Source organism: Pseudorca crassidens, chromosome 16 (genome assembly GCF_039906515.1).
Source record: "Pseudorca crassidens isolate mPseCra1 chromosome 16, mPseCra1.hap1, whole genome shotgun sequence".
Taxonomy (NCBI): Eukaryota; Metazoa; Chordata; class Mammalia; order Artiodactyla; family Delphinidae; genus Pseudorca; species Pseudorca crassidens.
In genome coordinates, this window is record NC_090311.1 from 70,262,236 (window position 1) to 70,550,593 (window position 288,358).

At 41.7% G+C, this 288,358-nt stretch overlaps 1 protein-coding gene across 4 annotated transcripts; it reads right to left on the bottom strand.

The window, feature by feature from the left end:
- Positions 1–15,127: 15,127 nt before the first annotated feature.
- On the bottom strand, positions 15,128–203,679 carry ARID5B (AT-rich interaction domain 5B). Of its 4 annotated transcripts, XM_067710847.1 has the most exons (10): positions 203,534–203,679; positions 202,855–203,109; positions 172,887–173,112; positions 111,373–111,603; positions 60,332–60,444; positions 54,030–54,234; positions 52,019–52,071; positions 42,146–42,243; positions 24,588–24,786; positions 15,128–21,194 (listed from the first exon to the last, which is right to left on the bottom strand). In XM_067710847.1, the coding sequence occupies exons 1-10, from the start codon at positions 203,552–203,554 to the stop codon at positions 19,041–19,043; spliced, it is 3,555 nt and encodes a 1,184-aa protein (XP_067566948.1). In that variant the 5' UTR covers positions 203,555–203,679; the 3' UTR covers positions 15,128–19,040. The 4 variants fall into 4 exon arrangements, with proteins under 4 accessions (XP_067566948.1, XP_067566949.1, XP_067566950.1 ...); XM_067710848.1 differs by lacking the exons at positions 202,855–203,109; positions 203,534–203,679 and adding an exon at positions 201,912–202,112; XM_067710849.1 differs by lacking the exons at positions 202,855–203,109; positions 203,534–203,679 and adding an exon at positions 201,211–201,598.
- Positions 203,680–288,358: the final 84,679 nt, after the last annotated feature.

A 288,358-nucleotide genomic window follows, 5' to 3' on the forward strand; every position in this document is an offset into this window, starting at 1 on the left:
TAGGTTGTTTATTTGAGATTTTTCTTGTTTTTTTGAGGAAGGCCTGTATCACTATGAACTTCCCTCTAGGAACTGCTTTTGCTGTATCCCATATATATGGGTTTTTTGTTTTTGTTTTTTTTAAATATTTATTTATTGATTTATTTGGCTGCACTGGGTCTTAGTTGAGGAATGCAGGAACTTCGTTGTGACATGCGGGATCTTCAGCTGCAGCATGTGGGATCTAGTTTCCTGACCAGGGATTGAACCTGGGCTCCCTGCATTGGGAGCATGGAGTCTTAACCACTGGACCACCAGGGAAGTCCTCCCATATATTTTGTATTTGTGTTTTCATTTTCATTTATCTCAAAGTATTTTTTAATTTCCCCATTGACCCATTGGTTTTTTAGTAGTATGTTATTTAGTCTCCATGTAATCATTTTTTCCCTCATTTCTTTTCCTGTGGTTGATTTCTGGTTTCATACCATTGTGGTCAGAGAAGATGCTTGAAATAATTTCTATACTCTTAAATTTTTTGAGGTTAATTTTGTGCCCTAGTATGTGCACAGTCAATCATAGAGAATGTTCCATGTGCACTTGAAAAGAATGTGTATTCTGTTTTTTTTTTTTTTTTGGCTGTAATGTCCTGAAAATATGAATTAAGTCTAACTGTTTTGTTGTATCATTTAGGATCTCTTTTGCCTTATTTTCTGCCTAGAAGATCTGCCCATTGATGTGAATGTGGTGTTAAAGTCTCCTACTATTATTGTATTCCCATCAATTTCTCCCTTTATGTCTGTTAGTATTTGTTTTATGTATCTAGGTGCTCCTGTATTAGGTGCATATATGTTGATGAATGCAAAATCCTCTTCTTGTATTGATCCTTTTATCATTGTATAGTGTTCTTTTTTATCTTTTTTATAGCCTTTTCTTTAAAATCTATTTTGTCTGTTATGAGTATTGCAGTTCCCACTTTCTTGTCATTTCCATCAGCATGAAATATCTTTTCCCATCCCCTCACTTTGAATCTGTGTATGAACTTTGCCCTAAGATGGGTCTCTTGTAGGCAGCATATTGTAGGTTCTTCTTTTTTTATCCAGTCTGCCACTCTGTGTCTTTTGATTGGAGCATTCAGTCCATTGACATTGAAGGTAACATTGATACATGTGTATTTATTGCCATTTTAAACCTTGTTTTCCAGTTGATTCTTTGTTTCTTCCTTTTTCTTTTTGTTTTTCTTTTTGGTTTGATGATTTCCTTTTATTTTATGCTTGTGTTCTCTTCTTTATGGTTTTTGTGAATCTATTGTAAATATGTTTTTGAATTGTGGTTGCCCTGTTTTTCAAGTATGTTAACCTCCTCCTATATCTGCCTGCTTTAGACTGGTAGTCATATAGGCTCAAACACGTTCTTAAAAGAAAAAAAAGGAAGAAGGAGAATCTGCATTTTATTACTCTCCTTCCTCACGTTTTACGATTTTGATGTACTTTTTTTTACATCTTCATGTTTATCCTTTTGCTGTTCCTTGTGTTTATCATCACTTTCACAGATAGGGTTTGTTTGTTTGTTTTTAATCTGTATATGGGCTAATTTAAGTGATTTACTTTCCAATTTGTGATTTCCTCCTTCCTATATCTTTTTGCTTCTTTTCTATTTAGAGAAGACTTTCAGTATTTCTTTTAGGATAGGTTTAGGGTTGTTGTATTCTTTTAGTTTTTGCTTGTCTGAGAAATTCTTTAATTCTCCTATTCTAAATGATAATCTTGCTGGGTAGAGTAGTCTAGGTTGCATATTTTTCCTTTTCAAGCCCTAGAATATATTTTGCCATTCCTTTCTGGCCTGCAGTATTTCTGTAGGGAAATCAGCTGATAGCCTTATGGTGGGTCCCTTGTAATGAAGTCTTTGTTTTTCTCTTGCTGCCTTTAGAATCCTCTCTTTATCTTTAACTTTTGCCATTTTTATTATATTGGGTTGGTCAAAAAGTTCATTCTTTTTCTCTGTAAGATGGTTCTAGTAGCACTTAGTTGTCCTTAACTTCAGTCAAAACAATTTTGTTAGATTGTATGTGACAGCTGTCATATCAGTGTGCATTTAAAAAAAGACATCAAAATTGGTGAATTTTTGTGTAGCCATTTTAATATTGATGATGGAAGAAAAAAAGCAACATTTTTAGCATATTTTGCTTTATTATTTCAAGAAAGGTAGAAATGCAACTGAAATACAAAAAATTGATTGCACATTTGTGCAGTGTATGGAGAAGGTGCTGCGACTGATCAAACTTATCAAAAGTGGTTTGTGAAGTTTCATGCTGGAGATTTCTCACTGGACGATGTTCCAGGGTCAGGTAGTCCAGTTGAAGTTGATAGCGATCAAACCAAGACATTAATTGACAACAATCCACGTTATACCACATGGGAGATAGCCGACATAATCAAAATATCCAAGTCAAGTGCTGAAAATCATTTGCACCAGCTTGGTTATGTTCCTCAATTTAATGTTTGGGTTCTACATAAGTTAAGCCAAAAAAACCTTGTTGGCCGTATTTCCGCATGTGATTCTCTACTTAAACGTAATGAAAACATTCCATTTTTTAAAAAAATTGTGACAGGTGATGAAAACTGGGTACTGTACAACAATGTGGAACAGAAGAGATGATGGGGCAAACGGAATGAACCACCACCAACCACACCAAAGGCCAGTTATCATCTAAAGAAGGTGATGTTGTGTATATGGTGGGATTGGAAGGGAGTCCTCTATTATGAGCTCCTTCCAGAAAACCAAACAATTAATTCCAAGAAGTACTGCTCCCAGTTAGACCAACTGAAAGCAGCACTCAACTAAAAGTGTCCAGAATTAGTCAACAGAAAATGCATAATCTTCCATCAGGATAACGCAAGACTGCATGTTTCTTTGATGACGAGGCAAAAACTGTTACAGCTTGGTTGGGAAGTTCTGATTCATCTGCCATATTCATCAGACATTGCACCTTTGGATTTCCATTTATTTTGGTCCTTACAAAATTCTCTTAATAGAAAAATTTTAATTCCCTGGAAGACTGTTAAAAGCACTTGGAACAGTTCTTTACTCAAAAAGATAAAAAGTTTTGAGAAGATGGAGTTATGAAGTTGCCTGAAAAGTGGCAGAAGGTAGTGGAACAAAAGGGTGAATACATTGTTCAATAAAGTTCTTGGTGAAAATGAAAAATGTGTCTTTTATTTTTACTTAAAAATTGAAGGCAGTTTTTGGCCAACCCAATAATATGTCTTGATGTAGGTCTGTTTGGGTTCATCTTGTTTGGGACTCTCTGTGCTTCCTGTATCTGGATATCTGTTTCCTTCTTTAGCTTTGGGAAGTTTTCAACCATAATTTATTCAAAAACATTTTCAATCCCCTTTTCTCTTTCTTCTACAATCTATGCATAATTCCTATTATGCATAGATTGGCACACTTTATATTATATTATAATATTATTATATTCTCTTATGTTGCTTTCATTTTTTTTTTCATTTGGCTTTCTGTCTCCTGTTTTAATTGGGTAATTTCCATTATTCTGTCTTCCAGATCACTTATTCTTTCTTCTGCATTATTCATTCTGCTATACATTGCCTTGAGCTCAGCTTTTGTCTCAGCAAATGAATTTTCTAATTTTTCTTGGCTCCTCCTTATAGTTTCTAGCTCCTTTTCACAGTATTCTGCATTTCTGTCAATAGCCTTTCTTAATTCCTTCAGCAGTGTTATTACCTCCTTTTTGAACTTGGTATCCATTAGACTGAAGAGGACTGTTTCACTGTTTGTTCCTTCAGGGGAATTCTCTTGGTCTTTTAACTGGGAATGATTCCTCTGCTTCATTTTGCTTGTATTTCTCTTACTCTGAGTTTAGGAGAAACAATTATCTACTGTAGTCTTGAAGTGCTATTTATATGCAGGAGTGTCCCTGCATAGCTTGTGTGAGTTTAATATTGTTTTGGCGTGAGAGCTGGTTTTGGTTTGGATACTTGCTGTCTCTTTCCTCAGCGTGTGCTGGCTGTCATCCCCTTGATAGGGGGTGTGCAGGTGCCTGGTTGCAGCACCCTTGGTGGCTGGCCGCACAGTTCCCAGGAAGGTGGGGGCAGTGACTAGTGCTCGCTCACAGGATGCTTGGCAGTGGTAGCCGTCCATGCCCACCTCTGGAGCCCAAGATGGCAGCGGTGGCTTGTGCTCATCCCCGGAGCTCGTGTAGGTGGTGCCCTGCCACCTAAGAGCATGTGCAGAGAAAGAAACTCCTATAGTGGGACTGCCCCTTGCCTTGTGTGCCCCCCAACAATGGAGGCTTGCCTCTCTGGCAGGCCCTGGCTTCTTTCTGTACTCCCTTGGTCATGGCCCACCACACCCTAGCCCCTGAAGACTGTCTCCATGCAGCCAACCACAGTCTTCTCCCCAGGGTCTGTCCTCAAGCCTGAGCCTCAGCACCCAGCCCCCACCTGCCCCAGCGGACAATCATCTCAGGCTGGGGAGTGCTGGGCAGCACCGACCTTCTGTGCAGGTCTCTCTCAGCTTTGCCCTCTGCAAACCAGTTGCTGCAGCCTCCTCCAAGGCTCCAGAGCTCCCCCTTTGTCCCAGCTGATCTCCCCACCAGTGAGGGGATTTCCCAGTGTGCAGAAACCTGTCCTCTTTCACAGCTCCCTCCCAGCGGTACAGGTCACATTCTGATTCCTTTCTCTCTTTTTTTCTTTTGTCCTTCCCAGTTATGTGGAGATTTTCGTGACCTTTTGGAAGTCTGAGGTCTTCTGCCAGTGTTCAGTAGATGTTCTGTGAGAATCATTCCACATATAGATGTATTTTTGATGTACTTGTGGGAGACGGTGAGCTTCATGTCCTATTCCTCTGCCATCTTGATCTGATCCTCTGTAGACTTTATGATCATGGCCATTCTGACCAGTGTGAGGTGATACCTCATTGTACTTTTGATTTGCACTTCTCTAATAATTAGTGATATTGAGCATCTTTTCATGTGGTTTTTAGCCATCTGTATGTCTTTGGAGAAATGTTTGTTTAGATCTTCTTCCCATTTTTTGATTGGGTTGTTTGTTTTATAGAGAGTTGCATAAATTTTTTTTCATAAATTGTTTTTATACTTTGGAGATTAATTGCTTATCAGTCGCTTCATTTGCAAATATTTTCTCCCATTCTGTGGGTTGTCTTTTCATTTTGTTTATGGTTTCCTTTGCTGTGCAAAAGCTTTTAAGTTTAATTAGGTCCCATTTGTTTGTTTTTGTTTTTATTTTCATTACTCTAGGAGGTGGATGAAAAAAACATGTTGCTGTGATTTATGTCAATGAGTGTTCTGCCTGTGTTTTCCTCTAACAGTTTCATAGTGTCTGGCCTTCCATTTAGGTCTTTAATCCATTTTGAGTTTATTTTTGTGTATGGTGTTAGGAAGTGTTCTAATTTCATTCTTTTACATGTAGCTGTCCAGTTTTCCCAGCACAACTTATTGAAGAGACCGTCTTTTCTCCATTATATATTCTTGCCTCCTTAATCAAAGATAAGGTGACCATATGTGCGTGGGTTTATCTCTGGGCTTTCTATCCTGTTCCATTGATCTATATTTGTTTTTGCGCTATACCATACTGTTTTGATTACAGTAGCTTTGTAGTATAGTCTAAAGTCAGGGAGTCTGATTCCTCCATCTCCGTTTTTCTTTCTCAGGATAGCTTTGGCTATTCAGGATCTTTTGCGTTTCCATACAAGTTGTGAAATTTTTTGTTCTAGATTTATGAAAAATGCCATTGGTAATTTGATAGGGGTTGCATTAAATCTCTAGATTGCCTTGGGTAGTATAGTCATTTTGACAATATTGATTCTTCCAATCCAAGAACATGGTATATCTTTCCATCTGTCTGTGTCATCTTTGGTTTCCTTCATCAAGCATCACATACTTTTCAGAGTACAGGCCTTTTGCCTTCTTAGGTAGGTTTATTCCTAGGTATTTTATTCTTTTTGATGCAATGGTAAATGGGATTGTTTCCTTAATTTCTCTTTCTGATCTTTTATTGTTAGTGTATAGAAATGCAACAGATTTCTGTGTATTAACTTTGTATCCTGCAACTTTATTGAATTCATCGATGAGCTCTAGTAGTTTTCTGGTAGCATCTTGAGGATTCTCTATGTAGAGTGTCATCTGCACACAGTGACAGTTTTAATTCTTCTTTTCCAATTTGGATTGCTTTTATTTCTTTTTCTTCTCTTATTGCCCTGGCCAGGACTCCCAAAACTATGTTGAATAAAAATGGGGAGAGTGTACATCCTTGTCTTGTTCCTGATCTTAGTGGGAATGCTTTCTGCTTTTCACCATTGAGAATGATGTTAGCTGTGGGGCTGTCATATATGGTCTTTACTGTGTTGAGGTAGGTTCCCTCTGTGCCACTATCTGGAGAGTTTTTATCATAAATGGGTGTTTAATTTTGTCAAAAGCTCTTTCTCTATCTGTTGAGATGATCATATTGTTTTTATTATTGAATTTGTTGATGTGGTGTATCACACTGATTGATTTGCAGATATTGAAGAATCCTTGCATCTCTGGGATTAATCCCACTTGATCATGGTGTATGATTCTTTTAATGTATTGTTGGATTTGGTTTGCTAGTATTTTGTTGAGGATTTTTGCATCTATGTTCATTGGTGTTATTGGCCTGCAGTTTTCTTTTTTTGTGATATCAGGGTGATGGTGACCTCATAGAATGGGCTTGGGAGTGTTCCTTCCTTGGAACTTTTTTGGAAGAGTTTCAGAAGGATAGGTGTTAGCTCTTCTTTAAACGGTCAATAGAACTTGCCTGTGAAGCCATCTGGTCCTGGGCTTTTGTTTGTTGGAAGTTTTTTAATCACAGTGTCAATTTCTGTACTTGTGATTGGTCTGTTCATATTTCCTATTTCTTCCTGGTTCAGTGTTGGAAGGTTGTATGTTTCTAAGAATTTATTCATTTCTTCTAGCTTGTTCATTTTATTGGCGTATAATTGCTTGTAGTAGTCTCTTATTATCCTTTGTATTTCTGTGGTGTCCATTGTAACTTCTCCTTTTTCATTTCTAATATTATTGATTTGAGTCCTCTCCCTTTTTCTCTTGATGAATCTGGGTAAACTTTTATCAGTTTTGTTTATCTTCTCAGAGAACCAGCTTTTAGTTTCTTTGATCTTTGGTATTGTTTTCTTCATCTCTATTTCATCTACTTCTGCTCTGATATTTATGATTTCTTTCCTTCCACTAACTTTGGGTTTTATTTGTGCCTCTTTCTCTAATTGCTTTAGGTGTAAGATTAGGTTGTTTATTTGAGATTTTTCTTATTTCCTGAGGTAAGATTGTATTGCTATTAAATTCCCTCTTAGAACAGCTTTTACTGTGTCCCATAGCTTTTTTTTTTTCGATTTTTTTTTATGTGGACCATTTTTAAAGTCTTTATTGAATTAGTTACAATATTGTTTCTGTTTTATGTTTTGGTTTTTTGGCTGTGAGGCAAGTGGGATCTTAGCTCCCCGACCAGTGGTCAAACCCACACCCCCTGCACTGGAAGGCAAAGTGTTAACCACTGGACTGCCAGGGAAGTCCCCCATAGCTTTTGGACCATTGTGTTTTCATTGTCATTTGTCTCTAGGTATTTTAAAATTTCTTCCTTGATTCTTCAGTGATCCATTGGTTGTTGGGTAACATATTATTTGGCCTCCAGGTGTATGTGTTTTTTTTTTTTCTGTAATTGATTTCTAATCTCATAGCATTGTGGTTGGAAAAGATGCTTGATATGATTTCAGTTTTCTTAAATTTACCAAGACTTTATCTGTGACCTGAGATGTGATCGATCCTGGAGAATATTCCATGTGCACTTGAGAAGAAAGTGTATTCTACTGCTTTCAAATGGAATGTTCTATTAATATCAATTAAATCCATCTGGTCTAATGTGTCATTTAAGGCCTGTGTTTCCTTTATTGATTTTTTGTCTGGATGATCTGTCCATTGATGAAAGTGGGACGTTAAATTCCCCCACTTTTATTGTGTTACTGTCGATTTCTTTTTTTTATGGCTGTTAGCATTTGCCTTATATATTGAAGTGCTCCTATGTTGGATGCATATATTCTTACAATTGTTATATCTTCTTTTTGGATTGATCCTTCGATCATTATGTAGTGTCCTTCTTTGTCTTTTAAACAGACTTTATTTTAAAGTCTATTTTATCTAATATAAGTATTGCTACTCCAGCTTTTTTTTTTTTTCTATTAACATGGAATAACTTTTTCCATCCCCTCACTTTCAGTCTGTATGTGTCCACAGATCTGAAGTGGGCTTCTTGTGGACAGCATATATATGGGTCTTGTTTTTGTATCCATTCAGCCAGTGTATATCTTTTGGTTGGAGCATGTAATCCATTTACATTTAAGGTAATTATTGATATGAATGTTCTTATTGCCATTTTGTTAATTGCTTTGGGTTTGTATTTGAAGGTATTTTTTCTTCCCTTCCTTTTTTGTTTTCTTCTCTTGCCATTTGATGTCTGTCTTCAGTGATGTGTTTGGATTGCTTTTTCTTTTCTGTGTGTGTATCTATTGTAGATTTTTCGTTTGTGATTCCCATGAGGTTTTGCTTTGTTCTGTTTTGTTTTGTTATAAATTTATTTATTTTATTTTTGGTTGCATTGGGTCCTCATTGCTGTGCGTGGGCTTTTCTTTTAGTTGCAGCGAGCAGGGGCTACTCTTCGTTGCGTTGCATGGGCTTCTCACTGCAGTGGCCTCTCTTGTTGTGGAGCACGGGCTCTAGGCGCATGGGCTTCAGTAGTTGCGACACATGGGCTCAGTAGTTGTGGCTCGCGGGGTCTAGAGCGCAGGCTCAGTAGTTGTGGCACACGGGCTTAGTTGCTCTGCGCCATGTGGGATCTTCCTAGACCAGGGCTCGAACCCATGTCCCCTGCGTTGGCAGGCAGATTCTTAACCACTGTGCCATCAGGGAAGCCCTCCCATGAGGTTTTGATATAGCAGTCTATATATGTACAAGATTGTTTTAAGTTGCTGATCTCTTAATTTCAGTTTCATTGCACTATCCTGCATTTGTACTGTCCTCTTCTCACGATTGCTGGTTTTGATATCATATTTGTGTGTGGATGATTTTCTACCTTTACTGTATGTTTGCCTTTACCAGTGAGCTTCCCCATTCGTAATTTTCTTGATTCTAGTTGTAGCCTTTTCTTTTTTACCTAGGGAAGTTCCTGTAGGACTTGTTGTAATGCTGTTTTGGTGATGCTGAATTCTCTTAGTTTTTGCTTGTCTGTAAAACTTTTGATTTCTCCATCAAATCTGAATGAGAGCCTTGCTGGGTAGAGTATTCTTGAATATAGGTTTTTGCCTTTCATTACTTTAAATATATTGTGCCACTCCCTTCTGGCCTGTAGTTTCTGCTGAAAAATCAGCTGATAACCTTAAGGGGATTCCTTTTTATGTTATTTGTTGTTTTCCCTTGTTGCTTTTAATATGTTTTCTTTGTATTTAATTTTTGCCAGTTTGATTAACATGTGTCTCGGTATGTTCCTCCTTGGATTTATCTTGTATGGGACTCGCTGTACATCTTGGACTTGAGTGATTGTTTCCTTTCTCATGTTAGGGAAGTTTTCAGCTATAATATCTTCAAATATTCTCTCAGGCCCTTTCTTTCTCTCTTCTCCTTCTGAGAACCCTATAATTTGAATGTTGGTGCATTTAACGTCATCCCAGAGGTCTCTGAGACTGTCCTCGTTTCTTTTTATTCTTTTTTTCTTTATTTTGTTCCACAGCAGTGATTTCTACCATTCTTTCAGCTCACTTATCCATTCTTCTGCCTCAGTTATTCTGCTATTGATTCCTTCTAGTGTATTTTTTCATTCCAGTTATGGTATTTTTCATCTCTGTTCTTTAAGTCTTCTAGCTCTTTGTTAAACATCTCTTTTATCTTCTTAGTCTGTACCTCCATTCTTTTTCTGCGATCTTGGGTCATCTTTACTATCATTACTCTAAATTATTTTTCAGGTAGATTGCCTATATCCACTTCATTTAGTTTTTCTCATGGGTTTTTGTCTTATTCATTCACCTGGAACATATTTCTCTGCCGTCTAATTTTGCCTGACTTTTTGTGTTTGTGGTCTCCTTTCTGCTGGCTGGAGGATCGTAACTCCTCTTGCTTCTGGTATCTGCCCTCTGCTGGGTCAGGTTGGTCCTAAGGCTTGTGTAGACTTCCTGGTAAGTGACATTGGTGCCTGCCCACTGGTGGATGGAGCTGGTCTTGTCCCTCTGGTGGGCAGGGCCATGTCAAGGGTTGTGTTTTTAGGTGGCTGTGAGCTTAACATAGCTTTAGGCACCCTGTTTGTTGATGTGTGGAGCTGTGTTCCTATCCTGCTGTTTTCTTGGCCTGAGGTGTTCCAGCACTGGAGTCTGTATGCTGTTTGGTAGGGCCAAGTCTTGATGCCAAAATGGTAACCTCTGGGAGAGCTCATGCCAATCAGTGTACTCTGGGGCCTCTTCCACCAGTGTCCTTTGCCCACCCCCGCATCCCCCCACCCAGTGAGCCACGGCCAACCCCCGACTCCCTAGGAGGCTCTCCGAGATTTGTAGGTACGCCTATCCCAGGCTCCTATGGAGTTACTGCTTTGTGCTGGGTCTCAGTGTACATGAAACCTTGTGTGTGCCGTCCAAGAGTAGAGTCTCTGTTGCCTCCAGTCGTGCGGAGGTCCTGCATTCAAGCCCTGCTAGCCTTCAAAGCCAGATGCTTTGGGGATTCCTTCTCCGGATGCCAGACCCTCAGGCTGGGGATCCTGACATGGGGCTCAGGACTCTCACTCTTGTGGGAAAACCTCTGCAATATGATTATTTTCCAGTCTGTGGGTCACCCACCCAACGGGTATGGGATTTGATTATGTCACGAAAGCACCCCTCCTGCTGTCTTTTTGTGGCTTCTTTGTCGTTGATAAAATATCCTTTTTCATAGTTTCCAGTCTTTTTCATCAGTGGTTGTTCAGCAGTTGTGGTTTTGGTGCTTTTGCGAGAGCTGGTAAGCTTAAGTCCTTCCACTCCCTTTTTTGCAGTCAAGGGACTGCTTTTAATTTGGACGCTTGCTGCGCCTTTCCTCAGTGTGTACTGGCTATTATTCCCTTGATATGGGTTATGCAGGTACAGTGGCCCTTGTGTGCTCCCGGGTCAGCAGGGGTAGTGCTTGGCACCTGGTGGTGGGTCTTGTATGGGTGACTGCTCTCAGCGCACTCCCTGGACAGCAGGGGCAGGGCCTGGCGCTTGCTCACAGGTTTCGTGTGGGTTTCTCTTTCCACGCCCTCCCGGGACAGTTGGGGCAGGGCCTGGTGCCTGCTCTCGGGTCTCATAGCAGCAGCCCGTGCCTGCCTCTGGAGCCCACTATGGTGGTGGTGACTTGTACCGCCCCTGGATCTCCTGTAGGTGGTGTCCTGTTGCCTGGGAGCACACACACAGGAAACGAAGATCTTCTGGTGGTTGTGCCACTCTCCTGGTGCAAGCCCCTGAACAGTGGCACCTTGCCTCTCTGGTGAGCACAGGCTTCTTCCGGGTACACCCTCAGTTGCCACAGTCCAGCCTCTTCAGGCTGTGTCTGTGCACCCAACCCCCGTCTTCTCCCTGGGTCTGACCTCTGAAGCCTGAGCTTCAGCACCCAGCCCCCACCTGCACCGACCGACTAGTGTCTCAGGCTGGGGAGCACAGGGCGGCGGTGCTGTTTTGACTTCTGCAAACCAGTTGCTGCGTTCTCCTCTGAGGCTCTGAAGCAACCCCTCCGTCCAGGCTGATCTCCCTGCCGGAGAGGGGACTTCCCAGCATGAGGGAACCTTTCCTCTTTCACAGCTCCCTCGCTGGGGCACAGGTCCTGTCCCGATTCCTTCTTTCTCTTTTCCCTTTTGTTCTGCCCGGTTACGGTGGAGGTTTTCTTGTCCTTTCGGAAGTCTGAAGTCCTTCTCCTACCTGCCAGCGTTTAGTAGGTGTTCTGTGTGAATCGTTCCAGTTGTAGATGTTGTTGTTTTTTTTTTTTTGCGGTACGCGGGCCTTTTACTGTTGTGGCCTCTCCCGTTGCGGAGCACAGGCTCCGGACGTGCAGGCTCAGCGGCCATGGCTCACGGGCCCAGCCACTCCGCAGCATGTGGGATTCTCCCGGACCGGGGCACGAACCCGTGTCTCCTGCATCGGCAGGCGGACTTTCAACCACTGCGCCACCAGGGAAGCCCTGTAGATGTATTTTTAATGTTTCTGTGGGAGAAGGCGACCTCCACGTCCTACTCCTCCGCCATCTTGATCCCCTCTGTAATCACAGTTTCATTACTTCTGATTGGTCTGTTTATATTTTCTCTTTCTTCCTGGTTCAATCCTGGAAAGTTGTACCTTTCTAAGAATATGTCCATTTCTTCTAGGTTGTCCATTTTATTGGCATAGGGTCTCCCAATGGTTTGTTCATTAGTAAGTATTTAGATGTTTATGATGTGTAAATCCTGAGTGAAAAATAGTGTTAAATCTGTAGTTACCCCCTAATGGATTAATGAAGTTTTGCCCAGAAGAGATACAGTGTTGCCTGCTTTAGTGTCTATGTTAAAATTCATTTGCAGATTTTGTCCCATCTGTAACTGTGTCTGTACGTATGTGCTCACTGGCCAATTTCACATCCTAGGGCTGTGCTGTTGAGTATAGTACCCATTAGCCACATGTGGCTATTTAAATTTAAGTGAATAAAAATTAAATAGAATTACAGAATCAGTTCCTCCATCATACTAGGCGTGTTTCAAGAGCTAAGTAGCCACTTTGACTAGTAGCTACGGTATTGGAAAACTCTGAATTGTAAGACATTTCCACCGTTCTAGGAAGTACCATTGGACGGGTCTGTTCTAGAGAGAGTTTCAACAATATTAAAGCAGTAGTAGTTCTTGTATGGATGCCTCAGGGAGCAGATCACCTTGTCCTTACTAGGTTGGCTGAACGCCTGTGGTTAGAGCTAGCATGATTAAAACAGTTTGTTCTTTTAAGCAGGTTGAACAAATGCTTTGCAATGTTGTTTATCCCAGGAGGTATCCTGGAGATTCCAAAATTCAGGAATTCTCTATCAGTGGACCCAAATTAGTGTCATTTACTCTACTGTCAAGGTCAACCCTGAAGGCTATGCTTTTTCTTTTACATTATTCCTGGCCAGAGGTCACCCCACCCCCTACCCCACGCCCACCTCCTCCACTTACCTACTTGTTGATGTAAATGATCACCCATTTCCTGGTCACTATCAGCCCTCAAACATTTGTCAACTTTGGCCACTTTCCTAGAATAAATCATTGGGCAGTTTTATTGCTTTTGCACCATGAGTGACATCTTTAGCAAAAGCACCCTCCTTCCCAAAAGTATTAGCCAGCCAGGCCTGGTAAAAATAGATAACTTATCGTGATGCTTCCTGTTGTGTATGATTCAAGTATCAGATCTATAAATGCTGAATGTGTCGTAGATGGAAGAACATTCTTTTGATGTACTCATAACAATTCACGTGATATGGTGAAATACACATGAATCAGCATGAGGGCAAGGAGACCACGGGGCTAGGTGTTCTTTCTGTGTTTGGTGTGTTTGGATTAACAAAGGGATGAGAGTGGGGGGGGGGAGAGGGTGAGAGCTCTAACATGTTGCTGTAACTCCTGCTGGCCTGAGAGGGGTGGGCAGGTCCTTCAGGGAGTCAACCATGATAAGAAAAAGGGTCTTAGGTCTTTTATCAAAACATACTGATATTTGTGGCTTTCTTCCCCCAGAGTTGTGGTGACATGCTGGTTAGCAGTTTACTCTCACCTGTCTATTCAAAGTCCACCCTGACCAGATAAACTAAGACACTCAGCAGAGTCTGTCCACCCTCTCCCCTGCCCCAGTCTCTGGGACCCATTAAGAAGGGAGCACACAGGGTGCTACTTTGTGAATGCCTCACTTCAACTAATATTAAGCTGAGCAAAACCAGGAGGAAGCTTGGAGGCAGTGGACCAAGGGGATGAAAGACCAGAAATCTTTGTCCATGATCACCAGACATCAGAATGTGCTGTTTTCCTAGCTTTTCAATCCTGAATATACATCAGTTGTTCCATTTAACCCATCACTAAGTCTGTTCATCCTTCTTTCCAAGTACTTCTGAAATGTATCCACTCCTCCATTCCACCACCGCAACTGAAATGACCACCATCTTTGCATTAGATTGCTCTCAATATGCCTTCACACAGCAGCCAGAGGGTGATACTGAAAAAGACAAATCTGAACATATCACCTCCCCACTTAAACCTCTTCTTGCTTAGGATAAAGACCAAATGCTCAACCTGGTCTCTTAGGACCTATCTGGCTGACCCCTGCTATACTCTGAACCTCAACTCAACCTCATTCCCTGGACCTTATTAATTATGCTTCTGTCACATAGGCTTATTCGATTCCTGTAATAAGTTAAACTTGTTCCTGCCTCCCGGCCTTTGCATATGTGTTAGCTTGTGCTTGGATAACTCTTCTCCCAATTCCTTCTCACCTGGTCAACTCACACTCATCCTTCACGTTATAGGTTTAGTCACCACCTCCTCTTCATGTATCACTTTTTCTCCCCTGGAACTAGGTCAGGTTGAACTTTTGTTATTTATGTGGGTGACTATTTGATTAACTCTCTTTCCCATAAGATTTATAAACTCCAGAGACAGTATTTTTTATCTTTTACTCACCATTGTAATCCCAGCTCCTAACACTATGCCTGGCAGTTGAGACATGAAAAAATCTTTGTGGACCAAATAAGCAAATAGGTAAATGGTGACTTCTGTTACCTGCCAGGAGAGGAGCATGGTATACAAAGGAAGTTGTAGACTTAAGAGCCCTGGGTTCAAATCCTAACTCTGCCAACTTGTTAGCCAGGTGATCTTGGGCAAGTTGATTTACCTAAGCTTCAGTCTTCTCATCAGTAAAATGGGCATAACCACATTTACATGGGGCTGTGAAGAGTAATGCCCAATGGGCACCCAGTAGGTTCTCAACAAACATACACATCATCATCATCATTGTTATCGTTAGTATCCTATTTGGGGACAATGGGGTAGAAAGTACTCTGGTGAGGTCACAGGGCTCCTCAGGAGGAAGTGACAGATGACACCCAAAAGGAAACAGATAGTAACATTTTTTATTAAATATTACAGTGGATCAAAAAGTACAAAATATCTCTTGCCTGCTATGTGATTGGGAAACTATTGGCACGTAATACAGTATCAAAAGCAGTAATAAGTACAATTTGGAAAACATACAAAATTGAGTGTTTATAGTTGGCTCAGCATTCTTCTGGTAGTGTTTAAACTAATGCAAAGGTTACTCAATAACCTCTCCATTGGGAAACTGTATAGTATCACTGGGCCATGTTGCTATATACAAATAATCACCTTACAGAAGAGCATAGAGGTTACAGAGCTGGAGTCACCAAAAGTATACAATATTTACAACACAGGAAGGTTTAAAAAAGTATAAACAGCCAAGAGATTATGCTGCTATTCTTCAGACATATTTCAACCATGAGGAGACAAGCAGAATATCAAATACATCAACAGCCAACACTGGAATTTAAGTGCTCAAGATACTCATTGCAATGGTGTGGGTCTCACCAGGGCAGACTTGTTCCCATTTTTCTTTAAAATTGGGACAAGAGTAAAACTAGACCAGATGGGACTTGGCTGACCACGACCAAATGTGACTTGTGGGACAACAAGTGAAGAGAAATAAATGGTTCTCTTTGAAGGCACACTACATAAAATATTTTTGTGGGATCACCTCGAAATTTCCATCAGACACACCAACACAGTGAAATACAGTACTTGAGAATTCATGCACCAGGTCAGAAAGTTGTAAAGTCAATGCTGAGTTTTAACAAACCCTTCTGTATATGCCCTGATAAACAAGTGAACTTAAGAGCTTCTAGCTAGTAAATAAATAAGTCAGTCCTGTGGCAAAGATTACAAGTTCCAATCACTTACTAGAATACTTAATTCTGAAACTTGGTTGGGCTGGGTTTTGTGGGTTTTTTTTTTTTCCTTTAATGTTGAGTTGCCAAAAGTTAAGCCAGAAGTTTTTCAGAAATATTATTTAGAATCTCCAAATCTCCAGTAAATCACGGACTTAGTGCATTTTGAATTGCAACATTTCTTGGAAGCCACACTTCGTAAATAGATTCATGACTCCACTGCCAATTAGATTCCACAGTTTCCTTTACAGAACTACCAATAACAATGGTTTGATTGCACAAAGAAAGGCTTGTGCAATTCCATTCAATAATAAGGCCCCTTGAACTCAAACAATGCAAACAAAGCCCTATTTAAGACTTTTTAAAATGTAGTTCTCAGCCAATGAAGAATTCCATGGTCTTTTTGAAGGATTTCCAAGATCTCTGTTCGGAGTTTTAAAACAACACACTGCTTCTGTTGGGAATGTATACCCCCATTTCTCTTTATTTGTCCTGCTGTTTTGCCAAGGGTATGAGCTTCCTCAGACAGAAACAGTGAATCTCCTCCTCGGAAGAGATGAGAAAAACAAAAGCTGGACTATGTTAACATTGTTTGAAAATGGTGTGATCGAATTCCAACATGATGAAACCAGACTGAAATCATTGCAGTGGGGAAAACAAACGCCCCATATTCAAAATGGATAGGTGAGCTCCACCAGGGACAGATGCCCCCATTTTCTTTGAGAAACGAGCTCAGAGAAACCATGTAGGATCTAGCCCATGTCAGCTGCAGAAACACCGGCGTTTCCTCCTTCTTCCATGTCCTCTGATTCTGTGACTTATTCAGTCTAGTGCAGCTTCCTTCTGTGTGTCCTGGCCAGCATTCTGCCAGCTGGAATTGAGATTTGTTTCCGCCCTCTATCTTGTGCAATAGCAGGATAATCTGCATTCACACATTTATAATCTAAATTCTACTAGTCTATCTATGGTTCTATTAAATATATATATATATATATATATTATTCCACAGGAAGGTAAATAATTAATTGAAGCAAATGGAACTCTTAACACTAGATCTCTACATTCTCTTGTTTCCACCTTTGGATATTAAGTATGCTACACTGAATATTTGGCTTCGTATCATAGAGACATTTCAGTACAAATGCATGGCATGCATGGCTTGGTTTAAGAGCCACGGTTTCATTGTTTACCAGTTTTGATCATTTTGCAGTCAGGCTACCTATTTAGAAGTTGAAAATGGTTATCCATTTTCATAGAATTAAATATCTCACAGGTAAAAGACTTGGTTAACTATGGTCCTAATGTCTACCGGTAGTGGTGGGGGCAGGGGAGGGTTGACTGGGGAGTTCATCAAAGCAGTCTTATCAGCAGGGATGGGACCTGGAAGGAAAATCCACTCTCTGTGTCGATCGACTTTTAACACACTTAGAAAATGCATCCACCTTGATGTTACATCTCGGCAGCAAATGAATGAAGTGGCAAGAATGACAGTATACATTCTCTGCATCTTTCGACTGCTTCAACAGCTTGACCATTTCTTCCCAACAGTAAAAGAAATTGTTAAGTGGGCCGTATTGCCAGGTGGTTAAAAACATGACATAAATCACCCTATGGGTGTGCATACACACAGAAGTCATGCCCCATAAACCCAAAGAGGATGGCTTTCTTTTGAACTGGGTAATCAGTTTGCCGGCCACCTCCAAAGATGTGGCCTGTGAGGTTCTTCCTGGGAATAGCGAGAAACCAACTCGATGAAGGCAATGTGACTACCTGTTACTCGAAAGACCACGGCCCTGGGCAGGTATCTGGTGCCTGGGCCTCCCGCTGTGCACTTTCTCCTGGATAGTCAAGCTCTATATCTTCTTCCCAACCCCCCTTCCCAGACTGTTTAAAGGGATCAGTGCCAACACGAATGTAAATCATTTTGGCTTCTATTCTAATTTCTGAAATTCCTAAAATATGTGTGCAGCCCACAGATATGTCCTCTAGACTCTGCTGTTATTCAGCAGCTCGCTGACAGTGAGGTTTTTGTTTTTATGATTCCTCTGGTATGTAGGACAGTTTCACAGCCTAGATAAGGTAAGTACAATGCTCGATATTTTCACATAACCCAACACTTCAAAGCAAAGCATTTGGCCGGGTAAGCAGTGTATAAGCTCTTTCAACTATGCCATTTATGAGGAAAAAAATCCTTAAGTTGCAGATTTGCAAAGGAACGTTCTTTGCACCATTGTGTGCTCAACTGTTTCTTTGATCATTTGTTCCACTAGAATCAGTTGCTTCAATTTGTAAACAATAACATTACCACCCAAAGCTGCTCAAAATGATAAGATGTGGAAAAATTACAAACACACATCAACAACTAAGGACAGTCAGCCTTTAAAACAAAACAAAACAAAATAAAACAGAAACAAGACCTGCAAACAAAAGCGATACTGTTTAATTAAAAAAAAAAAAAAGGGACAAGAAGGAACTGGGAGAAAATAGGACTACCTGTATATAAATTAGGTGAGCAAACAGTGATACGGGTAGTTTTAAGAAGCAAATATATACAGTCAGTTTAACAGTGTTTACTTCTCTGGATTGTTTAATAGTGTCAAAATGAAAGATCTATTGAAGTTTCACTATACATTGCATTGATTGAACCTTGGAGAGTTTTATGAAGAGAGGGGCATCCCTTGGCATATTTGCCAGTCTTCCTTGCCCCTTCCTCTGAAATATCTGCCCTTTTTTGCCCAGATTGTTTCCTGACCATCAGAACTCAGACGGGGTCCTCTAAGTTCTTCCTGGATACACATGAATCCCCTTCACAAGATCCCCGTGCAAAGTGGACCATCTGAGGTGCGAGGGCATCTGTGTTGGCAGGGGCTCAAGACTGACCAGCCAGGGCTAGAGTCATCCCGGAAATATCAGGTATGTTCACCTCCCCTCTGGGCCCCTTTTGGCCGGGACTGATCTCACCCCGGATTAGAAGAATACTGACTTCTAATTCTACAAGCCGTCACCCCGAGGCTAAGGAGTGAAGCTCTGTTATCCACGCCATTTGGGATGCTGGGCAGAGCCAGGCTTACAGTTTCGTACTGGGGTGTACGGACGACAGCTGAGAAGATGGGAAGGCGGCTTGAGGATTTAGAGCAGCTAAAGGGTAAATGCTGTTGTGCAAAAGGTCCCCGTACGAACTTCCTACAGGTGTGGCTGCAGCCAAGTGTCTGTATAGCTGCTGAGAATTTGTTGGCGACGTAAAAATTCCTCTTTGCATCACAAGTGAGTGGAAAGCCAGGGGCTGCATGAGCGGGGAAAGCACAGTCTGGTTTTTCAAGTACTGCAGAGAATGAGAATACCCAGCCGGGAGCCTGGAGTTGAGGCCCGAGTTACACAGGCTTCCAGAATACAAACCTGGGAAGATGGGGGAGGAGAGGGGCAGCTTGTGGCTTTCGGAGGCGCCCCCGGCGTGCCCACCGTGCGTGGCCTTGCTGCCTTCGCTCTCCTGCTCTGAGGCCTTCTCCTTCCCAGAGACCTCCTTGGAGGGGTCCAGAGGAGACACGGCCCGGGCCTTTTTCCCGGCGATCACAAGGTCCAAATCCTCCAGGCTGCGCTTTATGGGACGCGCCGCACCAATGTTCTGGGGGCTCATTTTCCGGTGCAGGATGGGGTGGACCATGCCTTCCATCTTCCTGAAATTCTCCAGTCTCACGGGGTGAGGCTTTCCCGATCTGGAAAGCGATTCAGGGTATTTTTTAGGGGCCGACATGGTCATGGGCGATACCCGACAGGCCTTGGGGTGACAGTCTCGACTCTGGCTGTTTATGACCTGGAACTGGGAGGCGCCCTTGCTCTCCTGAGGCCCGGGCGCCGCGTGGGCCAGGCCCAGGGCCTTGCCTGTGGGTTTGTGGGGGTTCTTGGGAAGGCTCAGGTCGGTTGGCTGCTCGTCTGTGAGGGCTTCCGCCGCAGCCGACTTTTTGTCTTGCAGATGTAGAGACGCCAGGTAATTCACGTGGAGCTTCTCTTGGTGCTTGTGGGAGGGAAAAGCACTGTTTTCCGACTCCCCGTACATGTCCCTGCAAGGGTACTTGCATGTCTGTTCGTTATGCAGGTGGCGCTCAGTGTGCCTGTAGAGGCTGTGGAGATGAGGCGACGAGTAGAAATCGGCCAGGCAGCTGGGCATGTGGGAGTGGGGAGGAGCCCTCCTCTCCAGTAGCTTCTCCTTGCCGTCCTGAGCATCTTGCTTGAGGGCATAGGAGTCGGCAAGGGGGCTAAGGTGGTGCTTGGAGAAGCCGCAGCGGTGGGGCTCCGATCGACCCAGCTTGTCGTGCTTCCAAATGTCATTGATGCCCTTTCTCTCCTCTGAGGGCTTGCTTCTGAAACTCTGGACGTGCTGAATCACCGATGGCCGGCTGACTGCCACGTGGTCAGTGCTTTGGCCGTGGTGGGCCTGGGACAAACCCGAACAGCGGTCGTCCCTCACAATCAGTTTCTTTCTGCTGATCAAAGGGGGTGGGGAGCCATAGGGGTAGCTGCTGGAGAGGCCGGCCCCGCTCACTTGGGACAAAAGTTTTTTCTTGGCCAGCGGGGACATGATGCCTGGGTTGCCCCTTGAGTAGAGCAGGGGCGTGTAATTAAGTCCATGGTTCTCATTCATGGGCCCAGTCAAGTCTTTGTCTTTGAACATGTCAAATGACTGGACCACAAGGACCTTCGGGGTCTGCTTGAGTGCACTGTGGATGTCGTCACTGCCCAGCTGGTCCACCTTCACGGTGCAGTTGGCGATGTAATCCGCCATTGCGGGGAGTTTGTCATCCTCCATTTCACTCTGGTTTGCCAGTGGTGGCTGCGTGGTGGGGAAGCCGGGGAAGGACGCTTCTTGGAGTTCATTTTCAGGGCTCTCTGTAAAACAGCAGGACTTGGGTTCTTGTTTTGAGTCCAGGAGAGCCCGGGGAGAGGTGCGCGACTGTTTGCCAGCCCCGGGGATCGGGGCTGGATCCCTTTCGGGGGCCAGAGGGGCACTCGCGAGCGGAGGGGCAGGCCCCTCCTCTCCTGCCTCCTCGTTGCTGGTACCTTGATCTGTGTCGTCGTCCTTTTCTGGGTCTGCTCGGGACACCGGGGGCCTTGCTGCAAAATCCTGGTACCCTTCCACTTTTTTCTTTGTGTCTGCTACTGGGAGAGGCTCAGCGATGCTTTTCTGGTGTAAAGTCTCTTGTTCCTTCTCTTGCTCTGACGAAACCTGATAAAATATTGCAAAAGATAGTCAGAAGGAAGCCAAATGCGTTGACACTTTATGCTATGAAATAACATATTACACACAGCCGTTTTTTGAAAACAGCCTTTTCAGTCAGCTCATGGAGTCTCTGTGAAGCTTTATTACTCCCAATCATGGCTCTAAACAAAGAAATATAAATTACAGAAACATTAGGGGAAACATGCATATTCACTCCAGTCCCTTATGAGATACCTATCAAAATAGCAAAGTAGTATGTACTGCCGGTATACAGTCATATCACTCCTTGATTCTAATATATAGTTTAATTCTGAGGTTGTTTTCTTGTCAAATCAGTCAATTATCCAAATGGGTTTTAAATTACATGTTGCAGTTTATGACACTTCGGAGAAAGATTTTTTTAGAATCTCTCTTTCAAAAATCCAACCCCGTCTCAACAACAAACTTACTAAAACCCCTTATTTTTTCTTCGAGAGCAAATCCCGTCCTAACGTGTTCAGTATGATGCGTTACATTAGCGATGCTTAAGTGTTAATAATTTCTACCCAGTGCCATATGACATGCAGATAAAGCTAAAATATTGAAAAATTATGCAGATGCTGTGTCAGCCTGTCTACCTGAGGGGCAGAAGGACTCCAGGTCCTTCTAGGCTGCAGCAAACTACATTTCCATTAAAGCTGAAAATGAAATTGTCAAAATTCAAGCAGTGAGTGCCACAACACATACAGCTTTTCTGTTCACTGAAATAAGCTGTAGTCGATGAGATGGATGGTCTTTATGTGTCCCCACTGACAGAAGTTGTGGGCACAGTTCGACTCATTCATTGCATGACGTAGCTGTGCAGACTTTGGCCTTAGAAGGTCATCTTAACTTTCCATCTGTGACCCAGGGGGACTGGCAAGTTCTTTCAAAACTTCTGTCATTCTGCCCTGATGTGTCTTGGTGGAGAACAGTCACAAAACGGTGATATTGAGATGGTCTTCCCCCACCTCCCCGCAAACGCATCCTTGAATATTTATCTTCTTTGTTAAGGAAAGAAGTGTCTACCACCTTAGCATCTTTGGGCAAGACTGAGGATGCTGGTGTAGGGATGCGTAGGAACAAAAGTTTTAAGGAACCACACCCATTTCATAGATATTTCTCCTTAAACCCACTTCAAGATAGCCCTCTGTTTTAGGAATACTTATCATCATTCTTTGTTTTTGTACTAATAGCTGCCTTTTCCAGTACAAATATCATTACTTGTTCTACACTAACAGTCATCATCGGTCTCGTGAGCTTATACATTACATGAAAATATAGAAAAATGACTACGGCTAGGGAAAAAGGCATATTGCATTTAAGTGTTAGTTTCTGATGGCGCTGTGGGGGAGTCTCAGCCCCACTGATGTCTCTATGACCTAGGCCTTCAGGTACATGGAGTTCTAGGTTTTTGGTTGTAAACAGGTTTAGGAGGTCGTTGAAAGCTAGGCAGGAAAAAAAAAAGTAAAGGAGCCTTTTCGTAGGATGGCATTTTATGATTTGCCTTAGTATATTAAATGGTACCTTCCCACCACACAGCTTATAATCTGATTACTTGAAGACAGTGGGTTTGACTAGAAGGGCTTTTTAAGCCCTCCTATCTCCAAATTAAAAACAATGACAATAATAACAACAACAATAAAATTCAACCCCCAAACACACAGTGAGGAGAAATATACTTGCTATGTATAGAAATAGCAATACAAAATATACTATACATAGCAAGTATACACAGCAATATACTTGCTGTGTATACTTGCTATGTATAGTGTATTTCTATATATATATAGAGAAATATACTTGTTATATACATATAACATGGGTCTGTGTAGGAGGCGGGGAGCGATTCTGATCTTTGGGTCAACCTTGGAGAGAGGGTGTTGGATTCCAGGTAGTTTAGATAACATGATCATAATGACCTCGGTCCCTTAGATACTTGCAGTCCCTGAAGGGAACCTGTGGGGGCCTATAGGAAACAGGGAGCCTTAAGGCTTTCAGGATTTCTGTGGACTGCAGGGCACCGGGCTCTACTCCTGACAGACGGCGGTCCGCCTCCCAAGCTGACGGGCTCAGGGCAATGGCCTGAGGATTCCTCCCCCAACTCACAAAGCAGCCCTTTCAATTCTCACGCCCAGAGTGCAGCCATTCAAAGGCCAGCTGGCCTCTTGGTCCTCAGTTTGTCCCCTGGTGCTTTGGCAATGCTGTACATATGGTATCTAATAGAACTCACTGCTCCCAGGCCCTATGATAAATCACCAGACCAACAGGATAAAGGGAGAATGGAATGTAAGCCTTAACTTGGAATTTCCTTGCTTTTGGCCATTTATGTTGCAAGCTTGCAGATGTTTAGAAATATCTGCACCATCCCCCCCTTTTAATTATTAGAGCTTAAAATAATTAGGAAACAAAAATTAAAGCAAATTTCTCTTCTTGGTACTAATATTATCTTCTTACACAGGAGTCAGTTGGGTAAGTTAATTTCTAGTTAGGAGGCTGGTGTGTGTGTTTTAAGCTGGTGTTTAATTAGAGAGTCTCTCATGTGTTCATTATAAACCTGATTTTTAGGGGGTGTTTAATATCAGCACCAAAGTTCCCTCTGGGGTTGAATCTTAGAACGTGCTGTCTTCAAATGTGGCTGCTAAGTTGTTTTTGGTTTGGTTTGGGTTTTTTTTTAATGGGCGGCAGAGATTTTTTATTATTCATCTTGAAACAGAGCCCAGCTCATCCCCCATGACTGTCTGGACGATGACAGTAACGGCTTCTACCAGAGAGCTGTTGGGGGCTGTGGGTAGCTGGGGCCTGTTTTAAAAGGTTCAGAAACTACCTGTTAACAAGACAGATAATCATGGCTTCAGAGGAACCATTTCAAAATTCCCCTATAAATAATACGTACTTAAGATGTTTCTAAATTGGGCTTAACCCAAGTCTGGTACACAGAGGTCAATTAATGGAGGCAAACAAGTCTCTGAAGTTTTTAGGACAGTCCTGCAGAGACACAGCAGATCCCACAATGCGTGCTTTAAAGTCACACCAACTCCTCAGACAGGCTGGCTGTGAAATGGCAGAGAAGCCACATCTTTCGCATGGGAGTCCCTTGGCTTTCAGAGCTGAAGCTCTGGCTCCTTCTATCTCAAAGTCGGGTCTGCTCTCAGTTTTCTACAGTGCTTGCTTCCTTCTAGATCCTACTCTTGGCCTATCCCATCAATCCATGTGCTGCCCCGAAAGGCCCACTCCTCAGGGAATGGTGACGTTTAGGTGATTAGATTGCTTAGCCTGGTGGTGTCTCTGGCAGGGATGCAGCTACGGATGCAGGGCTCCAGAAGACCCCGAGGCAGGACCGACCTCACAGAGGTGTTTCTGTGGAGGAGCCCGACTCACCTCTGATGCATCCTGGGGCTTCGGGGCATTCTCTTTTTCTTTCTTGCTCTTAGAGATTTCGTGTTTGATGCGTTTGCCTCCTGATACTTTTGTTTTATTCTCGTTTTCCTGTGAATTGTTCTCCTGTTTTCGAGGTTTGATTGGAGGCAGGGGCTTATCTTCCTCTCCTTTAATAAACCTTTCATACGGCAGGATTAATCTACAAGGGTATCAGAAGAGAGGATCGGTCAGGGCAGGCAGTTCCAGTAGTGTCGATGCTATGGGGGTTTACTTTCTTGTCTCCCCGGTCAAAACCAGCACCTGGTAGCTTACATCCTGCTTTCTTTGCAAGACCTCTTTCTTGTTGTGCGAAGCTGTACACCGAGGATACCAATGGACACATCCAAAGTCACATCATTATCACTGCCCCTGGGACCTGGCTAAATGCTGATAACCACATCACAATAATAGCAACTATAATGCTAGCTGCCATTCATTTATCATTCTGCCAGCAGCTGTTTATTGAGCACTAACTATGTGTCAGGCAGTGTTCTAGGCACCAAGATACAGCAGCGAGCAAGATATTCAAGGCCCCTGAGGCTTACGTTCCAGTAAAGTACTAGTATGTGCCAGGTGATGCCCTAGGTACATTATATAGGTTATTTCACGTAATGTCCACAACATCCCTGTGGAGTATTTACTATTATTGTTGTTGTTATTATTATTCCCTTTTCAACAGATGAGGCAACTGAGGCCCAAAAAGGCTAAATAATTTGCCTGAGTCACCCCATTTGTTAGATGTGGAATTTGAACCTAGTTCTGCCTGTCTCCCAAGTTTGCATTCATTCATGTCAAAATACAGACCAGACACTTAAGATAAAGAGGTTACGGGAGGGGAGCGCAGCACAGCGGGAGACGGCTGTCTTACCCAGAGCTCTTAGGGGGGCAGGTGCCTCCCACAGGAGAAGCTCTGTTTTGGGGTGCCAAGTTAAAGAGGGCCCCAGAGAGAAGGCAGGCAGACAGAACGTTCAAGCCACAAAAATCAGAGGGCTGAAAAATTCAAGCATTTTAATTATATAACTTTTTAGACAAAGTACATAAAATTGCTCTAAAAAGAGAAACATCAAACAGCTCTTGTTTTAATCTGTTTTCCCTTTGCGATGTAGCGCTTGATCTGAAAGGGAAAAATAGCTGATGTAATTAAACGGGATGGATTGCATTACAATCTCAGTTTCAACTTCAGTGATTAAAGTTTTTATAATGCATTTGGTATGATTAATGACTCACTGTGGGATTAATACAAGACTCGGCCTTAAAAATATGAACTTTAATACAGCAAACATAATTTGTTTTAAATAAGACAAGTTGACTCAATGAAGAAAATGTACTTGGCTTATAAACAACATAAATCTGTTCAAATATTGGGAACCGTAATTATTTTTAAACTAAGACTCCCAGGCAAAAACTTCTTTGGCTTGGATATTCGTTAGCTATCCTAAAACTGGTTTCTAACTATGCAGTCTGGATCACAGCTACTTAAACGTACACAACTGTTCGGGTTTCTGAGTACAGACGTGGGGACATTTGCGATCGTGATATTTCACTCTTTAATAAAATACCAAGTAAATTATGGGAAAGTCAAATCTCAGTGTATAGCAATTAGAAACAAAAGTCATCACTGAGCATGCTCAGGCAAGGTATGTGCAAGAAGGCGTGAATAATAGTTTCGAGCCCTGCGTCTGGCAGCGGGCCAGCCATGAAGATCAACACAGCCCATGGGGAATAGTTATCTTCAGATCCCATTACAAACTGAGTTTAAACACGTTACAGCTGCTAAAACTGGAAACTGTTCTCTCTGTGTAGACTTACTAAAATAATATATGGCTGCCAAATACCTGCTTCCCACTGTAATATTACAGTTAATGTTTATGTAATAAAAAGCATAACTAAGCAGAAGAGAGAAAAAAAGCAATCTTGTTCATACTTGAATGTATTCCGTCTCATCTGTAAAGTCCCCAACATTCCCCCCAGTTGCTTTTATCTGCATGGTTCTGCCAAGGACTTTATCCCCTTCAGCAGTGGCAGGTTGGGGATTTTTGTCCGGGAGCAAAATGCATTGAATATTTTAAATTAGGAAAAATATGTTAAATTGACTTTAATGAAAACATATTTTTATTGTTAGGACAGATAGGTTTGTTTTACTTTTGTTTGGTTGCCATGGGAACCCAAGGAGCACTGAAGTCTGGGGATTCCAATGGTTATTGTTTGTTGGTACCACCCTCCCCCCAAACTCCACTCTCTAATTGAGATGGTGGCACCATGAGGGAGGGACTCCCTTCACTAAGGATGACAGCATCACCTCTGAGTGTGGGGAAGCGGGTGAGAGGAAGCAGAGAACTGGCTGGGAGAGACACCCAAGGTGAGGACCCCTCACCTCAGGTCCGGGGAGTCCTGGGCCAACCCAGCTTTCTAGATGGGTGCTAAGGAGACTTTAATTTCCTCGCACAATTTTGCAAGTTCAAGAAGCAGGGCAACACTTCTATTTCATTTCTTTTTTCTTTTTTCCTTTTCCTTCATTTTTTTTTTTTTTTTCCTTCCCTTCACTCAGCCTAGCAGCTGGCTGGCTGACAGCAGTAAAAAATACATTTCACTTTGCTGGTCAAAGGCCTAAAGCCAGAAGCAGGAAATCTGGAATTAAATGTTTCTTGTATCTGGAAAGAGGCATGACTAAGGTAAAACTGAATCCAAACACAAACCCTGCTTGTTCAAGGCTTCCAGAGGGAGAGTGTGTGTGAGTGTGTGTGAGTGTGTGTGTGTGTGTGTGTGTGTGTAAAGGTCAAGTGAGTGTTTTTTTTCCCTTCTAAATCACTGAAAGATAATTATAGTGGCTCAGGGAATAAAGGCTCCCGAAATAAAACAAGAAAGGCAGCAGCTAAAAGGAAACAAGTAGAAATATGACCAGCTAAGCCCTAAAGAGCAGAGCTCTTCTCACCCGGCACACAAACAATCGCTGTTCATATAGTGATTTCCGTTTGGTACGATTTTCACTGAATGTTTTTTCAGTTATCCTGTCATGGTACAACACAATTACCCCACAGGATATGATCTTATCATCTGATTATTAGAAGTTTTTACACAGTACAGAGGACGAAAGCTATTATAGGTTTCTGAACATTTAAACGTTTAACGTACATGCGATACCATTGAAAACAGGTTAGCCAACATAAGGTCAACATTGCCCAATGCAGCAAGCGTTGTATAAAGAATTTAGTATAATGCAACATGACTGCACCTTACAACAAAGATTTAATCAGCCTCTAAACTGTGCAGATAAAAGCAAAAATGCACCCCAGCCCCTAAGAACTCATTACACAGGAGAAATATTTTCAATGGGCTGCAACTCTAAGAATGTGGTTTGGGTTTCTGGTGGATGGAAGTAATAGGGAAGAGAAGCAATATATTCATTAGAAAATCCAGAGAAATTCCCCTTCCCACCCCCCCAATCTAATGTAGTCCGAGGATTGAAAGCTAGGCAGATAAATGGGCCTTTACTATTATCGAGATTTCAGATTAGCAAAATGCTTATTTACGATGCCATTAATGGATCTGAAATAGGTACGCCATCGTGTATTAAAAAAATAACATCTTTCCATAGGCATAAGAATTGTAGCAGCATGAGATTTTATTTTTCCCTAGGAATAATACAAGAATAACATTTTCCACCCCAAAGCAGAAACAGTAGGGGAGCCTTTTTCTATCACAGAGATTCTTACTAAATTCAGTCACTGTGAAAAGCAAGATTTTTTTCTCCTTCTTTTTTTTTTTCCTTAAATAAAGACAACTTAAAACCAACCCAAGTTAAAATGAACAAATCAGTGGCATTATAACCTTGATTTATCAGCGTCTGAGCCACTAAATTATCATCATACAAGAAACTGCTGGTTTGAAAAGATTTCTGCTTTGTTAAATCTCAAGTTAAATAATGGTGCTCAGTATACTAGGTTTTTAGATCTGCCTCATCTGATATTATGAAAAATTCAATACATTTCTCTTCAGCAGAAGTCAAGGGTCAGCAAATCTATTACTGTAATGTAAGTAATCTGGCAAGCTGCCAACTCTCTCTCCCTTTTATTATTTTTTTAAACACGAAGGCAGATAATTTTATATTTACAAATTCTGAAATCCTCCAGGGCCCGGCCTCTCTTTCTCAACAAAAAGCAGCAGCCTCACATTCAAGAAATGAATATTGCACATGTCCTCATCATTTGCATTTCATACAAAAGAAGAAAAGACCCTTCATCTTTATTAGGCAACATTCCCCTCCCCTCCCCATAGACAGAGGAAAAATAATGTCAAATCTCATCAGAACGAGTAACCACTAATGTCTCCCGTATTGACTAATGCTTTCATGGAATGACTGACTTTTGGGGCCAAAACATTTAGCAAACAGTGCTTAAGACGAGAAATGAGAAGCCATGTATTTATAGAGCTCTGAAAAATGATATTATAAGAATGTCTAGGACTGATTCAGTCTGAAGAGTTAGAAGAAGTGGCAAATCTTTTTTTTTTAATTAATTAATTAATTAATTTGTCTTTGGCCGTGTTGGGTCTTTGTTGCTGGGCGCGGGCTTTCTCTAGTTGCAGCGAGCAGGGGCTACTACTCGTTGCGGTACACGGTCTTATCATTGCGGTGGCTTCTCTTGTTGCAGAGCACTGGCCCTAGGCGGGCGGGCTTCATTAGTTGTGGCACGGGGGCTCAGTAGTTGTGGCATGCAGGCTCTAGAGCACAGGCTCAGTAGTTGTGGCGCACGGGCCTAGCTGCTCCACGGCATAGTGGCACATCTTTAGGGTTGTATTTGAACCTCAAACTTACCCTAGTTACTTCATAGGCACTTTGATGCTATCAAACCAGTGAACAATTCCAGGCCCAGATTTCTACTGGTGCCTTTGGAGCAGAATGTTTTAGGGGCAGAGGGGATAAAGTTGGCGTGCATATCAGGGCAAAAATGCTACTACTGTTCTTTTAACTATTAGGTTTTATCGTGGCATTAGAAAAGAAATGACATATTGGTTCCACTGGGGCTTCAGACCTGATCTGATCCCAAATGGAGTTATTTATACCTCCAAGTTGATTCCAGGGTCGATAAATTCTAAGGTTTGGCCAGACATTTCCCTTCTCAGCCAGAAACTGAAAATATATAACTTCGCTGTGAAGTGCGGGGAAGCACTCTTTCACCAAATATGGAGCCAACGGAAGGTATGTTTTTCTTTTGTGAAGATGAAGTACACACACTTGTTAAGGTTCCAAGAAACATGGAAGGTTCTAATCTCACATACTGTTCACCTCCAGCTCAAGGTACCAGACCATTACTCTAAAAATGTCTAAAGAGCATGTGTTGGTGGGGCGGGGGGGGATACGTACCGAAACAAAAGCCAAATACACAAATGTGCTGCTCTGTCAACGTGCGGAGCAGCGGGAATGTTTCCTCAGTGGGCACAACGCTGGTTGAGTATAACGGCCATTATGCCGCTTTGTTCCTGTTCTTTTAAAAGCCAAACTCCATCTAAGAAAAAATGTGGGCTCCAGATGAAGATCTCCACTGGCTTATGGTATAAGTTTCAGTGGAGCAGAAAAAAGATCAGTCACAAAGAGAGCTGAGAAAGAGGACTTGAGTGTCAGTTTCTGACAGACGAAGATGTGAACTCAAAGCTTTGAGCACCGAACCACGGAGGGAGATGCCATGCTGACATGTAGACCACGGAGCATAAGCCAGCGGCAGGACCCACCTGAGCCAAGAAGACGGTGGGAGAATGCAACATGGGTTCTGTGTGAAAGACTTAGCTTGCCCATGAGCTACCAACGGTAAACGGTACAGAGCTCTTTAAAAAGGAAGTCGGCATAAAGAGCACCATTTCTATTCTACTCTAAGATACCTAAAAGGCACGTGGTCCATTATCATCAACGACCATGATCAATGGCCACTCGTCTTCAGAAAACCTCTGCCTTGGGAAAATCATCAGCTCACTAGGGGCTTCATTACCTACTCAAGGGCAAGCAGAAGATGAACAAGAAAACCTTTTGAAGGCACTAATTTTCTCCCTCTGCCCCAGTTGTGGGAGAGTTGTTTCTGAGGCCCATTGATGACCCTTGGCCTTCCCGCAGTCGTGGAGTAACTGTGACCCTAACTAAGCAAAGAGAGGAAAGAAAGGTGCTGGGATCCCTGGCTCGATGGACGGTGGCTTGACTCCCATGAAGGAGGGTCAGCGTGAGAGACGCAGCTCCAGGATGACAGGCCCCTGAACTGAATACATGGGCTGTGGGAGCCAGGGTTAGAGGGGGGGGTGGGGGGGTGGAGAGAAACTTCTGGGTGTTCTTCTGGATCTCTTTCAAGGGCAGATGAACATCCTTTCAAGAATAATAGACAGATACAACTACAGTGTTTTCAACGTGACGTGCACCCCCAACATGAAGGGTCCATAGGTAGAAGCACAAACAACTGTCGCATTCAAGTCCCACGTGAGACACCACACATCCCAGAGCTTCTGAAATGTTCAGCAGTTCCCCCAAAATGTATCACTTTGATCAAACTCTGTAATAACTTGCACAAAACCAAAATGTTCCAAGAGGTTTTCAGTGGAAGAGTTAAGGATATATTTTAATGGTAAACAATTACATTCTTCTGTCATCTGATACTTTTTTTTTCCTTTCTTTTTTGGAAACATGCTTTCTGAATTTTCAATAGTTCCTTTGTGAAGGCATCTGTTACTCACATAATTGAAAAGATGTTTGTGCAGTGGCATGCTTGAGAATACAGTTATTTAATCTTAATGATAAAGCCCTGAGGACAGAAAATCATAAGTAGAAACCTCTTGTTATTTATCAAGAAGAAAAAGGGCTAAGACACCTCATCTATTCTCAAATTTAAATTCAGGCTGGATGAAAACTATCAATAAAACATGGAACCTGCAAAGTTTCTTAAATACTATAGCAAGGTTCAAAGGGGGTTGGGTAGGGGGAGTGGGAAGAAAACAAAAATGAGACAATAAGGGAGCTCGACAAAGAAGAAACTGCTGTTTGGCAAGCCTTTTTTGGGTCAAACAAAGAACTTGCTGTAGTTTACAGCATGACATACACACTTGATTAGTTTGTGCCTGAGGGTGTTTTTACACTCAACAGTGTAAACTCCAACTTCTATTAATTACAACTTGCATTTAGAGGCAAATTTAAGAATTTTTAAATAGAGGTTTTTCAAAGGCTGTTGTTTATTTTTTTTTAAACAGAAACCAGTTTTTCTACTCCAGGGCCTGGCTGGGGTTCTGTTTTCCTTTTTAAAAGTTTCTTGAAAAATCCAGGCATTGGAAAGTTATGAGAGCATTTTAGGCATGCTGAGTGATACGGAGGGAGGCTCTCGCTTATGAAATTACCTGACTGTCCTTTGGGGAGACATCCTCTACAGATGAGAAGCTGCTCCGGGCATAGGGTGCTTACATCCACCCAATTCAGGTGCCTTATAAGAACGAGCCTGATGGGGTATCCCTGGAAGAGCAGCAGCAGTACCTTATTGAGTCTGCCTAAATCTCAACACTTTGTGTTAGATTTTGGGGGTTGCTGGTTGCTGATAAGGGCCAGGTGGCCTTCTGTGGGTGTGGGGAAAAGGGAGATGAGAGCGCCTGGGTGGCGGTATTACAGAAGCGTTACCAACAGAGCGCCCGTTGGCCAGAGTCCCCATTACCAAGACAGTGTTTACAAAGGAGATGCAAGTCCATAGATTGGTCGAGCCCACCATGGGTGAGGATGGGGTACGGTCTACCCACTGGACCTCAAGGCAAGAGACTGAACAGACACTGAGAGGATAAACTATAATACCTGCCTTTGGTGTATCCAATTTGGAAATTCAGCCTTAGACCCCTCCTGACTGCCCCTTCTACCAACTCATTCCCTACCTCTTGGTACACATTTCCTAGAGAAAGCTGTCCTTTTGGTTTGGATTTAATTTAATTCATTCAACCCCTAATTCTTGAGTCCCTGGTATGTTCACGACGCAGTACTGGGTGCACTGGTGAGTCTCAAGGGAAGCAATACCACAAGGTCCTTGCCCTCAAATATAATTTCTTTACTGTTTCTGAGTTCTACAACTGAATTATTTTAGGCAGTGTACGATGATCTATCTTAGGTTCTAACCGAATCTCTTTAAGGTCCGGTTCATAAATTGGTACAACCAACTGTGGAGAACAGTATGGACGTTCCTTAAAAAACTAAGAATAGAACTACCATATGACCCAGCAATCCCACTCCTGGGCATAAATCCAGAGAAAACCATAATTCAAAATGATACATGCACCTCATTGTTCACTGCAGCACTATTTACAAGAGCCAAGACATGGAAACAACCTAAGTGTCCATCAACAGAGGAATGGATAAAGAAGATGTGATACATATACACAAAGGAATATCGTATATATATTGCCATAAGAAAGAACAAAATAATGCCATTTACAGCAACCTGGATGGATCTAGAGATTGTCATACTGAGTGAAGTCAGTCAGAGAAAGACAAATCTAGAACATCACCCACATGTGGAATCTAATTTTAAAAAATGATAAAAAATGAACTTATTTACAAAACAGAAACAGACTTACAGATATCAAAAACCACTTATGGTTACCAAAGGGGAAATATGGCAGGGAGGGATAAATCAGGAGCTTGGGATTAACGTACACACACTACTATACATAAGGTAGATAACCAATGAGGACCCACTGTATAGCACAGGGAACTCTACTCAATATTCTGTGATAATCTATATGAGAAAAAATTGAATATATGTATATGTATAAATGAATCACTTTGCTGTAGACCTGAAACTAACACAACATTGTAAATCAACAATACGCCAATAAAAAAAAATCCAGTTCAAATTCTAGATCCCTCCCCCCTCCACTGGAAGACTTTGCTTATTCCATTTGGAAATTCTCTCTTCTTTCTCTGATCTCTGTTGAACTTATTATTTGTATCTGTTACTTCCTTACCTAAGGTTTTTATAGCCTTAAATATTTAGCTCTCTTTCACGTATGTATGGAGTATGAGTCGGATCACACAAGATAGGGTCACACCCAGCAACCCCACGACTGGGCACATACCCATAGAAAACCATAATTCAAAAAGACACATGCACCCCAGTGTTCACTGCAGCACTATTTACAATAGCCAGGTCATGAGAGCAACCTAAATGCCCACAGACAGACGAATGGATAAAGAAGACGTGGTACATATATACAATGGAATATTACTCAGCCATAAAAAGGAACGAAACTGGATCATTTTCAGAGATATGGATGGACCTAGAGACTTATACAGAAGGAAGTCAGAAAAAGAAAAACAAATATCGTATATTAACGCATATATGTGGAATCCAGAAAAATGGTACGGATGAACGGTTTGCAAGGCAGACATAGAGACACAGAGGTAGAGAACAAACGTATGGACACCAAGGGGGTAAAGCGGGGGTTGTTGTTGTTGTTGGTGGTGGTGGTGGTGGTGGTGGTGGGATGAATTGGGAGATTGGGATTGACATATATACACCAATATGTATAAAATAGATAACTAATAAGAACCTGCTGTATAAAAAAATTAAATTCAAAAAATAAAAATTTTAAAAATAATAAAAAGAAAGCAAATTTTAGAAAAAAAAAAAAGATAGGGTCACAGCACCTCCCAGTTCTAATGAGTCGGTAGTAGTGCGTACGGGTGCCATATTGAGAAGAACTGTGAAGCTGAGCCTGGGTTCTCGGGAAGCAGCATCGTGTTCCCTTAGCGGTCTCTCTCTGCCATGAATGTGGTAGTATGGGCACCTCCTCATTTTTTGCCAGCCCTATTCTTGATAGACGTTCCAAAAACACCAACTGGCTCTTGAGGGCAGCAGCAAAGGAAAAAGGCAGTGAGTCAAATGGCGCATCTACCCGACCCAAGAAAAAGAAACTGGCCGCCAATTTCAAAAGTAATCTTAGGCTCTGCTGATAGACTGACACTGCCCACATCCCAAGAAATACTATATGCCACATCTGGGATAGCTTTGGGTATTCTAAGTGACACAAACGGGAGGCATTTACATGAGAGCAAGCCAAACTGGTGAAAGTCCATATATCGTGCTCTGAGGCTTGAATGAATGGATTAGGAAGACTTGAAGTGAGAGAGGAGCTTTGCCAAGTGTATGGAGGCCCATCACCGAGAAAAAAGAGCATGTGGAATGAGTCAGCCCCAAAAGGCAAGGTAGAGTCAGTGGGAAGCCACAGGTGTGCTGCTCAGTATGGGAAGAGCGTACAGGTGAAGAGTGCCTTCAACAGTGGTGTTTCTTCGTTGCCTTCCCACTGCAGGGCGATTAAGCAGAGACGAATTATAGCCCGATGCCAGAGACAGTTCAGTCCTCATGGAACATAGCAGCCCACAGGCATGTTTAGTTTAGTTTACATAAAATATTTTCAGAAACTATTGGAGCCAGTATTTGTAAGTCGGGTGATTTCACATAAAAATTATCTCCAGAACACGGAAGGCGTGGAAGCACGGAGACTATATCCTTCTACGGCAGTTAAGTGTCGCTGATCCCACCGGGCCTCTCTCGCGCCCGGCTGTGTGTTTTGCACTTTCCAGCCTGGCCACACCTGTGCTCACCCATGCTACCTGCCCCCATCAACATCTGTGTGTGTGACCACTGCTTCTCCAGTGACCGGGTGAGAGGGACCAGTTTCCTAAATTTCCTGTCTGTTGCTGACTGATACTTTTGTAAAATACCATAAAAAGGAATTAACAGGAAAATGAGAAATTTTAAAAGACATACAAAATGCAAACCCCCATTAAAAAAAAAAATTCAACAGACAAAAAATTATTCTGGCAAACTGCCATGTAAGTGTATCAGTGCTTATGCATAGCTGCCCCATTCACAGAGCACAGATGGGCCAGAAGAACCTCACTTGAGTAACACTGTCTAGAGGATTGCTAAAGGATCCCCGCAATCTGTGAACCCGGCCTGTGGCCTCCTCAACCATGTGCTGACTAACTGAGTCCCTTAGAACCTGGTGTATGTCTGGCATTTACCTTGCAGCACATACTTATCTTATTTAAAACGTGAACCTCTCACACACCGCCTTCCACCTTCAGAGAAAAAAAGGCCGAAGCTCCATCTGACTATCACTGGGCTTCTGCCCAAACGCATGGGGCTTGGGTGCAGCTCACCCCACGTCACTGCCCAGGAAAACGCCTCAGCCAGGCGGCAGGACAGTCTCACCCCAGGAATGCTTGTGGGAAAAGGGTAGAGGGTAGACTTTGAAATTGGGCATTGAGTACATAAGAAGGTGAGGCATAATTGTTCATTTCCCCCACAAACAAATCCATTTGTTTATGATTTTCTAACTACTCAGAAAAGCACATCATAAAGTACTTTTGCCTTAATGCTCCTTTTAAAATCCCTAGGAACAATTTCATGTGCTCCACAGACACAGACCATGTAATTTATTCAGGAAAATTAAAACCAGTAATCTGGTATTCTGTGTAAAGATTTTTTTCCCCCTTGCATGTGCTTAAAAAACATTTAAAAAAAGAAAAGAAAAGAAAACAAATCTGCATGTGAAAACAGTCTTTAAAGTGAATTACTATTCCAGAAAGATCAAGCTAAGAGAATTCCACTAAAGTAACCATTTTCCTTTTTGTTCCTTTACTGATAAAAGAAAGTTATTCGGGGCATCTTCAACGAAGAGTTGAACGAGAAAGAAAATGTTCCACTGAGAAGTGTCCTGCACAGAAGGAGGTGGGCATTTTCCTTTGCATTATAATCTACAGTAACTTTATCTATAAATCCTGAACAAGAAGTGTCCAGGATAACCACACTTCATAAGCTTTGCTGAGCTGGAGACATCTACATAGCAACAGTCTTTCGATGGGGAAACATTAATGCTTTTTATATTGGTGATCATCTGTAACATGAGCAATTAAGTACAGTACTAATGGACTGTGGCCAGGAGCCTGGTACTAATATTAAAAACTGACAGAGATGAATAGGTTTGGAAGCAAAACCAGGCTGACAAAGACATTTTTATGAAGTGCTTGGACCTATTTGATTTAAACCAATCAGAGGCAAGTTTGGACCCGTCAGGCCTTCAGCGGCAATGATGCATTCACAGGCATTGTACCTACCATTCCTGCTATGCCTTAAATAAAAACAACATTGATTCTTTTCAACAACTTGCACTTTCATTATTACACTCATTAATAAACCAAAAGTGCCCAACTAATATATACCAGTAACATTTACTGAGGGAACCGGCTACTTTTTTCTTGTTGGAAAATGAAAACATTTACTGGAAGCATGAACCACACTGCATGAAAAATAAATCAGTGGATAATGCGTAGTAGATCACTCATTGCTTCTTCATCTTCTAGGAAAGCAAAGCTGGTGGTAGGGAAACAGGAAAAGGAGCCAGTCCCTATATTAAGAGTGAAAACGAGAGCCCAGGTGAGCCGGCAGCAGAGGGGGAACTCCAGTCATTCTCATCTGGTTTGGAAGGCTTTAAACATTGCCAAGGGCATCTCCAGACTAGATGTTTGTTCACAAAACCCTGGCCCTTTAAAACTCCCTGAACCTTCTGGAAGACAATGGCCTTTCACCATTCTAGTCACCTCTGTTTTCATTGTGTTAGCACAGCCTGTAAGTAGCAAGAATGAGTGAAGTCTGCCAAAATCACTCAACACAGTTGCAGTCAAGAGCTTCAGCCTTTTCTCTGACCAAAGCGTAACCGGTTCAAGTCCCTGGACAGACCTGAGTGTATACTCTTCCCTTCTTCGGTAGAACCATCAAAGAGAAGTAAGACATCTAGCGCAGTCATTCCCAGACATTTCTCCCCACCACAACACACAGGAGTGTGGGTGACTCCTTTAGAGCGTGGTTCAAATGAGTGAGGGTGGCATTACGGTAAGTAGAGTCTGATTTCTTTAAAAAAAATACCAATATTTGCAGATGATTGATTTAACTATTAGAGATTACTAATTATTCATGACATCCCTTGTATCTGACCACAACAATGCAAGAGGGACTTAGATGGCGAAAGGAAATGCCTACTGTAAAACTCTTAGAGGAAAACACAGGCAGAACACTCTTTGACGTAAATCGCAGCAGTATCTTTTTGGACCCACCTCCTAGAGTAATGAAAATTAAAACAAAAATAAACAAATGGGACCTGATTAAACTTAAGAGCTTTTGCACAGCAAAGGAAACCATAAGCAAAATGAAAAGACAACCCTCAGAATGGGAGAAAATATTTGCAAATGATGTGACCGACGAGGGATTAATCTCCAAAATATACAAACAGCTCATGCAGCTCGGTATCAAAACAAAACCAAAAACAACCCAATCAAAAAACAGGCAAAAGACCTAAATAGACATTTCTCCAGAGAAGACATACACGTGGCCAAAAAGCACATGACAAGATGCTTAACATCTCTAATCATTAGAGAAATGCAAATCAACACTACAATGAGGTATCACCTCACACCAGTCAGAATGGTCATCATCAAAAAATCTACAAACAGTGAATGCTGGAGAGGGTGTGGAGTAAGGGGAACCCTCTTGCACTGTTGGTGGGAACGTAAATTGGTGCAACCACTATGGAGAACAGTATGGAGGTTCTTTAGAAAAACTAAAACAGGGCTTCCCTGGTGGCGCAGTGGTTGAGAGTCCGCCTGCCGATGCAGGGGACACGGGTTCGTGCCCCGGTCCGGGAGGATCCCACATGCCGCGGAGCAACTAAGCCCATGAGCCACAGCTACTGAGTCTGTGCTCTAGGGCCCACGAGCCACAACTACTGAGCCTGAGTGCCACAACTAATGAAGCCCGTGCGCCTAGAGCCTGTGCTCCGCAACAAGAGAAGCCACTGCAAAGAGAAGCCTGAGCACCTCAACAAAGAGTAGCCCCCACTTACTGCAACTAGAGAAAGCCCGCGCACAGCAACGAAGACCCAAAGCAGCCAAAAAAAATAAATAACTTATTAATTAATTAATTTGAAAAACACAGACTCTTTAAAAAAAAAAAAGATGCATGCACCCCAGTATTCACTGCAGCACTGTTTACAAAATAGCCAAGACATGGAAGCAACCTAAATTTCCATTGACAGAGGAATGGAGAAAGGAAATATGGTACATATGTACAATGGAATATTACTCAGCCATAAAGAAGGACAAAATAATACCATCTGCAGCAACATGGATGGACCTGGAGATTATCATACTAAGTGAAGTAAGTCAGAGAGAGAAAGACAAATATTATATGATATCACCCATATGTGGGATCTAGTTTTAAAAAAATATAAAAATGCACTTATTTTACCATACAGAAACAGACTTACAGATATCAGAAACCACTTATGGTTACCAAAGGGGAAATATGGCGGGGAGGGATAAATCAGGAGTTTGGGATTAACGTACACACACTACTATACATAAGGTAGATAACCAACAAGGACCCACTGTATAGCACAAGGAACTCTACTCAATACTCTACAATGGCCTATATGGGAAAAGAATCTGAAAAAGAATGGATACATGTATATCTATAACTGAATCACTTAGTTGTACACCTGAAACAAACAACATTGTAAATCCACTATACTCCACTGTAAAATAAAAATTAAATTAAGACAAAGAAAGGAAATGCAAATGCCAAGAACGGGTTAAGGACCATGCTAATCACCCTGGAACAGCTGTGCTCCAACCTGGGTTTCAGGTTCTGTGCAGGGATTTCTATGTTGGGGGCCCCGTGGGGTGCCCACAGCTGACTACTGTCTCTCAACTCCAGATCCACTCTTCTGTGCTCTGCTTGGTGATGCTGGGACCGGGACAACATAAATTACATGTCTCTCTTGTCAGCTGTCTTCCTATTGGGGTTCTGCAAGTGGGGCCCTAGCAGGCCAGGGGAAGGGAGAAGGGACCACCTTCCCTTTTGCTTGCTGTTCATTTCAGTGCCAACCCAACAGTGACGTAGCAGCAGCAGTTGGTTCCACCCTGTCGCGTCTTTCAACAATCCCTGAGTAGTTTCAGTGCATTTCCTCTGAGGTCTGGCCCCAGCCACAGAGCATGCCTCTTCAGGACTGCGCCCAGCTCCACGGTGCCTCTCCTCTGAGACCCTGAAGGACCAGTACTGGCTGGGCGCCTCTACCTATGAGAGATCTGAACCCCAGTTTGGTGAAGTCCACTCTCCAAACTTCTGGGTGGTGATAACCTACCTTCTTTTCTCTATTCCTTCAACCCTAGGAAACCTATAGTTACTGCCTCCATAGTAGTGGACTGCTTCACACCAACGCTTGTTAAGCAGTTCCCTACAGTAAATTCTCTTTGTTGAATACTTAGTGTGGATTTTTATTTTCCTTCCTGGATCCTGACTGATACACTGACCGAACAAATTCTAGATTTGGAGGAGTAACCGACATAGCTTTTCAAAAAATGTATTCCAGTGGGAGACTAAACCTTTATGAAGTCTGCTCCCAAGAATGAGAGAAGAAAAATCTCTAAAAATCTTTAATAATGTTTTCAGTTGCTAAAGTTGGAGGTATCTCTGTTAGAATTTTCCATTTTGACTGACTGAAGGCATGTGGGATTCTACTACTCCAGGAAGAGGTAAATCATAAAACAAAAGTACACAACCTTCAAAAGAACATATCTTGGCATTTCATTTAAGATTGAAGCTATTTTTATCCACACAACTGCTTGAGTATATTAAACACACAGCCACACACACACACACACGTACCTAGTACTATGGAATCCAATCCTTTTTCTATCCCAAACCGTATCTGTTTTTTGACCATGTGATGCTTTCTAATACATTTGATTAATTTTTCACTCTAACTAGGTGAGCCAGCTCCCCGCTGAGATAACACTCCTTTTTCAAATTTTAATTGCTATCTGGTCCTTTAAGTGTGATGGTTCACATGCTGGGGACGTTGGCACATGGAGCTAAGGGAGGTTCACTATCTGAAAGTAGAGACAGTGTTGCTAATGAAAATGTTTTGATTAAAGCCTTGACTCATAATCAAAACAAGATGACTATGGTACCTCAGACACTACAGAACACTCATGCCAGGTACCAGTGCCTTTTCATACTAGAACTTCAGTGCTGTTAAGTGTTAGGTACAGTGAGGGTGCGGGCTTTTGTATTAAATACTGCGAGAAATAACACATTTAAAAAATTCGTGCAGTATACTGCAAACAATGCTATGAAAAGTAATAATTTGAATTCCTGTTATCAATTTTTTAAAAATCCTTCTGCATTATAACACTGTCAAGTAAGGCAATCTCTTGGGAATACTTTGTGAGAATTTTTCGTAGGGTACTAAACCCAGCTCAATTTTCTATGATTATACCTATAAAAACATTCCAAGTTTCACTGAATGGCCATGCTAAAAGAGGCTCTGTGTTAAGTGCAATGCAGATAAAAATATAATTGGGCTCAAAAGAAATATGACTAAGAGTTGATGTGTGAGGTGACATTATCTGAAGATGCATTTGTATGATCCAGAGACGGGTGTTAAGCATGTGGGTTGAAGTTGGAATGGGAACTGACTATGTGAAGAGCAACCATCAAATTTAGCACTTGTGTTTTAGTTTTCAAAGGAAGAAGCTAACTGGCCCATTTGCTCAGCTGACCGTGTCTTGACTTCATTCCATCCATGGCCATCATTAAAACACAGACACCTCTACTTGGATCTCACAAGCTCTGAATCTGAAACCGTGAAGCCAAGTCGGTCAACACTACTGCAGGGAAATGCCAGTGATAAGGAACTTGTTATGACCTAAAGAAATTAAGTAGGGGCTGGAAGTACAGAGCAAGGATAACGCGTGATTTATGCTAACTGGTCTCCAGCATTGTGGGTAACACAGTCCTAATGCAAAGGGGAAGAATTCCTGAGGATACAACCCTCATAGGAGGCCAATTTGGCATTATTTCTTGTTTGCATTATCATCACCTTTCTAAGAGAAGCTGAAATTATTAGAAAACCAAACCACACAGAGCTTGGCAAGAAAGGATTTCCTGGGTCGAAAGCATTAGAAGAAGAACACCAAGATGGGAAAAAACAATGGATCTTATCTGGGACCAATTTTCTTATTAAAGAAATGCTTACTTTTCAATATTAATACAGACAACATTAACACTTTTCAATATTAATGCAGTTACTTGGCAACCTCCTAGTAACACCACAGACCCCAGAATCTCAAAGTTTTCCAGAAGCTGAAAGTTCTCATAGTAAATAAACCTACAGAGTACAGAGAACATATTGAATAATGTATGCTTGCGGGGGGGAGGGGTAAGTATTATCAGGCAGGTGGTCACAGGATAAAACCAAACTAAACGAACTTAATCGAATTTCATCCCTTATAACCAGAGAAAGCCATGTTCCCTAAAAATCACAAGGCAGTATGCAAAGTAAAATGCCAGAGGGATATTTTCTGTTTCCTAAAAGGTCTTATGCTTGACCAATTAACTTCCAATGAACACACTTGTAATTAATCAACGACTTTCCAAGAAAGGGTGCCTTACCTTTCATAATGTCTGCGGGTACAAGTGGCGGCACTGGTGCTCCCAGGATTACCGCCTAATTCATCATAAATATGTTTCCATTGACGGCGGGCTGTTATCTGAAAAAAGTGGCAATGAGAAATTTAATCTTGCATCGTAAGAGATTCACAGTGCCAGGATTCAATACATACGCAACAGTCTATTCTGGAGACCCAGAAACAGAGAAGTCCACGTGAATACATGGGAGACTTACGGGCTCATAGTAAGATCTCACTCTTAGCATTTTTCTTTACAGTAAAAATGGAATTCTGCTCTGGGCTCTACATTTTGTCACCCTTAGCGCATTTTTATCTGAGGCATCTCCCTGGATATTCATGTAGTTATTTGCCCCCAAGGTCCCAAACTTACACTCTGTTCCTTTATGTCATGTGATAAAGCATCAAAATAAAATAAGACTTCAGCTAAAATATATCTTAGTGTACCAGTTGAAATGAATCAGAATTAACATTACTTGCTTAAGGGATATGGTCATGGTGGCTGAGTACACAGGTAAAGACAGAGTTTTCATAAAACGTGCTTTTGTATCTTCTGGTTTTTCAACTATTGTGATGTGTCGCCTACTTTAAAGACTAAAAAAAAAATTCCTACACAAATTAATTAAAATGATCAAGTTGGTTATGAAATGTATGGTCATCTCAGGCTGTATTTTTACGCCAGCTCCTCTAACCATCAGAACAAAACCAAAATCTGAAACTGTCTATGTCACAAGCTGTTTATTTTTCTTCACTTAGGTCAGGAAAATGGGATATCCATCAAATCCTATGAAAATTAACATATTCCAAAGTCAAAATGTAAGCTCTGTATTTTACTGAGTTGGGTGAATAAAAACAAACAGCTTGCAACATACCGAAAGGCATACTATGGTCTTGGTTTTTTTTTTCCTTTAATTTTATTTTTATATATAAATTAAGATTTTACAAAATAACAGATGCATGATCTAGCAAATGATTCATTTGGAGAAACCACGTCACTTACTACATCTGAGCAATCTAGTGTTTCCTTGAAACTGGGAAGACCGAGCAAGTTCTGAGATCTTTGTGAACATTTCTAAACAGGGCTCCAGGAAAAAACTCTGTTAGTGGAATGTGCAGGGGGCAGGGCGTGGCAGAGGTGCCAGTGGCATTTAAACAGTCAGAACAGGAGGCTTCTTTTGAAAAACACCCGCAGAGCTGCCAGCGGAGTTCACTTAGGGGCTAGAGGCAGCAATGCGTGAAAAAAAAATCTCAGCGTGCATCCAGGGGCTCTGTGATTGCGATCTAAGGAGGAGAAGGGTGGTTACATATCATAGGGTAAATGGTACCCTTTCCATTTCAAATAAAAAGAACCCCTTCATTTCCATAAACCCTTCTTAACAGACCCAAGTAGGACCTCGAGACAGTGTGAGTTTTGCATTGTTCAATTTCCCATGAAGCATTCTTGGACCAATTTGTTTCAATAGTTCTTGTTAGCCTGAGCCACCTCTTAGATCTACTAGCAGGTATAACTAAAAATCCTCCTGTATTTGTAGCTTGGTTTAGATTATAATAATAAATGTTTTTTCAAGCCCCTTTAAAAATACTGAAAATACATATTTTGGTAATTATTTTATATTTAGTTACAATCTCCCTCCAACCTTTTAAATATTACCGTTTCAGGCTGATCCATTCTAGACCTGTGTATCACAGAAGAATGAACAGGTTCCCCTTCTTCCAAGTATCTACCTTATTCCTCAAAGCCCTTAGAATACTGAGTCCCTTGAAACATATTCCCTTCCCTCAGGTGAGGTGCGGGCCCTGGAAAATAGCCTATGTGTGTTCCTGCAATCACTTCAGAAAGAAACAATCACTCTTGTCATTCTTGTATCTCTTGTGTACACTGTATTTTATATTTTGTAAAGAGTTTTCATATCCATGATATCATTTAATCCTCCTATCAGCCTGTGAGGCAGATTATAGGAATCTCATTCACAGACCAAGGAAACAAGTCTCAGAGAGGCTGCACGACTTCCCTAAGGACACACAGCAGCAGAGTGGGAATGTCAGGATTCATACCGATGTCTTATGGTCCCAAGAGCAGACTTTTTTCCACTACATCAAAGCAGCCTCCATATCAGAATGACCTGATGAACAGTGTAGCAGGGTGACAATATAGAACTCCAGGGGCCTTTTGCTTCGAAGGAAGGAGATAACTGTGGGACCCATAGCTTCTGCTACAATTTCTCAAATTCTCACTAGTGGGAACATAGCATCGCTACTGCGAGGTCAGCAAGAATGTAAGGGGGTGGGTTGGGTTACCAATGCTCTGAGATATTACTCTCTTAAAGTAAAACCATTAAAACTGTGGTTCCTGCCACCCTGCCCACTTGTGTCTCTAGTTAGAACATAGGTTCACCATTAAATCACGGATAAGTCCCAATTATACCAGAATCCATCCATTCACTCATCCATTCACTCACCAAACATTTATTGAATATCTCCCATTTGTTGGGTACTGTGCTAGCAGCTGGGTGGCAACAGTAAAAACCCAACACCCAAGATGACTGCATCCTAGTGGCAGATACCCAAAAATAAACAAATGACCAAATATATAAACAGTACTACTGACTGTGAAAAATATAATGAACAAGAGGCCACTGCTGACAGGGATATGTGTGGAAACTGGCCGTGTTCCCTACCCACAACCCATCATCCAGACTAGGGGATGCCCTGTTAAACACATGCCTATGACAGAAATGACAAAACTTCTTGGAGAATAGATAATGAATTATCAAAAGGAAAAACAAAAACTCTTCCTGACGCTAGGACTGAAGCTGCGGCAGCGGGAAGCCAGCATCAGTCACCACTTGGCATTAGTAAACCGTATGCGGCTGGCTAGGGGTCTGTGTCAGCCCCCCGCTAGCAGGTTCTGCTGTTTCAATACAGTTTTTACCAGTGGAGAAAAGACAAGGGCCGGGCCTTCAAGGAAGTGGGTTCTCAACTGTTTACTGAACTTCCACTGGCCAGCCTGGATGAATCAGGGCCATTTTGAGATATTTTCTTTCCACAGGAAAGTCATAAAATGTGCTCTTTCCAACTGCTCAACGCCTTTAAGTACACAGTTCTCCTGGGTATACATCTCTTATTTTTTGTGCCCAGATGCGCTTTCAATTCAAACGCTGACCATAGGCTGTACAGCAAAGGAACGTCTAAATCCTCGCCTTGTCCAAACCTACAGGGGGTCTCAGAGCCCTGTGAGGAGAGATAGGAGGACGCAGCTGGGACAGCTCCTGGGCATCATGCCCCCACCTGTGTACATCTGCCTTCTGTACTAACAGGCTTTCGTCGTGCCTAGGCATGCATTGGCTTTGGGTTTTTATTCTGTTGTCCTCTCTGGATGTGTGTAAGCTTTAAACCCAGTCTCAGGCAGAAGCAATGTCTGCCTCCTGGTATCTGGCCCCCAGCCCCATTCAGCTGGAAGGTTTGATCCAGCCATGGGGTTAGCTTGATCAACTCTCTCATAAAGCCTCAGGCTTCCTGGACATGTTCATGTTTCAACCTGACCTTCTATTATTTTAGGTTTTTAAGGATACAAAGAACTCTGGCTGTCTGTTTCCTAAAGAAAATTCATCCAAGCAGTGGGATTCCTGACATCAACACATCTGCTGCTGCTTACCATTCTAGGACACTACCAGGTACAGAAGCGGAAGGGAGGGTGGAGGGTTGAGGGTGGGGTGATAGCATGAGAAGAAAGAGACGTCACCGCTTTTAAGGGTTCACGATCTAGCAGGATTCATAACGCATACCATTAACCATAAAGCAAGACGGAAAACCGAGTGGACCACACCCAGGTAAAGTAAACCAATGTAGGTGCATATGAAACTTAATCTCACTTTGAAGACACTTGATAGTTACTTCTTTCCCTAGTGTGGATAAGACCCAAGGACTCTGTGAAAAGCACTCTACACCTATCATGTTCATGAAGTTTTCACTGCTTATGAATACAGCCGCCTCTCTGCATCCACAGACCCCTGCAGATAGCAAAATTTGCGGACGCCTAAGTCCCATATAAAATTTGCATATAATATATGCACGTCCTTCTGTATATTTTAAATCATCTCCAGATTGGTTATACTACTGAATACAATGTAAATGCTATGTAAATAGTTGCCGGTACTTGGCAAATTCAAGTTTTTCTTTTTGGAACTTTCTGGAATTAAAAAAATTTTTTTTTCCGATCCAAGACTGGTTGAATTTTCAGATGTGGAACCCTCAGATACAGAGGGTAGACTGTACAGTGGTTTTCAAACTGCTTTTTAGAATTCAGGTGGTGTTTTAAAAGGTGGTGTGAAACTAACTCTCAACAATGCTAATCCCTGCCAAGAAAATGGGCCCAGTGAGTGGGAAAGGAATCTGTCCCTCCCATGGTTTTATTTGATGAAAATAGTCTGTCGGGCTTCCCTGGTGGCGCAGTGGTTGAGAGTCCACCTGCCAGTGCAGGGGACACGGGTTCGTGCCCCGGTCCGGGAAGATCCCACATGCCGCGGAGAGGCTGGGCCCGTAAGCCATGGCCGCTGAGCCTGCGCGTCCGGAGCCTGTGCTCCGCAACGGGAGAGGCCACAACAGTGAGAGGCCCGCGTACAGCAAAAAAAAAAAAAAAAAAAAAAAAAAAAGTCTGTCACTTTAAAAAAAATTGGAAAACTGTTTAACCCAAGATACAGTCTTGGAGGCTTTATTTTCCTACCTTTGAGGTCACTAGGATGAAATAATTTTGATATTTTTGTGGACTGGTGAGGAAACAGTCATCAGAAATCTTTTAGGACAACAGTGCTTCCACTATTGTATTAACTGTAAGAATGTGTAGGACGTTATGAAGTCAGAGGAGAGTTTGCCTGCGAGCAGCGTTGCCCCAGCTGCTGTGAGAAAGCCTTTTTCCTCAGGACACCTTGAGGGTGGACTGAATTCAAGGAAGATGACTTTTTTTTCCTGGTAGTACTCCAGGAACTGGAGCCTTTCAAAGCGATATGACATCATCTTTGGCCTCGAGAATTTTGAATTAAGCGAGAGGCTTTGTCTGTCCAGAGAACTAGGGTTAGATTCAGAGGATGCCTTGAAATGATGTCAAAGCCAGAATCTGATGTCAAAGCCTAATCCTTCCAGCAAGAAGACAAGTGACTTCTTCCAGTTGGGAAATAATGGTCCGGTCTCACCCATGGGGCGAGGCGGGGCTGTGAGCTGACATTCTTAGAAGGCAGCACTTGCATGGTCCTCTGCCTCTAGGATAAGATTTACTCAAGACCCATTTCCCGACTCAACCTCTCTCCAAATATTGCCTCTGGCTTGCCATCAAATGTTTAGCCAAATGGAAATCACTTTAGCAAACCATCATCAACACGCTGCATCCTGGTAATACCCCAAGCTACTCTGCAAGCTTTAACTGCTTCACCAGACACTGATGTGAAGACCTCCTTAGCTCATCAGCAAAACTTGATTCAGTTCTGCCTCTTCCACTGCAGGTGACCCAGACTCTCAAATGTTTGGAAGGAGAAATTGGATATATGACTGTTAAAGAAGGGTCCTCATTGCCAACCAATCAAAATGCCAGTATACTGTTCTTTAGGAAATCAAATCCATTCAATACATTTATGATCTCTAAACCTAGGGGTGCAGAGACACAATACACATTTCTAGCAGAGGCAGAAGAGGCCAAGAGAACAGAATATAGCCATTAGTTGAATGCTGTAAAGGCTTAAAATAGAACTTGTGCTCTTTTTTTTTTTTAATTCAATTTGAGGGTTGTGAAGGACTAAAATGAAATAATCCGTAATCCTCAATTCGAACCAGAAGGTTTGGAATAGTTTATAACCACAAACAAAAACAAGCCAATTAAGATGGCCTCTTTTTATAACCAGAAGGAATTCCAGAGAGATGTCTTTATCCAATCACAAGTTAACAGCAGAAGAAATATATCTACACATTTTAAACTTGCAAGTTTTTACTATTACTGAGTATTTACATCTTCCAGACTTCCTGACCCATCTTCTAAGGTCACACATTTTTTCTCAAGAATCAGAAAATCTCAGCTAATAGTTAGTATATCTGGTAAGGTTCGTATTAAGTACAAAGAAATGACTGAAAGATGCTACCAATGAAGGTAGGTTATTAGATCTTTTTTTTTTTTCCCCAAAACATCACCCCAAATACATAAAAAGATACATAAGAGACTGCTGGGAATGGAAGGCACAAAGAATTTATAAATCTCTTTCTTCCCAGTGATACCATGGAGGTTGAAGTAATTATGCACAAAATTCTCAGCAATTCAGAATGTGAAGAATGCCACGGTGACCCCATTCAACTCATTTCATCTCCCTGTGCCTCAGTTTCATCTGCAGCAGGGCAAGGATCTTTTTCTGCATAAAGGCCAATTTGCGAAAAATAAAGTTAGGGGGCTACACTTTTCCTTATTCAAAATGAAAATGGCTTATTGAGTCCCAATTTAGATTGCCACTTTACCAAACAGAAAAATATTCGTTGGAAACTTTGTGCTACTTCTGAGCCACGGAATGTTAATATTCTGGCGTGTTTATTTAGTACTAGCATGAAGACAACATTCTAATCTTTGATACTTGACTTAGATGGAGGCTTCTGAAGCCAGGAGTTGTGAGGTCTAGTAATCACTGTTACCATTAGCTTTGAATTAACATAATCTGGGCAGTTTAAAAAAAAAAAAAAGGATTCTCAAATTCTCAGGCCAGGCCCCACCCCAGAGTTAATATCTCAGAGACTTAGAAAACTACTCACACTTTGAAGTTCCCCATTGAAAATTGGAGCCCCAGTTCTTGAGTAGCCTCTGGGAAGCCTTTAGAATCTTCTTCACTGATCTGGAAGATTCTAAGATCTCTTTTGAGCTCTAAATGCCAAGTCTACACTTGCTTCCGACATCAGATAATCTCACAGATAAGTATCCTCTAGTAAGGCTGCGATGACAAGGTTAAGTCCTCAGACTGTGGATATCATTCATACATCTCCTGGAGTGACTTCAAAACTGAATCCGCACCGAGCATCTCATAGTTTTATTAGTCAAAATATACTAGAGAAAAATGTCTTCTGTACTTCACAGGTTCAAAAGCTTAAAGGTAGAAACAGGAGTGGCAAACTTAAGTGCCTGCAGGGCCAACAGGTAGTATGAGGCATTTTTTAAAAAGGAGGGAAGGAAGGAGGGAAAGAAGGAAAGAAAGAAGGCAGGAAAAATCCCACCAGTTGGCTTCATTCAGTTCATGGCCCCAAATAGATTTTACAGTGAGATAGCCACGTAGATTCACTGCTTGAGACAAGATGAAAAAATATGGCGTATTGTGAAGAGTGGCAGGGACCCGCCAAAGGATGAAGAAGTTGAAGGGTGAGTGGAGAGGGAAGGAGGAAAAGGGCCACCCCACAGGTCACCTGTCCTCTTTGTGGCTTGGCTGAAGAGACGTGAAACACATAACCAGATGGAAAGCAGATGCCCGTCTGGTCTTGCCACGTTCACCCATCCCAGTCACTCTCTCCTCCACTCCATCCAGCACAACACAGTGCAGGAAGAGTAAGTGGCAAAACATAACACTCAACTTGTTATCGATCTTCATAGCCCCCAGCCCCATCCCTCACTGCCTAGCATCCAAGGGCCTTCTTCCCTCGGGTCCATCCTTCTCTCTGGATTCCCCTTCACGGTCACTTATCCCCACCACCTAGTGACTCTACTTTAAGTTACAAACTCTCTATACCCAACTTTATTCCACCTACATAGTTTGTTTCCCCATCTGATTTTCTCTTCCAAGAAGGCCATGATCTTTCACGTCTAAATTCCATCCATTCTCCAAAATTCTGCTCAACTGGCATCAGAGCCACAAGTCTTTCTTCCCCATCTCTAAACGAGGAAGTACTTTACCTGAACCGGGCGCTGATCTTTTTTTCCACCTTGCTTTATAATTACTGCCTTTCCTGGATGGTAAGCAACTGGAACCCCTGGCCTAGATATTTTTATGTCTCCCAGAGTGTCTAACACAATACCTTATGCACATAAGACACTCAGTAAATATGTGGTCAGGTGATCTGCTGATTGTGTGATCCATTCATTCATTCATTCAACAGAAGAATAATAATCACTGTTTGTTCAAAGAGTATTGCAAATGCCTTGAGGCTCATCAGAAGTTTCTTTTGTATTTTCTACACCACTTTGCTATTGCATGTTAAAAAAAAAAAAAATCCTTGTGCAAATACAGAAGATACAAAAGCAGGAAAAACTGATTCTGTGAAATTTACTGGCACTCTCCCTATCAGTGAATAACAAAAAATTCCTGGGTTTAAAAAGACATTCATAATGTTGTGCAATATCATGTAACTGCCTGCAGTCACGGTCCATAAGAATGTGTATTCCTACTCTGAACTTTAAAGGTTAGGCTTAAAAGTCTAGGCTATGGGGTTGACTCCTAAATTTATGAGACTAACACTGAATAAGTTATCAGCTTTTTCACATGCACAAAAGCTATAATTAGCTCAAGATTTTGCAAAACTATGAGCCACAGTGGGAAGGAGTCAAACTCCCTGTCCTATCAACAGATCCAACCAAGTGAAAAATAACATTATTTATTTTTCAATAGGGCACTTGGTAAAACAAGTATTTTAAGCAAATTCATGTCTATGAAATGCACCTTTAAATGTAGTTCATATGAGTATTCGATTTCCTTATAAAAATCTATGTATGCCCATATATTAAATAAGCATTTTACATGTATATAGACTCACATCAAAGAATTTTTAGTCAGAATTCACAGCAGGTATCTCTACATTAATACCAGATTACATGAGTCACATAACACTTGCTGTCTTTTCCCATCCCAAGCCCCTGACATCACACCCTTACATTAGTTTGTGGAACAATATGCTACATCTGGCAAGAAACACTCATTATTTTGGGTTAAAATGAATTTCATTTTCTTGACTCTGTGTCTCTCACTGTCATTTTACTACGATACAGGGATATACCCCAGGTTACTCTGTGAGGAAAGAAAAAAAACAATTTCTTCTTCAATTGTAGAAGAACCTGCACAACTCAATCTGATCATTGTGTGGAGGAGAAAATCTTTCCAGTGACGACATCTTCCTGTGTCACTTGATTTTATTACAGATGTCATCTCTGCGTGCTGCATTAGTGCAGCTCTCTCTTCTTCTTTCAAGATTTTAATCTGAGTCTGTTGCTCTAACATTTTATCAGTTCAAAATACATGGTGTAAACCTCCCTGGCCATCAGATTTTCCTGTAAGCTAAAAATAACCCGTTCCTGTCAGTTAGAATTAGCTGATAAAGAGTGTCAGAGCCTGTTCTGAATAAGTTTGATAACTTCCTGTTTATGTGGCACTGACCCTTGTCTAATAAAGCTTCTTTGCCCTAGAATGAGAGGAGATTCTGCTGCATTCTATTCCTTAATGGCCAATACTGATTACTTTTGAAAGCCTTTAATACATTTCCCATATTAGACATGAACAGATGTCAGGTATGTTGCCAAGGGAAATTTCTTTTATGCAATCTTGGCTTGTCGTACAATAATAGCCCTTTCTCAACATGGGAAAAAATTACAGACCCAACTAATTTCCCTGACAGGGGAGAGTTACATATGTTTTCCACTTGTAGTTTTTACGACAAGTTTACAATTTTGCCAAACCTGGAACTAATTGGGACTGTTTCCAAAAGCGGCCCAATAAACCCCCAAAAGTGTAGAGCCATTTGAAAAGGTAAGTCAGCGATGGTTTGCTTTTTGCATTGTCTCCATTTTGGTCACAGCAGGGTGCGGGTGGGGGGTTAGATTGCAAAACTATTTCATTTAAGTCGCTTAAACACTTACTGTTTCATATCCTCCCAGTTTTTGAGCAGCTTGAAACATAGTCCAAAGGTTAACTGTTAGAGGGACAATAAGTATTTAGATAAGCATTGCATTAACATATTTCCAAGAAATGTCAATTAAAACATTTTGCTTTGTTTTTTCAATGAGAAAGAGAAAAAAAAAAAAAAAAAGAAATACTAACAGTAACCCAGAGAGCTAAGTTCTTAGGAAACAATTTGCCAAAGGGTGTTCAACAACAGGATATATTAGTACCACTTAAAATATTTCTTAAAAAAGAAACAGTCACAAATACGGAAACAGTTCTACTTTTAGGATAAAGGACAAACACAATTTTTAGTCCTATTGCCATCAGCAGACCAAGGGAAGCTAAGTTACAGCCTCCTTGGGAAAAGAGGGGGATTTCAAAATGGGGGCTGTTCTTGTAGGACCCTTAGAAAGAAGCCATTGACTAAAGGGTAATATCTAATGCCTCCTTCAGATAAGAACTCTCCATAATCAATAAATAACAGCCACTTTAATATATGATTAGCTTCTTAATAGAATGTCTGATGGCAGCACTATATTAAAAGCTCATAGCATATTTCACTAGCACATGGTACCTTGCACTGAGCAGGGAAATAGATATTTCACCCTTGAGGCTGCAGTGATACAACAGATCAAAGGAAAGGAAGATACTGGTTCACAGAGCAACTGAGTCATTTGTCCACTCAGTCCCCTAACTTGCCTGTGTGATGTTGCACATATGTATTTTTAAAAACAATTTTCTCTTCTCAGGACATGCATGTGTTTATGCTATTAAACATCTACGCCAAATTGCTAGCAACCCTGTTCATTTGTACTAAATACCATGGAATGGGACTGCTACGGATTTGATTCTTTCACAAGAGGGGAAAATTGAACTTCAAGTAATTCCTTGGTAAAGGAAATGAAGAATAAAATTAAAATTTAAAAAAAAAAAAAAAAAGCCTCTTTGACACAACACGTTCGAAAAGCCTCATTGAACCCTGCACTATTTCAAAGCTATCAAGAGCCCTGCCTCAGCCTTGATTTAATCTGAACCAATGCATAATGCAACAAAGCTGTTCATAGTACATTAATTTTACTTCTATTTCAAGCAACCAGTTTTCAGACAAACATTGTAATCATTCGTAGTTATATAAGTTTATAATAGCTGCAAGTGTTCTCTTGCAATCAGTGCCAGTTGCCATTAGGTATGTAAATTGTTATGTAAAACATACAGGTTTGACATTCTTCATCAAAATGACACATGGTTTTAATCTAGGAAGATACATTTGGAGAAAATACTATTTCAAGCCAGGGGCTCATCGCTTTGTGTGCCACGAAGTCCAGACAGAGGCAGTATATATATTCAGTTGTGAAATCAGGACAGGGTCTGGGTTTCTTCTCTTTTTATAAGGAATTCTGCTCAGCTAAGAGTTCCCTGTTCTACTTTAAAATATATGATGACGCTTACATGTACATGTCAAAGTAATTCAAAATTGGGCCCTCGGTTCCAATTTGTGTATTTCTTGTTTCCTCTGAAGTCATCAGGTTTTTGTTATCTCCTAACAAATTTGGGGCTTAGGAAATATGTTTTCTCTTTGTGGTTGTTTTGTCCATCTTTTAATGTCCTCCTTTTAAAAGCTGTCTCTTCAGGCAACATCTGTGCCTGATAAAGCTACGTCATATTATTATCTCAGAAGAAAGGCGTTACAGACACTCAAGACTGACAAAACAGAAAATGAGGAACTTTCAACATGTCTATTTCCAGTCATAATCAGTGGATTCGAGCCTATAAATATCTCACTGCAACTGCCCCAGAAGGGAACAATATCGCGGAAGGAGGCAGGGGGAAAAATTCCTGGCCTGGATGATTTGTCGATTTAGTACAAACAGAGAACATCATCTCCAGAATAGGATTTCAACATAATCCTGAGTCAAAATTTTTTCCCCCCAATTCAATGAATCTGAGCGGTTTTGATATTTCAGAAATGAAAACAAGTATACTTACTCTGTTTAAAACCTAAATACGGTATTCGTTCTATTGGCGTCTTCCTTTCTTTCATGTATTTATAAAGTGCCACCAGGAAGGCCTGCTCATCTGCCCTGCACTCTTCACCAATTCCAACCTTTGGTTTTTCTTCATTGGAGACTTTTTTACAGTTGTTATGGTTATTCTTCGGCTTGGTCAAGGCTGACCTGGCCTCGCATTTCACCTGGAAAAGGGAAAAAAATATGCCACATCAAGTCAAGCACCGCTCTGGAACACTTACAAAGACACAGCTAGGACAGGAACCAGTAAACTACCCTTGCCCTGAAATAGCTCTTAGAGGCACCGCTGGATAGGAATCGTCTTAGACCAGGAGATGGTAAATTTCTGTGAAGGGCCGGATAGTAACTATGGTAGGCTTTTGGGCACTATTGTCTTGGTCACAGCTACTCAACCCTAGCACCGAGAGCCATCCCAGACAAAATGTAAATGAATGGATGAGGTTGTGTTCCAATAAAATTTTATTTATAGAAACAGGTGGCCAGTGGGCCATGGTTTGCCAAACTGTGCCAGCCTCTTTTAGACTCCTTACAAGTATGTTGATATGAAACCAGAAACAGTGTTTGCATCTACTAGGACCATTCTCCTGTCTCTTTATACACTTTATTTTCCTAAGGGGCACCATCTGTTACTATCATTCAAGGAACGTTCTTAATAACAGTCCCACGTTTCGCATTTTGTATCACAATGAAAGGCAAGTGTATTTCTTCGTAGTAAACTTATCTTGTTGCCACTCTTCCCAGCAAACTGGAAAACCAGGTCAATGCTGGCAGATGTTGGCATCAGGAATACCAGCAAGGTCTCTGCTATCTGTCACCTGAGGGTGATGCCCAGATACACCCTCAGTAGGAAACAAAACACCCCACTCTTTAAGGAGGGTGTCTCGCTTTTCAGTCGGCTCTGAGAATCTCATAGATGTTAAGTTGCCACAAAAGAAAAAGTAGAGGTCAGCTAAAAACCCAAGAAGAGTAAGTGAAAAGCTCCATAATTAATAAATAAATGACAGTACATGGGCCAGACGTTCTTCCCTCCATGCTCCAGGCAAGTACGGAGCCCACCACACGGAGCGGCCAACCTCATGTTCCCTCCTCGCTGCCACGTTCTACAAGAGGCCTTTGATGGTTGTTAAATGTAACGGCTGAGCTGCTGAGCTATTTTAATTGTCAAAGGGGGAAGTACAAAGGGTCAAGCTGCGAGTTCAAGTGAGCCCATGGGGAATGTGTACATTCCAATATTCGTTACATCTCCCGATCTAACGTCTGAGAGAAGAGGATGACTGCCCAGGAAATGTCACGAATTAAAATGTCCCACACATTCAACAAGGTTTTCCATTTCAGATTTCTGACCCCTCTTATTCTTTCCCTTCAGAGTCTCCTTCCCAAGCGCTAAGAACATAAAAGGCCTCACTTATTTACCAAAGGGGAACCTCTCCTCTAAGAACATAAAAGGCTACATTTATCTATTAAAGGGAAGCAAACGTCTCCTCTGCAAGGGTCTTCTTTATTGTTTATTCTCTCAAATGGACACACTAGTTTAATATCTTTAGAGTCCTGGAAAAAAAATAAAACTTCCTGCACAACTCAATCAACTGGGCCTCTAGATAAGATTTTAATTTTTAAAGATCGGTGGAAGTGGGATGAAAACATTTTTCCATATAGGATTTCTTCTTACAGTATTTTCAAACTTTAGTACTTTGTAACATTATATTAAGGCAAGCATCCTGGGAAACTTTATATTGTCATCATTTTTCACTGTCAAATTTCAGATTGTTGAGTCTAAAGTTCTGATGAAATCGATCATTTAACGGCTCTTTAAAATCATAAAATCACTCCAGTTCTAATCTGTCTTGCTCTCTGGCCTTTTTTGAGCGCTTACTATGTAGCCAGGCTCTATTCTAAGCCCTGTGTGGGCCCTATCTCATTTCATGCTCACAACCCTAATGGGGCAGGTTATTACTCTATGAGGGAGGAGGAAACTGAGGTACAGAGAGGATGGGTAACACATCCAAGATCACAAGATCACGTCCAGGTTAGTAAGTGGCGAGTCTGGAATTTGAACTCAGGTAGTCTCACTCAATGGCTTGTGGTTTTTTAAACACTGTATTTTACTGACACTCATAAAAATATTAAATTGATAGTCAAAACATACTTCCAATTAAAGACCATATCTTATCACTAGGCATTACAAAACCTACAGCTTAGAAATGTGATTTATCAAATGAGAAGTTGAAGATAAAACTCGGTGGTTTCCAAAGTGTAAAAGGGCTCCATTCCTTCCATTGTGTGTTGAGCAGAGGGAAGGAAACCAGTATCAATGGAGCAGCGCGCCCTGGGCTTCACACAGCCTACCTAATGTTCACAAGAATCATAAAAGGGAGGTTTTGAGCCCCATTTTATAGTCAAGGAAACTGAAGCTCAGCGGTATGTATTTTAGTATGTGGCTGGTGTCCGGTAGAGCTCTGAGTTGAGAACTCAGGTCTCCCACACTCCAAACCCATCTTTTAAAACCAGGAGTAGGTGTCAGTTTTGCATATAAAATAGGCTGAGGTCTTAAATCTGCAGTGATAACGGGCCACTTATTTATATCGTTAGGTCAGAAGCGCCACTGTTAAGGGAGTGTGAGGTTTGCCCCTCAGTGTCTAGGGAGCTGCCTCACCCATGCAGAAACACCCAGAAACAGAAGGAAAGCACAGAGGGCATGCACAACCCCGACCCAAAGTCATTCAGACCCCATGATCACAGGGGAGGCTCCAGGTGATGCTGGGCTGCCACCTACTGAGCTGCATCCTGAAAGTCAGGGGGCTTCTCTTGGGGGCCAGGGGCTTCGTAAGACATTAACAGTGGTTTCTGTCCTCAGACTAGCTCCTACGTTTCTTCACTTAACATAAATGAGCCCTTTAGGGTATTATTCTGTTTCTGGATAGGACCAGGCCAAGTTCCTTTCTACATTTTTTTCACACTTACCGGAAACATTCTCAGCGTTTTAAGCTACTGAAATATGACACGGGAGCTAGTCTTCATGCTGACCTTGAGAAAGCCCAGCCTTTTGATGGTAACAGTTAATTACTAGATCTGTTCCCCCCCACTCCGCTCCCCGCCCCCACCAGACCTGAACACCTTACACTTGTTGAGTTCACTAAGAGCTTTGGGGTTTCCAAAGTGATTGAGGAAGTGCTGATTAAAGAATCCACATTTAACATTTTCAGTGAACCACCACCTATTTGATATTAACCACATCCTTTCACTGGATTGAGCTGTAACTAATTCAGCCTTCAACTGGGGCAGCAAGATGTGCTGAACCAGCAGGAAAGGAACTAGAGTCTAATTTCGATTTGGTCACTAACTTCCTAGGAAACCCTCATTTTCTTCCTCAGGAAAGCAAGAAGGATAATCCCTGGGGTGAATTCTGCGAACCAAATGGGATGAAAAATATTGAAAATAATGGAAGTATCACATTTGTGAAGTATCAAAAGTATGCTTCTGATTTAAAGGGAAGAACCTATTGCAGTTTCCCTTTTTAATGTTCCTTTAAGAATACAAGAATATAAGCCACCTGTTAATGTACTTCTGGCCTTTGGAAAGTGCTTACAGGATGTGAAAAGTCATTTGCCTTTTATCAATGGAGGCCTTTCATTAGAGAGCCAGGCTGAGAAGACTTCTCTTGTATAGGTCGGCATTATGAATGGGCTTTTGCCCCAGACCTGGATTTGTGTTGGACACATTCATGACATCTTCAGAGAACTGGTAGCCTCTTCTCCATGAGACTTTTGCTATTGTTGGAAAGCCATGAAATTCTCTGTCCCTTGGAAAACAGAGTCTTGCAAAGTTAGTTTTCATGTTCTCACTGAAAGAGGGCAACCTTTGGATAGCAACAGGCAAATTACTTGACTTGCGTTTCCAGTCATGCACACAACAAAGCGAGTGGGTTCTTACTCTAAGAGCTCTGCTGCATGGAGCTGCAGGAAGCTGGTACTGATCCACAGTTAGAAATGGTCTGTTTGAGGCACTTTTGAAAAAAAAACAAACAGTCACACAAGTCTTGGTCATAAAGCCAAACTATCACCTGAAATGTTGCTTCCGGTTCAGCAAATGATCAGATGGTCACAGACTTGTAACCTCTACGGTAGCGTTTCATGAGAAAAGAGCACTTGAAGTCACACACGTCTTTTTAACGCTGTCCCGGCCCCAGATGTGGCCTGTCCGTTCAGTAGGGATTTTATATCCATTTGTTGGGGCCAACAGACAAGCCCGCCATACTTCATACCTACCAGTCTCTCTCTTCTAGGTGAAGCGGTCTTTCCAGACCCACTGGAAGCAGACAAAGCAGGACTGTAATCCAAGACTCCGAGAGGAGCAGGGCGCTTAAACCAGTCCCCGGGAGCTGACTGCAGCATGACATTCATCAGGTCACCATTGAAACGAATGACGGAAGGATGACCCTCCTTCTGGTAAAGATGCTAAGTGGCAGTGCTGGTGCAAATCAAGTGGAGAAGGTCACTCAGAAAACCCAGGCTTCACTACTGTCCCTTCTGAGAAGGGTAAGTCAGTGAACAGCAAATACAGACTGCAGTTCTCTTCAGTTTTGCGGGTCCGAGTAGGAGTCCTGAGCTGCCTTCCACGGAGGGTGATATTCGAGGTGCTGTTCTTTCAGATCAATTGTATGAGTTCCTGTAAAACTCCCAGAGGCACTCTTTGGTGGTGGCTCCAAATGACATGAGAAGGAGCTTCCTCCTGCTGGGCTCAGGTGCAGAACATGCTGGGATAAACACGTGATGTCACCTTAGAGGTATGGGGCAGGGCGCCAACACAAGACCTTGTCAGGACAAGCTCTGCTGAATGCCACGATCCTAAAACCCTCTCACTGCATTCTGCAGTATCTTGCAAGCCATGTCACAGGGAACAAACTGTTCCCGCTGACATCCTTCAAGACCACAGAAGTCGAAGCCCTAGATAGGTAGTTGTAGGGCCAAGATGTCCGAATTACTAGAAAATTCATTTTTGGTATCCACACAGACTCACTTGGCAGAAGGTTAAAGGAACAGAACAAAAATAACTTTAGGGAAAAACAGATTTGTTTTTAGCCAGAAAACACACATTTCTACTGGGTGGTCTCTTTTTAACCCCTTGCAATCTTGGAAGCATGAAGAAATTTTAACCCATAAGTCCTCAGAACTTCCTGATGAAATAATCCTTGAAGATAAGCTATAGAATGTGAATGTCTGGGATTTGCTTCTTTTCACTGGGAGGAGAAGAGGAGGCCATGGCAGAAAAATAGTAGATGGTCAACAGAGAACTGAATTCATGTTTTCCTACTTTAGGATCTTCCAAATTCACTAATAATGCTCCCATTTTCGTAAGCTAAGTCCTTGGATCTGGAAACGTGGTATCAGTTGAAATCCGGGCTTCAATTCAGGTCCTAAAGGGGCTACTGCTGTCTTTGGCACAGAAACAACACCTAAACGCAAACACCCCGTAAACGGAATCATGGAAACACGATCCAAGCCACAAAAGTAAAAAAAAAAAAAAAAAAAAAAGATAAGCCTAAAAATATGAAGTGACACTTCACCCTTCATGGTGCTAAATACTTCAGGCATGCACTTTCCAGATTCCAAAGACTGCTTAGGCCCCAGGGCCTGACAAAGAGCCTAGAGTTTGGACTTTCATTCTGCATCAAGAGTGATCTTTAAAAACATGTAAATCTATATATGAGTATATGTATCCACGTAAGTACTGGGCTACGTGTCTTTAATTCTAAGGTAAATTAGAGGTGACTTTGAAAAAAAAGTAACTTGAAAAAAGATTAATTATAGCCATTTCTAATTTCATCCTCTGTTAACCGCTGAAACATATTTAGACGAATACATTCAGAAAGAGGACGGTTCAGCTTGTCTATTTTTGATACAAGCAGAGTAAACTATGTCATTGTGTCACCTACTATGAAATCTCAGCCTCAATGACGTGGGCGCTTAATCATCTGTCCTTTACCCGACAGGCCAAACAGGGAGGTGGGAAGTCTTTCTGCTGACTAATCAAAATGCCTGCACCGCCCCTCCCCCACCCCCACCCCCACCCCCGAGGGAGGGGTGGGGAGGGGAGGGGAGGGGAGGGGAGGTGGCGGGAACAGGAACAGCAGAGAGCTGTGAATAGCAAAGTCAGACTCTGAATTGAAAACTGCCACCAAGACACAGGAGCAGAGAGAGAAAGAGAAGAGGGGAAAACAAAAAGATGCAGCAAAACGAATACCATGGAGCCGAATGACTGTACCTTGGCAACGGATTTGCCATCGGAATTGTTGTTGGAATCTTTACCACCACTGAATGAATCTCTTCTCTGTGGGCATGGTTTCTTTTTGCGTGGTCTGCCTTTAAGATTTGGCGCTGAAAACAAATGGAGAACAGATGAGATACATTTTCATTTGCGTGGGTTTCCTTATGAAAAACCAAGGATGTTAAAACTCCAGTGGCGCCCTCTAATTGTTCAGAGAAACATACACATCTGTGGTAGCCAAGCCTCCTTTTAGGCGTCTCTCTCTGAAAGGCTGCCTCTTGGTAGACTGTACACTTCTGTCCATGTTCCCCAAAGCTCATCTATTGCACTTGAACGTGTCTAATTAATATAAATAAAACGAAGCCCTCAGCTTTAAAGGGTTAGGATAAGGAAAACGCACTTCCCCACTGTTATCAAAGAAACGTGTTGGGCTGAAAGACAGCCCTGAGCCTGGCTCATTCTTTGTTTTTTGTTTTGCATCTTGTTTTCAGAAACCCAAATGATATGCCAGCCCATTACGGTATCATAGTAATGTAACGTTTGAAAACATCTCTCTTCAAAAGTGGAGACATGAGTGTTTTCTCAAAGTATGATACAAATAAGTAAGGAGAGAGCTGTAAAAAAAAAAAGAGGCATTCAAAATAACAATCTGAAAAATATTATCCCATGTATTTACTATTAATATCGCAACCAGCATGCTTCAAATCTCAACAGATCTGGCAGATACATTTAAGTCAGCATGTTCTCTTTTCCTTTTCAATATATTTTGTTTATGAAGATCTTGAGGGTTACTTAAAATAACTTCCAAAGATCACACTGGAGTTAGCCTGATTCCGTGGAGATTATACTTTTTAAAAGCCACAGACAAGACACAAATCAAAGTTATATTTCATCTTGGATGCTGAGTTTGAATCCCTTTAAGATCCATACAGAAAGAAGGAGGAAAAAAAAAAAAAAGGCTGCTGTTTATTGAGTGCTACGACTCTCCGGCATCAGCTTTCACATTTAACTTCATCAGTCACCGGAGTCAAGCAAAAATAAAACAAACCAACTAACCGACTAGCCCTTGAAGAATTCCAAACTAACAAATTATACCCCAAGCAATTTCTTTAGGACCTTTCAAGGTACCCACACTTCTTTATTGCTTTAAGGTATGATTATGACCATGGAAAATCTGAACAACTCAAACCCTCTTAACTGTTGTTAATCTTACTCATGTCACGCCACTAACCAGTGCTTTTAGGGCACTGTACACTGGACTCCTCTTAACAAACACAATTAATCCCACTGATTTGATTTTCTACTGTGGATAACAGTCTTGCTGTTGACAAAGCACAAGAAAGCAGAGCTGCCTTTACTTTCAGGCAAAAGTTTAAAAAGTGGCTTTGGGGCTCAGACTCCCCCCCTTCCCAAATCCGTTCTCCTCTCATTTCCCCAAAACGTTTGTCTTAAAGTCCATCTCAGAAAGCCAGCCTGGAATCATCAAAGGCAAACAAACTCACAAACAAAAAAATCAAGCAAAGAGAAAGCGGCGATTACCCATTCCAGTCGACAAACATCTGCCTGATGGTGTCTGTGCCGTGAAAGCTACAGCATGTGACTGCTTCCCGGCCCTGTGTCCCTGAAGTCTCGACCTGACTTGGTGTGGATGTCAGCTTCCCTCCGAATGCGAGCTGCGAGGCTCAGCGCTCTGCTTACAACTCCCCTCCCCCGGCAGCTCCATTACTCATGTAAACACACAGCAGTGACTAGCACGGGGGGTGTGTGGGATGAGCTCCGAGGACTTGGCTTGAGCTGCCAGACTGGCAGGCAGGGCTTGCCTCTCTCTGAGACTACCACACGGGGTTGGTGATTTCATCCGGCCTGTTTTGTGGATCCTGGCCTCCCGTTCCCCTGTCAGAGCCCGATGCCACCTTCCTTCCAGGCTCGGCCGGGAGCCAGGGCGGGGACCATTTTGGTTTGAGGACGCAGTGTAGCACAGAAGTGTTTCCACAACTGACCCAAGGGCTAAGACTTTAATGACCGCGAGGGAAGGATGTACTTTCAAGTCCCTTATCATAATAATAGCAGAACAGAAAGCTGACAGAAACCCACAGAACTTGGGGTAGGTCTGAGGCATTTCGTTAAAAGGAAGAAAACAATCTTGCCTCTGTTCTAAGACTTGTTACTGTGATCGTTCCTTCCTAACATGTTGGCAAAAAGCATTTAAACCTAAAAGGCATTTATTTCCAGAAAAGCTTTCAAATCCCAAAGGCCTTTTAGATAGAGAGAACTTGCACTGAACAGGCTGTTTTGAATAAAGGCAAAGGTTCCGGGAACTGACAATAAGTCATCCCCAAATCGGGTCTATTTTCTCCATTCTCTGAGCTGCTTTCAGAACCCAGAGAGGCACATGCCCTTCCCCAGCAAATTCTGAGAATTGCAAATTTAGAACAGACTAACACCTAATAGTCTGGTCGCACAAACTTAAACTCTAAGTGGAATCTGATCAAGAGAAAAAGGCTTTTGTCCCTAAGAAAGGCAAGTACGCTGATGTTTCAGGCATGGTTAGGTAAATCTCACCAGTCACCAAAGCCTCAAACTCAAATACCTCTTTTAGCCTCCCCTCTGAACTTCTTTTCTGACCTTCTCTGATGGAAAGTATAACTGTATTATTTGTACTTTAGCTGTGTCTCATAGCTTATTATTATACGAAATTGGAGAGTCCTTAAGGGCAGGACCATGTTAGATTCATTTTTCTCTGCCCCAGTATCCATCCAGGGGCAGCACTGCCTAATATACTGTTGAATAATCAAGTGACTAGTGGAAATACAGGTGCCCACATAGGCCTCCTTGGTGTCAAGAGCTGGGCCCGCCGACCTGACCACATGTATGCCCGTCACACTGGGCACCTGAAAAACGGCACTCACCTTTCCTGCTTACCTGTGAGCTCTGGGAGCACACATCAGTGACTTGAGTTTGCTGTGGGAAATGAGACAGGAAACCTACAGCCTTTGGTTCCTGCTTAGGGTAATTGTATCTGGCATCTCAGTGGGACCACGATTGTCCCACATGCAATGAACAAATGCCCTGAAGAGCAGACGTTCAAAGTCCTGGGGGAATGGAGCGTGCAGGACTCCGTGTGGGGTGGGAGCCCCCGTAATACAATTGGAGATTTTTTGGATCCGCAAGACCCCAGGTGAATCTTTGGGACCGAAAGGCTGGCTTTTGGGGAGGGCAAATATTCTTGTCCCCAGATTACATTTTTTTTTCCTACAGGGTCAAGAAGACAAATCACTTGCTAGGCGGGTGAATGAAAACAAATGCTTTATGGTGTGGTGGGGTCAGGGGGGCGTGGCCCTGGCCTTTAACTCTTCCCCACCTCCTCCTAGCTGCCCCGGACCCACCTAAACCCGCCCTCTTCTTGCCAGCTAAGGGCCGCACACTTCCTGAGAGAACCCAAATCCTAAAACTCCAGACGCACACCAGCTCCCGTGCTTTAGATGAGAGCAGTCTCTACCAACAAAGCCATTCTTGGAAGCCAGCAATACATTTACTGATAGCATACCTGGTGCTGGTGAGTTCTACTTCAAAAAAAAGACATGTAGTGTATTTCAGTGTGAAGCAGGAAACGCACAGTTACTTTGATATGTGTGTATATCCACTGGCCAGCCCTGGCCCGGCTCAGAGAGTTCAGTCAAAGCCCTCTGCACGAATGTTTTCAATATTATTCACACATAATAATAATAGCTGATGCTTACGGCGCACTTTTTCTTGCCAGTCAGCACTCTGCATACAGTAACTCATTTAAAACTCAAAACAAGCCAACAGGAAGGCACAAGTATTATCCCCATTTTACAGACCAGGTAACTGAGATAGAGTGAAATTACTTTTGTCTTAGGTCATACCACTGGTTACTGGTAGCAGAAGGCTTCCAGCCCAGGCAGCCGGACATTGTCCAGAGCCCCTGCTTTAAGGAACTTCTCTCTAACAGAGGACATACACACTGTGTCTCATAATGAGGGATCTATATTATTAACTTGGGCTGGCAGTCTCCGGGGAGCTTTCCCCAAATGAAAAAACTCTCAAATACCACACAGCACGAGGGCGCTGCAGCCCATCTCAGGCATCACACGGTATCCTACAGCCCTGAGGGCGAGCAGGGGTCCCCATCAGTTAAGTCACAGGGTTCCAATAAAACTTAGAGCACCAAGTACATTACCCCCTTGCAGTGAGCCACTCACTAACTCTTCTGCCTAATCGGTGAAAGATCTCTGTGGTTTTTTAAAACAAATCTTCCCTCTCTGACTGCCCATCTGTTCCTCTTACTCAGCGCCATGAAATTAACAAGTATTCACCATTGTGACGTCACAGCTATTTCTATAGGTGTTAATCCCAGGAGAATCGGCACCCACCAGTGCCCCAGGCTACTTTGACATCTGACCCATGTGTTTTGTTTTGTTTTGTTCCTTTTCTTAAAAACTCCTTCAACTATTACTGAATCACAGTCTTTTTTTTTTTTTAAAACAGTACAGCAAAACATGCTTTGTGTTTTGTTTTGTTTTTCTTAAAGAGTCTAGAAGCTCAGAGTTGCAGGCGTTCATGTACGTATTTACTTCACTGTGGGTTCTGACAAGTTATGTGTCAGGGCAGCACAGGTGTGGGAAACTTTCATCTTGCAATAATAATAAAAACAAAGGAAATGTAACCAGTTACTGGCAAAGTAAATTGCTTTTGGCTTAAATGTTCCTGTTTTTTTTCCTACTGTGTTCTTCCTGTCATGACCGTCTCTTTTTTTTTTTTATAACATTTATGCTCTTGGAAATGCCATGAAGATAAACTGCTATAAAAGCTGGATTGACTCATCAGTTAACAACTCTTTCTTCTCGTTTTGCAGAGCGGATTTTGTTGCCAGCACAGCAACATGTTCTCTCGAGAAATTCTTTGTGAGCTTCCACTCAGAGATAGGACTTGCTTGTTGGTAGGGACTGGAATTAGGGGAATGGAAAACCAGGCATCATTTTCCTAAGAGTTTGACCCCCAGGGTCAATGTCTAGAGGAAGCTGGCAGAGCGTTAACTCATTTGATTTGCAAGTGTGTGTGTGTGTGCGCGCGCGTAACACTAAACACAAGTCAGAAAACTAAACGACGCCGATTGAAGGATTGTGGACTGGCAAGCATTGTTCTATGCATGGCGTGCATTACTGATAATACTTTGCATTTTCTTCAATGCCTTTCCTCTGAGCATCTCAATTCTTTGGTACATTGTCTTTACAGACAATAATCTTAAAATACTCTGGCAAGTTTCAGCATGGAGCGTTGCTCCTGCTGGGGGGAAAAAAAAAACCTATCCTAATTTAGTTATCATTTATTGTGTTCTATTTTCAATGTTTCCCTTTTGACTCCTTAGAAACTTCCTCTTGCACTACAACAAAAATAGGATGAGTGTTTTTAAAGTTATTAACGTATGAGTAAAAGATTTAGAAACCAAGAATGGCAGAAGAAGGCTTGATCAAAGCCACTCCTGAAATTTATGGGTGTAATAAAAGAAAGGCATTTCACAGATAATCTCTTACAGAATTTCAGTTTTCAAATACTTGGAAAAAAAGAAAAGAAAAACAGAAGCTCTCAGCTCTCATGCTGGCTTTAACTTAAAGCCAACATTTTTACTTTTAAATTCATAAATGATTCCCTGAAATTTTATTTCAAATCCACGGTTACATTCCATATACTCCCCGCTCCACACCTCACAGAGCAAGGCCAGAAAACTGCAGCCGCTGGTACTCAGCATCCGATAATTGGTTGAATCTTTCCATGAATTCACAAAGAATCAATTATATATAGATTTAAGAACATGCAAGTTTACTTTTATTCTGTTCGCCTATAAATAATTTCCCACACCCAGCAGAAATGTTTGAGAAGCAACTGCGCTGTCTGAGAGAAGAACACACCGGGCCATTAACAAGCACAATTCCATCCTGAGGGGCTTGCTAACTTAAATGATGACTTTAAAGCAAACAGGCACAGTTTAAAAAAAGCTGCAAGAGTGTTATCATTTTCTGTCATTGTTCTGACAGTTTCCTATTTAAGAGTAATTTTTTCCCTCAAATAAAGGCATTAAAAAGATGAGTCCAGACTTGCAAGCTGAGACCAGAGCCAGCCTCAAATGCCCTCACTCTCAAATGCCACCAAGACGAGGCAGCCCTGCACAGGGACCAAGGGGTGTGCCCCAGGGGAGTGGTCACACTCACTACTCTGGATGTCACGGCTGCTTTGAGTTTCCAAGGTTGCTTTAGCCCAAGCCATACCTTGATGTTGCTTCAACCACCGTGCCTATTAACTACAATTTAGCATTTCCAATGAACTATGCTCTCACTGAATCCAGGTCCTCTCCTACCACCTGTAGAAGGGTGCGCAGTAGTGTTATTAGAAAGAGTGTGGGGGAAAAAAAATGAAGCAGGCTTTCTATGAGGTCAAGCCACTTAGGGTCTTTGTCACTGAGATCCCCAAGAGTCACTAATGAGAGTGGAATGTATCACTGCATTTGTCATACCTGGACTGGTCGGGCAACGTAAGTCCAAAACAGCCGTGGACTTCATTGACTGCTCAACAAACCATGTAAGTAAACACTTTTGTAATGCCTTCCAAATATGTCCTGTCTTACTCACTCCTTGTTTCGTACTTGCGAATGCTCCAGCAGTTGTTAATGCCTCTGATCAAAGTCTTAGTAATTTCATAGGCATGTGATTTGCATAGCTATTTCCTGATCCGCCTTCTCTCTGCCCTGGAGGTCTTCATTTCTCAGAAACACTTAACAACACAGATTATTTTACTTCTCCCCTTCCCCCAGCCTATAAATGGAACTTGACTTGCTAGCTCATCTGTATTGCTAATTGGTTTGAAAGCATGTGACTCCATGCATTCTTGCCATTAATACACAATCAAACCTCTCTTTTAGTCAGTTTTTACCAGCAGTGATGGGCAGATCTCTATCTTTATTTCCCCTCTGTGTCTTGAGGAGGGAGACAAATTTAAATGGCCAAATGTTATATCATTTCAAAGTGATGTAGGGAATTCCAAAGGCATTCAGAAATGTTCTAGAAGTCCATGATAGGCCTGTCTAAAAGGGCGCTGGCAAAGAAGAAAGGGATTGTGGTTGCTTTTCACTACCACTTGCGGAGTAAGAGGGGAATCGGGGAGCTAAATTGAGGTCTAGAGTGAGGAGAGATTCTGGGTTTTCAGAGGACTGACTCTTTAAGGAGAGAATTCTGGAAGAGGGGAAGGAGACTGAAGCCAATGCCAGGCCTTTCAAATTTGGGTCTGTTCTGATTACTCCCAGCATCCTCCAACCATCATCACAGTATCCTTTCAACCATCTCAGATGAAAGATCCCCTTCAGGACCCTGGTGGCTCACAGCTGCTCTGCAAATGCTTATTCGTCTTTGGGGTAATGAAGTCTATAGGCCATGGCCTCAGGAACCTGCGGAAAGACTTTGGCCTTAGAATTCCAAATATTTTGTGAAGAGACATCAGGGCAGCATGGATGCCTGAGGGCTTAGCTTGGATCTTAAGGTACAGGAGGCAGCACCGTGTAGGTGCTCAAGGCTGCGCACAAAGGGTCAATTTCCTCCCCAGCTGCAAAGTCTTGTGGAGAAGTCACAAACTCAGCCAAAGCAAAAAACGGATTCTAAAATGCTATCGGGGCTCAAACTTCACTTTCACATGTACCTGGCAACGCATTTCTCCTGCTGTTCTTCTCCCCAGATGCCAGGTACCCACCAGCCATTTCCAAGCCCCAGGAGCCTCAATTAATGAAGATCCTGCTGGATGTTGAGGAAAAAAAAAAACCCGCATCAAAACTCCTACAATTAGAACAAGTGTGTCGTCTCAATGCTCACTATGTACTCTTTCTTAAGATTTTGAAATAACTCATGTTTCCATTTTTTGAAAACTATTCAGTATACACAGATTTCGTTTTTCTTAGTATGATTATCTACAATACCAATAGAACATCAACTTAAGATACTTGTCCTTTTTTTCCTTAGGCTATTTAAGGATCCACTCTGGAAATGATTTTTTAAGGACATTTTGATTTCTGTAATTTATGAAGTTTATAAAGATAGGACTTGGGCTTCCCTGGTGGCGCAGTGTCCGCCTGCTAATGCAGGGGATGGACGCGGGTTCGAGCCCTGGTCTGGGAAGATCCCACATGCCGCGGAGCAACTAAGCCCGTGCGCCACAACTACTGAGCCTGCGCTCTAGAGCCCGCGAGCCACAGCTCCTGAGCCCGCTTGCCTAGAGCCCATGCTCCACAACAAAGAGTAGCCCCTGCTCGCCGCAACTAGAGGAAGCCCCCCGCACAGCAACGAAGACTCAACACAGCCAAAAACAAACAAACAAACAAAAAGATAGGACCTCTTAAACATAGAGAATTAATTTTTGTCTCTTTTTTGTTATAATCAATAAACCTGTTTATTCTAGTCCATGATTGATATGTTCTATGGTGTTACTATTGTACGTGACAGCACAGAAGTGCAAGCCACATTTTTGTATTGAATAACCTTGCGAAGATCAGTAACTATCAGAGCAGTTCTTAAACTCGTGTATAAATAGAACATTCTTGTTCAGCCATTTCTCCAGGTTTGGAAATGAGATAGTCCATTTTCAACATTGAGGATAATTGATTGCTGCATCTCTAAAGAAAATGTTGGAAGTAAGTAAAAGAGACTTTTGTGTGTGTGTGTATATGTGGATTAACATGGAGATATTTAACTTACTACAGACTTGGACTAATATATTATGAGACTTTTCACTTTTTCAAACACATACGGAAAAGTAAAAAGTAAAAGATCATCAAGTAATAGGTTCCCCATTTCTTTTTCAAAAGATCCCAAAAGGAATTTGTACTTAAAGGGGATTTTTCACTCTCTTCTTGTTTTTCTACCTTTCAGAAAGAATAATTTAAGAAGTAGGATAATCCCAGGGAATTCCCTGGAGGACCACTGGTTAGGATGCAGTGCTTTCACTGCTGAGGGCGCAGGTTCAACCCCTGGTCAGGGAACTAAGATCCCACAAGCCACGAGGTGCAGCCAAAAAAAAAAAAAAAAAGAAGAAGAAGAAGAAGAAGAAGTAGCAGCATAGTCTCTTACTTAGAAGTAAAAAGGTGACGGTTCCTGTTTGTCTGAGACTTTGAGACATTCTTCTTTGCTCAGGTAAATCCGTTTCTCCTCTATGAGCTGCGAGCCACAATACTGGAAGACGACTTTCAAAGCACTACTGTGGTACCAAGGAACTTACAGGTGGCAGAGAAGAGTGTGTGCTGCAGCAGGGCAGAGTGAAGAAGGTCAGCTCGATATAACCCCAGCAGGGTAAGCTAGGGAGCTCAGCTCCCGGGAGTGTGTCACACTGTGGGGAAACAGCGGACAGATATTGACAGGAATCTCATGATGAAGATACAGAACACACAGAAGATGTTAGAATTTATTCCCACTTATTTCAGTGAAAGCCAAAACATTTATAGGACTGCTTAGAGTTGCTCTGTCCAATATGGCAACCACTAGCCACATGGGGCTCTCGTGCACCTAAAAGATGTCTAGTCCAGGGACTTCCCTGTCAGTCCAGTGGTTGAGAATCTGCCTTCCAATGAAGGGGACGCGTGTTTGATCTCTGGCCGGGGAACTAAGATCCCACATGCCATGCCAGTGCACACCGCAACTACTGAGCCCGCGACACCACTAGAGAGCCCCCGGGGCTCCACAAAGAAGATCCCGCGTGCTGCAACTAAGACCGGACGCAGCGAAATAAATAAATATTAAAAGAAAGAAAGATGTCTAGTCCAAATTGAGATGTGCCGTAAGTGTAAAGCACACACTGGATTTCTAAGACAATACAAAAAATATCAAATAGCTCATTAATAACATGTTATATTGATTACATACTGAAATATTTTGGACATACTGCATTAAATTAAATGTTATTAAAATTAATTCCACTGTTTCTTTTTACCTTTTAAAATGTGGTTATTGGAAAATTTTAAGTTACACGTGGCTTGCAGTATCTCTCTCTTGGGTGACGCTGGTTTAGTCAACAGTTCAATGTTACGATTATAGATATAGGTCCTTAGAAATGTGTGTTAAAGTGCAGACAGAACAAGGCTAACATCTGAAGCTAAAATAGCAAAAATCATGAGTCAAACTTTCAGTACAATTTAGAGTTTTATTCACTGTTTTGCAGGGTAGTCATGCATAGATGTTAGTATCTGAAAATTCTGCCAAAGTTGAGGTGTCTCCTTTGTAACATTCAAATCTGGTAATCATTGATTCAAAGTAACCACATGGCCCCGATGAAGATGTTATTTCATTAACTTCCTTAACTAAGATGTCAAGGCAAATTTTAAGACTTGACAACAGACTTGGGGAGTTGGGTGGGGGGGTAGGGAAGAAAGTGAGAAAAAGAGCTGTCTCATTTTTTATTTTACTTGTTATTTTCTCCTGCTACCAGCATGGGCTGGGCGTAAGGTAAGTCATTTGCGAACTGAATAAGAGAAAATCGATTCTGAGCGATTTTGGCTCACTGGAAAAGTAGAAGCTTCTACACCACAAACCGTTGAATACGTTCATGGTCTGCGTGTGTTTTTCTTTTTGGAGTTTTCATCTGCAAGTAAGTAGAGAGGTTTGATACAGCCGGGCCCAAAGGCAAGGGCACAGTCTTCACAGCTTTGCCAAGGTGCCTGAAGTCCTACGGTTTAATATGACATAAAGGGAGGCTGTTCATTGAAGACAGGAGCTCCAGTAAGCCCAGAAAAGCTGACAGAACGAAAAGGTTTGAACTCTAGGGGGCAGGAGAGGAGATATATCCTTTTCCCAATCTTAGCACCAAAAAGGCCAGGGGGCATCACTCTGAGAAGATGGCTGCTCATCGCTCAGTTGGCCCCATGTCTCAACTTCCCAAATAACTTGTCACTGTCGCTGAACCAAAGCCTGTCCCCCTCCACCTCCTCACCTTTTGATTCCTGCGGCAGCAGCAACACAGAAACATACCTAGACATTAAGGGTTCTCCAAATATAACATGCCAATCAAAGGGCTACACACCTGCCTGGATTCTTTTATGGAACCCCCTTTTGAGGGTTCTCATAAAAATAAAAGAACAGCAATGGGGGCTTCCCTGGTGGCGCAGTGGTTGAGAGTCCGCCTGCCGACTCAGGGGACACGGGTTCGTGCCCCGGTCCGGGAGGATCCCACATGCCGCGGAGCGGCTGGGCCCGTGAGCCATGGCCGCTGAGCCTGCGCGTCGGGAGCCTGTGCTCCGCAACAGGAGAGGCCACGACAGTGAGAGGTCTGCGTACCACAAAAAAACAAAACAAAACAAAAAATAAATAAAAGAACAGCAATGGTAGCAGTAGAAATAAGCTTAGAAAATATTTTCTTAGAAGGCAAGAGTTGCTATAGCGTTTAAGGCAGTTACATGCAGCGAGATTAAGACCAAAACGCCCGCAATGTCAACAGAAACGTGCAATGACTATTATTCATTCTACTGTATAATACTTATAACAATAATTTTTATGAAATTATTTGGCAGGTTCCACCTCCATCCAGAGAAGCAGTCTGCACACCTCTGCTATTCTTCTGATATCTAACTACAGCAGTATTTGTCTTTGTCCTCCAAACTCTTTTATAGCACATGGCATGCATATTTCAGCATCCAACATTATTAACTCATGACCAACTGTCACTTGATGGTTATCTAACACGTGGGGTCTCCACAAAAGGGATCCTTATTTGGGCAAAAGCTCTTGTCTGCACCAGTCTGTCTATATTTTCCCTCAGAAGAACTTTATTTGGATTATTATTCGCTGTTAGTGGAAACTCGGAGGCTGCATGTGTGGCAATTGGAAGGCGGGGAAATAAATCCTTAGCAAGTTAAAACACTTAGCTGATATTAAAACCAGTTCTGGCTTTGTTAGCTGAAAGGAAACTCTCGGTTGCCCTCTTGTGGTCAATCTGTGTGATGTGGTGGGAAGACCATTAAAAACCCAGAAACTAACAAGAGAGTTTAATCAAATACAGGTAAGAACATTCAGCCTCGACAGAAACAGTCACAAATCACAACCTTATGTTGTTTTATATGTTTTAGAATTTACATTGAGCAGCCCTCCTATGTGGAGAGGGATGGGGGAGGGGGGAGGGCTAGTAATATGGAAATTAGAACTCTGTCTTTCTGGAATACAATGACTTCCCTGTATTTACAACCATAACTGTTATATATGTGGCAAACTGATTTTTAGGGGATTTAGAACCTTAAAAAAATCATGCCTACATTTTCAAAGTTTCTTCATAACCAAAAATAGACTGATGTTCCAACTGGTTTGGAATTATAAGAACCAAGGAAAGAAGTCTGAATAATTCCCTAATATGGAAGAAAACCACTTTTTTTTTCTTTTTAAATAAGGAACAGTTTATTTGTTTCTGACAATAGGCAACATATGGAAACGTGGAATTTATAGAAGTTTAAGTACAGAACTTAGCCTTATCGCCTAAAAATAAAATTTTATAAAAATCTGAACTCCAAATCTAATAATTGGTTACCCAATTTGGTATTTAATTTTAAAAAACAGCATTTAAATAAAAATTCTGCTGTAGGCCTTTCAACAATTTCCTGCCTAACAGGCCCATCCCCAAAAAGCAAACAAACCTGGTATTAAAACAGACTGAGGAGCTTAAGAAAAAAAGCTGGGGGCAAAGTACATGAGAACATAAACTATTTTTCATCTTATTACCAGTAAATGTACCATTTTCCTCTTTTATGTGTCTCCTCTTTAGATAAAAGCCGCTCCTCCAACCAGCATTAACAAAAATGCTCTGTATTTTTAATATGAGGTTGGGGGCAGATTAATCTTAACTTGGCTTTTCCACTCACACGTGGAAGTTCAGTGTTGCAACAACAGTTGTTTGGTTTTGTCTTTGAATTTGCAAAGTTCTTAAAGTAATTTTACTACAAAATTAAACAGCTGTGAGTTCTTTAGCAAACATGATGATTCTTGTTCTTTTTTGTACTATTGTGCAAGCTGAAATACCCTTTCTTTCATGTCTTTTTATTCCAAAATGAATTCCCTAGTTAGCCTTGTTTAGCTTTAAAAAATATAATGAAGAAAGGGGGCGGTGTTTGCTGACCTCTGAAATTCATCAGCATTTAAGCACAGCTTACACAAGGTGCACACTCAAAAGGGCTTTTGTTTAAGTCCCATTATGGAATGAAAAATGATACTCTGCCCCAATTTAATGCCAATCCCTGTGTACAACAAAGCCATTTGCAAATATTTCTGTGGCGCAAGGGATCTTATGCCTATTTTGCAGATGAGAAAACTGATGCAGATGAGAAAACTGAAACATCAAAAAAATGGTGAGGGAGTGAAAAACGAAGACCTTCACAGAGACTGCAATTAAATTTAGAATTTGACTCCTAGCCCAGGACTCTAACCACGTGAGGGCTCTGACTCTTTGGAAGCAACAGAAGGGCAATTTTCAAACATTCTTTTGACATTATTAACCACAGCCCCAGGGCTCCGGGAAGTGGAGGCGGGGCCTGGAAAGGACACGGAGCTGCTAGGTGACAGCCTCTGGCGACACTAATGAAGTGGATTATTTGATCCATGCCACCATATATTCTAGGAATAGTCAGAGGCTTAGCAATTCCCTTTGTACCTTAAAAACTTAAAATCTAGATTTGAGTGCCAGCATAGACGGCCTCCTAAAATATGGAGCCAGAGAATCATGACAAGACGTGAAGTGCAGAAAGTGGTTTGTGGCTTTTCTACTGTACTTGGAACCAAACATCGCTGCTAGGAGCTGTGATGACGGTAGGATTCTTCACTTGAGTAATGTAAAGAATGATGAAATTCCAGAGAGTAAGGAGAACCTCAGACACCATCTAGCCCAAACCCTTATTCTACACATCAGGAACGGGAGGCCCAGAGAGTCTGCCAATTGCCCAGAGTCACACTGGTGTCTGCTGGCTGCACGAGATCAGCAGCAGGGCCTTGGCAGCAGACGGCTTTGCAATGGGCCCCGAGTACCTCCTCTTGGGTCTCTGCAGGGCAAGCTCCGTCATCCCAAGACCACGTAACTAAAACACACTTTCCAAGGAACTGCAATTAATAAAGTCAAATGGGAGCTGACAAGGACATTCCCGCTATGTTCAAATGCCAAAACACACAACGGAGAAAGCTCACTTGGAGCGCACGGACCGTGGGTCCTTCTGGCGGGACTTCTGTGCACCACACTCCCAGCTGTTTGCTCAGACCAAAATGGGAGGGACTAGGAAAAAATGCTCACGAAGCCGTCGGGGCAACACTTGGCACTCGGCGACGGTGCCTGCCACCTTCTTGCTTTTGCTGGACTGGGCGGAAAACTGAAGGGGCCTCCTCATGTGCGGAAAGGCTTTGGGAATTCAAGACCTCTGGGAGAAATGGACCACTGCCCACCTTGCTTTGGAGCATCCTCGTTACCTTCCAATAGTAACAAATACCCTAGAGGTCTCCCAAGCTCCCCACATGGCTCCACACCTGTGTGCCCGAGCTCCCCAGCGGTCTCTGACGATACCCTTCCTTTTTCACCATTTTCCCTCCTGCCCCAACTTGTAATTGTTCCCCAGACTCGCACTGGGAATTGCATCCCCTAAAAAACTTCCTTATTCTCCCACATCCCCAGCTGGGTGGATGGGGGGGAACTCTTTGTCTGTAACTTCTGTATCAAGTAGGCTTCTACCCTAGCACCTGTCACCCTGTATTGAAATCATCTGTGAGTCTCTCTCCTCATCAGACTCTAAAGGGATGATGTCTGTCTTAGTCACTGTAGCATCATCATAGTAGGTGAACAATAAAAATTTGAAGGCTCTCTGTATCATGTTTTGAAAGCAGTGTCTGGTACTTAGTGAGAGTCTAGTAAATGTTTATTAAACTGCACTGACTGCTGATTCCACTAGAGAAAAGAAATACCTCTGAAGACGGCAAGGTGGCTGGGCTGTCCTTGGTGGTTCACCTTCCTGTCTGCAGTACCTTCCCTTGGTCACAATTGCCATTAGTAAGGGGGGAAAATACACGTCCACATTTTATTTCCCACTATGTAACTCTGAGACCCAGCAACTGTCCACCAGTTAAATGCTTAACAGAGACCTGCCTTGTCTGTGAATCTATAAATCTGACTTGTTTTGCCAAGACCCTCCAAGCTCATGGGATGATGCTGGCTCTATTGGAGAACCTAAACAAGGGAAAAGGCAGCAACACCTAAGAGAAACAAAGTTCCCTGGGGAAGATGGCAGACTGTCTGATGAGAATTACTTTTTTAAGAAAACCCATCCCTGCAAAGCTACCTAAAAAAATGTTCCTGCAGGCCCAAGTCTGGGCAAATCTATAACGTAGAGATTAAATTTAAATTCTAATAAAGATTTTCAACAAAGATCAATAAAATAGGAGATTGATCTGCAGTTAAAAGTTCCCAGTAATGGGATAGCCTAGAAATTTCATAAATAATGCTTTTATCTGGATTGCAAAATAATCCCCTGCCACAAAAACAAGGCAAATCAAGGTAGGAAGTTGTTCAGCGGGAATTAAAATGTCACACTTTACACAGAATAAAGCATTGCAATCACCAGGGAAACACACATTACAAATGTGTTAACACAAAATTACATACATCACTTAATTATATAAGCGCATAGCTCCTGAGTAACCCATTAGCTAAACATGTCGGGTTGCGGCTGAATATATACATGCAATATTTTTAGCACAGAGGGGATGTAACTATGTCGAGCCTGGCACCATAGAGCCTGAGATGGCAAGTGCTATTAAACTGAGATGCAATCATGTTGAAAGGAAACATTAACAAACGGCAGACAATTGAGAAGAAAATACAGTGAGCTTGTGTTCCACTACACGTGCTTCCAAAACCTTATATAACTATTCATTGTCTATTTCTTCTGGCTTGCATCCCTGGTTTGTTCTATGCGATACTAATTTTATAATAATAATCTGCTACACCAGTTTTATGAAATCACACATGCAGAGAGGTTGCAAGATGACATTACGTCTGATTATCTTTGCCAGCAAAGGACAGTGTTCTGAAATTAAACAGTCTCATTCAAAATCACCACCGTCCGCTTTGTTTAAAATGTCCCTTAGAGTTGGCTTCTGAAAAAAAGATATACCTCTCACTCCAGAAGTCTTGTGAAGTTGGTAAAATTGCTGCTGGAGACCCAAGTTTCATAAAGAAGGCAGAGCCTTGGAGAGCAGGTAGTTCTTCATAAAATTCACAAACCCAACAACCGTGGGACCCTGGGCAAGTCCATCTCTCTGGGGTTGAATCTGCCCATTTATCAAAAAGGGATTGAAAGATTATGACTGAGAAAGTCTAACGAGTGAGATAAAATGAGACAACATGACTAGCACATTACTTGGTATCTAGAAAACACGGATCAATGGTGGACGCCATTACTATTACTATTATACGCACAGACACATGGAAGTAATACATCAAGCATTTCAAGAGGCCAGCAGTTCTCTCGTGGGTGAGTTATTGACACACTGGAAACACCTGCACCCTCAGCACAGAGGTAAGCACCCGAGAAGAAAGAGTAAGTGCCCTTGAAGCTGGAGGATCGCTTGGGAGCTGGTACACCTCCTTGGAGGCTGACAGCTGTCTACTTGGGCAGAGCCTTCCAATATAGAGCCAACAACCAGAGGTGGTTAAAAGAGGAGAACATGGCTTGGTGATCGCTGATTCTACGTTTGGGGCAACGTTAAATCTCAAAACAAAAAGTGAAGAAAGGAAACTGCCACACAGTAGAGTATCGCCTAAATAGGGTGAAACATTTTTTAAAGAAGAGACTATATGCCAAGCATCTTCATTCTCTAAATTAATCATTGAAATCCCACCCCCACCCCCCGGCCACAAGCTCATCTGAATCCCCTATGTCTTGAAATCACCATACAGATGCCTCTGCACACTGTAGGAGCTCAATTAATAGACAGAAAGTTGAATGGAATTGGGGACTTCCCTGGCGGTCCAGTGGTTAAAACTCCACCCTTCCACTGCAGCGGGTGTGGGTTCCATCCCTGGTCGGGGAACTGAGATCCCGCATGCCGCATGACGCGGCCAAAAAATAAAAAATTTTAAAATCTGAATGGAACTGAATATGGTAGGCCAAGAGAACCTATTGTTTGTAGGAGTCCCAATATAAGCAAATCTATGGGAAGGCTGAACCCCAGATAGAATCCAGGGCTTTTCCTTTGGCATTTTCACTAGAACATTCCTATTAATCAAATACCGCCGTAAACAAGACACAACCTGGCAAAAGAGCAAGTTCTATCTAAATAGAAGCTAGTGAAGGTGACTTAGAAGGAAAATAAAGTCATTTAAGAGAAAGTATTTAAGATCCTGATTTCTTACTCGCCAAGTCCTGGTCTTGCCTCTAACACCTCATATTTGTTGATTCAATAAATACTTATGGAGTTGCCATCGTATGCCTGACCCTGTGCTAGTCCAGCTGGAAATAAAACAGAGAAGACAGCACCGTTCCTCACTTTAAGGAGTTCACATATTCACTGAATTTGAGTAAGTCTCCTCACTCACCAGGCCTCAGTTCCCTCATCTATAACATTACAGGTTCATTAAACAAGATTGGTTCATGGACTAAATCTGCCTTGCTAGCACAGTTTATTTAGTTTGAAGACTTCTTAAAAATTATTACTGTCATCAGTTAAAAATCATGAGATTTTTCACATAAAAACTGATATGTCTGGCTTTTCTGAAAGAGTTGAGAGATCTGACAACTCTGGGCTCATATTCCTACAACACAACAAAAGACTGGAGCTGAAGAGTAGCTGCCCCTTTTTACAGAGCATGGGTATCTACTGCTTCCTGATTTGTCATAGGCCCTACCGGCCCTCCTCCCTCAAGGTTCTCTGCTGACACCTCTGGGAACCCGTGTTCGTGATCTCTGATCTAGAAGATCCCTTAGGTTCTTTTCATTTAGAATAAGATATGACTGTGAGAGCCAACCATTAGTATAAATCAGTAACCTGAAGAAAAGAGGTTAATTCCTGGATTAACCCACGTTCAACCTAGTGGTCTCAGTCCAAAGGCTGCAAGATTCCCCAGTGGGTTACCAGAGGAGGTGTTATAATAATCCTTCTTCTTAAGTGTTTTCCAAAACCCCATTACCTACACATGCATGTGGGATTAGGTAGGAGGCAGTCCTGCCTGAAAGCAGAGAAGTGGATCAAGCTACACTTACAGGTTCCTCTTGTATCTACATATTCCCTCTCTGCATGTGTCCAACAGGAACAGGACATTTCAGTGGGTCTCTAAGGATGTCAGATCAGATCTTGTTACTCTTAAGGGATGCATGGCCTGATTCCTGGGGGATCTGCTTTGAAACTGCTATCAGAAACCTGGTCATCTCAGCTGCAGCTTCAACGTTTTTGCTCTTCATTCATTTTTAGACCCTTTGCACTCCAAAAATGCTTCTTGATGGTTGCTAGGCAACTTTTGTTGAATACATGCAAGAGGTATTAATCGTGTGAATGTTTTCGAAAACAGGGGAAAAAATTGTTTGAAACTGAGGGCGTTGCCACACCTAAAATATAACATTTTCTCCTTAGGCAGCTGTCCAGAATAGGGACACTGCAGGCTGTTGGCTTCTGTATGTCTGGAGGCAAGAAGATTCACCAAACCCGGTAATATATACAATGGATAAACAACAAGGTCCTACTGTAGAGCACAGGGAAAAGTATTCAATACCCTGTGACAGACCATAATGGAAAAGAACATGAAATAGAATGTATATGTATGTATAACTGAGTCACTCTGCTGTACAGCAGCAATGAAAACAACCTTGTAATTCAACTATACTTCAGTAAAAAATAAATTAAAAAAAAAGAAGATTCACCCAAAATCACTCATCCACACTTCTGTCTCTTCTATCATCCGTCATCAGCCCCTGACTCACATAAATAAGTGGTCTCATCTTATAACAAAGTCTCGCTCACAGGATAACTGGGACTTGTCTTATTAAGTATGTTCTGCTTTTCCCGTTGTGCGGTTCCTCACTGACCACATTTTTCCTGACATGTGTATTTCACACTTGCATATCCTCAGGGCAGGACAACTTGTGGCTCGTCTATGATTTACATCCAGCGTTGGAACCCAGTAACCTTATCAGAGCCATCATCTCTTTCTCTGACCCAAATGGAAACAGCGAGAACTCTTCTATTTTCCACATCAAAGACTAAGCTTTCTGCTGATGCCAAATGCTCTGTGCTTCTTACCAGTAAACGTAGATTTCATTTCACAGTGTTCTCCCCTCTTCTTTTTCTTTTTTTTTTGACATTCCAATGTCATGATCAAGCTACAGAGACATAGACTTCTATAAATTGAGTCAAATGTTTCAACTAAACAAGGGTAGAACTTGTGGCAAGGTGATCTCCTTCTTTTGTTGGATATTAAGTAAAGAAAAATAACTTTCTATCAGGATGGAGTCCTAAGGGCAAAGTAGACTAATTACATACTCTTTCCACTATATGGTTCACACAGGCAACTAGTTTCATCCTCTGTAAAATGGAGAAAATGATTCAGGGCTCAGATGAGTGCCTGGCACATAGTAAACAGCATAGCAGCATCATCATCACTTCTGGGCCTTAGATCCTACAAATGTCTTCCCATGATTTCTTGGCCACATATTCTCATTTTGTTTAATTCCAATGAAAGATGAGGTCTTCCCTATGAAATCAATTTAGAAAAAATTGAGAATAGACTTAAACAGAAAGAAAAAAGAGGCTGTTATCAGAGATTAAAAATGTGTCAAATAAAGAAATCTGACTTTTGGAGAGCCACCAAGGTAAGTTAGGGTGTGGCACACCTGGAACTGACGGTGGTCTGTACGTGGAGCGCAAGTGCTGGGTGGTGGGACGGAGGGAGAGGATAAAAACAAGAGACAAGAACACTGGGGCTCTGGAATGTTCCGGACAGATAAATCCTAGGCCTCTCTGTGTACCCACAAACAGTTCTGGGGAGCAGATGGAGGCTAGGAGATCTCCCTTGATGAAGGCGAACAGTGAGAGATATTGCAGGTCACTAACGAATGTCTCATGCCAGGTGCTGTGCTGAGAGCATTACGTGCAGCCCTTCACTTAATCCTCACGTACAATCAGCCTACCGTAGCTGTGTGCTTTTTGATCCTCAGGTTCAACCAACCGCGGATCAAAAATATATATTAAAAAAAAAAAAAAAACTTCAGGGGGCTTCCCTGGTGGCGCAGTGGTTGAGAATCTGCCTGCTAATGCAGGGGACACCGGTTCAAGCCCTGGTCTGGGAGGATCCCACATGCCACGGAGCAACTAGGCCCGTGAGCCACAACTACTGAGCCTGTGCGTCTGGAGCCCGTGCTCCGCAACAAGAGAGGCCGCGACAGTGAGAGGCCCGCGCACAGCGACGAAGAGCGGCCCCCGCTTGCCACAACTAGAGAAAGCCCTCGCACAGAAACGAAGACCCAACACAGCAAAAATAAATTAATTAATGAATAAACCCCTACCCCAACGTCTAAAAAAAAAAAAAAAAAAAAAACTTCAGAAAGCTCCAAAAGGCAACACTTGAATTTGCCACCTGCCAGCAACTATTTACATAACATTTACATTGTATTAGGCATTAAAAGTAATCTACAGATGATTCAAAGTATATGAGAGGTTGTTTAGGTTATATGCAAATGATAATTTTATATAAGGGACTGGAGCATCCTCTGATTTTGGTATCAGAGGGAGTCCTGGAACCAACCAATCCCCTGAGCACCCTGAGGGATGATTTTAATATCCCCTTGAGGTGTGTAGCAACATTACTGCCAACTCAAAAATGAGAACACAGAGGCTTAGAGGGGGTAAGTAATTGCCCAGGAGCACAAAGGTGGTGAGTAACCGTGAGTGGAGACTGCAACCCAGATTCATGTATCTTTGGCGTTCAATTCCTTGGCGCCGTGCTACCTGCCTGCACAGAGCAGCCTACTCAAAGACCCTACTGAGGAATAGATTTTGTTCCCTGCGATGAGGGCCAAGGAAAACAGAGGCTGTAGAGCAGAATGCGGCGACAACTGGCACACACTTCACAGGCGAGTGCTCATTCAATACTATAAACTAGTGTTTTTGTGCTTATGTAAGTCCTTCCACTAAGAGAGAAACAGGCCCAAGCTCGTTCATTCCTCTCGCTGTTCCACACATCATTAAAGGAAACTCCTCTCATGCCTAGCTAAGGTAATAACATAATAACAGAATTAAGAATTATTTTCAACAAACATTTCTTGGGCACCACTTAGCCTTACAAGGGTCACCAAAGATTCATGAGACAAGATTCTTGCTTTCTAGGGAAGCAGAACTGAGTTTGTTTGCTGCAAGTCAGAACTGAAACATCCCTTCAACATATGCTGGTTACCGAGGATATGCAGGCTACACACTGGGCACACAGGGGTTCCCACGACATCCCTTGGCCCTCCTCTCACAAAGCTGAGGTTCTGGCGTGAAGAGCAGAGGGAGAGGGTAAAGTGGGTGGGTAGGTGTTATCAACAAGCAAGAGGAGAAGCTCTGAGAACACCACGGGGTTGCTGAACTCATGGAAACATCAGGGAAGACCTGGTTCAGGAAGTGATGCTTAAGCTGAGATCTGCAAGACAGAAGAAGTTGGCCAGTTTGACGGGTGAGACAATGATGAGAGGTGTTGATGATGTTCTTTTCCAGGAAGGACATATGCAGAGGGTTTACAATCAAGGGAGAGAAAAGCAAGGTCAAGAAACTGAAAACAGTCCCATATTACCCAGCTGGACAGAGCACAAGGGAGGGACCATTATCCTCTTCCCCGTCTCCATGAGACAAATGCATCACCGTGGCAGAGACCTTCAATGCTGTAGACCTTCACGAGCCACACAGACGGATCCAAGGAGGTTGGTGCAGGACTTGCGGCAGGAAGGGGCTTGAGGGACAGGCAGGATAGGAAAGACAGAGGGAGGAAGAGAGGACACACAGACTCCGTGTCCTTCCCTGCCCTTTCAGTCTGTATTAGGGACACAGCCGGAGATGAAGCTGGCTGCCCACCCTGCCAAGAGCCTCCTTACCCCAGCTCCCCGTCTCCGCGACACAACTCTACATTTGTACGTGTCATCCTCGGTGTAAGAGGGCTCAGAGTTACTCCTCTCGTTCCCCGCTAGCCCATGTTCAGCTCCTTCTGCAGGAGACGATGCCTGTTTTAATATGTGATTCTTCATTTATTCGTTTCCAGCTCGCAAACAATTTTTAATTAGCCTGCTCTTTACTAAGGACATGGAGCAGGTTATTAACTAGGTGCATCTCTGGGTCTTTAAAAAGAGTGGAAAAGACATAATCAATCTGCGTGTGATGTTTAGGGGTTTAATTGGTATTAGTCAACATCTTTAGAACAAATCTCATCAAGTTCCATTTTTAAGCCCTGACTCAACTGACAACCCCACAAGGCAGAAAGGAAGAGTGGGATTAATGTATTCGTCACTTGTAAAACTTGCCAGTCCCTCAATTACATTAGTTCCAGTAAAATATTCAAGGGAATAATCGAAATGAAAAAATAGTACGTATTTTCCTCTCTTCTGCTGAATCTGAGAAGGATTCTCTTAGCTCTATCCCAGCACTTAAATAACATTTTAAGTGTGTGTTTAATTCAAGGGAGCCTCCACTCGCATGTGTGTGCCTCAAAGGTTAGCACTGTGCTGTGCTGCTCCTTGTACGAGTCCCACAGCCTTACACAGGGCTACATATGATGACAGAGCTGGTTATCAACACGTGTCGGTTGGACATATGGATAAATGAACAAACCGACTGTCCTCGAAAGTACGTGCTAGTACATTATTCAGGAAAGTGCGGGATCAAAAGAACCACGTGAGCTTCCCATGACATGGAGGAGAAGGCCTTTAGGTCACCCCATCTGGCAGTCCTGCCCTGGTCGGTTGTTCTTTGTGGTTCTGTTTCTTGCAACAAGGATTGGGTATAACTACCCAGCACGAGTCTGACTTCACTTATGGAAAAGCCACTTGGGATCTGGACCTAATTGAAGGGGATGAAAGGAGGGAAGTGAGTGGTATCACTACCTTATTAGAAAGCTAGCCCTTTCGAAGCTACTCAGATATTTCTTTATTATCCATGCTGAGGCAAAAGTCAGAATTTGCGAGACCAGCATCTTTGTTGTATCTTCACCAGATACAAACACCTCTTGAACCTCCACTTAATGAAAGCCATTTTGGAAAATATTTATCAAAATCTTTTAGAAATCCTTCCAATTTGCCAAAGTTAAAAGTGCAAATATGCTTTTCCTTTGCTTCAATCCCACTGTCCCTCAGTCAGCCTACTTTGGAATGACCTGCTTGATTATACATAAAAAACTTGAAGGATTTATATAAATACAGGCCCCACAACATGGCTGTAAGTTAGTTCCACCTATACTTCTCAACGTGCAGGGACTTGATCAAGAGTGATTTGTATTTAGCAGGTTTGTCTAATTACACCTCTGTTGTAATATCTAGCATCTATCGCAGGAAGTACACAAGCAAACACAGGTCATCTAGCTAATTTCAAGGCAACATATACCAACTGTGGATACAGTAGCAAGACCACAACCTAAGTACAAATGCCCAAGCTTGCTGTAGAGACATTTTTAACGAGTAAAGGTAGGTAGAAAAATCCAGATTACCTTTCCAAAAAGCATTAGAAATGTCCCCAAATCTTCCCCACTCCAAACTGTCTTTAAAGATACCCGTGTCACTCTGCTCAAAATAATGTCACTAAGTTCTCTGGCCAAAATAAAGAGGTTCCTTTACTGTGATATTTGTTGCAGCAAAAAATAAGGCACAAATGAATCACAAAGATGTTAAGATAAGAACTGTGTGGAAAACACTGTGACAGATGACACATCTCATTAAGTATAATTTTATGTGATGGGTTACTGTATTGCCCTGTTTAATTGATTTATATACACTTTAGGAAGCTTTTTACTGTTCAGAATGTAATTATACACTTTATAATTGAGTACATAGTTGACTAATTACGTTTATGGTCGTTTCAATTAAAAGCTAGGTATCAGGCCCATGGTCAGAAACCTACCTTCCTCACCTTTAAAACACTGCTTCTACAAATAATGTTCTATGAAAATGAATTATACTTAACCTGCAAGACTCGCTTACAGCATTGCTTCCAGTAGGGTACTTATGCACAGTAATCAAGAAGATATCTTTTCTTGGGGTAACTGTGTGTTCCCAGGTATCTTTGGTACAGGGTCATTCTCAATATTTTGAAAGTTCCTTCCAAACAATTTCAGAACAAGAAAAGAACATCAACACAGATGATAATTTACATCAGTGGGAACTCATTCAATATCTACCCATGAACATCTTTTTTTTGCGTTTTCTACACTTTTGTAGCTTTTGTGCTCTGTAAGAAGAACAATGAGAAGTTAATCTCTCTCCTTAAAGGAAAAAAAAAATCAGAAAACATAATTTTGTCACATCCCTTCAAAGGAGTTTCTTTTCTAGCTGCTTATCTGTTCAAAGCTGCTTAAGATATGGTAGTCAATATCAATCAGGAAACATTCGACCTGAAGAGATAAAGTCCGGAGGTACGAGATCGTTTGATGAATGGTTTGCCCTTATCAGCTTGTAATTGCTATTATAAACTCAACAGAAAGGTTCCCTTCCACTCTCCTTTCTGAAATAAGCCTCAAAGAAAAAGGAGTGGTGGTGTCGCCACTAAAGCTCAGGCACTGAGCATGTGCCACGGCGCTGGCTGCCACAGACAGCAGGTGTTGCGTTGGTCCAAAGTAAGTCTCTGAAGGCCTATGTTTTATAGGCTATGATACATTTTCTCATACATTATTTCATTTAATCTAGACAGCAATCTTTTTGTGTTTGTAGCTCTTATCATGGCCTGTAATTCTGTTATGCATGCCTGTGTGTGACCATGGATATATCTGCTTACTATTCACATCCTTAGACCCTAGTCTTCAGGAGGCCAGGGGACTTATGTCTGTTTCATTCCTTAAGTCTGGCTCAAGGTCTAATGCAATAATACATAATAAGTTCTCCCTAAATATATTTGTTGAACTGATGAATGGTAACCCCAACCGAAAGAAGAATGGGTGGATGGATGAATAAGGCACTCCGTGTTGAGGGGGGTTATCTCACTCATTTTATTTTATTTTACTTTATCTTTTTGGCCACGCTGCGAGGCTTGCAGGATCTCAGTTCCCCAACCAGGGATCAAACCTGTGCCCCCTGCAGTGGAAGCTCAGAGTCCTAACCACTGGACCTCCAGGGAAGTCCCTATCTCGCTCATTTCTTTTTTTTGGCGGTACGCGGGCCTCTCACTGCTGTGGCCTCTCCCGTTGCGGAGCACAGGCTCCAGACGCGCAGGCTCAGCGGCCATGGCTCACGGGCCCAGCCGCTCCACGGCATGTGGGATCTTCCCGGACCGGGGCATGAACCTGTGTTCCCTGCATCGGCAGGCGAACTCTCAACCACTGCGCCACCAGGGAAGCCCCCATCTCGCTCATTTTAAAGCTAAAGAAACTGAGGCTTGAACGTGAAGCTGCTTACACAGTGGGGGCACACGCTGAGATCAGTATCCGCCGTATCTTCGTGTGGGTGTTGCTGAGGATGCTAAGGAGTCTCTCGCCTTTATCCAGGACACAAGGGAGATGAAGCAGGAGGGGGCACACCACCAGCTCCAGCTCTGTGTGGTCTTGATCATAACTACTATTGCTCCTATTGAAAAACTACTCTACCAGGAGCACAGTGCTAAACATTTCCCATACATTACCTTGTCCGATCCTTAGGACAACTATGGAAACAGGTGTTATTCTCGGATATAAGACGAGAAGACTCAGTAAAGTTAAGTAAATTAACAACAACAACAGAATGAACAAGAAAACAGACCAGGCATCTTAAAAAGCTGGGGGTAAATTTCCTAAATACCTATTATCTGTTACCCAAAGGTGAGTAGACATCAACAATCTTGAAGCGACGGCTTCTTTTTCAGGGCCAGGAGAAATATCCCAACACTAGAACACAAGAGTAGCAGCAGTGGCTGAACCAGGAACTGGTTTATTCCAGACTGTTCCATTAACACATTTTATTCCACAAGTTCCAATAATGCTATTTCTTCATTTGTGATAATGGGCTCATATTATTTCCCTTCATCCACTCAAAGGACGCTTGGAGGGACAAATAGAATCACCTTTACCAGCTAAACGCTAGTGTGACAGTTTAGAAGGGAATTGGGGTCACTGGTGTGAAAAATTACCCATAAAGCCCTCATCATCTCCAACCAAAGGTCTCATCTCTATGAAATTAGTGGCTTTGTATTCTGTAGACTATTTCACCTACAATGCCACCAATCCCAACAGGCTGTAAATACCAGCTGCTCCTTAAATTCAAGGGAGGGATCTCTTCCCCGCAGTACCTCCTTCAGGCATCATTCAGAGTGTAAAATCGACCAGCCCTGAAGGAACTACTGCTGTCTTCAGAGTTCCACATATACATGCATAGAGTCCTTTTCAGTTTACTCACACCCTAGTCGATGAACAAATTTAACCTCGTGCTCCAGTTATAGGAGATCTCTGTGGCTTGTTCACACTGAGGGGTTTTGGGGGGGTTGTTTTTAGTTTAAATTTTGAGTTAATTTCCTTGCCAGAAGGTTTGCTCTCAGCTCCTTTCTATCATTTCAGTTCATCACAAGACCCAGGGAATATTTGCCCACGGAAAACACACTGATTTTAATATTCCTCTGATGATGGCCCTTGTATCATATCAAATCCAGAGCCGAAGCCACAAATGAGGGAATCACAGTGGCTGTGAGGCACAAGTAAAGAGATGAGGTTTTCAAAGGACCCCACCCCATGCCCTAGAGGGTTAAAATAAGGCAAGAGTGCCCCTCAGCTGGAAAATCATGAGCTTCTAAAGAACCTCCTCCACAGAATGGGTTTTAGAGTCTCAAGAAAGTGGTGTTTGGAGGATGACAGAGCTCATCTGGTCTAGTCCACTGGACTGTACCAACAAACTTAGTTATATGAGCTCTGTTCATATCACAAAGAATTCTATTTCAGAAAAAGAAGAGGATTAGGGAACATGGGGCAGGAGGAACCGCCCTGAGGCTTTCAAACTACTAAAATGATTACAAAATGTGAAATTTATAAGAATTGAACAGAGCTGTGTAATATTGGGCCTTATTTCTCTTTCTCCCAAAAGGGAAAATTATGAATCATTAAGAACTTCCCTTCTGCGACTCCGCTCTCTGTTGTGTCATTTCCCAATCACCATGACTGTGCTGATGGTGCCAGTTTCTTAAGGGCCCGGCTATAAAATCCATGGACTAATTGTTGAACAGAACCAGGGAGCTACCAGCCCTTCTGGCGGTACTCCGTTAGACCTACGCCACGGGGTTTATACAGCTCCGACTCAGGCCTTAAAATGCTGAATTAAACTAACTCTTTTATTTAGACATAAACATCACATCATACCCCAGACAGGGCCAGAATGGACATTTCTGGTTCACACATTCAGTCCAGGGCAAAGAGAGATACTTGCCTATAAATATCGCTAACCACAATCTGAATTCTCTAATTTCAGAAACCCACTCCTCCAACAGAGTAACATTTATAGAAAATGAAATTTGGGTTTTCAGTTATGCCAACTCGCTCTTTCATATTCAAATGTTACATATATTCCAGAACGTGTTTACAGAATTTTCCTGTATTTCTAAATAAATACACAAAAGAAGTTCTGAAATACACACATTTTAAAGATGACTTCGCACACACCAAGTTATTCCCAGATGTTTTTACATTCCGAATTTCTCAATAAATGAATAACATGCTAGGAAAGCAAACACGGGCTGACAGTATTTAGTCTAAGTTTTTTAAACGGTATAACATGTGTAGCTAAAAATAATTTTCAATAACTACATTTTACTATCAGCAGTTATTAAAGAATTGAAAATGAGCATTTGTAGGGTTCGCACTGATTCTAATAAATGTGGTCTCTAGGATGATTTCAACTGTTTTGGGTTTCTCACAACCACATGGCAGCAACAACTCTCGCTTTCTGTCTTCTGAGTTTTATACATACATATATATATTCATGTGACAAACCCATGATCCCAGTTCACTGCCACAAGTGCTCATTAACAAGCCTCACAGCCCCACAGTCAGTTCTGCGAGCTCTGAACCAGTTCCAGAACGAGGGCTACAGCAAATGGCAGCCTGGCCTTTTCACTTCTTCCATTTCTTACATCTAAAAAAAAATTGCAAAGAACTCCCAATAACTGCTCCTTTCATACCTTTTATCTCCTTTGTAAATTGGTAATATTCACTCATTAAATCTCAAACTTTGCTACATTCTTATGTAATGCTTAATTCTCTTCTTTCTCTGGGGTTGGCTTGTGAAATGTCTTTAATTAAAAAAGCTAAAAGCACTCTAAATCTGGATGGCAGACTCATTTCCAGGGCACTCAGGCATGTTGTCTAATTTTATAACTCTGACAGGATACATGTAAATTTATGCAAGTTTCATAAAAGTCACAATTTCCTCCTTGAATTCAAGCTAAAGAAAATGCCCCCAAGCTCTTTTCAAAGCTGTTTGTTTTACTGGAAAGCTCATTTTGCCCATTGTGTTGGAGGTGATTATTCTAAAGGCTATCCAGTGTCAGAGTCCCATCAATCCACTGAGAATTACGGAGTTATATTTCCCTACTATTGATCAAATAGGCTCTTTGATCACTATCTCATGGCTCTTAGACACAGATGGGGGAGAGGGAAAAATATTATCATGCAAATTATTTTGGTTGACAGTAATTAAGAAATTATATGTTAAGAAAATCAGTAATTGTTCACATGAGTCATTAATGTGTTTTCATTCTTTGTAAAACTTTCTGGCACGCCCTTCCTTTCTTGCTTTAAATAAGCAAGGACTGGAAAATATGCATAGTATTTGGAACCCAGGGGAGTGACATATTAATTCAAAGTTTGCTTGGAAGTGTAGTTTTGTGGAAACTCAAACATGTTCCCCTCCTTTTTGTTTCTACTACTCTTCACCCAAGACTTCTCTCCAGAATGTTGGGGTGGCCTCTTTGAACAGTGAGGCAGGGCCTTCTCCCGGCTGGGCCCTCCTCATGCCCAGAAGACGCAGTGCTTCGGAAATCTGCAAGAAAACCCACCTAGTGGGGGAATCGAAACCAGCTCGGCTCTGGGCGATTAACCAGCCTTTGCTAATTCTTTGCTCCCCAGAAGCAAATCTTCACTCTGAATTAAACTTTTGCCAAAGTTTGTTTTGGAAAGGTCTTAAATCCACAGGAAAGAGACTAACAGTGAATGATGGAAGCCCGAGACAGGCTCCCTCCCAAACGGTTGGGACACCTTCGCATGAACTCAGGTTAGCTTACAAATCGCCGATCCCTAAAAGGGCACAAACTAAAATTACATTTGTTTTTATTGAAAGACAGACTCAAGTGCTGACATGTAGTGTATGACATGTGATACATAATAATACTCTTAAACTAGTTCTGACATAATATCTCCGGCGGCCTAATAACCACAAATGATTGCTTTAGTTAAGAACTAGCCAGAAGCAAAACAGATCCATGTAAAAGTAGCTTGAACCATAAATACCTCAACAATATTTTATGTCACTTTGTAAAAGTTAAAGGAGTCTTATAATAATTAACAACAAAAACGCCATGCTCTTTACTGTTGCGTGTTGCTTGTGAAAGGTTATTTCATGGTCCCGAGGCTGCCAGTGCCATAAATCATGCAGGCACCAAGAAGCATTAAGGAGAAATAATAGCAATTTAAACGAAGGCTGACGTAAGTCATGATAAACAGTCATTGGAAAATATTACAGTGTTGTCTTTTTTGAGTGGGTTTAATCAGAAGAATGTGACCATATTCTAACATAAACCACTTCTCTTTTCCATTGTGCTCGCACTTGGAATGTTGGCACTCACCCTGGCTGCAAGGTTCTTATTCACAATAATTGCTGAATCCGGACCTCTAACACCTCCAGGGAACCTAACAACGTAAATTTGGTATTCTGATTGATGGAAGGAGCTTCCAAGACAAAGCTCAAAAGCTCTGGGCTGCCTGGTGGTCCAAAAGAGGGGCTGAAATTCGAGACGCATGTAGCCAGGATGCCTCAAAGAATACACATCCAAAAGATGGCCAAGTAATGCAAACAATGAAGAATGACTTTATTGTCACATCCAATAGAACCCTGAGATGTGGTATAAATCCAGCAGCTGTTCTGATAAAAGCAAACCTTTGTCACAGATTGTTCTGGGTGAACTGCAAATATAGCAACACATTAAGAAGCAAACACGATGACGGAGACCAAACCTGCCAACTTTCAGTGATGCAAAATATCGCCAGGTCAGGATCACAAGATATGATGGCCAAGCAGATGTTCATATCTGAACCCATAAAAATAATTGTTACCTTTACTATGGGGGGGAGGGGGATTTTGTGTATAAAAAACTGACTGGGGGAAGGTTTGGGGGGGAAAAAAAAAAAAAAAAAAGCTCAGGTACATGCCGGCATGGGGACTGGGCAATATTTACCTCTTTGGAATTCACCCAGTCTTTGGGAGTGTAAAGAGAATAATGAATTGAAATATAAATAGGAAAACCTGAAATTCCATGTTCTTCCTGCCCTCACTTTTCCACTTCCTCCCTTCCCTAGGTATAACCACTGTCATTTTGGTGTGCTCAGATCGACTCTCAAACCCTTGGTAATGCTCAAAAATATTATCAGTGATTTTTTGTTGTTGAAACTGTGTTAAAGTTATACATTAAGAAAAACTGTCATCTTATATTGTCTTCCTATTCAAAGACATATTACGTCCATTTAGTTAAGACTTATTTATCTCATTAAAATTTCATAATTTTATTTATATAGATTCCAAAAAAAGAGAGAAAAATGATATTGCTATCATAACTGCAAAGCCTTCCGAGGCAGAGTTCATTTAAAAGTCTTTAAGCCAACTATTGATTATCCGTGTCACCGAAGGAAGGCGAGGATAAAAGAAAACACAGAAAACCCAATAGCTTATTTTTCCCACTGGTTTTTATTTCATTCATGATCCATTCCTTCCAAAGGCCATGAAGAGCAGCAGAGGTGATTTCATTTTTTCTTCCTCTCCTTTTCTCTGCCAGCCTTCGGGTGGAAGTGCTAATGAGCTGGAATAAACTCAAATGAAGGCAGGGGGGACCTTCCCAGGAAGTCAGGGACTTGGATAATCTACATAGTGAGGGGCCCTGTCCCTGATAATCGAAAATTAATTGCCACCTTCCAGAGATCATTTAAAATCTCCATTAGATAGCAAAACAGACTATTTTTGACTCTGGACCTCTTTTTCCAACTGAGTCTATTTAAATAGCCCCAGAGGTCAAATATCTGGCCACTCCTTTAAAAATATTCTTTCAAAATACGATAAATGGCTTTCTTTGGCATTTAGACTAATAAAAATGTATTTTATCTCCTCTTACCACACAAACCTTACTTTCTCTAAATAGCCCATTGCGAACATTATCAGTGAATTTTGCTCAGTGTACAAATATTTTATGTATTACAATGAGTAGCAGAACGCAAAACTTGCAAATATTTATTTTTAGACATATGGGAAAAAAAGCAATTAGAGCTAAAAATGTGAAGAATGAAGAGCTCACTTAGAAGCAATTACGTTGGACATGCAAACTGTTCTGCCATCAAACTCTGATTCAGATGCTGTAGAGCATATTAAGAAATATCACTTGCACAAGCACACACACAAAAATATTATTTCACAACTGAAAATATCCAATCACTATAAACAACATCTGGGGGCCATTCATAATTTACTCTGCAGCTGAATTAGTCAAATAATAAGTGGCCGGACTCAGAATTCCTACATTCCTATTTTTGAAGAAAAAACAAAACATGACTTATATTTGCAAATACAGATGCTCTCTGGACATTTTCTGTGAGTGTGCAAATGTGTGTAAGCATCATGGGTCACGGGTATACACATAACGAGGGACATGCTGTTCGAGCATTCATCACTACCTCCCCCATTAAGTGGTGTCCTGTTTTTGTTTTGAGGAAGTTGAAAATTGGAATATTGAGTTCCCTCTCCTTGCTCAGAGCCTTGTATGTAATTAGCATATTTTTCAGACTGGTAAGAATCTGACCATAAGCAGCATCTGAGAAGTTTTCCATTCCAAACTACTACAAAGCCTTTTGTACATAGCCTCATAACACACTTTAAGAACAGGCATGCTCTTCAAATATACCAGCCCTAAGATAAAAGAACTAACAAATTTACTGCCACACAAGCCACTGTACTGAAACACCCTAAATATTTATACTAACAGGAGTTGAAAATAGTGTCAGAGAAACAATGCCAAAATATTTCCTCCACTCATTAATAGCAACTGTCTTTGGGAAGACAGATGCCAAAAAGCCAGCACTTTTCTAATTCACTGGGTCCCATGACATGTCTGTTATTACAGGTTTCATAAGGAGTCCACAGACTGGTCGATTTACGGGCAAAGGAAAATAGTCTTTAAGACAATCTGTATTTACATTTTTAAAAAATTTCTCTGAAAAGTACCAAGTTTTGATTCTAAGATGCACAATTCTTTTCACATTTCAGGGTCTCCAGGACTGGTGGTCTCCCAATGAACATGTTACAATTATGCTTTTTTACTTCCTAGCAGCGCACATAAAAATGACGTGTATTACAAACATGTTGTCTTAGATCTGATGAACTACGGTACCTAGTTGTTTGGTCTATATCAGGGGTCAGCGGGTTCCTCTGTAAAGGGTTCGGGGCGTAAATATTTTCAGCTCTGTGGTGCGTGCTCCACTCTGCTGCTGCAGCACGAAAACAGCCATAGATAAGACACATAAGCGCGTGAGTGCGGTGTGGTGCTGTTCCAATAAATCTCTGGAGCATGGCGACAGCCCAGAGGTGGCCCGTGGGCATGGGATGCCCTAAACTAGACTGTCAACAGCACATGATGAGAATGGGCCCAGCGGGGAACGGGGCACACCGACAGAACATCAGGCCTGATGCTATACCTGCTGAAGGCATGGACCTTGTCACACGCTGCGGTCTTCCCGGTCTAACAACTCACCTGCCGCAGGATATCAGTACAGGTCAGATAAGGCTGAGGCCACTGACCACGTTTAAACTCACATGAGTCAATCACTAAATGGTCATTCCCCAGGGTGGGGAAGCAAGGACCGCGCAGGTGAATGAAGAGAATGTGGTTGGCTGCACCCGTAGGAACACTGTTTTTGTCCTTTTTGTCAAAAATTTTGAGTACAAGCTGGATTCTGTAATTATTATTTAAGTAAATCAGAGGAGTCAACAGTTTACTACAAAGAACAGCACGCCCTGTAAGAGTACCCATTCTACAGGACACGGAGCTGGGTTCGAACCCCAGCTCCGCCCCTGGAAGAACTCTATGGAATGACCTCCTTCAACAGCTCTGAGCCTCACTTTTTTCATCTGCAAAACAGGGATAACAACACCTACCTCAAAGTATGGTTGTGAGAATTTAAGGAGATAATGCAGGTAGTTAAGTGTTTCATAAATGGGAAAGTTGGCTTCACCAAGCCTTTCACATGATTCATTAAATGGATATCATTCAGGGACACAAACTGTATTTAGGCACCTCTCTCGATACAATAAAAGGTATGAGCTACTGCTATTATACATACTTTTTCTATTAATTTTTATTGGAGTATAGTTGCTTTGCAGTGTTGTATTACTTTGCTGTAGAGCAAAGCGAATCAGCCACAGTATACACACATCCCCTCTTCCTTGGAGTTCCTTCCCATTTAGGTCACCACAGAGCACTGAGGAGAGTTCCCTGTGCTATACAGTAGGTTCTCATTAGATATCTATTTTATACATATGAGTGTATGTATGTCAATCCCAATATATATATACTTTTAATTAACCAGAATTCTCAGGAAATGAGCTGTCCTAGTTAACAAAAATATAAAGTTTACAGACAATCATTACAAGTCATTATTTCACTGACAGAATGCAAGAATGTGAGAACAAAAGGGGATCTTAAAGATCATGCAGCCTTGGGGTTCTTAATCCAAGGTTTCACACAGTCTGTGAACCTGAAAAATACATGCAGAATTTTCTATATTTGCTTGATATGTTAATTTTTGCTAATAATAATGTTCAGAGCCATGATGATGATGATGATATCTGCATGCACATTTTTATCAGAAGAAGATTTATAGCTTTCATCAGATTCTCAAAAGGGGCCGAGATCCCAGAAAGCTCAAAAATCCAGTCCAACCTTCCATTTCACATGTAAGACATGGAAACAAGAAGTCAACTGAGGGGGCTTCCCTGGTGGTGCAGTGGTTAAGAGTCCTCCTGCCAATACAGGGGACACGGGTTCGAGCCCTGGTCCGGGAAGATCCCACATGCCGTGGAACAACTAAGCACATGCGCCACAACTACTGAGCCTTCGCTCTAGAGCCCGCGAGCCACAACTACTGAAGCCCGCACGCCTAGAGCCCGTGCTCTGCAACAAGAGAAGCCACCGCAATGAGAAGCCCGCACGCCACAACGAAGAGTAGCCCCCGCTCGCCACAACTAGAGAAAGCCTGGGCGCAGCAACAAAGACCCAACTCAGCCAAAAATAAAGATAAATTAATTAATTTAAAAAAAAAAAAGAAGTCAACTGAGTTGCTGAAGCTCCCTATTTAGTATGAGGGTCAGATCTGAACCCAGGTCTCCCGACTTCCACCCAAGTGCCCTCTCCTGTGCTTTTTCTTAGTTTCTTGGGAATTGATAGCACTACTGTATCATCTCTCCAACGTCCTGGCTCTGCACTAAAGGCAAGGCCTTCACCTGAGCCCACCGCCTAAGAAACAGACCGCACCTTCTGCTGCTATTTCTTGCCACACTGTACCACTCATGTGGGCACCAGCTACAGCCCAAGGTTCCTCCATCATGCCTGGACAGAAGCAAACAAGGAAGGAGGAGGTGGCGGTAATAGTTACGTTGTCAACTTCCATTCTTCGTTTACCACTGCCACCGACGCCAACTTTAGGCAATCCCATGACACTGAGCCTCAGTCTTAAGTGTGCATGAAATGTAATTAAAACATGGGACATTCCCCATTTAAATTCAGGAGGTCTGAGACTAAAAGTCAAAATTTTAGCAAGTTCTTCAAGAGACTGCTGATGAGGTGAAAATCTTTACCTAAACTCACTTTCTTGCCTAAGCCCAGTATCCACTGAAGAAATTTTTTCCTGTTGTGCTTTAGAGCTGTACAGAAACTCAGGGTCTTCATTCTGAGCACTGGTTCTGTATCTTCAGCCATAGCTGTGGAAGGTTCAGAAGATAAGAGCTGATTGTGAACTCAGCCCATAGCAGGCTCTGATTATCTATCTCTCCACTATTGCTCAGAAGGAAAATAATTTTGGCAATAAGAGATTCCTGGAATTTATCCTAAAGAAATCATCAAAATGCTGATATTTGTATAGATAAAGATGTTCATTACAGTGTTAATTATACATTATACATTAAAGCAACAAAACAAAACTCTGGAGGAAATGATATAAACTTCTAACAGAAAGGGATTATGTAAACTCAGATACATTCATTTTATGTACTATTATGCAACCATTAAAATGGTGTTTATAGGGCTTCCCTGGTGGCGCAGTGGTTGAGTATCTGCCTGATAATGCAGGGGACACGGGTTCGAGCCCTGGTCTGGGAGGATCCCACATGCCGCGGAGCAACTAGGCCCGTGAGCCACAACTACTGAGCCTGCGTGTCTGGAGTCTGTGCTCCGCAACAAGAGAGGCCGTGACAGTGAGAGGCCCGTGCACCGCGATGAAGAGTGGCCCCCGCTTGCCACAACTAGAGATAGCCCTCGCACAGAAACGAAGACCCAACACAGCAAAAATAAATAAATTAATTAATAAACTCCTACCCCCAACATCTTAAAAAAAATGGTGTTTATAAAAATGTTGATAATAATATGAGGAAAGGTTTATTTCGTAATAACTAAAATTTTAAGATACAATTGCATATATAAGATGTTCTCAATAAAAATGCTTTGGAAAAAGACTGGAAGGAAATGGATGAACAATGATGAGATTATTCGTGCTATTTAGGTAGGCAATATCAGAGTGGATGAGAACACCAGCTTTGAAGCCAGACAGACCTGAACTGGAGCCCAGCCTCACCACTTACTAGCTGTGTGGCTTACTTGCTGTAAACTTTCTGAGCGTCTGTTTGTTCCTCTGTGAAGTGATAGCTAATACGAGCCTCCTTATAGGGGGGCTGTAAAGATTTTTTTTTAATAAATTTATTTATTATTTATTTTTGGCTGTGTTGGGTCTTCATTGCTGCACACGGGCCCTCTCCAGTTGTGATGGGCGGGGGCCACTCTTCATTGCAGTGCGCGGGCCTCTCACCACGGTGGCCTCTCCTGTTGCGAAGCACGGGCTCTAGGCACGCGGGCTTCAGTAGTTGTGGCACGTGGGCTCAGTAGTTGTGGCTTGCGGGCTCTACAGCGCAGGCTCAGTAGTTGTGGCGCACGGGCCTAGCTGCTCTGCAGCATGTGGGATCTTCCCGGACCAGGGCTTGAACCCATGTCCCATGCATTGGCAGGCAGATTCTTAACCACTTTGCCACCAGGGAAGTCCCGGGGTGCTGTAAAGATTAAGCAAGAAAATGCATGGGAAGGGCTTAGCCTAAGGCCTGACATGTGGTCCATACTCAGAGAAGAGTGGCAATTATTATTATTATTATTATACTTGTAGTTTCCATAATGGAAGTAATTTCATGAGAAAATTATTTTGAAAAACATATGAGCTGGGTTTTTTTTTTTTTTACTATTTTTTTTCCTATTGTACAAAGGGGATGGGGGATGGGGAACATCTGGTTAACTGAAGATTCTGGTTAATTAGAGCTTGCTGCATATAATCTTGCAGCTGTGATGCCATACCCTTCAGCACTGGGTCACACTTGTGGGGGAGAGCATTTAGGCACAGGGTGAGAAGCTGATGCTCGAGTCCTGTTGAGGTCCCACCACGACCGCACTAATGTTTAGCCACTGATTTTCCTGATCAGTTCAACTGCCCAGTGGGGCCGGTGACACCTGTCCTCTTGGTTATATAGAGGTGTTCAGAGGTAAGGCATCAAAGACTGGGGGAAGATCTTTGAAATGTCTGAGGAAGGCTCTTCCAGGAGAAGGACATTCCTCTTGTGAGCTGTGAATGCAGGGCTGAGGACGAAATGAGCAATTACCAGGGCTGGCAGTGGTGAGACCACACTCTACAACTCTGAGGTCACCTCCTCAGCTCGGGATGAGGTCAGCAAGTCAACTAAGGCGGGGCTCCACAATACTCCCTGTTTGTTCAAGTCCTCACACATTTCATATCTTCCCTTCTTTCAAGAACTATGGGACAGGGCTTCCCTGGTGGCGCAGTGGTAAAGAATCCGCCTGCCAATACAGGGGACACAGGTTCGAGCCCTAGCCCGGGAGATCCCACATGCCGTGGTGCAACTAAGCCCGTGCCCCACAACTACTGAGCCTGCGCTCTAGAGCCCGCGAGCCACAACTACTGAGCCCATGTGCCACAACTACTGAAGCCCGCGTGCCTAGAGCCCGTGCTCCGCAACAAGAGAAGCCACCGCAATGAGAAGCCCGCGCACCGCAACGAAGGGTAGCCCTTGCTCACCGCAACTAGAGAAAGCCCGCGCACAGCAATGAAGACCCAGTGCAGCCAAAAATAACTAAATTAAATAATTTATTTTAAAAAAAAAAGAACTATGGGACAGAACGCGCTCCCTAGAGCATAAGACCTGTCATCGGTGCTACGATAAAAACAAACCTCAGAAGAACCAACAATTACCAACCCCCTCCTCCTCTCTGAAAGCCCATGTGCTGGGGATGGGGCAGTAGTCAGTGCCCTGCGAGAGTACAGTTTCTGGCACTGTGTGTGATATCTTCGTTAAAATATTTTATCTCTTATTTAAAAGACCCACCGCTCATGTCTGGGACTGTGAGGAAGAAAGTGTGACCTGCTAAACCCTGCGTGTGGTGAACCTGCCTCATGCAGGATCCCCTGTGGAACTCTTCTGGGAGCCAGAAGACCTCATCCTCATCCATAAATAACACAGAGCAAGTCAGGGATCCATAAAGTATCCTTGGCCGTACGTGCCATCCACTAAGTAATCTTCGGAATAGTGAACATTATACTGGCTAAGCCTCTTCCTTCCCAACGCTTTCTGATATGATTCCAGCCTGAACTGTAATCTATATATACTATGTTCCTGATCCAGAGAACCCACATTTGATTAGAACTTGCCAGTGTTCTGTATGCTAATGGTCCCTCCACCATTCCCTTTTTTTTAAAAACATCTTTATTGGAGTATAATTGCTTTACAATGCTGTGTTAGTTTCTGCTGTATAACATAGTGAATCAGCTATACATATACATATATCCCCATATCTCCTCTCTCTTGCGTCTCCCTTACACCCTCCGTATCCCACCCCTCTAGGTGGTCACAAAGCACAGAGCTGATCTCCCTGTGCTATGCAGTTGGTTCCCACTAGCTATCTATTTTACGTTTGGTAGTGTGTATATGTCCATGCCACTCTCTCACTTCGTCCCAGCTTCCCCTTCCCCCTCCCTGTGTCCTCAAGTCCATTCTCTACGTCTGCGTCTTTATTCCTGTCCTGCCCTTAGGTTCTTCAGAACCTTTTTTTTAAAGATTCCATATATATGTGTTAGCATATGGTATTTGTTTTACTCTTTCTGACTTACTTCACTCTCTATGACAGACTCTAGGTCCATCCACCTCACTACAAATAACTCAATTTCATTTCTTTTCATGGCTGAGTAATATTCCCTTGTATATATGTGCCACATCTTCTTTATCCATTCATCTGTTTTTAGTTTACATCTATTTTTAGTTTTTTAAGGAACCTCCATACTGTTCTCCATAGTGGCTGTATCAATTTACACTCCCACCAACAGTGCAAGAGGGTTCCCTTTTCTCCACACCCTCTCCAGCATTTATTGTTTGCAGATTTTTTGATGATGGCCATTCTGACTGGCGTGAGGTGATACCTCATTGTAGCTTTGATTTGCATTTCTCTAATGATTAGTGATGTTGAGCATCCTTTCATGTGTTTGTTGGCAGTCTGTATATCTTCTTTGGAGAAATGTCTATTTAGGTCTTCTGCCCATTTTTGGATTGGGTTGTTTGTTTCTTTGATACTGAGCTGCATGAGCCGCTTGTAAAGTTTGGAGATTAATCCTTTGTCAGTTGCTTCATTTGCAAATACTTTCTGCCATTCTGAGGGTTGTCTTTTCATCTTGTTTATGGTTTCCTTTGCTGTGCAAAAGCTTTTAAGTTTCATTAGGTCCCATTTGTTTATCTTTGTTTTTATTTCCATTTCTCTAGGAGGTGGGTCAAAAAGGATCTTGCTGTGATTTATGTCATGCCTATGTTTTCCTCTAAGAGTTTTATAGTGTCTGGCCTTACATTTAGGTCTTTCATCCATTTTGAGTTTATTTTTGTGTATGGTGTTAGGGAGTGCTCTAAATTCATTCTTTTATATGTAGCTGTCCAGTTTTCCCAGCAACACTTATTGAAGAGGCTGTCTTTTCTACATCTTATACTCTTGCCTCTTTTATCAAAAATAAGGTGACCATATGTGCATGGGTTTATCTCTGAGCTTTCTATCCTGTTCCATTGATCTATATTTCTGTTTTTGTGCCAGTTCCATACTGTCTTGATTACTGTAGCTTTGTAGTATAGTCTGAAGCCTGGGAGCCTGATTCCTCCAGCTCTGTTTTTCTTTCTCAAGATTGCTTTGGCTATTTGGGGTCTTTTGTGTTTCCATACAAGTTGTGAGATTTTTTTGTTCTAGTTCTGTGAAAAATGCCATTGGTAGTTTGATAGGGATTGCACTGAATCTGTAGATTGCTTTGGGTAGTGTAGTCATTTTCACAATGTTGATTCTTCCAATCCAAGAACATGGTATATCTCTCCATCTATTTGTATCAACTTTAATTTCTTTCATCAGTGTCTTATAGTTTTCCGCATTCAGGTCTTTAGTCTCCTTAGGTAAGTTTATTCCTAGGTATTGGTATTTGATTCTTTTTGTTGCAATGGTAAATGGGAGTGTTTCCTTAATTTCTCTTTCAGATTTTTCATCATTAGTTTATAGGAATGCAAGAGATTTCTGTGCATTAATTTTGTATCCTACTACTTTTTGTATCCTGCTACCAAATTCATTGATTAGCTCTAGCAGTTTTCTGGTAACATCTTTAGGATTCTCTATGTATAGTATCATGTCATTTGCAAACACTCACAGCTTTACTTCCTCTTTTCCGATTTGGATTCGTTTTCTTTCTTTTTCTTCTCTGATTGCTGTGGCTAAAACTTCGAAAACTATGTTGAATAATAGTGGTGAGAGTGGACAAACTTGTCTTGTTCCTGATCTTAGAGGAAGTGGTTTCAGTTTTTCACCATTGAGAACAATGTTCCGCCACCATTCCTTGATGTCCACAATGAATTGTGATATCTGAACGTGAGAGGCGGGAAAGGTGGATGCACTAATTTCTGGATACAGGCTACCATTTGCCCTAACTTAAGGATGCTCCCCGACTTCCTCAGAAAGAGCAACTTAGAGGCTGTGCAGACTCCAGGGACTGTTAAGCTTCGTAACAAGTGAACAATCTTCAACCAAAGACACTGACCAATTTATGAAGACTGTTCCTCTAGTTTGAAAAGGTGAGTAAATGTTGAGAGAAACCTGGTTGCTTTGAGCTAGACGTGTTCCCTTGAGAATTAAATCAACTGGCGATGAGCTAAAGTTTAAAGGTTGAGGTCAAGAAATACTTGACTCTAAGGAAGGTGCTAAGATAGATGATGGAGATTTGAAGCCCTCTGGAACCTAGCAAAGTTTTTATATTATTTCCACAAGCATATGTTGTTACAAAGATGAGTATGGCATGATTCTTACCACCCCCACCCCCCCGCAGGAGCTTAGAATCTAGTGAAGAGAAATGCAGTTGACGCTGGTAACTTTAATACCAAGCAGAAGGAAAAAATAACTTTGGAAAAGTACTGAGTAACACGAAAGGGATAAGGAGCAAAGTGTCCAAGATGATTATTCTGAAGCTACTCGTTCAGCCTAGAAGCAGCCCTTTAAACAGCTAGGAAATCAAGCAGGCACCTCGCTCCTTTACCCGCTGCTGCGAAGCTCGTGCAGCCCTCCCTCTCTTATACACCCAAACAAACATTTCCAGTTTAATAAGAGACACATTGATTTTTCCTCCAAGAGGTTTCCTCTGGGTCTTAACCACAACGGGGCCTGTGAGAGAAGGACTCAGGAGCACGTGAGTCCTCAGGGGAAGGTGACATCTTCTAGGAGGAAAAAAAAATGTTCTGCTCGTGGAGGCTGTTTTTTGGTCTACGCTGAAAGCTAAAAATGGCAGAGGAAAGAACCCTCATTCTCTGAGCTTCAAAGTCCATAGTATTTTCCACCTCCTCACCTGAAATAACTTCCTCCTTTTTGAATCCCTCAAGGTCCAGCTGAAGATCCACTTCCCCTAAGAGGCCTCCCTGACCTCCGCACCCTCTTTTGTACATCTTTTAACACCTAGACTTTGACCTTCTCAGTTCGCCCTTCACAGACTGCCCGGCAGCCTCCATGAGATGGCAGAGCTTTCCCATTTGCTAAAGCTCCACGATATCATCTCTCTGAATGCCAAAGTAACTCCAGACTCTTAGCTCCACGCTCCTCTCACGCTGTGGTGGAAAGTGTGCTCACGGAGGTCAGCAGCCCGGGAAGGGGGCGCTACAACTCGCACGTCAGCAGCATGTTAGACCTGTGACCCTGCAGCCACCGTGTGACCCTAAGGTTGCTCATGGGTCAAAGGCAGGATTGTTAAAAGGATCACAGATAACAGTGGCAGTGACCACTGCTCTATGGCTTATCTCAACCACCTTGATCTGTAAGTGTCTTGAGAACAGAGACCAAGATCCCAACAACACCTGGAGCTCTGCCTTCAACAGAGTTGGTGCTCAGTGAATGTGTGGATAAGAACCCAAAAAGCATCAGAACGCACAGCCTTCTTCTGCCCAAGTCCCACGTTCTTTCGTCCTCCAAGATGGCGACCGGATAGCCAGAAAGGCAGTTCAGAGAGGAGTCTTGGGGAGAGAACTTCTAGGCAACTTCCAAAGGGAGCGTAAAGCCCAGATGATGGAATCAAGGCCCACGCCAGCCAGCAGTGAGGAGATTTCCTGAGCAGGCATCACAGCTAGCTCCCTTGCCAAGAGCCTGGCTACTCAGCGTCCTTTGAAAACCCATTTCCAAATCATGGCAAACGAAATTTAATTTTAAAAAGGGAAATGATTTATGTGCTACAGGAATAAAGAAGTGACAGAAGCAGGAAAGCTTGCATACATTTCATTTTTTGAAATTAGACCTATAATTTTTTCATTAAAAACAAGGATGCCAAGTTGGGAAAGCCAATGCACTCTGAGCAGAAAATTACAGAGAGGTGCGTAAGGAGAGTCCTGTCAGCATCGCAATCCCATGCCTTGAAACGAGTCCGGGAGAACGCAGGCTAGTTTACTACTGCCCCCCTCAACTTCTAAAGAGTTCCAGTTCTTAAAGGGCTCGATACTCACATCTGCTTCTCTGATGGAGTGGGAAGCCACTGGGAGATCTGAGCACGAAAATGGTCATTCCGACTGCTGTCTTGAAAAGAGACCAAAGGACAGCAAGGGCTGAAGCAGGGAGACTGGTGTAACATAGACAAGAGAAGACGTTGGCATCAGAGTTTCCTGATCCCAATCCAACGGCTTCCCTATTTTTAATCTTTACCATCAGTCCTTGCTAAACCACTCCAACACATACCAATCCCTCTAAATCCTACGGAACCTATTTCACGTCGATCATCTAGAGACCTGGTGGTCAGATATCTGTTTCCTGTCAGCCTGACGATCTGCGGAAATCCGACAGCTCTTCCCGAGCAGGGACCAAGGTGGGAGGCACGCAAGTATAACGGTTAAGAGTCACACTGTGGAGGTTCAAGTCCTGGTTTTACCACTTGCTAGCTGTGTCACGTTGCTGTGCTTAAGCGTCCTCATCTGTAAAATGGCGGAGAGCAATGCTATCGATACGCAGTGTGCACGTATCCGTTCATTCATGTAACCGATATTTATTATATCCCTACGACATGCCAGGTATTGTTCTGGTCCCCAGGCACATGGTTGTGAAAAGACAGAAGAGCTCCTTGCTCTTAAGGAGCTTACATATAGTATGGGTGGGCAGGAAGCAGACAGACTAAAACACGTAAAGAGACAGATATAGGAGTTCATTTCCGATAGGGATGAGGGACAGGAAGATAAGGATACACTGGGTGATGGGACAGAGCCAGATCTGTGGAAGAGGGAAGGTCAGAGAAGACTTCTCTGGGGAGGAGACATTTGAGCTGAGGCTGGAATGACGAGAAGAAGCCAGACCCATGATATCTGTGGAAACACATTCCAGGCAGAAGGACAAACAAACAAGTATTTCTGGAATGAATGGATGTCGAATGAGTTTAAGTAGCAAATGATACCTCATTTTCCCTAGGAGGCTGTATAGGTATGAAATGATTTTGTGCATGTTTTTTGAGGCATCCCTGTGGACCCCATATGTGGTTAAGGTAGTACTGGGTGGTGCAAGAGGTACAAGAAGATTCTGTGAACCTGAGTACTTAAGCAGTACTTGCCATGTTCCATCTAAGCGCTTTAAGCGATTAACTCATTTAATCTTCACAACAACCCCGTGAGGTATGGTCTACGCCTAGGAGGTGTGGTCATGGCTATCCCACATTTCGCTAATACCCTTCCCGCATACCACACCATAAGATCCGTAAGAGTAGGGGATTTTTCCGTCTTGTTCACAACTGTGTGCACAGGCACCACTTGCGGCACTGTAGGTATTGAATAGATATTGGTGAAACACAGGAACGGATATGGGCACACTGTGTATCAGACAACGTCCTGGGCCCTAAGCATCCCCAGAGAGCCTCACCCGAAGTCCAAGGAACTTAAATCAATCCAGTTTCCCTGACAGGATAGAATGAAGGAGTTTAGAGAGAATCTTCATTTATCAAGAAGATTTTAAAAATCAAATGAACACAGACTTACTTGGGACCTCATTCCACCAACCCTCCCCCTAACCAGCACTTTTGCCTGTGATTTTTCAATGACCTGGCTCCTTCCTGTCGTGTGTGTGGTGTGTGTGTGTGCACGCGCGTTTTAACTGATAAAAATATCTGTTTCACCCTGGAGAGGAACGTGTTGATCTTGCTAAAGTAATAGGATATAACTTTCTTGCTTTTCTCGATAAAATCCTAGGTGAAATATTAGTCAATATAGACACAAATTCTTTCTTCTGCAGTGAACAGAGTGTATTGAACCCATCAGTCCAAATAGTTTCTAATAACCTATGGAGTCCACTCAGCTACAAAAGGAAGCCAGAGTTATTTTAAAATACATTTTAAGTTCTAAAAACAGAAGAGAAATCCACTCATCCTACCCACTTCATATATCACGACTCTGTAAATTAATTTACAGTAGCAACATAAAAATTCTTTTTATTAACCCCCAAAAGGGTTGGCACCCTAGCTTCCAACGCCTCTGCCCAAGGAGGCCTGTTCTCCAGTCCTCTTTGTGTCTCACTGTCCTGGAAGCCAAAGCCCTATGTCCACCATTCCATGTACTCTAGAGCACATCCCACACACCTCTACCAGCAGACGTATTGCGGTTTGGTTGACTGTGGTATGATGAACTTAACATTCTCTCTGGCCCTGCTTTGGCAGCTACGTGGAATAAAGAGCAGGTAACCAGGAGTGGTCGTGGTTAGACCATCCTCTATGATAAACAGAACCTCTAGAAAACTTCCAAGACAAAGCAGTCCTCCAAGCGAGATCTCTGAAGGTGAAGGTCTTCTGCGGAAACAGCAATGTTCAAGAAGCACAACTCCTTTGCCACCCGGCTTCAGTTAAAGAGAAACATCTGCCTTGTTATCGTTTGGGAGGTGGGTGGGCACTGTAGGCAGGCAGGCAGGGGAAGCCTGAATGTGGACATGGGCCAGGAACAAAGCCATCAGATCATCGAAATCCACTGAGACCATGAAACCTACTTTGGCAAGAAAAAAATGTTTACTCACTTACAAATTCCCATGATCTTTAACAAAACAACTGCCTTTCCTTTCATTTCCAGCAAAGCATGTGATGTTTAGAGGGGAAGAGGCAGTGTCGTCCAGCTCGTTCTTTACACTTCAAAATAATTTTATAGGTCCTGAGTTTTCTTTCATAAAATGTCAAGGTTTCATCCCCTCTTCTGTTTCCCTCCCTCCCTTTGCTTTTTCTTCTTTTGTCTATAATGTCATTATTTCACCCCACAGGAAAATGGAAAGTTCAGGGCAGAGTCAGAAAAGAGTCTTTAAAACATACTGTAAAAAGTAGAAAACTATTCTTTTCCATTAAGGTTCCAGTAAGAGCCCCAGAGTCTTAGGAAAACGGTTCCTTTATTATTCAAAGAGGAAGATGGGTTTAGATGACTACGTACAAGTTGTCTGAGGCCTAAGACCCCAACAGAAACAATAGAGAATCTTCATTTATCAAGAGAATTAAAAAAAAAAAAATCAAGCGAATACAAATTTTTTCTGAGCCCAGCAAGTGGGCTGTTACTACTGGATTTTACAGATGGGACAAGTGAGGGGCCTTAGGTCACTTGCCCAGAGCACAGCAAATCAGACGGTTGAGCCTTGATTAAACCGGGGCTATGTGCCTATAAGCCTAGCACTCTTTCTATTCAATACTATAACATGTTACCCCGCAGCCCCTCAGCAGAGGCTATGTCTTAATACTGATGTAGCCAACTTCTCCCCGGGGATCAGGGTTCACGGTGTTCTCCATAGGGACCAAACGCCAAGATGACGGTCCACCTCATCTCTGTTCTGTTCGGGTGATTTACCACATCCTTCCTTTAACCTCATCCCGCTCCTTGGTCAAGAAGCCCATGCACACACGCACACGTGCACACACCATCTGCCAAGGAACTTAGAAGCATGACTTCTTACGTCTCTCTGCAATTCCAAACTCAAACCAAAATAAACCGTACTTTTATTAATTTTTTAACCAACCATATCTTCATCCATTTAGCCTCACCCACCTTTAAAAACTGATTTCACCTCATTTACATTGGGTCTGCCTCACATCTCTGATAGAAGCCAATACCTTAAAGTTATCCATCTATCTACCATACTGCGGGTGCCTCAGTTTGGATTTAGCTGTCCACACCGCACACATGTGAAATCAATTTGTGTGATATTAATGTAAACATTGTGCATTACAAACTGGTGGACATTTTATTGTTCTAACAGGAAAAACAGACAAAATGTTTGCAGGTGTGTGTTTTCTCTACAGCACAGAGGATAACCCACTATAAATGACAGTATGTGTTTTACAAAAGGATCATCACATTATAAAAAGAGGTAGAAGTAAGGTGGGGGGCTGTCAGAGAATGTCTCATGCTAGCAGATGCTGACAGGACAGTGGGGGGCAGGAATTATACGCAGGGTAAAGATGTTTATGAAAAAAAATTGCCATTCATAATGTCAGTTTCCCCTCGTTATTATTATAACCTCATTTCCTAATGGCATGTGCAAGACAACCAGTTTTCATAATGCTTTAGTGCGGAGTCCATTGCTTTGGTTTTAAAAATAGTCAACTCTCTCGTGCTAAGAAAACAGCACATTGCCTTTCAGAGCATTGTAACTGACAAGATGGAAGAAAGCGGGCAGGATGTTGAGGCTGAAGCTTTTCAATCACCTAACATTAATACGATTCAATTTATGCTTATGTCATAGGTTTAGACATTGTGCTGCACTGTAAGCAAGGAAGGGACTTGAATAAAATACACTGAAGAAAGCAGATGGTATGCTATCAAAACCCTTCAAGCCTAAAATAACCTTTCCCAAGTAAGGAGAATAGTTAATTAAAACCAGGATATATTTACTCTATGCTGAATATCTCAATGTAAATAAAAATCAAAATGACACTACTGTCATGTGGGACTAAATGATGAAATTTCATCTATTCTCTTTTTCTTTCATAGTTTCTAATCAAACTTTTCATTAAACAGCTTCATAAAATTCCATGGAGAATTTATTTACAGGAACTCGCTGCAGACTTAAAAGCCTTACTTTTATTGTTCAATTAAATTTGTTATTCAGTGGACGACATTAAAACAATGGGAAAGGGGTGGGGTGTCTGAGCAGTTGGGCAAGGCTGTCACACGAGCAAAGTCCATTTTCAGAGATGAACCTGGGGAATGGGAGTAAGCTGGATGGCACACAGAGGAAACGAGGGGACATCCCTGCTCGAGAAAGAAAGCCCAGATCCGTTCCAAAGCCATGGCCTGGGTTTGTCCCAGCCCAGGTCCACCGACTCACATTCATGTCCTACTGGTAGAGAGGGCATCAGGCCATTTATAAGTCCCACACAGAGAGCACGGGAGCTGAGGGTGATGACTAAGGGCAAACAAATCTAAGAGAGACCAGCAGCTGACCCAGGGCAAAGGCAGCCATTCCTAATGGAGGCTGGACCTGAATTTTAAATGATCTAGGTATTTCCAAAACTTTTCTAATAACCTCTCTACCTATTTTTATTTTTTAAAAATTTTTATTGGAGTAGAGTTGATTTACAATGTGGTGTTAGTTTCAGGCGTACAGCAAAGTGAATCAGTTATGCATATACATGTATCCGCTCTTTTTTTTTTTTAAGATTCTTTTCCCATATAGGCCATCACAGAGTGTTGAGTAGAGCTCCCTGTGCTATACAGCAGGTTCTTATTAGTTATCTATTTTACATATAGCATTGTGTATATGTCAATGCCAACCTTCCAATTTATCCCTCCCCTTCCCGCCGCTTCTCCCTATTGTTAAAAACCAGATCCATCTCTGCCTTTTCCACGAGGCTTCCCCTGACCCCTCACCATGATATGGCCATGCTCTCCGGCCAGGCCACCTCCTGCATGCCCCCAGCTCACTGTGAAATGCCTACTGCACGTGCCTTCTACAACACTCACCCAATACTTCATCACTGACTTTCCTGTAACATGAGTTGACCTTTCAGGTGCGTTAATCCTGTCTTCCCCAATTAGATTTTAAATCCTCAAAACAAGCAAGGACTGTGTTTTATTTATCTTTGGAACACCCCCCTCCCACCCTCACTCCGTAACCCCATTTAATAAAAGAAAGCAAAAGATATATTAGTTAATAAGATAAACATTATTTAATCGTAGGAAAGCAGACACTGTCCTTTCGAGGAGGGCCTTGGAGGTATTTTATAGCAATTTATGAACTTCACGTGTCAAAGCCGTGGCTGCTAAACGCTGCACACTCTTTGCCATCAGCTCCACCACTCATCCACCTGGTGATGTGGCTAATAAAATTTGATTTTTACAGCCTAGGCACACTGCTACCTAAATTACATCTGACCAATTACTGGAGTCACCAAACGTGTGGTACAGAATATATACTGTGCAGAAAATTCATCTGCAGGCCCCCCGGCACTCGCGGTAACCTGACAGAAGTGTTTCAGTCATCTGGCAGTGTTTAACATTAGGAACATTTGTTTAATGCCAGTCGCTAATTAAATTTATGTTCTTCCACCAACTGTTGGTTGGAGAAACCCAACCCCACGTTTCAACAAACCCTTTAACCCATGTTGATTTCAAATATAACCAGTTGGAGGTTTAAAAGGAATTTCTCTGGAAATTGAGATGTATGACCAGAAGTGCAAGGTGGGGGAGGGATGTTGGTGAACGTGTTCAAATTGGGTGAGAATAAGCTTTTCTTCTGTTCACTTACTAAAATGAAACCCTGTAAGAAGTCCCAACTATCTGAAGTATACACTTAACTAAAAAAATCCGATATTCTAATTTTTTAGACTAGCCATCTAGAAGCTCTTTAAAGGTACCTTCATTCCAAAAGAAAGCTTCCACCTTAAGAGTCTGGAGAAGAAAAACAGCATTAAAATTAGCTATACCAGAAGAAGATTCCGGAAAACATTCAAAAGTCAGATGCTTGTGTTTGTGAGAACATTTAAGACTAATTTAGTAACTCTTAAACAACCATTGTGGTCGTTGTTAAACTGCAACTTCTATTACCAATTCTAGACACAACGGCTTTGAAACTCCATGACTAATAACTCTTAAATTAGCCAAAAAGGTTAAAACATGTTTTCATTATATTACACTGTGAAACTCTAATTTAGAATACTCTTAAATGAGGGAAAGCATTTTTTCAGTTCTATTTTGTTTCAGGAATTTAGACACCTCTTGAGCAGGAAGCAGGACAGAGAAACGCTTTGTCCTGGGAGTAGGGGCTAGAGATGAAAAACTCAAAAGAGAAGTATTGAAAAGGGAAGATTTATAAATGTTGATCTGAAAAGAGAGTATGTTTTAAAAATGTATTAGATACATTCATCTACTTGAATAAAAAGCTTATTTGAACATTAAGAACGATAAGAAAATCATAACTTGCATAAACACTACTACTCTCTTATAGACCGAGAAGCCAGAGTTGTGAAAGGCACCTGGAAAAAGTTTGGAACAACCAAAAAAAGTCACGTCTAATAAACTTAGGTCCCCTTCCTCTCTTTTCTCCCTTTGTTCTTGGATCAAGATGAGCCGTCTGGTCACCTTACCCTCATCTGCCCACACACCTACTTACAATACCCCTGCAGCAGCTCCAGGGCTGCTGGAGTTGTGAACAATCAGACTGGAGAGGCCACCGTGGACCCCCAAACCACGGTGAGGCCTGTAACGGCTGAGCAGAATAATCTGAACCTGAATAATCCACAAAATTAGGCATCCTTGGAAAGACATTACCCAACAGGATCAAGGAACGTTCTGCCCCAAGGGACCCCCTCATACTCTCTAAGCCAAGGGTCTCCACTGCGTCTGCACCCAGATACCCACACAGGAGCCAGCGCGGCTCAGTCATCACCCCGCTCACTCTACGGTGGTGATTCCCAGAGAAGGGAGAGGGTGAGAGTTGGGGGTGTCTTTGCCTCTGTAAGTATACGAACTGCCAGGCGACACGTGTACTACGATGACGTGCCCCCTGGGTATTCTGATGTCCCTGCCCAGCCTATTGAGAACCACTGATATGATCCAATCTCTTCAAGAAAGAGATGAGAAAGTGAAGATGTGAGAGATGTGATTTTATCTTGCCTCCAGTCTTTCACGGCATCATGAAAGGTCTTCTAAACTTAGGATGTGCTCTCTTCTCCTCCTTCCTTTCTATCTACAGAGATCTCATGACCAATCAGCTGAACAGAGATGCAGATACAGATATGTGTGCACATATCCATCTCTGATGGGCACAGTGTATAAAGATATATGTATATGACAAAATGAAGGGGCATGGGGATCTATTATCTGTCTATATCTATCTATCTATCTCTATTTACCTTATGATACTGAGGTGTTTAAACTGGTGTGTTTTTTTAAAACTGGTGAACTTTTATAGCTCCTATACCACTGAAAAGGAAGTGATCAGTTAAATGAAGAAAATCAGTATCTGAATAGCCGAACCCTTTTAAGAAGCAACCAGCATAAAAGCTTCCTGTCCTATAAAGTCCAATTTTAAGGTTGACCAAGCAACTCCAGACTCTGTCTTGAACAACAAATTCTAAAGAATAATCCTGGGCCCTGGTACACACAGGCTGCCAGGTAGGCAATGACGTCTTATGCCGCAATCATTGGGGGGAGGGGAGGGGTGGGTGGCACACTGGGCTTGTCAAAGTAAGCCCCGTTCCCCATCGCTGCTCTTCACAAGAACTGAAAACAGCCAGACACACACGCACAAGTTTCATGTAGGGAAAAAAAAAAAAAAAAGACTCACCAAACTCATCGCATATGCTCTCATTTTCTATGAGAGTTGGGTGGTCAAAGGTGTCCCGACAGTACAGGATCTGAGGGTTCTTGCTGACCACGGCAATGCCCCCCAGGGCCAACGCAAACTGGTCCGTGAGAATGGAAGACGGCTTATCCTGGATGCGTTTCAGCATCGAGCGGTAGCGGCAGTACTGAGGGTAGCTGAGAACTATCACGTTCGTTTCTTCCTCGTCCTCCCCTAGACAAACGAGAAAACACTTCCATTACCCTTTTCGCTCCAACAGAGAATTGTCGTGGTCCTGGCATCATTTCAATGACCACCTCTGGTTTTGTACTAAAAACAGAGTCTTCAAAAAGACTCTTGTATCAGTTTATCTTTAGCACAGTTCGGCTACTGCCAGCATCCTCTCAGCACCATCACCCCTCCAGATCCATGAAAAAACCTCAGGCAGAGAAAAGGAAAAGAGTGGGATGGATAACCCCACGGACAGATTACGCCATGTTTAGGTCACCGGCAAGCAGCAGAACCAGAAAACCGTCTTGAAAGAATCTGATGTATATATATTTTTTAAGCATTAAAGGCATCACCGTAGGAAAAAATCAGAATTTTGCTGAGCTTCTTTATACTTCTTTCCACAGTTTGGTATTGCTTTTATTTTGGATTATGTCATCTTTCAGCGCTTAAAGCCCCTGTAAAGGTCATCTGGCCCCAGAGCGATGTCTGTGGGTCTAAAGAGCATCATTATCTGCTCTGGTGGTTGTTAGTTTTGCTCAATGAATATTTCTCATTCTCTTTACGGTCCTGTGGAAAGGCCGTACTTCCCTGCCCACTGAGGACAAACGGCTGTGTGACTTGTTCTGGCCAATGAAATATGGCAGCAGTGGGCGGCTACTTTAAGAGCCAGTGGACAATGGACCACACTCTCTCCCTCCCTTCGTTCTGGACATCTGTAACGTTTCAGACAGTGGCTACTCTGCCAGTCTTGGTCTTGAGTGAGGATAACACAGAGCAAAGCCCCTGGTTGGTCCTAAAGGGATGTATAAACGTAAGCACTTGTTCTTTCAAGTGAGACTGTGATTTGGAGGTTGTTTTTGCAGCATGATCCATTTCAATGTGACTGATACATCCACCTTCCCCCCGCCCTCCCCCCAACCCATACCCCCTATCTTCTTCTTCTTTTTTTTTTTTTTTTTTGCGGTACGCAGGTCTCTCACCGTTGTGGCCTCTCCCATTGCGGAGCACAGGCTCCGGACGCGCAGGCTCAGCGACCATGGCTCACGGGCCTAGCCGCTCCGCGGCATGTGGGATCTTCCCGGACCGGGGCACGAACCCGCGTCCCCTGCATCGGCAGGCGGACTCTCACACTGCGCCACCAGGGAAGCCCCATACCCCCTTATCTTCTAACGTTTCTCAAATCCATCTGGTAACTTAGCACAACGCAGAGGACCACACTGAGAGGACTCCCCAGGCATCTTTGTGAGAGCTCCATCAGAACCAACTTAACTCAGGAGAACGTTTCAGCAACTTTAAGGAAACTCCCTCTTACAATGTGATCTTAATGCTTATTTACACCTCACCATATTAAGTGCTCATTTACAAAACCCAGATTCTGCATGCATGAATCCTTCCTTCATCTTAAGCTTGAGAAATGGCACCCCCTCCCTCTGGTATCCTGCCACCTGCACGACATCAAGCTGGATTTAGGCTCCACGACCCAGTTTGCCATCGCTCTCTATAACCACATCTTCAGGGCATTTGTAAGCAATTCCCAGATATGTCAGTTGCTTATCCAAAGGGAAAACACTCAATATTTCAAGCCTTTATGATGCTGCAGGGAACTGCACAAAACAGTTGTTAAGGATACCAACACTGTCGTGGCCATCTGGTAGCCAGTGGGAGACGAATGAGCAAGGACAGAACGTAATGATGGGACATAACCAGTACCAAAGGAAGGTGTGCATGCGACCTTTTCAGATAGGACGCCATTACCCAGATGTATTTCTCATTACGTTCACTTAGCTCCACAGGCTGGAGGCTTCTTCGAGAATGGAGACGTTTAGCTGCTTTCCAGATGACGTCTTTTAACGGTTTATGTTGCTTAGACTCCAGCCTGGCTTGTGGGTAGCCACTTCATCAGTTGGCACACTTAATTAAAAGGAAATATGTCTACACTGAAAGCAAGTCCCCAGTGAAAAGTAGTTTTGAGATGCTGATGTATGTCCCAAGACATGCCAATTTGAGATTTTTACAGTAGATCAAGACACTAGTTCGTACTTTGGGTTCAAATCTATGCTTTCTACAGAGTTAAAGCAAAAAAATGTTTTATTGGAAATATCTACCTAACATCAACAGAACTCCAGAGTGTCTAAGTACTAGTGGAAGAAGCAGCCCATAATGTGTCATTTGCATCATTACACTCTATTTGTCCAGGATGACCAAGATTTGTCTAAGATCGTCCAAGATGAGAGACAGGGGTATACCATGAACCCTCAGGACTTATTTCAGCATGCTCAGCCCCTCATGCCATCTCCTGTACATAGTAAATACTGTTCAAATATCTGTTGATTCCAAATCTCTTGGCTTTCTGTAATGGGTGGGGGGTGGCAGGAAGCCGTACTAGTTTCTCTAAGAATTCTTGAATGAAATGGAGAAAGTCATGATTCTCAGGCTGAATAAAGGTGAAAAAAATGAATGCTTCAGAGTTAGCTTTATAGCAGAAGATGTCATCTGGACTCACGGGACCACCTCACTTCCTTCCTATCCCTTCATTCTCCTTCTGTTTTTCTCTGACCATTTTTCGTGATGATGCCATCTCTAGTTTCTTCTTAATTCTCTATTCTGGATGAAATCAGCCTCTTGGCTATGTTCTGTGCTTAGAAATGACTTTTTTTTTTTTTTTTTAACTCCATCTCATCCTTCAAACAATTATCCCTCTTTCATCAGGCAGTTTCCAAAACACTAACCAACCCATGTGGTCCTGCTCTTTCTGATGGGAAAAAAATAGCAAATTCCCTCTGACCCCAAGTCATGGAAACACATGCTATGATGTCCATTCATTCTGCAGACAGTATCTCTAAGAATGCTCCCAGGACCGCCCGCATCAGAATCACATAGCGGGGTGTAAAGAGGCAGACTCTGGGGCCCCAATGAGAACCTCTGACTCAGAAACCCTAAGGTTGGGGCCCAGAAATTTATATTTTTAACAAGCTCCCATGCACATTAAACTTTGAAAACACTACCTTTTACTTATAGTTATTTATTCAGTTGTGCTTTGATCTCTCTCCTCTCTCTCTCTCTCTCTATATATATATATATATACTTTTTTTTCTTTTTTTCCTGTTTTCAGTTATATGCTTCTATCCAAAACCCCAATGTACCTGAAACAGAATACAGGACCAAATTCCCTTCTCCTTGCCGCTTTCCCAGGACTGTTACAGGTATCACGGAAGACAGCAAATGTAAAAAAGCTCTCTTAACCAAACATATGAGGAACTGAGGAACTGTTTTCTTGTTTAGGAAGCGGAGCAAAAATGCTACTGCAATTTCTGGTGCTAATAATAAAACATTAAAATTTACAAAGGCCTTTCACACATAGCATATCTTTTGTTTGTTTGTTTCTCACAACAACCCTATTAGTAGCATGACAAACTGTTAATTAATATTCCCTGACTTAGAGACGGGAAAGTTGAGGTTCAGACACCCAAGTGACTAGTCCAGGATCTCAAAGAACTAGAAAGTGATGCAGGTGAGACTATAACCCAATCTTTTAACTCCAAGTTTGATGAGGTTTTCATTATGACAAAATGTCACTAATAATAACAACATTCCTTAGGGTAATATCTTGATTTCTTTTCCTATATGGGTGTGGCTGAAATAAAATATTTTTCCTTTGACATATGATTATTATTGTTGTTGTTACTGCTGTGGAACAGATTTAACTAATTTACAATATTAGGGACGAGGATGGTGGTCTTTGATCAAGTAAAAGAGGAGACATCCGTTTCATCAAGAACTGTTGAATTCAGCCAGTTATAAGCCAGAATTACTCTACTCTGGTTAAGTTGACGGGTTCTTATTTCGGAACACTGAAATTCCCATTGTAACGATTTAACATTATTGACACACCTTTCATGTTTGTCAACTTTCTACTTTCTATCCACATGATAGGAAATAAAGTCAACTCTAGGCTGTGCAAGCCTAGAACCCCTGCCCCTCACTGAGAGGTCAGAGGCACAGCTGGGACCTGGTCTAATGTGGCAGTGCTTAGTGATTCCAAAAAAAAAATTATTATAACTTTGTTGCTTATTAGCAGAACCATCCATTTGGACCAGAATTTTGGCATTGTTTGGACAGAGGCAAATTTCCAACCTTTCAATTAGATACTCCCAGAGGAGCTGCCTTTAATATTTACAAAAGCAGAGAAAATCCACGAGACCCTCAGGACTCCTGTGAAGAGGTTAACAAACATTCTAGGTGAGAGTCAAGAGAAAATAGAGAGTAAAGGTGAGATCTGGAAGAACCAACGATTCATCTAGGTCAAAGTTTCCCTGAGTGAAGATACCCTAGATCTCTTCTTTGGAGTTTAGGCAGAAGTTTCTTGAACCGAAGAAACTTTTTTTTTTTTTTTCAAGACAAAGTGTGGTCACCTTAATATGAAAGGTATGTACAAGAGAGTACAAAACTGAGTTTGGAAGAGCTTTCCAGGTCTAAAATTCTATGATCCTATAACTTCCTTCTAAGCCTTTGCATTAACTTCTTCCTAATACAGCTACAAAGATATTAAATTGGTCAACAGCTGTCATATTTTATTTTGCCCTAGTGCACTAAGAAACAAATAAAGCCAAACAACCTTTCAAGAATTCTTAAATTCCTCAGCTACTTCTTTCCTCCTATGCCTTTCACACACACACACACACACAAATACTCCTATGCAAAGTTACGTACGAAACGAGGGCTGACAGTAAACGCTGTGTAGGACCATCTCCCCCTTCCCAATTCATAATAGGTCTAGCAGATAAATCTAAGAATGAATAAAGAGTGGATAAATTGCACATTTGTTTAGCAAGAGACAAACAAAGTGTTCCTGGAACAAAGATTTTCTTTCAGCCACACCCACGTAGGAAAAGAAATCAAAGTACTACCCTAAGGAATCTTTCTAACACACTCTAGTTGGTTGGGTTATATATACATTACTTGATTTCTGTCAACAGAAAATGACCAGCAATAAATTACTGGTACCAAAGACTGAAATTTCAAACCATAATTATGATATTCTATTAAAACGTCATCCTGTTCTTCAAGTCCCCCTCCACCAAAAAAAAAAAAGTGTGCCTATTTTAAAATGAAATATTCAAAGGGAATAAGAGTCCCCAAATTACTAAACCTTATTTCAACTTCAGTGAAAAGAACTTTGCCTATTAAAAGTTAATACCTAAAGTACACTGCTTGTAATGCTCAACCAAAATTACTCTAATCCTGCACTTATATCATAATTACACGTTTTGTTAACCTCTCTCAATGTCAATTTTTCACTTATTTATATGTTTTCAAAGTCCAAAACAGAATTCCACTGAGAAACTGTAATTATAACGTGAGACTCCACCCAAGCTTTTCAAACAGTAACTGTATACCATTGCTTTAATCCTCAGCGTTGGGCTGGGAGCGGGGAGAAGGTGGGGGGAGATGGTAAGAGCAGGCATTCATTCTGAATAGCACGTTGCTCAAGTCGTCTTTGTAAAAAGAGAGATGCATGAAATAGCAAACACAATGAATTAATGGAGCATTGACTTTCAAATATCCATAATGCTATTTTTTTAAATAGATAATGGTGGCCAAATGCACAGAAGGCTGAAAACATAAATTCCGGAGGAGAAATTTGCTTTTATCTCTTACCAACAATTTAGAAATGTAACTTTCTTTTTCATTCTGTGGGGAGGGAGGAGGGAAGGCTTGTTTCGGAAACATCACACTATTATGCTTACTGAAAACCACTATAATCTATTTCTAACATCACAGTAAGCTTAAAAAAAAAAAAAAAACACTTAAAAAAACCCTCGCACCAGGATTTTATAGAGCCTGGTGGAAAAAGTATGCATGTTCCTTCCTGCACCTAATTACCTCAACTGAAAAATCTGCCAAGTATTTTGCCCTTTAGTTCTCTTAATCGTATTAGGGCAAATGCATTTGGATGCCAATAGAAACAAACATTTAAAGATTTTCACTTAAAAGATTCCAAATATGTATGAAGGTTATGTTTGAGACACAATGTCCCTAGTCCTTCAAAGATGATATACAGTGTTCTTTTTTTTTCCCCAAACAAATATGAATTTGCTCATGTTATAAAACTTGATGTCTAGTTTTGAGACAATTTAAGTAAAATAATGTCAATATGAGAGGCTCTTACAATGATTTATGCTTCTTTCTGTTACTTTATTACATTAGACATTCCTTTCTCAAAGCTTTATACTTTTCACTGTGCTCCTAGCAACGACCCAAGGCAAAGCATCAACTTTATATACCTGGCACCACTCCAATTCTTACTGCTATTGACAATTATATTGAAGTTTCCACTTAATTGCTACTCGGCTGTGACACTGAATATTTGTCATAATTAGGCATTTCCTATTTTCCGTCCATTCATTTTTGATTATTACTGAAAATGAAATTTTTTTATTCCAGAAAACCTAAGCATGAAAATTCTACAGATAAGAGTAGCTACAGCTGTTACTATCATTACCAACATTGTAACATGCAGCAAAAAAAAAAAAAAAAGAAAAGAATATAATTTCTCAGAAGGTAATTTTCCTTTCAGTCTAAGTGCTCTTATTCATCTTACAGTTACTCAATGATTTCCTGTTCTAATTACAGGACATTATACAGAAAGACGTTTGTAAAAGGAAAATGCAGCAGTGCATATGACTTAAATGGCCTGAATTGGTTGAAAGTGTTTAAAATTCACAGTTGTACATTAACTTTATCAATTCCTGACTACAATTCTGTGTAAACGTGTAATGTGTCCCTACATCTCTCAAAAGGGAGTCAACCTAGCACCCAAAGTGAGTACACATCAAAGGGGAAAATACAGTTGCAGTTAAACTGATGTTGAAGAGTCAGGGTGGGGGAAGATCAGTTTTTTGGGTTTTTTTCTCACCAAAGCTGTTAGATTGGAGGCATGCCAAGATAAGGAGTGGAAAATACTAATAATAAAAATAAATTAAACGCCTGATTAAAAGGGAGAGAGAACAAGATTCCATCCAGAACAGAAATGAAAATGCCACAAACTATTTCATAAAAACATATTGTGACGTAAATTGCACATCAGTATTGCACTGCTGTGGTTATTTTGAGAAATGGTTTGTACTGTAAGTCAGATGGTGCTGCCCCACCCTTAATGATTTTGTAAGTCTCTACACAGTAAGCAAGTGGGGCAGCCCTGAGATGGCTAAGACAGAAAACAGACCCAGCCAAACAGAACTGACAATAAAAAGATAATGTACTTTTAACATAACAGAACAAGAAGATTGGTTTTATTAACTAAAAAAAACCCCGACTTTAAATGGTCCCCAGCTTGCCATTTGTTTTGATAAATGGAAAGACAGATCTTCCCAGGATAGGCAACAAAAACATCACTGGAGAACTTATAAAAAGAGAATATGGGAAAATATGTCAGTGCATGGTTACAAACAGAACAAAGAATATTTCAAATGTAAAACCCAGGGTTTTAACCAGCTGTTTCCAAGAGCAAGCCACTTCAAATGGATGGACACACCAATATAAAAATACGTGTTAATATGTTAATATCGGCTTTTCCCCTACTACTGCTTCATCACTCAAAAAAAGAAGACAACAGAAAGCTAAACTAAAACCAAGCACTGCCATCCCTTGAAGGAACACATGAACCTACTAGGAGGCAAAGCCGGCTCCACCACCAAGGGTCCCCCAAATGGTCACTGAATTCTACGCCGCATTCAAGAGCCATACTAGATTTGTTCTAGAGAATTTTGTGTCTGATTCCCACATGGCTCATCTCAGCCAAATTTAAATGTCACACAAGACAGGGATTATGCAACAGGTGTGTCTACTGGTGAGACCACGCGGCCAGAACGACGCATAGGTAAAAGTGGTGACCATATTTGGGGTGTGATTCTAAGGGGCCTGACTTACCTAACCTGCTTCCCTTTCACAGGATTAACCGTTAAGCTACAGTCAACCATTCACTTTTAGTATCAATGAGTTTCAGTGTCTGAAGAAGAAAATATAAAGAACCCTTGAGACCCCCTAGGAGCCAGATCTGAGTCAAAATTTCTCCTACTCGAAAATTGTGTCAAAGAGATTAATTTATCCATTTATTTATTTACTAGTGACCCAGGTAAGACTATTATATTGGATTTGAACTTAGTTCAACTCAACCCTCTCTCTCGCTTTACAGGAAGCTACTACTAAGATCCAGTTAGCCCCTCTGGTACCATGACAAAGTTGCTATAAGAGAAGGAAACTTGACCATCATTAGCACAACTGGTCTTAATACTCATATTAACTTCTGTCATCTTTCCCCTTAAAATATCTACATAGCTTTATATTCTTTTTTGTGTGTGTGTGATACACGGGCCTCTCACCGTTGTGGCCTCTCCCATTGCGGAGCACAGGCTCTGGATGCGCAGGCTCAGCGGCCATGGCTCACGGGCCCAGCTGCTCCGCGGCATGTGGGATCTTCCCGGACCGGGGCACGAACCCGTGTCCCCTGCATCGGCAGGCAGACTCTCAACCACTGTGCCACGAGGGAAGCCCTTTATTCTTATTTTGTAGCTTATGCCTGCCATCATTGCGAGAGTCACAATTCCATTTCTGCAGCAGCCATGTAAGCCTTTGACATTTGAGAGACCCTCCTGAACACCTAAACTCATGAATAAACCTAATTAAGGTGTGATACTGGACAGATCAATAGCTAAATGATTAACTTCCACACATTAGTCTCTCAGCATGTAAGATCTGAATTTGTGCCTTAACAAAATGACATCACTATTTGTCATGACTTTCATGGACATGATTATTTCACTAGTCAACACTGATCAAACTAAATGTCATCATTTCCAACATGGTTTGTATCGGGGGAAAAAATCTGTGTGTGGAGAACTAAACACCAAATGATGTAAGACTGATTAATATTGATTACCTAATGCTCAGCATTTTGAAGGCATTCTATACATATATACATACACACACACACATACATGTGCGTGTGTATATATATACACTATATAACAGGATATATATCTGAAAATAATATTATGTCATGGTATGGCTACTTTCATTAAAACTGTGTGGTCATTAAAAATACTAAAATCAAATAACATTTCAGGTCATGCAAAGATGCTTCTGCTATAGTCAGTGAAAATAAGAAAGGTAAGAAATAATATATTCAGCCCCTTGTCTTTTGTTTAATAGCATTACTGAGATATAATTCACATACTAGATAATTCATCCATTTAAAATGCACAAGCTTTTAGTATATTCACAGAGTTATGCATCTATCACTACAGTCAAATTTAGAACATTTTCATTATCCCAAAAGAAACCCTAACCCCCCCTCACTCCCACATCTCTTTGCCCCTCATCAGTCCTAGGCAACCACTAATCTACTTTCTGTCTCTATAGATTTGCCTATTCTGGACATTTAATATAAATGGAATCATACAATATGCGGTTCTTTTTGACTGGCTTCTCTCAGGATAATGTTTTCAAGCTTCATACATACTGTAGATTGTATCAGTATTTCATTTCCTTTTACTGCTAAATAATATTCCATCGTATGGACATACTGCATTTTATTTATCCATTCCATCAAGAGATGAGACATCTGGGTTGTTTCCACTTTTTGGCTATTATGGATAATGCTGCTATCAACATCTGAGTAAAAGTTTTTGTGTGGATATATGTTTTCATTTCTCTTGTGCATATACCTAGGAATGGAATTGACGGGTCATATGGTAATTCTGTGTTTGCCCTTTTGAGGAACTGCCAGACTGTTTTCCAACGTGGCTGCAGCATTCTACATTCTCTCCAATAGTGTATGAGGTTTCTGATATCTGCACATCCTCGCTAACACTTGTTATTATTTGTCTTTTTGATAGCCATCCTAGAAGGTGTGAAGTGGTATCCCATGTTGTCTTGTTTAATGCTTAAAAATCACTAATAGTGGGGTTCAGCTAGGTTATGAGATTATCTGGGATTCTTATTCTCCTTTGTTTGCCTGCATTTTAACTGTGCAATATTTCTTTAAAGATGTGGACATCTGGCAAATTTATATGGAATTTCAAGAGATCTCAAGTAGTTAATCTTAAGAAAGAACAAAGCTGGAGGACTTACACTTTCTTATTTCAAAACTTACTACAAAGCTACAGTAATCAAAGCAGTGTGGTAATGGCATAAGGGTCAAATGTGATCGACAGAATAGGGAGTCCAGAAATAAACTTTCAAATGTGTCAACAAGGGTGCCAAGATCATTCAATGGGGAAAGGACAGTCTTTTCAATAAATGGTGTCAGGAAAACTAAATATTGATAGGAAAAGAATGCATTGGAACCCTTACCTCACACCACATACAAAAATTAACTTAAAATTGATCAAAGACTCAAATTGAAGAGCTAAAACTACAAAACACAGGAGGAATCTTCATGACCTAGGATTTCACAATGGTTTCTTAAGCATGACACCAAAAGTGCAGGCAACAACAAGAACAAAAAAATAGATAAATTGGACTTCATCAAAATTTGAAACTTTTGTGCACCAAAGGACACTATCAAGAAAGTGAAAAGACAACCCTCAGAATGGGAGCAAATATTTGCAAATCATATACCAAATAAAGGATTAATATCCAGAATATACAAATAGCTCCTACAACAAAAAGACAAACAACCCAACTTAAAAGGACTTGAATAGATATTTCTCCAAAGAAGTTATACAAATGACACATGAAAAAAATGCTCAATATCATTAGTCACTAGGGAAATGCAAATCAAAACCATAATGAGATACTACTTCACACCTACTGGGATGGCTATTACTTTAAAAATAAATAAAACAAAACCAATAAACTCCAAGTGTTGGTGAGGATGTGGAGAAATTGGAACCCTCATCTATTGCTGGTGAGAATGTAAAATGGTTGTAGCTGCAGTGGAAAACAGTCTGGAAGCTCCTTAAAAAGTTACATATTGAATTATCATATGACCTAGTAATTCCACTCCTAGGTATATACCCCAAAGACTTGAAAACAAGAACTCAAACAGATACCTGTACATCAGTGTAACAGCAGCATTATTCACAAGAGCCAAAAAGTAGAAACAACTCAAGCGTCCAACAACAGATGAACAAATAAGCAATGTGGTTATGCATACAATGGAATATTATTCAGCCATAGAAAGGAATGAAGTTCTGATACATGCTACAATATGGATGAACTCTGAAAACATTATGCTAGTGAAATAAGCCAGACAAAGGACAAATAATGTATGATTCTGTTTATATGAAGTATCTAGAATAGGCAAATTCTTACAGAGAGTAGAACAGAGGTTGCCAGGGGCTGGGGCTGAGGACAGAGGCAGGGAATAAGGAGTTATTATTTGATGGGTAAAGAGTTTCTGTTTAGGATGATGAAAAAGCTGGAAATAGATACTGGTAATGGTTACACAAGACTGGGAATGTACTTAATGCCACTGAATTGTAAGCTTAAAAATGGTTACAACAGTAAATGTTACGTACATGTATTTTACACAATTTAAAAAACGAGGGGGCTATCTGGCAAGGGTTATATTTTCTATGTGGATGCATTCTTAATTGCTTCTTGAAAGAAAAAGAGGTGTCTCTCCAACCTGTAACTAAAATATAAACTCCTGGAGGGCACAGAATCAGTGTCCTAGTTTCTTGTTATCCCTCCTAGACCTTTGAAGGACCACTGACAAATGCAGTTGCCTAGAGAGTATCGCAGTCAACATCTGAACCTTCTGTCAAACAGTAAGAGCAGTCATGTCATTAGTTCACTCTAGGCGCTGGACCAGCAGCTCTTCCCAATAGGCTGAAAGGATGTGGAGAAAGTTATCCACCAAACAGTGCTTTAGTCATTGGCTGGCATTAGATGATGGGGACTGAGGTTAGGCAGTCATCTCATTTTCGTGACTTTTTAAAAAATAATTGCACTGCTTGAGGAGTGTGTGGACCACCCTCAAAGAGCTGAGCCATCTCCGAACAACAGCATTGACTTCTGGGAGCACACATCCTCATGTGACAAGAATTGCTTGGATTGCATTGTTTTCTTGCATATTATCATAGGCCTTCTGGAGTGGCTTAACAAGGAGGGCAAAGGCTTCTTTCTTCTACCAGTGGCTCATCATGAATCAGGGGACTTCAAACTGGTGAACCCCTGGACCGAACCTGCATAGGCATGGGACAGATGCTCAACATCTGTGTCACTCACTACTCTACTCATCCGCCTGAGAGTGAGCCTGCACTCAATACAGCCAATCTCCTTTACCCATCTACTGCCCCTTAGTCGTCTCATGATCACTAAAGAGACCAATCAAAATACTGGTTTTGGAGAAGCCTCCTTTATTGGTATATTAAGGCACCATAAACCATGAGCTTTGATTGTTCTCTTTTTTCACATATTTCCGTTGAAGGAGAAGCTTGGCAGTAGTAACAGAGTACGTTGGCCTGCGTTAAGATGCTCTGAATTCAGAAAAGCCAGAGCAATAAAGGTTAATGATGCTGATCCCTTTAAATGTAGCTGGAATGTTCTGCGAGGTTACCAGATTTTTAAAAATAAACTGCATAAAACCTAAGGATAAAAATTTTACATAATTTATATCAGAACTCTTGTACTTTAATAAATATAGACTCTAACACTTCAGATTTTATCAAATGATATATAATATTTATTCTAATTATAGTCAATCACCATCTTATTTCATTCCATATCATGTTTAACATTTTCTACTGCCTATTAACAAAAAATTCATTCAAATTTATGATAAAAATTTAAATGTCTTCTTAAAATTGGAAAAAGGCAAATATATGGTTTTTGAAAAACCTTTTATAGCAGGATTATTCAATAGAAACAATGTGAGCCAAGTATGTCATTAACATTAAAAAAAGTAAGAAGCAAACAGGTGAAATTAATTTTAATAATCTATTTTATCTTTTTTAGCTCTAGTATTTTACTACTAAAAGTAATAATTCAATGGACATTTTTGTCTCCCTCCTTTAATTGAGATATAATTGACGAGGCTCTTTGGTAGGGTTAATGGTCAACTCTGGGAGGGCTCATGCCAAGAAATGCCAAGTATTTCCCAGAACTTCTGCTGCCGGTGTCCTTGTCCCCGCGGTGAGCCACAGCCACCCCCCGCCCCTGCAGGAGACCCTCCAACACTAGCAGCCGTGTGGCTGACAGGGTCTTGGTGCTTTGGCTGGGTGTAAGGGCTGTGCCTCTGAGGTGGGAGAGCTGAGTTCAGGACACTGGTCCAGAGACCTCCCAGCTCCATGTAATATCAAACAGCGAAAGCTCTCCCAGAGATCTCCATCTCAATGCTAAACCCAGCTCAACTCAACGACCAGCAAGCTCCAGTGCTGGACACCCTACGCCAAGCAACTAGCAAGATAGGAACACAACCCCACCCATTAGCAGAGAGGCTGCCTAAAATCATAATAAGATCACAGACACCCCGAAACACACCACCAGATGCAGTCCTACCCACCAGAAAGAAAAGAACAAGCCTCATCCACCACAACACAAGCACCAGTCCCCTCCACCAGGAAGTCTACACAACCCACTGAACCAATCTTAGTCACTGGGGGCAAACACCAAAAACAATGGGAACTACGAACCTGCAGCCTGCAAAAAGGAGACCCCAAACACAGTAAGATAAGCAAAATGAGAAGACAGAGAAACATACAGCAGATGAAGGAGCAAGGTAAAAACCCACCAGACCAAACAAATGAAGAGGAAGTAGGCAGTCTACCTGAAAAAGAATTCAGAGTAATGATAGTAAAGATGATCCAACATCTGAGAAATAGAATGGAGAAAATACAAAAAAGGTTTAACAAGGACCTAGAAGAACTAAAGAGCAAACAAACAATGATGAACAACACAATAAATGAAATTAAAAATTCTCTAGAAGGAATCAATAGCAGAATAACTGAGGCAGAAGAACAGATGAGTGACCTGGAAGATTAAATAGTGGAAATAACTACCACAGAGCAGAATAAAGAAAAAAGAATGAAAAGAATTGAGGACAGTCTCAGAGACCTCTGGGACAACATTAAATGCACCAACATTAGAATTATAGGGGTCCCAGAAGAAGAAGACAAAAAGAAAGGGACTGAGAAAATACTTGAAGAGATTATAGTTGAAAACTTCCCTAACATGGGAAAGGAAATAGTCAATCAAGTCCAGGAAGCACAGAGAGTTCCATACAGGATAAATCCACAAGGAGAAACATGCCAAGACACATATTAATCAAACTATCAAAAATTAAATGCAAAGAAAAAATATTAAAAGCAGCAAGGGAAAACAACAAATAACATATAAGGGAATCCCCATAAGGTTAACAGCTGATCTTTCAGCAGAAACTCTGCAAGCCAGAAGGGAGTGGCAGGACATATTTAAAGTGATGAAAGGGAAAAACCTACAGCCAAACTCACTCGACCCAGCAAGGATCTCATTCAGACTTGACGGATAAATAAAAAACTTTACAGACAAGCAAAAGCTAACAGAATTCAGCACCAACAAAACAGCTTTACAACAAATGCTAAAGGAACTTCTCTAGGCAGGAAACACAAGAGAAGGAAAAGACTTAGAAAAACTAACCCAGAACAATTAAGAAAATGGTAATAGGAACAAACATATCAATAACTACCTTAAATGTAAATGGATTAAATGCTCCAACCAAAAGACACAGACTGGCTGAACAGATACAAAAACAAGACCCATATATATGCTGTCTTGTTACAAGAGACACTTCAGACATAGGGACACATACAGACTGAAAGTGAGGGGATGGAAAAAGATATTCCATGCAAATGGAAATCAAAAGAAAGCTGGAGTAGCAATTCTCATAGCAGACAAAATAGACTTTAAAATAAAGACTATTACAAGAGACAGAGAAGGACACTACATAATGATCAAGGGATCAATCGAAGAAGAAGATGTAACAATTGTAAATATTTATGCACCCAACACAGGAGCACCTCGATACATAAGGCAAATGCTAACAGCCATGAAAGGGGAAATTGACACTAACACAGTCATAGTAGGGGACTTTAACACCTCACTTTCACCAATGGACAGATCATCCAAAATGAAAATAAATAAGGAAACATAAGCTTTAAATGATACATTAAACAAGATGGACTTAATTGATATTTATAGGACATTCCATCCAAAAACAACAGAATACACTTTCTTCTCAGGTGCTCATGGAACATTCTCCAGGATAGATCATATCTTGGGTCTCAAATCAAGCCTTGGTAAGTTTAAGAAAACTGAAATTGTATCAAGTATCTTTTCCAACCACAACACTATGAGACTAGATATCAATTACAGGAAAAAATCTGTAAAACATACAAACACAAGGAGGCTAAACAATACACTACTTAATAACCAAGAGATCACTGAAGAAATCAAAGAGGAAATCAGAAAATACCTAGAAACAAATGACAATGAAAACACAATGACCCAAAACCTATGGGATAGAGCGAAAGCAGTTCTAAGAGGAAAGTTTATAGCAATACAGTCCTACCTCAAGGAACAAGAAACATCTCAAATAAACAACCTAACCTTATACCTAAAGCAATTAGAGAAAGAAGAACAAAAAAACCTCAAAGTAAGCAGAAGGAAAGAAATCATAAAGATCAGATCAGAAATAAATGAAAAAGAAATGAAGAAAACAATAGCAAAGGTCAATAAAACTAAAAGCTGGTTCTTTGAGAAGATAAAATTGATAAACCATTAGCCAGACTCATCAAGAAAAAAAGGGAGAAGACTCAAATCAATAGAATTAGAAATGAAAAAGGAGAACAAACAACTGACACTGCAGAAATACGAAGGATCATGAGAGATTACTACAAGCAACTATATGCCAATAAAATGCACAACCTGGAAGAAATGGACAAATTGTTAGAAAAGCACAACCTTCCAAGACTGAACCAAGAAGAAATAGAATATATAAACAGACCAATCACAAGCACTGAAATTGAGACTATGATTAAAAGTCTTCCAACAAACAAAAGCCCAGGACCAGATGGCTTCACAGGCGAATTCTACCAAACATTTAGAGAAGAGCTAACACCTATCCTTCCCAAACTCTTCCAAAATAGAGCAGAGGGAGGAACACTCCCAAACTCATTCTACGAGGCCACCATCACCCTGATACCAAAACCAGACAAAGATGTAACAAAAAGAGAAAACTATAGCCCAATATCACTGATGAACACAGATGCAAAAATCCTCAACAAAATACTAGCAAACAGAATCCAACAGCACATTAAAAGGGTCATATACCAGGATCAAGTGGGGTTTACCCCAGGAATGCAAGGATTCTTCAATATATGCATATCGATCAATGTGATACAAATTAACAACTTGAAGGGGAAAAACCATACGATCATCTCAATAGATGCAGAAAAAGCTTTTGACAAAATTCAACACCCATTTATGATAAAAAATCCTCCAGAAAGTAGGCGTAGAGGGAACTCACCTCAACATAGTAAAGGCCATATATGACAAACCCACATGTAACATCATTCTCAAAGGTGACATACTGAAACCTTTTCCTCCAAGATCAGGAACAAGACAAGGTGTCCACTCTCACCACTATTATTCAACATAGTTTTGGAAGTTTTAGCAACAGCAAACAGAGAAGAAAAAGAAATAAAAGGAATCCAAATCGGAAAAGGAGATTTAAAGCTGTCACTGTTTGCAGATGACATGATACTATACGTAAAGAATCCTAAAGATGCTACCAGAAAACTACTAGAGCTAATCAATGAATTTGGTAGCAGGATACAAAAAGTAGTAGGATACAAAATTAATGCACAGAAATCTCTTGCATTCCTATAAACTAATGATGAAAAATCTGAAAGAGAAATTAAAGAAACACTCCCATTTACCATTGCAACAAAAAGAATCAAATACCAATACCTAGGAATAAACCTACCTAAGGAGACAAAAGACCTGAATGCGGAAAACTATACAACACTGATGAAAGAAATTAAAGATGATACAAACAGATGGAGAGATATACCATGTTCTTGGATTGGAAGAATCAACATTGTGAAAATGACTACACTACCCAAAGAAATCTACAGATTCAATGCAATCCCTATCAAACTACCACTGGCATTTTTCACAGAACTAGAATAAAAAAATTCACAATTTGTATGGAAACGCAAAAGACCCCAAATAGCCAAAGCAATCTTGAGAAAGAAAAACGGAGCTGGAGGAATCAGACTCCTGGGCTTCAGACTATACTACAAAGCTACAGTCATCAAGACAGTATGGTACTGGCACAAAAACAGAAATATAGATCAATGGGACAGGATAGAAAGCCCAGAGATAAACCCACGCACATATGGTCACCTTATCTTTGGTAAAGGAGGCAAGAATATACAATGGAGAAAAGACAGCCTCTTCAATAAGTGGTGCTGGGAAAACTGGACAGCTACATGTAAAAGAATGAAATTAGAACACTCCCTAACACCATACACAAAAATAAACTCAAAATGGGTGAAAGACCTAAATGTAAGACCAGACACTATAAAACTCTTAGAGGAAAACATAAGCAGAACACTCTATGACATAAATCACAGCAAGATCCTTTTTGAGCCACCTCCTAGAGAAATGGAAATAAAAACATAAATAAACAAATGGGACCTAATGAAACTTAAAAGCTTTTGCACAGCAAAGGAAACCATAAACGACAAAAAGACAACCTTCAGAGTGGGAGAAAATATTTGAAATGAAGCAACTGACAAAGGATTAATCTCGAAAATTTACAAGCAGCTCAATATCAAAGACACAAAAAACCAAATCCAAAAATGAGCAGAAGACCTAAATAGACATTTCTCCAAAGAAGATATACAGATTGCCAACAAACACATGAGAGGATGTTGAACATCACTAATCATTAGAGAAATGCAAATCAAAATTACAATGAGTTATCACCTCACGCCAGTCAGAATGGCCATCATCAAAAAATCTACAAACAATAAATGCTGGAGAGGGTGTGGAGAAAAGGGAACCCTCTGCACTGTTGGTGGGAACGTAAATTGATACAGCCACTATGGAGAACAGTATGGAGGTTCCTTAAAAAACTACAAATAGAACTACCATACGACCCAGCAATCCCACTACTGGGCATATACCCTGAGAAAACCATAATTCAAAAAGAGTCATGTACCACAATATTCACTGCAGTTCTATTTACAATAGAACAATGGAAGCAACCTAAGTATCCATCAATCGATGAATGGATAAAGAAGATGTGGCACATATATACAATGAAATATTACTCAGCCATGAAAAGAAATGAAATTGAGTTATTTGTAGTGAGGTGGATGGACCTAGAGTCTGTCATAGAGAGTGAAGTAAGTCAGAAAGAGTAAAACAAATACTGTATGCTAACACATATATGTGGAATCTAAAAAACAAATGGTTCCGAAGAACCTAGGGGCAGGACAGGAATAAAGACGCAGATGTAGAGAATGGACTTGAGGACACAGGGAGGGGGAAGGGTAAGCTGGGACGAAGTGAGAGAGTGGCAAGGACATATATACACTACAAAATGTAAAATAGATAGCTAGTGGGAAGCAGCCGCATAGCACAGGGAGATCAGCTCAGTGCTCTGTGACCACCTAGAGGGGTGGGATAGGGAGGGTGGGAGGGAGGCTCAAGAGGGAGGAGATATGGGGATACATGTATATGTATAGCTGATTCACTTTGTTATAAAGCAGAAACTAACACACCACTGTAAAGCAATTATACTCCAATAAAGATGTTTTTTAAAAAAAGTAATAGACTCAGTCAAGAGTCAGAAAAGGAAAAAATAAAATGACTTTTTGTACGGTTTGGTCACTAAAAAAAAAGGAAGAGAGAGATACAATTGACATATAACATAATTTAGGGTGTACAACATAATGACGATATACATAGAATGAAAACATTTTGTCTTACGTCATGGCATAAGTGCAAGTGTTTCTCTAGGGTACTTTCTTTTTTAGTTAGTTTATCTAAATACATCATAAACATTATCTCAATGCATGAGCAATATAAAGAATTATAATGAGATATTTTACATTATTTTTTCATATTAAGTTTTAAAAATCTGTATTTTACATTTACAGCATCTCAATTAGTACAAGCCACATTTCAGGGCTTTATAGCCACACGGAGCTCATGGCTGGCATATGGGATGGCATAGCTTTAGAGAGTCCACCGGGAAAGAAACGTGAAGACCACTGTGTCAGACAACTCAGGCCTAAAAAGGCAGCTGGGATGACTGGGGCTGTTCTGGGTACCCGGCGCAGTCCTCACGGTGCCTTTCAGTCCTGGACTGCAGGACCCTACCATCTTAAGTAAAAAGGTTCAGAAACCCAGCTAGGAGAAGAGAGCAAAACAGGAGAAAAACCAACTGTTGTGGCTGTTATTTCATTGTTCTAATAACCAAAACCCCAACAAAGGCCAGAGGTAGCAAGCAACCTTACGTCACTGTTTTAGCAGAGATCCTTGCTTGCCACCTTTGGTTTCTGGTGAATGATAAAAATCAATTCCAAGTTAAAAAATTAAAAGCTTCAACTATAAAAGCTGGTGAGAGCCCTCTCCTCTGGGTTCTATCTATTCTCCTGCCGTAACGAGCTACAAGTTCCCCTGGTGCCATGTCCGCAAACCATCTGTTCTGTTTTCTGTCACAATAGCAGGAGAACATCAGTTGTTCAGAATGGGTATATTTTTAATCTTTTTTTTCCTAGTGTGCACAATACAAAAATTCGTTTAACATCTGAAGGAAAGAGATACTTATTAAACCCAATGGAAACTGAAACCACTATTCAATCTCACAGCAACGCAGTCATATAAAACTCTGGCACCTTCTAATGCGCTCTCACAGCACAGCGTGGGAGCACATCACTGCCAGCCAATGATGCGGATATGCTGTTTTACTTCCTTTTGTACAGTGTTAGCGGTGAGTATGCTGATGTAAGACATCAGGAGGAAGAATCTGGTTTATTCACGTTTCCCATAATACCCATCATCTGCTGAAAATCATTTCCACTGCAAATGTCTTCCTTTCCCCGATCTCTAATATCCAAACCTACTTCCCTTTTCTCATAAAAGACACAATAAACAAATTGCTGGTGACTAATGTATTAATTCCAGTAATAATTCCGCGGTTTCATACCACGAGTTACCAGTGCTACCCATCTCTGTTCTGGGCACCTCTTAAGATATTTCTGTGGCATGGTTTATGTTAGAGCACGGATTGGCAAATTATGGGCCAAATTCAGCCTGAAGCCTCTTTTTGTAAATAAAGTTTTATTGCAACACAGTCACGCCTCTTCGTTGATGTATTGTCTATGGCTGCTCCCATGTTATAGCGGTGGAGTTGCATAGTTGAGACAGAGCCCCGACAGCCCATAAGTCTGAAATATTTACTCTCTGTCTCTGCTAACCTCCGTTCTGGAGAACAAATGATTGCTTCCAGAAAGCTATCTTGGATCACTGATATCAGCTTAATTCCTATAATTCCTAAGATACAGTTACCCTGTGACACTAACTGAACTTTATTTGTTCACGCTGGGCTCCCCTTTCTAGACTGTGGGTTCTTTGAAGGGCAGGAACTGGGTTCCATGTCTGAATCCCTAACACCATAGATACAAGTGAAGCACATGGTAGGCTTTCAGTTGATGTTAATTTCAACTAATGTTTCAAATTAGTGTTTTCTGGTTATTCACTGTTCCTCCTCCCCTACTTCTACCCTAACCCCGATCCACTTCCTAAGCCTATCTGCCTTGCCGTGTGACCCCTGAAGGTTGTATCATGAGTCTCCCTTGCACTCTGGCTTTCGCTTAGTTCAGCACATGGAAGACACCGGCAAGACAGCAGGTGGTGGGAAAGAGAGAACTTGGGGTATTTCTTCCCTGCTCCCTTCCAACTTTGGCACCACAGCTCTGGCCGTGGCTGCAGCCCCGCACCACTGCAGCTCCCCCGTGACTCCTGCTTCCACGGGAACCCCTCTTGATTCTGCTGTTACAGCCCCTGGGTTACAGCCTCAACGGCCCCTCTTCACTCTAACCAACGTCCATAAATCTTCTCTTCGTTAATGTGTCTCCAACTGAACCCTGAGAGGAAATCTGTTTCTGCCTCAACCTGGAAAGATACTTCTCACTTCAGGTTGCAGGTTCCCATACTCAGAGGTTAAATGAAAACCAAGAAATGACACATGTTCTGTGGACAATCACATTAGAACCACCGAGGGATTTGTTGAAATAAAGAGTCCTGGGCCCCCCTCCTGCCATGCTGAACGAGGACGCCTGAGCTGCGTCTCTGATTAGTGCTTTGTAACAGCTACCCCTGTTGTTGTCATGCACCTATTGAAACAGATGAAGACATTCAGCTGTGGGGGGCAGAACGAAAATAAGAAACAGAAAACCAGTTGGAAGCAACTACAGAGTATCTGAAAGGTCCTGAGGTCAGCTGTATAAATATGGACGTGTTAAGCTAAAAAGGAGGTCAGAGCTCCTTATCAGAAGGTCACAGGGAGTGCTAATGCTAAACACGGCAATTACCCGTTTCTCTTGGTAACACAGGTAAGCCCTTTAAAGGCTCCACATTTCAAAATCACATATTCCATAAGATTGGCTTCAACAGTTTACCTTCTCATGGGTACCAGCACAGTGGTGAGCAGAAAGATCAATTGCTTGGAGACTTTGGAAACCATGAGCCCCATAAGTTCGATCATTTGTAGAAGAATTCAACAAGGTAGCAAGTGTGAAAGACAGGGCAGCAGGGCAAGGTGTTTACTAAAGATGTGATCTGGGAAATGATGACCTCTCAGAGCCTTGGTTTCCTAATTCAGAAAATGGGCATAAAAATTGTGCTTCCTGGGAGGATACGTGAGTTAAAAAAAGTACTGAGGCTGGTGTAGGGCAAATGCTCTATAGATCTTCACCATTATTACTGCTTTGCAAGTCATCCCCCCAAATATTCCAAAGAACACTAGCTCCTGGGGAGAGAAAGGAGCATATTACCAAGTGTTGTATGGAAAAAGGGTCCCACAGTATGGAAAACACTGAATTTAACAGTTACACAGACAGTCTCCTTGGGGCCTTTAACAAGCTAAGGGGCATTTTAGCCTACAGGAGGGAATACACTGCCTTTCCTGAATTTATTTTACCATGAAATTCTCTCTCACTTGCTTTCTTACCCACCCACCCCTATGCTTTTTTCGGTCATTCATGGCTCACCTCAACAGGTTAGCGCTGAGGTGTCTCTGATGACATTTTGGGGACTACCCACTCAAATGTTGGGACTATGTACCCAAATGTTGCTTATGGCAATTCCCCAGCTCCCTTCACGCCCCTCCAGCACACACACCCTGCTTAACGCTGTATAATTACAAGTAGTTTATTGTGCATAGTATAGTCACTCATTTGTATAACACTTTGGAATGTATAATGTCCCTTTCTCGAGCTTAGATTCACTTAATCCTCCCAGAACCCCCCTTGAAGTCTATATGGATACCCCTGTTTTATACAAGAGGACATGGAACCACAACAAGGTGAATGACTGGCTCGAGGTCACCCACCTACTGGCAGGGACAGGTCATCGGGCATTAAATGTCACACCATCCCATCACACCCCACCTGCCTTCTTCTCGGTCCCAAACCTCTGAGAGGGGTTCTGGCAGATTTGTGAGAACCTGAGAGCCTCTCTAAGACTGTCCAGTGGGCTGGTGGCCTTGAGAATCCTCGTGATTTCGTGAACTAATAAGAAGCAAACTTCTCATTTCAGGCTAATAAAGTAGCCTTTCCGGTCTCATGTCTCCAGTCTCAAAACAATCCCCCAAGTGAAGCTAGATTTTGCCGTATTTGGAAGATAATCTCGGAAGGAGACTGCTGTTGTATAAAACACTCCCCTTCATCAGCACACTTCTCCACTTTTAACCCCCCAGGGAGCAAATTTTAGTCTCAGTGAAGCCAACAGCACTATTTTTCTCTATTACCTCCCCTGTTTGGGTCCCAGGACAAAGACCCACAAGCCATTCCACCCTCATCACACACACAGCTCACACAACTGCACCCTCTGCATCACTGAAAGGACAGCATTTGACATCAAAATGGCCATCTGTCCATGGACTGGTCAGACACCACTTCCTGTGGCTTAGGAGGTAGCAAGCAGCAGGAGGACAAAGGTCAAAGAGCTAGGGCTTCCCTGGTGGCACAGTGGTTGAGAGTCCGTCTGCCAATGCAGGGGACACGGGTTCGTGCCCTGGTCTGGGAAGATCCCACATACTGCAGAGCGGCTGGGCCCGTGAGCTATGGCCACTGAGCCTGCGCGTCCGGAGCCTGTGCTCCGCAACGGGAGAGGCCACAACAGTGAGAGGCCTGCGTACCGCAAAAAAAAAAAAAAAAAAAAAAAAGATCAAAGAGCTAGTGGCCCTCCCTGAAGGATGTGCAGCCTAGTAGAGGTGGCGGGCATGCGAACAAGCATGCCAGTAAATGCTCTGATGAGAGCCACAGCAGAGGAGGCAGATCCTTGGTACCAAAGGAGTGTCAAGAAGGGCTTCCGAAAGACAGAGCTCGAGCTGAGGTTTGAAGGCTACACAAACACTCTCTAAAGCATATAAAGACACCATCCCTCCCTGAGCCCCTTCTGTGTGGTGGTCATGAACACACCTCTCTCCTCCTCTAGACAACCCTACAGGAAATTATTATTATCCCCATTTTGCAGATAAGGAGACAGACACACAAAAAATATTAAGTGACCCTCAGCCGTCACACTGCTCAAGAGGCTGGAGAACGGATCTGAGCCCAGGTCTGCCTGCCGCTGCAGGCTTAAAAGGACAGAGTGGTGGTGGGTAAAACAGTTCCAAGAAAAGGGGGTTTTAAAAATGCAATTTGGAATCTGACCAGGTTTACACAGAAGAAAACCAGATACATTGGCTATGTTGCCTACAATTTATTTATTTAGTTTCAAATTTATTTATTTGTTTATTTACTTTTGGCTGCATTGGGTCTTCGTTGCTGCGCACAAGCTTTCTCTAGTTGTGGTGCACAGGCTTCTCACTGCAGTGGCTTCCCTTGTTGCAGAGCACGGGCTCTAGGCACCCGGGCTTCAGTAGTTGTGTCAAGCGGGCTCAGTAGTTGTGGCACGTGGGCTTCAGTAGTTGCAGCACGTGGGCTCAGTAGTTGTGGCCTGCGGGCTCTAGAGCGCAGGCTCAGTTCTTGTGGCGCACGGGCTTAGTTGCTCCGCGGCGTGTGGGATCTTCCCGGACCAGGGTGTGAACCCGTGTCCCCTGCATTGGCAGGTGGATTCTTAACCACTGTGCCACCAGGGGAGTCCCCGTTGCTTACAATTTAAATGCCTCCTTTTTCATTTTTATTTCTGGCACTTGGCTCGCCAGCCTTCATCTGGGCAAGCCCTGCACAGTCCATCCACATAAACAGTCGAGATGTCTTTTAATAATGAAGGATATTATTAATATATTTTGCCTCCACTGAAATGCAAACCCAATTTGATTTTTTCCTCAGGTGGGATGTGGACAGAGAACATCCAGGTAATAGGTGCTGTTCGCGAGGCCAAGACAGAGCCAATACTTTGTAGCCAAATGCCATTCACGAAGCACAACTGAACAGCTCCGTTTAGTGACTCTTCAAAATCAAGATGATTTCAACAATCTCTGAACACCAGCCAGGATGCCACCAAAGTATACTTAAACAACAGCAAATATTACGTAAGAAAACAATTCCATGTCTGTCTCCTTCTCTGACTTAAGAAAATCACCCCTCTCTCCTACCTTAAGACAAAGCCATTGCAATTCTTCAGTTCTCAACGGTAGGAGGAAGGGAAGGCTCGCACGAGGAAACAGAGCTCAGCTTGTGCCGAAAATTAGCATCCATCTTCCACCAACTCTTTTCATTTTTTATTTTTTTTTGCGGTACGCGGGCCTCCCACCGTTGTGGCCTCTCCCGTTGCGGAGCACAGGCTCCGGACGCGCAGGCTCAGCGGCCATGGCTCACGGGCCCAGCCGCTCCGCGGCACGTGGGATCTTCCCGGACCGGGGCACGAACCCGTGTCCCCTGCATCGGCAGGCGGGCTCTCAACCACTGCGCCACCAGGGAAGCCCCCACCAACTCTTTTTATTGGCTGTTAAGCTTTAAGGTCCTTACTTCAAGTTGAGTGGGACGCGCCAAACACCCTTTTCTTGCGCCAGTAACAAATCTTGCAGCTTAGAGGACCCTGGACACCAGTTATTCTACGGATTAGAGGCGCACGTGAGTAGCGTCTGAAGGAGCCTCGATACTTGAAAGACAAATAGGAAGCCCTGAGACTCATCAGCCCCCCCCCACCTTTCCCCAGCCTTCAAATCGATCAGACTATTTAAAGTCATCATGTTCTTTCTGTCTAAAAACATTTCTAGATTAAAAAGCAACATAAGTTACCACCTTGGGTGGTATTTCCTATTATAAGTTTGCTAATGCTTTGAAATCTAGAGGTAAAAATCTCATCCTCCCATGCACAAGAAGAACCAAAATAAGGGGCTTCCAAGGCTGCCCTGTCCCCAGGAGGGCTGCATCTCCTCTCACCTTTCTCTAAGAGAGCAGGACTTCAGAGCTTGGACAAACGTCCTCATGCACAGGTCAGTGAAAGAGATGCTTCCAATATTAATTTCCCATCACGTGATATCTTGGGTTAAGATGCTCTTTTATAAAGTGTTCCTCAATGAGTTACTCCTTTACACGTAACCACGAAGAGACCAGGTTTCTTCGGCCAGAAGAAATAAGTGTTTCTTTTATCTTTGCTCACACATTCTTTAAAAAAAAATTGTTTTTAATTTTAGAACGAAAACATAAATAAATCCTTGTAAAAGGTAACGTGAAGCCTCCCCTTGACCTCACAAACCCTCCAGCTTTAAGGGAACTTTCCACTTCCACTTCAATAGAGCCTTCTTGAAAACTGGAAAACTGCTGGTCTCAAGACACGAGGGGGCCTGGAGGATGAGGGGGGGAGATCCGGTCCAGTGGTTCCGCTTGGTTCGGAGGTGTGTCCGACTCTTTCAAAAATCACGGCGGAATAATAGCTCTCTTAATTCTGCCAGAGTACAATTCACTTAATACAGACCCCGAAAGATCTTCCCTGTATGGCGCACTGAGACAGGCCAGAGCACACGGCGAAACGCCAGCCTGTGTGAGGATCCCCAGCTCCATGTAACCCGAACTCTAGCTGTGAGACCGCTTCTTCCAACACATGGAGAAGTGAGAATGATTACATTTTGTTCAAAGTGTCTCATTACATTGATTTAAATAAGATTTCTAAACCTGCAAAAAGAAAAACATTGTGAAAGGCCATTTGTTTCAAACAAGCCTCTATAAAGATGGTTAGTGAGACCCTTCAGAAACTCAGGCTGCTGGGGACCAAAGTCATCTCCTCTTCTGAGAATGGCTGACAGAAGATAATGGAATTTAGTGACACCCACGTCAGGTGTTTCTTTTCTGCTTAATGTAGAATCTAACAGACAGGTGTTAAGAGACCTGGGCTGAGGAATAGTCAGCCTAGGCTTTGAGGAGATGGTAAACCTGATGAACTTGCTTCATCTCTGACGACATTCAAGTGCGACTGACTTGGAGTCATTTTCTGAGATCTCACACACCTGGACAGGTAAGATACAGTCCGGTTTGCAAAATGCCGAGCACGCTTCCTGACGTTTATTATATTAACACTGCCGTCTTTGCAATGCTTGATGCCAAACTAAAGGAAAATGCAAATGAAAATCCTCAGGCTCCCAGTCAGAATGTTCAGTGATCCAACACCGTCCTCCTGGAGTCCAGCTGCTTTGTATTGAACATACGCTATTGACAGGCAAGTGCTAAGCCTTTAATGTGTATTTAATCATTGCAGCAACCCTAGGAGGGTCATGCTTACCTCTTCCATTTTATAGATGAGGAAACTGAGGCTTAGAGAGATTAGGTGGCTTGGTCAAGGTCACTCTGGAACCCAGGTCTGTCTGATTCCATAGCCCCCAGTCATAACCACTTCTGAGAGAAGCCTACACCCAGATAAGCCTGTGACACAAAGGGATCTGCCGCTGAAGCAGCGCTGAGAACGGAGCTGTGGGCTACGCCCTGGGCAGCGGATACGCACAGAGGAGCAGCCTATTCTCTGAGAGACGATATTTGGGGTCCAGGAATCATATAGAGATGGAGGGCTGGAGTCGCCGTCCTGGGAAGCCACGAGCCTCCCCTTCAACGTTCAGGGTCAGGGTCAGCACAGAACCTGCCACCTCGGAGGACCCATTCTGGTTTTGCAGTTATAATTCCTTCACTGCCCACTAAGTGGAGGCAGGTGTTTACTGAGTGGGAGATACTATTATTTTAAGAGAGGCCTCTGGAACCAGGAAGCTCGATGAATTTATGAGATCAGCTGCTCTTTTTCCAAGATGGGTATAATACAATTCATTTCATTTGCAGCTGGTTTAACATGAAACATTGTTTAAGAGAGACAAATAAACAACAATTCACATTCAGTTGGGCTTCTCTCCTCCCCACCTCTCCCAGTTGTTCCACAGGAAATTTTTTACTGATTAAAGTACAATTACATTACGGTGAGGAAAAACCAACCCTGGAATAAATCGTTTTAAGAAGAAATCTCCCTGATGTCTGAGGGGAAAGCAGCCTCCGCAGGGGAGCAGCGCGCCACGCACTGGCTCTGGAATCCTGGGCCAACTCCTGCCCTTCTCTGGGCTTCGTCTCTCCTCCTTGAGATGATGGGGGCTCTGCCTTCCAAGGAAGGTGGGATCAGGTCAGGCAGCGCTGCATGGTGACTTGCCTCGGCCCCCTCCTCCACAGGGAAATACTGAAACTTGTATTTTAGGACCACACTGGTATAAAGATGAATAAATATTATACATGAAAACATTTTCTTCCACTGAAAAGGTCACTGCATTTTCCTCTGATCTTGAAACGATTGGAAACATTCTTGCGGGCCCCCCAAAGTACTGGGGGCGCTAGGCACTGTGCCATCTATGGCCACTGGATAAGCCGGCCCTGGATGAAGACCTAGCCTCCGGTTTGCTGAGGGCCTGGAGACGGGAAGGTACATTTGGAGCAGCTGGGCCTGAGCAAGGTTGCTGTGCGAAAGAAGGACTCGGTGTGGGAGAAGGGTGGAGAGGAGAGCTCGTACTGCTGGTGGCCAGGTCACGAGACAGAAGGAGAGAGGTGTCAGGTGCAATGGATAACGCTGGACGATACATGGAGCAGGGGGTGGAAACTGGCCCCTCTGCCACCCCTCCCATCGACTCGGAGAAACCCTTAGTCAGATCTCCATGGCTCAACCAGGAACACTGAATTTTAAAAATAAAAATAAAACAGGGAGATTGGATTCCATGATGTCTAAAGGCTCTCTGTTCCCACTCTAATATTAGACTTCTCACCACAAGTATTTAAATACTGTTCCACAATGCCAAAAGCTGCTTCATCTCCCAGAGGAAACTCACTAGCATAGGAACCAAGAATGGACTTTGAGGCACCCGATCGTTTGCAAAGATGCCTCACAGTCTGCAGAGGCTTGGCCACAGCACCTCCAGTGAGCAGGCCCAGGGCACCCTGGCCGCACACCGCCTCCTCCCAGCGATTTGCATGTTCAGGTCTCGGATGGCTGCATTTCACACCCAGTACCATTGGATTTTTCTGCTCCACGGATAGGAATGAATTCTGGATAACTCAAAATGAAAATGTGAAGTGCTACATTTTCTCTGTGAGACAGGGAGTTCTTTGCTCTGTAGTTCAATGTTCATAAAGCCTGCACTTTTTCTTGAATTTTTAAATTTTTGGGGCACGCTGCAGGGCACGTGGCATCCTAGTTCCCTGACCAGGGATCGAACCCGTGCCCCTGGCAGTGGAAGCGCAGAGTCCCAACCACTGGACTGCCAGGGACGTCTCCATAAATCCTACACTTATGACTATTGGGCACTGATGCCCCCAAACTGCCTTCGCGCACCCGTTGGCTCGCCTGGGGCTTCCCGCCGCCAGCCGTCCCGTGTCAGCACTGTCACCACAGGCCTGCTCACCAGAGGCTGGGCCCTGTATGAGTATTTTATTCATTTTCCTCATCAATACGTACCAATTCCCTGCTTCAACAACATATACACGAAAAAGCGATTCATCCGTTTTGTCCACAGCCACTCTCCAAATAACCAGTTCCTTTGAGCTTTGGGACTGTGTCTCATTCAAGAGAACAGAGACATGGGTAATTTAGTCTCCATGCCGATTACAAAATATTTAGGTTAACTTCCCAACCTGGCAGTTAACCTGGCAAGTCTTTCCTCTGGAGCTGCTAGCCACATGTGCCTATTTAAAGGTGAACGAATTCAAATCAAATCAAATCTAGACATTTTAAAATTCAGTTTCTCAGTTACACTAGCCATATTTCAGGTGGTCAACAGTCACATGTGGCTGGTGAGCCCTTTATTGGAAGACACGGATATGGAACAGGTCCATCATCACAGAAAGTTCTACTGGAAACTGCTGTCTGAGGCTTGGACACTTGCAAAGGCAAAGAACTATATCCCTTTCACCACTGTGTCCCTGATGCTTAACACAGGCTCTGTCTGACATGCAGTTAAAAACTCTAATAAATGCTTAAGGAACCAAGATCCTTCATCTCTGAACACAGAAATAAAACGTGATCCCTAAGAAATGTTGAATTCGACGAGGAAGAGGTAAAAGAAATACAAAGAAAGGGCTATCTTGGGGAAACTGTTTCCACAAATGAAAACTAGAATTCTAGTGTTAGCACGAAAAACAACACAAAACAACCCGATTCCTAGACCCCTCCCTTATAGAAGCTAAAAGTGAGTAAGACTGTTGCTCGAAATTTACATCCGTGAGCCACTCACAATATTAATAGGCAGGAAAAATGACCAAAGCCAATATATTGCTAACACAATGGCAACAGTAGTAGCAATAATAATAGTGATGGTGATAATGATACTCATGCACAACAGGGCCCTGCGCGTTTACAAAACCCCTTCACGTCTAGTCTCACTCGAATCTCATAACCATTTTGTGAGGTTGGAATTCTTCTACCCATTCTGTTGGTGGGGAAAAAAAGAGTTCTGGAGACTCAGTGACTTGTCTAGGATGACCCACCTGGTGTATCAGATACCTGGTAAGAGATGGTTGAGTTCAGGCTTTCTGACTCCAGACCTTCCTGCTCTATCACAGCTGCTCCACTTTGCCCAGAAATTACCACGGGGCTATTCCTACTTTCTACCTGTGCCATTAAATGAACTGAGATCCCTTAACAAAAACAGACGTATCCTTCCAGTGCCCCGGAAGGCCAACTCATCGATTGTCTTCCTTAACCATAATTTTTGGCTTCTGCCATCTCGAAGGGCTACTCTTTGGTAACCAGAGGCTCCAGAAAACGTTAATTTATCATCCAAGAAACCACGTGTTCTGTGGAGTAGCCATCTCAAACAGTGGTTCTGAAGCACAAGCTTGGTACACTATGCTCTGGGTTGCACAGCTGCTTTGCATTTTGAATTCTTTATTTATAGAACAAGTCAAATTAATAACTCAAAAATGTTGTTTCAGGCAAAGTAATGGACACACAATAAAACTATTCATTTCCTAAAAGGTCACTCCAGGAGACGCATACATTGTTTAAAAGCCTACCAACAATGCTATTATTCCTTCGAAAACTGAAAATGTATAATAAGCAGTTAGAGTACATATCTGCCCCTGAGACCCCAGGCTAATTTAAAGTACAATCACAAGGCAATCAATCATACTCCAAAATTACTTCATTTTCCAAACTGTTTACACTTTTTAAGTTACAAATCCACTTTCTGCTATTTCAACTCACGATTTACAACTACAGAGTTAGACCGCTTGGCAGGCAGCCAAGCACTAGTCATGAGGGAACTAATGATATGAACAGATCAGTGTTTTATAGAGGAGAAAAGCGCATGTAAATTTCCAGTGTGTCTGCAAGTAATCAAGGCACTGCTGACTATAAATGAGACCGTCTCAAATTTATTTTAGGAGAAATATCTTAAAGCTGCACTTTTTATCCTGGCCAAAAAAAGCCTTTAGGAGGAACTCTGAGATTACTCAAATTATTGTAAATAAATGGTTATGTGAACAATATGGAAAGAATAGTGAAATAAGCGACTTATTTCAATAAGCGACTTATTTCAACATTCCTGTCCCACATGCCTTTATCATGATTTCTGGAATGCTAGCGTTAATGGAAAGAGAGGGAAAGATCTGCCAATCTCTCTCTCTCTCCCTCTCTCCCCACCCCCGCCCCCAATTGCTGTTGTTAACCATAGCAGCAAATCATGTTTGTTTTAGTAGCCAAAAATGCTCTGAATAAAAAAAGAAGACCCTGTGGGATACTGTTTTAAATATGATCTTTATTGTTTCATTACAACAGCACAGCCAAATAATCACTTTGCGTTATTTGTACAAATAACGTAGGATGCTCGTTTTCTTGCGGAAATAATTAGTCTATCATATCCTGCTCGTCGTCAAAACCTCCCCCTTTGCTGTCACCAAGCATGTGCATTAGCCTCAAGAGGCTAAATTTAGCCAAAGTTTCATGTGTTCTTACATGTTAAAGAGTACAGCCAAGTAAGCATATTCAGCTGTGAGGATGCCTTGAAGAGAGACGCTCAGAATAGCCTCACAGTATATACACTGTAAAAGTCCATTCACCATGATTGATATTTCAGTTGGAGAATCATTACATGACTAAACTCAATTTTATAATTGGATAAGGCCAGATACAATAAACCAGCACTGCACTGTTAAAAGTATCCTACATCTTCAAACTATCTGTAATCATAAATCAACCTAATTATGTGAAATACTGTCATGAAATGGAAAAGTAAAGAAATTAAAATAAACTAGCTGCTTGAATATCTCATTTTATTTTCTAAGGACCAAACCTTTTTACTGGCCTTAAAGCCCAGCCCCACAATGGCTGGTAAACCATAGTCTTTAGATAAAACTGTACACACAGAAAATCAATAACAGAGATTAAAAGCTTCCCCCTCCCCTTTTTTACACCAGCGTGTGTGTGTGTGTGTGTGTGTGTGTGTGTGTGTTAATTTCACTGTACTCAAAATAATGATCTTCAGGAACCTGGAGCAAGACACATAGCCCTATTTTATTAAAACTTCAATTTATCCTTGTTTTTGTCACACTCAAAAAAGCCACTAAGAGTAGAATGAATGTTTCCAGTTCTGAGTAATTTCATAATAAACTCCCTGGAGCCTCTGATCTCACCACTGTGACATCATCAGGGTCAGTGTTCATTGGCTGCAAGTCTTTTAGGTTAACCCTTTCACAGAAGTCCCAGCCTATCAACTGGCTAGTTCTCCAACCCCAGTCCCCTATATTCACCTGTGAGAGCACAGACACACACATAGCATGGACCTAGAACATTCTAAAAGGCAGGGAGTGTGTCTCTTCCACAGGAAGGCTTGGTGCAAATCAAATACAGGCCCCCAGAGGGGCAATGTGGGAAGTTCTGGCAGGTGGAGACGGAACCAGTCAGGAACTCTCTTAGAGCTGGGTTATCTTTCCTAATCACAGTGTGAGAGTTGGAGAGAGAATTCTGGGTATAGAAACATGTTCTACACACAAAGTACAAGTCTACCCAAGATTGGCTATATCTGAATTTGCCCAATTTCTCTTGAAACTTGGTAACATATTTTTCAGTTTATATTGGCTTCAGCGACGCCAAGCACTGAAGGATTTTCAATATATATGATATCCTAATTCTACTTTTCTTTACCATTTATATTTGTTCTTTACAATTTTTTTTTTTTTTTTTACAATTTAACGAATACCTAGCAAAAGCCTCAGAATTCTGCTCTGATCTCTGACCTCACAAGTTCCACTTCTAGGAATTTATTCTAAGAAAATAATCAAGAATACAAAGAATGATATCGCTTCAACAATGTTCCTGAGAGAAGCTAGAAAAGAACTCCGAAGTCCAAGAACAGGAGAACAGCCAGATAAATTACAGCACTTCTGTACAATGGAATACAGTGGAGTCCATTACTAAAAATGATACTACATGTGAATATCTGTTGTGCATAAAAGAGCATATTAAGTTAAAAAAGTGTTGTAATACTGAAGATATACTACGAATAATTTTAAAAACTCACATATAATAGGCAGAGAAAAAAGACTGGAATGATAGACAATAAATATCAATACTAGTTATTTCAGCATGGTGATATTATGGGCAATTAAAATTTTTTCTTTCTATTTCTTTGTATTGTCCCAACATGATAAACATGCATTACTTTTTTTTTTTTTAAACATCTTTACTGGAGTATAATTGTTTTACAATGGTGTGTTAGCTTCTGCTTTATAACAAAGTGTATCAGCTATACGTATACTGCGTTACTTTTATTGTAAGAAAATAAGCACAATTAAAAGAGATGAAGAAAAAATGTGTACATAGAAAAAGAAAATGACCCCATATAAATTCTCTAATGTTGGATAGTCCAAATGCCTGATCAGACCTTTTTGAAAGAATATACTCAACTTTTACGTTTTTGTAACTCTGATAAATCTCCCTCAACACACCTAGTAAGGGAATGACAATCCAATAAATATATTGAGTTGATAAGAGCGACAAAAATAGCTGCACCAAATTAAGGGGAAAAATGGATTTTGGTTTTCATACCACTTACAAATCTTTTTAAAAATTATTTTGGGGCTTCCCTGGTGGCGCAGTGGTTGAGAGTCCACCTGCCGATGCAGGGGACACGGGTTCGTGCCCCGGTCCGGGAAGATCCCACATGCCGCGGAGCGGCTGGGCCCGTGAGCCATGGCTGCTGAGCCTGCGCGTCCGGAGCCTGTGCTCCGCAACGGGAGAGGCCACAACAGTGAGAGGCCCGTGTACCACAAAAAAAAAAAAAAAAAAAAATTATTTTGCTACTGGTATCTTCATGCAAAACATATAATATCTTGCACTAGTATGGTATATTTATATCAATTGATGAATCAATACTGATACATTATTATTAATCATATCCATAGTTTACATTAGGGCTCACTCTCTGTTGTACATTTTTGAGTTTTGCCAAATGCATAATGTCATGCATCCACCATGAGAGTATCGTACAGACTACTTTCACTGGCAATCTATTTTTTTTAAATGAGATTGAAAACTTCCTTCTAATAACACATATTGACCTCGAGTTATTAGAATGGGCACAAACATATCAACAACCCTCGGCATGGTCCAAGGTACAAAGACAGCTCCACAGTCTTAGCAAAATTAATCATTTTTGGTGCCAGTTCGAAGGGTGGCTGTGGAAAGAGATAAAACTTTGGGATCGGCTAGTCCCTTTTGCTGAAACAGTGGAGGACGAGGGGGAGGGGGACCCACTTTCATTTCTTTCTCCTCCAGCTCTGAATTCAGAATTACTATTCAATTATAAGACAGAATGTCAAGATGTAATAAACCGAACTGAAAAAGGGGAAAGAAAACATGCTCTTTTTTCCCTACAAATGAGGTTCAGAGCTTTTGCCCATGAAAGTAAACCAAATATGTTTCTCTCAAAAATTCCAGCCAAAAGGCAGGATGCCAAACACACTTAACAGATAAATCACTGTTTCAGGGTCTCTCTTTTACTCTTTCCCCTTTTTTTCTTTCTTTTGCTATACACACACACACACACACACACACACACACACTCACACACATTTTAAAAGCAAATAGAACACCCCTCCCGCCTTCTCAATCTACTTACAGAAAAATAACCAAAGGAAACAATCACTTTTGTTGAAGAAGGCATTGTTTAAGGGAAAAGGCACATTAAAATAACTTCTACCTCCATTGGAGATTAGCATTTCATATCTTGGGATCAAGCTATTGTCCTGCACACTATGTATAACTTATTGTAGTTAATTTATCACTAAGGTCATTGTAAACTAGGAGGGAGTTTGTAAACAAAAATGAATCACAGGTTTCATTTTTGTATCCTTTTCAAACTGGAAGACCTAACAGTTTCCTGTTCCAACATACAAAGTAGTATTGCTTCTATCGACCTCCTCAGCGCTCTTGCCAGCACTTTCCATTTAATTAAACTGACAGCAAAACAGGGCCTTTCGCTAATGGGATCCAGACCATTTTTCCTTCAATGTAAATTCTCAGGCATGAAATTACATCTGAAACAGACACAATAATCCTTCTATATCTTCAACATACATTTAATCTATAATAACAATTCCTTTCTCTATATTACAGTGTGTTTTAGATTTCAGTCAACCTTGTTTTAACTGGAATTCTCAAGTGTTACCGAGTCTGAATTCACCTTAGCATTCCTACAAGGCCCTGCCTATATCTAGCCATAGATTATGGTTAAAGACCAGATGCCAGAGGCTAATGTCCACAGCAGGGAGGAAAAATGATAAAATGAATGAATAATGTTTCTGTTGGCATCCTTGTTCTCAATTTATTTAAGTAAGAGCTTTTTCATCAGTTGTTGACTCTGAGTAAATAAAAGCTATCAGCATTTATAAGTATGTCTGAATTTCACATTACAAGTCAGGGTTTCAAGTATTTCAATATGGCTAATCAAGGCAGAATACATTTAAGTGCAGCTTGGAGACCTGTTCATATTAACATAATTAGTGGACTGGCTAGCCATTTTTCTCTGCTTGGATGTTAGTCACTTTTCTGGTATTGCAAGCCATAATACGTGCTTGAAACTTGACTTTTTCCAGTCCTTTAGGCATAATTATGAAAAAAAAATCTCTTTATTGGATGTATTGGTTGAAAAGAGAGAGTCTTTTCATGTAACTTAGCATGGAAATCAAGAACTTCAGGGCAAAAAAAAAAAAAAAAAAAAAAAACCCAAAAGAATCCTAAGACTATTTCTAAACAAAATTAAAGCACCTACTAAATTGAGCAGTGAAAACATCATTTTATTCTGATTGTGAGACAAAAGAACATGATGATTCCTAAGTGAAAATTGGTTGGGTCAAGTGTCATTAAAAAAACAGAGCGTCTTTCACACTCAGGGCAGGTCTAGAGCTGAGCAATGCAGGGTGTAGGAGAACACAAATAATTCGAAAATGCTAAGCCCAGGGTCAAGGAAGGCTGACTGATAAACTCAACTCGTTCTCTTTAGCACCCTAACCAAATGGCAGTTCCCTTGGTACGGTCTGTCCAGCTATCAAGAAAAGACCCATCTATTTCAACAGAGGAAGGGAGTTTTGTTGTAGATATTCACTGGCCTGACCGCCCAACCCCACCCCAAAAAGAGATAATAGTTTGCATGCATGCAATATTTTAGGTTCAATTCTTGCTCCATTTCCAAAGGGCCACTGTCCTGTTTGACCATGCCATAAAACTGGCGATGCTTGGTAGTCAGTGAATCAAAGAAGCAAATCCTATGAGCAACTTCATGAAACAAAGAAACCGCTATAAAATAAGCATTTTAGGACTTGCTGAAAGTCGCATCTTCCAATATAAGAAATAATGCCATTGTTCTCTTGGAAAATACAAAGCAAAGCACTTTATTTTCGGGGGGGGGGGGGCCGGGTGCGGAGCAGTGAAGGAACTGTCTGTAGAATATCCTGACAGTCTCTTTGAAAATGAAACATTTCATTTATACAGCAGAAGACAGTTGTGGCAAGATTAGAAATCATCTCAAATCTCCCAGGCAATCAAAATACAGTCTTTTCATGTGGATGGAAGGGCTCTTGTTTTACAGAAAATGCTAAATAAACAATTCTATGGGCAGAAATGTGAAAGCAATTTATTATTGTTCTATTCACGTTGGTTAAAACTTTAGAAACCACACGAAGCCTATAAATAGAAGCTTTTCTTTGTCTTTGGGATGTTGAAAGCAGTTTCTCTAAGGTCCAAGGCGAAAAGGCAGGAAATTATTGATCTCACCGAGGAGTAACATACCAATTCAGACAATGCTTAAAAGATGGATTCTGTAAAATCACTGTATATGGGAAGAACAGCAACCCTGTCCTCATGTTTTGAAAAATCAAGCATCGTGTGATGCTTGTGAGGTTTTCTTTTTATTTTGGACATGGGCAGCTTAATTACTTATGACAATACTTTATATTAGATTACCAAAAAGGGCACAGAACAGTACTAGTGATGGTGCCTTAGAAATAGGATACCTTGGGACTTCCCTGGTGGCGCAGTGGTTAAGAATCCGCCTGCCAATGCAGGGGACACAGGTTCGAGCCCTGGTCCAGGAAGATCCCACATGCCACGGAGCAGCTAAGCCCGTGCGCCACAACTACTGAGCCCGCGAGCCACAACTGCTGAAGTCCGCACGCTCTAGGGCCCGTGTGCCGCAACTACTGAACCCGCATGCTGCAACTACTGAAGCCCACACAACTAGAGCCCATGCTCCACAATGAGAAGCCTGCGTACCACAACAAAGAGTAGCCCCGGCTCACTGCAACTAGAGAAAGCCCGTAGGCAGCAACAAAGACTCAATGCAGCCAAAAAGAAAAAAAAAAAAAAAAAGAAGAAATAGGATACCTTGGAAGGGTTCACTTTTAGACTTTGGGAAAAAAACACAAGTTCTGTAGGGACTGTTATAGGGTTGGGAGAACCTAAGTAACAGTTGGCCACATTCACATCCATAAACACTTAGTTAAGTTTGGAAATAGTGTGCTTAGCCAGAAAGAAGACATCATGCAAAATGATTACTTCTAGGTCAGTGTTTTTTAAACTGAGGTTTGCAGCCCATTAGTAGGATTACGAAACCTCTTAGGTGGGTTGTAACCAGCATTTTTTTTTTAATGAAATTGAATATAATAAAAAAGAAAATGCTAGTGTATCATTCATAGTAAAGTTTGCTGGAACTGCTGGTTTAAATATATCTGCATCTACACACACACACACACACACATATATATATGGACACATACATATATATAAAATACAGATATTTGTGTATGTGTATACTGGTTCACCATGTTAAATTTATCATTATTATTATTATTGGATATTAGATTGGATATATTTGTATACCAACAAAATTCTTACCTAGGTAATTTTCATGAAATGATCCATCCCCAATACTGCCATACAATAAGAAAATTAATATTTTCAAGAATCCTTCTAAAAGCTGAAGTCTAATGGAGCCTGAGCATAATATGCCCTTAAGTGTTTACTGAATAAATCAATGAATGAATAAACAAATATAAGAATATACAAACAGATGATTATCTACATGAATACAACAAGCATATCCAAACCAGAAGGTTACATGAACTACTTCATGGGCCTGGGTAGCTTCCCTTGATTACAGTGAGCTATATTTCCAACACTTTGTCAAAATAAAAGGCCAGGATCATTCTTCTGTTATAAATGGCACACATATTAACAGAAACATTAACATTCACAGGCCAGAAAGGTATCTGTGGAGGCTGTGTCTATATTCTAGCAAAGCATCTACTTGAAAAGGGGAAAACTGAGTTAAATAGGCAGTCTGTCTACACAGTATAAATCTCAATCTGAAAGATGAGCATTTCTCCATCAACCAGCTCTGTTTATCATCCTGTAAGAAAACACTCAGATGAAAGAAGAGGACTTGTTTTGTGTTAGGATACATGACACTGTGTGAACCATCTCTACCTAGGTCCACTGCATGGTCTATTTCTCCTTGGTTCATGTACCAAGAATTGTAGGGGTGGCCAAAGGTCTTCACATGACCCATGAAGAGCCAATGGATGCGTCAGAAATTGACTCTGAACTAGGAGCTCTGGACAATACAAATATTGACCAGTAAGACCAGCTTTTTCCTGTAAGACACTTGGAGTCAAGTTAGGAAGATATACCTTAAAAAGAAATGCAAGTAGGAATACGGTCATATCCAAACAGCAATAATGGTTTGCGTTTATTTGGTGGGGGCTTGTTTTAATCACTACTTGAGTAAAGATATAGAAGATTTCTCACACTTGCAGATGACACAGTTGGAAGATATGCTCCAAATGTACGAGAGTCAAGAGCAAAAAGCTCTTAAAAAGGCTGAAAATTGGCTGGAAGCAAAATATGCTAAATATAATAAAGAAAAATGTAGTCTTACACTTAGTTTTAAAAAAGAAAAAAATTATTGTACAAGAACTGGATGGCGGTGGTCCATCTTAACATTTCATGTAAAAAAAAAAAAAAAAGACCCAGTTTTCTAGCTAGCCATGATTTCCATATGACTCAAAAGAAAGTATTGCTTGGGAGAAACAATAGAACATGGACAGAATTCATGGAAATATAGGTGCAGGATGAAGAAAGTAATGGTCTTATTATATGCCACCTTGGTTAGACAACATATACAGTCTGCAGATGCTATTTTTAAATGAGCAGTGATTAACCAAAACACACCAACACAAGTATAAGAGTACTCTAGGTTGAAAGCACCAGGGACAGTTAACCTAGAAATTCAAAGATGTCAGAAGAACCAGGAAGACTTCGGGAGCTCTTGAAAGGAATGTGAGAACTGCTTTTAAAGTATCAAAAGGACTTTTATGTGGGAGAAGAGTCTAGACCCTTGTCTTATGGGATTTATTAAGGGAACTGGTCCCAGTGGGTAAATGTGGCAGAGCCATAAAACTTAGAGCCACTAAGTTTTATATTTAGTCCAATATAAAAACAAAAACTTTCTAACATTCAGAGCATATTAAAAAAATCCAGGGCTGTATAAGGTAATAAACCCAATAATACTGGGAAAACAGCAGAAGGATTACTCTGATAGATGTAAAATGGAATTAAATTGAATAGTTGAGGTTCCTTCCATTTCTTAGAGTCTTGGACTAGGGCAGGATTCCCGGTGAGCTGGGAACCCAGGGAGTAATACACCTTCGAGGAGAAGAAGGGCCAGAGCTGGGCCTTTAAAAATCAATTCTAAAATGCGCTCCCTGGCCCCCTTCACCACCTTGTAATTTTCTGAAATCAGTATGTATCTAAAAATTATGTCTATATATGGAATGAAATTGTTTCTTGTTCCCTAAAAGCTGTTGTGAAATCAATGATGCGTCTTTACAACCAGTGGCTCTTAGAATCAAGAACATACAGTACATTGGAATTAAAAACTGTTAACAGAGGTAGCCTCTGGGTAGTGGGACTATGAATGATTTTTATTTTTTCTTTTTGCATATTTTTACTTTCTGCAATAAAAAACTTGTTACATTCGTAATGGGAAAAAACATTTTAAAAGAATGATTTGGAATTAGATTTTTATCTAGAAAAGTCCCACTGGTGAAAAATGAAAGTGGTGTTTAAATTATGACATTTCAGTGTTTCCCAGAGAAATCTACATAGTTTTCATCCAGCCACGGCACTTACTTTCCTGGACCGTGAAGAACAACCCACGGCCTCAAATCTAATTTCAACATCGATTCGATGACTGAAAAGTTGCCTTTCTGTTACTGCTCCTCAAACATACCCACATGTTAACATTTTAGTGGGCAATGTTCTACTGACATTCTTTATTTACTAAAGTAGTTCATCTAAGATGTAAAACTAGAGCCCCCAGGGACTCAAAAAAAAGCCATTTTTGTTTTAAGTAAGGAAAAAAATGCAACCCGTTAACAATTTTACTTTTCTGAACTGGATTATGTTCACAAAAGCTTTTCACTTTGGACAAGGATATATCTTGACTTTACTGTAGCAATAATATACTAAATGCTAACTTACCCACCTGACAGAACAAGGGTACTGCCCTTACTTTTCAGGATGGGTGGGACAGGGGGCGGGTGAACATTTATTATTATATCCCACTCTGTGGGTTCATAAGCCGGATTTTTAAAAATAATTGTGTTCCTCTTCTTTAATATAACGTTAAAACCAGTATACATTTAAAATCCTCCTCCCCCTACAGCATATAAATAACTGTGGAGAATTATTTGCTAGGATCTTTATTTATTTTGCTATGATCTTTAAAGAAGGATGTTCAAAGGAGGTGTAAGTTTGAAATATATAACTCTGAATATACAATGTTCTTTCAATAAAGGCTGGGCAAGGGTCATAAAACTATATAAAAAAAAAATACCCTGCCCCTTTGGACTATAACAGCTAATCATTAGCCATCCATTCGTAATGTTTACCTTTTAGTGTGTCATTTTCACATTTTTCTTCATGGGGACTAACCATTAGTATCCCCCTAAGACTCACAAAGGTACATTCATTGCCTGCTGGCAAACGATTTCCGGCCCCAAAGCATTTACTGGTAGAAAAAGTTAAAGTATATCTAGCCTTATATTTCTATTATTCTTGGGCATTGGCAGCAGCATAAATTTTTCTTCCCAAGAACTTCATTCTAACTGGCTTCACATATGATGGTAAAGATTCACACACACTATTCACATGTTTGTGAATCAAATTTTGGAAAACAGAAAAAGTTAAACAGTAGATGTCTCAGAAATCTCTTCCTAAATGGACATATTTTAAATCCATTCTCTATTCAACCCCTCCTTCTCTACCTGCCCCTACACAGAAAGACTACCCCAAAGCCCCATGAACTCCCAAATTAATATTCTTCTGCTTTTTAAAAAGGGAGTTGTTTGCATTTAAACATGCCTATGTAAACAAGGTGTTTGAGGGAGATTTTCTTCTCAGAGTATTCAAAGAGCTGGAGTGAAGCTATTTAAAGAATGGAGTATTCAATTTCTTAGGCCAGATGCTATTATAAATATGAAACTATGTTCACGCTGCAGATGAAACTATTTTTAGTCCGTGCATTTTGAAGAGCACTGTTCAGTTAAGCATTGTAGGGAGGGCTTTCAGTAAGCTACAAACAGAATCTAGATGATTCTTGCCCCTGTGTTAACACACTGACACCAGGACTACGGGGGGTCGGGGGGGCTGCCCTTCCGCTGGTACACACCACGACGGTCTCGCCAGGTCAAAATATTGAAGACTTTCATGCAGGTTAGTAAACAGCCATTGCCCCCAACCCCTCTCTTCAGCGCTCCCTGCCACCTCCCTGTATCCCTGGATCCTCCCTTGGGAGATCCAAGACCCTCCCTGCCTCCACACCGCAGCCACTGTGGAGTTAGTTCCTGGCAACACCAGGGGTCCTGGTTTCTCCCTCAGCCCTGAGGTGTGTGTCCACTTTGCCTGGTACCTGCATCAGCCCTACAGCTGTTAATGTGCTGATTTCCACCGTTCACCTCTATCTGATTATCCAGTAAGTTGGACTCTGTTATTCGATTCCAGACTTCAGAATCAAGGAAGGTGCAAATCTAAAAAGGGATTTGAGGACCACAGAAATGTGAAAACATAGAATTATTCTGGGACAAACCCCAGCCATGTTTTTCACACCAGGCACATGCGTTCCTGTGTATAAACTTGGTTAACTAACAGTTGCTAATGATGCTGGTGTAGGTGTGTTGACTGTGCAGGTCACTTCTTTCCCAGTGCCTTGCACATACTAGACACAATTATAGCAAATGCACACAGAAGGGGCTCAAGAAAGGCCACAGACAAGGATGATAGGAGTCTCCTAAACCCAGGATACAGTATAGAAACCAAGAGTGCAGCTAAGACACAGCAAGCAACTTTCAACATCCACCAGCACAGGGCATGCATCATTTTCCTTGGAACTTTCTGTGGGACTGATGGACTTTACAAAGAATGGTCTTCCTCCTTGCTCAAATATAAGCTGCTCCGCCAGGCCAGTCCTGCCAGGCAGTGACACCGGCCTATAGATCAGCGGTTGGGCTGGATCTTCAACTAATTCGCTGCCACGATGTTACCAGGCCATGGTTCTGGACACCGTCTAGCTCTCCCTGTCCCACTGACAGGCTGCCCTTCCTGTGGCTGTGAGTGAAGCCAGGAGGCAGGTGGGGCTCGGTACCCCTTTCCACGTCTCCACCGTTAGCAGACTGGCAGGTAACAAGGTAGGGAAACAAAGCCCAGGGCCAGAGTGATGAATGCTCTACTTTTTAGAATCTGAAACAAAAGATAACCCAGCCAAGAAGCTGAGAGGCCTGGGACCTTTCTGCTCTTGTCTTTTTTCGCTTATACAAAACTCATTCGAAGGAAAGAAACCAGAAATGAGGGAACTAAGAGAGGGAGAAACAGGAGGGAATATTTTATTTTTTCCTTAAGTATATGTTCTGTTTGTTAAAAGATTCATGCATCATACAAACCAAGGGCTTAATCTCCTCTCGATAACTGGTATACTCCCACTGACCCTAATGAAAAAGAGTTACACATTTTTTGATACAACACTAGTTGCTGTTCCCCTCACCCCCGATTAAAAACAACAACAACAACAACAACAACAACAACTGTGGTGCTGAGAACATGGCTTTAAATATTTCTCAACGTTCTACTAACACTAGAAACCACTCTAGCTTCTCTCATGGTTTATTATGATATCACCAAATCCCTGTTATGTATTTACAGCCTGCTAAGTCCTAATTACCATTTACTTTAAGATCATAAATGTTTTTTGGCGACTTAAACGGACAACTAATATTACCGGTTGATGGACTGAGGTGCTGCTCATGGATGGTAAAATGTATTCTTGCCCAAACTTCAGTTCATTTGTCAGATATTTTATGCTACTATCCTTTCAATGATTCATGTACCTTTAATAATATCTGTAATTCAGAATTGTGCTGTTGATAGCCAACAGCACAATGCTTGGCTGCATTATCTTTTTCTTTCACAGCACAACAGAGAAGAGCGCAGTCCAACTGAGGATGGTCTTCAGGACACTGTTGGAATCAGACTGTCTGGCAAACACATCCAGAGCTGTTTCTCAAACCACGTGACATGTTCTCACTGCCACCGTGCCTGCAGCGTCATTCACGAGCATCCCAAGATGCGCCGTACACATTTAAATGGTAAGGACAGTACTTTGGACAATGAGCCTTTTTCCAATGGTGCTTCAGCTTTTATCAGTTATGCAACAACACGGATGTGAGCCTTCACCTTTGCTTTTTTTTGCGCACCGCTGGTGTACACTCCCTTTTAGAGCAGTGTTTATTTCCTTTTGCTTAGCTTAAACCCAAGGCTAGGGCAGGTTGTTCTAATCTAGACAACCTGAAGGATTCTATCTCAGCCAATCACCTTCACCTCGGCAAATTTCTAAAGACTAGTTTTACCCAGGACTCAGATTTGCCAGGTTACTTCATCACTGTGTTGGGCCAGTTGGTAGTAATAACCATTACCCTTTTCCTCACCCGACTGGGATCTGTGTTTAGAAACTGTCCCGCGTCCTCACCCTCAAATGGGAGCTGGGGATGAAGCCAATCATGTGAGTGCAGGCATCTCAAAGGTAAGAGTCATGTCTTTATTCTACTGTTCGTACAGCATCTAATCTATTGGTGCTTAATTAACTCTGTAACGGACACACAAAAGGGGCAGGTGCACGGTGGGTTATTTTCAGACTTCGCATCTGTGTGGCAGTTATACTTCTGAGTCTATAGGTTAATTCAGTGCAACTGGTTCCAACCCTCCCTGGCCTGCTGTTGACATGAGGCTTGCCATAGTCCGGGCAGGTCTCACTGCTCTCAATAACCTAGGCTGGGCTGTTGCCCAGGAGAAAAGCCTCAAAGGAAATGACTTTAGTGTGGTCTACACTAGGAATACCCAACTCAATTTTAGGTGATACACGGATAAACATTTTTTTTAATTTTAAGAACTATGTATTTATCTTCACTGTTATTTATAGCAAGTGATATAGGTTTTCTATTTGCAGTAGTGATATAAAATTTCCTATTAAAGTTGTTTAAGTTAAAAAAAAGCAGTTAAAGAAAAAATATTAACTAAATTATAAAATAGGGAGTTATCGACATGAGAAAAATTCTGACATTGGTTTACAAATGGCTAAAGTCTAAGATATCCTAATTTAAGGCCTAAGACTTTAATAATGCTCCATTTATCAAGTGCTTTATTGTGCCAGACACTGTCTTAAGTACCTGGAATTCAATATGTTATTAAATCCTACAACATCTCTGTGAGGTAGAAATTATTATATGGATTTTTTTAAATCAGCAACCCAGGTTCAAGTTTAGGTCTGCCAGACTCCTACCATTACATTATTCTGCCACCAGGTACAAGATTTAAAGCCTCATCATGCAGTCATTCACCCAGTGTATGTATTGAGCACCTACTACATGCCGGACGATATTTTAGAATAAAAATTGGGGTGAGGGAGGGATCCTCATTCCCTTCCCAGTAAGTAGTTTAGTCTAGCAAACGGCAGATGGGGTCTTGATCAGAATAAAAAATAAAATGTTTCTCATCTTGGGCTTCAACTCAGGCTCCCAGGAAATAGGCCAAATTTAGACCATAAACAATATGCAGAGCTCCCTTAGTAAAAGACAAAAAGCCATTATTTTATAAATATTTAGAATACTGAACATGAGACTGATTCACATAAGAAACAAATTGTCGTTAGAAGTGGCCACTGGGGACTTCCCTGACGGTCCAGTGGTTAAGACTCCGTGTTTCCACTGCAGGGGGAGCAGGGTCGATCCCTGGTCAAGGAGCTAAGGTCCCACATGCCGTGTGGCCAAAAAAAAAAAAATGTGGCCACAGGGTTGATGTGATAAAAAGGCTTTCAGAAAAATCCTTAGGCAGGCCTCATTTTATGAAACGCGATATATAAAAATTAAGCCATAGAGAACGTATTTACATTACAACAGGGGGCTCTACTTCACCACGAGGAGTTTTCAGAGGGCTTCCTAAACGGGAAGTAACTACTAAAGTTATAATGTATACACAGCATATCCCAATCTTCCAGACAGGAGCAAATAAGAATTACCCAGTGCCCATTCCTGCTGTCAAAATTAATAATTTGAAAATAGAAAAATACATGACATGAGAGAGGCATGCTCTTTCTTGCCACACATGCATGAAAACCGAAAATCCTTGTACCTGAAAGCAAAAACCCCATCAACCTTGTGGGGTGGACACATATCATTTTCATTTTTCTTCATAGCACAACGATTCCGTACTCTTTAACGAGAATCAACCAGCAGTCTTTAACCAAGAGTTCAAAGACCAGTTTCAGGAAGGGGTCCATGAGTGTCATTCGAATGTCATTCCAATTTTGCGGATGTATTTTCTGGGTAGGGAGTCCATAGTGTTCTCTAGATTCTCAAAGTTTTCTATGCCACATGCCCAAAGGTTAAGCACCATTAGAAGAGGTCCATCCAATCACCTCTCCCCCCTGTCACATATGCATGGGCTTCTACGAAAATGCAATAAATAAAACTAGGTGGTAATCCCTGATGCGTGGCTTTTTGGGCAGAGTGATAAGTAATGGGCATTGGAAAAGTATTTCCTAACCCTTTTGATCATCATAGACTCCTTTCAGAATCACATGAATGTTATGTATGGGCTTCTGAGAAAATGTGTGCTTATATCCAGAATTATGCATGAAGATTTGGGGGTTTAGGCACCCCACAAAAATGTATCTATCAGTCCTTAATTAAGAATTAATGACTCAGATGATTCCCCAGCAGAATATTCAGGCATATGACTTATCGCCTAAGCTATAGTTTTTGTGTAGCTGGGGGTAGCTGACGATTATCCGTAAACCTCCTGTCAAACCGTGAACCTGCTATCTATGATCCTATACCCTCCCAATCTCCACGCTTAGATTCAACAGGAGAAGTTGTATTCAGCTAGAAAGCTCTGCCCGGGGTAAATTCTCAGATTTTGTGAGATCCATTCTAACATTGCCTTTGGGAGAAACTGTTTTCTATGAATTGATCTGATTAACCACACTAGCCCCATTTGCAACCATGAACAATGTAACCACAGAGAAAGCTGACGTTTTCATGGAAAAGTTTCATCATCTGCAACCTAAAATTGCTAACTTTTTTCTTAGCTTGTAGGTAACACAAGCTAAGAATACGTCATCAAAATATTGCTTTGACGCATCAAGGACACCCAATGAGAGGGTAAAGACTTAACATTTTGAGTTTCAACTGATATCCCTGTATCGCCAGAGCACGCATCGGTAGGTATGAAGTCTCCATAGTTATGAAACAAATGACACTATAAAGCCAAACAAATCAAGAAAGAGCCTTAAGTTTAATTATCTTCCCTTCAGCATCTCCGAACACTTTCTGGGTGGAGGTGCTAAAGCTTTGGCAAAATATTAGGGATTTCAATGAGGGATATGTAAAGTATGTATTTCTTGTGCTAACCAGATAAGCTTGATATGAACCACTAGGTATTTATTAGAGCCAATGAAGGGTCAGCATCTAACATCAAGCACAGGAATTCTATCTAGAAAGCCAACTTTGCACCAAATCCAAGCTCGTAGTGGGATAAGTAGGCCCTCCAAAAAGAAGATCTAAGCCAAAAATGACCACGATCATCTTCAAGCCTAGTAATATCCTGGAAGACCAGTGATCACATGGGATGGGCATCTCCTCATTTATTTAACAATCAGACGAGACGACTACCAAAGGAACAGCGGTCATCATCCCTGCTCTTTAAGCATTTACAAGTTTGCTCACACGCAAGACCCACTCAGGAACCTTCTTCCATACTCCCAGTGCCCTCTGCTTACACCTTCACCTAGGCACTGGCTAAACACTACCTTATCACCTAGTTGTGCTGTCCACCCCGCTACACCATGAGTTCCTAAGGGCAGGGACTAGGCCTCTTTCATCTTCATCTTCCTTCTACAGCAAATACAGTGCCCTGGTCTTCCTCAGCACTCAGTGCACACAACAGTGGTTCTTTTACATAAGTCCCCTACATAGGAGCGAGTTCCACTCTGAGAGTGTGTTTGTAAGTCCAATTTGTTCATAAGTCCAACAAAGTTAGCCTAGCTTACTTTGCAGTATCAGCTACATCACTGCTGCTTTTACGCTTGCTTCCGGACATCCTGGGCTTGAAATAATGATACTGTACTACTGTACTCTATACAGCACTGTACAGTAAAGTACACAAAAGCACAACCACTTATAGAGGATGCACGCACGTGACAATGTACACCGGACACGTACTTTAAAAGGTTTGGCTAAACATCACAGCTGTCCAAATCTCTCTAGATCAGCACTGTCCAATATAAATATAATGTGCACCATATATATAATTTAAAATTTTCTAGTAGCCACATTAAAAAAAATAAAGGAAAAGGTAAAATGAATTACAATAATATATTTTCTTTAACCCAACATATCAAAATATTATTTCAACGTGACCAATATAAAAATTATTGAGATATGTTCTTTTTTAAGCTAAGTTTTTGAAACCAGGTGTCTATTTTACATTTACAGCACATCCAATTTGCAGGCTAAATATTCAATAAAGTGATGTAGTCCTACCAAAGCAATAAAGTTATGTTTAACAAAAAAATATTTTACACTGCTTTAGTTTTTAATTTTATACTGAAATTAATTAAAATTAAATAACATTAAAAACTCAGTCTCTCTGTTAAAGTAGCCACATTTCAAGGGCTCAGTAGCTACATGTGTGGGACTTTCCTGGTGGCACAGTGGTTGGGAATCCACCTGCCAGTGCAGGGGACACGGGTTTGATCCCTGGTCCGGAGGATCCCATATGCGGCGGAGCAACTGAGCCCATGTGCCACAACTACTGAGCCTGCGCTCTAGAGCCCGCGAGCCACAACTACTGAGCCTGTGTGCCACAACTACTGAGCCTGCACTCTAGAGCCCGTGTTCCGCAACAAGAGAAGCCACCGCAATGAGAGGCCCATGCACTGCAACGAAGAGTAGCCCCCGCTCACAGCAACTAGAGAAAGCCCATGTGCAACCAAAAATAAATAAATAATTTTTTTAAAAAAATAGCTATATGTGATTAGTGGCTACCATGCTGGACAGCACAGTTCTAGGCTACTTAACAGCAGTTGATAAAGCAACTTGCTAAATACTGTACACAGCGTAAGATCTTATTTTTAAAGCAAAACAATTTACACAGATAACCGGAGGAATAACTACCGATCATTAGCAGTGTGTTAATTCTGGGAGGAGTGGAATCAGAAAGCAGGTGAAGAAGTACTTTTGCTTCTGAAAGGTTTAAATTTTTTTGTATAAAAAGTAAAATTAAGGCCAGAAACCAGATTGAAGTATCGCCTTTTCTTTAAATAGAAAACATAGATAGTTACACACGGAGAGCAACAGGGACAACTTAGATGTCTTTGGATAAGAGCTACCAGACAGGTGGGAAAGCCAGCAGTCACGCTGTGTAAGGAATGTGGATTGAGACTATTGGTGTTTGACCTGGAGAATGGAGCACTGGAGGCGGGGGCAGTTTTTTTCAAATACTTGAAATGCTGTCAAGAACAAAAATTTGATTTGTTCTCTGCTGTCTCAAGAATAGAACTAATAACAATAGTACATCATTAATATAGTCGTTTGTACTATAAACCATACTTTTGTGATTTAATTCCTCCGAAGAAAGAATGTCTAGCACAGGGATGGATCAAAGATGGAAAGGAACTGTAAAGTCACGCGTTTCCTCAATCACTGAAAATGTTAAACAGTCAACTATTTTCAGCAGAGGACATTTAAGAAGTAGTAAGTTCAGGAAAAGATGTCATAACTAGAGTTTTGTAACTAGATTATCAACCCTGAGATTTTATTATTGTATGAGATTTACCAGTATCCAAAGGGCACGTGTGAGATTATTACAGATTATTACAGATGTTCACCCAACATCCAACTTTCCTCTCCTTCCAAGAATGCTGTATGATTATATATACTCACCTCTTGGAAGGAAAACACGACCATGGAATTAATCACTTTGTTGATTAATGAAATACGAGTAGAAGCCCATGCCTGTTACTTCATGTTACTATATTTAGGTTGCAACTGTCCACTTTACTTTCTTGGGGAAGAAAATAGCACTTTGCAAGGTTTACTTTTCTAAAGGAAAGAAGAAAGAAAACCAATGTTCTTGACTAAATGCTCCCCCATATGTAATCTAATCTAATCTTTCCCAGTCCTCTGAGACAGGTATTAACGCCGTTTTACAGATAAACAAACAAAGCAGAATTTAAAAATTTAAGGTGATACAGCTTACGGAGCAAGGATTTGAATTCAAGTCTGTCTTACTTTAAAGTTCATGACACAAACGTTTAGTACAGCAGTCAAAAAGAAGCCACCCGAATATGGTAGGTTCTGTGTTTGCTCATTCTTCTAAATCTTTGATTGAAAACATTAATACAAAACAATGGAAACTAAATGAGCATTCTCAATTTAAAAAAAAGGGAAAGAAACCCACACAGAGGCTGCACATGTGAAAGCCTGTATTTACACACAGCCATCATGTGATGGGTAATTAGCCAGGTAACTATAGGTTTTTCTCTGCTAGAAAAGTATACGTTTCATCATGCTTTGAAATCTGCCTTATTATCAGCGCTGCTATGAAAACAGTGTTTTATTTCTTATTGAGTGAATAGGCCAGGCATAAAGCATTGTTTTTGTAGAGCCTAACAGAATACTTCCCTTGTGAACCAAAGAAGTAGAATGAGTAGTTGGAAGATGGGGAATATCCTCCACCATGATTAGCGAGTAACCACTTTAAGGGAGGTGAGGATTAAAACAGTACAATTGCCTAGAATAAGAAGTATCAGATGTCTTGCTAAAACCATCTCCTTAATCACCTGTCACCTAAAGAAGACCGATTACAAACAAGCTGATGATAATAAAAAGATAAGGGAGAGCAAGTCCAGTCTGGATTTGTTTATTTCCCTGCACATTTTTGTCACTGCTATAATCCTGACACATGAAAAAGATTCCCTTGAGGAAGAGAGGAATTAACGAGTGCCAGTATTAATATGTAAATGTCCACACACAACAAACTCCTACAACACCACCAAAAATCCCTAGGCTGGCAAGCTAGCTTTGAGCATGTTCAAAAGCTCTCTTAGTAAGTTTCCTCGAATGAGTCTATAATGGAGGATTACAAATGAAGCCCAAAATAGTTAGAAACTAAATACCACAAGTACAGTCGTCCCTCAGTATCCGTGGGGGAATGGTTCCAGAAACCCCGCCAGGATACCAAAATCTGAGGATGCTCCAATCCCTTATATAGAATGGCACAACATGTGCATATAACCCACACACATCCTCCCTTATACATCTGACCCTGGAACAATACGGACTGGAACTGCATGGGTCCACTTACGTAGGGATTTTTTTCAATAGTAACTACAGCACTACATGATCCAAGGTTGGCTAGATCCATGGATATGCAGAACTGGGAAAACAGAAGAATCACAGATGTGGAGGAACGACTCTAAGTTATACCCAGAGTTTCCACTGTGCAGAGGGTTGGCACCCTAACCCCCTCATGGTTCAAGGGTCAACTGCACTTTAAATCATCCCTAGATTACTTATAATACCTAATATGACATAACTGCTAAGTATGCTAAGTAGACAGTTGCCAAAATGCAGCAAATTCAAGTTTTGCTTTTCGGAACTATCTGAAGGGTTTTTTTCTTTTCTTTTCTGAGTATTTTCCATCCAAGGTTGGTTGAATCCACGGATGCGGAACCTGCAGATATGGAGCGCCAACTGTACGTTGCTTCTCTTTCCAGGTACCAATGGGAAAGCCCCTCCACTAGAGGGTGTCCTAGGAAGTGCTAGACAAGAACTCAAGTCAACCACTGAATCCACACAGATGTCCTGACCATGCAGAGCAGAGAACGCCAGAAATTTCAGAGGAGGTTGATCATAAAAGTTGCATGTTGACTTAACCTACTAAATATAGCTGTGAAGTCAGAATGCCTACAGGATAGTTAGGACTGTTGCTGGGAAGATAAGACAAGCATATATATATAAAAAAAGATACTGCATTATATTGCTAGTTATAGCGTAAGGTACTCAATCAGGTGGTAGAGACACTGAGTGTGATAAGAGCTCCATAAGCAGGGAAAATCCTTTGGGCAAGATGCCAAACAAGGGCTTCAGGGGCTTCAACTGAAACTTAAAGAAAAGAGATTTCCTTCAGGTAAGAGTCCTGGAAGGGGCATTCCAAGAATGAGTAAAGGCATGAGCCATACAAAACTCACGGGAGGGCTGGGGAGCAGGGTGTGGGTGCACGCGGTTAAAGAGAAAGAAGACCAAGCAGTTAGACGAGTTAGGCTAAAGCGAGAGGTTTACATAAGCGATAGGAGATAAGAGAGAGAGATAGGCTGTCTTCACATTCTGTGTGCACTTTGAGCTGCCAATTCCACCTCTACAAACATATGAGGAAAGAGTCATGGACATGGGCAGAGTTACAAGAATTTCAGAGTTTGTGGGAAAACAGAAGCAAATGAAATGTCCAAACAGAAACACCTCTCTCATGAAACATTATGGCAGGCAGAAAGAAACAGAGTATTTTATAATATGGAGACACTGTCATAATACACCTGTACAAATTTAAATGGGGGGGAAGGATATGCATATGAATTTCATACCTATACACTCATTCATATACCTTGGCATACTGATATTAAAAATGCTAACAGCAGTTACTTCTGGGTGGGAGGAAAAGAAGCAACTTAAATTTTTCCACATTTTGTATTGCCTACATTTTCTAATATGAACACGGATAACACTGGCACTCAGAAAAACAACAACAATGAAAGATCTTTAATAAAAAAGAAAAAAACTGGAGGCTGGGACTGAACAGTTCACTGGATGCTTGCCTACAACATTTGTATCTTATCCAGTAGGCATGAGGGTATCGAAGAAAGGGGAGCTACTGGCTGAAAGCCAATATTTTTAAAGGGTCAGAAGTGTAAAAGATGTTAGAAATGATTAAAAAATTAAAAAGCAAGTGGAGAGGTCCAAAGAAAGAGGCCAGGCACATTTGGGAGAACAAAGAGAGGCCACTTCATCCCAGCATACTAACTGAAAACACACAGGGCAAAGCAACTAGGAAAACCCCAAATCGACAGCACTGTTTGCTCAGCCCCTACTGTGCATGAAGCACTTGTAAAGCTTCTGAAACCCCACTATTATTCCAATCTGTCCTAAATAAATATATTCATTAAAATGGGGTAGAAGTCCAAACCTCAGCTTTCCTCAACAGTGGACCTGTACAAACTACAGACTTAAACACATAATGTTAGAGGAGAGAAGAGGGGTGGATCTTTGACATTTAGGAAAATTAATGTTTTGCAATAAAACCTCACATTTCAAGTACTCTAAAAGACAAATGAGGGGCTTCCCTGGTGGCGCAGTGGTTAAGAATCCGCCCGCCAATGCAGGGGACACGGGTTCGAGCCCTGGTCCAGGAAGATCCCACATGCCATGGAGCAACTAAGCCCGTGAGCCACAACTACTGAGCCCATGTGCCACAACTACTGAAGCCTGCGCGCCTAGAGCCCACACTCGGCAACAAGAGAAGCCACTGCAATGAGAAGCCTGCATACCGCAACGAAGAGTAGCCCCCACTCACTGCAACTAGAGAAAGCCTGCGCGCAGCAACAAAGACCCAACGCAGCCAAAAATAAATGAATAAATAAATAAATAAAAGTTAAAAAAAAAAAGACAAATGAGCAGTTGGGAAGAATCAGCATCAGTACTAAAGAGAATTAAGCCTAGATGCCCAAATCAAACACCTGCTCACAAAACCCTCTGGAAAAGCCCCATCAATTCACATGTTGGATGTATGTGCTTTTGGGTTCCAAGGTGATGCCATCGTGATAACAGCTATAATAATGGCCTACAGTCAGTAATCATGCAGTGGCTAAAGAGATGAGAGCTGGAAAGTAAAGAAAAATATTTTAGAGGTACAACAAAAGGAGAAAAGAATTTTACATTTCCAACGGAAGGGGAAATGTTGAATCAAGCTTCATTTTTAAAGCACATTTGAGGCGCGATGTTGCACTGTTCAAGGATGCTTAACAGACCACGTGGACCAATCAGGTTTGTTCCTCACAGTAGACTCCTACCACCAAATACAAATGGAAGTATTGCTCCAAGTGTGCCTGTCTATCTATAATACCAGATATTTATGAGCTTGCAAGAAGCCAAGGATGCCTAGAAGACGTTTTCCAAAAGACCCTGGGTATGTAACCAGAAACTAAAGGGGACATATATATTAGCAAGGGACTCAGACCGCAGCTGAATTTCTTTCATCTTTGGTAATCTTCCCATCAGATGGTGACTACCACAGCTTTTTCACTGTGATATTCACATTTTTATTAATGAGACTGAAACAAAAGTATGGGTTGGTTGCCTTCTCCATCATGGTCTTTTTTTATCAAAGGTATGGCCATACACCAGAAAACAGACAATGAAAAAAAGCAAGAACAGCTAGAGTCCAGGAGGATGATAATGAACTAAACTAACACATATGATAATTTAGGGAAGACGTGTGTGCTGGTCTTTTATCTTATTTGATCAGAGCAGCTTAAACAAAGCTGGACACCAAGCTGGTATTCAACTGTGGATCTTTATTGAGGCAATAATACTACAGTCCTACCCTAAATGCTACAATATACAACTATAGGAATTGCAGAAACTTGAAAGGCACGGCAATGATATTGAGCCACAAAACCTCCTGCCACGTTAGTTGACAATGATGTTCATTAGATAATAGTCTACATTTAACACTACTGTTGAAAAAAAAACACAAGCAAAAACAGAGGTAACTAAAATTCAGGAGGTATAGTGGTTGAATAACATCTTTTCCCTCCTTTTTGCCCTAAGGAGTAGAAAAGTCAAGGCCATACAGCTTCAGGGAAGAGATTCCGAGAGTTTTGCCCGTGTCATTCCTACCCGGAGGGTGCCAAGCCTGACGCATGTGCCATGGCTCTCTTCCAACAATGGGTAAGTTGGTATAAAAGAACCACCAAAGTGTGTCCTGAGATGAGTGACCAGGATGGGGAAGGATTCTGAAACCACATCCTGGTGGAAAATTGAAAAAATTGGGATTTGGCTAAAACAAGCCACATAAGGACAGAACTGAGGACTATTTCAAGGAAAGGGGGAGAGGAAGTATCAACTGTACCAGTGTCCAGCCTGACAATTCTATGAAGCGCTCCCCAAAAAGCATGAGTTTCTTACCTTGTTCAAACATTGTATCCAGGAGGTGAATACTGGTAACCTGAATACTTAAAAATAGCACTTAAGTTCCAATTGCACTTTTTTCTTACTTCTGCCCCAACATCTCCAATTCTAAAAGTAAGAATAAAGTCTTATATTCTATGGACTTCTCTTCAGTTGACTATCTAACCTTCAGTCCATTATTAAAAGATCTGAATTTGGTGTCCTAGAAAGTGTTCATCACTCTAGGAAACACTAGAAGATCTGCAAGTCAACAGAAATTACAAATGGAAGGGTTTTAACTTGGAATGAGCCTTCCTGAGTGATGGCAGTATGATATCTAGACAGCAATATCAATGACCAGCTGTTGACTGGTTCACACGTGGTTAGGTTTCACAGACTTCCCTTCCAGCAGGTGTAGCCGAGATGGCTGAGTGCAGACAACATACATCGTTGTTTACTCAAGACACTTTTTACATGTTCATTCTACCATTATTTTAGGACAGTCTTCAACTACTTGATTACACGGCCAAGCTGAATTTTAACTTTGAAATGAAATGGAATAACCTCCCGCCTATGTTCCCAGATCCTTAGAAAATGGCCTGTCACTAAGTTGTTCTAAAGCTTTGGATGTCTCGGGTACAGACTCTTGGAAGTGTGAACTTGCTCCTGTCAAAGGTTCTCTGGGCTGTCACTTTACAATGAAATGAAGCAGCCTCTTGAAGAAACAGCCACGTTGGCACGTGGACAGCATGCTTCTCCTGTGTTCACTGTGCTAGAATTAGATTCTTTAAAGAATGCATGGTTCACACCACAATATTGTCAGAGGAGCTTGTGAGAAAATCCTTTGGAAATTATCTTTACAAATTTTTGATAAGCCTCAAGTGTAACTGATTTCTATTTTGAACTCAAGGAGGCCAAATCTGTTTCAGTGAAGAGGCCCTTCTGTAGGGATTCCTCATGATATCCACGAACAGAATAATTCAACAATATATCATCCCCAAAATTTCCCAAGTTTCTATCTTAAGAAAAAAATAGTATAGCTAGCTCGGCAATGGAAGTTAAAATATAAACAACAAATACCCTGAGAAGACTGTTTAATATATACATACAAAATTTACATCTGGGAAGGAAGGAAGGAAAGAAGAGAAGGATTGGCTTAGTGAGAAGCATGTCTTCCATCTTAAGAAGTTCATCAGATGTCTCTGGTGAAAAATACTTCCTATGACAAACTGTCAGCACCTTAGCGTACTTCTTATTAGAGACATTTATACTGTTCTCCAACACAAATCGAGAATCCTTCCCGTATCCACATCCCAGGAAGCAGCTTGACATATCAAACTCAAAACGAAGTTGAAACAACCATTTGAAATACAAGGCCTCCAGAATTTCCAAGCAAAGACTATAGTCAATTTCTAACTAAAAGTACTGGAGAAGACATTTACACCACTGGCCACTTGTGGCCCAGCTTATTTTGACAGAATGTAAGGGGAGAAACTTTATATAAAGTATAAATACATATCTCTATATAAACATATAAAAATATATATTTATATTCTTTCTCCATATAGTTGTATATATAATATATACAAATATATACATATAATATATATACAAATAAAAGAACCTGAAGGATTTTAATAACAGCCTTCTACTGAGGCAGACAGGAAGAGTGTAAACCCTGCCCCAAATAACTAGAACATGTGATTAGGGAAATTCACAAGAGACAAATTAGCCCATTTTATACCACCTAGCTCCCTATGATATAGAATCGCCTTCTTGTAATAATAATGATAATACCATCTTAGACGTCAGTACCACAGATGCTTCCATAGATATTGATCTTTTTTCTCCATTGACCTTCTCAGAAATCCAGCGAGATAAACAAAGTACACACTATGACCCATTTCACACACGAGAAACCCGAAGGTGTAAACACACAGTGACTTGTGCCGTGAGTGACAGACCTTCAGGACAGGCAGAGGCAAGATTCTCCTGACCTCCCAGCCACTGCTCCTTCACCACCACCATGCTGTCTATTCCCCAAAGTACAGTAAAAGTCCCAGCAGCAGAAGGGACAGGGGAAGGCACTCTTTCTCCATCTGACGGGACTTCAGAAACAGAAACTGAACTGAGAGAACCTGAGGGAACCCCCAGCATTAAATTCACCCACACCCACATCTTTTGGTCTCTTTTCTTGATTTCAGCTTACACTCCCCTATCTTTTCTTTTTCTAGAGACATATTTGGAGATGAAACCATTCAAAACTGCCCATCCACAGACAGTTCGTGGCAGCGTAATTGACAATGCGTCTGCTGCAAAAAAATGAAAATGCTGTTTTAATAACCTTGGCCTAAAATACATTCTATTGTATGCCTCAAAGGGTTTCAATAAAAAGTCAACCTGTAGAGACATATTTTCTTGGCTTAAACAACAATCCAAAGCATATAAATGTAGTCCAACTATAATGACATATTTATAGGCCAATAAAGCTTACACTGCAGCTTTCATACTTCACTTAAAGGAACTCTGTAAGAAGCAGTGTTATATAAAATAATTTGATTTCTTTTCAAACTATAGCCCAAGGAATAAAAAAATGCAAGTATGCTATGTTTAACTGATAGTGTTTATATTCCTTAGCTGTTAAAAGTTTTGTAAAATGAAATAATTCTTCATTTGACTAGTTCCAACTGCCATACCAAATATGGGTATCAGGTCCACTTTATAACAAAAGCTAAGTACTGTAATTCTGAAGACAAAAATAAATAACTAGAGGCTTGTGTAGTGAATGATTTAATCAACCCGATTCTTCTGGAAAAACAGGTTCCTGTGTTCGTTATGCTTATGAATAATACATTCCTTAACCCTTCTATTTTAACATAGTTATTTTTTCTTTCTTCCTTTTCTATAAACGTCAGTATGAAACTGTCTGAAAAAAGGTAAAATGTCTCACTGAGTAAAGTCACAATCTGAATCGGTTTCATACTGAACTTTCTTTCTGTGAAAAGGACAAAGGGGAGGGAAGGGGATGAATGTACTCTCACACATCTCAGAAGTGTTTTTTAAAGATTGTTAGTTTCCCCACTATCTAGAGCTGCAGTTTCAGTCACCATTTACCATCTTAAATGAAAACGCCATAGGTTTTTAAAAAGCAAACATGACCTCCGCAAATATTGTCCTTGAAGGGGAAAGGGATAAAAAAAAATGAAAGAGTTGTGATTTGAGTCACAGCAGTTATTGGAAGCTGCCATTTGGGGCAGAGTTTCTCTTTGTGGAGTATTAATTTGTTGGCAGACACACATTTGTGAGAACATTCTTGTTTTTTTACTATTCAGAGAGACAGGAAGTGACACAAACTGGGATTAAAGGGAACTTATTCTACCTAAACACTCAGCAAGAAGAGTTCTTTGATTAGCTTTTAGATGGTAAAATCCCTTCTTTAAGAGTCAACCGAATTATTTTGTTATTATTGATGTTTTAACATGATGAAATAATTCAGTTAAAAAAGATAACATATTGCAGTTTTACTTTATCCACAGAAAGGTGAGATGGCTCCATTCTTTGCTTACTTCCACTAGAAAAAAAGAGGGAGGGTCTTAAGTAATCTCAGAGTTCATCTTCTTGCCCTGGTAGGAACAATGAGGAGTTGGAAGGGTTTTACAGAAGGAAAAACCTAATAAGTGTGTGAACTTCCATTAACAATGTGGTACTGGAAGTGGTTTCAGTGTGGCCAAGAGAAAGGGAGATAAGAAAACCACTGTGTAGAAAGAAAAGTACAGACAACAAATATTTTGATGTTGCAGACAGAGAAAGGAAGGGGTTGAAGAGAAAGTTGCTGGGACAGGAATGCACACAGCAAATGACATCCCCTATATCCCCAATATAAATCCTCACAATGTAGGCTTGTAAACCTTAGATCAAGCAGATAATGGAAACTCATTACATTAAGGAAAGTTTTTGTTTCTCTTTCCACATTATTACAACACAGTGTGCATTCCAATTACAAAAGCTATTTGTCTCAAATTCCCCACAGTTCATACCAACTGAGTAGAATTTCAAGGCTCCAAATTCTATCCTTAAAGGGGTATTTTACATTAAAAAAAAAAGAAAAGAAAAAAAAATACATGGTGTTTCTTATTCACCAGAGAGCTTCCCAATCAAATCTCCTGTTGCTTATTTTCCCTTCCTCTGCCCTGATCACTCACAGAGCTGTCTCCCAAATGAGACCCAAAGGGGAAAAAAAAAAAAAAAAAAAAAAAAAATCTGAATCACCTAGAGGTCCTTTTATCAGCACACGTTCTTTGGCCTTGCCTCAATCCTACCGAAAGAAGAATCTGGGGAAGCTGTACTCAGCAATCAGTATTATTTAAAACATTTTCCTAAGTGAGTCTAATGAACAACAAGAGTTAAAAACCACTAAGTACTTTGAATGTTCACTATAAACCAAATTCTTCTGGAATCAATTATTAAAAAGTTCGATTATGGACATTTTTAGAATTCAGGAAGATCAAAACCTCTAAATCTTTTGATGAAATTAAGAGGTTGGGTTTCTTTTCATTCATTAATAAACTATCAATTTTAAATACAAAACAACTCTTCTATAAATACTCTTGTTTATATGCATGACATCAAGCTTAACCATCTACACATCCTTTTGTTCCCCCATGGGTTTCCTGTTTAGTTTTTTATTAGTAACAGTATATTTCATAACTAAAAAAAAAAAAATCAAACAAACAGAAGAAGGGTTTTAATGTTAAGGAAAACATAAGACAATAGCAATACAACTTAGATCATATATTAGGCAAGTAGTACAACAGCTGTATTATTCAGCATTACCACATGTCAGAAGGCTAGTCATGGTGTGTTCACAAAATTGGCCATGTTAACAGCCTGTATAGGAAGATGATTAAAAAAAAATTCTTTAATTTTGAAATGAAAACCACTAGATTAATAATTTTCTCTAAATGGGCACATGACAATCAGGCCACCATGACCAAAATATTACTGCCTGACATCTACCAAAAGATGCCAGGAAACTGTTGATTGTTAAACTAAAAGAAAATATTAATGCTATTCCCAAAACACAGCACAGCTCATCACAAACCAGAATCACATGAAAGACAAGTCAGTTACGGGTGTTACTCAGTCTCTTTATGCCAATTAAAATAAAAAGTCTAGGTTTGTTGTAGTAGTTAAAATCTAGGTTAAAAAAAACCCAACAGGAAGTTGTTACATTAAGGCATAAAACTGGGCTATGAAAATCAGCATTGTGCTAGAACGAAAGAAAAAGATGCCTTAATATGTTAAAAGTGAAGTTCCTCTTTGCCTAAAGAGGAAATAAGTAGTCTAAATCAGAGGTCAACAACTGTGGTCTTGAGCAATGCTAGGAAAGTAAGTCAGTGAATGCCACAAGGAGTTACAAAGGAAAAAAAACAAGCAGGAAAGGACACAAAAAAGTCACTGGAGAAGAGAGTGTTGAGAAAAAGCAACAGAATTAATTATGGCGCTCCTCTCCATACACCAATATACAACAGTCACTGTGCTACCCCCTTTGTATCTTACATCTCCCAGTGACCCTGAAAAGTTTCCAGGTTTTCCAGATGGGGAAGCTGCGGCTTGGAGGTTAAATTATTTGCCCAAGGCCACACAGCTAAGTAAGCAACAGAGTCAGGATTCAAACACTAAACGGAATAACTACTCCAAATCCCAAACCTATAGTGGAAGGGAAGGAAGGAAAGAAAAAACCATATGGTTGATGGTAACCACTACACCCTGAAAACTCTGGGGAACCTATGCCGTGAGCTGTGAACCAGTAGTTCCCCTGCTCTGAAACTCTTCTCCTGCTCCACGTGAAGCAGCGCAATCTCTCTTCCTCACTTTGCCTTCCTTCCAACATAAAACAGGAAATTCTGATGTGGTGTTAAAAAATGTCATAGTATCTACTCAGAACAAATATTTAAATTCTCCACTAATTCAACTTTTGGTGCCTCGATTAAGTCTTATGCCTTGACAGCAACTGGAAGCTGCTAAACGCTGAGTGTTATTATATCACCCAGTTTCCAGCACAGGGTTCCACACAGACAAGGTCCTGTGATTCAACAGGTAACATCCATCCCTTCCACCCCCAGTCATCTGTCCATCCATATTCCCAGGTCCCTCTGAGGTTAAAGAAATTATATGCATATATGAATGACAGGGTTTCCAGAAAAACCTACAATAAAAAAAGTAGGTTACTGTATACGCCCACACATTAGATTTAGAAGTACAAACGATAATTACCAAGGTCAGCCTTTTCCTTGAGAACGTCTTTGAAGTTGAGTCCACTGTTCAAGGTTGACTGCCGGTACTTCAGCAGAGCTTCCTTCTGTCCATTCCTTCCCAGGGACTCCATTTTCACTGACCCAGCTTGAAGGCCACATCTCCACTTGGAGAAATCAGAATGTACCCACTTGACCAGGTCTTCAAGCTTCACAATCACCTTTTCGGAAACAGCAATGACTTCATCCTATAAGAGGTAGTGGCGGGAGAACAAAAAACATTATTGGTGGTTCTGAAGTAAATGATACGTTTTCAATAAAGCCCCTCTGAAACACCATTTGAGCGGCTGAACCTAATGTAAGCAGACGACGTGTTTTATTGGTGACAGAGAACCTTCAGAAACTCACTTCACTTCAATGGTTTTTCGCTGCTTGTGGTCTACTTGAGGAATAATTTATAGGATTTATTTGTTATGTGCTTAGAAAATGTCCAAAAATTGGACAGTAATTCTAACAGCCATGCTATTTGCCAAAGCGCACTCTCCCTACTTTGACCACATGGGCGAAAGCTAATTTTTAGGTGCCATTAATTTTACAAAAGTAAAAAAGTGAGAACTAGATGACTAATGGTTAGTCTGTCTCTATATAAATGGTCTAAGTAAATCTGGGATTCTTGGAACTCTGACTCACCCCCAAATTCCTATGTTTATGGTACATTTTCCCTTGGCTTATACACAAATATTGAATTTAACTTTTGTCCTAAAATTAAATAAAACTGTGATGTAATCCCCAAAGAAATACTTCATAAATGTTATGTGCTTCCCACTGAAAGAAACTTACACATTCTCATGTTTCTTAAAAACTTTGTAAGTTGAGAAATGAACTGATTTTTTTCTTTTAATACGTATGGGTAAGAGGCAAAGAGGGCAAGTGAGGAGAAAGCCTTTGAATCTGAGAAAAGTAGTTGAAACTTAAGTTTCTCCTACGGATCATAAATTTCAATTTCAAGCACCTTTAATTGCTTCCAGGAAACGACCAACTTTTCTGACTTAGAATTAATCCAGCAAGATATTTAATAGATATCCGTACACGGAGCAAAGGAGGGCCTCTCTTTCCTGAAGATTCTTTGGAAAAGGCTTAAGAAGATCATCTCACTGGGTTTTAAGTTAAATTATTTGAAGCATTTGACATTTCAACTTGAACTGACTTCTTCCATTTCTTCTACTTCACATTTCTGAAGAAAGCTGAGCTGTGAAAACCCCTAAGCTTACAAAATCTTAGAAATATTTTTGACAAACAACAACAGGAAGATGTCTCTGAGCTATCAAACAAAGGGAATTCACAAGTGATTTGGGCTAATTTTGCTGTAAAACATGACTCTTTCCTCCTTCTCTCCCACCTACACACACACACACACACACACACACACACACACACACACACACACTCTCTCTACTCCAAAGCAAACAAAAAAGGGTTTATTAAGATAAGCTTCACACAATAAGAAGCCCCGGATTCAGTTTTTAAAAAATGTTTTAAGGTAGGATCTAAAATTTCACTTTTCCTCATCCAGTTCCAAGCTGCCTCTGAGAAGAGTTTGTTAGGCAGCAGCAAAATAACAAATACTCTATCAAAAATGAAAAGTAAAACTTTTGTAATGGAATCCTTTCTCTTATCATGATTAAATATGAACTTCCACTAAATGGGAGACAAAGTAGAAACTGTTTTTATTCTCTGCTCAAGAAAAAACAAGTCAATACTTTATATAAGCAATGGGGCATATTACAAAGTACCATTTCGATGGATGATTTCACTCAGATCCACTACACCATCCTCTCGAAATAAAAGATCTATAGTTGTCACGCATTTTATAGCTATTACATGGTGATTATTAAATGTCAGAATAAAAATTCAGGCTGGGTATTGTTTCACCAAATATGGTTCCCTAGAAGAGACAAGTTTGGAGATGAGTGTTATTTTCAAATAGCTCTAACTATGATCAAATGATTATCATTTCAATTACCAGTTGCTTCAGAACTTTTCCAAGAAATGGCATGACTAGCTCTGGCTGGCTTCCAGCACCCGCCGAACAAATAGTTTATTAACCGAGAGAAAATACAATCCTCATGATGTCATTGATGAATAAACCCATCTTTCAAGATCCAGTCTACAGGTTTAGTCCTCCCTCCTTTCTCTCTCTCTCTGAAACAGACCTTCTGAATATATACACAATGCATAAAAACAAATGCAGGAATTCAAATAAACATGTAGAAGCCGTAAACCCAAGTCTGGCTCAACTGTGAAACCACCAGTATGTTTCACTGTGGATTCACAGAGAAACTGGCCCTGCAACATTGTCCAACGCCAGGATTTCGAAGGAAATCTGATAAGCGGAGGAGGGGGAAGCAAAAAACCAACCCCCAAACCAAAATAGCCAACATATATATAGAAAATGTCTCAGGAAACATTACTTTGTACACACAATGGCATAAATCACATGTTCGTATTTACTATTCTGAGGCAGTTGCTGACTGAAGTTCCTAATACTCACCATTCTTGGGCAAGTCTCTATGTCTAAGAAAAGAATTTCAATAAGCTCATCTCATGATTACATTAGCGCTCTGCAAACCGAGAATTAGCACTGGATAAATACCGCTGATTTACTCTAATGCAACCCAAAAGGAACACAAAGAAATACACCTTGTTATTCTATTAATGCACTTTGGCTTTTCAATTAACCCAGAGCCTAATCAATATTTATGTAGGCTGCGTTGGGATACTTTCTAAGTCCATATCCCCTTTCATCATTGTTTCAAACTGCCCATTTCTGTCGTTTGGATTTTGTTTCTCCCACTGCATAATAACAGCGTACTCAATCACAGACTCCTCTAAGTCACAGGAGATCCTCTGGTCAAGAAGTCATGTATCAGCCAGCCTATGTGTATGGCTGGCCTCTCCAAGTGTTGTTAAGTCCCAAGGGAAACTTGGGACTCCCCTGGTGGCGCAGTGGTTAAGAATCCGCCTGCCAGTGCAGGGGACACGGGTTCGACCCCTGGTCCAGGAAGATCCCACATGCCGCAAAGCAACTAAGCCCATGCGCCACAACTACTGAGCCTGCACTCTAGAGCCCGCGAGCCACAACTACTGAGCCCACGAGCCACAACTACTGAGCCCACATGCCACAACTACTGAAGCCCACATGCCTAGAGCCCGTGCTCCGCAACAAGAGAAGCCACCACAATAAGAAGCCTGTGCACTGCGACAAAGAGCAGCCCCTGCTCGCCGCAACTAGAGAAAGCCCATGCCCAGCAACGAAGACCCAATGCAGCCAAAAATTAATTAATTACTTTTTAAAAAACCAATTGGGAAACTTTACACAAAGTCTCCTGACTTCTATCTTCTCTTATAAAATAAAATAAAGGGTTATCTGGGGAAAAAAAGAGAACAAAAAAACCCCTCAAAACAAAAAAGTTGAAACTGAGTAGAGGTTGCTTTCTTTAGATGAGATGCAGGTTCTCTAGTCTGCCACTGACCCCACCGTTCCTATCTCCTTACGCTCAGTCCACCGTTCCTTCACCTGCCTGGACCCTCCGGCAGGCACCCACCATTTAAGTAAACGTCCACACCCTAATTTATCCCACCTCCCTCACTTTAATGATGAGGACAGTAAGGTTCAGTGACATGTCCGACTGCCAACTTCAGGCAGAACTTGGACAGGAATCCAGGTTTCCTACTGGCCAACACAGCATTCATCCTGGACTCTGGAGCCAGACTGCCTGGGTTCAAATCCCAGCCCTGCCATTTACTCCCTGTGGAATACTGGGCAACTTCTTTAACTTCCCTGTGCTTCCATTTTTTTAAGCGCATGTTTTTAAAAAATGTTAATGATACTGTCTATCTCTGACAGCAATGGTGAGGATTAAATGTGTTAACATAAATGAAGTGGTACATCGGATTTAGCTGTCATCACTGTCATTGCTTCTCTGAATTAGTGTTTTCCAAAGAGTGCCACACAGAGATGAGTATAGATGGTTCATGGATAAACCTTTTAATACTTAATGTAAGTTACTCATTGCTTATTTATTTTTGTGGTAACTTTCCACTTATGGGGAAGTGGTACTGGTTTCCCATTTATAGGAGATATAGAAGTTTCCTCTTTAAATAAATTTTAGTTAAAAAACAATGGATCGGTTTGAACAAAGCCATTAAATAAACCCAGTAGATGTGGGTATGGCAAAAAAAAAAAAAAAAAAAAGTCAAGATGCTATGAAAATGGCTGAAATTTGGGACAGTACATTATATATCAGTGGTTCTCAAAGTGTGGCTCAGGAACCCTGGGGAATCCCCAAGACTATTTCAGGTGGTCCACAGGGCAAAACAATGATCATAATAATACTAAGAAATTATTTGCTTTTTTCACTCTTATTCTATTTCAAGTGTATAGTGGGGTTTTCCAGCGACTACAAGACAGATGGTATGGCAAAAGAGTGAATACAGAAGGAGATACGAGAATACAGCTGTCTCTATTAAGCTCGACAGTAAAGAAATTTACAAAAATGTGAAACAATGCCACTGTTTTTACTAATTTTCTTTCTTTTTGAAAATAAGGTTAATTTTCATAAAAATGTGTTACATTTACATGATGGCTTTATATTCCCATTTTCATTGTAGTAATATTTTTTAAAATTAATTTACAGTAAATTTTCCTTTTCTTATGTACAGTTCTATGTATACCATAGTACACATGGCAACTACTGATCTGTGCTTGGTATAGTTTTCTCTTTTACAAAATGTCATATAAATTAAATCTCACAGTATGAAATCTTTTAAGGCTGCTTCTTTCACTTAGCATAATGCCTTTGAGAGCCACCCATGCTGCTGCCTATATCAACAGCTTGTTCCTTTTTTTCTGCTGAGTAGTACCTCATGTTATGGATCTGTCCCACTGACAGACACTGGGTTGTTTCCAATTTTGGCGATTACAAATAGAGCTGCTATAAATATTCATGTACAAGTTTTCGTGTGAACATACATTTTCAGTTCTCTAGAGTAAATACCTAGGAGAGGGATTGTTGAGTCATATATTAAGTACATATTTAATTTTGCAGAAGCTGGACAACTGTTTTCCAGAGTGGCTGTAACATTTTGCATTCCAACCAGCAAAATGAGAGTTTTTAGGAGAGTTCCAGTTGTCCCCCATCCTTACCAGCACTTGATACTGTCACTGTTAATTTATTATTGCCACTTTAATATGTACGTAGTGGTTTCTGATCATGTTTTTAATTTTCATTTCCCTAATGGCTGAAGATGTTGAACATCTTTTCAGGTGCTAATTTGCCATCCGTATATCCTTTCTGATGAAGTGTGTGTTTAAGTCTTTTGCCCATTTTTAAACATTGGGTTGTCTGTTTTCTTACCGTTGAGTTTTGAGAGTTCTTGTACCCTCTTGATACAGGTCTTTTACCAGATATGGGGTTTGAAAATATTTTCTCCTGTTCTATAGCTTGTCTTTTTATTCTTTCAACAGCGTGTTTCACAAAATGAAAGTTTCATACTTTGATCAAGTCCAATTGGTCAGTGTTTTTCTTCTATGAATTGTGGTCTTACTGTTATATCTATGAAGTCTTTGCCTAATTCCTGGTCATGAAGAATTTCTACTTTGTTTTCTTCCCAAAGTTTTATAGTTTTACATTGAGAAGTATAATCCATTTTGACTTAGTTTTATACAAAGTGTGAGGGTCAGCTTGACATTCATTTTTTTGGCATATAAATGTCACTTTATTTTTAAATAAATTAGTAAGCATTTAAAATCATTTTAAGTTTTAATTTCTAATACCAGTAGATATAACCCACATAAATCAAAGCTCCTTTGCGGTCCTAGATAATTTGAGTATAAAGGGTCTTGAGTCCAAAAACTTTGAAAACCCTATATCACTAACCAAGGCCGTTCTTATTCTTAACTTTGCTTAATCTCTTAGTAACAATTTAATAATGAACAACTCTACCTTTGACTTGAAACTCTCTCTCGTTAAGAACTGTGAAGAATCTGAGATTTTACTCTACTTTCAAACTTATAAGTTAGCTTGTCACAGTTTCATGGATGCTTGCAGAGGACACAGACTCCTGGTCAGAGACAAACAATGGTTTATAGCTCACAGAAACAGCTGTAGTCAAAGTAACAGCATTTGTGTTGGATCTTTGATACCCAATTCCCAAAAAGAGATATCAAGAGGGCTAGAGGATATGTGTCTACAGAGTGGGGTGCATTTCAGGAGAAGAACCCCAAGCACAGGCAACCCAAATCTTTTAATACTGATCACTAAGTATGTCTGCCCTTTGTTCTGGAGGAAGGCACTAGCTCCATCTTCCAGGGCCGTTCACTATACAAACATCCTTGAAAAGACAGTTGGAACAAAGAGCCAGTGGCTTTGCTCACAAGCGTACAGATACTCAGTGGCCCATGAAACATACCTACCCAACGCCGAACACCTCTACGTTCCTTTGCTTTGTTCAACTTCTCTCCTTCCTCATTCTATTTCCCTACAGGAAAAATGTAGGAAACATTTATCTTTATATGCTGTCTGGGTCCAGTCTTCCTTCTCTGCATATCACTCCTTGAAGTCATTCTCCATGGAGATTCCAATGTTACTCTCTAAGGCCACTGACTACGTTCTGTAGTTTGGTTCCAACTAGTTGGTTCAAACCTTCATCCAGACTCCAGTCCTTTGTCCAGTCCTCAATTTAGACATCTCAAGAGTCAACTCAAATTCAGCGGGAACTGTACTACCAACTTGGCTTATGTGTAAGAAAAGAGCTTAGTTGACACAAGAAGAATTTAGTACTCCCCAACTGTGGTTAACTTTTTGCCCACATCTATTCTTCCTTTCATCTTCAGTAACAGACTGCTAATTTGCTCGGCACAGAAACAGACACCACTTCCCTGCTTCCCTTACAGCCAGATGCGGCCACGTGACCAAGTTTTGACCAATGGGATGTATCCGTGATGTGCGCAACTTCCAGGTCAGGCTCTCAGAGGGGATGGATATGCCTTTGGATCATACAAATAAAGGCACATCTCTCAGGAGAAAACGCTAGAGGGAGTCAGGTCTCTAGATGACTTCGTAGAACCCAGCCATCATACTAACCCTGAAACACTTACCCATAGGCTGTGACATGAGAGATTTTGAACTCCCAACTTATTTAAGCAGCTTTAATTCTGGGTCTCTGTTAAACAGAGCTAAACCTATGTATATATATTTTATTAATATATCATTCCTCAGGAGAGAAGACATGAACGGAACCTTCCCTATAGCACCACGTGGTACCCAACAGACCATTGCTGAGGACAGCCATGTTCAGCTATGTTAATGGAGCCCAAAGGACAATAAACACATACGTGTATTATCAGAGGGGTTGGCGAGTGGGGGGCGGGCGTAGAATGAAAACAGGAAAACACGGCATATTCACTTTAATTGTCCCCAAACATCCTGGGGTTTTGCACCAATGGACTCAGGCAAGGGGAAGAAAGTGCTCTGTTGGGCCTGGCTGCGTTGGCCACTTCCATTGCTTGCAAGCCTCCCTCAGATACCTGATATTCAAGGTACCATCTGCCCCATGACTCTCCCTGTTACACATTAGTATGTTCTGCTAACAGGACATCTACAAAGTGAGTAAAAGGTTTCACTCTGCAGGCACGTGGTTGCCAATCAGAGGTCCAAGAAGGTCCGGCAAAAGAGAATGGTAATGTGGGTCAACAAGATGAAGCTTTCACTGGTCAGCGGTGAAATGAGAAAAATGAAATGATAAAAATGAAGACAACACAGTGAGTACTTTAAGAAGCTAAATATGCTAGATTTTAAGGACTACCCTTGTATCAGCCAGGATCCCAACAGGAAAGACATGGAACAGTTGAGTAATGATAATCCAAGGAGGGTTTTACAAAGGGACTAATGACAAAGATGTTGGTGGGATATAAAAGAACCCTAAGAGAGCGGTAGTGCAGGAACCTGGGCTAACAGCATCTCAGCCATCACCACTCCTGGGTGAAATCGTCAAAAGCGCGGGGGATGGTTACCAGCAGATCCTTCTACCAGTGGCTGTGACTCTTCCTTAGAGGGACACCAACAGCCTGGGGGAACCTCCCAGGTAAGGACAGGGAATAAACACCTGCCTTCATTCTCCTTCCTCCCTCCCTCTTCTGTGGGGGAACGGCACTGGAAGCCCCCGGTCCCAGGAGCTCTGTTCCTGGAGCCACACAGGGGGCCTCCAGGACAGAGAGAAGGGTGCAGCGCTGATCCGGAGAGGCTCCCTGCACACCTGCTGTTTAGGACTTCGCCTCTCCTCCTTTCAACTGCTGTTACAATAATCTTTTTTTCCTCTAAAATGAGGATGGTAATGGATGCTGATAGCTGCTTTTTAACGTCCTTACTCGGCAAAATAAAATGGTATCAACACTAACTTGGTCCCCGAACTGGGAATTACTGTGCTTATTACCTGTGACATAATGTTAAATCTTTGTTAGGTGTCAGTGTTTGATTCTGAATTGCATAATTCTCTCTCCTACAATAAACACCAGAATTGCAGAGACTTTTGAACAGCGAGGACGTTTAACTTTTACTTCTCTTGTGCCTCCCAAGGAGCCATGAACTGTGCTGGGCCCAAAGCATACAACAAGTATTTATTTTAATGGTCCCCCCTGTCTGGATGTCCCACGCTGGGGGAAACTGAGAGCTGAGGAAGCACTGGCTTCTGAGTCTCATGGACCCGGCTTCAAAGGTGGCTCTAATGTGTTTAATGTCAATGTTAATCTTGGGACGTGACATTATCTCACCAAGGTCTCATTTAAAAAAAAGGGCGGGGGGAATCAGATAAAAGAACCCACCTCCCAGGGTAACTAGGCTGTTGGAGTAGTTCTAGTACAACTGTCAACACAGGCATCTAAGAAATGACGGCTATCACTGTTATTAAATAACATCACTTTAAGTGAAAATGAGGGAAGGAAGGTGAGCGATCTTCAGATGTCACCTGCAAGCAACTGTGCATGTTCTCTACTCCTCTTAATTCTTTGTCTGGGGACAATAATATCCCTGGAGCTCCTGCTGGGTACCTCCAAGGCCAAGGGTGGGCCGGAAAGCAATTAAGAATGTCTGGGCTTCTCCTTAACCTTCAAGGATACAGCGGTGGCAAACTCTGAGGTGCTTTACTCTACCCAGACGTTCATCTATGAATTTAACAGACATCATCTTCTCTAATCCCCATGAGGACTCGCTGAGGTAGGTCTCCTCAGGTCCATTTCAGAGATGACAAAACTGAAGTAGAACCAGAAACCAGCTTGCTAAGCCTATCATTTCTCTGGGAAATTGGTCTCTAAGCCTTTATAGTAGTAACACTCCAACCTACTCCTATCCTGGGATAAGTGAACCTTCCCCATCTCCCAGCAATTTCCTGGGGTGGCTGGGACTCAAGGTCATTTTGGGACAAAAAGATTTGTAAGTTTTTCATGTGTATTTTGGTTTTGCCCCCAAAGTAAGACTACACGCACTAGTTAAAAATGTGAAGACTTTCCTGTTGTCTGAGTGACGCAGGAATCCTCTCAAGTTTGCTAAGGGTTAATGGGACTCCCTTAACACGATGAAATGGATTTGCCACGGAGGCTGATTAGTGTATTGGGTTCCAATTTCCCAAGCCAGCCCCTTCTCTTCCAACCTTTTCCCTCCCCCTCACCAGACACTGGGGTGATGCCTGTGGCTCAGTGAATTTTGGAAATCCATCCCGGTGCAATTACAGGGAGTAAGCAAACAGAAGACTGCTCTGAGCAGCGATTTGTCAAACGTAATGTGACCATCCTTCCTGGCACAGCCAAAGGCATTTGAGTATCAAATAAGTAATTCAAAAACCCTAAGTATTTTAATATTCCTAAAAACATTTTTAATCCTCGCTAATCTAAAACCTGTTAAGATGCAGCCTGCTCCCATGACCAGAAGGCCCTCTCTAAAGAAAGCCCCAGTAACATCCTCTCATTAATTCCCAGTTCCATTTCTTTCCTTTTGGATTTACTACGCATGCATCTTCTTTCCTCCCTAAGATTAAAAATAAATTTACCCAGAAATCAAGAAAATGCATCCCAGCATCCTCTCTAAACAGGCAAGCATGTGATATGTAGAGAAGATGCCTTAAGTCAATGGTTGAGCCAGCCTACCCTTCCTTTAGCCAAATTAATAGGGTGTTAACATCACAGTCTATTTTTTAACTACTTTCAGGTCGCCATAATAAAAACTAGCTTGGCCCCCACATACTTAGCTCTGGCCATTAAAACAGAAACAAAAGAAGATAAATGAGGCCAATTCCAGGGTTAACGCACAGCTGAGTTACCTATGAGAACATTCTCTAAAAGCAAAAACAGTAACCATAAAACCCAAACTCAACCACCACCCAACCGAGATGTTCTAATATGGTGAGTGGCTTCAAACCATTACTTTTACATCTGCTGACCTTCTTTCCACCTAGTTTTACAGGCACACGGCACACTGCCCAGGTACGAAGTTCAGCAGGGCCCGTATTCAGTCAAGACCCTAAAAGGAAGAAGGAAATTCTTCGCCCCTGTTGGTCTATGAAAATCATGGTGGGAGCCGACTGAAGAGTCAAGGTTATTGGTGATCGTGCACAGCACCTTGGTATACTGCTGTCATTAACGAGAAGAGCAGTCTTCAGAGAGTCAGCGAAAGCCTTACGCCTGTGTAGAAACCAAGTAAATCTTCCTGTTTTCTGTAGCCTTTATTTAAACATAAACATATGATTTAGACATGCTCCCTCTTGTTACACATTTTTTTTCACTTTGTTCACTTAGCACAGTTCACATTATTACCCTCACATGTACGAGGGCAGTGGAATAATTTGAGACCCACGGCTTTATTTAATAATGTAATTATCCTATATTGGATTACTTAAAAGGGGCTTTGTATTTTACAGTTCTAGCTTTTCCCATACCAGTGATATGCTCTGACACAGTAACTGATTCAGGCTTCAGTCAAAAGCTCTAAACTCAGTTTGGAAAAATATTGAGTGTTTCTGAATAAGCCAGGATTAACATAAGAGCCAATTTGCAACCACAGTTGGTGACCTTTCTACTCCTGTTCAAAGACTGTGGTGTGGAGGCCAACACAGAGGACAGACACGAGCAACTATGGCTGCCTGAGTCCAACTCCCTGCCACCTCAGAGAGGCGGTATAAACCAGAGAATAAAGCCCGAGTTTCCCTCAAGGTAAGCTTTCTGAAGGCGGGGCTGTAACTTGCCTTCCACGTCTTCTGATAGTCCGTAGACACCAGGAGGAGCTGAATGCGTGAATGAACGAATGAGGGAATGAATGCTACTGGGCATTCCGACAAAACAGTTGCAAAAGGGAATCCAGAAGGAGCTATCACAAGCTGAGCTTCATCCGGTGCTACTGTCAGGAGGGATTTTGTTTGCGCTTTTCCCCCAACTCAACTCAATCTGATCCAATTAACCTGCACTGACTCTGCTCTGTTCCAGGCATTGGACTGGGAACCAGCCATGGAGAGAGAAGGATGAAGAAGACACGGGTGCTGCCCTTCAGAAATGGGCAGTGCCCAGGGCTCCTGTTCCTTGCCTAGAAGTGAAGGTTACTCTCTCTCTAGTCTCCTTTGCCAGAGAATCCATTCATTCTTTCACTTTCAATGTCCGGAACATCTACTCTGAGCTGCGCAAGGCACTAGGAACAGCAGGGGGCTGGGGAAGAACCGCAGTCTAGCGGGGGTGGGGGACACAGGACACACAGTAAAGCACAGTCCTCAGCTAAGTGTGATTTATACAATGAGAAACTGTCATAAGTGAGCTCATTCATTCAACAAATATTTATTGAGCACTAACTATATGTCAGGCACTGGGATCATAGTCAGAAATTAAAACAGATAAAAATCCGTACCTTCCTGGAGCCTACAGTTGTGTGTGGGGTTAGGGTACGTCGTGTGTGTGTGTTGGCAGAGAGGGGAGTGGGGGGGCCAGATAATAAAATCTGCACGGGGAGGGACGCCGTATGTTGTCAAATTCAAGGTGAAAGAAAAAGCACACAGCATACATATATCCTATAGCTGATACATCTTCTAAATTTGAATCCGGACTCCTTTTCTCTAAGTTTCTGGCAGGTTTCGCATGGAAGCTACCCCCATAAATCAATTTCCATTATTAAAAACTGACCAGAATCTGGGAATTCCCCGGCAGCCCAGTGGTTAGGATTCCGCACTTCCACTACAGGGGGCACGGGTTCGATCCCTGGTCAGGGAACTAAGATCTCGCATGCCGTGTGGCATGGCCAAATAAATAAATAAATAAAAAGTGAAAAGAAAATCAACAGACTGGGAAAAGATATTAAAAAATAATTGACCAGAATCTGCTTAATGCCACCCTTTTCTCAAACCTTTAATGCCTACATAGGTGTGTTTTAAGCACTTTATCTAAAACCAAGTTGCATCTTCCCTGAAAGAGGAACAGTGGAGTTTTCCTGTGAAACAGATAATTTCCACAGAATTTAAAAGATGGAAGGCCAGCTGTTCCCTGACATACGCACAGAGTTGAAGAGTGGCTGAGAGATCCTTGTTTCCTATAGGTTCACCTGTTAGAAACACAAACTGGGACAACAATCCCTTTCATTTGGATGTTTAGGACTTAGTTACATGGACATATGCCAACCTGATTTAATGCCCCTCCTCAACCACTGTGCATGAAACATACCTATGTTTTTATGCATTTAGGAGCCTGTTTAATTATACCAGCGACAGCGTCCTCATTCCCCTTCTCTCTGCAGACTCATCATCACACCAGACGCAATGTCCTTTCCACCAAAACCCCCCAAATTCACTGATCAAGACATTAGGTTTGGGACTTCCCTGGTGGTCCACTGGCAAAAGAATCCACCTTCCACTGCAGGGGTATGGGTTCGATCCCTGGTCGGGGAACTAAGATTCCCACATGCCGTAGGGCAACTGAGACCTGACGCAGCCAAAAATAAAATAAAATAAAATAACTAAATAAATTTTTATATATATATGGCATTAGGTTTTAGAAAGACCCAATATAAGTTGTTGACATGCTCTAAGACTAACAAATATTTGAAGGATTAAAGCAGTCTGCTATCTATTATGTACATCGTCTATAATTAAATGCCCAGCAGAGTGGGGAGGTATTTGGAAGAACCACTCAAGGAGAATACATAATAACAACACAAGGAGAAAAAAAGAGCGAGACAGGGTAAGAAGACTATCTTCCAATCCACATCAGACTAGCTTATACTAAGGTGATTGGTTCCACCGCTGATTGTAGCGGGCAGCCTCTAAAAGGACACCCAATGATCCCCACCTCCTTGTATTCATGCCCTTGTGTGATCCCCTTCCCTTGAATATGGGCTGGACATAATGTCCCAGATCTAACAAACAGACCTAGGCAAAAGTGATGGGATTTCAACTCTGAGATTAGTTTACCAAAGGACTGTGGCTCCCGGCTGGCTCACACACGATGAGGGGAGTCAACTGCCACACTGGAGCTGGCCTGTGGAGAAGCCCATGCAGCTCGGCAAGGAACCAGGGAGGTCAAGGTCAACGGCTAACAAGGAAGGAGGCTGTCAGCCCAACAGCCCAGGAGCAGAGAAGTGAGCTCAGAAGTAGATTCTAGCCCTAGAGAGCTTTGAGATGACTCAGGGCCCGCCGGGCACCCTGACTGCAGCTTTGAGAGACCCCGAGCCAGACACACCTAGCTAAGTCTTACCCAGACTCTTGACCTACAGAAACTGTGAATGAGAAATGCTTTAAGATGGGAAGTTTGGGGTAATTCGTTACACAACAATAGAGAGCTAGTACACTCATCTTTGAACGTGGAATACGTTGACATATTTTTGTGTGACAATGAAATAAAGCCTGTGAAACAAGGTGCTAAATACCAGTTTTTAACTGTGCCTGGAAATTAGATTAATTTCTGCTGAGAGGTTGACAAGCCAATGGAAGAATGCTTTATGCAACTGCCTAAATCCTGAAATAACTGCGTGTAAAAGAGATCTTTTCTTTTTGGGGGTTATCCATAGAAATCTCCAAGAATACTACAGAACAGTATAAGCATCCCTTTCAGGACGGAAGGGGCAGAATAAAATATAAGCTTGTCCAGTAAGGCTGACTTTCTGTTCTCTCTCCTCTAAGCAACTAGAGGGAGAAAGGCCAATCTTACTCATCTCTTTATCACCTCCACGGTACCTTGTGTGTACTAATAAATATTGGTTGAAGTGAACTGAATAAAAGTTTGCCGTCAAAAGGCCTCTATTTAAAAATAGAAATGTTAAGAGCAAGATTATATTATGTCCTCCGCTCCTGCAGAAGAATTCCAAGCCTCATGTCTCTTGTCCTCCTCTCACCTTCTCAAGGGTCTTGGCACAGCTGACCAGTTAGACAACGGTGCTGCCTACATGTACAATCTACAGGTCCTGTACATACACAATCCTCTAGCCCTCATGGCCAAGATCAAAGCAAGGCTTCTCTTTCCTTAAAAAGAGAGAAAAAAGGCAGAAAATAGCCTTTAAAAATTAAGGCCAAAAAAAAAAAAAAAAAAGAATTAAGGCAACTGAGGTACCTCAATATTCTGTCATGCTGAGAATGTTTTCACTCCACTACTTCGAGGGGTCATTGAAGGAATTCTGGGGGTCAGAAGTGATTTGAACACCTGCTTGGCTGTCTATTGAATCTAGTAACATCCAAATGTGGAGAAACAGGACCTATAACTGTAAAGAAAAAAAACAGAGCCTACTGATAATTTTAAAAGACACTACCATGTGTGTGATTCATATCATTTGCATTAGAAAAAACATCTTCCGCCTTTTTACTAGAACCCCCTTCTTGCCTGCCCAGATAGTTGGGGATGCGTATTTCACAACCCAATGCATTGTTGCTGAATACACATTCAGCCCCCAGGAGCACAGAACACAATTAGACTATTACGGAGAATGCGCACAAGAAACAGAATGGAACCGATTATCTCACTTAAGACAGACAGAATTGAATTATTTTCTGTATCTATAACCCATGTACACTAGATTTTGGAATAATCTGGCGAGGAGCCTGGGTACTACAGCAGTGTTTTCATCTGAATCCTAGTCATCTGATAAACACTGTGGAATTAACCCAAAGCAAAAGGATTTAATGGCCCAGCAGGCAGTCTCTTTTTTGAAGATCCTTCTTCTAAGATTCCCCAGCCATTGTGGCTGGGACTCTAGCCCTTTACAAACTTCTTCCTGCTGATGCCTTCTGCTTTTTGAAAGAACCTGGCATCACACATCTCAAAGGAGTTGGTCTGGAATTACACTCCTTACCACCACTGAAAGAGGAAAAGGAGGAGAGGACAAGGGGGTGAAACCCAGTTCCAGATTAGGGGTGTTTTGAAAAATAAGAACTAGGAGAGGCTATTTTTAAATGGCGGGAAAGGGAAGGTATTTACAATAAATTCAATGCTGTGCACATTCAGCACATCAACACCAGGTTTCCCAGAGGTTGCATCATGAAAGGGGAGGGACCTGGGAAGCACCAGATCTGCACTTTCTTCGGCACACTGAGATGGGACATCTGGAATGCAAGTTTGGTCTCTTGACTCCCATCTCTTTTTATTTTGTTGTGGCTGATGGAAGAAATGCCCCCTGAGGGTCCTTTAAGACCCAAATAGAACAGAGCAGAATGGGCTGCAGGGTGACTCCTTCACAGTGACTGGAAACTTCAAACATGAATCAAAAACTCTGAACCTAAACACAAGAAAAATCTCTCAGGACAGACGGAGAACCAGGAAGTTTAACTCAATTTAAATTGATAATTTTCTTAGTTATTGTTTTTTCAAACAATAGTAACCCAATGATTCAACCAATAAATTACTTAGTAAGGGGCTATTAACAGTTTTAGCACCATGACAGACTTCATGGAGACAATAAAGTTCGGATTTGGTCCCGGACCAGAAAGGACAGGGTCGATGACTAGCATCTGCTAAAGGCCTGGGTCTTTTATTAGCCAGGTCAGGGTTTGAGACTTTATGCCCATACAAGTCTCATTTGATAATCACAGCCCAGCAAGATTAGCCTACTTCACAGATAAGCAAACAGAGACCCCAGAAAAATTAAGTAACGGACCAAGATGACGTGCAGCTACTACCAGTCAGAGTACATACGCACATGTGGTTCTACCAAGCTTTGAGACTAAGAGTTTACATTCTAAACAGAAGGAAAAAACACACACGTGAAATTATTAATCAGCACTGCCTCTAGGTTCAAGTCCAACCTGACCAGCTAGACAACCCGAGGTCTGGCTTCAGTCTACCCCACTGTCCACCACAGCCCCGCTCCTTTGCCGAACACAGACCACATCCAACATTGCAAAGTCCTGCCTTCCTGCCTATGGCTTCATCTGCCAAGGATTTCCCCTTCTGTCATTCTCACTCCCAAAAATCTCCACCCATGAGAGGCCGAAGTAGTTTCAAGGGTCTGCTCACAATCCCCTTCGGCAGGGCGCCTTCAGCGTGGCTCCAGGCCACCTCCCCACTCACACACTTCTTTCTTCCCACTTTTTTTTTTTTTTTTTTTTTGCGGTACGCGGGCCTCTCACTGTTGTGGCCTCTCCCGTTGCGGAGCACAGGCTCCGGACGCGCAGGCTCAGCGGCCATGACTCACGGGCCCAGCCGCTCCGCGGCATGTGGGATCTTCCCGGACCAGAGCACGAACCCGTGTCCCCTGCATTGGCAGGAGGACTCCCAACCACTGCGCCACCAGGGAAGCCCTTCTTCCCACATCTTAATCCCTGTGCCCTTCCTGACTTCCCCAGCTTGCACGTGCGTCCATTCCTTCCATCCCTCCAGACTCTGGAGCTTCGGCTGGAGAAAATAGTGAGGGCTTTGCCCACCGGGCTGCCTGGCCTCCTCCCTTTGCTGCCCCTTTAGGACTAACAGGTTCCTTTTGCTTCATGACAGAAAACGGGCCAAATGTGAGAAAGTTTTCAAAACTGTAATATTCCAAAGCTTTCCTCCAGAGAGTGCAAGGTGGCAGCCCGTGGGCCACATCTAGACTGAATACATGTTGCGTTTGGCCCACAGTGTTTTCTTAAAAATTGTATGGAACTGCCAACTAAAACCACACAAAAATCTGGCTTTCTGGCACGTCTCTTGAAAAAATGGAAAGATATGGCAACATCAAATGACACTGCTGCCCGCATGCAACGTTCGACAGGACCCGAGGGGCAACGTCCAGACAAGTCACACGCTCCCCGGTTCTGTCTCCCAGCCTGGCTCCATCCACTTCGGCCTCCCTGCCCGGCCCACACCTGTGCCTCTGCTCCAGGCTCCTTTCTCTCCTCGTCAGTGGAAGACATCATAGAGGAGGTGGTTTTTGAACAGGATACAGCAGTTGTGCTATTTTACTTCACAGAGAAAAACCTCAGCAAATTTTACACCCCTCTTCGGATACAACCCCCAATTCCTCGACCTGTCGGCAGGACAGCACGAGGCGTCTGCCGCCTGTGTTCTGGAATCAAGACAGCTCGAGCTCCCATTCAGTCTCTCTCATTTACCTGATGAGTGAACTTAGAAACCTGGACGGGTTACCTAGCCTCTCGGGTTGCCCGCCTGCAGAACGACATGGCCCTAGAGCCTCCCTCATAGTACTGTGGCTGTTAAGAGTAAACAGAATGTCCATGTAAAGCTGTCGGCACCTAGTTTTACTACTAACTTTATTAAAGTCGTATCAGACCAGGGGCCAGGCAAACATTTACCGTAAAAGGTCAGATGATAAACACGTGAGGCTCTGTGCGTCACTCGCAACTACTCAGCTCTGCCACGATAGTGTGAAAGCTGCCAGAGACCACTTGTAAACAGGTGGCTGTGTGCCAATAAAACTTTATTGACAAAACAGGCAGTGGGTCAGATTTGGCCTATAGGCCTTAGTTTGCGGCTCCGTTTTCTACTTCTCCACAGCCAGCCAGCCAATGTAAATCAGTTCTGAAAATGCTACGCAGGTGTCTCAATGGGATCTAAAATAGTAGGTGCCTCCAGTGGGCTTCAGTGGGCGTCTCCAACCTGTTTCCTGGGTTCACCAAGATTCGGCTCAGCCCAGAAATCATGCCAAAGGGAGAACGCTCCCCCCTCCACATCCTACCAAGAAACCTTTTCCCAATCGTCACTGGAATCTCTTTAGCCCTGAGTTCAAACACTACTTCTTGCAAAATGCCTCCAGAGACCTTCCTAACAAGATCAGGTACGCCATCATAGGTCGCTGTATTTTCCCTTCTCCATGCTGACCGCACCACAAAATCACCCATTTATTTAGGATTGTTTGCTTAATCGTGCCTGTGCTCCCCACCCAGTGAGAAGCCCCACGAAGGCAGGATCTGCCTGGTTTCCTACCTGTCTCTCCAGGGCCCAGCACGGCCTGCACACAGACGCCGCTCAGGAGGGAGGTGCCTGGCTCCTCCCGTGGGCTTGTGGGATTTAAAGAGCCCGTGCAAACACTTTACTGAGCAGGTGCGCGGTATTATTACCAAATACTCGCGGATCAGTCAACAGCCAATTTGAATGCAAGTTCCCAGACAGCAGGATAGAAGCTTTCAAGAACCATATGCTAAATAAATAGATGAAGGACCAAAAGAAACTATTCATAAAGGCTCAGATAAAGAATAGGTCAGTATAAAATGAAAATATATATATTTCTCAATATATTCTAAATAGGGGGATATGAAGATCACCTGGCAGAATCGAGAATCCGGTGTTTTCAATCTTGCCTCTCAGTCTCACTTAGATGTGACCTTGGGCAAGTTACTTAACACCTCTTTTGGTCTCAGTTGCCTAGTCTATAAAGTGTGGAAATGTCACAATACTACCAACCTTAGAGAATTTCTTTGAGAACTAAATGAGTATTTAATTTATATGTTAATTTATTTGCAATGCCTGACACATAATAGCTACTCAATAGAAAAAAAATGTAACTTCATTGAAAACACTGTGGGTGAAACTTTTGCAAATGGTTTTGGAAAACAGCAAGTTGGGATGTTTCCTCTGGGTTGTGCACCTGGAAGAAGGAAGTGTGAATGTGGTTCTAAGACTACAGTGTCTGGTGATGGGGTTCCTCCATTTTGGATAAATCAATGAACTCACCTTTTCCTTCTTCCTTTAGAGAGTGAGTAACATAAGAACAGAAATCTTTATCTGGGTATTAGTCACTGTGTTAACTGTTATATCCCAGTGCAGAGAACCAGCACATAACAGGCACACAATAAAAATTTCTGAATGGAAGAAACCATCCATGAATATCAGACGGTAGCAGAAATGCCAATTCTGTTTATCACCAAGAATGCTTTTCTTGAGTCAATATAAATATCCCTATCAGAGGGCCCTCCTGGCTCCAGGAAAGAATTTGGAAATGAGGGTAATAAAGGTGAAATCCAGAGGGGATCCTGAATATCAAAGCCTGGTTTCTGTGTAATCACTCACCCTTTGGTAAGTATCTCATCATTAGAATAAAAACCATACACTCCATTAGTGACTTTATAAAAGTGATCTCCCACAGAGGCACCAACTACTGGTGTAAGACAGGGCACTGGAACGACCCACCTGAACACGCCCATGGGAAACACTTGCCTCCTTGCCTCAGACGGTAACCTCAAGAGAGCAGCCCTTCCCCAAAGCAGCAGACCACTGTGCTTGAGGGACTGGGTTCTGGTTAGTCTGTGCATCTATTAAATAGAGGGGGCTGGACTTGTTCTCTTGAATATCCTGTGAGTCTATTAAAACGTCCATGGCACATCAGCCAGGAGGCTTTTTCTGAGATAAGCATGGCAAGTCTTCCTGGTCATCGTGATCAACAGCGCCAAGAGCTGTCTGGCCAGTCCTGCCTACAAGCACACATGTCTGATGGCAGAGGCAGAGGGACCGGCTGCACCCATGGACAGGCTATCGTTCATGCCAGGAGAAGGTCTCAGAACATCAGAACAACCTATTCTGCATTGGATGGCTTCACCGCACGTCAGAGGCCCTCATTGCACAAGGCAAATTTCCAATCAGAACGTCGCCAAAGTTGGGTCGTTACAGAAGAGAAACCACTAAACCTGGGCCCATCACTGAGGAAAGTGTGAGGACAAGGTAATGAATGAGAACATTTTTATTCCCTGGTACAGTATCTGGCTAGTTTGCTTTTTTCCCAATGGTACTCGGAGCTGAGCTCAAAATAGATGACGGCAAGCAAAGCTAGGACTAAAGGGAAAACAGTATTCTGTCAACATGATTTCCATCTCCAATGTTCCACAGGGAGCTTTGAGCAGGCCTAGTGACAAGTAACTGGATGGTAACTTGGCCTGTTATCTCTGTAGTATGCAAGGCTTCCTTTGTGAGAATAACACACACACACACACACACACACACACACACCTCCATATATACATATCTGTATATACATACACACACACACTTTGATATGTACAAATATGTACATATTTTTAAACATATTCGTCCTTTAAGAAGAACACACAGAATTATCAAGATTAGATTATTCGCACTTACTTCTTTGTCTCCAGTAATACCGTGTTCTTTTGTGCTGGTAAAACAACATGTGCTTTAATTAGCAAATATCTGTAAATAATTTATTTGCTTTCAAATACAACAGAACAATGGGGTCGATTTTCACATACATTTGCCCAGCACACATGCTGGGTCTTAAGCCAGACTCTCCCATTGTTCAATAACTACATCAAGCTGTCCAACTCTTGCCGCCCTCCGTGGTGGAGGGGTGGGATAGGGGGCTAGAAACCCAAGTTCCTTCCAGAAGCCACATCCCATTTTGCATGACCCTAGAAGGCAAGCACATAGCACTGTCCAGTCCAAGCTACAACAAACTCTGATGATCTCCAACCCTGGAGCCTTCTGTGAGGAACACGGAAGAGTGCCAGAGCGAAGGGCACTGGAGTAATGGTTGCTGGATGCAGGCGCTCTGCTGCCCCCCAACAGTGTGAACCCCAAAACATAAGGCACAAAGTGTGAGGCCCATGAATCACAAAACCTCATCTAGGCTCTGCAGGGTTAAAACTGGGTGCTGCGCGTGCAGTGCAAAGAAAGATGTTAAATCAAATGAGAATGACTGCTCTAGGACTGGAGGCACTATTATTTTGAATAAGATTGAAAAGGCCAGAAAAAGCAATTCAAAAACATTTCAATTATGTATTTCCCAGAACTACATCTTTGAGCAACTAATGCAAACGTTACCACCACAGTAAAACTTCTTCCCACATAAAAGCATATAAAACAGGTTAAACAGCATATACTTTATATATCATATGCATACTTTTGACTATTAATAAAAAATTCAAAATCTATGTATGCTTTACTCTCCTAAGCAATACAGTAATTATGATTAAAGGACACAGGCAGCACAAAAAGAGCCAATTTATCTTACTCGTGCCCAGGAATACTATTGGGTAACTAAGCAACTAAAGACAAAATATGGTCTAATTAATTCAATCCTATGCTTATTTAAAAGACACAATTAGAACATTTTTATTTTCCAGCCTGCACAGTAGCTCAACATGCTTGAGGGTGTACAAAGCAAAGCCTATTATTCTCAAAGACAAGAGTTTAATGTTAAGTGCCACTGATCCGGCTTGGAACTCAACTCTGGGGAGGAGGGATGCGCATCACAGCCCAGGTGCGCTGGAGTCATGAGAAAGGAAAGGTGGGGAGAGGGGAGATGGTTATGGGGCCACCAGATTGACCAGCAACACGTGGTTTCTACCCCCAGTTTTTCTCTCTGTTCAAGGATGGAGATGGGACCCGGAACTTGATGTTCATGTGTGTAAGGACACCCACCACTGTGCGTCGATTCATACAGCCACAAAGATCCTACAGAAAATTCACGCAGTTAAACCACACGTCCTAGTCTGTGTGACAAATGTCAAATATCCATCTTGAACGCTGTTAACAATGCGTCTGATTTTAAAAGCAGAATTAATGTAGGCAAGTGTGTACTGGAGACTTGATGCCATTAGCATGAGTCTAAAGCACCCTTTCAATCATCAGCATCATCTGCACGTTGGAAACGTGTCGTCAGTACGGGTGCTCACAGTACAGGATGCGAGCCATGCTCTTCAAAGGCCAAGGCCTAGGTTCTAATCTCCAGGAGGCCAGCAAGGACCATGGTGCGGCTAGAAAAAGCCATCCTCGTGCGAGGGCACAGGAGCAGATTTTTCAAGAAATGCAGGAATCCATGACCACATTTCTGAGAGGCGAATGAATCCTTAAGCCAACAATCAATAAATTTATTTCAAATTTATTTAAAAGCCAAGCCAACGGGTAATCACTAGCTACAATATTATTCCGAGTAGAAGATGGCAGATATCCAACCACCCTGGCTATAAAAAATGACAAGCAAATCCATTTGATTCCAGCAATTATATTCTGGATATTGGTTAAAACTAGACTTTGATAAATGAGCCTGAGTCATGTATCACTAGATGCCACTATGAACAATGGCATGCTTTATTAATAACTAACAGCGAAGTATTTACATGTATGGACTCGTGCACTCGATAAAAATAACATTTCCTTAGTATGTGCCTGACACTCTAAATGTCAAGACAGGTTTTAATTGATTACGGTTTTGACTTGCTATCAAACACGTGGCCTCGTCAAGACCATCAGTCTGGAAAACATGCTAGTTCGCCGGAACTGCCAACCAACACTCAGGTGAGAAGTGACTCCCCTTCCCTGAAGTCCCATCTTTCCGCAGACTGCCACCCCAGAGCCCTGACTTTTTTTTTTTTTAAACAACCTTTATTTATTTTTAATACATTTTTTTTTTTGCCACCGTGTGCCGCTTGTGGGATCCTAGTTCCCCAACCAGGAATTGAACCCAGGCCCTTGGCAGTGAGAGCGCGGAGTCCAAACCGCTGGACTGCCAGGGAACTCCCCCAAAACCCTGACTTTCTATAGGCTGATGGCTGAAGACTGGAAACATGCTCAAAAAGATGGAGATGCTGGGGCTTCCCTGGTGGCGCAGTGGTTGGGAGTCCGCCTGCCGATTCAGGGGACAGGGGTTCGTGCCCCGGTCCGGGAGGATCCCACATGCCGCCGAGCGGCTGGGCCCGTGAGCCATGGCCGCCGAGCCTGCGCATCCAGAGCCTGTGCTCCGCAACGGGAGAGGCCACAACAGTGAGAGGCCCGCGTACCGCAAAAAACCAAACCAAAACAAAACAAAAAAAAGATGGAGATGCTGGCTCTCGCCTGATCATTCAGTCCCAAATAGTCACTAATTTCTCTGGCGAGTTCTACCAAAAAAAAAACCTTTGCGCATTTTCACAGCCTATGGTGCAAAATGATATGGATTTTAGAAGAGAAAGAAGTGTGAGGTGGGCTGCTGGAGCTGGCCCACAGGTGAATGACCCTCTGCCAGAAAGAAAGAAATTGGGCCAAGCTTAAAGAAAGCAGGCTGTGGGGAAGCATTCATTTTAATCATGACATTTAGTCATTCAGTAGATACTTGATGAATGCACTGACTGCTGTGGGGAGACCCAGAGGTGAGTAAGACACAACCCTCTGCTTCTGAGAACAGCACTGCAGTGGGGAGGGAGAAGAGGGAGTGACAAGCACAGGAAAAGCACACAGATAACCATTCCAGGAAGCACCATGTAAAAACTACCTGGGAGATTAAAACCAAACACTGGACTGTAAGTCCCCTGAGGGCAGGGGTACTTGTCTGTCTTGTTCAATGCTGGATGTCGGGGCCTAGAATAGGCTCTGGCACAAAATGGGTGCTCTATAAATATGCATGGAGTGAATAAGACCTCAAAGGTGAAGACAGTACTTCATAGTTTCCAGAAAGATTGCGAAAGGCTACAAATAAATAGTGACCTTAGTTAATCTCCGCTTTAACTAAGGGATGCAGATAAGAGTCTGACAGCTTTTCTGGGACCAGTGTCTGTCTATGGGGGTAGACTAAGAGTTTTTTGAGGGCTGGGCCATTCTCCTGTATCTCAGTACCCCACTGTCCAGCACCTAGTAGGTCTTCAATCAGCAGCTGAGGAGTTGAACACATGCGTTTTCCAAAAACATATAGATAGTGACCCTTCCTTTGAAAACGTATTGCATTTACTGTCAGAACAATTCACCAATGTGTTACATCTTACATTGCTTTTACATTTTTTAAAAACGTGTGCTGATCTCATCTCTCTATCAAGATTGATAAGCTTGAGAAAAAAAGCCACATCATGAATTGTTTCACATCCGTCTCTGTACCTAGCAAAGCACGGAGCACATAGCACTCAGCAAGCAGCTTTCATTAACTCAAGATAGATGAAACCAGCATTGGCTGGAATTGGGAACTTAACCATCCAAAATACAACTTAGTATACATTCTACTGATTCTCAAATTTTAACATCCTAGGCTCAATGCTAAAACAGAATTTTGTACATATAAAGGTTTTTGACATATTAATGTTAAGGTATTTCTTCTATTACTGGATCTTGCTCCAAAGCCAAGTAAGAAAGACTAAAAGGTACACAGTCACATTCCTTATTTCAGATCAACTCCATAGGGCAGGGGTCAGCAAACTTTTTCTGTAAAGGGCCAAAGAGTAAATATTTTCCACTGTGTGGGCCATATGGTCACTGTCACAACCATTCAACTCTGACACTGTAGTCTGAGAGCAGCTATAAACGATACATAAACAGTCTATGTTCCAGTAAAACTTTATTTACAAAAGCAGACAGTGGGCCAGATTTGGCCCTTTGGCCTTAGTTTGCTGATACTTGTCACAGTCCAGTAAACTCTGTCCATGTAATTCATTAGTTCTCACCCTAGTTCTAAAGGGCCTGCTAGGGAGAGAGTAAAGATATTCCTTCTCTTAGCTTAAGATCATTACTAAAAATAAACGATAACTATTATAACAGCATCCATCATTTGCTGAGCTCGCATGTATAGGTACGAGGCTAGTTGCCAGGACCTTTTCATTATTATTACTAATTCTCTTGGCAAAGTAGAAACCATTAAATCCATTTGACAGATGAAGAAACTGAGGCTTAGAAAAGTTAAAGAAATTCTGCAAGGCTAGTGAGGACACTGAAGAGATCTCAGAAACTTCTAAAAAAAGAAATCAGCTCATGGAAACAGACCAGAGACCCAGTGAGTGGCCACCCACAGGCAGAGCAAGGCCAGTCCAGCACCTCCTGAATTTCAGAATGTGTCTGTGATATGATCAGGTGATCTTCTAAAAACTCCTGCTGATCCAGTTGACAGCATATTTCGATACTAAAACGTAAATCCTTAAGGAGCCTTTTATAATGGCAACACAGCTAAAACCACCATATGGATGAAAGCCAGCCTGATCTGGGGGGACCTGAATTGGCTATATGTTCTAGTAAACTAACCTAAATGCCGCCCTCTCATAGAGAAAAGCTTTCTTTAGGAAGGTCCATGGTAGTGGTCTCAAACTCTAACGAGAACAATAATACTAACATTAATGATAATAATAATGAGTCAGCCGTTACTGGAGACTCTGCTATGTGCCCACCTCAGTTGTAAGCACTTCACATGTATTAACTCCTTTAATCCTTAAAATAATCCTGGGAAGTAGGTACCATATTTCCATTTTACAGATGAGAAAACCGAGGCACAGAGTTTAAAACTCGCCCAAGATCCACACAGCTAGAGCAAGACTATTTAAAATGCAGAATCCTGGACCCCAATTCCAGAGATTCTAAATAAATTAATTCCAGTAGGGGCTTGTGAATATGGATTTTTAACAATTTTTGACTGGATAGTGAGGCTGGTCATAGTCAAACCACTGATAGATACCCTGGCTGCATGCTAAAATCTGTAGTGCCCAGATATGCTCGATACTGACTCCCTGGCATCACTGACTTACTCATCCACACTCACTGTTGCAGGGGACCAGCAAGCTTTCTTGTAGAATCCAGCCCATGATCCGTCAGGCTGAAATCCAACCTTGTACATCCACCTATTTTTTTTTTTTTTTGCGGTACGCGGGCCTCTCACTGTTGTGGCCTCTCCCGTCGCGGAGCACAGGCTCTGTACGCGCAGGCTCAGCAGCCATGGCTCACGGGCCCAGCCACTCGGCGGCATGTGGGATCTTCCCGGACCGGGGCACGAACCCGTGTCCCCTGCATTGGCAGGCGGACTCTCAACCACGGCTCCACCAGGGAAGCCCTCTTTTCTATTTATTTAATTTACAGTTATAAAGTAATTTTGCCCATAATAATGTCTCTTCATATTTATAACAATCCCCAGTCAGCTTTACTATTGTTCCCATTTTGCAGATGAAGAAACTGAGGTTCAGAGTGTTTACAGTTATCCAAGGGCAGACAAATAGTTAGTTGTAGAATCAAGATGTGAGTCTCTGGAATGCTTTTCCTCCACACCAGCTGCCAGCACTGTTAAGTATGCGTAGGCAGCAGTGATATAAGCAGGCCAGACATTATCCTCATTACTTAAACTAGTAATAAATTGTTAATGATTATCAATAATGGTATTAAAATGTAACTGTTATTGTTCTATGACACTGGCTAGGATTAACTGAACTTTATAGAATAAGAATGATTCTGCTACCTAAATATCTGGTGATATAGTTCTAAAATGTACAAGGAACTGCCCACATTTAGTACACACTTCTGGAATATAATATAATGTATTCAAGCTCTAGTTCCAAGGGTAGGTTTCAGCGGGAAAATAAAGCAACCCTAAAGCTTAAGAAGGCCTAGGTTCAAGCCGGCGACCTTTGACAAGCCACATAAACTCTTCAAGGCCTCTGTCTCCATCTATAAAATGGGCATACACATCCCTGCCTTATCTAGCCTGATACAATTAATGCAAAGATCAATAAGAAAATTTCCCTCCCCCACCAAAAAAAAAAAAAATTGTCCTCTGCAGATCGTAGCAAACCACACAGGGACGCTATTTCTAATCTCGCACAATGATAATTTCCCTGTTTTTAGAACTGATGTCTTTATATTTCAAGAAATCATAAAAAGACAGAATGATGTTCTTGAGCCAAAAAAGCATACGGAGTCCTGGTTGTCCTTTTGAAATGGATGCTGATGTCAGCTCAATCAAGACATTATTAACCTCCATTTGGTTACTTTAAATAAACTGTACTGGCTGATTTAAATGTGCTGAACATTTTCTCCAAGGCACAGTGCACGTCACCAGGAAACCTTTCTCTTTCAGTTATGCATTGCAAATGGCAAATGCATCATTCAAAACTATTTAAAATCAATAATAAAATCATTTCGCTGTACATAAACAAGTTAACAGAGTAAGAGAAAACAAAGCAAATGTCTTAATGAGAGGGCCCTGTTGCCCCCTCTAGGTGCCAGCAGTAAATGCTGGTATCTGCAGGCTCTCCTCCAGAGGAGCCTGCTGCTGCTATTCTGCTAATGAATGACCGACTATCTTAGGCCAGGGGGGAAATGACATCACCAGGGTGGAAAACCGATCCGCACTGGGAAACTTTCTACCTGCTTTACATTTGTCATAATTATTTTGCACAATGTAGCCTGTATTTGCATAATTTTGAGGCGTGTCATTATCTCAATTGAAAATTGTTTTAATATGGCTGAATAATTCACAAGGACATCATCCAAAGTCCTAATGAAATATACAACTATAATCATACAGCTAATTACCAGCCGTGTTAGCATTAAAAAACAAATCATGCATAATATTAGACGATGTATATGCAGCTGAGGAATATAAATAGAGCCATCTCCCTCTCCAAACCCCCTAGAGTTTACTTTTAAATGGCAAGATTAATTTTCTCAGGTATGGCTCATATAGCAGCGACGAAACGCAAAGATCATTAAAATGGTTCGCTTACATTTCCCCATAATGAATAATGTCTTTTAAAAAATCGTGTATTTAAAAATATATCTATTCACTATCATTAGTACTACCAGATGCAACCTTCGGCTAATATTTCTTTTATTCTTAAATCAGAATTTACTATTTAATTACACAACAGAAATTAAAACTGGACCAAGTGGGGTCAATTCGGGGTCTTTAAAAAATATTCCGCTTTCAATTGAAAAAAAAAAAAAAAGAGCGTGGCCACAAAATATCCCATAAAACACTGAATAATTTCCTTCTGGGTTCAGTCAGAAGTCTATTAGGCACCAGCTCTTTTCTGGATATTTAATCCTTCCCTTTTCCAGATCACAGGCCATGTTGAAGTAATAAATTTGAAAAGCAAATAATAAGAAATCAGGAGGGGGAGGGGAAGGCAGACAGCTGCGCAGGAAAGTTGGGTCGGGGGAAGGGGCCGAGCCAAACCTTGGGCGGTGCAAAGAGCTCAACCTGTTGGTAGGCTGCAGGATTTTTCACAGCATTTCCAAACAACACCTTTGTAAAATTGCCGGCAGACGTCGGGAAAGGTGAACGTTTAAAACCCATAGCTGGCCGGGAGGGCGGAGGGGAGGGCGTGTGGGTTGGGAGAGGTGTTCGGAGAGGAGGGAGGGGCTTATTTCCGAAGAGGCTGAAACGAGGGCGAAGGTTTTGACGAACTCCGGTAATTAACCGGCATAGACCACTGACGGGTAACTCGATCTCGGCGAGAAGGAGCGAACTGGAGGTGCCAAAAGTACAATCAACTCCACCAGACCAAGGAATTCTGGAAGGACTGGCAGGCAGCTTCGAGCTCCGGGATGAGTTAAACGGGGAACCATTCACTTAACAAAAAGGTCCTTACACCTACCTCGACAGCTCGAAAGCCTGGCACAGAGCTAGCTGCCCTCAGAAGTCTGAGTTTGATTGCCCTGCTCCCGCTTGGGCAACACAAAGCCTTGACAGGCGGCCGCGCGCCCTCCCGCCCCGCCGCGCCGCAGGCACAGCCTCCCCAAAACAGTTCCCCCGGTAGGTACCAGGGTGCTGAGGTCGGTCAGCTGACGAGGGGAGCCCGCAGAAATGCGGCCACACATGAAATGACAGAGCCGAATAGGGGCGGCCGCCCCGGCGACCGGTGACAGCGGGCTCACCTCGGGCGTCCTGCCGGGAGCGCCGGCGAGCGCCCCCGCGGCCGCCCAGAAACGTGCCGGGGAGGCTCTGTCCCTCTCCACCCTCCCCAGGAGCGCCGTCTGGGCACGGAGGACTCCGGACCCGCAGGGCCAGGGGGTGAGCACACACCCCTCTGCCCTTCCCTCCCCCGTCCGCGTCCCACACATCCCCAAAGATCGCGCTGGAAGGCGTCCACTTTGCGTGGAGTAATTGAAAACTAGAACATCAAATGGCTTGTCCGGGGGGAGGGGGTGGGGACGAGAGATAGTTGTTAATGCTTAACGTGTTTGTGCCGGTTACACGACCGCTTTGAAATCCGCCCGGGCAGATCTGCAAGTTATTTGAATGTATTATTCCAGTACCTGTCATTTATCACTTTATTCAACACGTCTTTGCCAACTCAATAGCTTTTGATCTCACTCTGCCTCCATTTCGTAATTTCCGCCCTCTTAAACATATCAAATACTTACTTTAAAAAAAAAAAAAAGAAAAACGGGAACAATATCGAAACCCACCGAAAGAAATCCACCCATCCCCTACCGAGCCAGACGCGAAGGTAAATTTTCAAAAGGCAAAAAATATAAAAAGCATGTGATGTTCAAGCGGCAATAGCAGGATCACACACACACACACACACACACACACACACACACACACACACACATCCTTGAACAAAACCCTTCTCGAACAAGTTATTTGATCTTGACTAAAATCAGCAGTTGGATCTTCTTTGTAAAGCTGACAGCCAAACTCTGACAATGGCAAAATACTCGAGCCCCAGCTAGTGGCGCTACCCCTTTAAAAAAGAAGTCGATCCTGTTCGCCTGCAGAAGTGAATACAGTATTTTCAAGCTTGCCCTGTAATAAGCATTACTACGGGAAAAAATAATAAAGAAAGAAGAGAGGGAGATATAAGTTTACCACCTCGCCATGGTCGCTATTTCTGCCCTGGGGAGTGTCTTCTGGGAGGAAATAAAGTTTAGAGCTGGATAAAAGTTGCCGGCTGGTCCTCTCTTCCCACAACAGCTGGAGCTCCGCTATGCAAATCGGATCCTTTGGCGTACATCTTACAAAGAAAAAGTCGCCAAGGGACAAAATTCTTGGTTTGCCTTCAAGGTGGAATTGAAAAGCCTTGTAGAAAATGTAAGGTCCGTGCAAGCCACACGGTGAGCCGACCCACTGCAGGGGAAAAAAAGCACCAAATAAATAATGTAGCCATCAGAGCACAAACGTCTATTCCCAGACACATTTACACACAGACATCCACACTCTTAATACAGAAGAGCCAACAGATATAAAGCTGGGTGGAAAAAATAATAGAGCCCACACAAATTTTCTGCCTCCCTTAAAAAAAAAAAAAAAAAGACTCCGGGCCCCCCACCTCTCCCTACCTCTCCATCTGAGGCGGTAGAATTACATTATGTATGTATGATCACTGCAGGGATTTTTTTAAACAATAAAAATGATTTGGGGGGATGCAGAGGGTAAAAGTTTGGTGAAAAGTTTGTGGGGGGTGTGGGTGGGTGCAGAGGTGTGGGTGAGCCGGGGGGCTGGGGGGTGCCGGGGGGTGCCGGGATCGGAGGAGCGGAGGAGAGCGAAATACCTGGAGTGAGTTGGGCTCCATCTCGACGTTCTGAATTGATTGAACTCAACATTCTCTCCAAACTTGTTGGCTTGAATGGATTGCATCAGGTCCTGGCAGGGAAAAACATTCTCTGCCTTCAGCCGGCGTAATGTCTCAATATAAAACTAAGCTCTCGCCTCCCCTTCGGCACCAAAATGATTGAAAATGTGACCTAATATTTCTCTGACGACTCAATTTTCAGCTCCTGTCAAAAATGTGTAGGTTTCCTTCCAACCGTGGGTTGATCAAATTCATAATCGGCAGAAAGGCTCCGTCCGATCTCGGCGGGAAGAGGATGGATCAAGGCAAAAATTACATAGGAAGGTCTGTAAAAATAAATTCTGCCCTAAAAGTGTGTGAAGATGAGATCTACCTCTTCCCAATCTCCCTTGTCTAGCGGTTTCATTTGATGAGATTTTTGGAGGAGACGAGAGCTAGCGAGCTCCGCTGTGCATCTGACAGGACCTGCTTGTATATGTCTAATATAAAGAACATTTCCTGCAGAGATTCCGGGGCGCTGCTCCTCTTTCTAATGCTCCTTAGCAGATTTGCTGTTATTAGACATGTAGATTTGTTTGATAGTTAAATTACGCTTCCTCACTGCCATGTTTTCGAGAACTAATCTGTTAAATTATCTTTTGATGCCTATTTACATCGAAGGGAAAAGTGGGTTATCGATTATATAAACATATAAATATTAATGCATTTGTTCGCTTCGCAAAAAAAATACTCAGCAAAAAAAAAAAAACAGAAAGACAAGTGAGCAGCGCACACACATCTCAAGATTTTGCAAACAATATTGAACGGACAGCGACTGCATTTAGGGACTGGAACAATAAACGATGCATGATAAATCAATAAATGCGAGCAGCGAGTCTGCTCGGAATATGAATTCAGGCTCCCGGTTCTGCGTGTGCATTCTTTAATTTTGAAGTATATACACTAGTACGTGTTTACAATGCTGATGGACGCCAAGGGCGCTCTCAAATGATAATGTGTTTATATAACCCAGCGCTACAGGAATAATATACCGGCTACTCCCCCACCCCCAACCCCTCCCCCCGCCGAAAAGGGAGAGGAGCTTCCTCAATAATAGTTTGAAACTGAAAAAAATCCATTTGCAAACTAGTTACATACAACCAGAAATTAAGCTGTTGAAAACCGGGGGCATGAACCGTAAGACAATAAAGGCTTTAAATGTGTATATTTATTGTTCTGGAGCCCTGGAGCATTGCGAGGTTTGCATGCATGGCTATTATGCAAACACAGAGAAACTTAAGAGCGACAGAACAAGGAACAGGCAGAGACTGCAAAGCCCTCGCTCGCTCCGACCCAGCTGCCGGTCCTCCGCCAGGCTAGACTGCATTTTCGCAGTGTGGATGTAAAATGGTGTACTCGCTTCCCCCACGCTCCCCCATCCCCTTCCCCGCCCTCCTCCCACTCCTTTCAGTGTTACACCCACCCCCCCCTCCGATTTTAGTATATTGGCACCAATCTTTCCAAAGTGGGTCTGGCATGCTAAAAAAGTAAACATGTACTATATGGGGAATAAGGTCTGTATAGTATGACAGTTGAAACTTGATCTGTGATAAAATTACAGGATGTTGAAATTACTAGTAAGCTATTTTTAACGCTTTCGCAACGTTTCACCTCTAGTCACAGCATCTAGTTGAAACAGGATTACTTTAATGAAAATTATATTCACATGGCTGAAGTTAATACACCCGGCAGAGCACAAATGCCTCATATTCAGTGACTTGAGGTGGAAAGACCCTCTGTGTGTATTTTTATGCCTTTTCAAAACGTCTGCGTCCACTGCAGTAAGAATTAGGACACTTAACATTATCTAAACCACATTTTTGATTCAGAACATGGGGAAGTAATAAAAGGCAAGACCTAGCTCGTTTCTATACACACAGAGATAAACGAAAGAAAATGGCAGATCCTCCAATTACAATAAGTAATAAAAGCCCATGCCAAAGAGCCGGTATTCTGAAAGATGTCGAAAACTATTTTAATAATTTAAAGTAATATCACAACTCTGCACCGTGGAAGACAATGTAACAATTCGCAGTCTCCCATCTCTTGCATTAGCCAATTATGACTTGCACATCACTCTTTAATTATCTTCCTTGAAATTTCATCTGATCTTTCTATTTTATAAGCATGGGTTACAAAGAGAAATTACAGCTCTCTGGTGCTTTCTGTCTCTTTTTAAGTTTATGATGCATACTGCAGACGTTTGATTAGAATAACCCATTTTGTTCATTTTTTTACATATGAATGGACTTGACTGAAGGGCATTTTACATAATTTTTTTAAAATACATGAGAGACGCCTAAGGCTGCAGTTAGTCTCTGTCCTGTTCGTGTAAATATATACATTCAGTTCAAGAAATACTATATTAAAAAACTTGAGTTGCAGTATTTTGACAAGATCATATTTGAGATCGACTGTGAGTCAGTTTCCTGTATGACCAATGCAGCAGCATTTATGCAGGAAACCTCAACAGAATGCCTGAGGGTATCCCTCGATTGTATATTAAATCTGTCTCTTTAAAAATACACAGCTCTTTAGAGCATCTAAGCAACTTCTGCTGGTTTTGTTGCTGTAAGTCTTTAAGGGTCTGTAAGGAACTTCACCTAATTAGAAACCCTGTTTCTATGTCTGTACAAGGTTAGGTGCTGAACTAGGCTGCACGCTGCCTGATATCTCTGTCTTCTGGAAAACTCCGGATAAGGTTTTTGAGATGTTAACAATTGCAGGGATCTAGGTCTGAATATTTCTGAATATCTGCAGTCTTATAGTCAGATGTCAAAACTGAATCACAGGGGCATCTTTCCGCTCTTTTTACAGGAGCAGCACCCCCATGAACCTAATAAAATCCAAAAAATCAAACCTCAGGTCCAATCCTGTGAATGACTTTTAAAATTATAGGTCACAGTGGTGTGTTTACAAACAAAACAAAAAACAACCCCCTCTATTTTACTTCTTTAATATGATGCTTGATGGGCACCTGTAAATTATCTCTGTAGCAAATATCCATACAAAGAAAGTTTCAATTAAGATAAGGAGATTGTATTGAAGCAGTTCTTTGAAGTAATGTAGTTAATAGCCTGTTTGATTTCTGCTTGTAAGAGAGTAATAACGTGGATTCAAGGTTCCATCAATCACAGAGCAGATGTAAGACTTGAGACACCCGACACCCAGGGGAATAGAGGCAAACTCCTGCAGTGCAGGGTCCTTGGGCTAATGTAAAGTAAATACTCATAAACAGATTGAATGTTGTAAGAAGACAATCCATTCTGGACAGTTAGAATCATGAAAGCAAGTGCTTTATCTATAAAAAAGCTTGTAGCTGGGACTCACAGTGTATAAAAGAAGAGTGGGGAAAAAGCAATATATGTTTATATCACACATTATTTTTGGGCTCTTTCTTATACTGCAACACAGGAACCTATACCCACACATCTATATTCCGGCTGCTTTGCTAAGCCAAAACCCAACTCTCTGTTTTAAGTTATTTGGTTTACTTAAAAGGTTAAAAAATTAAAAATCATTCTCACCCCTCAAGGGAGTGGGGAAGCAGTAGACACATTTTTCAGTGTCTGTGAATAAAGGATCAGGGGGGTTAAGTTAGTTGCGAAACCTAGCAGTGACATAATTAGGCAGCTTGGACTATAATAAATAGGATCATTTAAAACATTTTTTTTAAGTACAGTTGAAGAAAGAAGGCGACCATTTCAAAAATTCGACCCTCTCTGCGCACCTCTGGGCCTCCCCCTCCCCCCCCAAATTGTAAAAGACAAATGAAACATTTTTGACCTTGGCTATAATAATACTTCATGTTTTAGCACTTTAGTCAGCATTTTATCTACTAATTGCTACACACTACCGCATGTGGCTCGAAGCTGCCACTGCAGCTTTCTTTCACTGGTGAGCGAATTGCTTCATAAAGACTGGGAATTCAACCTGGCTGTTTCCTTCCTTGCTCCCCCGACCACGTTTTTTTTTGTTTTGTTTTTCTTTCCTTTTCCACGTAGAAGCCGCTATATTTTTCCAGAAAATACCAGAACAGGGACGGTGAATGGTCCCCTAATCTCCTTCCACCGGTCAAACTCAGGCCACTTTGGCGATCGGGAGGCAAAGGGGGAAGGTGAAAGGGGGCAGGAGGAACGAGTGGGGCGAAGCTGGGGGAGCGGGCAGGGGGGGATCCTGGCCTGCTGTTGGACCTGCTAAGTGATTCTACACGTTGGTCCCCTGACTAGTCCATAGCTGGTTAGAAGTCCGGGAGACTCCGCGCTGCCCACCTGGGGACCTCGAGTTAGAGGCTCTCTCCCGTCTTGCTTGGTCAAGAAGTGGGGCTCGAGGAGGGTAGCCCCGGAGTCTGCGGACTGATTCGTGGATTGAAAAGCCAGCCCTGTCCGAGGGTCAGCCACTGCCTAGTCCCCTCCCCCCTTCCAAGCCTGGCGCCATCGCGAGCGGTGGGGGTGGGTGGCGTTATTAATAAGGCGGCCTCCAGCAGAGCAGACTCGCGAAGTCTGAGCTCAACGTCTATGGGTTTAAGGAGGGTAAATAGGGTTATACGGGTCATTGCTTTCCAGGAGACCTCTAGTGGTCAAAGGTTGAGCTACATCTTAAATTTGGGCCTCCTATTTGTCGCCTGTCTCCTGGGCTGTAGTGGGGAGACACACTGAGCCTCTTAACTCAGTTCCAGGCAGTAAAGGCCGGTAGCTCGGGACAGATTTCTCACGGACTTGAAGGCAGAGCCAAGAGAGAAGCGGGGAACTCCGAGAAAGGGACCCCTCCGCCCGCCCCCTCCCGCCCCGCCCCGGGAGGGGTCATGTGATGCCCTTTGTGGGCACTGGAAGCCCCAAGGTCCTCTGCCCTTAGTACAGACAGAGACTTCCTATCTTATCTTGATTTTCCTCCGCGTTGGGAGGCTAATCAAGTATTTTCAGGGAAGTTGGATTAAATTTGCCCAAGCCATTTCCAGTTACAATAGAAATGCTGAGTCTGTTTTATTCTGACTTGTTTGTAAATCAAAGCCAAGTCCCACTCCCTCACCCCAATCACATATACACCCAAACACCCCTTAATTTTAACAATTCATTGCCTTCAAGTGCCCTTGACATTTCTGGGTTATTTAGTTTAGAAATAACTAAGCTCCGTTTTTCTCTTCTTTTTAAAATTGTATGCACTGCAGTGGAGTATGTATGACTTTTGACTAAATTGTGACCTTGTCCCTCTAACCGAAATGCCACACCATTCCATCTCAGGTGGCCACGTCCTAGGGGAGAGGGTGGTGGTGACTTATAGGCTCCTTGTTCTTCAGACTCATTTGTGATCCACATACTAATAAAGAATTTGATTAAATTGACCCCCAGCATGGTATTAAAGGCATTGCTGGGAACAGCTATCTTAGATCATACCAAAAACAGAGGTCCCAGCCATCTGAGGTTATTAAAACATCTTGCCACACCTGATTTTTAAAAACGAAGACAAGAAAGTGTACAGACATGGGGTATTGGCTCCACTGGGGGACTCAAATACCACCTACTCAAAATTTCTCTGTGCAGTTTCAAATGGACGTTAATGATGCCTTGTATTTAGTGATTTACAACTTAAAAATACTTGACAAGCATTAAAAACAGAGTGGGCATGGTAGGTAAATCACTAAACTGCAGGTCAAGGGGCCACTCTTCACTGATTTTCTGTGTCTCCCTGTCCATGGCTATAATTGTCTGTAGGACTCAAATCCTAACTCCGGCTTTGTCAGAATTTCTCAGATAACTGTGGTAAAATGATGCAGACTGGTCATCTGTATAGTGGCAGCCCCCTGTGCTAGGCCATCAGCCAAACCCATGGAAGCACCAGCAAGTCCCTGGGCTGTCTCCACCTACATTTTGCCATGGCCACAGACTGATAATTTTATGACTTGTCATTTCAGGTTGAAATATGTAAACGTAGTAATTCACTAAGGGTGTAAAGAGATCTGAGTACTTCAGAGGAAAAGTAATACCAAGAAGAATAGTGAGATGGTTTCTGTTCTCATCTTCAGTAAGCTGTGGCCAAAATGACATTGGGCAGGGTTTTCACAAAGATGGGAAGGGACTAGAGGAGCCTCAAACGAAGCTTACACAACGCCGTTCTCAGGGCGTTCTGGAAGCACCTGTTATGGACTCACCACAGCTAACTGTTGCATTTTCAGGAATTTTGCAAGCTGGCTATTAAACATGTCTATTATTAAATATTAAATTGTATGTATATATATATTTATATCAACTATACTTCAATAAAAAATATAAATTCACAATACATTGTATTAAAAACAAAGGTAGTACATACTGAAAACTCATCACTTTCTAATTATTTTACTACCTTTTACTATTATCTCTACTCTTGAGGTTAATGATACCTTTTGTATTGTGATGACTGCAATACTATACCACAGTATGTTACCATATCTCTTCCCAACCCATGCCCATTGGCATTATGTTGGTAGCTTGAAATTGGCTGTGGTGGGAGTATTTAGAGCATGGAACTCAGCAAACATTACCAGTCAGGGCTTGATTTATTGTACTGTTGATTGTTCAGACTTAAGAAAGGAATGGAGAAAATGTAAATATTGCAGATTGTGATGATTAATTTTATAGGTCAACTTGACTGGGTCATGGGGTACGCAGATATTTGGTCAAACATTATCCTAGATGTGTCTATGAGGATGTTTTTGGATGAGATAAACATTTGAATAAGTAGACTGAGTAAAGCAGATCACCCCCAACCCCACGTGGGTGAGCCTCACCTCATCAGTTGAAGGCCTGAATAGAACAAAAAAGTCTGAGTAAGAGAGAACTCCTGTCTGATTAATTGAGCTGGGGCATGGGTCTTTTCCAGCCTTTGGACTTGGACTGAAACACTGACTCTTCATGGGTCTCAAGCCTGCCGATTTTTGGACTGGAACTTATACCATTGCCTGTCCTAGTTCTTAGGCCTTTGGACTCACACTGCAACTAAAGGTCAGTTCTCCTGGGTCTCCAGCTTGCTGACTATAGATCTTGAGACTTCTCAGCCTCCACAAACTATGATATATATATATATATATCAAACTATGATACATATATCTCCTATTGGTTCTGTTTCTTTGAAGAGCCCTGACTAATACATGGATTAAACTTAAACGTGTGTCAAGGACTTCCCTGGTGGCCCAGTAGATAAGAATCTGCCTGACAATGCAGGGGGCATGGGTTCGATCCCTGATCTGGGAAGATCCCACACGCCACAGAGCAACAAAGCCCATGCGCCACAACTACTGAGCCTGAGCTTAGAGCCTGTGAGCCACAACTACTGAGCACGCGTGCCACAACTACTGAAGCCTGCGTGCCTAGAGCCCATGCTCCAGAATAAGAGAAGCCACCGCAGTGAGAAGCCCGTGCACTGCAACGAAGAGTAGCCCCCGTTTGCCACAACTAGAGAAAGCCCGCGTGCAGCAACGAAGACCCAACACAGCCAAAACTAAATAAACAAAATAAAAATTAAAAAAAAAAAGAACTTACTGTTTAACGAGGCTTAAAATCACATTTTTTTAAAAAAGTGTGTCAAGTCTGTAGCCAATAATATAGTGAATAGCACAGACAAATAAGGAAATTTTTGAAAGCTGTATAATTCAGCAAAGAAGTTGCTCATGTCATTGGTGAAAGAGTGAGATTTTTGGATACATCTTTGTTTTCTCACTTTTATTTTACTCCTCAATTTAAATGAAAATTTCTAACAATATTCAGGTTGGAACTACACTCATTTGCTAATTCAATTATAGGTTAGCTATGGATATAAGAGTTCAGCAAATAGTTAACAAAAGCATTCTCTGAGAATAGATGGGCTCTATGGAATTTACGGTGAAGAGTGTGGCATATTTTATTATTATTTGTACATTTGTGCTACACTTCCTGTGTATCAGCAAAATGTGTAATGAACTTATACACCTACGTATATATCTAAATCATATATGCATACCATATGTACATATCTGTATCTACATCTAGATCTAGATATATAAAAACTAACACAGACATACCTCTTTTGGGTTAGGGAGCTAGTTAAATATTTAGAAGCACACCTCTGTCTACAGGTAGCCTTCAGCCTGACATGCAACTCAAACTTCTAGAGCAGGGGTTGGCAAACTGCAGCCTACTACCTGTTTTTGTACAACCCACGAGCTAAGAATGTGTTTTACATTTTTAAATGGTTGAAAATAATCACTAGAAAAATATTTTGTGACAAATAAAAATTATATGCAATTCAAATTTCAGTGTCCATAAATAAATTTTGTTGGAACTCAGCCATGCTCATTCATTTATGTATTGTCCATGGCATCTATCACACTAAAACAGCAGAGTTGAGTAGTTACGACAGAGACCGTATGGCCCTCAAAGCCTAAAATATTTACTATCTTGCCTTTTGTAGTAGAAGTTTGTAATTGTAATTGCCTGTTCTAGAATATGTAGGTATGTGCCTTGGCTGGCAGTAGTATACACAACCAAATGAACTTTTGAAGTCTTTTCTTGTCATTGGTCCTAGAAATACTTCCTCAGTAAACAGAGAAAATGGAATACCCAGAGTTGTGAGGGATTCAAGTTGCTGACTCAAGGTCAAAGACAGAGCCAATGCCATCAAAAAAGTAGGAGTGGAGCATGAGATTTCCCACTCCTCAGTTTGTGTTCCACCAATGGATGACAGTACCTTTCTTCCTGACTGCTTGTCCTAAAGCACTGTATAATTTTGTTGGGCGCTGTTAAATATTTATTGAGTTTTCTTGTCCAATGTGGTTCGGTTACTGTGTGTCTGTGTGTGTGATGGGATCCTTCAGGATTAAAGGTTCTATGTAAATCGAGGATTATTTTATGACTTGTTATTGAAGGTTGAAATATGTAAATGTGGTAATTCACTAACGTTATATCAGTGCATATATCTGGGAAACAAGAATGCATTATCCTTCCTTTTGAGTCTAACATCATTTACATCCTTTAAAAAAAAAACACCCAATCAATTTTTTTTTTTTAATGAGGAAATGCAGTGGAGGAAAAAAAAATTCCTTTAATGCAATACTTCAGCTGAAAGTTTAATGATACAAAAGGCAGGCAATTCAAAGTTACAGTTCCCACAGCAACTGTAACTCTGTTATATAGCACATTTAGGCATAGATTTCACAGCATGTGCTGCAATACAAAATACTCCACACTGGGCATGCAAGGGGGCAGAGTTATGGTTGCTATGGGTACCATGACTTTGAATTTCCAGATTTTTTGAGAGTTTAAATTCTCAACCAGAACATCACATTAATAGTTCATTTTTTTTTTTTGCATTGAAAATAATAAAGATTGTATCACTGTTTCCACTGTCAAACCTATCTCCAGTTCAGTCCACTGCTTAGTATAAATACCTACCCAAACGTATTCACCCTACTTGCTAAAATTAAACACATGACCTCAGTCCAGGGAGTATTTTGCAAATTTATATGCGATGACTTGCACTGGATTAACTAAATCTGCTCCCTCCTCCTTTCCAAAAATCACCAATAGATTCAGGTTAAATCTTTCAGCCTTTTAGCATACTTTATCTGTTATTCATGGGCTGAGAGGATATGGTAATCATATTCGTTGTGTATGAATGTGTTATGTATATATTTATAATTTACACTCTACTAAAAGAACTGGAGGCAGCTAACTGCACGTCTTCATTTATTCATTTATTCCTTGAACACACCATGCAACTTTATGCCTTTATGCTACTGGTCTGAGGAACCTTTTCACTTTTAAAAATTCCTGAGGCCCTCAAAGAGCTTTTGCTTATGGTGGTTTTATATAAATATATAAATATAAATATATACATGTATGTATTTACCACATTAGAAATTATAATTGAAATATTTTAAATATTCATTAACTCATTTAAAAATAATAATAATAAACACATTACATGTTGACATGCGTGTATTTAAAAAGTAACTCTAACTTAGTGAAAAGAGAGGGCATTGTCCTACATTTTCATAAATCTCTTTAAGAGAAGGCAGCTGGATTCTCATAGCTGCTTTTACATTTAATCTGTTGAATATCACAAGTCATGTAGCTTCTGGAAAATGCCACTATACTTTTGTGAGAGTATGCGAGTGAAAAAAGCAAACCGTGTCTTAGTATTATGATGATTGTTATTTTAACCACCTGAAGTGGTCTCAGGGATTCCCGTGGATCCCCAGACTGCACTCTGAGAACAAGTGCTCTATGCATTTGCTTATGCTCTTCTTTCAAGCATCTGCCTCTTCCTTGTCCACAGGAAAACTCCTATTCATGCTTCAAGGCACTAGGAAAAATTAATTGCTCCCTTACTTATATTCTCATAGAATTTTATAATATGCCGATCTTAGCACTTATTTTGTATCCTTATGACTGAGTGTTTAAACGTCTGGGTTTTTTTTTTGCTGTTGTTAGACTACGAGTTGCTCAAAGGGGAAACCATGTCTTATACATTTTTTTCTCATTTTCTAGCATGGTACCTGGCATTCCATATGTATGGGATGTAAGAATTCAATTCAACAAACAAGTAATAAAATAGCTCCCACTCACTGAGCAACATAATATATGTTAGGAACTATGTCTGAATTATCTCAAATGTAACCCTCATAATAATGCTATGAAGGTACTATTATTACCAGTATTTTTTAAATGAGGAAACTAAGGTTTGCCCAGAGTTGAACAGCCATGGGTCATACACCATGCCAAGAAATATGAAGGTTAGTAAAAAGCAGGAATCAGAATCTTTGCCTTAAAGGCATTTACAATCTACTTTCAGAGACAAGACAAAATGCACAGATGAAAGGCAAATAACAGCATAAAATTAGCTAACAACAGACCACAAAGACTCTAATTAAAGAAAATGGCTACTTACCCAATGAATTATTTAGATTCAAACTTTTGGAGGATGTACTTCTATCAGAAAACCCTTGTTTTAGAATGCACGCCAGATACGTGTATATTTGTTGATAAAATATATATTTACCTCCGCACTAATCTGTTACAAATGTACTAATATATACTAATATACTCAAAATATAAATTATAAAGAATTTTAAAAGAATGAGATAAAAAATATATATAAGAAGACATTCTATAACTTTTTTCAGCATCTTGATGAACTATGTACCCCGCTTTGGAGCCAGTTCATCTACACTGGCAGTCAGCTTTGGCTGCACACTAGGCTCATCTGCGGAGTTTTTAAGATATGACACTGGGATCACACCCTCAGGTTAATTAAATCAAAACTTCTGAGGGTAAGTACATGGATCATATGAATTTTTTGCCCCCTTCCCTCCCCCAGACAAGGAATTCTAATGTGCAACCAGAGATGAGAATCACGGGTCCAGCCACTAAGGACCGTGGTACCATGGAGAGAGGGCAGGAATTGCAGCCATTTGGGAAGACATCACAGGAAAGATGGTATTAAAATCAGCTTTGAAATTTTTCCTTGGAAGTATTGAAAAGTTATGTTTGTAGAGTTGTATTTGCCCCCCTTCCCTAAGTTAGGACCCATGTTTTTATTTTTGGAAGCAGTGCCCATTTTTAGTGTACCTGGCTTGTCAAGGTATGGAAGTGAGGGGCCCTGAGTTGTTTTCTGTGTCTGGCTAAAAATCTGTGTGGACCTCTTGAGCTGCTTTTCCAATAACAGTAATTGTGGAGGTGGTGATTTCTGTTGTCATAAAGTACTTTGTTTCAGGAAAGTACATTCTTTGAGTCAATATATAGGCCCTTAAATGGAGTCATGACATGTTTGTTCTGGAAGGCATCTTTTAGGAGAGCACCCTTGTTTTACACAGGAGGAAGCTGAGACCCAGAGATGGGAAGTGGTGTTGGGTGACTTACGTAAGGCAAAGCTCTGAGGAGAAAAGTTTGGGATGTTGGTGGGGGGAGGAAGAGAGATGATCGTCCTTAGACAAACGGTTCTCAAATACATGCTATGAAATTCCACCTTCATAAAGTGCCTCAGGTCGTTCTGGGACAGGACGTATGAGCAGAATGGACGACAGTAACTGTGGCTCCTCCATCTTTAGCTAATCCCATCAACACTGGGGTTGGTTTAAACATTTTAAAACAAATTACATGGAAGGCTCCTAAACTCCAAAAGTTAGGAAGCACCCTGAGCTCTCTGCTTTCCTATTCTTGGATCTGTTGTGACTATAGTGATCCAGAACCTTCCTTGTGAATGAAGAGGTTCAACTAGATGAGCTCTGAGGTTCCTTTTGACCCTCCATGAAAGCTCTGGGACTGTGTGCATTTCTAGATAGTGCCCGAATCTGAGGACAATAGTAGAGTACAAAACTGGGTTCTAAAAACCCCTCTTTGTGCTTTGTAACAGGGAGAGGAGAGGAATTCTTAGATAATTTGAATTTTGAGATCCAGAGGCTGGGGCCCCTAGACTTCTGGGACAAATGTAGCTGTACTTCACCACCCTGCTCAACATGGGTCATTATAGGTGAAAGACAGCACAGCCTGGGAGCTGCTTGACCTGGGGGACAGTGTCATGCATAGACCAAGAAAATTCCATGTTGTCACGGCTTCTGTTCATTTGGGTTAAACTGGGTTTCACAAAGTGGATAACAATGCATGAAACCATTCTTGTTCTTCACTCTTTAAAACACATGAAAATACTGGAAAGGTTCAAATGTAGGAGCTAGCATGCCACTTCATGTTTCTTTATGCATTCTGTTTACCTTGTTGCTTCTTTGTATCCTCCACTTTGCCTTCTTCACCATGTCCACCTAAAGAAGTCCAAAACACCAAGTGAAAAATGGGCAAACAGTAACAGTAGCTCATTGTCCGAAATGCCTCCGTGTACTTAACTTTATATGGTAAGCACTAGTATTAGCCACTAGTTTTAAACGAAGACACTGAGGCACACTCAGAGAGGATAAGTAACTTGCCTAAGGTCACACAGCTAGGAAGAGATTCAATATGGATTCAAACTCAGGTAATCAGTCTAGAGTCTGTGCTTTTGGCAACACATTTTACCATCTCTTTGTTGAAACTGTCAGGGACGTCAGAGAAGAAAAAAATCCAAATGTTCGGTGAATGTATTAAGTTTTCGTCATTACTTTTGATAAAAAATTTTTCATCATTACTTTTCATTATCACTTTTGATAAAAATTTTTAATTAAAAAATGAAATTAGGTCTCTACCCATCAACTTGGCAAATATTTTAAATAGTAGCCAGTGTTGGGTCGGAAATGAGAGCATGGAATTTGCCCCATTGGGGAGACTGCCAATTTTGCACAGTTCTTCTGAAAGACAATTCGGCAGTATATATATAATATGTCCTTCAGATACAGCATTCCCTCAAACCCAGAAATTTCACTCTTATGAATTTATGCTAAATAACATTTGGACAAGTTCACAAAAGGAATATAAAATTTACCCCAGAACATTGTTCAAAATAACAAAAAGTTGGAAGCAACATAAGTAATTGAAACAGAGGGTCAGTTAAATAAATTATGGTGCAACACTAATAAAGGAAAATATGCACATATTAAGAATGTAATAGAAACATGTTTATTGACCTGGAAAGATATTAAAAATACTCTTGTTTTTAAAAGGAAATATTTTTAACTTAAAACATACAAGTTGATGTTGATAGTAGAATTAAGGCAATTATGTTTCTTTATTTGTACTTTCTGGTAGTTTCAAAATTTTCTACAATGTATTACTTATAAGATATTATAGAAAGAAAAAGTACTAGAACTTCCTTGCCTTAGCCACTGGAAAACGTTTTGCAGATGTGCAAAACCACCAATGACTGTAACCAGAGAATGTTCAAAGTGAAATTAATAGCTAACATTTATTGAGTACTCATTATGTGCTAGGAGTGCTATTAAATACTTTGAATTATTTCTTTTAATCCTTACAACTCTTATGATATAAGCACTCTCAGTAGTCCTTTTTAGCAGTTGAAGCATGAAGAGATTAAATAACTTGCCCAAATTTACTGAGGAGGAAGCGTCTAAGGGGACGTGAATAATTTGTAGGATTTAGAAATAAAGGAATAAAATTGACCCTCGGGTGTTAAGGCACCATCTCCTGGGAAAGGAACATTTGCTAGTTAATCAAAGAAGATAAATTTATCTGGTTAAAAAGAAAACCATCTATTATGGGAGATTGAGCCCTGAGGGGACCCAAAATGGGTAAATAACTATATTGTGTGATTTTTGATGGAGTGGTTGACTTTTCTGCCAGATAGGAAGTGCTTTACTGGTAGATGGTTTTTTGTTTTGTTTTTTTTTAATTGGGTGCCATGCAAAGGGTATGTGATCTGAGAAGCAGCCTAGGAGTAAATTAATTGAACTCATTTTGATAACTTGGGGATTTTGCTTGGCTTTGCACCCAATCCCTCGCTTCCCAATACCTCACTCAATAAACATTGATCTGTTCATCTACACCCTCAAGGGTCTCCTCCTTTGGTATCTTGCTCTTCCACATTATTTTGTAGTTGGGAAATAAGAGACGCAGAAGTCCCAACTGCTCTACCAACTCTAGAACTTAAACTGTAGGGCCCTAGGGGTGGTAGTACAGTTGGAGATAGGTGTCTGAGGATTTTCTTCAGGTTGTGTTTGCATATCACTTAGCATAAGAATGAAAAGACATCAGTTGTGTGAATCAAAGAATGGGCCACCGATAAGCAACTTAGTCCCAAGAACAAGCAATGCAATTTCTTTGCAAACCAGTTTGCAAAGAAAATGTGCCTAGTGCCCTAACATCTGGCTGTCTCTTGAAGCTCAGGGGTGCCTTCAGACAAAGAGGAATTGCTTTCACTACTGCCTTTGATAATCTTTAATATTCTATCTAAATAGTGGGAGACAGGATCTTGAAAGGACAGAAAAAACTTCATTACTGTCATGTTTTTGTCTATGACATTCATGTTTCTCTAATGCCTCTACTCAACCTTCCCTTCCTCAGCATTCACTGAAACCCAGCTCAAGGGTCCCTCTTCTATAAAGAATTCTCTGGTGCTAGAGAATTATCTGAGAATTATCTCAATATTCCTGGAACTGAGAATTATCTCAATATTCCTGGAACTCCATGACTTTTTTAAAAAAATTAATATATTCATTTATTTTTGGCTGCGTTAGGTCTTTGTTGCTATACGCGGGCTTCCTCTAGTTACAGAGAGTGGGGGCTACTCTTCGTTGCGGTGTGCGGGCTTCTCATGTTGCAGAGCACGAGCTCTAGGCGCGTGGGCTTCAGTAGTTGTGGCACGCGGGCTCAGTGGTTGTGGCTCGCGGGCTCTAGAGCACAGGCTCAGTAGTTGTGGCACACGGGCTTAGCTGATCCGTGGCATGTGGGATCTTCCCGGACCAGGGCTCGAACCTGTGTCCCCTGCATTGGCAGGCGGATTCTTAACCACTACGCCACCAGGGAAGTCCCTCCATGACTTTTTGAATAAGTTTTGTAGTTGCATTGCTCTTCCCCAGAGGGACAGGAATGCTGCTAGATAACAGCAATGGTAAATGAACAGCCATGACTAGAGTGGTGTCAGCCTATTTATTTTAATAGAGAGAAATCTAGTGGTTTAAAGTTAGACGTCACCTACCAGCCTAAGTCTTCAGTGCACCAGGCTTCAAGTGATTTAAAAAGTCCAGTGTATTGAGAACCCTTGTGCAAAGGTTTAATGGGCTTCTAGCTGAAGACTGAAAGGTAGGAGATACCAGTTAGAGGCTTGGTTCCATCATCACTTACACATATTCTCAGTTACTTCACTTCCCAGTAGGACAGATGACACAGACACTCATACCTGATAAACTATTGTGAGAACAAAATAAAATCACAGATGTGAGAAAGCCTTTATCCAAGGCACTGTTGTAAACTACAAACCAAATCCTATGTCACAGAGGAGACTGTGATTATAAGGGTGGGTGGTCAATACCTAGAATTCACATATGCCCAGTGAGACCAACTATCTGGAAATGACATGCACCAAGAAAAAGCCTGAGTGGCTGAAGAGGTCATAGGGAGAGAGGGATAGCTCGTGTCCAATCAAGGGAGAAGATTAACATGCTGAAAAATAGAACTTTGCCAAGTTTTCTTAAAGTACTGAATAAACTTTGATCCACGAAACAGGTTTTTTTCAGGAAGAAAAATGGGTTATATAAATTTGAGTGAGACAAAATCAGATAGAATTTTTACCCGCAGCCTTTAGAACGCGGACGTGACTCTTCAAGAGGAAGGTAGGCAGCTCTCATCTTCTCAAGGGCAGGCACCTGGTCAAAGCTGAAACTCAACCCCTTGTATTAGGATCTGACAGAAGAAAGAAGGTGTTTATGATCTGCTTGAAGTTTCTGAAATAAGAACCCAAAGAAGACGACTCAGGTGATCTTCGGCCAGCATTGTAAAGGAGGAGACTTCGATTTTGGCACTTACAGGAACATCAGTCCTTGGAAAGCTGGATTCTATTATGAGGGAAAGGGTTATTACTCAGGCACGCCTGGGTCTGGGAGAACTCTTTCCTCTAGATGGCTGCTACCTTGGCCCCAATTCCACGCTCATCCACCAGCCTTCCTTCTCGCTCAGCTTCCAGGCCCTCTGATCATGGGGAACAATCTAAATGACAGGCAGAAGCGTCCTGTGCCCAGGAAGAAAAGACCGTGAATTAAAAACTATTACATCAGAGTTCAATTTTTCTTATTAATGATTGATTATAAAAATAAGTAAATTTAAATTCACTTAAAATTTCAAATAGAAGAAATATGGACTAAGGGGACATTCCTTTCTCACCTATCCCCGTGCCACTCACTGACACACAGTAGAGATACACCACAGGAAAGAACAAAATGCTGCATAATATCCCACAACTACTGAACCTTTTCTTTATTTCTGGATATTTAGGTAGTTTACAATTTTCCATGACGTGTTGCAGTGAACTTGAACATATATTTTTGTGCATTTTCTGTGAGATAGATACACAGAAGTGGAATGCCATGACAAAGTGTAAATACATTTAGAATATGGCTATATGCTACTAAACTGGCCCATAAAAGATGGTACCAATTTACATTTCCAACAGAAGCATAAGAGAGTTGTCTATGAGTTTGATCAGTTGGGTTAGTTGCTTGGGCCAGATTATGTCTGCAGCAATGACAAAATTGGTTCTCTGTATTGCAAAATCTCTAGAACTTGGTGATGAAAATTGTCACTTCTGTGTAGGGTCTTGTCTAAGGGTCAGCAGATGGCTCTAAACAACACTGACCTCATGTCTCTCTTCAGCTTAAACTGTAGCACCTTGTGGCTCCTGGCGTGTATTAGACTGAACATTAATTTCCTGTGAAAACCCTAATCAATTGCTCTTTTGAGGGGTTTTGAGGGACTCAGTAAATATCACCTTTCTCTTAAGCCCCAGGTCTCAATTTTAACTGGGCAAAAGAGTAAGACAGAGAGAGTCAAACATTACATTTGTTATTGTTAAAGTTGAAATTGGAGAACATGTACACACAACTATATATATAATAATAATCAACAAGGACCTACTGTATAGCACAGGGAACTCAACTCAATACTCTGTAATAACTAATACAGGAAAAGAATCTGAAAAAGAATAGATATATGTATATATATAACTAAATCACTTTGCTGTATACCTGAGACTAACACAACATTTTAAATCAACTATACTTCAATATAAAATAAAAAAATTTTTTTAAGTTGAAATTGGAGAATGTGAGTTATATCTGCTGTGCAAGTGGGTTTCCCCATCCTTACCTCTGGCATTAAAGAAATAACACCTGTCTTGGACTTCCCCGGTGGCAGAGTGATTAAGAATCCAGCTGTCAATGCAGGGGACACGGGTTCGAGCCCTAGTCTGGGAAGATCTCACATGCCACGGAGCAACTGAGCCCGTGCACCACAACTACTGAGCCTGCACTCTAGAGCCCGCGAGCCACAATTACTGAGCACATGTGCCACAACTGCTTGAAGCCCGCGCGCCTAGAAACCGTGCTCCTCAACAAGAGAAGCCACCGCAATGAGAAGCCCGCGCACCGCAACGAAGAGTAGCCCCCGCCCGCCGCAACTAGAGAAAGCCCACGTGCAGCAACGAAAACCTAACGCAGCCAAAAATAAATAAATAATTTATTAAAAAAAAAAAAAAAAAAGAAACACCACCTGTCTTAGGCAGCACTGGGTCACTGCAAATCTCGCCCAAGGCCAAGGCTTTCACTGATACATTCATTAGCTGACAGAGGAAAGTCAGGAGTACACACTCTCTGGGTGGGTATGCTTAGCAACCCATGGCTACTGTTGCTTTCAAAGCTCGCGTATCAGATTATGTCTCTCTCCTTCCCTGAGGTTGAAAAAGTGAGGAAATAGTGTGAAGCCAGAAGTGTTACACTAAAGGTGCTCCCTCTACAAGAAAGAAACATCAGGAATAGGGGAGATGCTTGTCCTTTCTGGCCCGCCTTCTCCAGCCCCATTCTAACAGGAAAGAGTTGCATGATTGATTAGTAATGCCTGCCATAGTCTGGGTGGAGGAAGTTACGGCATATTTGGCATGTATTTCTAATCCTGCAATAATTTTATAATGAGTAATATGTGGTTAGTATAAAAGTTAGATGCAATTGTGTCTTCTGAGTTATGAAAGATTTCACTACACATCAACTACCCCTGCAGACTTTCTGTCTCTATTCTCTGCACGTTCTGAGTCTCTGTTCCACGGTAGGGTGGAGAGATAGTCTGCTCCCAGTAATTTGCAACAGTCTAGGTCTTGATAGCTCTTGGTGCTATTCCCAGCACAGAGCTGGTATTTTTCTTGTAAGTGTTCATAATTCAGGACTCACATATCCAAATACCCAGCTTCTGCACTGGGGTAACAAGAGGCAGAAAAGAAAAAAAAGTCACTTTGCCAAGTGGCCAAGGATTAAATTGGTAGTGGAAAAAAAATTAGATTTTCAAGCTATTAAGAATTTATTACAAACAATGGAGCAATAAAACAAAGCTGATGTCTTTCTAAACACTTGGCGTTTTCTACTTTGTACTCTAGTTGATGTTCTCTTCTAGAGAAGGAATCTTTATTTCTTTATTTTATTCTTTGTAGATAGTTTCCATTTACTCTACCGAGGAGAGGAGAACATTTCTACTTGAGTTGAGTGATTTTAGGGCTCAAGAGAGATGCCAGATACATCAGGGACCAATTAAGCCGGATTTTAAAATGCATGAGCTTCCTAATAGAAAAATAATAGGTGCTGGGTGGGGTGAAGCTGGGGAATAGGACAGAGGTGTACTGAGGAGGAAATGAGGAAAAACACTGAGAAGACAAAAAAGAGCGCTGTTCCTTGATGAACATGCTGCCCTGTTGACACTTCATTATTTCTGGCCCTTCTCCCTATTCAGGCAACAAGACTGCTGCTCCCTGAAGGACTTTAATTGACTTGTATATAGAGCCAGCCCCTCCCAAGAGCCCTGACCACATCCCTCCTCCTTCAGACCAGTGTTCCTCCAACTTCAGACATTAGCAGGTTGTGTTTCTGACTTTTGCCACCTGCACTGTTTCCCACCTGGTTGTAATTTATTTATTTATACTGACTCGTTTTCAAAGCTTTTTATGACTAAAAGAAAAATCAGTGTCACTTGCAGTAAACAGAAGGTAATCATAAAAATAAGTACAATGGAAACAAAAACGTTGTTTAAAAGTTTAAAAAATATGTGAAAAGCCAATAATGAAAAATAATTATTGATGAACCTGGGAGCTTTACAAATTTCTAAACCTAAAATCAGTTCCTCAATGAGAAGAATGTATGTATTTACTAACAGTCAGTAATGCAGGAGTAGTCAACTCTTTAGTGCTTACTTCCACCTAAAATCACCTAATGGCTACAATTTGGAAAACATACTTGTCTAGGAGGCCAAAAGGTATAGTGGGAAAAGCTTGGGATTTCTAATCGGACCACACTGAGTTCCAGCTCTTACTGGTCTCTCACAGTGAAGTAGGGTGACAGTAACTACGTCACAGGGCTCCTGTGACACCAGAATGTAATCATATTGAAAAGCACTGAAAGCATATTTAGGAAATTTCTATTTTATTCTTTTCTACAAATATGATATTTATAGAATATCTTGTTTTAGAGTATTTTGTTCTGGGTGGGGAAAGGCATAACAAAACACAGAATCACAGAATTTGAGAAATGGAAGGGATTACTCAGAAAAAAATAAACAAAATTTATGGGCTGTATTTATTTTCCATTCAAAATAAAAATAGCTTTATTGAGTCCCACGGGAAAAATGGACTGTCTTACTTACACTGTCTACTTCATTGACTAGAAGAATGTCAGTGAGAAAAGTGTTAAGAGTTTACAGACATTCAGTTAATATCTGGGCGTATTTGAGAAGTAGCCACACAGGTAGCATTCTAATCCTATAGCTTTATATTCAAATGAGGCCGGTGGGTTGCATGGAACCTCTGGGTCTCATGGCTCCTTGATCAGCAGCCCATTCCCCTCATTACTGATGAGGAAGCTGAGACTCAGAGCATCAAGTGTCCCCATGATCTTAAAAAATAAATCATAGGGACTTCCCTGGTAGTCCAGTGGTTAAGACCCCAAGCTCCCAAGGCAGGGGGGCCCAGGTTCAATCCCTGGTCAGGGAACTAAATCCCGCATGCCACAACTAAAGATCCCGAGTGCTGCAACTAAGACCCGGCATGGCCAAATAAATAAAATAAAATCATAGATAGTAACAACACAACATTTTACCCAATGTCGACTCTCATTAAATGCTTAGTAGTGACCTAATACCAATTGACAGTATTTTATATAATTCCAGAATAACAGAATGCTTATTACAGGAGGAATTTCAGAGCTCACCTAGTTCAGGGGTCAGCACTAAGGAATGAAGTGGGTCTGGGGGCACGGGGAGAACCAGAGAGATCAAACTATCTGGAATGGGCACAGTCCCCCACTGCTCTTCTGTGGCTTTGAACCCAGTGTTGCCAGAGCTGACTTCTAAAGAGAAGACAGAAATTTGGATTTCTGGATGCTTATGTGAAAATGTCTTTATCTTTTGGCAACTAAGCAACTGAACTCCCCTACCTCCTCTCCCACCTCCTACCACACACAGAAACAAAAAATCAAAACCCTCTGTGTTGGTCACATAAGACGTGTCTATGGTTTCCATCCACTCTTGAGTGTTGCCATATTGGTGCCTCTGATCTGGCCCAACTGCCTTGTCTCCGAGATGAGGAAATGGAGGCCCAGAAAGGAGAAGTGACTCAACCAAGGTCACATCAGAAGACTCTCTTCTATAACCTCCTGTGACAAGCAGACAGATCATTCATTTTTAAAAAGTATGAGGAAATGAAACTGGAATTGGATAATCTAGAGAGCAATAATTCTGAGCACAGCTCTTTGTGTAATTGTCTGTAACCTATATTATCCAAGCTGGTGAACACATGAAGTTAAGAAAGTGAGCCACTGCAGGGACTTGCCTGGCGGTGCAGTGGTTAAGACTTCACCTTCCAATGCAGGGGGTGTGGGTTTGATCCCTTGTCTGGGAGCTAAGATCCCACATGCCTCATGGCCAGAAAACCAAAACATAAAACAGAAGCAATATTGTAACAAATTCAATAAAGACTTTAAAAATGGTCCATGTCAAAAAAAAAAAAAAACAAAAAAAGAAAAACAAGTGAGCCACTGCAATAAAGAGTTGGTAGGGAGGGTTTGAAAATTAAGTGGAAGTATTTGTTGGTGCAGGATGTTCCCAGAGGTGAGTTCCTACTCCAAAATCATGGACCAGCAGTTAAAGTAGTACGGGAATATGCTTCCCCCAGGTCTCAGAGAAAACACTGAGTGAGATAATATCATTTGCAGTTCCGTGGAAGGAAAACCCATGCATATTTTGCATCAGTCTTTGAGATGGATAAATGAATTGATGCTTCATTTATTAATGCCACCCTTTACTGTGAACTAGTCATGGTTCAGGCATTGGGGACACAGCATGAATAGGAAAAAAATTCCCTGCCCTAATGTGACTTATGTCTTAACGGGTTAAATGAGCTGCTTAGGCAGTTCTCAACTGGCTGAATAATGGATCAGCTCTTCCATCCTTCATGCCGACAAGAACAAGAAAGTTGATGGTGGCACTGAGACAAGAAGTTGGCTCTCCAACTCCTAGGCCAATATTCTATTGCCATGGTAATGACATGGTCGCTGGTCTGGATTATGGCATAGGCTTTTATACGTTGAACCAAAGCTCTAAAAATACCAGGAGGCAAAAGATGCTATTAACGGGACAAGGCAGGGGAACTGATATCAATTTACTTCTTTGTTGCCCATGCCTCACTTAAAAAAATATCTGAAACCCAGCACAAGCAGGGCGTGTACCTAAATTAAGCCTTTCGTCAGCTTTGCTGGGGAGAGATGACACATTTCCGTAAGTGATTCGTCTTCAGCCCTGTTGGCTCTGGCAGATTTATAGGGGTTATATTTTCATACACAAATTGTCCTTGAACAATTTCTCCACTACCTGGAACACTGCTCTCTCCTCCCTGCCCCCTGTCAGATGTGCCCATCTGCTGTCTCCCTCCCAGATTTTTCTTTAATAACAAAGTAATTGTTGACATTGTAAGAAAAATCCAATTCTTGGTTGACGTTTACGTTCCAGAGGGTCTCTCTTTGGGGAGAAAATCAGCAGCAGATAGAGTTGCACATTCCTGACATTGGGGCCAGCTCCCTCGAAAGCCTGTATTACCGCAAAACAACTGCACTGCCCTTTCCAGCTGGTTCTCTTTTCTTTCTTGGGAGGGATCAAGAAAGACTAATGCTTTTTGTCCTTTACCCTCCCTCTATATGCCGGGGCTGCTGCATGGAGCGATGTCAGAAGACGGTCAAGGGGAAGATGGTCCATGAGCCTAATAGTCCCTGAGTTAAACTTCCATGCTCACTTCCCACGTGCCGGGTGATATTGTGACCTTGCACAGGTCGCTTCTTAAACGTATCAGTTCCCTGACAATAATGGGAACTTGGAAGTCGTCATGAGCATCAAACCTCCCCTGGCATCCACAGATGATGACACCCAGCCAGGCTGAAGGGTGGCCACTGTCTTCTAGGAACCGTGCCAGCTGATGGTGTGAAGACTGACCCTCTTACCAAATTTCATTGTAGCAAAGTCCCTACTAAATTGTCCTAACTGGATTAAAGTCAATCTTAATTAAGAGACAAAAGAGAAAAATGGTCAGGAGAAAGGGCTTTAGAATCAGGTAATCCTTGGTTTGTAACCCTGCTCTAGCACCTTCTAGCTTCAGGACACTGGACAAGTTAAGTAAACTCTCTGAGCCTGGCTTTCCTCTTGGTAAAAATAATCTCCTCTACAATACATCATGGAGTTGTCATGTTGATGATGTGTGTGAAAACACTTAAAACAGTGGCCTAACATCAAGGAGGACTCAATAAAAGGTAATTTTCATTCTTGGTATAAATTCTAAGTTAGAGAATATTTTCACCAATACATTTTTAATTAAGGAAACTCAGTTAACAAAAGCTTTGTGAGTAGGCCCTTACGGCACTTGCCATAACAAAGAGGGAAGAATATTTCAGAATTGCTGTATTACTTATTTATAGGAAGAGGTTGCTTTGAAATAATTTTAAAAGTTCTGAGCAAAATGCTTTAATGACTAACTCGAGAGTAGGGTCTACACTCCCCTTGAAGCCTTGTTTACACATTAAGTCCTTATTTCATCATTGGTGCAAAGGTACGTTTTAGTTCCCTCCAAGGGGTGATAATATTCTGAATTTGCAGTATCTGGATTTCTGAGACTTTACTACCATCCAAAGTCTTAATTTCAGAGAGATCCTGCATAGTTTAAACCTGAAATAATCTAGTCTTATATCCAGTACAGTTCACCTAGAAGATACCCTGTTGATGACATGATTTTGAGGCTCAGGTCTTGGTGCTGGTCTTCAGGAATACAGTGATAAAGAAAGTAATAGTAATACCTCCTGCATCTGTGGAAATGATTTCATTTATGCTCACAACAATCGCTTGTGGCAGAAAGAAAGACAAATTATTTCCCATATTTTACAGTTGAGGAAATTGAGAGTAAATCACTTGCCTCATGACGTGTGCTTCAGTGGTTTACGAACCTTTATGTAGGTATTTAGTTGCAGAATTCTTTCAGAAACTGAAATGTTTTCTGTAAGAGAAAAAAAAAAAAGAACCAGAGAACAGCCTACCAGCCTCGCCCTCCTTCCTGTCCTGACATTCAATGATCCCAAATCTGTGGTGGGAAACAGCTTCCTTTGACAATGACCATGGTAGCCCTGGCAGGTGGTAATGAGAGAGTAGAGCTCTTTGATTCTAGATTTCTACATGCCCTTGAAATCTACTGAGAATTACGGAGATGAGATCTGCCTCCCTAATACTGATGGAGCTGCCTTGGTGGTTGAAACGCTGACCGTGAAGGTGATCTGGCATGGCGCAGCAGACGGATGGGCTCTGCTCCCTGCTCACCACTGGCTGCAGTTCTGTTTCTTGCCTATTCGACGTACTGGGGAAATAGGAGAGTCTGTAAAAAGAGGAAGAGCCCTAGTGTTGGTGATGCTAGCACATAAGGATGGGGAGGGGAACGAAACCAGTGTTTCTAGGTGAGGAAACTGCAAAGTAGCCAGTGGGATATGGGGGGCAATTTTATAAAATCCTTTTTTGCAGTCTCCAAGATCGACTGGAATCCTTTGGTTATAATGATAGTGCACATTCACAGCTCTCTTACTGGTTTCAAACACAGACACACATTAACAGGAACGCAGCTAGCTAGAGAGATACAGAGACAGCATCGTCAGCCATTGGTGAGTGCTTTATGGCTTACAAAGCACCTCCAGATATACAGGCTCATTTCATGTTGGCATTGCAACCAATTTGGTGCTTCAGCAGTGTCAGTTAAATGAATAAACAAACATCATTGGCTGAAAAGTAGGTATCTTTATTCATATTTTACAAATGAGGAAATTGAGATATTAGGTGATGTGCCTGAAGTCATGCAGATGCAATAAGGTTATCTGACTCTGAATCTGGTGACCTTTCCATTACATCAATGCATGCTCTCATTGACACCTTTGTCACTGCATCACAGAAGCAGACTTGTTATGCTACAAAGAGGCTTAGGCCTCCTGTCTATTCCATGCTCTTCTTTGTCTATAAAGAAAAAGGGGCCCAAAGGAGTTTAGAGTAAAATTCTATGTGGAAACACGATCTCTTCCTCTAAAGAGACTTGGATTTTATCTTCTTATCTCTTCTCCAGAGATCATACAATTTATGATGTTCAAAAGATCAGAAATGTACAAAAAGTTCCTAGGAAGATGCAAAGGTATTCAAGAAATGGAAATGTGAGGTGGCTGTAACAGAGAAAGAGATCTTTGTTGGTTATGTTTGTAACAGCTGCCGTAACAAATTCTAAAATGTTAGAGGTTTAACATCATCAAATGTCCTCATTCGCGGGACAGTCCTGCGCAGATGTTCCTCATTAGTTAGGGTGGGTGGATGCTCTGTGCCATCACTCAGGTGTCCAGGTGAATGCAGGGGCTGCCATCCTCGACATGTGGTTTCTCAGCGCAGGTCATGCTGGGCAAGCAAAAGGGAGAAGAGAATGGGATTGAATAGCAGAGTTCTTTATGGGCCAGGCCTGCGGCACATCATTACTTTCCACAGGTCATTGTTAGAATGCAGCCATGTGGCTTATCTGATGCAAAGGAGCCTGGGAAACGTAGCTGTGTTTACGAGGAGAAGAGGAAACGCTGGCGACCAGCCAGCAATCTCAGCCACAGGATCCAAAGGCAGGATGGTCATTACGGGGAAGTGACCACCTCCTCAGGTTGAAAAAATTCCCATAGGTCTGTCCTTTAGATGGAGTTCTCAGAAGATCTTGATTCCAAACTATAGCTTTGACAGGAAGGGTGAGTGCATGGAGAAAGGAACGTCCAAATTATGTTCACCTTTACTACCAAAATGATGAAGATTTTCCTGGTCAGCTAAGCTAGAAGTCATTGTTTTCTCCCCTGGACTCCCACATTACTCCATTTCTTCACCTCCCATGCACTCTTCAGCCTTGATAATCAGGCTCCCACCTTTTCTTTTCTTCCCTCCGTAACCTCTGAAGTAGAGAGTGATTTCTGGGGCTGTACAATTTGGTTCCACATCATTCCACCTTTACTTACGTGTGGCTGTGGGCAGGTGACCTAGCTTCTCCCTATCTCAATTTCTTCAACTACAAAACAGAACCCACTTGCTAGGACTGTTGTGAGTGTAAATTGAGAGGGTATGTGTGGAGGACTTAGAACAATGGTTGGTATCTAGTAAGCATTAGATATTAGCATTAGTTATTAGCATTTTGATGTTGTAGACATGTTTCTGAAAACTCTTCCCTTGCTTTCCATGACATGGCCCTCTCATACGGCTTTTTCTTCTTCTTCTCAATCTCTCGTAGGCTCTCATTTCACCACTGATAACTCAATTTAGAGTTCTAAGAATGTACTTTTCTAAGTCTTCATCTCTTCCTCGTACACCCTGGGAGAGCTCATCCACTCACATGGCTCCAACCGCAATCCGCACGGAGACGACTCTAGAACTATATCTCAGCACAGTTATTGTCTCTCAAATCCAAGTTTGAAACCAGGTGCCAAACAGGCATTCCTATTCAGAGATTTCACAGCCATGAATAACTCAACATGTTCAGAATGGAATCCATAATCTTTGTCTTCATCACTGGGCTCCTCTGCCTAAACTTCTGGGCTGGAGTGGTGGCATCACGATGTGCTCTACTCCCCAAACTAGAAACATGGGCCTCCAGTCTTTCATTCCTAATATTCACATTGTAACTGTAGAGGACAGCAGAATTACTTTTTCTTTTCCAAAATATTTCCTACCTTTTTTACTGCTCCCATCTCTGTAGAACCTCTTCCTCTACAGGACCTCCCCCTCCATGGCAGGAACATATTCCAACTTCACTGGCTGCAGCCTTTGCCATGTGAATTGCTTTGGCCAGTGGAACGTGAGAACCAGGGTAATATTCGCAATGTCTGAGTAGAAGCTTGAAGAACCACTGTTTTGTTTTCCTTCTGCCATGAGAATGAAATGTCCCAAATAGGGGCTGATCCCTGAGCCTGGGTGCCTGAATAGAGAAGACTCATAGAGCAGAGCTGCAGCTGTCCTGCAGCTGACATGTAATATGAATGAGAAATAAACCTTTATCATCATAAGCCATGAGAATGTTATGGTCATTTCTTATTGAAGTATAGCCAAACTACGTGCTGTTTGGGGTTGGGTAATGAGCAACTAATTATTACTGGAGGACGGAAAGATGGCAACCCATGTTATATGAAGGTAAAATAATACAATACTCAGGGGTAAAAAATGTCATCTGTGATTACCTGGAAGTATGGGAGTTTGGGAAACGGAGTAATGCTGCTATGCCTTGGTTCTACTGGCTGCATTTGACAAGAACGAGCAGAGCTTGAAAATGAACTAGCAGGTTGACAAGCAAGATCAAAAGGGCGTATTTAAGCCTCCAAATTGCAGGACTTAGGGAAAATGAACGCATTTGTCACCTACGCTGATAAAACACAAAACCGGGAAGGCAAACCTGAGTGACAAAATCGAACTGAAACCTCCTTTCTTACAACACTACAACTTGTATGGTTACTGAATGGTTATTTTGTAGCCACGCTTACTGGGCAATTGCTTTCTTTTAAATTTTAAAATTAAATAATTAAAAAAATTTTATTGCAGTATAATTGAAGGGCGGTTGCTTTTGACCAACCATCTCCTTTCTCTTTTCTTTTTTATTTCTTTATAAATTTTTATTTGAAAATAGAACTCTGCCCTTAGATATTCTTGATAATCTGTTTTATTCATAAATGGTAGGGATTCTAACATGACTTACTTATTTATCCAACACATGTTAATTAAGCACTTGCTATGAGTGAGGCATTGTGTTAGGGAATCAGGATGCATTAATGAACAAAATACAAAAACTTCTGTTGTTATAAAGCTTGCAACCTGGGGTAGGTGAAAGGCTAATGAAATTTAGCAAAAAGAAAATAGACTTTGGGAATTGGTGGACGAGTAGGAGGGGTGGTTAGATTGGAGCTGACTAAAGAGGCAACAGCATCTGCTGACACTTTTCAAGAAATTTAAAACATGGGAGTAGAAAGGTATTAACATTATGAAGATGTTGGGGTACTGGGTGATTGAGGCTTTTTGTTTCTTGATTGTTTGGTTCATTTGTTTTAAAGATGGGAGATAATAAAACATATATATATATATATATATATTTATTTATTTATTTATTTATTTTAGTGCTCAAGGAATAATCTACAGAGAAGGAGAGATGGGAGATGCAAGAAAAAAAGGGGTAACTGAGGAAGCTTTGCCATTTACTTCACAGTATGTCGTTGGGCAAATCATTTCCATTCTGAGTCTTGGCTTCCCTATTTTTAAAAGAAGGAGGTTGGACTAGCTCAGTGGTTTTCAAACCATATTCAGGGGTTTTGCAACCATTTAATTTGAGTTTTATTTTAAAGTACATTTCTATTCAATTTTAAGAATTGCAATAACAAAAAATTATATTCCCCCAAATTCTGTATGTTAAAGCCTGTCAATCCTTCTACATATGTGGCCAGGTTACCTTTTTTTGTGAAGATCTTGGAATACAGTGTCTTCTGACATTTGAAATTGTAAAATTAAGTTTCCTGATTCCATAAAAAAAACCCACAAAAAACTGTTACACTACTTATTTCTGTGAGAAATGATGTTCTCAACAGCAGCAAACCAGATGCTGAGGCAGGTATAAGACTCTTAACTATCATTCATAATCCCAAATTTCAGTATTTTGGATTTATCAAATCAGTCTTTTCATTCTAACTTGTTGACTTTATAAACGATAAATGTTAAAATTAGGACTATTTCTTGCTTGCTGTTTAAATAAATTTATACTAGTGAAATACTGTTAAAACCTAATTTATATGCTGGAGTTCTACGTATGATTTCATTAACAAAATATTTAAAGTTTGAAAGCTGTGGAATAGGATAATCTCTAAAATTCCTTTAAGCTCCATCAAATCTACAATTTTGTTGACCTAACAACATAACCCGGATTTATAGGATAACTGCCAACTTCCCACTTTACTTTGTACTTGGAGCAAGTTTTTGAAGCAAGAAGAAGATGGAAAAAAATGGCTGAGTGTGGAGGAGGGAAAATTCGGCTGCACTTACTTGAAACCAACACAGCCCTTCTAGAGAATACACTAAAGAACCAGTAGCCAGCTTTAATTACCATTTCCTATAGTGAATTAGGAAATGGATTCCTCTTAGTGGGCCGTATCTGTCTCTTGTAAAGAACTCTAATTCAGATGGTCACATGGAAATAAAATGGCATCCAGGGGCTGTTTTGAACTGTACCAAACTAAATTCTACCGTTATCAAACCCAAGCCCTAAATTTCAAACTGTCAGTGTATAAGTATATGCTTTTTGTTTCCTTTGAATTTGCATAAACTCTAGTAATTTTTTTTTTTTGGTTGATAACAGTGTTTGTGTTAAAATCACACCTTCTTTTGATTTCTTGCATGCATATAGGCTTTCTCCTGCTTGTGGACATAAGTGCTTTTATCTCACTCTGCAATCAGTCACAAGCCAGGGTGGAGGCAGGGAATGTTTGGTACAATATTTCCTATATAAACAGTTTCGCTGTAAAAGGAACAATATGGCTCTAATTTTGATGTATGATCAGTTTAGAAATGTGCAAACGCATTTGAATATACATCCTGTACATGACAACAGCAATGTGAAATTGATACACAAAAAGATTTTTTTTTGGCTCTAGTGATTTCCCTAGCCCTCCCCCAACCAGATAATATCAGCTTCATTTGTAAGCTTTTAAGTGAAAATGCCTGCTTTGATAGCTTTCCCAAATTGATAAAAATATATGCAGTCAAATAGAATTTCTTTTAATGGTCAAGTTGTCCCCTGGCATACACACTCTATCTTAGTCTGAATACAAATAAAAGCAGCCCAAATTGAAGAGGATTTAAAATTTTCCAATGTAGCTCGAAGTAAAATTGGAAGTGGCAGTGGTAGAGACACAGCTCAGGGATATTCCAGATGTATTTGTTCTGTGTGAGAAAAAAGCACTGGGTTATTAGGTCCTATTTGACTGGGCCAGGTGGGAGGAGCAGCTTTTTCCCTCTGGCTGGTCACAAGCGGCCCAGGTGCGGGTTAGCCTCGACCCGGCAGCCTAGTGGTGGTAGTGGTGCCTTTGCTCTTCGCTCTCTTTCCCACAGTACAACTCTGGGGTTGAACAATAGCAACTCAGTGAATGCAGTTGTAACTTGGCCACTGGAAGTTTCTATTATTGAACAGTGATCCTTTCTTAAAAGGTACAAGTATCACCATAATCCTACCACCTAATTACAGTACTATTTACTGTGAATTTACTAAAGACCAGAATTTACGGATACCAGCTAAACCAACCTCTGAAGTTGATACTATTATTAATATCCCTATTTTTCTGAAACGGAAACTAAGGCTTAGAGACACTATGTAATTTAGCTAAGACAATATATTTAGGAAGTGGCCTAGCTGGGATTAAAGCCCAGTTTAAGAGCTAATGTTCTTAATTTAAAACTGTATCTCAGCCCTAATGCATGAAAATTATTTTTCCATGTTTTTGTCTTTGTACATACATATGCATAAATTTTCTTATGTGAAATTAGAGGGAACACACACACAGACACTGTAATACAGCAAATTGAAATACTGGAATATTTGAAATATTTTAAAATTATCTTAAGAACTTTTTGCTATTGCTTGTATAGTCTCCATTACTATGATTTTGTCATTTCTAATGGCTGCAAAGTTCATATTAAAAGTGTATTTACTGTGTGATTTCAAACTCTATGGCAGGCATTTCGTTACTACGTACACTAGGTATTTTGTTCTTCCCCCACCAAAAAAGGAAATTATTAGATGTATGCATCATCATCTCCATTTTACAGATATGGAAGTTGAGGGTCATCGGATTTGAGTAACTTACCCAAGATCACGCATCTGGTCAGGGTCTGGGCTGACTCCATAACCTGGCTCTTTTCACGATCCCATAGTTGACTTCAGAAACTAGCTAATCAGAAATCAGAAGTTAACAGATCAAAATGTCCAACACTTGGGGCATGGATAGGTATCATATCCTTTGTGGGCAAGAAATTTACTATGTTGATAGCAGCTGAATGTAAAAATGAGCACTGATTTTCTTCCCGATGAAAGAAAGCTTATCCTGTGGACTACAATGATAGGATCTGTGCTTGGGTGGGTGATCTAGTGGATCACAATGGATTTGGGCAGATCTATCCAGGCCCAGCAATCTGTCAAGCAGTATAAGTTTACAGGGTCTGGGTGTCAGGTCTCCTGGGGTCTGCTCTGGGGAGAGAAGGCCATGAGACGGGGAAGGAGGCCGCTTCATTTGCAGTGTGTGTGTGCGTGTGTGCGCAGGCACACACGGATGGGAAGTCCCCATCGCCACCAGACACAACTTGGAGATTCTTTTTCTACAAATGCCAAGTACTAGCCATCTTTTTCTCATCCCTTCCCCTTTCCAGTTTCTTCTCTATCTTAAGGCAGGCGTCTTCATCAGGGCAGGCTATTAGAAGAAAAATACCACAGATTGGGCAGTTTAAATAGCAAAAATTTATTTCTCACAGTTCTGGAGGCTGAGAAGTTCAAGATCAAGGGGCTGGTAGATTCGGTGTCTGGTGGGAGCCTGCTACCTGCTTCATAGACAGACAGCTGGTCCTCATCTGGCAGAGAGCAGAAAGCCAGAGCAAGCTCTCCTGTCTCTTCTTCCAAGGGCACTAATCTCACCCCTGAGAGCTCCACACTCATGACCCAATTATCTCCCAAAGGCTCCACCTCCTACACCATCACATGGGGCATTAGGATTTCAACATGTGGCTCTGGGGAGGGGGAACACATTTAGTCCACAACAGCAGGGTTTCCCACCATGTGCTGCGGCAATGACTGATGGTATACCTGAGGTAGTTTTTAGGGATGCCCAGGTGAAACATTGAAAAAATTTTAATCGTCATGTACTTAATTTATATATATTTGAAAATATATATAGAAGCACATTAAACAGTGACTTCAACCAGTATTATTGCTGAGGATGAATCTAAATTAAAATAAAAAAGTGAATCATTTAAAGAAAAATGTTAGAAAAAAGAATATGGGTGGTACTAGGATGTGCAAGAATCCTGAAGGTGGTTGATGAGGGAGGGAAGTTTGGGGCAATACTGCTTAAAACATGTTACCTCCTTCCCTCTCTTCTCATGCTGCACTGAGGGCCTAGTCTGTTACTCCAGCACTATGCTTTCGTGATCTTTCTGGCTGGAACCCCGTCTCTCTTGCCCTTTGAATCCACCACTCCTCTGCCTCAGCACCTGGCGCAGTGCTCAGCAGAGTAGGAAGTTCAGCTGGGACCCTCAGTCTCTCTGCTTGTCACATGTCTGTCCAGCAGCTCAACCTCTGGCCAGCCCCTGGGCTCTACCTTCCAGCAGCAAGTTCTGAGATTCAGGGCTCTCGAAGTCTGATCTTCTGCTAAGAGAAGGGAACAAGGGACAGAAATAGAACAAGATATCTTGAACACAGATAAAAGGCTTTTTGATATTTGCATGAGATATGCTTCTTAAAGAGGAACTATTTTTATAGTATTATCTATAAGACATTATAGGCAAAAATTAATTTTCTAAGTCTTTATAGTTAAAACAGTCTGTGCACAGAAGGAATTTAAATTCCTCTTTTAATAAAAAACCATGCATTGTCCTGCAGGCAAGGGGCTAGGCTGTTTTTTTTTTTAAATGTGATTATTTTGTGATTTCTGATACCAGGAGAAATTTGTAAAATGCTATAAACACTGCTGCGCTTACCTCACTGCATTCCACACTGTGTCCATGCTTCTTCATAAAGGATTATTTGGGGGGCGGGGAAAATGGCAGAAATATTACAATATAGCAATTCAATAAAGCATTGTAAAACCATAAACTACAGCAAGGATAGGAACTAAAGCTTTTTAGGTGGAGGAATTAAAAATAGGCAAGGCAGGATGAACTGCCTGAGCTAAATGAACAGGAGGCCAATAATTGAGCTTAGAACTAAGGGTTGAACCAAAGGCATTTGAAGTGTTAATTTATTAAATAACCCTTTGCTTTCATGGCTTACAATAAAAAATATTTGTGGTCAGGAAAGTTAGGAGACAGGAAGTTGAAGTCTTCTAAACCCACTTCTATGCTTGGAATGAAACCAAACCTTTATCCAATCATAAACCTTACATGTTTATGTGCCCGGGAATGGAGAGGGGGAGAGAGGGGAGCAGCATTTGATTTAAGGAACCTCTTTTCGCCCTGGGTTTCGGTCCTAGCGGGGTGTCCTCACGCAGCTTGGAGGAGACGGCTGTCTCCCCTGCCTCTCCCCTGCCTCGGTCCACAGCACCCACCCCCTGAGCTGGTGGGCACGTACTGGCTCAGTTTCCCCGCTTTGGTGAAAACTGACAGGGAAGTAGGGAACGGCTTAATGATCACAGCTGAACTGGATCTTTATGAAAAGGATCCTTTCCATCCTAGAAATCTGAGCCACTGAAAATAGTTTCGATCCAAGAGGGTGACTACCCAACTGTCCACACAGGCCGGCTCGAAAGGAGACTGGGTCAGACGACTTAACATTACCTGTCTTGCACACGATGCCTTGAAAACAGAGGGCTTGAGAGCAAGCCATTGCCCTCAGGCTCTTTTTACCGGTGCGGCATCCTGGTCTAGTCTCCGTGAAAAATATGATGGGAGATACCCTTGAGGGCCAGGACAAAAATATGAATTTCTTACACGGCTGGATATTTCTAATATCTTTATTTGATGGATGAAGAAACCGAGACCTTAGGTAGTAAAATGATTTGCTGCGGTGTGTATCCACTGAGGAAGGAGACTCTCTGAGTCCTCGTTGAGAGCAGAGTGATTTTGAGAAAGTGATTTAACCTCTCGAAACCTCAGTTTCCCCATCCTTAAAGTGGGGTTAACGATAGTTTGCACTTCCATGGATTGTTTATAAATATCTGAGTTTTCAATTCCCAGTCCAGGGCTGAATGTGGTATAATTCTGCCTTCTTCACAAGGTGCTACCTCTTTTTCCAAAGCTTAGAAAAGGAGTGTTTATAGGTTTGGCATGAGCTGCTCACTCTTCACCCAGTGGCCTGGGGCCAGGTTGGCCAGAGGTGATACAGGAATAAAAGGGGAGAGTTAAGGAACTTAAATCTGCAAAGTGAGTAGTCTGTATCAGGTACGTTACATGCATCATCTTATTTATTTTCTGAAAAAACAAAAAGAACATTTAGGAGATGGGGCTTATGATTCTCATTCTCAGTTAGAGATACTGAACTTCCAATAGGTTATGTGATATAACTGAGGCGGCATAGTCGGGGCACACCAGGTCCCAAACCAGGCTGCTCTTGTCTCCAAGGTCTAGGCTTTTCCACCTGTAGTGCATCACCTTTGGTGGTAGAATGGAGGTGCTGGTGGTGGAGGGAGAGAAGGTGCAAGAGGGGACCAGGAGGGAGTACCCGTGGGCATCAGGCACTGCCCCAGTGGCCTGAGACTTCGTCTCCATTAGCTACCAAGAAAGGTACCTTGTGAGTCAGATCTCCTGACATACACGGATCATTTGGATTCCACGTTCAGGTCCTGGGGGCGATGCCCTGGAGGCTACAGGGAGTCTATACACATGTGGGGATTTACGGAGCACCACTTGGAGGCCTGGGTTAGATGTTTTATGAACACGGCTCTATTTAGCTCTCACACTGGCCCAGTGAGGTAGGCATATGGCAAATTGACATTTAGACGTTAAGTGGCTTGCAGTGCCAAGATTCAAGGTGGTGCTTCAGTTAATTCATCCCATTACCTCCAGACAGTGTGAGGGAAGAGCTCGTGGTGGGAATGATACAGCACAGTGCTCAGGAGGTCATGTTGCGAGTTTGGTCTTTTGGGCGAACTGGACTGGCCTAGAGGGAAACTCCTTTTAATGCTTATAGGCGTCTTCTCCCTTTTGCTGGAACACAGCACATCAGCCATGGACCAGGGGACATTTAAGAGACTGGGGAGGTTTGGGCAGGACTTGGTGACAGTCGCCATGGCTGTGTAGTGAGGGGGCTTTGGAATCAGTCATTCCTGGCTTGAGTCCTGACCTCTGCCTAAATCTGCATGCTGGGTGTGATTTACTTAGTGGTTCTAAGCCTGTATCCTCTATGGTAAACGGTAATCATGATAATACTCATTTACCTCATGGGGTTGTTTTAAAGATTAAATGAGAACTTGTTCGTAAGGAAGTAGCAAACTAGGGGCAGGATGTAGCCCATGGGTGGAACACCTTGCCAGGTGTTCGAAAATGTTTTAAGTCGTTGCCAACTGAAAAAAATTTTGAGATATCACCAAAATATCTATCTATGTATCTATCTATCATCTATGTTCATCATTTCCTTCCCCAAATATGAAATTCATGATGCAAAGATTTCTATGGAAATTCAGAAGATCTGGCAGCAAAGGACCCTTGTTCCCACGAGGTAACAATGAAATCGAGGTGAACAGCAGCCACTACCTTAGAAAGAACAGGTATTTTCTGGTTTTCCTCAACGGACTGCACGCCCTACAGTCTGCTTTGCTCATCTGGTCCCTGCGGACTTCACAGTATAGAAGCTGGCAGATAGCAGCAGTGTTGTGCCTGGTGGAGAGGGACATACAGAAAGCAGCAGAGTCAGGATTTGAACCCTGGCAGTCTGACCCCAGGGCCAGCAGGATCACTCACTTTGTGCTACGGCCTCACTATTCAAATGTGGTCCACAGACCAGAGTCCAGCATCACCTGGAGCTGTGAGGCAGGCAGTGTCTTGCCACCGCACCCCCACCCCCCACCCCGCCCCGCCCCACCGCTAAAGCTACTGAATCCGAATCTGCATTTTAATGAGCTCCCTGTGTGACTCATATGCACGTGCAAGTTTGAGAAACGCTGCTCTGTAGTTCTTATTATTGACTGAACATTCGGACATTCAGCTTTATAGGTAAAGGCCACTATGTAGTAAATGGAACACGGGCCTGGGAATTGAGAATGGAATTCAGGTATATTTGCCTTGTGACTTTGATCAAGTCTACTCTGGGCCTCATCATCTTTCTCTGTAAAATGAAAGGACGGAGCAATATTTATATTCTGCATTTCACAGAAACGCTTCTGAACGGTATGGCTTCTGGTCAAGTGCCTCCAATACAGTGCTGGATGCTGAGGCTACACAGTCCGATGAGGTCTAGGCAGCTCAGGCCTGCCCTCTGGGGCCCCTCTGTTCGGTCCACCAGAGAGACAAACAAATTAACAATTAAAGCACAAGCCCAGGTCGTACCTGATGCTAATACTCTGTGATACCCAAACAGCATCTAAGATGCACTAAATGGTCCCCAGCGTCATGACCCAGGTAAAAGAGTCTGCACGTGTGTCAGAGCAACTCCCCAGCACAAGACACACACTCAGTGAAGAAATGGGCCAGCCGTGTTTATAGCTCGGTGGCTGGGTGCAGCTCCCGGGGGAAAAACATATGTTGGACCAACACTCAGTAAAGAATGTAGATCCTACAGACCTTTATTTATTAACATTTCTCCTGAGGGGAGAATGCTTTTTAATTTCATTAAAAAAAAAAAAAAAAAGACCTCTGAGCTAGCACTGAATTATAGATACTGCTAATTTGGTTCAATTATTTTGCTCATTATGGGCAAAAACACAAGTGACATTACAGACCCAGGACTGAGGAATCAGGTCCCAGATTACTCTTGTGAAAATACAAGTGGGATTTAAAAATGTATCAAATAACTAGCTGTCACACCTGATTAATACCACCCAATCTAAGAGAAGCGGCTGTTCTATCTTCTAAAATGTCATTAAAATATCAAAAATAAAGAGTTCACGTAATTAAAGAAACATTATTTTGTTCACACAGCCTGAAAAAATGTGATTAGGCAGCAGTTCTGAAATGGAGATATGCAATCAGGTAGGCGTGTGTATACCAGCTCAGAGCTGATACTGCTGGTTGTGTAAAATGTTGCCTCGTGATGGGCTGCGTTAGGGCAGACGCTGGGGAAAGAAAGAGATGGAGGTGGGGACGCATGGTTCATTTGCTCTGAAGTCGCAAGGGTGGAGTTTTTTGTTTCAAAGCCAAAATAGCCCTGTTTTATCAAATAAGCTATCTGGGTTACATTTCCTGTCAGCAAAGCGACAGGATCTGCATTGACGCTTGGGTTCCAAATAAGACTGATTTAGTTATTCTGTCACTAAACACAAGCTAAATTTCCATTCAACAAAAACAAGAATAATTGGTTTGGTTTCAGAAAGACAAGCAATCATTTTTCATTAGCATGTGCGGGAATGAAGCATGCTGTTGGTCGCTAATGCATGTGCACAATGATGCCAGGGGATGGACACGCAAACAACACTTAGCAATCATTTTCTGGGAAATACTTTTCTTAAAGTTAGGGGCTCTGTATATAACTCTGTATATAACTCTCTTAACCCACATATCTCTGTTGGCTTAGGTCACTGGGCAAAAATAAGTTCCTATTTGTTGTGTCTTGTTCAAGGTAGGCACTCAATAAATGCTGGCTGAATTAATTTGCAGGCGTATGAGTAGAAACTGGTGTGAGGAAACACCGTTTTCTTGGAGTTCATGGGCTGTACAATGTAGCCTTGGAAATAGAGGGTGACAAGATATACTGATGCTTCATAATTGAAGGCCTGGTTGGAGTGTGCAGCCAGCCTTGTCCAGGTAATGAATTTCTGGAGAGAAGGCACTGAGATTTTTCTTGGTCCTTGAGTTTTCTGGCACTGGTCAATAAGCAGCTATTTTTGGTATGTGAGTGAGACATTTCATGAGGAATATTCACTCAAGCAGTGTGTCTACCCAATGCCAAAGCAAATGGTTGAAAAGTGAAAACTCAGTCAGTCACATGACTGATTTGATCCTGGTTGCACTGATTTCACAAGTGGTTTGTAGGAGTCTGCAAATCCCAGACAGGATCTGTGATGGTGGCCAGGCATTGATTGGTGGCTCCCTAAACAGGAATAAGAAATATTCCACCCAGCCCTAGCTCCAGAGGGAAGGTCAAATCTTGACAGTGCCTAAAGGGAGCTGGAACTCAAGTTAGGGCAGTACTTGGACAATGGAAACCCAGCCCACTGGACTAGTGGTCTCCAAAGAGGGATGTGGGAAGGAAATATTAGAACTCTTCATACTAAGTTTTGGTCTCATTCTTTTTGCTTTCTGGTTGTATATATGTGTGTGTGTGTGTCTGTGTGTACTTTCAACTACACATATCTGAAAGTGCAGCAAGTATAAAATTTACAAACAAGTAAATATACATTTATTAGGGACGCATCAAGAGTTTTTCTAATAATGGAGTGAAACAACAGAAACAGTTTAGAGGTACTGTACGTGGTCAAGCCCCGTGAGGGCAGGGGTGATTACAGTTTTATTTATCTCTGTATACTCTGTTTCCAGCACCACACACAGAAGGCATTTTTTACACCATAAGCTCCCTGAAAGCAGGCTCTCTCGTTGTTGCTTTATATCATTCCCCAAGAACCTGAGTCCTTAGAATTTAGTAGGTGGTCAAAAAAAAAATTTTTTAAGTGAATACCTGCAAGATAAGTCAATTGTCCCCATAGAAGATTTTATCAAGTTTTTCTTAAACAGTTGAGGATCTCTACCCTGTGAGATCTTTGGAGGCATTCTGCATATTTTGAATGATCTATTTGTCCAAACACCTGAAACAGAGAGTAAAAAAATGCTGTTGTTTTTTTTTACATATGATCTGCATGTTGTCAGCATTCCCTTTCTCTTTAAACTGTAAACCAGATTTATTTTTAGGCAATCCTGATTGATCGATGCCCAGATTTAAATTATGGCACTAATTTACTTTTGACATTAAGATTCTTCACTTTGAAGAAGAAGGAGCACCATAAAATCCCTTTGAATAAAGAATATATATCTATACAATAAAGTCTGACTAATAAAAAGTAAATAAGTACTCACATTTTCAGGAATATTCTTCTGTATTGTGTGAGGCAGACCTTCAGAGTTCTCTAGTGTAATAGTATACCTTGATTGGAGAGAGAAGCAGAAAGACTCACAGAGATCACTTAAAATCTCATGGTACGGTTTAGAGACTTGTGCATGCGTGTGTTGGTGTGTATTTCCCCTTATCCACATTGTTAACAGGTTTTAATCTCATGACTACTGAGAACAGCAAAGTATAGAGTTAGGAAATCCCAAATTCTAATCTTAGCTGTGCTGTTTATTAGCTATAATTTGCCTAAAGTAATATTATGGAGTCTTAATTTACAGTAATTATTTCCAATAATACCTCCTTAATAGGCATATGGATTAAGACTCTCTTAGTTTGTAAAAAAAAGGAGTTGATTTGCTCATGTGAGTGACAAGTCCAGATCAGTGGCTTCAAGCCCAGGTGTGTCTGCAGCTTCTCCAACGTCACGACGCATGTCTCCCCTCTCTTAGCTCTGCCTTCCTCTTCCTTGGCATCGTTGGGAGGCTCAGGTGGGCAAATGGTTGTAGTGGTTCTGGCAGTACATTTCCTGGGGAAGAGAATGTACATCTATCTTAGCAGCCCAGCTACGTTTTTCTTTGCCTCTCATTGGCTCATTTGGCCATGTGCTCATCTCTGAAGCAACTGCTGTGTCTTGGGCAATGTGAGATGGCTTCAGTCTTGGTGAGATGCCCATTCACTGCTATGTGCTATTAGCAGCCCTTACTCCACCCAAATCACTTGGTCTTGGTGTAAGGGGTGGGTGGCTCTACAAAGAATAACTGGAGTAAGGTTATGAGATGAAAGAAGAATGAATGCTAGTAGGAGGCAAAATACCGACTGTCTACCATGGCCAGTTTGTGGGAAGGTCAAATGAGGTCACATATGTAAAATGCATAGCATGTAGACAATCAGTAAATGATCACAAGTGGATGATCAGATGAAGTCACTCTCAAGAAATGAGACTCCGAAGCAGGACAGGTTTGAGATCAAGCACACAAGGAACCTTACTTACCTGGAATAAATTAGTTGAGTGCACTAAACAGGGGGGAGAGGTGGGAGGGCCTGACCTGGAGGGGGAGAAGACAGAGGGCAAGAAGGAAGGAGTTAAGGCAGCAAGACTAAGGGACTGCTCAGATGTATGGAATTAGGGATAGGGAAACAAGTCAAGTGTATGACAAATATTGGGGTGCATGTGAACCTGTTCCTTTAGCAACAAAGTTAAGAGGAAAAGAAAACAAGTGAAACTGGCTAGTGCCATCAAAAAGGGAATGGCTGACTATACAATGTTGCTTCCATATGGCAGGCTAAACTTACTCTGAAGAAGCAAACATAATATTTTGATAAATATTTAATGGTTGGGAACACGCTCCTGATATAGGAAGTGAAAAAAGCAGGCTATAAGACAGAAGAGCATTATTGATCCCCATGTATGTAGAGTTAGTTATGGAAACATTTGTATTATATAGTTCCAGATGACTTATCGCACAGTGTTAACCATGTTTATCTTTGAACTGAGGGAGTGTTTTCCATTTTTAAAAACAACAAATTTGTAATACTTTTCAAAATTAGAGGGAAATAAATGGTACATTATAAAAGAAAACCAAAACATCTGTTTCTGATAGACATTGACCTTCCGGGGAAGACGTTCCCAGTGAAGATGAGCAACTGGGCTGGGGGCTTGGATCAGAGCGTCAGGAAGGAGCGTCCACTTCTGGTCTAAGACACTGGTGGGTGAGAACGGTCATTCATACCACGGCTTTTGAAGACGGGCCACTGGGAAAGACTAATGCCTGACGTATCTAGCCCACTGAAGCCTGATGTCCGCCACTTGCTTTTGGTTAAGCAAGAAGCTCCCAAATACTCAAAGGCCCCGAAGTCAAAGGACGTGGATGTGAAGCTTCGTTCACTCTGTGGTTTACAAGCAGTGGGACTGCGGGAAAATCACTTATCTTCTCCAAACCTCAGTTTCCTCATTTCTAGAACGGGGTGAATACCACCTGCCCTGCCTAACTCATGAGGTTGCCGCAGGATTCAGGAGATGATGTGAAAGGGCTTCCTTAAGGGTAAAATGTTGTCCACCTCTGAGCTACCTTTACCTCTGTCTTGTGACATTTTACATAGCTCAGTACCACTTTCTCTCCCCAAGATGGTCTCCTACCCATGGTGGGTACTCGTAAGCTCATTTCATGTAAATAAGTTTACAAATAAATCTATGAATGCACTCACCCACATCCCTCACTCACTCCCCACACCAATATTGACAGAGTGTATCACATATTCCTACTGAGAAGCATGGAAAACTGTGTTTTTCTTCTTTCCCCCAGTGATACCTGCTGGCCTACACCTCACATTTGGTTTAATGCACCAGAGATTATAAAATTCAAAAGGTCACGTGACGGCAAACAAAAAGAGGCACCTTTAGATGAGCTTTGTTTCTCCTCAAGTTCTCCCCATCTCAGTAAATGTCACCATCACCCACTCAGTTTCTCAGAACCTTGAGGTCTTTCTTGTCTCTTCAATCTTCCTTCACACTTTACATCCAACCCATCAGCATTGGCTCTCCATCCTGAATCTGACCACTTTTTCTCATCTCCGCTAGTTCTGCCCAAGTTCAAACCATTATCGTCTCTTTCCTAGAACACTGGGTTAACCTCCTAAGAGTTTTCTCAATTCTATTTTTAATCCCTGACAGTCTGCTATCACACAGCAGCCAGAGTGATGTTTAGAAAAACATTCCCCTCTCAGAACCCTCTACTGACTGTACCTCAGGATAACCAAGTATGGATGAGAAAGTTTCTCTTTATAAAAGTATTTCTTTTACTAAATAAAGAAGCAATGATAGGATTAGAAAAGTACCACTTAAAAACTCTCTAGTGAAAAAACATATCTAGGTAACAATCATCAATGGCTGCTAAGATCAGACAAAAAAGAGACAACCTTACATCATGTGTGGATGTACATACTACCACCTATGAAGTTTTCCTCCCAAAATATTAAACCTGAATCAAATTTAGCTTCTACAGCTCACTGCCAATTTATAAGAAATACAAGGGATAGAGGTACACGTTACATGACACAACGAGAAAGCGTTTAGCAGACAACGGGAAATGCTACAGGACAAATAACGTGGCTACTTCAGTAAATAAATAAGCAAGGGTGGAAGAAAGAGGGGGACAAACTTGCACCTGTTTGTCCAGGACTTTCCTGGTTTTAGTACTCAAAGTCTAGCATCCTGGAAACCCCCCCAGTCCTACGCAAACTGGGATGTTTGCTCACCCTCTGCACTGGTGGAGGGAGTGGGGGTGAAGGACCCTAGAGATTAAGAGTCTTATGAGACAGATATATGGACTTTATATGGATCTTACTTAAATGAAAATCGTGGAGGGAGAAACTTGATGAATATTTGATGATATTAAGGAATTATTTTTGTGTTTTAGGTATGATTATGATATTATGATCATGCTTTGTTTTTTTAAAAAAGAGCTATCTTTTAGAGATATATGCTGAAACATTTATATATAAAATGACATGATACCTAGGATTTCTTTTTGTATAATATCGGGGTTTGGGACATAGGTTTATATGGAATTAGGCCATCTGAGTTCACGATTGTTACAGCTGGGTAATGAGAATATGGGGATTTTTTAGGCTCTGTTCTCTAGTTTTGTAAATGTTTGAAATTTTTTATAATGAGACATCAACATGCAAACCAGCAAACCCAAAATCCGCTCCAATGGCTTCCCTCCACATTCAGAAGACAGGTCGCACTCTCTCACGTGACGGTCAGAGCTCTGAGTGGTCCGACTCCTTCATCCTCTCCCTCACACACTCCCTTCCCCCTCACACACTCCCCTCCCCCAACACTGGCCCTCCAGACTTGTTCCCTGTAGCCTTTGGTGTTGGCTCTTCTCTTTGTCTACGGCTCCTCCCCAGAGTTCACCTCCTACATGCCTTTGCTCAATTCCTACTTCTTCCCTGGGCAGTCGACAGAGGAAAGGAAATTGCCTTTCCCTAATTGTATTAATCATGCCTTTTATTTTCTGTATTTTAAAATGCCTTTGATATGCAGGCCAACCAACCCGAGTCAGATCCCCACCCACCTCCTTTTGTCAAGTTCCTATCCTCTCAGACACTATCCCCTGCCCTAAGTCACCCAGGGCCAGGTAGTAGAGCACCCCTATAGGCCAGAGCCCACCAAAATTATTCAAACTATGCAACCCCAAAACTGCTCAGTTGCTTATCCTGCCTCACACGTTCCTTCCCGCTAAAATCACAAAGAAGTCTTTTGCCACTCTTTCCCCTTGCTGCGTCTGCCTCCTGACTGAGGCTGGAGCTTCTCTGCGTGGCCTTCCATGGCGTGGTGTGCCCCTTCCTCTTGGAAACTGTGAGTGGCAAACTACCTTTTCAATGACAACCATATCCTGATTTGTTGGCCTCACCATACCTGAATAATAACAAAATCCTGGGTACATCGCAAATACCAACCCCTGTCCTCTTTCTCCTTACTCTGCTTTACTCTTCTCTAGAGCATGTATCACTTCCCAAAAGCATTACTAGATGTTTATTTATTTATTATTTATCTCTGTAGGTACTTGAGAGTAGAAACCTAGGCTGTTCTGTTAATCCCTTGATCCCCAGAACCTAGAATGGTACCTGTTCCATAGTATTTACTCAGTAAATATTTGTGAGGCAAATAAGTAAGAGAAGAAACCCCATTTGCTGCTTAAGTAAATGGAGGTTTGGGAAGGGGGAGAATGCTTTGCAGGGAGTTTGAGGCACTTCCCCCTTAATGAATATCATGGATGTTTTTCTTTTTCCAAGTGTCAGGACAGAGAAGGTATGATCTCTGATTGACGGCACTTGACGCAGAGCAGACCTTGACCTCGGGAGATAGCAAACCTTTAAGTTTTTAAGTTCTGAATCCCAGTTTCAGTACTTACTAGCTATATAACTACTTTTCTCATATTGAAAGTGGAAATATAATTGAGAATGAGGGAGTTAAGGCCAGGAAAGTTCTTGACAGAGGGCCTCGCACATGGTAGGTGCTTAATGGGTGGTAGTTTTTATTACTAGGAATGTTATCTGCTACCCTGCTTGTTCTCTTCTTTTTTTGTTTTGTTTTTTTTTTTAGTTTTTTTTTGTTTTGTTTTGTTTTTTTTGTTGTTTTGTGTTTTTTTTGTTTTGTTTTTTGTTTTTGTTTTTTGTTCTCTTCTTGGGTCATAAAAAAAAAAAAGTAGGAAAACGACTTCAGGAAAAGGCAGGCCTAGCAATTCTCTTTATTGGTCAGAACACAATTGGAATATGGTCTCCTTAATCTATTTGTTGACGTGGATCCAGGGCAGGGCCTTCTGGATGGCAGGCAGTCTAGAAACCGTATCACGTGAGAGAGATGGTGGACATATTGGGAGGGCTCAGCCCCCCCAAAATAAGACCTCAAGGAGCTATTACAGATGACTTTTAGCAGATGATATATGATCGTGTAGAAGAGATATATTTTGGGGAGATCCTCCAAGGGGAGGCCAGGGCTCATAACTTACCTGAGCTCACACCTGGAGCTGCCCTGTTACAGAAGGGGCAGCCTCCAGCAGACTGCAGCTCTCTGAGGCAGGGTCACGTCTGTCTGAACCTCTACTGCACCCCCAGGGTCCAACATTGATCCCTGTTATAATGGCACTGAATGAGTATTTGTCTCATAAAGGAGTGAAGCAGACACTGGACAACCACTTAATGATTCCAAGGTCTTTTGCAACCCAGCCGTAACTTTCTGTGGTTCTACCCCAACCCAGCCAGCTTTAGATTATGTTCAACTCTCTAGCTCTCAGTTAATGACCTGTTTTAGCTCATCATATTTTTTTGTTAAAAGAATCCGATAAATATGGGTTTCTCTTAGATAAACATCACTAACAATGTACTCCTATGCATTGTCTTCAAACTACAAACACAGAGATACCTCTTAAATTGTCTACTGATATTTGGGATTCATGAAGCTTTGTCTCACATAAGTAATTGTCAAGGAACAAATGGAAATACAAGCCTGTCAGAACTGCAAGGGATTTATATGGTCATTAGTTTAGCTTCATATGATACTTGAATCCCTTCTATAATATCCCTGCCAAGTGGGTGTTCAGTCTGTGTTTGAACATCTTTAGTGATGGGAAATGCACCTCCCTTGAAAAGAGGTATAGCATTGGGTTTGAGGCCATGGACTTTGAGGTAATCCAGACCCTAGGTTCAAATCCCAGTGCCATACTTACTAGCTCTGTGTCCTTTGGAAGTTATTTGGGCCTTTGTTTTCTCATTTGTGAAGCACGAAAATAATGTTGCCTATGTCACAGAGTGATTGTGAACTTTAAGTGAGATATAAAATGGTTGCGACGTTGCTTGGCACATGGCAAACACCCAATAAATGGTAGTTCTTTTGTTTTTTGAGGCAGAACTATTTATTAGATTGACTATACGAAAAATTTCCCTTCTATAGGTGAAGTTTGTCTTCCTTCTTCTGGAAGGTCAAATAGGTGTACAGTCTAACGCCATCTTTAACAGACTGATAGTGGCTTTCTGGAGACCAATGCTTAAAATACTGTAAGGCTTTCTCCAATAGGAAAGAAAGACAAGATGACTTAGTGATGCCAGCCACGGTGCAAGAATTGGGAAATGTTGGAGGGGGAGAGGTAGAGATTTTGTGAGTGAAAACATTTGGGCAGTTCACGGGACAGGTCTGTCTTTCTTCCCCCTTGGAATCCTACAGAATGTTTCTGTTCTCTCACGTCCCAACTCTTCTCATCCCATGAGCCCTGCACCCAATACTTACATTTTTCCTGTTCTGTTGCTGACTGGCTGTTCTCACATAAGTGAGGCCCTTCTTACTTAGAGAGCAGAAACAAGTGCCAAGAAGCTGTCAGAAAGCCCTTGCTTTTTAACCAGTTCATCAAAGTCAACAATGACTTACTGAAAGCACAATATGAATAAGGAGAGGCCTGGTCTCACTTTTTGATGTAACAGAGTGACAATTAAACTTTGAATAAGGGAACATAAAGCTCTAGAACAAGACTCAAGCACTGAAACACAGAAACCTGCAGGCCTTCTGGTGTGGAGGCCAACAGCTCTACTTGCTTCAATGGCCCTCAAGGGCTTCATTATGTGATATCAGAGAACAATAACTGACACACAGAAGGTTGCCTAAGTCATCAGGAAAACAATACATTATAATCATTGTACTCTGTTTGAGGAAGCAGGGAAGTCTACAATGCTCTTTACAAAGGTTATCAACAATTAATTAAAATAAGGAAATACTATTGCTGAAAAGAAGCTTCTGAAAATTTTATTATGTGAAATACCCCATTCTCTGAAGATACTGCATAATTATACGTGTTTTAACACCAACCACATTTAGATGGCATGTAGCATTTAAAAGCAGAAACTATTCAGTGCTGTAGAGATATTATAAATTAGACAGGAAATAAATATTGGGGGAAATAAAAAGTTCATTAGGAGAGATAGTAGATATTGATTTTATTTTCTTTCTACAAGCATTTACCAAGTGCTTTTCATAAGCCAAACGCTGTACTGGGTCCCAGGGGTGCTAATGGAATGAGATGTGGTCACTTGCTCAGAGAGTTCTTAGTCTAGCAGGAGAGACCAACATGTTAAAAATAACTGTAGCACAAATGAAGGAAAATAACTCTGCCCAGCAAAGGATGACAGGTATGGCATGGAAACCTAAAAGGAGACATAATACTTGAGTAGCGTATTGAAGGATAAGCAGGAATTTGCTATTTTCCAGATGTGCAAAGGGGAAGGCATCCCCAGAAATCACAGTTTTTTCTGTTGTTTAGCATCACCCTCAGCCATATCATCATAAAAGGAATAAAGACCCTGAAGAGTTTTGCTGGGAAAAAAATGGTATTGGGGAATGCTTATAGGAAGGAAGGAAATATTGGAAGTGAGTCTGAACCAAAAGGACAGAGAAAACCTAAAAATGTTTAAATACAAGAAAAGGCTAGAGAGGAAGCTGAATTTACATGGTGGAGTAAAGTATGTGTGTAGACCAAGTCAGGAGAACCACATTTTAGTGTGGTTCTAGCCCTGACCACTACGCTCTGATCTTGGATATGAGCTTTACAATATGCTGCAAGTCAGGGCCACCTAACTGCTTCTTCAGGCTTTTCATAAGGGGCTGAACCAGCTTGCAATTGAGTTCCTTCCACATCCCAAACGCCCCAATGCCCTATAAGACTCGAGAGCTTGGACAGAGACAGCACCTGGAACACAGTAGGTGCTCCAGTAAATTCAAAGGAATGACTTACACGGCCTTTAAGAGTTGGAGGCAACTTGTGCAGTCTTGTGAAAAGAATTGGAATGGCATTAGACAAATGTCTGATTTTGCGAGTGGCTGGTATTCTATAAACGGACTGGGGTTTGGAACTCAGAGGTGACTGGCAATGAGATGATGACACTAATGATAAGGCAAAAGGGAAATATCTGAGGATTTACTGACCTAGGAATGGCAAGAAGGAAGAGATCAAATATCGGTAGGAATGTCAACATTTGCGAACGTAAGGGGACTTAAGGAAGCGGCTTAACCTGCAGTACAGTGTTTAATTCTCTGTACTGACACTGTGGTCCTCATCCATGTCCTTGGGGGGTCGGGCTAGATTGGCCTCATATGGGACGATCAAGGGCTCTGTACACATTCAAGGAGGATGAGGAACCACATATCCACCTTGTCCTGCAGAAAATTTACAGGACTTAGCGGGGAAGCGGGAGGCAGGCTATCATGCGCCTAATGGAGAGCATTAAACTTAACGCCAGCCACTAGCCCTTCCTACGCTTCTGATTATGTTCTACATTCTTCTTAACAATTTCTGCAACACCTTGGTAAGAACCTCATTTGACTGGTCCATGGGGATCGGCGGCAGTGTGTCACGGGGAGAGTCCCAGGAAACCAGCAACGATTTACGGATTTACAGTTTCGCAACACCACGCAGCACCCCATCCTCGGAAGCTCCCGCAGTTTTGAGAGGCAACAATTTTGTCAGGAATGGGTTCCCAGAGACCTGAGCAGAAAGAAGCCGTGGTACAGAAAGGTACCTCAGTGCAAGGAAAGGGGTGCCTTGAGGAACTGCTCATCTTACTATCATCACAGAGGCTTTGAGGGCATAGAAGTTAAATAAGGGTGCAAATACCAAGGTGAAAGTGAGTAACAATTACCCTCGAGCGTGACGCTTTCCCATAAGTACCTGTAATGAGTTTATGAAGAAGGAATTTGATTAATTCATGTCAAGCTCTTTGATAAACGATATTGTCTCAACTGGTGCTAATAACGTAGGGTTTTTTTTTGCGGGGGGTGTTATACTGAAAACCAAAAAAGAGTTAAAACTACTCATATTGTCACCACTTTCTATTGTCACCACTTTCTATTAACAATAATATGAAATTAAAAATGATGTTTCCATTCCACTTACCAAAAATAACGTCTCCACATTTTGCAGTGCATCTTTTCTGAGCTGTCCCTCTTCTCTCTCTCTCATTTCAACCAGTGCCTTACTAGTGGACATGTGTTTATTTATAAAAATTCTGTTGTAAACATTGCTGCAACAAAAATCCATGTGTATGATATGTGTGCTTTCATTTCTGTAGGCTGGTTCCTAAAAAAGGAATTATGAAGTCAAAGGCTATGCACATTAAAAACTTTACTTTCCAAAAGGAGCTGGGTCAGTTAAATGCTCAATACCAGTATGTGAGAGCATCTATTTTTGCTACCTCTGGCACCACTTAAACAGTAACTCTCAAATTTTTCCATTTTTGCTGAATTGAAGGCTGAAAACCAGTACCTCGTTAGCGATTCAGTTTGTAATTCTCTGACAGCTAGAAGGTTGAACACTTTTCTGTGTTTATTGTACATCTGTATTTTCTTTTCTTCTAATTGCCTATTCAAATATTTTGCTCATATTTCTAGTATTTGTATTTTGAATTACTTTTTAGGAACTCATTCTATGTTCCATATTAACCCTTTATGAATTTTTTCTTCCAAAGACAAGTGACTTTCAAAGAAATGTTTAAGTAGCAAAACCTCTTATTCAAAGGAACTCTCATGCCAAAGCTCAATAAAAGCAATGAAGTGGGGCTGCAGAATGTGGTCTTTGAATACTATTGCTCACCAAAAATAAACGAGAGTTCTCTGGAAAACCGGTTAGTTCCAGATCTGGGGCAGAAAAGAAGCACCTAGGACATCTTGACATACTAGAGAAAATTTATCAAAGACTACAAATGTCCAAGAGCCAATGTGAGTCAGCTCCCACTGGACAAAGATGTGAAAATGTGAGAATCAAGAAGGACATTAACTGCAATGAATTAAAACGCATCAAATTGTTCGAATCCACGGGTTTATAAATATACTTTAAAAAGTTTTGACTGGGGCTTCCCTGGTGGCGCAGTGGTTGAGAGTCCGCCTGCTGGTGCAGGGGATGCGGGTTTGTGCCCCGGTCCGGGAGGATCCCGCGTGCCGTGGAGCGGCTGGGCCCGTGAGCCGTGGCCGCTGGGGCTGCGCGTCCGGAGCCTGTGCTCTGCAACGGGAGAGCCCACAACAGTGAGAGGCCCGCGTACCGCAAAAAAAAAAAAAAAAGTTTTGATTGGGGGGCTTCCCTAGTGGCTCAGTGGTTGAGAATCTGCCTGTCAATGCAGGGGACACGGGTTCAAGCCCTGGTCTGGGAAGCTCCCACATGACGTGGAGCAACTAGGCCCGCTCGCCACAACTACTGAGCCTGCGCGTCTGCAGCCCGTGCTCCACAACGAGAGGCCGCAACAGTGAGAGGCCCGCGCACCGCGATGAAGAGCAGCCCCCGCTCGCCACAACTAGAGAAAGCCCTCGCACAGAAACGAAGACCCAACACAGCCAAAAATAAATAAATAAATAAATAAATAAATATTAAAGGCAAAGAAGGGGAAATTGTAGATAGAGTAAGGATCTAGTTTTTGTTAAAAAAAAAAGTTTTGATTGGTGCAAAGAAACCAACTAATTTTGAAAACTGATAAAGAAATCAATCATTCATCCTGCCTCTCCTGTACCTCAGGGTAACCAGAAAACTGATGACAAGGGTTCAGCTGACAAAGTTATCAAGATTAGAATATTACCAACTGAATAAGGAATCTAACGCAATGATTCTGATGAATTCTCTTAGCGGTTCACAAATCTTTCATGAACCCCTAATGAAATAGTGATCGAGGCAATGACCATGCATGGCCGCTAACATCACAAAGAGCTCAATATCAACCAGATATTAAACACCTCCCGATAAACCTCTGAAATACTCTTGCCAAAAAAATCAAAACTAACTCTGAACAAAACTCTCACTATAATGACCACATTACAGGAAACACAGGGGACAGAGGAGGAACATGTAAAATGATACCGTGGGGAATGCAATCAGCAAAATCCAGACTGTATAGAATAAAAGCCATGGTCACTGCAGCAAATTTCAAGACCAAAAGGAGATGAAGAGGGAGAGGGAGAAAGGAAATGATGCTTTAGAGCAAAAGACACTGAAGCGACATATCAACTAATTTCAATATATGGACCTTATTTTGATCCTGATTTGAATGAATACACTTAAAAATATGAGACAGTTGGGGGAATGCCAACACTGACTGTAAATTTAATGATATTACAAAATTAATGGTAGCTTTTTAGGTAGGATCATGGTATGCTGTTATTTTTTAAAAAGACTATCTGCATCTTAGAGATACCCACTGACAATATTTACCCATGAAATGATATGTTGTCTGGGATTTGCTTCAAAATTATCTGGGCGATGAGGGTGAAAGTGAGTATGAAAGAAAACTGGCCATGAATTGACAATTGTTGAAGCAAGGTGAGAGGTATATGGGGGTTCATTATACTACTCTCTCCACTTTCACATGTGCTTTAACATTTCTATAATAATAGCATGGCTGTGCTGTTAAAAGAGAGCTGGGGTGTGCAAGGCTCCCCTGTCTCAGTCCTCACCCTCGCACGCACTGAGACACCTGGAAAATCTCTGAGGCGCCACTAGGACAAAGCTCCCAGAGAGCAGGGAATTTCGTTCCTTTTCATCCCTGAAGAATCCTCAGTGTTTACAACAGTGCCTGGCACACAGTAGGTCCTCTGCATTTTGTGGCATGGAAGAACACTTCTAATGTGACGGATACTAGGCTAGTTTCATCAGACTCTCTGGGGGCACATGTTACATCCCAGAGGCCTGGCCAGAAGCCTCCGAGACTTTGTGCACCTCGGGCCCATTTGCCGTCTAGAGACTATGGTTGCAAAGGAATAAGCTCGTGGCTTAGCTACAAAACTAGAATGCCAGAGAGCTGTTTCACATCGCGAGCTCAGGGCCTCAGCAGCCCCGTGGCCCACGTGGCAAGGCTAGCCTAGCCCACCAGGTCCGCAGGGGTCTCCACATCGGCAGCCACCTGGGGGGTACGTTAAAAATACAGGTACCTGAGCCTCACCTTCAGAAATGCAGATTCCTCTGTGCAGGCATAGGACTCAGGCAGGCGATTACAAAACAAGACCCCGCAGGTGATTCTCAGGACTATAAGTACCGTCATCCACATAATCTCCTCCGCCCCTTCTCGGCCACGGCCCTCGGAGCCATGGTCCAATAACAACACTCCTACAGGGTCTCCCTCTTGGCAGGAGGCTGAGTGGCCTCGTCCCCTGGACACTGAGAAGTGTACTGTGCACACACGGATGGCGTCGCAGGCCCCTCACCATCCTCCTCCTGGCTTCTCAGCTCAGCTCAGTATTTGTTTTCTGAAGTTGAAACATTTTGCTTTTATGGGGCAGTCACTCCATATTCTCAGTAGGCAGCCCTCCGGCCCTAGAGCCGAATTGTCCCGCTTCTTTGTTTTTAACTAGCATTTTAAACTAGTTTCTGGAAGTGGGGCTCCCTGCGGCTGCAGTTCCTCTCTGGCCTAGTGCTGCCAACTGATACTCTCCCTGCAAGTTGCCGCGGAGATAAAGAGTCCTCCTTGGCTGCGAAGTCTGGCTGATGCTTTCCCGGCCTCAACCGACTTTTGCTTTCCTATTCTATAACCTTATTGATTAATCAAAACTATTGCTCACAGCTGCTGCTTAATGGATGATGGCTCTGAAGTTTTCCTGAATACAATTATTTATTGCTTTATTGATGTGCTACTTATTACTCTGTTAGGTACCATAGGGTGTTTAATTATGTGAAAGGGAAGTGCAAAGGCAGCTGCTGAAAGCTGGAGTTAAAGAGGCCCGATACCTGAGTTCCTGACAATGTGTCATAAAACAGCTTTAAAACACATGCACACACAAAGGACAAACCCCATTCCAAAGTTTAATGAGCTTGGAAGCAGAATGGGCTTGGGGAACTGCCCTGCCACTTTGTGGTCTGATATTAGCCACAGCACAAAGCAATGAAATCTCGACGCTTAAAATGAAAAGACGACTTTTTTTGGTGGGGGGGGGCTTTCATGCCTTTTCTATTTACTGCTGGTGATTGAAGTGGAACCTGTGCTAAAGGACACAGCGAGAAGGGTAGCTGAGAGAACTGAAAGACGGCTTCTGTTAAAATGGGGTAGGGGCCCTACATGCCCACAGGTTCCATGAAATGGAACCTTTTTGGTCTGTAGTCAACTCCTGCCATTCCCCTGGCAGCCCTATCACCCCAGGAGAAGTTTTTGAAAGAAATGCAAGGAGTGGACTGTTGGAACACTTACGGCATTTTGCATCTTGTCCTGTCCCTGACAACAGGGTGAATTCCCTGGCATGGTGTCAATGAGTTTAATGCCTCAGAGACCTTGGTGAAGCGGGATTTGTGCCATGTTTGAGTAAACTGCTTACTGCTAAGTCTGAGCCCTGACCTCACAAATAAGGAGAAAGTTCAATAATTTAATTCTTTAGGTTGGAGGTTTTCAAGTTATACTCTGAGTCATCCTAGGATTCCTTATTTCAAAGATGGGCAACCTCACTTACCATGTGCTAAGCTGAGGCAGCAAGACCTTTGGGCATAACATCTGGGTTGGGGACCTGGTGGACAGCCTCTCTGGATCCCAGCACCTCTTCCCTCCTCCTGCAAGCCCAGGTCTTCCCCACTTACAGATACCTCTGCCCTAGGAATGTCGCCCATTGTGGGAAGGCTCCACAGTTTTGATTTAGGGAGGGGAAAATACCTTTCTTCTTCTAGTCCCCTGGAAAATCAGGAACATACCATAAATTAATATCTCGGGAAACGATTGTGTCACAGAGACATGTATGGATGCCAAATAAATAATTTGTACGATGGGTTGCGCTGTGTCACAAAGAGCTCTCAGCCCGGAGCAAGAAAGTGTTGAAATCATACTTCTGCCACTTTTCAGCTGAATAACTGTGGAACAGCCACTTAATTTCTCTGAAACTTGCTTCCTTATTAACAAAATGGACAAAACGAAAGGTACACACAAGCTTGTGGTAGGTATTAGTTGAGACGTAATAGATGTAAAAAACCCAGTCTCGTCCCTGATACATGGTGAAATGAGCAAATATTAATGTTCATTTTTTCCTGATAATACATGTAACATTTGTTTTTAGATAAGAAAAAATAGAGACCACATTTTGGCTTTTAATGTATTCCTTCTTAGAATTTTTTCCCATGTTGAATATCATAGAGATTGTATACTCCTAAAGTAAGGTTAAGTAACAGTTCAGGATTATAACCTTGTGTATAAAATACAATGTTTTTTGAAAGTATTATAAACATGTATTTACTAAAAGTTTTAAAAAATATTTATGAAATTGGGATCATATATTGTATGCAATTGTATATCCTACTTTTTAAATACAATTACATCATGACAGGCTCATTTGGGGAAGATACGTCTTGTTTTGGAACTTAAACTCTGTTCTCAAGAATTCCCAGGAACTAAGTTTGCTCAAGTACATTTAGAAAAAAAAGTTGTTTACAATACTTAAAAGCCCATATCTGTCCTATGTAATAGAGAATGTCTAAATGAAAATGGATACTTTTTCATCACCAGGATCCAAGACTCCAGAGATAGCACAGCACTGGGGATGAATGTATCAGTCCTAGAATCAGGCAGTCAGGATTTGAATCGTTCTTCCACTTACTAGGTTTCACTTGACCTTGGAAAAGCTCTTCAGCCTCTCTGAGCTTCAGTTTTCACATCTGTAAAAGGGGAAGCTAATGGCACATAACCTAGAAGGATGCTGAGGAACAGAGGATATGACCTAGATGAGGCATTTAGCCCAGTGCCTGGCACAGAGTAAGTGCTCAGTAAATGAACAGTATGCTAGCAATTATTATTTTATTCTTAGATTCTCTTCAGGTGAGCTCACTGAGATGCAATGAAGGGAACTAATCACAAATAGGACTAACTACTTAAACTTATTCTTGTTGATTTGGCCGAATTCTTGTGGAAGGCTTAGCAATACCACAAGGTAAGAGAGCAGTGGAGAGTGGTAGTCATGACCTGGTCTTCTCTTGTAAAGTATGTTCATGATTCAGATGCTCAGTCCAGTGACTGTCAATGCTTTGTTGTAAAATATTTCTCCTCAGGATACTAAAAGTTAAAAAATACATATTACCAATTGGATTTTATTTTGCTTTTCTCTATTATACTTATATTTTGAATGGTATCAAAATATTATGATGTCACAGAAAGTCAGTTTTATACAGCGGTTTAAAACCCTCTCTTTGGCACCAGGAGACCCGGGCTACAGTTTTCCATAACATGGGCAAATATCAAAGTCTCAGTTTCATCAACTGTGAAGCAGGGATAATAAAAGGGCACTCATCTTTGTATCTGCTATCATCCCTGGCACATAATTAGTGCTCAGACATGCTGACGGAGTCATCCCCAGGCTAAGTTTTAGGCACCTGTCTCCTGGTGTGGTGTGCAGGAGACTCACCTTGCCTGCTCTTTCTAGACAGGCCCACTCTGATCCCTGGCTACATGACTTCATTGGTTCAACGGTTCCAGGATAAATTCTACTCTTGGTTCATCTAGAATCTTTATAAACACGCCACCCTGAACATGAGTCTACAAGATGCACTTGGGCATGTCTCTGCTGGACACTCTCATGCCCACCCTGACTGCTCGGCCAAGCACTGATGAGTCAAACCCAATTTCCTCTACGTGTAGCTCCTATAAGTCTCCAGACCATTTCATAATCTACAACCTAATCCAAACGTAAATCAGATTTGGGGGCATTTGGAGAAATGGAGAGGCACTCCCCTGAACTAGAAGGATGATTTGTAATTTCAAAATCCTTTCCTGCTCAGAAATGAGATGACATACATAAAAAGGCTGTGTAAACAGTAAAGGGCTCAGTAAGTAAGACAGTCCTCTTATGATATCCTCTTAGGACCTCACTCTCTGGGGAATGAGCAGCAGGAAATTTTTGTCTCCACTTTCAAGATGGGGAAGTGCTGCACCAGGGAGGCTAAATGACTTGCTTGAAGGTCTATGAATAGTTGGTGGCACAAGTGGGATTTGCAGTCAGAGAACTGACTCATTATAGTAGCACTGAGTACTTACCATGTGTCAATTACTGTACCCAGCCTTCTATCACTTACTTCTCCAGTTTTATATCATTTAATACTATGAAATAGGCATTTTATAAATGGAGCAATGGAGACTCAGAGAAGTAATTTGCTCAAGCTTTTACAATTAGAAAGTGATAGAAGTGATATTTAAACTTTTGTCTGTCTGATACCAAGCCTGAGCCCATATAGTGTAGCTTCCAAAGAAAAGTTTAAACTCTTCAGTGTTAAATAGTGCAAAAACCATATATGTGGAGCTTTAAAAAAAATTCACTAACTGATGTCTTACTCTGTCCTTCCTTTCTTCATTCAACAAATACTAATTAAAGCCCCTATGATGATAGCCACTATACTGGACACAACAAAGAACTGCAGTTAAACTTCTCAGACGTTATTGCTGAATATTTAGACACTCCACCAAAGGGCCTCTTAGGGTCCTGTCCATAGTCCCTCACTCTGATGACATTAGAGCATGTTGGCCTGCTTTCCAATTCCCAGCTTCTGCATTTTTTTTTTTTTGCTTGAGAGCTTCCTTTGGCCACCAAAACCTGCTTTGCCTGCCTACGTAGTCAGCTGCAAGTGCCCTGGAATTAATGCCTCTCAGGAACAACCTCATCCAAAGACTGATGGCAGATGGTGTATAAATACCCCAGCTCCATCTCTCCGGTGGGATAATTCTGAGATGGGTGTTCTACACTGGCAGAACTCCCAGAGTTTTTTCCATGGAGATTAAACTCCAGGTGCCGACTTGTAGCTGCCGTGTTAATACATCTCGCATCAGCTGGCCTCCCCATCCTGTCTTGTTTTCCTTCTCCCTATTTGGTGTTTCTTTTGCCTCCCAAATCAGCTTCTTGCATTCAAATCCTTGTCTCAGGGTCTACTTTTGAGGCAACCCAAAAGAAGACAGGGCTTCTAAGGGTTCTTGTGTTCGTTCTATCATGACTGGATGTTTTGAAGATAGGCAGCCACATTTAAATTGTCTTAGGAGTTAACTCTTGATCTAGTAGTGGTTTAACTCATTTTTACCACTCAGCCTCCCCATAACTTACATGGGATTATTGAGAGCTGTCACCTACGATATCCTAGACACTTAGTAGATATTAAAAAGAAAAGCAAAGTACCAAACTTTCTCCTGAGAGAAAACATTCTTACCTTGCAGGAATTTACTTTGTGAACCCCCCTGGGGCAAAGGATACTTAGAGAACAAGTACTTGAATACGGTATTATTTTCCTTTCCCTGAATCTTACTGTTTCAAAGGAAGGGCTTATTGCTCTTGTTGAGAAGGGAGTACGTCCACACTCATGCTGGGTTTTAGTAAGCTTTACCCGACAAATCTGAATGCGTAAACCTGGGAGCCATCCTTATCTCCTTAGAGGGCATTTTCATTTTGTGGCCCAACAAAAATTTATTGAACCTTTATGGGGTTGAGCCTCAGGCTAAGCAAAATGGAATATACACAAACACACAAAATGGATAAAAGGCAGAGTTCCATCTAAGGATCATAGGTCTGGGAACAGCAATGGAAATGCCCCACCCCCGCCCTTCAGGGCTCATTTGGGTGGTAATACATTGCATCCTGGAGAACAATCAGAAAATCAAATTGCCTTGGTAAATTTGCTTGATTTAAAAAATATAATCTCAGGGGGGGAAATAGCCTGTCTACGGAGACAAATGGTTACCAATCTTAAAATAGTTTTTCCTTTATTTTTACCCAGCCAACAAACATTCTCTTTTAGAGTCTTAACCTAATTTCCCAGAGTTGCCTGGCCTATCTTTCTCCTTTAATTTTAATGTTCTACTCAAGTCTTTAAGGTCTCAGTTAGTTAATGTTTAATGCGCTCCACGACCGGTGTTTGATGTTTACACTTTATTGTAAACTAAATTTGTACAGCAAATTAAAAGTGTGCGGGTCATTGGCAAGCCACGTTGAGGTATGTGTTGCTCAGAAGCCATCCCCCCTTGTTCAATACTGCATGCCCCAAATAGTTTCAATTAACCATTCTCCTTTCCTGGCAATATCTGCAGTTCTCTGCATTGCTTTGGGGGAGCTATTACTTCCTAGATTTACAAATGTCACAGCCTCATACCCTTCTACTTCCAGAAAGCAAGTCACAGCAGACAGCTCCACTTCCACGTGAAGTGAGAGTGTCAGCAACAGGTAACCTATTAAACCAGATTGACCAAAGACCATAAAAACGTGCACATGACAGGGAGCAGGGCAAGCTGGGAGGGGAGGATTCATGGCGGGGGCGGGGAGGGGGTGGAGGGAGTTAGAATTGAAGAGTTGGTATTTTTGTTAAAACAAAAACACACGTATTCAAAGAAGTCATACAAGTGTGATAACACACAGATTAGGTGAAGACCCATTACTACAATCACCTGAAGAAATGTTATTATTTCTCTTACCCATGGGTTTAATTTCAGTCTCTTTTTTGAACAAACTGAATGAGCAGTGTGGTATCGCACGATGGACAGGGTTGGGGAAACCAAAGCTTGGGTTCTGCATCCAGCTAGCTCAGGTCTCCTGTTGTGATGTTGTCTTTAACTTTGCTGGCATCGTCCACACCAGAACAGAGTTGGTTATGACGGCTGGAGTGTCTTCCAGTTCAGGTATTTTGGGATATGATCCCATCTTTAGTCCCATTTTGGCTCATAAAATGCCTGGGGAGTGGGACCAGGGGCTTACACCACCAATCTTCTTAAAGGACACAAGTTTCACAAATAACTGTCCAATAGACAACAACTTTAATTTTCTTCAAAGAGTGCCTTGATGGTGGCTGGCTATTAGCAATTTTTTTCTCCATCTTGTTAAGCCAATATTGTCTTTCAGCTTTGCTGAGAGACGCCAGTTTTGACACAGTGTGAGAAGATGTTAAGACAGTTCTGGGATATAATCAGTAGATGAAAATGAGGAATCTCCAAAATGCAGGGTCATTGATGGACTTGGGGGCTCAGGTTTCCCAGGGGGTCAGATTTCCTCTGTCCCCTCAAGGCTACAGAGAGAGTCAGGCCAGGTCCAGAGTGATAGCTGCTTTCCTGGCGCGTCAGCAGTGACTGAACACTAATGTGTTTAACAGTGGGACTTATTTTTAATCTACTGTATTAGGAGCACAAATTTAATCAAGAACAAAATGTTACCAATGTTGGTTTTTTGTTCCTGCTTTTGCATATATCCTTAACACTGTTTTGCATTCCCTTGTGCTACAAAGCTCTCCATCTGACATCTGACTTATTTCATAACATTAGTTGTTTTTTTTTTTTAAGTGCAAATATATGTGGAGAAAAAAGAGAAACAAGGAGCTGAATTTCCACTCATGCAGCCCCCCTGCTTAAAGAAATCACTGCAGTACAGATTTTAACAATTAACATTCCTGCAGTGGATGTCGTTATGGATGGAGCTAATAAATGTTTTCAAACACTCCTCGGCTCAAATACACGTTCAGCTTATTTTCTGTCATTTGATGGCATGGGTGGGTTGAGACATTCCTGTAAGCATTTTTTTTTTTCCTCCAAGTCAGAGAAAGAGATCTTATCTCCCTACGCACCCTAACTCACCCCCTTCCTCTGCCCTCCCTGCTCAGTGCCTACTTTACTGAAACCTGACTTGCAGGTCAGCAGGCTGGTAACAGATTAATTTTACTCTGTGAGGGGCACCAAGCATTTTGGCCAGGAAACATGAGAACCCTGTTATAATATTACCGTTTTTCTAAATTAAATATTAGGAAAAATTAAACCAAATTGTGGCACAAAGTGCAATGGAAAATATTTCTCTTCCAAACACTCCTCTGTGATAAATGCCTGTGTAAGTGAAAGCACAATAAATATGCACTACATTAAAAACCTAGATTATTCAGGTTTTAAGACTTATAGCTAAAAGCGGTTTAATGTTTCATGCCTAATAATAGATTACTCCTATCACATTTCTAACCTTTATTTCTCCTAGCTTTGAAGTCCAGCCATATAAAGGTTGTTTGTAGAACCACACGAAAGTTAAAGCAAATATTACTTAGAATGATTCATACCAGCAAGAATTTGCAATGAAGGCAGAGACTTTTTTTTTTTTTTTTGGTGTGTATGTGTGCCTGAATCAAAGGAAATGAAATGTTTGTAATATTTTTTGGTTGATAAATTTATTAAAACATTTTAGAGGCTTGTAGTAGAGACACAGCTGACATAAACAGACTGACTGGAAACAGATTATATTCTGCTCTGTGGGGGAGGTGGAATTTAAAGGGGGAAAAATTCCCTGGATTTCAAAAATTGCCACCAGGTCACGGCAATACTTAATTAACTGAAGACATTAAGGGAAGGCTATAACATAGATGCTAAAAAAAAAGGGGGTGGGGGGAGCAGTCAAGTTCATTTAATCCTCTGTTCTTGCTTACAGATTAGCCTTTCAGAAGGGGCAATCTGATTTTTTTTTTTGAAGGATCCATTTACCTTCCAGAGCTTTTCATAGCAAAACATTTTGCATGGTTGCAAAAGAAATTAATTTGTTGCCAGTTGCTCCATACTGGCAGGAATTCTGAATAAAGAATGTAAGCAATCTATCTTTGTTTGCAAGATATAATTAATCTGGCAGTTAAAATTCTTTGGAAACATTCTGATGACTTATGTGGAAAAGTAGCACAGCATTTTCAAAGAAAACTCAGAACTGTATGCAAGGGAAGATAAAAGATATATGAAGTGTTTGTTCTAAGCGATACTATTCATTTAAAGATCATAATGTAACCCCACCCTAGCAATTATTGTGAAAAACAAGACAAATCTCTGTCTATAGCTTTCTGACACAGTCTTGATTTGAGAAACAAAATAAGCACATTACTGTTATAGCCTAATAGACTGCAAGCTGTTTTATTAGAGTCAGCTGAATCCTGTTTTGCATAAAGAAGAACTCTGTTTGCTATCAAGAACACATTTACATTAATATGACTTTGACAAAGTAAAATAAAATCGCATTAAGATGATGTAAGTAGATAAGACAATGAAATCTCTGTGAGAGAGTTTTGGCATACACTAATTACAGTCAAGTCCCTGCAGGAAAAGAACATATTTTTACACCAACTATCCATGTGTTTGAAAATGTAGAGAGCCCAAAATGCAATCCTTGGTTTAGGTATTTCCTGAATACATTGTGTTTCTGAGGTAGATTTTTTTTTTTTTTTTTAAAGGAGACTGCCTGATAAATAACACTTTCATTTACTATAATACAAGCAAGTTTCTTTCTGAATACCAGCCTGTAATCATCCTGATTATTTTAAGGGACTTTCCAATATAGGGCAGCTGAAAACAAGGTTTTAGATTACATGGTAATTTAGGAATGCATGAAAAGCTAAGCAGTTACCATAATAGGGTTCTGGATAAACTTCATGGTTTTTAGAGCAAAACATAACATATGTTTTGTGATTTGTTTCAATGATTTTTCTATATATATATATTTTTTTGTTCAGGTTCTATCAAAATATTTGGAGGCCTCATCTTGCGTACAGCATTTTTATAACCTTATTTTGAAAACTTTGATGTCTCTCTTTTTAGTTCAGTCATGAAAAGAAAGGCAATGATGGATGATGATAATGCTGTGGATTTTATGACTAATCAGCTCTTGGCAGCGGCCATATTTCTTCCGTAGCGGAACTTTAATATTCCTTTGGCCTTGTTATAGGCTTAAAAAAATCTTTTTGGAACTGTGCTACACCAGCTACTTATTAAGTATTACCAAACAGTTACTGCACAAAAGTTAGCACTCCGATTTAAAACCTGACAAAATGAAGCAATCGGGAAAGAGTACTTCTCCTTCCGGGCTCCTCACAAATTGTGGGTGCCTTGCCATTGTGTTTTGCTCCAAGTTTTAGAGGCAAGAATGTGGAGAAAAACTACCCACATGGTAGAAAATTTGAGAGGGAAGAAAGTCTCACAGGGGTGAGATGGGCTACCATCTGCATTTCCTCTCCTCAAAGTGTCTTTGTGACTATGCAATTTTTATGAGGAGCCTGACTTTCTGCCTGGAATCTTTGATGTATTGTTCTTGAAGTTGCAACAACAAACACCAGGTGTCTCCACTTAGCTGAGCTAAATGTTCTGCAAAGGAAGGCCGCTTTGCCAGGAAAAGTTGAAGCAGCCTTCCTTTCCCTAGTGCTCTCAGCTGCTGCCTGATGAGCCCAGAGGGGCTGGCTAGGGGTTGCGGGGTGGGGGGAGTTCGTTTTTGGCTGAGGGTGCAGGTAGAGCCTACTTACTCAGGTCACGTCTGTAAGGGAGCCAGAATTTTGTGTGGAAGTCACGAAGACCAGCACCCCTGGTACGAGGGGCAGGGAGTCCAGTGAACCAGGTGGCGGTGGCCCAGGGCGCATTCTTGGTCTACTTTGACAGGGACTCGCCACCCTGGAAGGCAAGAGACCAGTACTAGGTGGATGGGAGCCTTCTTCTTGTGGCAGGGCCTGCTCCATGGGGACTTTTTCTTTGGAGACAACTAGACTGAAGACCCAGCAGCTGATGTGTTGGCTTCTTCTACCAATGGATGGTGCTTCGATCACAACTTCCAAGTTGTTATTTCCATAAACATATATTCATTTCTTCAACAAATAACCGTTTAATCTCTAGTGTGTGCCAGGTACTGTCTGAGCAGTGAAAAAAACTAGACAAAACCTGCTCTCTCATAGAGCTTGAATGAAGATATGACCCTTCCATTTGATGCCAAGGGTAACAATTGAGGCCAGCGTTTTCCAAAATGTGTTTCATGACATTCCAAATACGGTTATTGTGCTGAGAAAAGATTTCGTATCTCATTACACTCTGGAACTGCTGGGCAAGCAGGTATCTAGATGAAAACTTCTTAGTAGCCTTTATATACTAATTTGCATCGTCTCTTTAGAATTTATTTTTATTTTTGGCTGCGTTGGGTCTGTTGCTGCGTGTAGGCTTTCTCTAGTTGCGGCGAGCAAGGCCTACTCTTCTTTGCGGTGCATGGGCTTCTCTTTGAGGTGGCTTCTCTTGTTGTGGAGCACGAGCTCTAGGCGCACGGGCTCAGCAGTTGTGGCTCACAGGCTCTAGAGCGCAGGCTCAGTAGTTGTGGCACATGGGCTTAGTTGCTCCATGGCTTGTGGGATCTTCCCGGGCCAGGGATTGAACCTGTGTGCCCTGCATTGGCAGGCGGATTCTTAACCACTGCGCCACCAGGGAAGCCCTGCATTGTTTCTTTCCAAGAGATGTCCTATTTCTTAAATGTATTTGGCTAAGGAATCTTCTTTTTTTTCCAACCTAGATATTACCCTAGATAGAAGTGAATATTCTGAGGAACATACTTCAGGGAAAATTGTTTTGAGTGGTGGACACTCAGAATCTTTCTCCTTCCTGAGGCAGACATGAGGTTAGACTGGAATGTGGAAGGAGGCACAAAACCCAGAACTTGAAGGCCACCTGTCTGAGGAAGGAGAGCTCTGCCCCAGAGAATGTGACTGCAGAAGAAGTACTGATCTCATTACAGAGGAAAGGTCTGTTCCCCATCTGGTTCTGAGTAGCCTTCAAATGACATGGGGAGAAGGGGAAGCTAAGCTGTGGGTTCTGGTCCCAGCTCTGCCTCTAAGCTGCTGTGTAATCTTGAGTATTTTGCCCACCCTTTTTGATCTTAATTTCTCATTCCTAATAATCAGCCCTGAAGCTGTATTAAGTCATTTAAACATCAAAACAACTTTATGAGGTAGGTCATGTTACTGCCTCTATTTTATAGGTAAGGAATCTGATTAACAGATACTTTAAGAAACTCATCCAAGGTCACACAGCTAGAAGGTGATGGTGCCAAGAATATTAAATGACAGTCTTGGAGCAGATGGTCCCTTCTTCAAGATCTAACATTCTGATTTTACAAGAGTAATTTTTGCTTTGTCTTGTATCTATTGTGACTGGGCAGTCAATCCTCTAAGTGAAAATCATTCATCTGTCAACAGATTTATTGAGTATATACTCTGTGCCAGAATTAGCCAAGGGCCTGGGGAACCCACAGGGAACAAGGCAAAGTCCCTGCCCTCAGGATCTTACAGTCTAGTGGGGATGGGGGTGGGCACAAGTAAATAGGCAGTCCATCTATGTAACAAAAATATTAATTATCACTAACGCTTCTATATTGAGTCTTATTATTAAAATATTATGGCAGACTGTTCAAAAAAGACAAAAGGTAGAAGCAACCCAAATGCCCATCAACTGATGAATGAAATAAACAAAATGTGGTATATTCACACAATGGAATAATATGCAGCCATAAAAAGAAATGAAAAATTGATATATGCTACAACATGGATGAACCCCAAAACATCATGTTACGTGAAAGAAGCCAGATACCAAGGCCACATATTATATGATTCAATTTATACAAAATGCCCAGAAGAGGCAAACCCACAGAGAGAGAAAACAGATTAAGTGCTTGCCAGGACCTAAAGGAAGGGGAGAATGGGGAGTGACTACTTGATGGGGACAGAGTTTCTTTTTGTAGTGATGAAATATTCCGTGATGTTGCACAGCAGTGTAAATGTAATAAACGTCACTAATGGTAAATTTTATGCTATGTGCATTTTACCGCAATAAAAAAATAGTGATGATAGATAAGGCCAGACTTATTGTTCCCATTTCAAGTTAATAAATTCCTATTCATCACCTGCGCTAAGACAAAATGGGCTCAGCACCGTTGTGGATGTAAAGGCGAATAAGATGTAGTCCATGTCCTGACAGATTTTAGGACCTACTTATTGGAATGACAGAAGATCAACAATGAATTGTAATGAGGCACAATTACATCAGCATCACAGTGGCAGAACAGGCAAAATGATGACGAATACTTGGGAGAAGGAAACAATTCATCACCAAGGCACCGAAGACACCATCAACGTAAGCCCGTCACAAAACCAAAAGAAACTTCTGTGTCACAATGGTGACATAAAACAGTGGTTGGCACACAGCCACACAGCTGTCATAGGCCACGATGGCCAAGAAGTAGCAGGCAATGGAACCAAAGAAGGTGAAGAGCAAGAAACAAGCAACACAGTGAGAGCAGGATAACGCTTCCCTGTGCTCCAGCAACACGGCCACCATCTGAGGCACAGTGACTGACAGGTGGCAGGTGTCCATGAAAGAGAGGTGACTCGGGGAGGGAAAAAAAGAAACAATTCATTTTCAACTGAGGTCACTGGAAAATCCTCATGGAGGAAGTGGTGGTTCATGTGTCTTGAAGGTTGAACAGCAATTCAGCAGATGGAGAGGAGGAAGCCAACGGAGAGGATAAGTAACTTGCTGGATGTCACACAGCAGTGATGGAGCAAAAACTGCATCATAGGCTCCTCACCCTAGTTGAATATACTGTACATTCGGTCTTCCTTATTTGTGGATTGTGAATTTGCAAATTTTCCTACTCATTAAAATTTATTTGTAACTCCAGACCAAAAGTTGGGGCATTTTCGCAGGCTTTCGTGGACCTGTGCAGGGTGGTGAAAAATTCGAGTCACTGGACAGGCATGTGCCCAGCTGAGGTCAAACAAGGTGGTGCTCTGCCTTCCTGTTTCCTCTCATGCTGTAAACAAGTGTCCTTTTCACAGTGTGTTAAGTGCCATGTTTTCACATTTTGGTGCTTTTTGGTGGATGATTTCACTGTGTAAAAATGTCCCCAAGCATTGTGCTAAGGTGCTCACTAGACAAGTGTTCCTAAGTGCAAAAAGGCTGTCATGTGCCTTTATGTGCCTTGTGTTAGATAAGCTTTGTTCAGCCTTGAGTTTCAGTGCTGTTGGCTGTGAGTTTGATGTTAATGAATCAACAACATATATTAAATAAGGTGTCTTCAAACAAACCTATAAAAGTAGGTTGTAGGGACTTCCCTGGCGGTCCAATGGTTAAGACTTCGCCTTCCAATGCAGGGGGTGTGGGTTCGATCCCTGGTCATGGAGCTAAGATCCCACATGCCTCGGGGCCAAAACCCAAAACATAAAACAGAAGCAGTATTGTAACAAATTCAATAAAGGCTTTAAAAATGGTCCATGAAAAAATAAACTTTAATTTTTAAAAAATTAAAAAAAAAGTAGGTTGTATATTGATAAGTAGAAGAAAATGTTGTGATCAGAGGCTCACAGAAACCTAACCCCTAAGAGCAATGGCTCAGTATTCACTAATTCAGTGTTGGCGGCAACTTTATTGAACACAAGACTGCAAAAAACGAGAACTGATGGTACTTATTATTGTCTATTCCCAGGTTTCAAATTGGACCATTCCTGCTCTACTCATCACTCACCATCAACTGCCTCCCCCTGGCTAAACACACACACATACACAGGTGTGCATGCAGGCAGGCATGTGCACACACACAGCAACACACTCACATGTGTGCGTGCACACACACACACACACACACAAACACACACAGGCTTCTCCCCAGAGCTGCTTACATCATTTTTAGAATTCAGAGCAATACGAAAATGCAAGGTCTCTTGTTCAATCATTATGAAGAACTGAAAGCGGCAGGAACAGAGCACTGAACCAACTGCTGGGGTCTGAGCACACACTGCACACCTGCGAGGGTGGCCCTCCTTCTCCCTCCACCTAATCCTCACTTCCATGTGTGTTTCTTTTTTCTCTGGGACAAAAAAAATCTGATCACTGTTCACCCTACATCACTTGAGATAAGTTTACCAAGCCATTTGCGCTTACCAAATGTCTGCAGGGAAGAGGGTAATAGTCTCTGAGACACACAGTCTGTGATGACTTGATGGCTGAAGGGCTGGCTTGGGCTTTGGCCTCCTGGAGTCGAGGGACTTGCAGGGGATTTCATTTTCTCACCGACAACCAGCCAAAGCCACGTGGGCTTGCGTGTCAGAGCATAACAGAGCTGCAGGGCTCCACCTGGCCTCTCACCCATCCCCTGGGCCACGTTCCCTGCAAGAAGTCTCCTTAATGAGTTGATACATCCCAGTTTAGCCGGCCTGAGGTTCCTGGACATTGCTTGGGTCTTGGCAGCCTCTCTCAGGCGGCCTCCGTTCAAGGACTGCGGACTCTCCAGTTAGATGTCCAGACTTCCAGGACAGAAGCAGGGGGAGGGTGGCCGCTGCACTCCTGAAGTGGATTTGCTTGGCTCCGAGCTTGCTCTTTACAAAAGCTGTGGCTTAAGTCTTCAGTGAGGAAAGAAAGGGACAGGGAGAGGAGACATTCCAAAGCAACTCAGCGAAGGCAGATCCCTGGGCTGCAAAACTTCATCTGGGCTTTCCTCACCCCTGCTCTTCCACTGACCCGGCGGGAGTGAGGTGAAGTCCGGAGAGCCTCCTTGCAGGCTGGTGAGGAAGGGGGCTGGGCTTCCTTCTGGAGGGGCGGACCCAGCCAGGTGAGCCGGGCTCACTGATCGCGACCTGCCGTCCGCAGCTGTCTTCGCTTCTCTCGCTGTGCGGCCACACATCACAAGGCCTTCAGAATCATTTTCTTCCAGAAAACCTTCTGAGCCTCAGGCAGGGAGGAGCCTGTATTAGTTTGCTAGGGCTGCCCTAACAAAGTGGCAGAGACTGGGTGGCTTAAGCAATAGAAATTTATTGTTCCACAGTCCTGGAGTCCGGAAGTCCAAGATCAGGTTGTTGGCAGATGTGATTCCTGCTGAGGGCTTTGAGCGAGAACCTGTTCCACGCCTCTCTCTTTGCTTCTAGTAGTTTTCTGGCCACTTCTGGTGTCCCTTGGCTTGTGGATGCATCTATGCCTTCATCTTCACATGGTGTTTTTTCCCTGTGTCTCTGGTTCCAAATTTGCCCCTTTTTATAAAAGTACTTATAAGGCCCACCCTTCTCCAGTGTGATCTCCTCCTAACTAATTACATCTGCAATGACCCTGTTTCTAAATAAGGTCATATAACGTATTGGGGGTCCAGACTCCAATGTATGAATTTTGGGGGACTCAATTCAATCCAGAGCAGAGGCTTGGTGGAAGTGTAGAACAGAGGTGGGATTTAGCAAGGTGATGCTAGCAGAGATGGGCCAGACCAGAGTGCTCAGTGGAGAAGGGGAAAAGGTGGGGCTTGAAGTTTCACAGGTACTGTGGAGCCAGACTGTGGGCTGTTTTAAAAGCCAGGCAGAGTGAATTGAGACTTGGTGTAGATGGCAAGTGGGAGCCACCTTAGACTCTTTGAGCTGGGCTGTAATACTGTTAAAATGGCATTTTAGGACAATGGCTCAGGCAGTGGTGTAGAGGATGGACTGCAGAGTACGTCAGAGGCAGGGGGACTAACTGGCGTCAAGGATAACAGTGGGAGAGGAGTGGAAAGGCTGTGAGAGTTTTTAAAGGAAAAGAAGATGGTAGGCTTTGATTAATTAACTGGGTTCAGAAGATGGGAGCGTTGATGATAGGGACCTGAACGGATGGTGAAGTTGAGAAGGGAAAGGTGTGCACACAGGTGTGCATGAAAGCAGCGGTCCCCAACCTTTCTGGCACCAGGGACCGGTTTCGTGGAAGACAATTTTTCCACAGCCAGGGTTGGGGGATTGTTCAGGCAGTAACGTGAGCGATGGGGAGCCAAAGATGAAGCTTCGCTGGCTCACCTCCTGCTGTGCGGCTCAGTTCCTAACAGGCCATGGACGGGTACTGGTCTGTGGACCAGGGGTTGGGGACCCCTGCATGAAAGCAAATGCTTAGATGAAAATCTTAGCTTGGGATGTCTTGCATTTGAAATGATGTTTAGTATCTGAGAGGACATGTGCTCTATTCAGAGGTCAGCAAACTTTTCCTGTAAAGGGCCAGAAGTAAATATTTTAGTCTTTGTGGGCCAACTGCTCTGTTGTAACTACTCAAGTCTGCTGTTTTATCAGGAGAGCAGCCGTAGGCAATATGTAAATGATGGGTGTGGCTTTACTCCAATAAACCTTTACAAAAAGAACGAGCAGCAAGCTGGATTTGGTTTAAGAGCTGTAGTTTGCCAACTTCTGCTCTAGATAATTGGATATGTGATACAACCATTTGTTAAAAGGAGAGAGAGCATATATGCCCTTTAAAGGCTGATTTTGTTTTGTCTTTCGGAATGATGAATGTTCAATATTCAGTGGAAATTTATGCTATCAACTGAAACCTATTTATTTATTCACGCATGCAACATTTTATCGAGAACCAGCGAGGTGCAAAGTATGTTCACATATTATTATGACAATCTCTCTCCACTGGCAACTTTGTGAGCTGGGCGACTCTTATTCCCATTTTACAAATGAGGAAACTGAGGAACCCCTCATAGGGCAATTTGGAGCTGTTAAACTTTCTTTCTTACAAGGAAGTTTAATCAATCTCTGGGTGGAGGCCTTCTACTCAAGGCAAGAATATTGCCTAGGCCTGCGAGTTTGCACGAGACAATGACAAATTTAACATTTGCTTACATGTTGTCGGAGTTTTAGACTTGCTTTCAATTAACAGTCTTCAGGATACTTGGACTCCGTGTTCTTGCTACAGAGGAAGGTCTGGAAATTGAGTGTTATCTACAACCTGTCAAGATCCTGGAAGGGAAAAAGACTGAGGGAAGATAATTTAAGGCTCGTGTGATTTGCCTTTTTCTCTAGATTACCTACTTTTTTTCCTTTGATCAAGTTGACTGCTGAGTCACTCACAGAATCTACCTCGTATAATTCCAGACATCATCTGGATCTCTTTGCTAGATGTGCTACAAAAAAATTGCGTAAATTTTGCTCCTGACTTAGCTGAGAATTGTTATTGAAAATATTGTTTATTACATTCCTCCATCTATTGCTTCCTACGAGAAAATTACCTCAGAATCTGACATAAGAAAAATCGTCTTCTGAGAAAATATGATTCTCCTCCTCAGCTAAAGAGAACCCTGCAACTAACTGTGCTTCCCTTTATGACTGGGTTTCCAGGAAGCTCAGAGTGCGTTTAAAATGCAAAGACAACAACTATTGTCACTTACTTCCAAACGTTTTCAAGGCTGTATCTCCTTTTGCTACTATTTTATTAACTTTATTTTTCCTCCCATAAGCTGTTTCAAATACTCCTTGGAGTGAGGTAAGTGTTAAAAAAATTTTTTTTAATTGAATTGATTCAGAATCAAAGTAGAGTCTTTCAGCCACTCAAAATAATAACCTAAGTTCCATTAGACTCAGGAAAAAATGTTGAAAAAGACTTTATGATTAAGGACAGATATTTGCTTTGGTAACTCTTCGAGGATGCATGTGTTTGCTCTATGATGACCAGTGACTGCACGTCTGCTAAGTGACTTACTGCTCCTCAATAAGTCTCACTCTTCTAGCAAGACTCTAAGCATCTGGGTGTCAGGAGCTATATGCAGGCTTGGTCCTGTGTCTGTGCCGAGTATATCAGTATCTATGCATAGATATATTCATTGAGTTATACAAACTACATTATTTCAAATGTATTTAAGGTAGTTACAAAGATGAATACAAGAAAAAGATGAAATAAATTTAAACTAAATAAAAAACAGTTGTACACAGAGGGGAAAAAATAATTAAGACTAGAAACATGAGAAGGTGCACAGATAGGCAGGTAGGTAGGTAGAAGGTAGGCACCTGTTTAATGAAACCCCAGCATCCATCTGCCTGCAGGGAGCACATTTGGTTTTTGCACAAACACAAATTGCCTTGGAAACTGAAGCAAATGGAATAAAAGTGTGAAGAAATCTCTTTGTCTTAAATTTAACCCATGCATAATGGAAACAAAGCACGTGCTGATTGGGTGTTAAAAGTCAGTTGCTGAGTCACTGATCTATAAAGGTGCTTACTGGATGTGGTAAATGGAAATTCCTCCAGTCCAAAAGGGCAGTATGGAAGTTCAGTAGATTTGCCACAATGGAACAAGAAGAAGAGAGATCTCCTTTCAGAAGGATCGTGTTTCACTGGGAAAAAGTTTTGGCTCCTGATGGCTGACCGTGGCTCCCACAGAATGGGGAGCCTCTCCGACAGCAAAGCAGAGAGTAGCAGGGAAAGTAAAAAACAAGAACGAAGCAGGTTGACACTGTCGGTGGGAATGTAAATTGATACAGCCACTAGGGAGAACAGTATGGAGGTTCCTTAAAAAACTAAAAATAGAACTACCATACGATGCAGCAATCCCACTACTGGGCATACACCCTGGGAAAACCATAATCAGAAAGAGTCATGTACCACAATGTTCATTGCAGCTCTACTTAACAATAGCCAGGTCATGGAAGCAACCTAAGTGTCTATCGACAGATGAATGGATAAAGAAGACGTGGCACAAATATACAATGGAATATTAGCCATAAAAAGAAATGAAATTGAGTTATTTGTAGTGAGATGGATGGACCTAGAGTCTGTCATACAGAGTGAAGTATGTCAGAAAGAGAAAAACAAATACCGTATGCTAACACATATATATGGAATCTAAAAAAAAAAAAAAAAAAGGTCCTGAAGAACCTAGGGGCAGGACAGGAATAAAGACACAGATGTAGAGAATGGACTTGAGTACACAGGGAGGGGGAAGGGTAAGCTGGGACGAAGTGAGAGAGTAGCACTGACATATATGTTACCAAATGTAAAACAGATAGCTAGTGGGAAGCAGCTACATCGCACAGGAAGATCAGCTCGGTGCTCTGTGACCACCTAGAGGGGTGGGATAGGGAGGGTGGGAGGGAGACACAAGAGGGAAGAGATATGGGGATATACGTACGCATATAGCTGATTTACTTTGTTATACAGCAGAAACTAACACAACATTGTAAAGCAATTATACTCCAGTAAAGATGTTAAAAAAAAAAAAATGAAGCAGATTGAGGGAATTCAGCAAACAGCACTTCTTATGAAATTAGTGAGTAATAAGACAACAGAGGACCCATTCCTCTTTATGGGAAATATTCTCTGGTGAGCTCTTCAAATGGAAAATTCTCAAATACTGTAAAGCACTGATATGAAAGATTTATGTTGCGAGAAGCCAGAACAGATAGCAGAAGAAATTTGAAACTATGAAGGCTGGCAGTCCTGCCATTAATACTTCATTCATTTAACAAATATTTATAGAGTCATTACCATGTACCAGATACTATGCCAATCACTTGAGGGAATGGGGGCAAGGGAGAAAATAATGAGTAATTCATCTTATCTGTCTTTCAGAAGCATACGTCCTAATGGGGGAGCTGGCATAAAAGAAATCTTATTAATGCATTAAAGGTATTTATTGAGCACTTACTATGTTCCAAGTCTAGTGCCAGGTGAGGTATACAGTGCAATGAACTAAAATGAACACAATCTGTTGTGAAATATTAAGTTAGAAATCTGTAACTCAGAAGGTTTTTGTTGTTGTTGTTGTTTTGTCTCAACAGAGGATTAACACAAAGACCACAGAGAACCGAAGGGATTAAATGGAATTAGACAGGGTCCAAGTAAATATGTAATAAAGCAATAGGAAGAGAAACAGGCCAGAACTTAGAGATTTGTTTTCTTTCTTGAGCTATTTCTTGGTATACTTATTACGAATAACTATTCAATTTTCCATAAAGGATAAGGTTTTCTTAGTTCTGAAGACTGAGATTGTTGGCTACCTAAAATAGTGATCTCACACCTTATCTATTGGCAGAGCCTGGATGAATGATATGAATCTCCAGGAGAAGAGAATCTAGAGATAGAAGATATATAGAGTATGTTGCCAAACCTTCTGTCCCATGTCCAAGGCAGACATTACTAATAGATCACAGCACTTTTCCCTGCTATGCCAGGTGATCAGGGGTCGTCTTGGCACATAAGGATGAAGTTTTTTTGCCCTCTGAATGCCCTTGGCCCTTGGGATCTGCCCCAACCCTTCACACTATGAGAAACAACTGAATACTTCGACTTTCTTTTGCGCTCGCGCTCGCGCGCTCTCTCTCTCTCTCTCCCCCCTCCCTCCCTCCCTCCCTCTCTCTCTCTCTCTCTCTCACACCCACACACTATACTATGTGCTTACATACATATTTTATTTAATCCTCACAGTAATCCATTAGGTAGGTGCTATTATTGTCTCCTGAATCTAACTTGCCTGAGGTCCCACCAGTAGTAAGTAGTGGAAACTGGATTCAAATACTCCCAGGAAGTAGGGCTGTTCTTCTCAATGGAAACTTCACTCTCTTATATCTAAACCTGAAGGCATCATCTGTATTTCCAAGAGAAAGGATAGATTTGGATGACTCCTCAAGCTCACATTCCATCTTCTTAATCAGACAGAGGAAGAAACAAGATGTGGCAGTCCAAGTGTCTGTACCTGCATCCAACCCCCAACCCAACCTCCAATGTCTGTGACCATGACACGGAGGCATGATATAGAATAGCTGGCCTGGAGGAAAGGGATTAAGTGCTTGGAACACTAATTTCTTTTTCTTTTTCCAGGGATGTTAATTAGCTGATCTGAATTCCATTTCTCATTCTGCCCTGTACTCATTTTTTTGGTAAAACAGACAAGAGGACAAGGTAGGCACTAGAAAAGAGAAGCAAGAGACATGGACTTAGAGTATCATAATTCCCCCCAAATCAGGAGTTGACTCTTAAGGGAAAAACCTCATTTTCTGAGCAAATATTCACAGAACTAAGGTGCAGATTGAATGAGAAGAATAGGAAATAAAACAATAATACTATTTATTGAGCTCTCACTATGTGGTAGATACTTTAAGTGCTTTTCATGGGTTAAAAACTTTGTATAACCTATAAGGTTGATATTATTTTTTTCTCTTTTATAGTGGGGGAAAGTGAGGATCAGAGAACTTAAGACACTTGCCTAAGATGCCACAGCTATAAATGGTCAACCCAGGAGCCAAACCATGGTTTCTTAACCCCTAAGGCTCTTAATTTAGTACATCTGACCTACGTGAAAATGGTTTAAACCATCAAGCACCAAACCCCAAATTTACCATGAAGCTAATGAAGCTTAAGCTTCAGGGGTCCTTTCTAAGACCCTGGGAAAGGCCCCAGGAGTTTTTAATTCATAATTTTATATTCACTTACTTAAAGAGGCTGCCCTCAAATACATAAGCTTTGGGCCCCACAAAACCTGAATCTGCATGGAAAGCACCATATCATTCTAGACTAGATCATCACATCATCCTTCCATTCTTATCTCCCACCAGCCCACAGAAAATCTAGTAGAGCCTTATCTTCTTTTGGGTATTATTCATCATCCAATTCCCAGTGTTTTCTTTTTCTGAAATCTCATTTTTTTAGACATCAAGTTGTGTTGGGTGCCGACAGCTTCCAGCCACTCAATAAAAAGTATTAATCTTTTCTCTAGCATCTCACATATGACATTGCCAATGGTGTGTGTGGAACTCCTTGTGAGAACAAGGGCCAGTCTTCTAATTATAGTAAATGTAGTCAAGGAAAAGGGCCCAGATTTTAAACAAACATCCATGAATTCAGCATTTGCATGTCACGCTCTGAAATCACCTTTTTCTGAGTCACGGATTATCTATTTAGATCAAGCCACGAAAAGCACCGTGTTTTGTTCGTTTGGGGCCTTAGGGAAGGGTAAAAGAATTCTAGTTAACTAGCTTAAGACATGCTGTACTCTTCAAAGTAAAACATCTTGGTAAATCATTGATAGTTCTTGAGTGACTACACGTTTAGGACAAGAATATATTCCTGCTGAGTGAACTACATTTCCAGAACTGCGACTATGTAGAATGTACAATTACTGGAAGATTCAGTGAGCACTGGAGAACACTGAACTACTGTAAAACTTAATTTGGAAGCTAATTTGGACCATGTGCTTCTTGGGACAAGACTTATAAAAATATTTATTTCTTACTATGCATGATAACAAACCCAGGTGTGTGTAAGGGAGAATTAGTTTAGACAAGAGCAATGTTACTAACAACCTGTGTGACCTCACACAGTGGTGGTGGTGATGATGACAATGATAAAAGTTAGCATGACTGATTATTCACTATGTCAGGTATTGTGCTGAGCACCTAACATCCTTTATCCCATTTAATCCCCACATCTCTATCGCTGTCATCATTTTCCAGATGAGGACACTGAGACCCAGAAAGGTCAAGTGGCTTGTCAAGGTCATTTGGTAAGTTGTGGACCTGGGATTTGAGCAAGGTCTGTCTTATAGCAGAACCCAAGCTCTTATCTGCTCTTCATGCTACTTTGCCTTTTGGGGTTCAGTTTTCCAATGTGCAAAATGAGGGGCTTGGCCTCCGTAATCTCTGCTGTTTCTTCTAGCTCTAAAGCTCGAGGATGCTATGATTTCAAGCTGTAATCCTCTGGCAGCAAAAGAGTACTTGTTTTTTTTTTACTAATATGTTTGTTTTTCAAATTGATCTCTACCAGCTCAGGGTAATTAAAACCCCACAGCTCTTACATTCGCCAAATAAACACAGGCGTGCACATTCAGCAACCCTCATAGCACCGCACATGGCACCTAAGATAAAAACCAGGTGTATGCTGGAAAGTAGCAAGCTGTGCGAACGGAGGAATAAATGTGTACGCACCCCAGCCCAATGTACTGGAAGCTTACTACTGACAGCACCAAGTGCTGACCTGATCCAGGGCTCCCAGACAGCTCAGAACTTCTGTTGGTAAAGAGCACTTTATATTCATGTTAACTCTGCAGGGGAGTGGTGGGTTTAGAAATGCAGAATATCATTCAGCAGCTTGCAATCCAGGTAACCATTTATTATGACCAGAGTAACAGAATTAACAATATGAGAAAATGCTCGGCTTTTCCACATTAAGATACTATCATGGCAGAGCTCTTGGTGCACAACCTTAGTTACCATGGGAATCGTGATGTAGATTCTGAGTTCCTGTCATCTCTGGATTGAGAGTGTTTATTTACCTTTTGTGTGAGGTTATGTTCCTGAATGGAGGCAGAAACAGAACAGGATTTCCTGTAAGGAGCGTGGAGGATGGTTCTCTTAGTACAGTCTATTAGGACAAGGGAGAGGACCCTCTGTCCATTTCATAAGGAGTTACTAAGTACTTCCTTTTCTGGCTTACCCCTTGGCACTATTAAGATAAAGTATGTTAAGCCTTGCCCTCAGGAGCTCGAGGCATGGGTGAGAAGATGTGCATAAAAATCTCTTTGTATGCTTACACGGTACACACTTCTTTCTCTATCTTGTCTTACATTCACAAAGAAGATGGCATTGAATCTAGGACTTAAAGGAGAATAATTTGAACATATAGACGTTGGGATGAGAGTGGAGCAAATGAAAAGGTAGGGGGAGGGGTTAGGTGAGGCAAGATAAGGAACAGACTGGGCCTAGGACAAGCCTGTCTGTACCTTTCTACTGTAGCATCATTATAGCCGTCATCGTGTTATTACTTGCTGACTGTCTCCCCCAACTGGAGTGTAAGCTCCTTGAAAGCAGGGGCCAGGAACGAGGTCTGTTTTATTCACTGACACATCTTTAGTGCCTTTGACCCTGTATGATAATTAGAAGGGGCTCAGTAGATATGTGTCCCAGATAGAGAGGAAGGCAAGTTTGTAATGGGACTGGCCCAGAGTGGAGGCATATGCAGAACCTTGGGATCAAAGACATGTAGTAATTCAGTTGTCCAGACCACCAGACAAGCCTTTTTAAAAAGTCAGAGCCTTGCTTTGGCATGGTCATAATGCTGGCTAGGCAGAGAGCAAGAATTAAGAAAAAAAAGAAAACAAGCAGACATTAAGACTAGGAACAGGGATCAGAATGGGGGGCAACTGAATTCAAATATGTGCCAACCATGAGCCAAGTATTATGGAGGTCAAGATGAACTTCAACAGTGTTTCAAAGGAAGGAAGATTATGTCTTTTAGGTAAATAATAGCTTCACAGAACAGGCAATGTTTCAAGTAGAACTTGAATAATGGGTGGGATTTTTTTCTAGAATGGAAATGGAGAGAAGGGCATTCCAAAAAAGTAAAAATTAGAGCTGAGGAGATAGCATTTATGAAGAATCAAACTGTGCGTCAAGTGTTTAATATGTGCTTTACTTAAATCATCTTATTTATTCTTTGCAGAACCAAATAGGATAAGATTAAAGCTGAGGAAACTGATGTTCTCAGTAGAGCTGTGACTTGAATGTCTTTCTGACTTAAATCTGGTAAATGATAATCATAATAGGTAACATTTAGTGAGCTATCTTCTTCCTTACCCTTTTGGGAAACCCCATCTTTGATAAGTCAGGCCAAGCATCACTTCCCTGATAATTTTACCTGCAAACCTCTGCACTGAGTGCTCTGTAGATATCTGAATTATAGTAGTTATCTCACTGTATTGCAACTGTCCAATGACATCTAATTAAAACACAGGAGATCAAGAACTTGATGAGGAGAGGGCCTGGATGTATCAATATCTGCCACCGGGTATAGACAAGCTCCAGGTGGCACTTCTTTGTGTAACCAAATTTTGAATTCATCATCAGGTGAGCAGAGTCTAAAATAAATGGCTGTGTCCTAGCTGCAAGGGAGGCTGGTAAAGTGAGCTTCTGGCATCAATTTTGTGGTGAGATGGACCAAGAAGGTGGAGAATCTCCCAACATACATGTGGTGTTCAGATGAGCTAAACATTCAAAAAGAAATACAGAAGTCTACCAGAGAAGGCAAAGTTGTTAAACCATTCCCTGAAGCACCTTTGAATTAAAAAAATTAACCCTGGTTTGGGTATGAGTTATGGATAAAGAAAGAATGGGAGAAAGGACAGAAGAATGACCATCCTCATCAAGACCCAGGTGAGTGGAACTGATGGGGGCAGCAGATTGCAGAGTTTACCTCCCGAGCTCTGTGTGTGCATCACTGGTGGGACACAAGTGATTTTATGGGTTTATGAATGCCCTTAAAATTTTTTAAATAGTTATTTATTGTAATGTATATCAGACAAAATAATTAGCACTTCAAAGCTGTGAGTTCACAGATGTTATTGCTTAGAAAAAATGGTTAAGTTAGGTTCAGTTTAAAAGGAACAATTCAACATTAAAAGCATTAGGAAAGAATACAGTAAGTGGCATAGAGCTGTGGCGTGATTTCTGAAGGTAGCAGAGGAACTGCTGGAGTCTGGGAAAGCTCCTACACAGAGGTAGGAGAACAGGGCTTCACTCAATGCCTACCTGTCTTTATCTCAATGGGCCTCAACCTCATACTTTAAAGGGGTATGAAAACCCCTGAAACCAGGGCCAAGACAAGACTACTTGTGGTGTCTTCAATTGGTTTGCCATGCTTGCCAAGATGGTGTGTGAATTTTGGAGAATCTAATCTATTCATCTTCCCTAGTCAGCCATGTCTGGGAAATGTCGGACCCCCAAGTTATCCATCTTTAAATGTGGATCTGCGTCTGAGTGGCCTTTGGGGGAGGGATCTTCATGGGTGGGTGTATTTTTGCATTTGATAAATGATTTAAACTCAAATTTTGATTTGCTCTAGCTATGGGTCTGCTCCCTGGCTCAGCGTGGCATCCTCCAGCTTTCCCATCCATAAATCCTTCCCTTGAGTTCCTGGCCACTCACGTTCAGGCTGTGAGCTGACTGACTTGTGCACAGGCCCAGAGTTCAGCTGTCAGTCTAGCTCACCATAGGTCCATGGTGGAGGTAGAAACAAAGACCCTGAGAGTGGACATAAGTCTGCTTATGGAAGTTCAGCTCTCAGGAAATTGCATTAATTTTTTATATGTCTCCTCCTACAAATCATTTAGTAATTTATTCTTCGGGATTTTTATGTTTCAGTAAGACCTGCTACTTCAGGAAGCAAAGGAAGAAAGAAATGTAGACAGGAAGAACAATGTGGATGGGTACTGCAGAGCACTTGGCATTGGTTAAAATGCTGGGGTAGCTTCAGAGTGGGGAGACTGGCTGAAAACGAAGTCATAGCAGTGAGGATGGCCTAGACTCACTGTGCTGAGCATTTGTGAAATATGGTAGCTGAAGTTTTCTCATACTTGTATCTGTATATAAGAGAAACCTGGATAGTTGCCTTAAAGGTAGGATCTATTTAGATACTACATTTGGATTGCACTGGCTTTTGACCCTATTAGTTAAGCTGGGTCAACTCTTAAAGAAAGTGGGGCTAAAGATTATACCCTTAGTAAGTCAGTAATAATTGTATGGTTGATGGTATTACTGCTAACCAAATATTCCATTTTCCTCGTGGTACCTTTTCTGCAGGGCAGTCATACATTTCTACTTGGAAATATGCGAGGGGCCGTATGACGCTTTAGCCAATGAAACATGGGCCAAAATGATGTATAACTCCTAGGCAAAAGCTTTAAGAGCCAGCAGTGTTTTTTCTCTCTTTTTCCTCTGCCCCAGTAGTCAGCAATGTTCCAGCTTGGGTCCCAGAGAAAAAATGACTTGGAGAAAAGACACAGCAGACCTTCAATAGATAGTGAATTCAAGAAATAAATCCTTGTTACTGTAAATCACTGAGATTTTTTGGTGTTGTTTGTTAATGGCAGTACATTCTAGCCCGTCCTGGCTGATGAATTAGTAATGATAATAACCTCAGCAATAAGAAAATTGCCCTATTTCAGAACATACTAAGAGTCAAACCCCATGCTAAGCATTTACATACTCTATCTCTTTTAAGTTGGTAACAACCTTGTAAGGGAGATATATTTCCTCAATTTACAGATGAGGAAGTTCAAATTCAAGCAGGTTGAAGAGGTTTCTTATGGGTGCACCACGAGTGTGTGATCAGGATTTGATCTGACCCTTGCTCTTAGCTGCTTCACTTTACTGTACAAACAGATCCCAGTAACTGTTGTTAGGCTATCGTCCCATGTAAGGGCCAAGGCTTCAGATTCTCAGATCCCTTGGATATGGGTCCCTGTAGGCAAAAAACTTACAAAAGCAAGGCATGGTCTCCCATAATCTGGGGGACAAAATATGAAAATGTAGCTGATCTATTATCATTTATGAAAACATTATTTATAATATAAGAGAAGACAAGAGTCATATATACAATGATTTCTCATTATAAAACAATGACCTACACCTATAGAAATAACCCAATAATTGTATTACACTAACTTGATAGTATGTTGGAAGTTATACAAAGAGCATAAATATTTATCACCAAAAGAAAATGCCACTGTATAAGCAAACGTGGGGGGAATATTTAATACATAAACATTACATATGTATGTTTACAAAAATTTTAAATTATATATTGATATATAATATATATTTATAAACATACATATATGTGTACATACCCGTATCTATATCTAATCTCCTTTAGAAATAATGGTCTGGATGATTCATATTTGAACCACAACATGCATATGCCTTAAAGCCTTGTTATTAGATAATTATAGGCCAAAAATACTCTTGGTACAAGTATGCACCATTACACACAGTAGGGTTCAACAAAGAACTGACAACAAACTAAATTAATAATGATACAACAAAAACACAGTCATTTGTAATTAAATAACAAGAATAGCAGCAATTTCAAAACCACAACCAACCCACCCACGACAACATGGATAATACACTGACAACAAAGGATCCTTCCCGACACTTGTGGGAATTCCAGCTGAGTGAACGTGAGCTTGTGCTGGAGCTTGCAATGCTGGCAAGCATTGTGTGGGAGCCAGAATTGTTAGCAGAGCAATGAATTAGCGGCCTCAATAAACTTATAATGTGCTAACGTGAATTTATGAAGACTAAAATTTAGTGACCCCTAATGTCTGTGAATTAAATCAGGATCAGTTTTCATCCACTGAAATGGCAGCCAATCCATGGGTCTCACTGGTCGTAGTTTGATAATCACTGTTCTAAAATGTGTGGTGAACCAGAGTGCCCAACTTTTCCTACTGAGACCCTCTCTTTGGACAGATCTTCTGGCAAATACCTCTGTACTTGAGATCCCAGGCACTAGGCATCTGCTTCCTACACATTTTCAAAAAGGTCTTTGGGGACCTACTGCTCCCCTCTGAGAAGGCATTTGTTTTGCCAGGTGCCTTAGTACAGAGAGAGAAGTGCCTTGTATCGAGGGCTTGCATGGTTCACCCTGACCCAGTGGTTAGCATCACGTTTCCTAAGGCTGGGACGATGCCAGCCCATTCGTGGACCAATAGAACAGCACGACCAACCTGCTTCACAGATACAGGGCCAAGAGAGGAAAGGGCGCTTCAGAACCTGGTGGAGAAATGCTTTTTGGATCCTTAGCTGGGACAGCCTGGCTAAAAGCCTTTCTGTGACTTTTCCCCAGGGCCCCTGTCTGGACGACTATCCAGGTAATTTTGCTGGCCTCCCTCTCTATTCCCTCACCCCCAGTCTTGCACCCCCTTGACCCCAAGCAGAGGTGAGGGTAATGGGTGACCTGGTTCGTGTTCCAACGAACACTAAACAACTGAAGATCTCATTTTCTAAGGTTCTAGATTGATCATTCTCAGTCTGAATCCTGCTGGTACAGCTGCCTGTGTATTTTCTCATCATATATATTACTACTTAGGATACTCTGTGTTATGTGTTGAATCGTGTCCCCCAGAACAAATATATTGAAGCCCTAACTCCCCAGGACCTCAGGTTGTGATCTTATTTGGAGATAGGGTCTTTACAGAGGTGATCATGTTAAATGAGGTCACTAGGATAGGCTCTAGTCCAATACAACTGATGTACTTATACAAGGAGGAAGTTTGCACCTGGAGACAGACATGCACAGAGGGAAGACTACTGAAGACACAGGGAGGGTGCCACCTACAAGTCAAGGAATGCCTGAGGCCACCGGACGCCAGGGGACAGGCAAGGAGCAGATTCCCTCTCATACCCCTAGGAAGGAATTGACCCTGACAGTACCTTGATTTGGAACTTTTAGCCTCCAGAACTGTGAGACAATACATTTCTGTTGGTTAAGCCACCCAGTTACAGCAGCCCCAGGAAACTAATACACCACGTAACTCTGGCAGTGGTATTAATTCAATAAAATTTAATTCAATTCAACAAGTGCTTGTAAATGAATTCAGGCAGAGGTGGTGATATCTGATAATGGCTTAATGTGTTTCTCCCTCCTCAAGCTCTCCAAGTCTCCTCTTCCCCTCTGGGACCTACACTCCACTTATTCTCCCATCCTCTCACTGTCCCTAAATCCCCTCCGTGTTCTCAGTTCACTCTACCAGCTTAGAATTCCTGGCCATCATTAGAAGCATTTTCTTGCATTCCATCAGCTACCTGACCCTCTCTCCCCTCATTATTCTTCTGGAAAACCTCAACCTTGATTAAATCCCACTCTGCCTCTACCCATACAATTAAATGTGGCCAGGAAAAACACACATGTTGAACAATAACAATTTTTAAAAAAAGCTTTTTTAAAAAAATTAATTTATTTTATTTTATTTAGCTTTGGCTGTGTTGGGTCTTCACTGCTGTGCGTGGGCTTTCTCTAGTTGCGGTGAGCAGGGGCTACTCTTCATGGCGGTGCACGGGCTTCTCATTGCAGTGGCTTCTCTTGTTGCGGAGCACGGGCTCTAGGCGTGCGGGCTTCAGTAGTTGTGGCTCGCGGGCTCTAGAGTGCAGGCTCAGTAGTTGTGGCGCACGGGCTTAGTTGCTCCGCAGCATGTGGGATCTTCCCAGACCAGGGGTTGAACCCGTGTCCCCTGCATTGGCAGGCAGATTCTTAACCACTGTGCCACCAGGGAAGCCCGAACAATAACACTTTAATTAATAGCCACTAACCTGAACTACCTGGTCTAGTCCTTCCCTCCCTCTACAAAGGATTATTTAACTTCTTCTCCCTCCTCAAAATTCTGGTATTCCCTCCTCCCCTCTTCCACTCTTCACTCTCAGCAAATGACCCTGCTGCTTGTTTCACAGTGAAGCAATGAAAAGAAGACGTCTAAACACTCCAATTTCCATGTCTACCTGAACCTGTGCTAGTGCCCTGACTAGCCTCCTTGAACTGTGGATGGGCCGTCCACACACCTGTCTAAGGCTGGCCCCTCCTCCTGGGCGCCAGACCTCAGCTCTTCTCCCTGCCATTGCCTTCTTCTCTCCCTGCATCCTCAGTGTTCCCTGTTTACTCATCTACCAGATATTTCCCATCAGCATACAAACATACTGTGAGTTTTCACATTTTTTAAAAAAGAACCTCTCCTGACACATACTTCTTCCAGCTGCCTCTCCATTTCTCAGATCTTATTTACAGAAAAGCCAGCTGAACAAATTGTCTTTAGGTTTTTCTCCAATTTCTGTCCTTTCATTCTCTCTTGAAGTCACTCCAATCAGTTTTTTTGCCCCAGCACTCCACCAAGACTAATCCTGTGAAGGTCCAAAGACCTCCAAGCTGGTAAGTCCATCGGTCAATTCTCAGTCCTCATCATACGTGAGTTATCAGAAGTACCTGTTACAATGATTACTTCCTTCTCGTTGAAATATTATCTTTCTTTGGCTCCCAGACTCCTTAATCACCTGCTTTTTTCCCTATCTCCATAGCCATTCCTTCTCCATGTCCTCTGATGCTTTCTCCTCATTTCCCAAATGTCTAAATATTGGCACATCCCAGGACTCAGTCCTTGGAATTCTTATCTTCTACATCTGCTCTCATTCTCTAGGTGATACCATTCCATCTCATGGTTCAAATATCTAAATGTTGGGGCTTCCCTGGTGGCGCGGTGGTTGAGAGTCCGCCTGCTGATGCAGGGGACACGGGTTCGTGCCCCAGTCCGGGAAGATCCCACATGCCACGGAGCGGCTAGGCCCGTGAGCCATGGCCACTGAGCCTGCGCGTCCGGAGCCTGTGCTCCACAACGGGAGAGGCCACAACAGTAAGAGGCCCGCATACCGCAAAAAAAAAAAAAAAAAAAAATCTAAATGTTGATCATCCTGACTTAATTTTCAGTTTCTCTTTCTCCCCTGAATGCCAGACTGAGATGCCCACTCAACACTTCCACTTAGATGTCTAATAGGGTCTCAAGTTTAACATAACCAAAACTAACTTGTAACTTCTTCTTCCAGCAACTCCCCCTTCACAGTACATGGCAACTCCCCCATCAGTTGCTCATTCCCCAAAACTGACATTCAACCAAATTCATATTTCATATTTAATCTATCAGAAATAAAGGATATTGCCTCTTCCTTTAGGAAATGTCAATGACTTCTCCCACGTTTACCATTCACTTTGGTTCAAGCCACCATCATCTCATACTTGGTTTTTGCAATAACCTTCAAATTGATTTCGATGTTTCTGCCCTTGTCACTATACAGTTCTACCCAAGCAGCCCTGATGATAGACTGAACTTACTTTTATAAGAGTCTACTTGAGATATTATTCACATACTGTATTTAAAGTGTATAATCTAATGTTTTTTAGTATATTTACAGAGTTGTGCACCTGTCAGCACAATAAACTTTGGAACATTTTCACTGCCCCCAAAAGAAACCCCATGCCCATTAATAATCACTTCTGATTTCATCCTAACTTCCCCTGCCAACCCCCCATCCTTAAGCAAATGCTAATCTAGTTTCTGTTTCTATAGATTTGCCTATTTTGGACATTTCATATAAACAGAATCATACAATACGTGACCCTTTGTAACTGGGTTCTTTCACTTAATGTGTTCAGGGTTCATCCATGTTGTAGCATGTATCAGTATTTCATTGCTTTTTTTTTTACCAAATAATGTTCTGTTATGTAGATATATTACATTTTGTTCATTTATTCATCAGTTAATGGGCACTTGTGTTGTTTCCACTTTTGATTATGAGTAATGCTGCTGTGAACATTTGTGCACAATGCTCATAATGGACAGAACACTTTCATTTCTCTTGGGTATATAAGGAGGAGCAGAATTGCTGAGTCATATGGCAACTCTATGTTTAACCTTTTGAGGAACTGCCAGAGTGTTTTCCAAAGCGACTGCATCATTTTACATTCCTACCAGCAATGTATGAGGTTCCAATTTTTCCACATCTTTGCCAACACTTGTTATTATCTGACATTTTGTTTATAGCCATCCTAGTGAGTGTGAAGTGATTTCTCATTATATAAACTGTTCCTTTCAAAATGTAAGTAAAATTATGTCACTCCCCTTTTCTAAGTGCCCCGATGGCACATCACTCATAGTATCAATAAAATCCAAAGTCCTTACAATGGCTTTTAAGGTCCTAGTATAAGGCCCTGATTTGCTCCCCACCCTTCCCAGCCCAACTCTTTTACC

What these genes read in the sequence shown, in the direction of transcription:
- ARID5B (XM_067710847.1), bottom strand. Translation starts at nt 203,554, where the DNA reads ATGGAGCCCAACTCACTCCAG. An exon ending in GAAATAGCGACCATGGCGAG is followed by an intron (nt 173,113 to 202,854) that starts GTGGTAAACTTA and finishes TACCTCTTATAG; the next exon opens with GATGAAGTCATTGCTGTTTC. An exon ending in AGCCCCAGGATGCATCAGAG is followed by an intron (nt 21,195 to 24,587) that starts GTGAGTCGGGCT and finishes ATATTTTATCAG; the next exon opens with GTTTCGTCAGAGCAAGAGAA.